The sequence below is a fragment of the Odontesthes bonariensis genome, chromosome 22 (assembly GCF_027942865.1).
Source record: "Odontesthes bonariensis isolate fOdoBon6 chromosome 22, fOdoBon6.hap1, whole genome shotgun sequence".
Classification (NCBI taxonomy): Eukaryota; Metazoa; Chordata; class Actinopteri; order Atheriniformes; family Atherinopsidae; genus Odontesthes; species Odontesthes bonariensis.
Window position 1 is genome coordinate 11591323 of NC_134527.1, and position 286791 is coordinate 11878113.

The 286791-nt window shown below is 39.9% G+C and overlaps 18 protein-coding genes, 1 long non-coding RNA gene and 1 pseudogene across 29 annotated transcripts; 6 read left to right on the forward strand and 14 right to left on the reverse strand.

Moving 5' to 3' along the window:
• Window positions 1-880: 880 nt before the first annotated feature.
• On the reverse strand, window positions 881-24217 carry LOC142372291 (patatin-like phospholipase domain-containing protein 7). Its single transcript, XM_075455125.1, has 36 exons — window positions 24099-24217; window positions 23568-23616; window positions 23334-23408; window positions 22639-22726; window positions 22378-22460; window positions 21881-21978; window positions 21641-21781; window positions 21365-21524; window positions 20893-20973; window positions 20333-20461; window positions 20138-20218; window positions 19219-19348; window positions 19044-19109; window positions 18817-18893; window positions 18506-18661; window positions 18338-18415; window positions 17920-18125; window positions 17621-17752; window positions 17343-17466; window positions 14447-14560; window positions 13926-13992; window positions 13610-13759; window positions 12346-12409; window positions 11913-12081; window positions 9676-9858; window positions 9295-9413; window positions 8972-9128; window positions 8102-8218; window positions 7915-7984; window positions 7618-7734; window positions 7314-7462; window positions 7030-7182; window positions 6735-6854; window positions 5151-5235; window positions 4400-4515; window positions 881-3617 (listed from the first exon to the last, which is right to left on the reverse strand). Exons 2-36 carry the CDS (start codon window positions 23613-23615, stop codon window positions 3486-3488), a joined length of 4035 nt encoding a protein of 1344 aa, XP_075311240.1. The 5' UTR covers window position 23616; window positions 24099-24217; the 3' UTR covers window positions 881-3485.
• A 777-nt stretch (window positions 24218-24994) lies between these two features.
• Window positions 24995-29588, reverse strand: clic3 (chloride intracellular channel 3). Of its 3 annotated transcripts, none has more exons than XM_075455938.1 (7): window positions 29482-29588; window positions 29258-29372; window positions 28614-28723; window positions 26644-26769; window positions 26192-26298; window positions 25899-26074; window positions 24995-25774 (listed from the first exon to the last, which is right to left on the reverse strand). In XM_075455938.1, exons 2-7 carry the CDS (start codon window positions 29291-29293, stop codon window positions 25610-25612), a joined length of 720 nt encoding a protein of 239 aa, XP_075312053.1. In that variant the 5' UTR covers window positions 29294-29372; window positions 29482-29588; the 3' UTR covers window positions 24995-25609. The 3 variants fall into 3 exon arrangements, with proteins under 3 accessions (XP_075312053.1, XP_075312055.1, XP_075312054.1); XM_075455940.1 differs by having other exon boundaries at window positions 29258-29345; window positions 29482-29584; XM_075455939.1 differs by having other exon boundaries at window positions 29258-29348; window positions 29482-29577.
• A 6406-nt stretch (window positions 29589-35994) lies between these two features.
• Window positions 35995-40855, forward strand: LOC142372525 (alpha-(1,3)-fucosyltransferase 7-like). Its single transcript, XM_075455458.1, has 2 exons — window positions 35995-36180; window positions 38339-40855. Exon 2 carries the CDS (start codon window positions 38359-38361, stop codon window positions 39406-39408), a length of 1050 nt encoding a protein of 349 aa, XP_075311573.1. The 5' UTR covers window positions 35995-36180; window positions 38339-38358; the 3' UTR covers window positions 39409-40855.
• A 6323-nt stretch (window positions 40856-47178) lies between these two features.
• Window positions 47179-48910, forward strand: LOC142373329 (alpha-(1,3)-fucosyltransferase 7-like; annotated as a pseudogene).
• A 4336-nt stretch (window positions 48911-53246) lies between these two features.
• pou5f3 (POU domain, class 5, transcription factor 3) lies at window positions 53247-55465 on the reverse strand. Its single transcript, XM_075455656.1, has 5 exons — window positions 54716-55465; window positions 54438-54549; window positions 54013-54143; window positions 53590-53754; window positions 53247-53507 (listed from the first exon to the last, which is right to left on the reverse strand). Exons 1-5 carry the CDS (start codon window positions 55463-55465, stop codon window positions 53247-53249), a joined length of 1419 nt encoding a protein of 472 aa, XP_075311771.1.
• Window positions 55466-60298: 4833 nt separating this feature from the next.
• Window positions 60299-83302, reverse strand: npdc1a (neural proliferation, differentiation and control, 1a). The gene is made up of 9 exons (XM_075455527.1): window positions 82976-83302; window positions 71414-71560; window positions 64032-64136; window positions 63606-63806; window positions 63259-63325; window positions 61973-62063; window positions 61729-61808; window positions 61486-61585; window positions 60299-61395 (listed from the first exon to the last, which is right to left on the reverse strand). The coding sequence occupies exons 1-9, from the start codon at window positions 83082-83084 to the stop codon at window positions 61324-61326; spliced, it is 972 nt and encodes a 323-aa protein (XP_075311642.1). The 5' UTR covers window positions 83085-83302; the 3' UTR covers window positions 60299-61323.
• A 3753-nt stretch (window positions 83303-87055) lies between these two features.
• On the reverse strand, window positions 87056-96829 carry LOC142373099 (ER degradation-enhancing alpha-mannosidase-like protein 3). 2 transcript variants are annotated; one of them, XM_075456171.1, is made up of 20 exons: window positions 95970-96829; window positions 95779-95824; window positions 94721-94821; window positions 94242-94281; window positions 93955-94067; window positions 93656-93809; window positions 93335-93469; window positions 93103-93208; window positions 92882-92979; window positions 92595-92720; window positions 92400-92483; window positions 92051-92134; window positions 91755-91879; window positions 91426-91591; window positions 91078-91235; window positions 90889-90994; window positions 90346-90519; window positions 90091-90256; window positions 89765-89956; window positions 87056-89323 (listed from the first exon to the last, which is right to left on the reverse strand). In XM_075456171.1, the coding sequence occupies exons 1-20, from the start codon at window positions 96131-96133 to the stop codon at window positions 89055-89057; spliced, it is 2607 nt and encodes an 868-aa protein (XP_075312286.1). In that variant the 5' UTR covers window positions 96134-96829; the 3' UTR covers window positions 87056-89054. The 2 variants fall into 2 exon arrangements, with proteins under 2 accessions (XP_075312286.1, XP_075312285.1); XM_075456170.1 differs by having other exon boundaries at window positions 87056-89326; window positions 95970-96828.
• anxa3b (annexin A3b) lies at window positions 96697-102551 on the forward strand. Of its 2 annotated transcripts, none has more exons than XM_075456173.1 (14): window positions 96697-96720; window positions 98405-98439; window positions 98551-98598; window positions 98860-98947; window positions 99139-99233; window positions 99322-99435; window positions 99744-99834; window positions 99954-100033; window positions 100463-100519; window positions 100900-100993; window positions 101408-101503; window positions 101604-101662; window positions 101904-102026; window positions 102214-102551. In XM_075456173.1, the coding sequence occupies exons 2-14, from the start codon at window positions 98428-98430 to the stop codon at window positions 102271-102273; spliced, it is 1017 nt and encodes a 338-aa protein (XP_075312288.1). In that variant the 5' UTR covers window positions 96697-96720; window positions 98405-98427; the 3' UTR covers window positions 102274-102551. The 2 variants fall into 2 exon arrangements, with proteins under 2 accessions (XP_075312288.1, XP_075312287.1); XM_075456172.1 differs by lacking the exon at window positions 96697-96720 and adding an exon at window positions 97949-98064.
• Window positions 102536-111913, reverse strand: rcl1 (RNA terminal phosphate cyclase-like 1). The gene is made up of 9 exons (XM_075456174.1): window positions 111702-111913; window positions 111163-111234; window positions 110108-110283; window positions 109575-109649; window positions 109330-109454; window positions 108843-108968; window positions 108106-108262; window positions 103536-103639; window positions 102536-102706 (listed from the first exon to the last, which is right to left on the reverse strand). Exons 1-9 carry the CDS (start codon window positions 111829-111831, stop codon window positions 102553-102555), a joined length of 1119 nt encoding a protein of 372 aa, XP_075312289.1. The 5' UTR covers window positions 111832-111913; the 3' UTR covers window positions 102536-102552.
• Window positions 111914-114495: 2582 nt separating this feature from the next.
• Window positions 114496-122511, forward strand: ak3 (adenylate kinase 3). Its single transcript, XM_075455099.1, has 5 exons — window positions 114496-114946; window positions 117405-117524; window positions 117795-117967; window positions 120039-120157; window positions 121160-122511. Exons 1-5 carry the CDS (start codon window positions 114799-114801, stop codon window positions 121269-121271), a joined length of 672 nt encoding a protein of 223 aa, XP_075311214.1. The 5' UTR covers window positions 114496-114798; the 3' UTR covers window positions 121272-122511.
• Window positions 122512-123323: 812 nt separating this feature from the next.
• On the reverse strand, window positions 123324-131678 carry cdc37l1 (cell division cycle 37-like 1). Of its 2 annotated transcripts, none has more exons than XM_075455098.1 (7): window positions 131312-131678; window positions 130196-130495; window positions 129900-129993; window positions 129353-129468; window positions 128421-128543; window positions 128026-128196; window positions 123324-126333 (listed from the first exon to the last, which is right to left on the reverse strand). In XM_075455098.1, exons 1-7 carry the CDS (start codon window positions 131414-131416, stop codon window positions 126217-126219), a joined length of 1026 nt encoding a protein of 341 aa, XP_075311213.1. In that variant the 5' UTR covers window positions 131417-131678; the 3' UTR covers window positions 123324-126216. The 2 variants fall into 2 exon arrangements, with proteins under 2 accessions (XP_075311213.1, XP_075311212.1); XM_075455097.1 differs by having other exon boundaries at window positions 123324-126336.
• Window positions 131679-133878: 2200 nt separating this feature from the next.
• On the forward strand, window positions 133879-177422 carry exd3 (exonuclease 3'-5' domain containing 3). Its single transcript, XM_075455512.1, has 21 exons — window positions 133879-133962; window positions 135295-135354; window positions 139183-139247; window positions 140308-140469; window positions 140661-140846; window positions 140965-141018; window positions 141178-141317; window positions 141428-141534; window positions 141637-141710; window positions 142916-142954; window positions 143095-143261; window positions 143601-143754; window positions 143921-144119; window positions 144224-144333; window positions 144832-145015; window positions 145186-145355; window positions 147014-147232; window positions 148298-148351; window positions 148480-148611; window positions 174109-174175; window positions 174334-177422. Exons 2-21 carry the CDS (start codon window positions 135327-135329, stop codon window positions 174714-174716), a joined length of 2694 nt encoding a protein of 897 aa, XP_075311627.1. The 5' UTR covers window positions 133879-133962; window positions 135295-135326; the 3' UTR covers window positions 174717-177422.
• Window positions 177423-181890: 4468 nt separating this feature from the next.
• On the forward strand, window positions 181891-186391 carry nrarpa (NOTCH regulated ankyrin repeat protein a). Its single transcript, XM_075455520.1, has 2 exons — window positions 181891-182066; window positions 182267-186391. Exon 2 carries the CDS (start codon window positions 182781-182783, stop codon window positions 183117-183119), a length of 339 nt encoding a protein of 112 aa, XP_075311635.1. The 5' UTR covers window positions 181891-182066; window positions 182267-182780; the 3' UTR covers window positions 183120-186391.
• Window positions 186392-205630: 19239 nt separating this feature from the next.
• On the reverse strand, window positions 205631-212143 carry ambp (alpha-1-microglobulin/bikunin precursor). 2 transcript variants are annotated; one of them, XM_075456213.1, is made up of 10 exons: window positions 211935-212143; window positions 211372-211514; window positions 209246-209322; window positions 208982-209098; window positions 208519-208620; window positions 208235-208290; window positions 206762-206846; window positions 206432-206599; window positions 206075-206248; window positions 205631-205807 (listed from the first exon to the last, which is right to left on the reverse strand). In XM_075456213.1, the coding sequence occupies exons 1-10, from the start codon at window positions 212052-212054 to the stop codon at window positions 205782-205784; spliced, it is 1068 nt and encodes a 355-aa protein (XP_075312328.1). In that variant the 5' UTR covers window positions 212055-212143; the 3' UTR covers window positions 205631-205781. The 2 variants fall into 2 exon arrangements, with proteins under 2 accessions (XP_075312328.1, XP_075312329.1); XM_075456214.1 differs by having other exon boundaries at window positions 211914-212005.
• A 1361-nt stretch (window positions 212144-213504) lies between these two features.
• Window positions 213505-214287, reverse strand: LOC142372802 (uncharacterized). The gene is made up of 3 exons (XR_012768324.1): window positions 214138-214287; window positions 213955-214036; window positions 213505-213575 (listed from the first exon to the last, which is right to left on the reverse strand). It is a non-coding gene; the product is annotated as an uncharacterized LOC142372802 (long non-coding RNA).
• Window positions 214288-217393: 3106 nt separating this feature from the next.
• Window positions 217394-220342, reverse strand: LOC142373027 (lipocalin-like). The gene is made up of 7 exons (XM_075456078.1): window positions 220149-220342; window positions 219025-219164; window positions 218762-218838; window positions 218120-218230; window positions 217900-218001; window positions 217733-217764; window positions 217394-217597 (listed from the first exon to the last, which is right to left on the reverse strand). The coding sequence occupies exons 1-6, from the start codon at window positions 220233-220235 to the stop codon at window positions 217733-217735; spliced, it is 549 nt and encodes a 182-aa protein (XP_075312193.1). The 5' UTR covers window positions 220236-220342; the 3' UTR covers window positions 217394-217597.
• A 4217-nt stretch (window positions 220343-224559) lies between these two features.
• Window positions 224560-227903, reverse strand: LOC142373025 (lipocalin-like). Its single transcript, XM_075456077.1, has 6 exons — window positions 227734-227903; window positions 226609-226748; window positions 226354-226430; window positions 225824-225934; window positions 225604-225705; window positions 224560-225395 (listed from the first exon to the last, which is right to left on the reverse strand). The coding sequence occupies exons 1-6, from the start codon at window positions 227818-227820 to the stop codon at window positions 225028-225030; spliced, it is 885 nt and encodes a 294-aa protein (XP_075312192.1). The 5' UTR covers window positions 227821-227903; the 3' UTR covers window positions 224560-225027.
• Window positions 227904-232959: 5056 nt separating this feature from the next.
• On the reverse strand, window positions 232960-246178 carry slc27a4 (solute carrier family 27 member 4). Its single transcript, XM_075455276.1, has 14 exons — window positions 245825-246178; window positions 244258-244419; window positions 241643-241853; window positions 241355-241538; window positions 239726-239884; window positions 237154-237223; window positions 236881-236972; window positions 236114-236223; window positions 235733-235942; window positions 235382-235508; window positions 234928-235065; window positions 234673-234837; window positions 233569-233715; window positions 232960-233176 (listed from the first exon to the last, which is right to left on the reverse strand). The coding sequence occupies exons 2-14, from the start codon at window positions 244416-244418 to the stop codon at window positions 233019-233021; spliced, it is 1932 nt and encodes a 643-aa protein (XP_075311391.1). The 5' UTR covers window position 244419; window positions 245825-246178; the 3' UTR covers window positions 232960-233018.
• A 1682-nt stretch (window positions 246179-247860) lies between these two features.
• On the reverse strand, window positions 247861-253443 carry swi5 (SWI5 homologous recombination repair protein). Of its 3 annotated transcripts, none has more exons than XM_075455770.1 (5): window positions 253260-253443; window positions 252524-252593; window positions 252322-252425; window positions 251918-252012; window positions 247861-248482 (listed from the first exon to the last, which is right to left on the reverse strand). In XM_075455770.1, exons 1-5 carry the CDS (start codon window positions 253355-253357, stop codon window positions 248418-248420), a joined length of 432 nt encoding a protein of 143 aa, XP_075311885.1. In that variant the 5' UTR covers window positions 253358-253443; the 3' UTR covers window positions 247861-248417. The 3 variants fall into 3 exon arrangements, with proteins under 3 accessions (XP_075311885.1, XP_075311884.1, XP_075311886.1); XM_075455769.1 differs by having other exon boundaries at window positions 252524-252605; XM_075455771.1 differs by having other exon boundaries at window positions 247863-248482; window positions 252524-252572.
• Window positions 253444-258315: 4872 nt separating this feature from the next.
• On the reverse strand, window positions 258316-284360 carry LOC142373127 (protein FAM163B-like). Of its 3 annotated transcripts, none has more exons than XM_075456210.1 (4): window positions 283563-284360; window positions 283218-283352; window positions 263714-263829; window positions 258316-261145 (listed from the first exon to the last, which is right to left on the reverse strand). In XM_075456210.1, exons 3-4 carry the CDS (start codon window positions 263804-263806, stop codon window positions 260708-260710), a joined length of 531 nt encoding a protein of 176 aa, XP_075312325.1. In that variant the 5' UTR covers window positions 263807-263829; window positions 283218-283352; window positions 283563-284360; the 3' UTR covers window positions 258316-260707. The 3 variants fall into 3 exon arrangements, with proteins under 3 accessions (XP_075312325.1, XP_075312324.1, XP_075312323.1); XM_075456209.1 differs by having other exon boundaries at window positions 283451-284360; XM_075456208.1 differs by having other exon boundaries at window positions 283218-284360.
• Between the last annotated feature and the right edge of the window lie 2431 nt (window positions 284361-286791).

A 286791-nucleotide genomic window follows, 5' to 3' on the forward strand; every position in this document is an offset into this window, starting at 1 on the left:
CTGCCTTCCCAAGGGAGAGTGGGAGAAAGAAAAAGCTCATTATAAGATACATCAATAAGGTGAGATTAATCATACATTGGCATGCAAGATCCATTGCTCTTTGAGTATGTGCAGTAAACAGTCTCACATGTGTGGCAGCTCTTAATATATGATGTTTTCACAAACATGAGTTGCTCAGGGTGTATTTCTGAGACTAAAAGATGTTAGTTTTTCTGGAACAAACTCATCCCGCTGCTCTCGTTGCATCCCTCCATCCTTTCAACATGTACTTATCCTTATTGTATGCAGTAGTAGGAGCTTTTACGCCAATTATTATTTTTATTTTTTTACATCAATCAAGGATAAAGGGTCATTTTGGAAATTATTTTTCCAGGCCTCGTGATTTTTTTTAAAAAGAGATACAGTGAACTGCAAAGCAGAGGCAGAATGACATGAAGCAGATGTCAGAACCTTGGGACTGCCATGGCGAAGGCTTAATCCTCTGTGAGTGGTGAGCGCATTGTGGTGAGCTACAGAAGTTTTTGTCAAGCTTCTGTGGCTGCTGTGCTATATGCATTCAGTCACAAAGCTGAAACATATGCTCTACAAAGCCTGACATTAAATGCATATTCTTATTCAAATAACATATTAAATCTGGCACCCCGGTTGTTATATGCGCCACTAAAAGCGGTTAGATCTGGACCACTGATTAATTAATCACCCTCAGTCTCTGGAGACACAAGGGATGCACTATTTTTCAATAACTTCAAAGAGAAAATGACTAATTAAAACATAATCATCTCTTCAATCATGGCTAATTGATGTTCAGCGGCAGCCCTCAAATTTAAAAAAAAAAAAAAATCTAAATCCTCTTAAAGTACTGTTAAATTAAAGAAACTGCTTACAACAACAAACAGTGGTTTATTAGTAACTTAGTAAAGTGATCAGAGAAAAACAAAAAAACAGACAATATCACATCTTATAGGCTTATTGGTAAACATTCTTGTACAATATAATCATCCAAGTGAGTGTTAACTGAGGGCACGAGTAATTTTTCCAAAAAAGGTAATCTAAGGCTTTGTTACATTTACTTCATGGCACATCCATTAAATCAGCGCTTTATTCATTACGGTGACCCATTTAATAAAGTAGTGAAACATTCATTCTGCCAGGCGACATTGATGCATTGTGCTTGGTTTCTATTTTAAAAAAGAAATAAATAAACGTCATCATCTCAGTGGTAAATAGCTTCTCTTTTTTTTTTTCCTTCTCCGCTGTGCTCACACATTCTCTCCAGACTCAATTTCACCAACACCATATGGGGACCCCCCCCATAGTGTTCATCACAGGTTTTTTTTCTTGCTGTCCACACATTTAAGGCTGCAGGCACTGTAGCACCAGTATTTACTATGACACATACAGTGAGTGGTACAGAGTGCTATATCAAGTGGGAAGAAAATAAATATCACAAAAGTTGCATTGCGAAGGTTTTAATTCGAGCCAATGTGGTTGATTTTCGCTTAATGCGGGAATATCAGGATTGAGATGCATCTGTGGCCTTAAAAAAAAAGATGTTTTAGTTGTATTAAAGACAAGTCCATAGCTAGGGGATCTACTGCTCAAGTGATTCCATTTTTGAATGATTTTTGTTGTTATCTGCCCAACAAATCCAGGATGTGATTTTGTTGCATTTCCTTTGGGTCTTTGAACAAAAACTGTTGTTTCTATGGATTTATCAACTAAAGCAGTACAATGATTCAATTTTGTGCATTGTTGTGCATTAAATTGCATTCTGGACTGATTGTCTAGTTCCGGTGACTTGTGCTTAAAACCATCCAGGGCTACAGGTTATACTGTGTACATAATTTTTATGTTCATTTTTACCTTCTGGCCAGAAAATATATATATATGGAAACAAAATACACAAATATATAGATGTTACATGCCACTGACATGGTCAATTTTCAAAACAAAACCAAATCTTGAGGACAAGTAACCTAGAAAAAAAAAAAAAAAAAAAAAACAATCATTTGCTTCAACACATTCCTGCGATAGCTCCGGTCAATGAACTATCCACAGACAAGATGAGCTCCAGTCACATTCTCTGCTGCTTGGTTTGTCTCTCAGATTCAAGCCAGAAAACAGATTTAAGGGGGGGTGGGAGTGGTTGGCTCCCTCGGCAGCCAAGAGGGAAACTAGTGCTTTGAAGTGGACTGCAATCATTGATTCCCTGCGTGTCCCTGGCACACTGGTAAAACAAAACTGTGCTGGCAGCTCGTTGTTTTTAAATTAGTGCGGTTTGGCAAACAAGTTGAGGAAGAATTGTTACATAGACATGAGTGTAGAAAACATCTTTATTGGGGGGGGTATAAGCTCCCCTTTGAGGATGAAAATATTTTGTTCCCCAATAAATTAATATCAGAATGTTATTTTCCTATAAAAATTTTTTTTAACATATTTAAATCCAGTATGACAGGATGAACGATTATAGAAACTCAGAGACGAGACTATTGAATTAAGAGGAAAAACATGAACCGGTCCTTAAATGCGGCCTTGGTTCAGAGTTTTGAAAATCATTTTCACGTCTCAAACACAAGTTCATCAGTTTAAATGAATCATTTACTTAAATCAGGTCGTATTAATTCATGCAAATATTTCAGTGTGATCTGTCCAATTTTAAAAAAGAAGTCTGAGATTTCTGCCAACCAACAGACGCGTGGGTGAGTATCACTTATTTAGTAATGTTAATACTGATGAAAATCTAGTGACAATCCACACACTTTACTGTCTACAGCGTGCATTGGATACACCCCCTTTTTTTTTTCTATAATTAAGTCCCACTGACGCTTATTGGCTTGTGACACAAAGAATCACTGTGGAAAAGTAAAGGCTGTCCTTTGAAATATTTTCAGTTTTCTAAAGAAATTTCAATCACTGAAATTAAAAAGTGCAAAATGAGTCGTGTCAGAAAATACGCCAGAACTGTCAGTTTAAACAGCAGGAATGAAAAAAATAAAAATAAATAGTAGATGAACTGACACTTTAACCACCTCAAGTCTGATCAGACGTTCTAAAACCAGTCAGAATAATTAACACACAGTCAGTGTTTGATCCAAGTGTTTTTACTTGGATCCTAGTGATGAGTATTTTATGGAAATAGTGTCTTCACCAGCCCCGTCTTTCATCCTAGGTATGATTCATGTTGAGTTTTAAGAAGCAATCGCAACTATCTCAATATGAGAAATGAGTAAACTTGTAACAGCTCGATAAAGTCAGAATACTACATGCTTGTACTTGTACTAGATGCTTGTATTCAGTTTAGAGGATTGTTCATTTATGTCAGCCACACAGCTAACAAGGCCAGGTTACAGAAGTCAAAGTGCTAATTGCACCCGAAAGCAGGTTTACAGGTAGAGTCATCGGGGACAGACTGGAGGGAAAATGTGGCAAATAAAGGTAAGTTTAATGGTGATGACCAGTTAAGGCAGAGTTCATTAGACCAGTCCCTACTTAATAGACTGTTTGGAATGGACTTGCTGGTTTGTCGGCTCCTCCGGTGAACTGTTGTAGACAGTTGGAGGCTGGCTGTGGGTGAATGTCGTAACGTAGCGGGAATGTCTCCCCCCCAGCTCTTCATCCTGGAAAACAGAGGCAACGTTAAAAAAAATAAAAAATAAGTAGTGTTAAAAAAAACAAAAAAAACATTTAAAACGGACTGGATTTTCATATCTTTTATCCAATTTAAAACAGATTATTCAAACAAATCTTATTTTAAGAATAAAATTGGTATGTTGCGGTTTACATCTGTGCCTGGTCACATTCCCATCACATTAGTCACATTAGTAACGACTCAAGGGAGTGTAAAGTCCCCATGAAATGCCTTATTGAGTATCAATTGCCCCAAATATTTTATTCTTTTCTGTGGAACAAAAGCAGAGTCTGTTCTGAAAGATCAGATCCAGTGATAACTTATGATATGCCCCTGAGTGCAGGGTGAGTTGTCAGCATAATAGAAACATTTTCCAATAAATTACATACTTTAAAATACCTGCAGAACTACTTTTTCCAGGATTGATCAGCTACATGCAGATGAGTAGAACAAGCCAGGTCATATAAAATATGTTAAATTCATTCATATTTGACCAATAAAGCTGACCAATCAAGGCTATAGCAGCACATTAGATACTACTTAAAATACGAATGTAGTTCCAATGTAGTTGAGATGTCCAAGAGGACATTTGTGCCACATCTAAAGATAATCCCTCAATGCCTTCCTGAGAGTCTGTATTTATGAGAAAAAGACTTAAGCTGCAACCCAAAAAAAGTAATCCTTCATCCAGAGTACACAGTTTACGTCTAAAGTCTAAAATGTGATAGAAGAGACCACTTAGTGTCCGATGTCGTAACCAAAAGTTCACACCGTGTCAGCAGTTTCCTCCCCTTCAGTGTGCTCTCCGTAGTGACTGTACAACTCCATGTCAGACAGAGCACTCTCCAGTGCCTCCTCTTCGTAGTCAGTGTGGTAGTCTGACTCCTCTGATGAAGGGAAACAGTGGAGGACAGGATGCACAGAAGCAAAGTGTGGGTGAAGAAATGAAATGTGCGGGGTGTGGAAGAGGTGACAAATGCAAGGAGGTGAGCAGGTGAATAAAACAGAACGGCAAACTGTGCAACAGTGAGAGAAATCAAATAGAATTCGACTTGGACTTTGGAAAAGTGATTAAGGCAAATATTGTAACTAAGAGAAAAGGAACAAAGAGAAAGATGGCGTTATTCGATAAAAACAACAGCTCCTGTTTCACTAAAGCCTGAATCTATTTTGAAGTTTGAAAAATTTAAATATATAATTCAAAATATCAAATTTGCACAGATCATATTTTCTACCTGTACGGTTTCATCAGTATTTAGCAAACAGGACGACTCTGGTGTATACTCATAATCCATATGATAAAACTTAATGTACAATAAAGATACAGTCCACTTCTTCTTTTTGGTCAAATATACTGCTTACCGAACAAAATAAAGCACAAACAAAAATGGAGAACCCCAGCCAAAAAACAACAATAAGGGCTAGTGTGGGAAACAGAAGAATGTACATCCATCTCCCTGAAATCGTGTCAACATTTTTAATCTGAGCTTGGCAAAGTTAAAGTGTGTGTCAGAACTTTTACCGTCCACAAGAGGAGGTTTGACAGGCTCAATGCGGGACACAATTTCTGCCAGGTCAGTGAAGGAAGCATTGGGACACGTCACCACCTGAAAGAGAAATATTTTCAGCTTATGGACACCATGTAAAAGATGCACGCCAACTTCAACATTACGCATTGGAAGTTGGATTTCAATTTTTCAAACTCAAAGTGTCATTTAACTGTTGCCATTTTGGGTTTTTGCAACCAGACGGGACATCTATGGATTTCCAGATTCATGTTCATTGGGTTGTGCACAGGGCACTCATCTTTCATTTCCAATTTATAATAATACATAAATGTAAGCTTTTCCCATTTTTCTTTAATATACCACATCTTTTTTTCCCCCCCCTTTTTTTGCAACTGTTGTGTTTTCTTGTGTCAACTACCGAATGTATGATCTGATCTAACTTTCACTGGTTATATATTTTTTTCAAATCTACTTTTTTCTGTGTTTGTTTTTAACAATACTAAGCTTGTAATATCAAGATTTTTAGGGAAAGAAATGGATTATTTTCCTTTAGACATGCATTCCACAGCAGCATCTGAAAATAGAAAGAAATCCCGACTCTTTATGTTGGATGACTTTTGTTTTTAAAGAATGGGAATTTGGAGCTTGTCATCAGACAGCGTTACATTTTGAATCTACAATCCTATCAGTAGCTTTTCTCCCCAGTTATTTTGGTGTAGAGTAAATCAATTTATGTGTTCTTCGAGAGCAATGAATGTATAGTTTTGAATCTATGTTACTAAATTATCATCCAGGTTTACGCAAGGCCAGAATAAGACACTTTTAACAAAGTACAGTACCTTAAAAAATGTTCATCCTTTTGCATATTTCCCATTTTCTTGCCTTATAATCTAAGACTGAAATAGATTCTTTAATAAAAAAAATTTCAATTGGTCAACACATCAAGCCTGCAAATTTAAATGTGCAAAACACTGTAACTTGTAAAACAAACAAAAATTGAGTCTGCATAAATATTCACACCTTCAAAGTCAATAATTTTGCCAACATTTACAGCAGCAAGTGTTACGGGGTGTGACACTGTAGATTTAGCACATATGTACACTGTGACTGCGGCTAATTCCTTCGGGTAAAACTGCTCCAGCTCCTTCAAGCTGGACGGTTTCGGCTGGCTTATTGCAAAGCTCAACTCGTACCACACATTCTAAATTAAACTGAGGCCTGGGCTTTGATTAGGCTATTCCAACACTTTTACAAGTGTACCCTTAAACTACTCGTGTGTTGCTTTCGCAGTATGCTTAGGGTTGTTGCCATGCTGAAGGGCAAACCTCTGTCCCATTTGCAGTTCTCTGGAAAATGGAAACAAGTGTTCCCAGGAATTTGCTTGTGTTTAACACAGCCAGATGCTGTCCTTGTATTAGATGAAGTATTATTACTTTAGTAGAATTAATTCTAGAATTAGAAAGTGCCATTACTCGAACACAATTAAATTTGTTGTTTTAATGTCTAACTTGCTTGTTTTGGCAGAGACAGATAAATGTAATTTATACTACTTTCTTGTCGTATATTCAAAGACATTCTGTATATCCCCCCAAACCTACATTATTCTTGCTTTGGGTGTTGTGGAACTCCTCCTGGTGTCTGTCTTTCAGCATTTTCTCGATCACACCACTGCGACTCCACACGTCAAACACAGTCTTGCCATGCTGGTATCCCACTTCCTAAAATACCCAAACATTAACATGTCATTCACATAACATTCCTTTATATGCCATAGGCTAAAAATTGCACCCGACAATGTGAAGCATTAATGAATGTGTTTGAAATGTGTTAGTAAAATCTACATTTAAAAATAATTATAAATCAAAGAGCTCCGAAATCTTTTCTCAAACTTACAGCAATTTCGTCAAACTTGCCAAACTCCAGAGTTCGGTATCTGTCAATAGGAGGTCTGATGTACTCGCAGTAGTCACTGCTCTTAACAGACTCGAGCTGCCTCACACAGCAAACGTAGGCCAGGCGAGTCTGAATCTCTGCCATGTTCAACACCTGTTGAAATGAACTTCTGGATCACTGAAAAACACCTCCAAAAATATACTCAGGGCTATTCATAGGCCCAATTTATTTTTTAGACATCCTAGAACGGTTTGTTGGGTCTCATTTGCTAATCAATTCATCACCTTCACTTTCTCAGCGAGAGGGTTGAAGCGTTTCCATAGCAGCCACCAGCCTGAGAGCGAATCGCCATAATTAGTGAGATTGGTTTCATCCCGACTGCCCACGTCAATAGCTATCACCACCTTGGCCCCCATGGAGCGCGCCACATCAGCTGGTAGAGTCAAAAGAAAACAAAACCAAAAGGACAGGACAAGAAAAGCACATTCAGGAAAAAGAAAATAACACAACTGAAGATATTAAAGGTACTAGGAGAAAGATTGCCAACTTCATACTATCCCTTCAAATAATAAAACGGTAAAAACAAACCGGGCAGATTGTTGATGTAGCCTCCATCCATCAGTAGGTGACCATCTTTGGGGTCACAGAGAGGAGGCAGATATCCCGAAAGAGACATGCTAGCACGGACATACCGCCAGAGAGAACCTAAAAAAAACAAACAGGGAATTCTTGGAGTACAACTTGTTTAAATGAAAGCAGTGAAACTAAACTGATAAAACTCATATCAAAACTGCTATTGTTTTATGGCTTAATAACTCCAAGTAAGAAAAGTGTCTTTTCTGACATTTGAGGAAACCATTGTTCAACAAAAAACATGATGCTCACCATCAGTATGTACTCTCATCGCTGAAGCAGTGATGTCAGTAGTGATATTGAAGTACGAGATCCAAAGGTCCTGCATACACAAAACATTACACCAAAAAACAACACTTCATGTCAGAACAGCACATGATATGTGAAAAAAATGACTACTTTTCATTCCCAATTTTAGCTCTAATCTCACTCAGCTCACCTCAATCTGTTTGCTTTTGAAGACATTGTTTAGACTAGAGTTGAAGGCAGCACCAGAAAACATGGAAGTCATTGGATACGTCAGATCCAGAATCTTCTTAAAAACAGAAGTCATCTCCTAAAGAGACAGCAAGAAATGAGATTGATTCCTCTATACAACTATAATTGCTGTTTACATACACTTAATGGAAATTCATTCACATCCGTATAAATTCATATTCCAACTTGATTAATTTGAATTCGCCAAAGACCACGTCTTCATATGTCACAGAGGCCCTTTTAATTCAAAATAAGGGAGCAGCAACTGAGCCAGCTGCTTCTGTAGGGAAGGTTCAGAACCAACGACAGACAGCAGAGGAGAAACTTTTTTATACTATAAAAAAAAAAAAAAAAAAAAATCCCACCAACATGCTTAGACTGCAAACCTGTAGGCAGAGCCTGTGTCTTATGGATGGTTCAAGGTCTTAACAACCTGACGATTAATTTTACGTCACACCTACTGGGTTCTGGTGTTAAAACAAGCATTACTTTTTATGTTTAGTGTGCACAAAATGTTTTTTTTTTTTTTTAATCATCCATTAAACCATGTGATAAATATTCTCCCCATGGAAACTGCAAATGGAATTGCTGAATTCAGTTCTTCCAAACAAGTTACTGTTCTCTTCTAAATTATTTCTCCGTCTGTTATTAATACCAATTCTAGGACTTAAAAGTACACAATCTGAACAACATATATAATAAAAATAAGGTCCAAAATCTGTAGTCAGCTGATTATATGCAACCATTTCAAGAGGTTTGATGAAGTTTATTAAACGTGAAATCGATGTAAGATTTGGACATGATACACAAGTAGTGCTGCTCTGATTCTCACCATTGCCCATTCTTTGGCCCTCATCCTCATGCGACTGTGGCTACGATCCTCAGCATATAGAGCCCCCATAAGGGAGCCAATTGAAGTCCCGCCTATCAGGTCCACTGGGATACCAGCCTCACAGAGTGCCCGCATTACACCCACCTGGGAGCAACCCCTGATTAGAAGGGTTGGGAAATAAACATTAGGAAGAGGGAAAACTTTAACTGAATGACCAAAAGAAACAGATATACTGTTTCTATTAAATCTATGTGACCCCAAATACAATCTCTTCTTATTATTTCATTTAAGTTTTTTGCTTGGATTACAATTACAAATTTTACCTGGCCCCTCCCCCTCCAAGGATGAGAGCGATGGCATTGCCCGTGAGAATGCGAGCCAGGCGGGAGAAATCAGAGTGGCGGTCAGCTGGCTTCTCAAACACGCGCTGATACAACTCCAACTGTTTTTTTTTGTTTGTTTTTTTTTAAAAAAGCAAAGTAAATGTAACAGAAGAAGAGTTAAGGAGTCAGATTTTCAGAATCAAAAGAACTGAAAGGATGAGAACGGTTATGCAGTCCTTCAAAGAAAAAAAGATTTTGAGAAAACACTGAATTACAACCTATGAGTGGATGAGCAAATTGGAACAAAGTGAAAGGCTTTGATCTACATCTAAAATATAAGGAAGAAGAAAAAAAAAAAAAGGTTAAATTTGATTTTCTAACCAGCTTGGGTAGGCTCCTTTTAGAGAAGACCCTTCGGGGACAGGAGAGGTGGAGGTGTCTGGAGATCCAGCTTCGCATGTTGAGCCAGTCAACAGTTCCTAGGGGTGGTGGGCCGTCCTCTCTGTGCAACAGCACCAGCTGCTTCTGGGCACGCACTGCAGTTCCCTCCAACATGCGTTCCAGCTGGGGGGGCGGCAACGAGCACACGTTTCAGAATGTCTTACCACAACAGACAACATTATGCTTAGGTGAGCACACTACCTGCAATACTACAGGTCATGTGATTGCAATCATGCACACGATTTGAAACATTTACTGGAGTTTTGAAAGATTAATTCCAATTCCTGGCAGTTATTCTCCAGATGCTGCCGTTTCTTTCCATAGGGTAAAGACATGCATGTTAACTTAAGTGGTGATTCTATATTGACTATAGGTGTGAGTGTGCATTGCTGTCTTTTTCTACGTTAACCCTGAGATGGACTTTGTCCTGTAATCCCTAAACAGGATCTTGTAAGCATAATAAATGAACAAATTCTGCAGGGACTCTTATTAAATGACCATATCAGTGCAACTTCTGTGTATTCGTTGTTACATTTGTTCATTTGGATAGCGCCATGAGCAATTACAGCAGATAGGAATAGTTGTCCTGGAGAGAACAGTTAGAAATCTTTAAGGTGCAATTTCCTACAGAAAGCATTTTCTGTTCAAAAGGTTACTTTTGCATGAACGGTCCAATGAAAGGGGGGGTTCTAAATCATTTGAGAGGCTGGTGAAATCCACATCGTCAGGCCCCATCTGCCTCTGTTGAAGGTTTAGTTTATGAGCAAGGTGAGTGTGTGTGTGTGTGTGTGTGTGTGTGTGTGTGTGTGTGTGTGTATGCTTGCATGTGTGTCCTGAAGGATACAAATCAAGCCTGAGCCATGACTCATTCTGATCTTAAGTAAATATTGATCCATCTTTCCATTTCTCCCACCATTTCCAGTTAAAAGGCACACACACTTTTTTTTTTTCCTATTTTGAAGGCAATAACCTCCTCTATGATTGCTGGACATGCATTTTCTCACCATGCCTCTTCCATTCACTCAGAACTTATTTGTCCAATATGCCCAAGAGTCCAATGCAAACCATTCTGAGCTTGTTTGACCATTACTTTGGCTAATCTGGGAATAGCCAAGATTCGATGGTTTAATGATTAGGAGTGACCTTCACATGAAAGCACTTGGTGTTTGGCCACTCTTTGCTCTCAAAACAGATGCAGTTGTACATTACAAGGACTCCACAAGATGTTTAAATAATTATGACAAATAGCATTCCTTAATCTGGTCCATATTGATATAGTTGCCTATATAATCTCTGCAAGATTGTTTGCATTATTTGTGCTGCAGATTTCCTTTCTTGCACCATCTCAAAGATGTTTCATTGAATTAAGATCTGATAACTTTCACTTTGAGACAATAATTCTTGTGATGCTGAAATGACCTATTAGATGACAGATTAACTGTGTCACTCATGGTCACAAACAACACTCAGTCGCAGTGGCATTAAATCTATAGCTGACTGATATTTCAGGGCCCAAAGTGTGCCAAGAACACATTTATTATAAACCACTAGCCAACCCCAGCTGGCCAGTGGACACCAGATTCTGAGCCTCCAATTCAGCATGCCTCAGAAACCAAGGGTCACCTGATACATCTATGTTTTTATTCAGCTCTAGTTCTGGTCAGTCTGCACTACTGTGGTCTTAGATTTCTGTTCATGTCTGACAGGATTGGAACCTGCCACTGCTTTTCTAGTCCATCCAAATTAAGGCTGGAAATGTGTCTTCTCAGATGCTTGTCTGCTCACCTCCTTGACCCCTTGTCCCACGATACTGATTCTCCATGTTAAGGTGTTCTTAATGATTCGCTTGGTGAGTGTATTTTAATTAATTAATTGAATAAAGTATTTTTCTGTACTATTCTATTATTTTGGAATTAACAAAAAATAAAAAATAAAATTGGAGACAGTCCTAGAGGCAAAAGTTCAGCTAAAAATTAAACAGTTGATTGTCATTGATATCAATTAACTAGATAATTGATAATGGACATATTTGATAAATGCAGCAATAAACTGATGAAAAAATGTTTCGTTACAATGCTGCAGTCCAAGATTCTGTTAACAGGAGCTGCCTTTCCCAAGTTCACCCCTCTTCTTCCGTGTCACCTCTCTCCATCTGTAACCCAACCCTACCACCTCACCTCCCCGACAGCAGGGTCCTGTTCCCCCAGTCCCACGATAATGATGCAATCAGCCTGACGAATGCACCGCTGTGTCCATGGGGTCAGTGTGTAGTCAGTTTGGTAAAGAACTATGCGATGGATGTCTTCTTGTTGGCCCAGCCAGCTGGACAGCCGGTACTCATGGACACTTAAGAGGAAAGGATTCAATTAATGATGCATACTGTAGATCAATTTTTCTACTGTTGCAATAAAATGTATCTAAAATAATCAAATGACAAAGTGAGGAAGATAGAAAGCCACAGGTGAAGAAAATCTCTAATGAGCCCTAGGACAAAGACAAGACTTGACGTTGACTTGTTTTAGCGGAGTTTTTCTGAGGAGAATATGATGCATAAAGAATGACAACCTGAAGAAAACTTAAATCTCTAAAAAAAAAAAAATAAATACATACCTGTCCAGTGCTGCAGCTCCAAGTCTCTGTTTGATAATATCACTGGTCAGAAGAAGTGTTGGTCCTGTATGAAGGCAGATCACTAACTGTTAATACCTTCCCAGAGCACCTGCTACATACATACAACTTAAAAAGGCATTACATCAGACATAATTATGTCTGTGCTGTGAGTTTAGCAAATGTCAGACAAAAAATTGGCAGTAAAGGAGTCACATATTTTTGTGAGTTAGTTCTGATGTTGCAAGAATTGAACACGGCGGCTCACATGAAAACAGCTGTTTCTGCTTGAGGTCAAGACACACGGCCAACAGTTACTAACTTGGAAAAAAGAAATATTGGCGTATCTAACTGAAAAAAAAAAGAACCCTCCATTTTGTCTCTTGAAGGAGTTTTTGTTTGCATCTTCTTATTTGTTTTGTTTCCAGTTAACCACTTATCCACTGTGTCCTGTGCTCTGTTTATTACAGCTGTAAAACTTTCATATTGGGTAAAGCTTATAGTTAGGGATGGCTCATTTGACCCTGAAACATCCCATAGTTATACTGCTACAGGCCTAAACTGCTGGGGGGCCTCCCATGATGCACCCATCTTCACTCTGCTCCCTTTAGTCTCCCTTTACATATGACATTGTTGTTATTAACTTGTATTTCTCTTTCTCAGCAGGTATCCCTGGCTTGGTGTTAAGGTTCCTGTTGTTCCCTTTTTCCTGTCCTGTCAACTGCCAGCCGGTCGAGGCAGATGTCTGCCCTTCCCGAGTCTGGTTCTGTCAGAGGTTTCTTACTGTTAAAAGGAAGTTTTTTTTCTTTCCATTGTCACCTCATGCATGTTCCCAACGGGAGATTGGATCGAAGAGAAGTTTTACTTCAATCTGTTGGTTACCTTAGTTAGGCTCTTTCTTTAATAGGCTTTGTATGTATGAATTACTCTAATTTGGAATTTAATTAATTGGAATTGATTAAATAATGATTATATTACAATGAGTTGGCTTGGCTTGATATGGGCTGTATCTTTGAAGTGCCTCGTGATGACATTTGTTGTGATTTGGCACTATATAAATTAAAATTAATTGAAAATTGAATTGAATTGATGACACTTTGCAGCCTAGTAATTTTTGCATCAAACCAGATAATAGAAATATGTGTAACAGATCATTTTAGTGACTTTTGAAAAGTTTGCTTAAAATTTGTCTGGCAGGTACTTGAAAGCAGACTAACAGCAATGTAAATATCAGGTGAATTGGAGCTCCTCTTTATTTTTTGCTTACCTATAGCAATGAGTGCATGCTGCAACTCCATAGTGAAAGTAGTCAAAGGCACCTCTTCTGATACAGGCAGGACTGCCACAGTGGAGAGATTGGAAGCTTGATTCCCTGCATCCCACTGACTTCCTGGAGTGTGGAGTGCCAAACTGCGAGCTGGACACATTACAGATTTCTAAACATCAAACTCAACAGTACCTTTTTTTGTTTGTTTGTTTTAAAAACAAACATCAAAAACTGTGGGACAAGGCAAAGGCAAACGGTATGCATACAGATGTGCTGCAATAGCTTAAGCCAGAACCAAATATTACAGCACACACACCTGTCAGAGGACCATTGACCTGCTGGAGAATCTTCTGACCAAGTAAGTGGATCAACCGAGTGACAACCTAAGAGGAACAAACATTTCAAAATCAGTTATTTTCATTGGATAGATTACCATCACTTCCTGAATATGTATTTTGAGATGTAAGTTATATGAAGAAAATGTAATCTGTCAAATATGTCTTTGCACACCAATCCTATAAGTAAAAAAACATATACAGTGTATTGAACTGAATTTTGTTTTTGCGTCAAATTAATTTTTTTGGAATCTTGGTTATTAAAAACATTTCTTTTCTCATGTGTCTATGCATGAAATATCTTTTAACTTATCTAGACTGTTGCCTGATTTTAATTCATTTAAATGATTTTATTTGTTTCTCTTTATATTATTTTATGTATTTTTAATGCTTCTTGCACTCCCTGCTGCAATGCTTTTATTTTATGTAAAGCACTTTGAACTGTTTGTACATGAAATGTGCTATACAAATAAATTTGATTTGATTTTGATTTATTAAATACCTGTGGGAATTTCCTCTTGATGGAACTGAGTGCTCCCTCTGGCAACTTGGCCAGCTCAGAATCTCGAACAGCGTGCACAGTGGTGGCTCTGTTCTGATGGGTCAGGGCCTCCACCTGCAGACACAGAAAATGCACAGCACAGCAGTCACTTGGTTAGTAAACAGGAGCTGTTATTTAGTATACTTTTACTAGACAGTAAAAATATGTCAAGTAAAAATGTAGAGTAGTCTAATAATTGCTCAGTAAGTGTTCAAAGCAGGCTGAGCAGATACTATCCAGTGACCTGGAAACGCCACAGCCTGTTGATTGCTCAGAGAATCATCCTCGGTTGGCATGAACAACACTGTCTCTTCAGCAGTAAGCACAGGTACAAACAGACACATTCCCATGTGCTCTGAAGTTGTCAGAAAATCCAACATGCATTTGACAACAAATCCCATATTTCTCATTTTTGTGGATGGATCACACATAATGTGAATGTGTCATGAATCTGTGAGGCTGTTCGGACCTGATGCTAACATGTATCGTGTGTGATCTAGCAACAAGTAAATACTACTAATTTGAAGGGTGAATCCAACCAGGACATGATGAGAACACATTCAGATTCAATCACTTAGGTCTGAGAAGCTCTTAGCGATCATTGAAGGACAACCAAATGACCTAATGCTAATCAATGCGAGCAATGAAGTATCCACTGGAATGTACTCAATCTCTCATTCTGAGTGTCCAGCAGCGTCCAACGACGAATGGAGTTTTCATACACAAAACATAGGCTTGTCTGAAGTTCTCACAAGTATTTACTGTCTTAACTGCAGTAGAATTTTTACTTCACATCACCTCAGCAACAGCCAGTTACAAGAACCAGCCATGTTACCACATGGTGTTGCTACCCAGACCACGTTGGAACCAACAACAAAGAAAATGTTGTGACAAAGTAAACAACAGTCAGTTAAATGTATGACCTGCTAAATGGATTATAAATGTCTGGCTGCAGACTTGTTAAAATTATATGTTGTGCAATTCTGCCATTTCACACACTTAGCTGTGTGCTTATTACAACTAAAATGACTTATCGTTTCAGAAAATAAATCTCTCATAAAATAGCCAGTTTAGGATTGTTCCATCAATTTGGAGTGTGGCAGTCAGAGCTCAGTTTGCTGTGGGTTTGTGTGAGCTCTTGGGTTATATATAACGTACACACTCACACAATAGTGCTTTGAAGTTTGTGTAATTTGTGTCAAAATTTGTTTTTGCATGATATTAGTGCAAAGCTGTGCCATGAAGCTCAAAAAAAAAGGCACTCTCCTAAAATCAGAGGCTCTGAATAGGCCTGTTAAGACATAGTCTGAAAGAGTGTTTTGGCACTTTATCCCTGTAAATGTAGACCAGAGCATGTCTATGACATTCCATTAGAACCTCAAAAAGTTGTCAAGTTATGAAAAACAAAATAAGGTCATTATTCGAGTCCTTTAAGTTTAAATAAGTTAAATCGGTTACGTTTCCATACTCTCACTGTTTTGGAGATTTGAAAGTTACAAGAATACCAGAGTTTATAAAAAAAAAATAAAAAAAATAAAAAAGGGTAACTCGTTAAAAAAAAAAAAATTTTTTTTTAAAAATTAAAAAAGGGGGCAAAACAAAAGCTAGAAATAAAATCTCTCCATTTCATTATCAACAGCTGACGTCAATACAGTGGGGCTACATAAGTGTTAGACACGTCTACAGCATCTTTTTTTTCACTATCATAGAAACTGCTATAACAATTTTCCCTCCTGAAAGTAACAGTAACCATAGCATCCATCAGCCCAGGTATTATTAGAAGCATTATGGCAGGGAGCAGGCAAACCAGCCAATGAGAAAGCAGGTGAATAACACCACCTGACTTAGCTTCACAAAGGTTGCCAATGTGTCAAAAAAAAAAAAAAAAAAAAAAAAAAAAAGAAATCAAACTATACTGCCATTAGAAACCATTTTTGATTTTAACCCATGAAGGTCTGGGGAAATATGCAGTACTTTGCTAAATTTACAGGAACTTCTGCTACACAACAGCATGAGGGACTTTTAAAAACAGCTCTAAATTTGTTGTTCAGAATGTAAATATTGTAGACATAATTGGAATTACATTTGAAATGCATTTTACCAAAGAGGTTCTTCTTGATGTAAACTTATTCAAATAAAGCTCAGGCTTGGGACATTAATGCAGTACCCACTGTTATATTTACAATTGAAACAGCTAAAACACAGAGCCTGTAGAATGAAACATATGAAACTGGCAAAATACTTACAGTCTAGATTCTTTATTACTAGTTTAATAAGTACTAATTGTATCATGACTATAATTAGAATAAATCCACCCAAACTAGATGAGGCATTATGTAAATGTTTTGTTCAAACCAATATTCCTCTAGCAGCTAGGCAAAAGACCTCCGTCTAAATGTACTTAGAGCTTTTCCAATAGGAAACTAGAAGAAAGAGCATGAAAAAAAAAAAATGAAAAGAAAAAAAAAAAAAAAAAAAAAAAAAGAGATAAATTGTTCCCAATTATTTAAATTAAATTTCAGCTTTCCTGCACAAGTCTATTATTACTTTTCTCTGTTCAATATTCATAAGACATACTTGGTTGGGTTTTAATATAAGGAAATGCCTTTGAGGACCAGTCTGTTTAGTCAACCATAGATCCTGACAGGGAATCCGCTATGATTCTGAAGAGCTTTCAAATACTGGAAATGAATCATATTTCTTTATGGATTTACCAGTTTGCAGATTTTTTTTTTTTGGTTTACTCTGAAGAAAAACTCAAGAGTTGATTAACCCCATATAAAGTCATTAGTGCTTGTGGAAGGTTGCCCATCTGCTATTCACCATCCATCTTCCTCCTTCCTGTCAAGGTGCTTACCACGCCAATCAAGTCACCACGTCCATACTCCCCTGTCAGCTCTTTCTTGCCATCCTCCTTCATGATCACAGAACGCAGTCGACCACTCAGCACTATAAAAGTACTGTCCGATTTCTCCCTCTGCCTGAAAAATATACAGATAACTTCAATTTAGTTGGCTTGATTGTTTACTTGATTTAGCATTTGATTTTTTTTTTTTCCTACTCTCAGATGCGTACAGTAATACCTATACAGTTGACACCATCTGTTCATTTGCCAATTGTTTTCTAGTAAAATACCTGTAAACGGCCCTTCCAGCTTCCACAGCCATCCAGTCAAGAGCAAAGTCTATCTGTCTGACAAATGATGACATCCTTCTAGACACACTGTGAGCAACGTTCAGGACAACTTGTGGCTCCACGCGCATTATCCTGGGAAATTAACAGAAATCATTATAAGGAAGGCAGAGAAGAAAAATCAAAGAACATTTTCAGAGTTCAGCTAAAATCCTTTTTTTTTGTTTTGCATGCAAGTGCCTCTTCTCAGTTTACAGTCTATATTTCGATTTTGAATACACATTGCTGACGACGTGACTCACTCATAGAAGTGGGTTTTGGAAATGGAGAGGAAGCTGCAGTCACGCTGAGCGCGAACAGTGAATATGAGCGGCTCTCCAGTCAAGACAGCAAGTTGACCAACCAGCTCACCGGGATGGGTCACAAACAGACGTGTATCTTCTTCACGGTCAATCATTCGCTGGTAAACATGAAGGAGGCCTGAAATCACAAACTGGATGCTCACCTCCTAAAAACACAGAGGGAGGCACAGATGAGGGAGGAGCACAGATTTAATGCCTTGGTATTAATGGAGTTCCACTATAAAAATACATCCTACTATTCTCAAAGTTGTAGTTTTATACTTTGTCCCAAGACATAAATGTATATAACTTGAGTTTGTCTAGTTGAATTTCCTCGTCCAGCTACTCTAAACTATGTTATGAAGGTGGTTACTCTAACCTGGTCACCCTGACGAGCTACAACAGAACCAGCTTTAACATGGTGAAGGGTCACTCTTCCCTCAAGAAGATTGGGGTCCTGCAAAAGAACAATATGTTTAAAAAAAAAAAAAAAAAAGAGAAAACATTTATAACTTTTGTTTTTTAATGAATGATGTAATATCTTTACCTGCAGCTGTATGACTCCCAGTAGATCCCTCTTGGCAGCCAGGAGAATTGCATTGCTCTTACTGAGGTGGACAGAATCAGACTGCCCCCCGCTGTCCGTATAGTGAAACACTTCAGATGGTGTTTGCTGCATCGTGACATTCTTCTTCAGACTGGACTACAGAGTAAGGCACAAAAGTGTGATTTATACTAGAGGACCAGAAAACAGCAAAATTTGCAGCAGATGTTCAAATATTTTGCGTCATTTACACAGCAAACATCTCATGTCACCTCTGTGTGACGGGGGGAAGTGGATCAGCAGGAAAATCTTACTTTGTAAGGGACAGGACTGGATGGAGCCTCCTCTACAGTGACTCGAGCTCGTTCGTAAGCCATGTTCAGGTCATTTCCTGTAACTCAAGTAAAATAGTAAAATAGTGAGCAACAGGAATTTAAATGTGTCTGTTAGTGGCCCCGCTCTCAGTTGGTGACATTAACAAATCTTTGCAGGTCAACTAATAAGCAAAAGTAATTTATCTTTGCACAAAGCAATTATTCACCTGTGCACTCTGTGGGCATCGAGATGGATCGCAGTCTCCTGTTTGTAGGACTGTCCCTTATGCCATCTGTTTAAGGTGAAGCAACATTTCAGTGACGGGTCAGTAAAAGCTTCATTTGAAATGTGCGTACGTCGTATATATAAATTGTTTGTTTTTTTGTGCATGTGTGTTTGACCTGGTTCTGGAGTGCTCTCAGTGGTCCCAGGCGACAACTCATCCTGAAAGTGGAGACGGCGAGTCATCTTTCCAGAATTTCCCTCAGCCATCACATTGTTTATATTGGACAAAGGCACAGCCTGACTCTCCTGTCAACCAGGCAGCAGCAACAACAAGAAATTAGCATTTCAGTCTCAAATGTGGACAAAAAAACAATTTTCTGGAAAAAAATAAATACCGGTAAATAAACTAATAAATTGAAATGTGGCATCATCTGTAAAGCAGGGCAATCGCACTAATATACATCAGTATTCACATACATTTCATTTGGACTGGGGTATTTGTAAACAAATTACAACTGTTCACAACTGTGTAAATGTGATACACAATTATGATAAATAATTAGAATCCTTTAAAGTTCAGAAGCTCATCTTCAGTGAGGATGCAGGTTTTGTACATCCAAGGTTTGCCAGTGAATGGAGGGCAATATCCAGCTGTGACATTAACCGATGGATGGCGCTTTCTTATTGAAATTCAACTGTACTTTATCCATGAAAATACCTTTGCCATTTTGAAAACCTAGAACTGTTATAAAAAAAAAATAACCTTTTAAAGTTATTAGGAAAGTGAAACCCATCCACAAGGAATTGCTAAACACAAAATATTATAGTTATTATCTAAGGTTTCTATCTTGCGATCAGTTCTATTAATTTTCACAGAGTTCTCGAAAAGACAAAGTTATGACGCTGCGCTTAATGTCGTGCGAAATTAGCCTGCATATGTGCGACAAAATGTGCACGTGCATTTCGGTGTTTGTTAACGTGTCATTTTGATCAATAGCCAAGTTTAGGTGTTCAATGTAAGCCCCTCAGGGACTGTTTGTATACACACAAATATGCGTACACAAATATGCGTGCACCAATTAATTCCCCTCCTACCGGATTGAAGAGCTCAGTTGTTAAACCTAGATAGTTGTGCAATGCCAAAAAGGTCACTCTCTGGAGGCGCACCATGATTATCTGCAACACAAACAAAATCCAACAACAGGTAAACAGAGTAGACAAAGTTAAACATTTTGCAGTTACGACTAAATTAGATTGACACTGACTATTTGCTGTCTGGCAATCTGTTACCTGAATGACGCGCACAAGAGTCTCTGGGTATTTCTTAAAGACCGACTGAAAGGCTGAAGCTGGTAAACGCAAAATGGTGGAGCGAGTCGCGGCCCGCGCTAATACAGTCTTATATGGAGCAGGGTAACCCTGGAGAAACAGCAGAAAGAAAAAAAAAAAAAAAAAAAAAAAAAGTGTTAAAAATACAGAGTACTGTCATAGTACTGTAACTCTACAAATAACTCTGCATGGTGTAGTTAACTGGGCTGATACGGTTTCCTCCCAAACTTATTACATGTACCGACACTCAGTGCTTCTAAACACCATTCTGACAGTACAAATAAGTGGGGTATCACTTTAAAACGTTTGTGTATGCTTCAAAAATCCCAACACAACAACAAAATTGTAATTTCCATACTGATTGTATTCTGAAGTTTTTCCAAGCTTGTTTTTACTACTTAGTGTTTGGTTGAATAATAACCTCAGCGTTAGATCCACTTCTCTTTCAGATCAAGATCAAAGTTCAAATGAGGAAGAAACCAGATCTGATGTGCAATGAGAGAAAATAAATAGGAGCTCACAGTGATAATGTCCAGAATACTGAGCAGGCTGTGAACGCTGTCTCCTGGGAGCACATCTTTCACCACTGGTTCTGTACCATCCTGGAAGGAAAATTAATTAAAAAAAAAAAAAAAAAAAAAAAGAAAGCAACAACAAAATAGAATATTAATTTAAAGTTTGTTGTATATATTTACACGAGTATAGTCAGACACATAGGCATTTAAAAAAAAAATATCTCATTAAAAGCTGCGCTGGTGCCCTCTGCTGTTCATATTATCTATACACAAAGCTTTTGGAGGAGAGAGAGGCAAGAAGTCATGAGTACAATGTTCTTTGTACTCTACAATGTACAATGTGGAGTGTAATGTCATAGCACCTACGGTACAACGGTGAAATAGAACCACTATAAAACTCACAGTAGGTTGTCTAATTTTGAAGGCAATTCTGTTTCTGAATGAATCCAAGAATATTCTCAGGAGACCAACCACATACATTCTCTTGGATGCAGAGCTCAAGTCGCCCGTCCTGCACAACGTAGATGCTGTCATCATCATCTCCTGGCCTGAACAGACCTTCGCCCTCCTGCAGCTCAACAAATACCATGTGACGACACAGCTCCAGAAACAGAGGCTTCTCGAAATGACCCAAAACCCTACAAAAGGTTGCAGAATACAAATATATATATATATATATATTTTTTTATATATAAAAATGGGGGAAAAAACTATTTACAAGAGTAAACAAATGGGAAATTTTGTATACGTCTACCTGACATTTTTTAGCATGTAGAGGACTTCTGAGGGCAAGTTTGAACTCTGAACGTCAAACTCTGTGAGGTCAGCCTCCAGTAAAGAGGGAGGGGGTTCCTTAGGCTGTAGGGTGGGAGGGTCTTTACGGATCCTCAGGATCCTGTTGGAACAAAATCATTTTTGTTAAAATTTTAAATGATCAATATATAATTCTTAAAACAAATTTCAAAACAACTGAAACTGTACAAATGGTGCATACTTGCGAGCTATGCTCAAAACTTTGGTTCTTTTGCGTATGCGCTGTGGTTGCCTTGACACTGAGGTAGAGGAGGGAGGAGTTGAAGACAGCGTTTGGACCTTAAAAAAGCAGGAACACAAACACAATCTTGTTTATGACAATAAATGAAAAGAGATGTAAACCAAATAATTGGACTGGTGGAGTCTTTAATAAATAGAGATAAACATTTATTACTCAGCTATAGTGCCCAAGTACTGTTTAGTTTTACTGCATATGTTTACTTAAAAATTACAATAGAATTTACAGAAAAATTTGTGGTTATATTGCCAATGAGTTATTTTGCAAGCAGGAGTACGGCTAGATACAAACACTGATTCTAAGAGGAAATGTATTAAATTGTGTTTACTGCAGAGAAAAAGCAGTCAGAATAAATGTTGACTTAAAAACATAAAATTCATTATACTATTGATAATTCAACACAGTAAATATGTGTGTTCAGACATGGAAATAGAGAAGACCTTTCGCATTATCTTCCTTCCATAGAAGAGCACTTTATCCCGCTTTCTGAAGCGATAATGAGGCACACCAGGCTGTTGTTGACCTTGTTGGAGAATCCAAACATAAAAAAATGTATACGTTAACATCTAAATGATATTCTGAGAAACTTTTCAGAGAAAATATAGTCTTCTTGAGGGCAATATCATTTTACGTTCACAAAAAACAAATCAAATATTCATCATAACATAAACATAAAGCTCAAAATGAGGTGGATGGCTCACGAGCAACTTTGAATCTCCTGTAGAGAAACAGCACCACAATCCCAATCAACGAAACTGCGACTGCCGCTCCAATCAGTACACCTGTAAGCTGAACAACAGACGAGAACAATAGTGTGGTCACATGAGAAGATACTGTTGTGTAGCTCCTCACAAGAAGTATAGGCTGCTACTTCAGAAAAAACATTGTCCTTCAAAGTCCAAAATTGGGTCAGTAAAATGATGCATGCGGATTCTGGAGCGAGCCCCACCCCCTGTCAGTAACAGCACAAGCAGGCCGGAGGACAAGTTCCAGACCAAGCCCCAACCACAGGCAACCTCAAGCTCTGCTCAAGGCGCCCTGGAGGTAGTGATGGTGTATCCGGCTTCCAGCCCCAGGGTAAGCAGGGGCAAGCAACTGTGCAGAACTGGAGCTCTGCCTACCTGAAGAACCCCTCCCACCAAATACCACTGCATGCATCTTGATGCATGCTGTTTCGAAGCAGGTTTTGAGTATGCAGTATGATTAGATTAGACAAAGCTCCACATTATCAGTACAACCTGCACAAACCATACTAAAAAGAAAACTAAAAAAAAACAGCCCAGATCATCGCAACCAACCCATAAAAAAATGCACCCAAGCAAGAACCAATGCATTCAGGGCAGTGTCCTCCTCACTTGTACAACATGTATGCTGCCAGTGATTGAGTATCTCATACCATAGTGGTTTGCATCCTCTCCTCCACGAACTGCTGCACTCGTGCCTTCAGTTCACTCTTGCTGTTCATCAGCATCTAAACATAATCAAGTTAGTACAAATTGGTAAATTCGTTCAATAAAAGCATTATACTGATAGCTTTCATTTGCTTGCGAAATTGTCAGCATTGTGAATTGGTTACCGCTTCCCCTGTCTGTTCTTTCAAGTATGCTTTAAAATAAGTTTTGGTGCTTACTGAGCTGGCCCATTGACACAGGTCTCCGTCGTCTTCGTGGCACTCCATTCTGTAAGACAAGAATCCCTACAACGATAAACCTCTGACCCAAACAACACATGAGCTTTGTTGCCAAAGCACAGTGGCGTTGTACTTTTCAAGGTGTGGTCAAATTCCATGGATGTATTATAAGTTTTCGTGGGACGAAAAAGGCAGTACGAAAAGAGGAACCTAGATTTGTCCATTAGCAGTATTTGGCAGCAGCTCCCCTCGTCATCTTACTTCGACTCAAGTCTTAAATACATCTAAAATATATATGAACATATTAAGCTCGTGTAATTAGTCAACAACAAAGGGACTGAATGAGGATACCGATTTTACGTGGTTAAATAGACTATCAGAGATAGCTAACCATAGAGCATTAGCTTAAATAACATCAGCTAGCAGCTGTCTGACAGAGGTTAACCGTCTTACCAGTAAAATAAACAACCAAAATCAACCTCACACTTAAATTTTAATCATTACCCAGTAGACAAGAACAACAAGGCTTACTTTTATAGTAGTTCCTGTATGCTGCTTCGCGTTAATTACATCGTTGAACAGCTGACGAAGTTAGCAACTAGCTAACAAAGTTTTCTTTATGCTGTCACTTGCTTATTCGCTCCGCCCCTGTCTGCTGTTGCCTTGGTATCGCTTGAAGCACGTATCCAATCAGAAAAGGAGTTTTAGATTTTAGTAATTGTTAAGGAGGTTTAGCATGTTTATCTGTTGACATTATGTTAAATATGTATCAGCTTTAACTAAACACTCTACTTTTTACCCTTTTTTTCATTAACAGTGCCAGTTGTATGCATATAACTTAAGTAACTGTTTGACAGCCAAGCCTGCTCAAATTAGAACCATTTTGATCAGTTACAGAATGACATAAGAAGCAATTTACACATTAATGTATTCTCAAGACTTTAAATTGTCTCTTGGAGTGAATGTGAGTGTGCATGGCTTTGTCTCGTTTGTCTGTGTGGCCCTGTGATGGACTGGCGACCTGTCCAGGGTGTACCCCGCCTCTCACCTATTGGCAGCTGGGATAGGCTCCAGCCCCCACACACCCTAAATTGCATTAAGTGGGTATAGAGAATGGATAGATGGATGTGTGGTGGTTAGCATTCTATCAAAGCAAACAGCACAACTCCATAAGTAATCTGACAAACTGACTTGATGTCATGCTCAGTTTTGTCATGGGGGGGAAAATCTAACATCATTGTTTAAAAAAAAAACAAGTAATCATCACTGTTGACCAATGCTAGTGACAACTTTAAGGCAATGTTTAACAGGTTGGGAATTTAAGACTACTTTAGTGCTGCTCAGTATATCTCAAGACTCTTTTCCTTTTGCAGTTTTCATTACAATCTCACACAACATTCATACAATGACATACATCAACACAATGAAACTTTCAAATCAAGCCTTTAATATTGACCATATATTACAGTTTTTTTTCCTTCACCTGTTTCCTTCAGTTAAATAGAATAGATGCTAAAGTCAAACCGTCGTATCACCACTAAAAGTAGTGACGCATACATAAACTAATTTACAAAAGGATGTAAAGGGTCATTTTCAGTTTAAACCATTTTTCTTTTTATGTTCACACTAGAGTCGATTTGAACTTTTTGAAAAACTGATAAATCCTTAAATTATTTTTTTGTTTAATTGATTGTTGTTACTAATATGCTTGGTTTCAACACATACATGCACAGTGAGACATAACACAAATGTTACAGCACTGTATTTTTTACTTTTTTTTTTTATTCTTAAAGAAGCTGGAAAACAATTCCACATCAGTACTATCAATAATACTGTACCCATAATGTAGACAAGACATTTTGCAATATAAGGAAATTATTAAACATGTAACTGCAAACACTTGCATCATCCAGACTCCAGAATTTTGATCCAAATTTATCACATCATGCACAGTTATAGCACACTTTCTCACCATTTTGTCAACATTATCTCCATTTCTGTTCTTTGATTTCATGCATGCTGCATCATCACTCACTCTTGTTCTATTTGTTCAGGTATTTGGCCACAGAGTGGTAGGCAATGAGAATCTCTGAATCATTTGGACAGGTGTAACGAAACTCATCTTGTTTGTAGGCATTATCCAGATAACGTGTCAGGCCTTTCAGCTCTTTGGGGATGTCAAAGTTTCTGTACTGCTTGCACACAACCTGAGGGAGGAAGGATTTTAAGAATGTCAGAGGAAAAGGGTTCAAAGGGTTCACATTTGTAACCAACAAATATAAAACCAAGAACAAAGGTTTTCTACACAAAGGACTTCTGAACTCCTTTCACCTTTACAATGTTGAGTTTGGGAAGCAAGTTGCAGTCTGCCAAGGTGAAGGAGTCACCATCCAGGTAGAGCCGTGAGGACTCATTGGCATTTGGGTTCTGTTCCAACTCATGAGGGAGAGGCGTCTCAAGGTTCATGTTCAGCTTCACCAGAGTTGATAGAAATTTCTTCTCTAGCACTGAGGGACAGAAAAGATGCAGCAGAATTTTGTTACCCTTATGGTGATGTGTCCCAACATATGGCAATATATATATATGTAGCAGAAGTGACTGCAAATCTCTGAAGTCTGACTCACTATCATTTAACCCAGGATTGGGATTCTTAATGTATGCTGAAAATTTCCGAAAGATGTCTTCTCCGGCTCCATTGGACTCTTTGTATCGACAGCACAGTTTTGGATATCTGCGTTGGTAAAATAAATGTTATTAAAGTTTTATGATGCTCAGGGTGTGGCTTCAGAGATCCCTATACTGTACTATGCAAACCCCTTATTTTTTATCTAACATATATATATATATATATATATACATTTGTTAGAAAAATATGATATGTGTAGACATAACACAACACTGGTTCATCCCTTGAGTTCATAGGTCAGTGAAAAGTAGTTTTTAAAAAAGCACAGTACATCCCTCGTAAGAACTGGCCTGAAAATGAATCAAAAACTTTGAAATAAAGGGTGGCACAAGACTTTTGCACAATACGTTGTTTGTATGTTTGAATGCAAATAGGATCAACTCCACACACGTGGGTGGGGCCAAGTTCTCCTCCAGGAATTCCTCAATCTTGTTCGTGTCCGTTTTCACTTCATCATTGTAGAGGAGGAAAGGTGGCTGAGAGCCTGGAGCCAAAGCCTTCAGCACATCTGGTGCCCTGCAACCAGAAAACAATCAACAAATCAGCAAAAATTTATATTATAACAGAATTGGTCAAATGACCAGCTTCCTACTTTCCAAATTACTAGGTTCACTAAACCTAGTAAACCTACACAATTTTAAAACACAGCACCCCTATTTAGAATCATTATTCTGACAAAATGTTTGGCTTTAATATAACAACATATTTTGAGAGAAATTTTACCGTCTAATCATAAAAGAGAAACCAAAAACTCCGGGAATATTATGACATGGTCTTTGTGGTATGTGGTATGTGGTATGTGGTACAAGCCATCCACTTGTACCACACACATAATATGTCTGAAGTGGTGACATTGTGTGATCTGATTATAAGGAATAGCCTAATACTGAGGAATTCCTCCTTTTAAAATAGTTCTGATCCATCGAGGCATGGAATCCACAAGACATAGGTAAGACTTAGCACCCTGAGCAGTTTGCAGCTGCAGCCCCATATGTAAAAAAAAAACATATGCTATGTGCCAGCATCAGCTTTTGCAATTTGAACTACAGTTGCATGTCTGTGGATTGGACAACACCATGAACGTTTACTCGCTGTGCACATTGATAAGCCTTGGTCGGCCATGATCTGGCTTTCTTTGCTTGGAGCATTTTGATGAGTCTTTACCACTGCACACAAGAGCTGGAGTTGTGGAGATGCAATCACCCAGCAATCTAGCCATCATAATTTGGCCTACAAAAAACATTAAGACAGTATGATGGTATGGTCTTGCAAGACTTCCAATGAAACCGTGTCACTGTGATAGAGGAGAGAAGCAACTGGACAAATTCTAAAGTGTGTGGGAATTTACCATCTGCTCTGATTCAACCAAATACAGCAAAGCTAATATGGGGCAACGCTTCAACTTGCAAGCAGACTATGAACCAAAGGATACTGCAAAAGCAATCCAGGTTTGTTTCAGGGTAAAGAGGTGAAAATTTCTGCAATGGCCGAGTCAGTCACCTGATCTTAACGAGATCAAGCTCTGTCTCACTCATTGGAGACAAAACTGAAAGCAGGAAGATCTGTAAACAAACAACAAGTGAAGACAGCTGCAGTGAAGAAGTGGTATGTAGTCCCAAAGGAAGAGACACATTCTTTCTTCCTGACTCCACGTTTTCCTGCAAATGATTCTTTACAAGTATCAAGAATGAACGTTTTAATCATGATCATTTTGATCATATACACACAAGAATCTGAATTTTTGGTCGGTTATCCTGACATACATGAAAAATCCTGCTTTGAGTGTAATACACACAATTCCAAGAACAATGGTCAGGAAGACAAACATATTGAACAAGCTGGGCAAAAACAAGTAAACACGTTGTTCAAATGAGGAAGAGGTACTGAAGTGAAAAAAAAAAAAAAAGATTACTACAACAATATAATTTCCCTTTGAGATAAAAAAAGTTTTTTTTCCAATTTTATTTTTATTACCACCAACCCAAACATCCCCTTCCTATTTCTATTGTTCTTCTCTTGGCCACTCTTATGTCTGCCTTCAAACAGAATGGAGCATTCACAAAGACAGGGACAAATTATTCTGCGGTAACATACTCCATAAGAAAAAGTCATATGCTGTTTAATTATTTCTAAAATATATATACATTAAAAAAACAAACAATAAATGGGCATGAATAGTCTTTTAAGAACATGCAGTAACATTTATTTGGGCACAAGGGGGCAGTCTAAATGGATTGATTGATGGATTGGTCCTTATAAATGTCATCAGGTTAGATTTATGACTTTTTTTTTTTTTTTTTTACTGTTTTGAGACTGTCTAAAAGGAAATATGTAACTAACTGTTAAAAAACAGTTCTCACCTCTTCATGTCCACAGTGGTGAGAGTAAAGTTGACCCCCTTCAACCAAAGAATCATGAAGAGCCTCTGACAGAAAGGACAGTTCCCCACACTTTCAGCATCAACGCTCGCCTGACAGACAGAGGAAATACTTTGTAGTGCTTGCACGTGGAAAGGATAAACACTAAAACAGTGATTTTCTGAAAATACACACAGTGGTTCTGGAGTAAGCTTAGTAGTTTGTCTGAACTAACTGTGAATACTCACACAGGTATTTTTGTTTGCTCTGCTCTGACAGGTTAAGCCAGTGGTGAATTTCAAATGGAGGATAGGGACTGTTTTACACCCTCTTTAAACAAGACATCATCTCAAATGGCATTTGATATTTCTGCTATATTTCTGCCATTACTGCCTCAATGTATTTCACAACAGCCCAACTCCAGACTATTGAAAATAACCTGTAGGCAACAGGTAGAAACACTAAACAATTTGCAGAACCGAAGAACTATAGATTTACTTTTGTGTGACTTGAATAACTTCAAGCTTTCCAAACAACAGTAAGGTTTGGAGTTACATTTTTAAAAAAAGGATCACATAATGATAACAGCAGTTATACATGATCATTTATAATTTCCCTTTTTAGATAATGATTGTTACAGTTCTTACCTTAACGAAGAGCTCAATCTTTGGGGCCTCAGCCATTTCTCTCTCCCTGTCTCTCTCTCTCTGTCTGTGTCGTAATGGCTAGTTATCTCTGCTGGGATCACACAATAGTTGGTTGCTGTTGATTGCAAAGACAAGGCAAAACTGCAATGTGAAGATGTTTTGATCCTTCTTTCACTCACACATACACATACTTTTATGGTTTTGGTGAAACTGGTAGTACTCACAATGATTATCACAGTCCACACCAAATCATAGAACCCCACCTTAACCTGATTCTATTCCTCTGCTTCTCCTCCTCTTTCTCTGCACCTATCTCTGTTTTGTCCGGCTTACACCACACCTCCAGAGACTGAGGTGGCAGCCTACACCCCCTCTGGCCTTACCAGTCAGACCAGCAAATCTGGATCTCTTTCTCTCTGCCTTCCAGCACATTCTCTGCAAGAAATCTGGGGCTTTCAGTCTGCCAGTTTTGGTTTTTGTCTGCCCTGATTTGCTCGCTGTCTCTCCTTCTCCACCAAAATAATTAAGTTAGTGGAGTGTAAGTAAGAAGAGGCTGGAAAGTATTTTCAGTAATATCAGACAAGATCTATATTACATTAGCTGTTGAGGATGCTTATATTTACAATGTACGACGTAATAACATCATTGCACATTCAAGGTTTGTTGATTAACTTAAAGTTGTAAATTATGTGCAGTATGAATTACACCAATCAGCCACATCATTAAAACCACTGACTGGTCATTTGACATGGCATTCAATTGGATGTCACGCTTTTAAGGGTGCCCACAGTAACAGCCCCCCCTGATGACAGCAGCCTCCCCCAGCAGGGATACCCTGAAACAACAACTTTGGAAAGTGACCTGTACTGTGTTGCAAACACATTTTCAAACTTTTCACTTTCTGATCAATTTTGACATTATTTTGTCAGGAATATCTACTCGGCACGCTCATACTCGTGCTGATCATCTCAATTTCCAAAAAGGTGGAAAACTTTGGGAAGTATGAATTCAGTTTGCTTTTTTATAGTAAAAATATATATAAAAAAATTTAAAAGCCTTCAAAACTGAAATGTGACCAAACATTTTCTCCCAGGATGTTAAATAAAAAAGTTGAAAATCTAATTAATTGGGAGTATTATAACAAGGAAAACACTTGACACTTTTATCTCACCTAAAATGACACACCTCCTTCTGTCACATCTCTTTGACTTGTCAGTTGTGCTTTTGTTTTGGCTCTCTAGCCCATTTCCTGTTTTCTTCTGGGTTTGATGTGTTGATACCGTGTTTGGACTACATGCCTTTTGGCAGTTGCTGATCGGCATTCATGACTGGCACGAAATGTACTTCATGTAGCTGGTGTTTACATGGGATGGTGTTTCGTATGATTAGAGCAAGGAGTAAGAAACAGCTAGATGACATAAATTAATACAAGGCTGCATGGTGAGAGGAGTGACATGAAATCTCAAACCAGGCAGACCACAGGAGATGTGTCAGGATAGTCACACAGGACACGGGACAGTGTCATCAGGCGAGAAAGAAGCATAAATTAAATCAAGAGGGTGTGGTTGTGTTTGTCACTCATCTATGACTTTGTGCTCTGGAATCCAAAAGTTTAAATCAAGCCTGTCTAGAGGAAATGGTGCTGTTGTGTTTTAGATATTACAAAGATGTGTGCTGCCTTTGATTAGCTATAATATCCATGTGTCCTTCAAAGCAAAGTTTACTGTTTTCATTACTAGTTAATGCTGGTTAAAGATAAGTGGAAAAGTCCCCCTTAAAGTCACAGGAAACCCTTAATTTTCTTTGAGCGTGGTGGTCTGAAAGAAATTGTATATTCAGTATCTATAACCTTAGTATGGAAATGTACCTTTATTTGTGCAGTTTTAAATGAGATTGTATTTTTTTTCGAAGAATAACTTTTTTTTCTTTGTGTGTGACACAGATGCCTAACTAACATTCACACTGGAATTATGGGGGTAAGTGTCATGGAAATTCAATTCTTCAGAGGAGATGAAACAATATCAGACAAGAAATCCAGCACTTTTAATTTTGGTCGAACATAAGGGAGAGTTTTCCAACCCCATCAAGGGTCGAAGGAGAAATTATAAGTGCAAAGGGGTCATAATGCCCTGGGATAAAGCCTTGGTTACCAAGGCGAGAACAACATGACCCAGAGCTTCTGATACAGTAACTATCAGAAGGGTTTAGAAGTGAGCAAAGTGTCTTCTTGACCTAAAAGACATAAACTGTCTCTAAATCCCTATTTTCACCCGATTTTCTGGTTCAGCTGGAAGTCTCTTCCTATTGAAAGGGAGTTCACCTCTCCACTGTCACTGCCTCCCCATGTGTGCTCAGAATAAGGGATTCAAGGTAAACACAAGGAACTTGTGCTTAAAAAAAAAAAAACTCAGTGAATAATTCCATAGAATCCCTATATAGACCAGTGAGCAGTGCTGACCAACATGTCATTAGGGTCATCAGGTGGGAATTAAATCGAATATAACAGTTGATATGATCCGTCTTTGCATCCTTAGCTCGACAACCTTTTTTCTGAACTAGCATTATAATGATACAACTAAAAAGTTACATATCAGACACATATGTAGGACTTCTGATACATTACCAGATAAAAATGATGCAATGGAATCCAAACATGCAGTCGCAAGCTGATCCATTCCTGAGTCATTCCTTCTGCAGTTCCTTAGCTAGGAAATTATTTTTGAATTGGCTCTGTGTGTATGAATTGGACTAATTTTGAATTTAATTTATTAGATTTGATTGGATTGGATTCTGATTACAATGAGTTGGAATCTATTTGGCTTGAATTGGACTGTATTATTTAGGTGCCTTGAGATGACAATTGTTGTGATTTGGCGCAATATAAATAAAACTGAATTGAATTGAAGTCACGCGAACAAATACCAAGCATGCCCATAAATGTTGCCATTATCCTAACTTGGTCTGTGAATGAGAGACCCAGGATTTTTTATGGGAACTGACATGTACAGACCACCAGCATTGTGTATCACAGGAAACACAGCAAATGCATAAATAATGTTGGCACTTCTCTTTTTAAGAGATTTTTGTGTTGATACTTCCTGGACAAACTGGTGAAAAAGACTGGTTCTGTTGTAGGGAGAAGGCTGGACCCTCTCAGTGCTGTGGTGGAGCAATGGATGAGGAGGAAATTGTATTCTGTTTTGGAGAACAATAAGCATCCTCTCCACAGCATCCTGGCAGGACAGAGGAGCAGTTGCAGTGAGAGGCTCATCTCTCTGCACTGCAGGACTGAGAGGTTCAGAAGGTCCTTTGTTCCATTTCTATTCTATTCTAAATCCCTAGCGAATGACAAATCCACAAAACAATCTCACTTTTTCAACTTGGCCAGAAATTGTCTGCGCGGGGAACCTATCCCAGCTGCCATTGGCCTAGAGTAAAACTTTCACTCCGATATTTTTCCCATTCATCTTTGTTTTTATTCACGCACATCTTGCAGGTTAATACATGAATGATATGACCCGCTCCTATTGTTTCCATTGATCATCCGCATTTGCCCAACCAGCAGCACAGTTTCCAGTGCTTCCTCCTGGAAACTTTGACCAAAGTTCAACAGGCCTTGGGTTGTTAAGCTGCTGTGGCTGGTGACATCAGGACGTGCAACACCTGTGAATATAAAACTGAAAAAGGAAAGCTCACATGTATTTGTCTGATAATATAACTGGCTTTACTTCCATATGCGAAGATTTACCAAACACAATCTCAAGAGGCCTGCACCTGTTTTTTTATGCTGAAACACAGGCATATGTAAAAAATCACAAGTGACAGAGCTTTCACCAAGAAATGGTTTATGTTTATCATAACATTTTGTCTACTCTATCTATCAGCATTAGAGAGCCCTTGGAAACAGGATAAGATAGATGTGGCAAGTGTCACCAGCTTAACTGTATGTGCAGATTGTTACACAGTACTTCATAAGTGTGAATGGATTGGTAAGTTTTAACAGTGAGACCCAGAGGAAAAGAAAAGGTAGACAAATTTTGTCTGTCATCAGGTTAAAATTAGAAAATCCCTCCATATTACTAATCAATCATCCCTAAATAAACATCCACTGTGTAGCAGCAGAAGATCAACAGATGGGATTTATTGAAATATTGAATGAACTGATCAGAATCTGAGAGAGAAATCCTGCAAGTCAGGTATCCCTGATAATAACTGATCATAGTTAAAGGTAGAGCTCCTTCATCTGGCCATTTTTCTCCTTTAACTCAAAGCAGTTTTGAAGGTTTTAACCAAACTTTCCAAGGACTCAATTGTCTGAGTGTCAACATAAATCAGGTCTACGGATATGCTGTTAAAATAAGTGTGCTTCTGTTTCCCCTGAGAGCAGTACTTCTTGTTTTCCCTGTAACGTTCACCAAAAGATTTTGCAGTCCAACCTGAAAATGTTTACCACAGGATACTAACCTCAGTGTCCAGGATTCAACACCGCGCTCAATGAATCAACAAGCTTCTGATTGAGAACAACAACTTTTTTTCTCTCTTATTTTGATAATAGTAAGTGTAATAACACAATCAAGTCAAGTATTTCAATGGCATTATTCAGCTCATCCCGTTCCACATTTAGCATCTCCAAAATACGACTTGGGATGAGCATATAAACCATTTAAATGATGACAAGGAAGGTACATTACCTTTGCATCTTAGCCTCTTAATCTAACCAATCTTTACTTGGATTTGAATTAGATACACATCACATAGAGACAAACAACCATCCACACTCACTCCTAGGGTCAATACAGAGTAACATGCATGTTTTTGGACAGAAGCTGGGGAGGAAGCAGGAGTACCCAGAGAGAACCCACACATACATGGGGCGAGCATGCAAACTCCATACAGAAAGGCTTGATCCTGGCAGAGGTATATTTACCATTGTTTTACAACACATTTCCTTTTAGGTTAAACTTTCAACTGAAATTAGCTGTGAAAAACAATCCATATTATCAATCAATTCCAGCTGCTCAACAATGTAGATGTCTGTAGATGTCTGTTTTTTCTTTTTATTATGTATTGTACATTTCAGTGGCAGACAGATCTAATCTCTTGCTGTACAAAGCACAAACACTGTGGTAAATCAAGCTGAACATGGTTTGTAATTGTTCTGTTGAAACAACCACAGGCTTCCCATAAAAAAAGATGTTTCCTTGGAAGTAGCTTATGTCTCTCGAGAATTCCAATAAACTACTCTGCATCATCTGAACCCTCATACATATGTAAGTCATTCATACTGTGGACGCACACCATACAAACATTGGCTTTTGCACCTTTCAACTGCCAGGGTGTTTTTTCCTAACCTTTGAAACATCTTTTGTTTTGTTTTTTTTCACAAAAGGAACTGAAACTTGGACTCATGTGACCACAGAACACATGATGAGATGAGCTCTTACCCAGACAACTTGGTGGTGTTTCTTGGTAAGGTTGATGTATAGCTTCCTCCTTGCATACAGTTATACCGTCTTAAGTTCAGATTTCCAGTTGCTGGAATGTTCATGTGACTCATCCTTGCTTGGAAAGAGGGAGCCTTCCATGGATCTTCCTTTTATATCCAATCCTGACACCCTCACCTGTCACCAATTAATCTGCTAATTGCATATTCTTTCAGAACATTTTAACACGGTTTCTTTCTTTCTTTTCTTCACTCTCTTCTTTTTGTGAGCGCTGCTGGCATCAAATTCCAGATTTGTTTAAATTTTATAAATACAACAAAGTTGGTCAGCACAGACACCAAAAATCTTTTTTTTTTTTGTACATATTGTGTGTTAAATAAACAAATTCAAATTAACTCACTCAGATTTGAGTTTTTGTGGCATTCATCCGATAACCTTGTATTTGACTTCTGGGGACTCAATTCCAAATTCTCCTGTTTTGTTCAGTTCAGTTTTAATTATACAGCACCTGGGCAAAACAATAATCTGAACCCAACTGATATTTTGTTGTGGTGCTTCTGTGTGATTCATGGATTGTCCAGAGTGAACACCATGTTCAAGCATAAAGTGGTTAATAATTGTACTTGGTGCCAGGCCAACTCACACTAAAAAGAAGAAGATCAGAGAGAGATCACATCAGAGAGATGTCAACTGATCACCACCTGGTGGTGAGTTTAATCTGGTGACAGGGAAGACCTTGTAAACCCAAATAAGTAGTGAGGATTAACTGGGAACGTCTGATGCAGGCTTTTCTCTGGGAGTACTTCAACAGACGTCTTCAGGTTTTTTTCACACATACTGGGGGAGGTAGGGGATATGGAATTAGAACTTACCAATAGTAATAATAAAGAAACTTCTGAGTCTTACTATTAGTTTCTATCTTCCTCTTTACTTCTTCTCATAGCATTGGGTCTCCTCGTTTCATCTGCCACAAAGGGTTTTTGTTTGTTTGTTTTAGCTCTATTCCTTAATGGCGAAAGTACATTGCTGTCTTGTTGCTGGTGCATTTAGTAGTACCATAAAGCAAATCACTACTTTAGAGATAAAGCTTTAAACTACCAACTGTATGTTGCCGCTTTACTGATCATGACTCGTTCTTGTGTGATGCCCATTGTGAAACTCTCATCTCTTCTTTACAAAATGTTTTAACTTCCTCTTTCCCTATGAGCACACACAGCAACTGTGTATGCTCAGATAATCTTGCATTAAGAGTCACATTTACATAAAGGAAGGCTTCAGAGAGGTTGGGGACTCACAAGGAGGCTGCATGTAATGAGATGACGAGTATATCCATTAATCGGCAAGAGAGCCACACCTTAGTTTCCTTACAAGACTTGGGGTTTTTAAACACATGACGCTTGCCAGCATGTGTCCCTCAGCACAACCAAAAATGGTGATATGCTGACTGAGAACCAAGCAGCCAAGTCATCTAAGAATCAGGTTAGTAAAGGAAGCTTGAGTTTCTGCGTCTTTCTGGTCGATGAGTTTGACTTCTGAGCCCTCTTATCTATTTCTCTGCAAGGTTATGGGCAAAAATATATTTAAAAACTGTTAGTTTGCACATAGCTCCTTTGATAGAATAAAATGGGCAAGATGCAAAGTTAATATGTAGTGAAAGCTGTGCCCATTGCACCTTTCACCATATCCTCTCTTGATTTGATCGATGTTTCAACTGCAGAGGCTAATTTGAGGGAATGTTTGCAAGAATACTTCAATCTCTAATGCCGTGTGCATGTTTTTGTCTTTTGGGTGTTATCAGATATGATTCCTTCTCACTTTCAGTCAACATCAAACTCTTTTTCTTCTCTTTTTTTGCTGTAAGTAATCACCAAAAAGAAGAAAGTTAAACATTTCTTTCTTCTTTTGTAAATGTTCTTTGTTATCAGAAAAGTGCATCTCATATGTTTTTTATGCACGTTTTGGCATTACTCATGGGATTATAATTGTTATGTTTTGCTCTACCAAGTGTTGCTCTATCTTTAGCTGCTTTGTTCTGCTTAGTGTCATTGCCAGGTTGTCCATTAGGTTTAATAGGTAAATTATTTGTGTGGCTTCAGCAAATATTTTGTCATGGCACCTTGTTTTCACCGTCTTTTTTTTTTTTTTTTTTTTCAACTAAAGCAACCAAACATTTGCTTTTCCCCTGACCTCAGTTGCTCTGTTAAAATAGTTTTCTTCATATCCTGTGTTAGAGGCTCCTTATTTGTCCTGCTTAAGTTGCTCGTATTTTTAACTTCTCGAATGCAAAGTGAAATCCTATCGTTTTAAGCCTTGTATGGATTGAAGAATCCTGTTTTTCATCATCTCTGTGATGTCAAATTTCAGAACATCTCTGTGAGTTTTAATTTTATATTTGAACAATAAATGTATTTTTTATTTTGGCTGTAGTTGAACCCCCATCACCTGACACTAAGATTGTGTCAGATACACAACTTGTCTCATCTTATCTTTCTGACCTTAGCCATTTCAGGGACATGGCACGAAATTGTAAATTGTTTAACTGCTCAGTGAGAGGCATAACTCAACTGATTGTGAAGTGAAACGTAATCTTGAATTACTGAGGTTTTCTTTTTCCCAAAAAAAGACAAAACAACTTCTTATTTTCTGTTTTAACAACACACAGGAACACCATGTACCTGTAGGCTGAAACCACCAAACCCAGGCAACCATCATCCTTCTGCAATGTTCAGTGTCAGCACACAACTGCAGATAAAGACGGGGAGACAGATTACAAATACACAGCAGCTGTGCTAATCTCAGACCTGGAGCTGCTTTCTGAGTCACTTCCTCACACCTCCCACCTATAGCTGAGCATACACCACACCTATCTACCATGCTTGGCTGTAGAAAAAGCAGTTCTCCTTTTCTGTTTATGCTCACTTTTTTTGTCCAAATTGATGAAAGTAGGCTTACACATGAGCAAATTAGTCAGTGGTGGTGAGTACCCATCAGAATGGGAATTTATCTTCATGTGTACTCTTTATTGTATCAAATATTTCATTACTCTGAGAATGTTTTGTTGTTGAAAAGAAATCTATATAGTTATCAAATACTTTTGAAATTGTAGCTAAAACTTCATAAGCTTTACTTTCAGCTTCCAATGGAATCGTTTCCATTTTCATTAGTTTCTGCTGCTGTTCAGGTACAGACCGGTGTAATTTCTACACAGAAATGCATTGCCTCCAAAAGTAGTGATTTTTTTTTTTTTTTTTTTTTTTTTTTTTAATCCACGAGGAGTTCTTATGAAATTGAAACTTTTATTTTACTTCTTGTAGCAAGGAAATCACTGAAACTGTCTGCTGAAAGGTCACACATAGTGTTTCGGTCCCCTCTAGTAAACCTTGAGGAGGTTTAAGTCCAACAAAGGTTGCCTTGTGTAAAATGAAATATTTTCCTTGAATGCATACGTCTAAGATCTCTTTTTATTAAGTATCTATATTTTTGTGACTCCAACTCTCATTTTATCACTCCACATGTGACAGAATGTTCAATGTTGAAAAATAAATATTTATATTATATCCTGTTCAAAGTCTATGGACTCTAACTTTAAATTCTACACTTTGACTGACATTTCATCTTTCATTCTTTTTTTTGACAGGGGTTTAAAACACTAACAAGATGGGATTAAGATCCATGAAGAGGTACATCTTCTTCTTCACGCTATGCATTTTATTGCTGTGTTTACTCAATGGATGGCAAAGAGGAATCAAATACTCCACTTACAACCACCAGTACACCGGTAAAAACTTTACCATCCTGCTGTGGCACTGGCCCTTTGGTCGGTCATACAGTCTAAAGGGTGATATATGCTGGGATCTTTATCGAGTCCCACACTGTAAACTGGTGGACCGGCGCTCCTTTTACCCTTCAGCAGATGTAGTGGTGTTCCACAACAGAGAGCTGATACAGGGCAACCAGACATTGTCCGTTGACTTACCACGACCAAGGGGCCAGAGATGGGCTTGGATGTCCCTGGAGTCCCCTGCTCACAATGGAAACCTGAAGCAGTTTGCAAATATTTTCAACATGACCATATCCTACAGAAGGGATGCTGATATCACTATACCATATGGAGAGCTGTTACCTAAGGAAGATAAAGGACCTGCGATGGAAGAAAGCCCTGTGAATAAGAGCTCTCTGGTCTGTTGGGTGGTCAGTAACTACATGAGCCATCACAAAAGAAGCCAAGTGTACAAAGAGCTCAGTGCAATAGTTCCTGTTAAAGTTTATGGTCAGTGGACCAAGACACCTCTCTCCTCTGCAGACCTCTTGTCTACTATTTCTCACTGCTACTTTTATTTGGCTTTTGAGAACTCAGTGGCCAAAGATTATATCACAGAGAAGCTTTGGTACAACGCCTACCAAGGCGGGGCTGTGCCTGTCGTCCTAGGTCCGCCAAGAAGTGATTACGAAGCAGTGGCTCCAAATCATTCTTTCATCCATGTTGATGAGTTTACATCAGTAAAAGAAATGGGAACATACCTGCATCAGCTTGCAGAGGATAAAAAGCGATATACTGAGTATTTCACCTGGAAACAGAAGTGGAGAGTGAAACTTTACAAAGACTGGAGAGAAAGATTGTGTAAAATCTGCTCACAGTACAGCAGCTTACCTCATCATAAAGTTTATTCAAACCTACAGGCTTGGGTCAGTGCTGAGAATGTCTGACCTCAATGTTGATGACTTAATTGTCAAATTGCAAATATTATCACATCTTTGACACATTTGCTGCTATCATGACACTCTGATATGTAAAGCACTGTCCAAGTTAGCATTTTACCAAGTCATACTAATAATCACATCAAAATAAAGATTCTAAAAAATGAAGGACAATACTCATTTCCACCCCTAAATACTTGAAGTAGCATATTCCTCTCCCAATCATATATTTATAAAAAGTAACAAGCCACCAGCTCTGTAGGTTCAGAGCAAATGACCCTGAAGAAGTTAAAAGAAATGGTCAGAACATAAAGTGGTCATTACGTGCATCAGCACACGTCACCTCAGGGCTATGGTGAAGGACCAACAATTCTTGTTTTATCTGCAACGGATGAAAGCACAGCCTGTACAGTACAGAGGAGACACAGATGAACAGATGCATCATGATATCTGTATAGTTTTCTTATAGTCTTAGGGAAGCCTATAAGACAATATGAGCCATATATATATATTTTTTTTCTTTGTAAAAAACCTCTTTGAAGACGTCTTTCATAACCATTACACACAACCCACAGCTGCCATTATTTATAACAGCATAAATGACTGTTAATATAAGTATATTGTGAAAATTGTCAAAGGGAATATAAATCTGAAAAAAAAAATCACTATCATACTGATTCGGATCATATGAAGGAAGCTCAGTTTTGTTTTACAGTAAATTATGTGGCCACATTTTCCGTTCCCACCACATTTCAGGATCGCGTTCTTGAAAAATGTGTTCACACATGGTCTAAGAAATGCACGGGGCGCACACATTTTCACCACACTTTCTTCCTGTATGAATACCAGTTTGTGGGACGGAATAAGCATACACAGGCTTCTTGTATGTACGCATCGCTAATGCATCTGGCTGATCGATCCCTCAAAGTTTAGGATAACCTTGAACTATTTGGGGAAATATTGGTGGAAGTTGAATGCAAAGATCAGTGTCGGTGTGTTTGCATAATAAATCTGCCATCATAAGATAACTTGATTTAGTATATAAATATAAAATGTGGAAGGTCTTTATTCTGTCACAAAAAAAGAAAATCCATCTTCTTAGCTCTAAAACTGAAGGCAACCGCGTTTTGTAACTTATGAACAGAAGCATGTATGTTGATGCTCTCCTCATTTTATTGCAGTACATCCATTACAGCATGCATAGTGATCGTTTAGTATTTATTCAGGTCAAGGCTTTTATAATATTTTTACACTACTTTAAGAACCCAAGATGAGTCTTCAATTATTATTATCTTATGAAATGCTTTCTTTATGCCTGTCATCTTGACCTTAACACAAGTTCTGCAGTTGTTCTGTAAAAGCAAGTTCTGTATTTGATTTCATCTATATGCTGTTATACTGTATAACCTTTGTTCTGTCAATGGTGACTTAAATTAAAAAGAAGGGTTAGACTTGATATATACTGTCTGTCTTGTTATTGTGAATACCATAAGCTGATTGTGATGTAAACTAGGTTCAACAAGAGTTAAATATCTTTAGGTATTCAACAGCAGTGTCGTTTAACTTCCCCTGTCGTGCTCCATTTTTTTCTCTACATGTTGCAAGCTGCGCCGGTCTCACAGCAGCCTCATTATAAAAACTATAAACACACAACAGCGTAATTTACTTGTGGAAAGATGCAGATGATTAAAATGAACATAATTAATTAGATTGCATGTACAAACATGGAATAAAAAAAAAAAGAAAAGAAATGGCAATTTGACTTAATGCAGACAAGTTTTAGTGTTTCCATATATCTCATTGTTGTCAACCCTGCATCAAAGCACATTCTGTTTACAATCTCACTAGTGCCACATTTATAGCCCATAACTGTAGATAAAAATTTTGATTGCACTCTGACAGCATATACTCAAGACAACAACATAAACTTAAAACCTAAGGTTTGGCTTACAATCAACACCCAGATAACTACAACAAGGAAAGGAAACCTGGTTATTGTAGTACAATAATTCACTTACACTAAAGATGCTAGGAACATATCACCACAGTATTTTGAAATGGTAGAGTTTGTCTCCATCGCTGTATAAAAAAGACTCCTGTAAAAATGAATTTAAAAAAACTACTGAAAATGTTAAACTTGTCCTGCGACCCGACTGACAGATTAAGCGGGTATAGAAAATGGATGGATGGATGTTAAACTTGCTAATACATTGAAAGAAAATGCATATAGTATATATTGTAAATTATTTATTATAATTATTTGTAAATATATTGCATATTGTATTGTAAACATAGAACAAACTAAACACATTACGGGTAGATGTATCTAATTTATTCTCATTTATTTCTCATGTGTTTCATTTGTAATGTGGCAATTCTATCAGACTTGTGAAAACCTGATGTGTGAGTGACTTTGACATTGAATGCGGTTGACACTGCACTTCACCTCTGAAACTTATTTCACTTCTGAACTATTGTGAAAGGTCCTTTTTTTTGGAACCACAGTAAAGTAGCTTACATGCTGCATTTGATCAAGTGTAATATTTGCCAGACGTCTCCTTTCTCTCTTTGGTTGCAGAATCAAACAAGTACCACCTGCCAAGAATAAGTTGAGTCAGTGAAGATGGAAACCAATTACACAATTCCTACATGGGAAAATAACTTAATTACTCTCTCCAGGGCCGGAGATGTGTGCGATCTCCTCTGTGATGGGTTTGGGAAATTTGATAAAGTAGTGCTGCAGTAGCAGAGCACACCACTGCCTCCAGACTGTTTCTCTGCTTCTTTTTTCAGGTGTCAACAACTTGCTTAATTGTGTATATCTGAGGCAGTTGAAGCGTTCCATTTTAGGTTCATGTGTGTTGAAAACAGCCTTATCTGTAAGGCTCAGTGTGTCACTATGGACTAACTACACTGTATTTTTTGCTCCATTTGGTGTATATAATGAGTCACGCTTGGAAGCTGTGTTTGAATTGCCAACTCGTTCACTCACACACACACACTCACCTACATTACAAATCATTTCAGCTTGTCAGGCAGAAAAAAGAGGCTACCACTTCATGGCTGAGATGCCTCAGGAATATAATTTGCTAACCAGGCATTTTACACAGTTCACAATAATCACAATAATGGGCTGTGATTGTTAGCGTCAGTAAGAGCTAGCTAGCCTTAGAACACTGTCACTGACCCTAGGGCACAATGCATGATGGTCTATTTCTACCATCCTTGTATACAGCTTTTGTACTCCACTTTTGATGTGAATAGTGTATGATATAGAGAATGAAAAGTTTCAGTTGACATTTTGAACAGCACTACAAAATGGCCAACTCATAACTATAGCTGGGTTTCTGTACAACGTCATGTGCAACTATGGGGCAGAAAGCATTACTCAACACAGTTTTTTGGGCAGAGTTGAGCTCCTTGACCGATAAGAAGCTGGTAGATTTTAGCAATCGCCTCAAAAGATTGTTGGAAATAGTTAAAAAAATTAAGGGGATCACAGCTTGTTTCCAAGAGCAGAAGAAGATTGTGGGTCCAGTCCAGTAAAAGATTGGATTAAGGTCCCTCATGTCCCAAAGTCAGGAAATTCTTTACAGTGTTCAACTTGTCTATAGATGTTAAACTGATCCCATGTCCTAAGACACCTCTTTGCTCCCTCTCATCTCATTTTCAGTTGTTTTTCACCTGTCTTAAATAGCTCCCTGTTTTTGAAAGCAATGAAAAATGAATACATTGCCATTCTAATACTTTAACTTGCATGAGACCTAGTATGATTAAGCATTCCCTTGTTCCTCTTAAGAGTGGATCATCCTTTCAATACGTGCTTCATCTTATCAGGGTCGCGGGGGAGCTGGAGTATATTCCAGCTGCCATCCAGTGAGAAGCAGGGTATATTCCTGACAGGTAACTAGTCTATCACAGGGCCACCACAAATATAAACACCCAAGAAACAACCAAACTCACTTCTAGGATAGATTTAGAACCACCACTTGATGCATGTTTTAACCACGACACCACCATGCAGCCCTAGTTCATGTATAGCTGACTTACTTCAGTAGTAAAACCAGCTATTTGGTAGCACAGCAGAGTCAGTCAGTGGGTCTGCATGATGAGATTAATTTGTTCATAGCTATTGTGGGGTTATGCTCCTTATTTGAGCAAGGGTAATTATCCTTGGATATATGGCGGTGAATTAATCGAATCATTAGCACAAAGTATGTCATACCCCGGTACGATAGGTGGCGCTGTACCCGTTTCAACTATTGCTAATAGAGCCTCTTCCAGTTGACCGCTTCACCACCAACAACAACAACAAACTCAGGCATTTGAGAAAGATGGCGAACGAAGAGCAAGGTGAAGCTATGTCCCTCTACACTTCGTTTGTGATGAGCTGCTTATTGCACAAACACGATGCACAACGGCGCATTCTCCATCGCGTTGTTTGTTTCTTTCCGACGGCGGCGACAACAGTAATATCGTCTCCTTTGACTTCCGGTTCACGATCCCGGGAAAAAATCTCGAGCATGCGCAGAACACAAAGTCTAATTCACCACGTGCTTCACCGTCTACAAGCACGTTTAGTGTGACTTTCAACCGAGTTATCTTGGGGTTTTAATCCGATCGCGAGTAACCCCATCCGATTCAATTTCTTGTCAGATTAAGGTGTCTACATGAACTAAATAACTCAGTCTTATTGTAATTTAGCCCTTAATCCGATTTTTACAGTGCCATGTAACCCCACTGAGTATTGCAGAGTGAAGAAGACAGACTCGGCAGTGTCATCTGCTGGTGGATGTAGATGTGTCAGGGCTTGATTTGCATTTTCCTACATCCTATTCACTGAATGAGGGGGAAAGGGTATTCAGTCATAGCCACGTCTTTTTGAAGCCTTTGTCATGTCAAAAACTTAAAAATGTATAACACAAACTACATTAAAAGTTGGACAAAGATTAACCTTATCGGTGGACAAATACCAAATATTGGATCATGATTGTAATTATTTTTCATGTAACACACACTTTTACAAAGAGTTGGTTGGATTTATGTTTTCATATATGCTCTATTAATATTGAAAAAAGGGGTAAAAAAAAAGACCTCGTGCACCTTGAATGCCTGTAATTTTTTAATATAAGCATCTACAAGATTGTAAAGTGCACTTAAAATCTGGAAGGCAGTAGAAAACACTTAGTCATATTCATAGTAAGGGGTGCTTTTAAACAGAAAATAGGACATATTTGTCTGTTTTTAGGAATCAGCCTTCAAGATTTTCCCTCAAAATTAATAAAGTTAAATTTAATCTTGTTTTGTTTCACTGTTCATAAAAACATATTGTGCTGTGTGACTGTGAGAAACTGAGACAGGAAACTCTTTGAAATATAAACAAACAAACTAGCTGACCACAAAAGCTCGAGCTCCAATGAATGCTCTGCTAAAATGAATTTTCTGTGCATTTAGAGTTGATGGGTTACATCTTTATTGCTTTTCCTTTCTGCACTACCACAACTTGTGTATGGCTTGAATCGCTCATATATCCAGCTGTATTTATTGTGATTACTGATTGCGTAGCTGGTTCCCACAATATTGGACATGGCCTTCCATATCAATAAAGTGACAAAATGTGGCAGTAGCTGAGTGTAAATGAAGACACCTTTAGTTATTTCACCCTAATCTGGCTAAAGATAGAGCCTGCCATACTTTTATGAGAGATAGCATTGTTAGCACAGTAAGGTTTGTCAGTACAGAATGGGTTTTTCTGGGCAGGCGTTTCCAGTGCACCTCATATACGATGCACTCTACTTATTACGTACATAGACTTTCTTATATAAACCACTGTAATTGGATGCTTATTTTCTTTGTCTAACCCAGCACACTAAAGGACTTCTCCACTGCTGTTCTAGTAAGACTATAAACTTTCATTGGTAGAACTTAAAACTGATTTAAACTGAGAAACGGAAGTAAACCGAAATTGTAATGCTGTTGAATTTTTAGATAGTTATTTGTGCCTTTTCTGCTATTTTTGTTGTAAAAATGCCATAACGTAACACTTTACAATACTGCTCACAAAACATGTAAAGAATCAAGAGCAACCTGACAGTTAATACCCCTTCAGGAGTAGCCTACTGTCAAGGTAATTCAAGTTTGAGAACTAAATGGTAGGTCATTTTTATTTAAAGCGGCAAATCAGCTACTTGCTAATCAGTATTATGCATCACTTTGCTCAATGAATGAATAAATGACGGTGAAGTGAAGACAAAGTACTGCCACCACAATATTCAATAGATGATACAGTAATAGCATCTTGTTGTTGCATCTGAATTTTGTTGAATAAAAATAACACAGTTAAATATGTCACTTGTTGTTGGTCAACTGAGAATGTACTGACCTAACTTTTTTGTATGTCCTGATATGTGAAAACTTAGAATTGAAAGAGGGTGTTCTTAGATTAAATGAACACTTAGATGTTAGATGTTAAAGGGGACATATTATGGAAATATTACTACTTTTTTTTTAGCTTGAGGATCTATATTTGCATGTCGGAGTTCACCACCAACTCGAAAACATTTAAAAAAAAAAAACAATCCTGGCATTTTGTTTGGGGCCCCATAGAAATTAAAATATATCATCATTGAGCTATTCAGATTTGCTGAAAGAACTGCAACACTCTACAAGTTTATCCAGCTTTTACACACTTTATTTAAATTGAATCAACATTAAAGCTCATGGGTTTTACAGTTCACTCAACTAAAGAAATAAATGTGCTAATAAAGCCCTACCAGCACTTTGTTTGACCTTTTATATCCCAACAAGGAAATATGACTTCTACTTGGCGTTCTTTAATTTCATACAATTTAGAAATCCCAGTTGACCATTTGCCAATGAATGGACTAAATATTACCCATCCATCCATTTTCTATACCCGCTGAATCCGTCGGTCGGGTCGCAGGGGGGTTGGAGCCTATCCCAGCAGTCATCGGGCGAGAGGCGGGGTACACCCTGGACAGGTCGCCAGTCCATCACAGGGCCACACAGAGACAAACGGGACAAACAACCACACACACGCTCACACTCACTCCAAAGGACAATTTTAGACACCAACTATTACCCATATAAACAGAATTTCTTTATGTTGGTCACTAAAAGCTGAAATAAAACGCAGGTCAGTGGAGCGACAGTGAAGTCTACGTGAAGTTTATGGAGCTGCTATGTGACAGAGGAATTATGATGGGAGTTCTCAGTGGTGTTATATGACCAGCAGCCGTGTTAACAGTTTGTGTTTCAACACGACAAGACTGTATCTAAAAGAGACAACGATAGATATTTTTCAGTTTCATTTGTGGTTTGGGCTTTCACATTGTTTACTTGAAGCTTTCTCATACAAGGTTTATTAAGCACTGCAGATCTCAAAAGAGGCAGACCCTGGGGAAGAGATAGCCAGAGAGGAGTCAAGTGGGTCTCACAGCACCCTAAAATAAGCTGGTGGATATGATATTTAGCTGTACTATCTCTGGGAGTAATTTTGACACTATTTGTTACGCTGTGACTTGGGACCTTGGGAAACTGTGTCTGCTTGTGACAAAAGGCAAACACATATTTTGTCCAACATTTGATCAGCAGTTAGGTTGGAGATTTATTATTTTTTTAAGCCAACACTTTCTTGCTGTCATGTGGTTGATTTTGTCATGAGCTGTGATTACATATTACTGTTCTTTGTTTAAATTATGTAGAAAGGAGGAACCTCAGTCATTTTCATTCTGGGAGCCTCAAGCTTAGTTGGAGCACATGATGGTGAGTCTGAAAACAATGTTTATGAAACTCTGGAGAATTACAGAATGCATGAGACTTTTATTTATTCAAAGTCTATCTTTCTCTTAGTAATAACAATTTAAGATTGTTTGCATAAGATAAAATTATAATATCATCACATTTGTATCTTCATATTTTTCTACTTTGTTGTTTTACATTAATTTCCCATTTCTGTTTAGTCAGCTACAACCATAAAAACTAGCTTACTTATTTATCAGTTCGGCAACTTTAGTATCTGGATAAGTTAAGATCCTTGATTTATTAGTACCAATTCTAGAAATGCTGAGAAGTTTGCTAGAATGTCACATGCATCCAATACTTTTAAAACTTCCTGAATCTTTTCAAAATGTAACATAGATGTTGAAATTTTGTAATTTTGCATTGAGAAATTTATTTATCTCTCAACCTCATTCTGAGCACATTTTTAGCTGCAAAATTAGTAAAAAATATCGCTATGTAACGCCAAGACTCTCAAAAATGGCAATATGTGACACAGCTAGAGTGGAAATTGGTTGTTATCAATTCATGATAACATTAAATCTGACTCTTTGACTGTTGTGTTTTTCTTGATTCTCTTTTTGCGGCAGGAAAGTGACACCAAAAATGCTGCATTCAGTTCCAGGAAGAGGTACCTCTTGATCTGCATTCTCTTTCTTTTGCTGATGTACATTTACCATGGATGGCAAAGAGGAATCCAATATTCAACCTTCAGTGACTTGAGCAGTAGCCACCAGAACACCGTTAAAAACTTTACCATCCTGCTGTGGCACTGGCCCTTCGGTCAGTCATACAGTCTAAAGGGTGATATATGCTGGGATCTTTATCGAGTCCCACACTGTAAACTGGTGGACCAGCGCTCCTTTTACCCTTCAGCTGATGTAGTGGTGTTCCACAACAGAGAGCTGATACAGGGCAGCCAGACATTGCCCGTTGACTTACCACGACCAAGGGGCCAGAGATGGGCTTGGATGTCCCTGGAGTCCCCTGCTCACAATGGAAACCTGAAGCAGTTTGCAAATATTTTCAACATGACCATATCCTACAGAAGGGATGCTGATATCACTATACCATATGGAGAGCTGTTACCTAAGGAAGATAAAGGACCTGCGATGGAAGAAAGCCCTGTGAATAAGAGCTCTCTGGTCTGTTGGGTGGTCAGTAACTACATGAGCCATCACAAAAGAAGCCAAGTGTACAAAGAGCTCAGTGCAATAGTTCCTGTTAAAGTTTATGGTCAGTGGACCAAGACACCTCTCTCCTCTGCAGACCTCTTGTCTACTATTTCTCACTGCTACTTTTATTTGGCTTTTGAGAACTCAATGGCCAAAGATTATATCACAGAGAAGCTTTGGTACAACGCCTACCAAGGCGGGGCTGTGCCTGTCGTCCTAGGTCCGCCAAGAAGTGACTACGAAGCAGTGGCTCCAAATCATTCTTTCATCCATGTTGATGAGTTTACATCAGTAAAAGAAATGGGAACATACCTGCATCAGCTTGCAGAGGATGAAAAGTGATATACTGAGTATTTCACCTGGAAACAGAAGTGGAGAGTGAAACTTCGCAATGACTGGAGAGAAAGATTGTGTAAAATCTGCTCACAGCAGAGCACATTACCTCAGCATAAAGTTTATTCAAACCTACAGGCTTGGGTCAGTGCTGAGAACGTCTGACCTCAAGAAATTGATCTGCTCACAGCAGAGCACATTACCTCAACATAAGATTTATTCAGATTTAGAGGCCTGGGATATGATCAATTACACAAAATCTTAAATTATGTTTGTTGGTGGTTCTGCTCCCATGTTCAAAAAGTTATTTGCCCTTTTTATGACATTTGCTCACAACCTTGCCAAATATTCCACATGTATGTTCCTTCCACATTATTTATTCTTCAAGTATTTTTCACATGGTTGCCATTTCAAAACAATGCATATTTAGTGGTAATTGAAAAACGTCAGGGTACGATTTTTTAGCAGATCATTCTGAAGTACTCATTGCCTAGTTTTTCACTGAGAGTGTCTCCCATTTAATTATTTAGTAAGTAATCATCATCTGCTTTATAAACCTGGATTTAAGAGTTAGAAGGAAAATCCAAATGAATATATAATTAACTGTTATCATTTTGGTTGAATGAACCCACTTGACTCCAAATCAATATTAAATAATCTAAAACTATATTTGTATTGTTGCTGTAAGCTTTGTCAGCGAACCCACCCAACATTAGCTTGCATGTCAATTCAAATTCAAGCCCTGAAGAGGAACTGGTTTATATACCAGTTCTGAGATATATCTAGCTACTAACTCAAGTTTGTCAACTCTAACGTAGAGACCACAAGTTTGACACAAGTGAGCTTAAGAACTTACAATGTAGTGGTGTGAAAAGACGTGGCAAGGCCCAGAGACAGACTGACAGCTCAGCCAGCAGCATCTTTTCCTGTGTGATTACAGGCAAACACGTGTCTGTTGCTCCGAAACTTTACCACTTGAATTGTTTAGGAGACCAATCCTTGGATTTAACACTGTAGGTAAAAAAGGCAGCTATGTAATATGGTTGTATTATAAGCAAATAACTGTTTTGCTGCAAAACCTTCTTGAGGAATATGCCTCAAACTGGTTTAAGACAGTTTGAGCAGTGCCTAATTTTGTCTTTCATGAATGTATAAATTGATACCCAATTATAATTTAACTGATATAAAGTACTTGACTAAAGTACTTGAGTTCTTTTGCTCGATACTGAATGTGCACACACACCAATTGTTAGTGGTTAGACTGTTCTCCTAAGTTCCATTTGTTCTTGGAAACTGTGTGCTTGTGTTTTGTGGGTTTTCTTTTTTTATACTATGGAGTGACTCAAATTAAGTTCCATCTGCCACATGACATCCGCTACCATGTGTGATTGTCAAATGCAAGTCTATGGAACCCGTTGTGTGCTGTGAATCTAATAACTGAACACTAAAGCATCTGAAAAACATTTTGTTTTTAATTCAATAATGCATCATTTCTACATCAAGCAAGAATGGATTTTAACTGCAAGAACTGTTGATTTTTCCCTTGCTAAATAAATCTTAAGTAGGTTAATTTGACCTTCTGAAAAAAAAAAATATTTTTTTTTAAATTCCTGTTTTCATCTTATCAAAGGCTATGTAAAGCACCTTCTTTTCTAACTCTGTCCTCTGAAAATGTTTGAACGACATAAGTGGAATTTCATTAGATCAAAAATAACAGAAATGTTGGTTGAGAGCTAGCATCAGAAGGTGAAGCCTATAATAGAGGGTGCATCCACTTACTGTGTTTGATGACAGCAGTTTTTCTGAATCGATAAGCTGTAACACCAAACTCTGAAGGGATGACACACGTTTTCTCATTCAGAAAAGTAAACGAGAAGGGACCATCTCTGCAATGACAGGTACACAAGTGGCACCAATGAAAATAAAATGGATAAAAACGTGAAGAAATAAAAAAACCTTGCTCCCGTCAGAGCAAGGGTCTGTACATGTCCACTATGTCGCAATCAATGGAAAACCTTACCCAAAAACTGGGACCACCTCCTGACTGAAAGGAATGTGTCAATAACATCCTCCAGTAGGGCACTGTCTGCCAGGAAGGAAAAAAAAAAAAAAAAGTTCTACCTCTTGTGAGATCAGTATCAAGATAAAAGAATTTAAGTTTTGTTTTTTAAATGTGGTTAAACTTTGTGACAGCTGAGCTCTGATAAAACATAACCTTCCTGTCATAGCAACAGTTGTGTCAATTTCCTCTTTACACAGAAACACGCTATGAAACCACTTCTAAAAGAAGTCAGTATAGCTAACCATTTAGAACTCAAGCCAGTCAACCTGCTGAATAACATCCATCTGTGAATTAAACCCCTGCTCTTTCTGAGAAGAGAAATGAGTTGAAATTGTCTGGCAATTTAAACTTTTGCCTGATCTTTACCTGGAACTTACTTAAGCCCACTTGACTCACATTGGACAAATCACTTAATTCAAAGTCATTCAGACTGCTCCTCATCTACTCCCTTGTTTTGTTCTAACAAGTTGATACTGGAGAAGCTGTTTCCCGAGGTCAATAACTGATGACGCTGTTCCTGTCACCTAACTTGGCATAAGTCAGAAATGTGAAAGGATGCAAAACTGCAGCCCAAGTCTGACAAGTTATGAAACCCACTGTATGAATCAACTGTCGCAGCTTTAGAATGGTAGGTGGTTGGATTTGTGTTACTTTGAGACAGAACCAGAAGAGCAGATATTCCTCAGTTTCATCACTGAAGCACATCAGTTACGGACCAAGTGACCATCTACGGATATACTGTAGCCATGCCTTTTGACATAATTCATAAACCAAACAATGCAGCATTTGCCAAGTTTTGTGCCAATCTTTTTCCAAAAAAAAAAAAATTAAAAATAAAACAAAAGGATCACTGAAAGTAAAATCAGTTTAGATGATTATATAATCCAAGATTCAAACCATTTCACTAATCCAGTTATTCTATGAAAAAAAATTAATAAATGTCACCTATTGTAACAAATTTCTGATATTGATTCATCTTTTGCCAACACTGCATTTTGTTTTGATGTTATATCATGAGCTTTAATTAAAGATTACTGGATGGTTTGTGATTACCACAATATTTATTTTTGCTTAGAGAACAGCACAGTTCACCACATATCAGTTCAGTTCTCTAGTCTGCACAACTGGTTGCGAATCATGGATGGTCTCAGTAGTTCTCGTCACAAATAATTGGACGTATGAGGAAGCTTTGATATGATGTGGAAAGATTTACGGAAATAGAGGGCAATAATTCAGAAACCTGCGTGAACAGACTTCAAAAGCAAAAATTGATGCACACAGGTTTCAGGTGCTCAGTGAAAACATTGATGTCACATTAATATATTATCGAATTTACAATCTCACCAATGTCACATTAAAAGTTAATGGCTGGAGCAGCAGTTCTGACCACACTGACAGCAGATATTCAGATCAGCCAACAAATGCAGGAAGCAAAATCAGCTTATAATATTCCCTTAAAATTGGAAACAGACACAGAACAGATTAATTGAAGATTAGCTTAATCTTTAAACAAATTCATATGAGATATTGCATGTGTGGGGTGTGAATATTCAACATTTCAATTAGAAACTGTTAAAGTACAACGGAACTTTAAAATACAACTCCACTGAGCACTCCATTGTCTTTCATCCATAAAGACACTTCCTAAAAAAAAAAAAAATAAAAATAAAAAAAAGTTAATCTACATTTTTGCTTTACATTACCACAAACTGACAGCCTATCAGATTTATCTTTCCATTAGTCTTAAAAAATAAAAATTGAATGAATAAAACCATAAGCTATAAAAAAGTTTCAAGATAAGATTATTCAACACTGCAAAGTAAGTCTGTGCAAAAATAAAATGAGGGGCACACATTGGATTTTTTTTTTTTTTTCCCCCACTTCAGCCGGAAAAGAAAAGGGGGAGGGGGCGCTGCAGATGGTGGACAAGACAAGTATTGCACAAATATTGACCCAACTGACAAAATATATGCATATATAATAATAAAAAAAGGCATCAGTTACATCATTTCCTTTGATAACCCAAATAACCCTTTGCCCTGGTTAGCACCAGAGCAATCTGTTCCCTGAAGTAAGCTAAACTACCCTTGTAACCTCACTATCAATGTACTTCTGGGTCGTATGCTGAAGCACAATCTTTGGTCTAAAGCTGCAATGATTAAAGACAAGGAATAATTTAAACAAATGCAACAACACAAACAGGTACATTCCATTTAAAAATTCTCCTCAGTGTTGGTTTTGAAGTCGAAGCATTTGGTGTGAAGTTGAAGGTCATGGTACTTCATTTTCATCATCACAACAGAAATAAGACACTTCTTTTTTCCACCCCACAATTCATTTGGAATGGTTCTTTCCCATGATCCATGAGGGTTATTGGTTGATCAAGTTACTGGATTTAAATCTCATTTCCAGTTTGACTGGGGTTAGATGGAGGCTTTGGATGGTGATTTGTGGTCTGGGAGGGACTACCCACCGGTTTATCCTGTTAGGTGACTAATCAGTCCGGGGTGCAGGGCTTGTTTCAGGACATCAGGCCTGTGAAGTTGGGGCATGTAGAGTGTTGGTGGTGGTGCTCCAGGGTAGCTGGACGTTGGGTAGCCTTGACTGGGGATGGGGGAAGGGGCCATGTTGAGTGGAGAAGGACTTTGCTCATAGTACTGCCCGTCACTCTCCTCATCCAGCGGCAAGGCCAGACGCTTTCCCTTCTGTCTTCGATTGCAGAACCAAACACGCACCACCTGCCAAGAATAGAATTTGTTACTGAATAATGCAACCAGCATCACAACCCTTAAGGAAAAATACTTAATCTGGGACTCTTACATCTCTTTCCAGGCCCAGGTCATCCGAGATGTGCGTGATCTCTTGTGTATTGGGCTTAGGACACTTGATAAAGTAGGACTCCAGTGCAGAGCGAACTGCTCCTTCTAGACTGGTCCTCCGCTTCCTCTTTCTGGTGTCCACAAAAACTCGCTCAATCTTGTACATCTAAGAAAGCATAAACACATTAGTATGGGTTCACAAATGTTGATTACAATGTTACACCGCTTGTGTTCTGGGTGCATGGCTAATACATGATGGAAAGTCTGGATTCTGAAATTGTGCCACTAGGTGGCGTTTTACAAGAGCAGATGGTTACATTCAGGTTTTCTCAGCAGGAAGTTGAGCTACTGTAGGCCTGAAAAGACCAGCACCATCAAGTTGGAGCTGTTGTGTTGCAAACTAGATGGCAGATGTTGCACTTACATCTTGAGGATTTTCCGAGGTCTCTGCCTCATCCAGCCATCTTTGCAGAAGGGGCTTCAGCTTGCACATGTTCTTAAAGCTAAGCTGCAGAGCCTCAAAGCGGCATATGGTTGTCTGGCTGAACATCTTACCTAGATTTACACAAAAAGAATTCATGAGGAATGCAAGAAAGACAGTTGTCACTTGGGGGGGCAGGGGAAGCACACTACATAGTTGGTGATAAATTATAATTTGAAGAAAGTTCTAATAGTGCCTACATTGTTGCTGCCATGTTTAACAGGAATTGACATTCAAAATTGGCATTATGGCTAAATAGTCCAGATTGCACATAGAGTCAGATTAAACCAAGGATGGAAAACTTCTAAAGGTAAACTTCTTGCATAGGTGCAGTTCAAAACAAGCCCAACATCGATATGGTAACCTACCATATAGGTTACCCAGAGCAAGGCCAACGTCTGCCTGGGTAAAACCCAAAGTAATCCTTTTGTGTTTCAGTTCCTTGGCAAACTGCTCCAGTTCCTCAGTGGAAAGGTTCTCCTATGAAACAGCAAAAAAAAAAAAAATCAAGTAAAACATCTCACTGGGACCTAATCAGGACTCGGTGAATCATTCATAGATTCCCTACTTTGAGTCTAACAGTTTCTAATACGGGCAAAGACTTTTAGTTCAATTTGAAAATATGGAGTAGCCCATTGACTCTTACCTCCTCGGAATCGCTGCAGCCTCCACTCGAGGACCCAGTACTCCGCGTGGAGGAGGTCGGGTTCTGCGTTTGGGGCTCGGTGGTAGACTGGCTTGCGTTCACGCTGAAAAACGCGCTGCCTGGAATCCCGTTGCCCGGGGGTGAAGGAGACATAGACGGGGAAGATGCCAACGATGTAGAGGGAATTTGATTATTACTAGCCGGGGGAGGGATGTGGGTGATCCCGGGCCAAAAGGACGGGTTCCAGGCAGCAGAATAAAAGACGCTGTGGGGCATCGCTGCGGAGGTCGGGTACTGCTGAATCTTAGTCTCCGTTGAGTAGTCATCACCAGTGTCCTTCTCAGTTTTTATTTCGGGCAACTTGATTTGCTCCCGGGTCTCTGCGATTGGGGGACTCAGGTTTGTAGGTTGGGCTGTTGCAGTTACGCCGGGTACCTGGCCGGTGTACTCTGGCGCAGCAAAGGGATACCAATGCTTTGGTTGCCCAAACTCTCCACCCTGCATATCGGATCCCCTGAAATCACTGGCACTGGGTGGAAATGGAAAAAAGCTCTGCGCGGACGCGGTCGGAATTCCACCATAAGCGGTTTTGTTGTAAAGGAGGCTGGGATCCGGAAAGACCCCATGGGAAAGCTGGAAGGACGAAGCATTGCCCAAACTTTCCTGATCCAAAACTTGGCTACAAGGGTTAGCCCGGCTGAAATCATAAGGGCGGCTTTGGCAATCTGGACTCTGGGATCTTTCAGACATCCTTCCAAGGATGTGAAACCCTGTTAACAAGCGCACCTTTAAAGATTTTTCTGTGGTTAAAAGTGATGATGGGTTTTGAACCTACTCATTCGTTTCAAGTTTGGCTCAAATCAAAGAAGAGAAAAGATAAACCAGCAACTGAAAAATAAAAAGTCCTTCAAATAAACTGCAAACAAGAAGGCCTCCACTCCCGTATTGATGCAACCACGACGGCCTACTCCATGAATCCCTCCAGCAACTCTCAACTCACCTTCAAGCTCAAAAGCTCATCCCTTGTGCGGCCTCCGCAGGTTTTCCCAATCACAGCTGTGGTTGGAGGGTTGCCCCATCTCTTCGCTCATTGGCTGACGCAGACAATTGCGCACAGCTGATGGTGAATTTGTGAATGACCTTGATACTTCCCACAGTAATGGGCGTGTTTTCATTTAAACTTTAAGCCATTTTTGCAGCAGACCTGCCATATTTTGTGGATTTTTGACGTAGATTCAGTGGATAACATTGATCATTATTGAGACGGGAAACCATTGTAAAGACATATTTACAATGCAAAATAGGCACGGGCCACCCCTGTAAATCCATATATTAGCACTGTAGCCTAAGTTGCTCACCTCTCTCGTGAATTATAATGCTGCGTTTGTTTAAATTCTTCTTAAGGGGATGTCTTTGATATTAAAATCCCCATTGGCGAGGCTTCTGCTGGTCCGAATCCATCCATTAAAAAAACAGAACATTGTAATTCAGAATAGCGATCGATTTAATTAACTTAATCGGGCAGCGTCTGAATGTGAAGAAACGGGCTCGCCTCGTGGATTTAACAACGTTTTGAGATTAAAAAGATGGCAGACAGAAACAAGCGTTTTTGATTGCTACTTTAGAAGCAACGCAAGAGTGCCATATGGTAAAAGATAGGCCTACACAGACATGTGAGCACGAAAAGTTGCACGTAAAGAATAGCTAGAAATGAGCTTGTTGTGGAGACCTTGTTTTCCGAAATGTGGGAAATGTTCAAAATGGTGACACCTCTTTTTTAAAGTGTTGTAATTTTCTCAGCAACTCAATACCATATATTTCTAAGTCGGGCCTTTTTAATTTTTTGTACTTTTGAGTTATTGTAGGTCATATCAAGGGAAGCATGCTGTCCGTCTTATTGTGGCTCTGTTAAGATGCACATTCGAAGACTGTTGTAAGTTTCCCACTATCGAGATTTGGGCTGCTGTAGTTGGCCATACTGAGATCTTTGATTCATTCAGGTGAACGTCTCCTATAGACCCCTGATCGTCATTCAGAGGCCTTGATGGCCGGAGCACCGGTGCAGATGTGCTCCCCCAGCGCGAATCGTTGGCCGCAGATTGCGGCAGGAAGACGCACTGCGGGAAGGGAGGGGGGGTGCTATTGTACGTTGTGGCCCCGGGGCACCCCGTGGATTTCAGATCCCGAGTTGCGATGGTCGGCCATTAGCTCCTTTTCACATTAGAACAATAAGTCGCAACCCTTTGATTCCGCCCCACACCGACCACCTCCCCCCTCCTTCTGTCATTTGAAACAAACACCAGGCTAGAGTTTCGCTCTGGTCCTACCTTTGCATCCACTCTCATGTGGCCTAAAGCTCCAAAACTGGTCTGAAGACCAAGGTGTCTGCAGGTGCAATAATCAAGCCGTCTGGAATGTCTCCTCAGGTGAATAAACAAGTGAATTATCTTTGCAAGGCCTGTAAAACAAATGTACTATTTTCTTCCACCCTGGCTTCTTATAATTAAGTAATACTGCTAAAGACCTCGATTAAATACGAACAAGAAATTGTAGAATGTTAAAACTTAATAAAAAACAATAATAGGATAAATCCAGTTTTGTTTACACCTCATACTTGTCTGAGGCTCTGTTGCTTTTTAGTGCCATACACCGAACCTTCTGAGATCAGCTCATAGCAGGCTACACTTTAAAAAGGACCTCAGTGATCAGGACCAAAGAACCTGGGGGAGACCACAAGAGCCTGGTCAATGGCTTAAAAGACATCAAACTCCAGCCACACAAGCATTGTCCTGGCCCATGGACTTGGGAGAATAATTGTCATGCAAAAGACAAACAGCAAGAGAGATAGCAGACTTCAGGCCAAGCTTGTGAGAGAAGAGACAACAGAGCACAGAGCTCTCAGGGAGTCCAAAGGAGGGGGGGTCAGTGTTGAATAGCTCAGTACAGTGAGGAGGAGATGTGTTAGGTGAGGATCCACTGGAAAACCCCCACAGATGCCTCAGATCTTGTCTTTGGGCCTTTTTTTTTATGTGACCTCTTCAGAGATCTGGTAGTTGCTTGAAGGACTGGCGCAGGCTCACACAAGGAAGGGGAGAAAGTGAGAGATTAAAAGGAAGCCTGTTGATACAGTCCCAGACTTGATCATTGCACACTTCAAACAAGAAAAATAAAACCCTTTCTTCCTTCCCTTGTTATTTTGGACAGAGTGCACTCGAAGCACTGGAATACTGAGCATTAAGTGTGTGGAATCCATTGGATTAACACCTGGTCACCTGACTGAAAACTGGTTGCTGCAGGATACATGCTGCTGATGAGATCTGCCATCTGAGCACCTAACACATTTGGAGGGTACGAGAATGTAACTGTGTGTAGTGAGATACCGCTGCGGAATCAATGCAGCAGGATTCTGTGGTCGCATATTCCCCATCTCTAATATTATAAAGAAGTTGTTGAATCTGATTAAGCATTTGATTGTTTTTATTCTTTTATGTTTTGTTCTTTTTACACTCAGTGTGTCCTAGTGTACTTGTCATCTCCAGAGGTGCGTCAGTAACACTCTCATGGTTCATGTGGTTACCTCTGTGTGTTTACGGCCATTTTATCACACAGTTCTACACAAAAATAACTCATTCTACCCACAAAACAGATTAAAAGTAATTATATTGTGTGTTTTTCTATATAATACAAATATTGCAAATGCAAAATAGCATAAAGCTCAGTCACTACTTTCAGGTGATCAACAACAGATTCTTAGTTCCGCCTTTCCTGTTGAGCAGCACAGTCGTCTCCCACAAACAAGTCTGATGGCTTTTTGATTTTCCTCCTAACGATCGTGCCTTTGACACCCACCTTCACAGACCATCCACCCACCCGAGTTTTCCTCCCTGGGCCAATGGTTGGCTTCCCTCCACTGTCCAGAAGCACAAAGGCTTTTAATGGCCCTTGGCATATGGCTCAATGGGGACAGGCAAATGACTCATCCCCTCCCCAATACAGGACATACAACCTCACAATAACCACATGGAGGTACATGCAAGGTTTCTCTTTTCCCTTATCCATCTCTCCACACACATACTTATACAAACTCTGGGTGCTGTGATTTGTATCCTGAAACTAAACCAAGGCCAAACAGTGGCGTCAGCTTGAGACAAACTGGAAGCACAAAATGTGACACGAAGCTAGATGAACAGTTTATTTTAGGTTGTGTTGGCAGTTTTTCCTTATTTTCCTTTCTAGTTCAGCCAGACTGAATTAGTTCTGTTATTTTCCAGCTAGAGTTAATAACACCAAAAGATATTTTGACCCAGGTTTGTATCCTTGTTTTAAGACGAGACCCTTTTTATTTCTACTAATTTCCCTCACATTGACAGTGGCTTGATCCAGCTCAACACTGGGTGATATTGTTAGGGTTTGTAGAATTTGTGTTTCTGCTCGATTTTTCGGTGTTTTGTTGTATTCGGTTTTCTCGTTTGTGTTCTTAGTGTTTTGAGTTATTGGTTTGTTTCGGATTTATTCTCCATTTGGGATTCTCCATTTCTGAGTGACCTTTTTGTTCCTCAGATGGCACATCTTTGGTGTAATTCTTGTATTTGTCTGTACCATTAGTTCTGTCTTACCTCAGTTCATTTTAGTTCCACCTTCTCACCCATAGTTGTCCTCAGTTTTCCTGTTTGGTTCTCAATTTTACACTCACCTGTATTCAATCTGTCTCAGCTGCTCACACTCACTCATCAGTTTTAGTATTAATTAATGGTCTTCCATCTCGGCCGTGTGTTTGGTTTCAACACTTAAAGCATCTGCTTGTCCCTTAAGCATCCGCCCGCCTCCTGACCTCTCCACCACTAAACTGTAACAAATATAAATCACTACACTAACTGTAGGACTGTGATCCCACTTACATGGATTATCATTAATGGAAAGAAAACGATCTAGATGTCGTATTCATTGTTTTGGGCACACTTTGAATAAATGTTTAGCATCTGTGGAAATGTCACTTTTGTCTCTCGAGACAGGTTTAGCTTTTGAGTGTTTGTACCGACTCTGACGATGACATCCGTCGGTACACTTCCGACAACGCCTCAAAAATGAGAGAAGACAAAATTTTTCTTCTTACAGGTCCACAACTTTTCTGATTGCACTGAATTCATGACAAATAAAAGTTTCTCCACCTTTCGTGTATTCATTTGAGGTATTAGTTTACCCTGATCATTACTGTTGTTGTTAAGGCAGGAAACTAGTGAGTGGGGTAAAAATGTATAAATATTCTGTTTCAGAGTGAGGCTTCTCCCACCAATGACTTTTTTATAAAAATGCAAAACATGGGCATGTCATGATTTTTAAAAGACAAAGGCAGGTATGTGATGATTTTGGAGGTTTTAAAGTAAGTCAAATAATACCCCTAAATAAATAAACATCTGAACTAAACCTTTACAAAGAGTATCTGGACGTTGGTCAGAAGAACTGTTAAAGACTACTTTCATATGTAGGAATGAACCAAAAAAAAAAGGAAATAAAATAAAACAAAGTCTAATAATTATCTGAAAACTCAGACAAGCATGGAAAAAAAAAAACAGTTGGCAAAGATTCTTTTTCCCCATGTGGTAAAAAGCTTTAATTCCAATCTTTAATCTGCATGTACAAATATCTATAAAAAGTGAAAACTATCACTCTTTGTCTGTACACCTTGCAGCACAAGATTAGCTTGGGACCAATAAGAGGACAGAGAGGGAGGAAGGAGAGTAAGGGATCATGATAGATGCCACCAAAACAACCATCAATATAGCCTGTCCCTAAAATTCCACTCCGGTGCAGAGAAGTCACTTTTACTGTATATTCCTCCAGCAGCAACAGGATGCATACAGACGGGAGGATGAGCGATTCATCAAAGCTTCACCATGATTCACAGTACAGTCAAACCCATGCAACAGACATCATCGAGTACTTCATTTTCATCTATATCAATATACTGTACCTCTACTCTATCATTTTAAAATCTTTATGAGCAGCTTACATGACAGGAAATAAATGAGCAAGACTAGGGGTAACAATTCACTGAACTCTTGTGTTGTGTTTGGTGTTTTTCACAGAGTCGTCAGAAATCTGATATGAGATATTTCCTGGAAATCAGTTATGAGCGGTTGTTCAGCCACATGACAAAACATTTTTGTATATATGGGTGATAAATCATCTGCGATTGTATCATAATCTTTGGAAATAGCTGCAGAAATAGAGGCAGGTAATACGAGTGAAAATGAAAATCCAAAGCCAGAGTTGAACAATTAAACGGGACTAACACCTATGAAGGAGAAATCTAGCACAGCGTATTATTAAAAAAAAAAAAAAAACATTAAAAAGACAAGAGTTGCTCCAAAACTGTGACCAAAATAAATTAACAGTAGACCCATCATATATTTGCAGTATTAAAAAGCCATAGTGGGGCAGATATGTTTAAAGGTGGACAGTAAATCAATCCATCACCTCCTCCCCAATTTCCATGCAAGCAGAGTGAAATCTAAAGAGAGTCTTCCAGAGAAATGCCTTAAATGCCTCTGTATGCTTGTGTGTGTGTGTGTGTGTGTGTGTGTATGCATTTGTGAAGTATTCAGCATTCACTTGTGGTTCCCCTGATAATGTAAAGTAGAGTCATCAAACAGAGGGTTCTTCACCTCCATTTCACCAGTCTGTAAAGGGAAGGCAGAAAATAGATTACCAGTCATAAAACATTCATCGGAAATTAGAAGTCTTGTGTGTGTATTTGTGTGTCTACTTACAGGGGCAAGTCCGGGGCACTCGTATACCGTGAAGCCTCCCCCCACTTCTTCCTCATCTGATGTAACCTCACTGTCAACGGCTTTCTGCTCTGGTTTGTGACTAAAGGGGAAGAAATGAAAAAAAAAATAGAGAAAATAAGTGCAAGAGGATGTGGTTGAAACATTTAGCCTTTTGAAAGTCATATATATGGGAATGTGGAAATAAAAAAAAAAAAAGAAGAACAAACAAACAAACAATCTTACTTTCCCAATGACAGCATCTGTTGCTTTTGATGTTGGTAGTGGTACATTTGAGCACTTTGAGCCAGAGTCTTATCTCCCATCTGTGTATAAAACAGAGACGGAGGTGTGAATGACATTTAAAACAGAAACCTTGGTGCACAGGGGACTGGTGCACATCTTGTGGTTTTTGCAGAATAAGAGTGGAACAGAAACAATGTCGGCTAAAATAATGGCAGTTAGACAACGGAAAGGCAGGTGTGCTTACTGAAGTACCACCGTCTGTGGCAGCATGAACGCCTGTTCCTCTGGAAGCAGGGTAGTCTACCTTCTCAGCAAGACGCGATTCTTTCTGCACCCTGCAGAGGGAATCAGGAACCTTAGTCATCTGCAATATGAAAGCCCGTTTTCTGCTGGTTTTCTGAAAGCCCACAGTTATGATACATGAATAGTAAACTGAAGCAGGCCTTTATTCAAGGTCTATGTGAAAGCTGTTTTAAAAGCTCTTGTGCACCAAATGTCTAAAACTCCAGTGAATTCAACCTCAGGTGCATCATTCTTTATAGTTTTCTTTCCAGTTAAAGACGATCCAAATGAAAATCAAGGTGGACAAAGTCTGAGCTTCAACTAACAAAAAGAAAACAATGAGTAAAACAACATACATCATACATATTTGACTCTTACTATTACTTATAGAATGTGATTCAATTAACTAGCAACGTAAACCCATTTTTAATCACCCTCAAATTTGGATTCCAGGATTTTACAGGACAATCTGATCGATCATTTAAAACTTTGAATACAATTCTGTGTCATATTTTGAAGTTTCAGTGGGTAGAATAGGCAGAAGTTAAATACAAGATTCATAATAGAGCATTTCTATGGTAGCCCAGAACAGACAAACCAGTGGCTCTAGAGAGGCTTTTTCATGTTTTCAGTGGTCACACGAGTTTGTTCTTGTATGCTTGGAAGAGCAGAGTAAGGAAAGGACTATTTAGTTTGGGTACATTTTTTTTCTGCTGGATGTCAGTAAATGATACATACTGCTTATCGAAAAGAAAACAAATATAGGAAGGGACACAACTTTCTAAATCATAATATAGAACATTTTATTTTTTGATCCACTAAACTGATTTTATGAAACACATAAAACAAATGTTGAGTCTTTTATAGAACTATATCAACTAGAGTGGATAACGTGTTTATCATGCAACTACCGCTAACCGCAAATAGACCAGTTACAGAGCGACTTTACGGACAAATCGCTGTTCTGAACAATGACGGTTTAATGTTCACATGGGGGATGTGCTCTAAATACGCACAGTAGACAAGTATCTACAGGAAGATGTATTCTGTGAATACATCAAATCAATTTTATGCCATCACTTTAAACTGACAGCTCTCTCCAAATGCATGTCCGGATGATGACCTTTACATTGCATCGACCTCATTTTCTTTTAAAGATAACTTATGACTGTAGTTCCACCAGAAAAAAAAATAACACGCATGTAGCCTTCGGTTACATCAGCTGTGTTTTTCTGTGTTCATACTTACTTGATGTAACAGACGGTAGCCAGGATCACAGCCACAGAGCCCACCACCACACACAGCGAGATCATAACTGCAGATTGATGAAAGAAAAGAGGAAAACAGAGGGTGACGCAGCTTGTCATCGGCCAAAAAAACCAAAAAAAAAAACGAGTCTGTTCAAACTTGAAGTCTTAGCTCAGTATAAAGTGTTATGGTCATCAAAATGGTGTAATTGATTGTTGTCTTGAGATTGATCGAAAGCAAAGGGGAAGTATCTTTTAAGCAAAGCTTCTGCTACAAGTCATCAAAGTGCCTGATTGGATAAACAAAAAGCCCTTTTTAAGTGCTATTTGAAGTTAAATTCCACTCACTGACAATAATGCTGTCATTCTTGGGTGCAGGGACAGCTATAGGACCAGCTCGGCCATTACCCCCAGTGGCCCTGGACTGGGGGGTTGGTGTGTTAGGAAGGGTAGTGGCTGCAGTGCTGCTACTTGAGAGTCTGTCCTGGTTCTTCTGTTTGGAGGCGTTTGTCTTTCTGTCTTCAGCATCTGTTTGCAAGGAGATGGAAGCTGGAGGGAGAGTGAGGAGGAAGAGACAAACAGCAGTAAAGTGTAAAGAACTGGTAATTAGAAAATTACACCTTCCATCTGAAAGAACTCCAAGTAAAACTATTTCATGTTGTAAAAAAACTGGTGCTTGAACACTACAAGTCAAAAGTCAGGACTTTAGAATTGATTGAATAAGTGTGTACGGACCGTTGTGCAACTGGGTTGATGCTGTTGCATGTTTCTTACCAGGAGATTTTGATTTAATTTTTGACGGTTTAATCTCTTGTTTTTCTATGACAGAGTGAAGGAAATCGATTTCTTCATCCAGGTCAGAGAAGGTCGTCACTTTGCCTAGAGAGCAAACCAAAAAGATTTGAAATTTTAGCATTGGTTTAAAATGACTGAATTCAAATGACTCTAATACCACAGAAATGAATCCAGCACGTTTAAAAATGTGAGAGAGTGAAAGCCATTTAAAGGTTCTTTAATGCATTAAAAATCGGTTAATAACCTCTAAAACTTCAATCAATAAATGAAAAAAAAAAAAAAAGGCTATAACTGAGGGTGACAATTCAACAACTTAACCGACTTCTACGATTAAAAAATAAAAATAAAAAAAACCTTCAAAAAGGAGAGGAGAAAATATACTACTAGTTCCTCTTTTAATACCTTACATTAGTCAATTAGCAGATACTTAATCAATAAGGCATTTTCTCATTAAAGCAAAAGATAAACCTTTTAAAAAGTTCTATATCACATTTAACAAAGAAAAGCAGCTAATTCTCACAAATGCAAGATTGGACAAGGCAAAGTTCAAAGATGATCAAATAACTGAAGAGTCATCTCTTACCGCTCAAACCGTCTAATGAAGTATAACTGACTTTTATATGATTTATACACATGCCCCAAAAGCAAGCAGTCAAGCTTTTCTCCTTGGTTTGGAAAAATGTTGATAAAAATACAGTGGTGTTAACGGAACACATTTTTCAAATGAAAATAATTTTTGGAGCTGCTCAGGATACATATACCAAATAAAATTCACTGCTCAAATATCTGTGTGTGTGTGTGTGTGTGTGTGCGTGTGTGTGTGTGTGTGTGTGTGTGTGGACAGTGCATTGTTTTAGATCCATCATGATACTTTGTACGTATTGAGGTACATCAGAGGATCTACTTTGTAAGGAGATCCAGGTCATTCAAAACGAGTAAAGCAGTACAAGCTCTGTCCTTCCTTCATATTTTTGCATCAGTGGACAGTAATGTGCTGCTTTATCTTCTTGGTCTTGAATAAATCATCAAGCACGTCCCCTTTTGCAGCTCCGTGTAAAACAGAGAATCCAAGAGCACGTGCTTATGGATTCTAGAGATGCATCCATGAATTTACAAGTGTTCTCAGGATCTTTCCTCTGAAGTGACAGACAGAGAGTGTGCCCATGTGTTTTGTTTGTTTGGAGAACTGGTAAAAAGACAGACAATACTAAACTGTTGTTAACAGTCCTTCAGGCCAGACAGCGAGCTACATTCCTGCAGGACGGCCGAAGGCTCCAGGGCGACCAGGGCAGATAGTGTGTGTGTGGCCAGGGGAAGAAGCACCGCAGGGGGCAGGAGCAATCAGCCAAACCTCGGCTTCACTGGGCCTCTCTTGCTACATTCACAATAGATCCCAAAGCCCACCATTAATGGAAGTGATCAAAGAGTTATTTCCCTCTATAAAGTTTCCCTGCAATATATCACATATAAAATCATAGAGCATGTAAGCCTGCCGAGACATTAAGTCATGTGAAGGACTTTCTGTAAACTTTCCTTCACACGATAAGATAAAAGTAACTGCATAGAAAGAGCCCCTTCTTCCCAACTTATATCATTCATGCAACATCCCAGGCATCCATGGACAGTTTCTGTGCATAACATCAACGTTAAAACCACTGAAACAAAAAATGAGCAAAACCAGCAACCAGCTACACCTACATTACACTGAAGATTACAGTGTCACTTTCGGTCCAGAAGGCTGGCCATCTGGCTGAGCTAATGTGTATGATAAGACATGCCAGCACTTTCACTGACTGTTTTGTTATTTTCTTACCCCCCTCCACTAATGACCATTTAGTGCACGCCATAGCAGGTGTCTGTGGAGGCGGGATGCACCATCTGTACTTTGCAGGTGGTTCAGAGCACCAACTGTGCCTGTGTGCTCACCAGGAGAGTGTGGTAGAACAGGTTTGAATATTAAAAGAAGACACACATAAGACGTGATGGATTTGTCGCTGGTGTTTCAAATGGGACTGAAAATCTGCAGGAAAACACGTGAGCGCTCTTTCTTTAAAGACACAACATCTTAAAGCCAAAGTCGGTAATTCCCCTATGAAAGTGGATGACTGTGTGCATATGTGTGGATTGTCACACACTCACTAAGCATGCACACCTCTACTCGTATAAGAGGTTTGTCACTGCCTTGATAATGACCCAGAACCTCTTGAGAGCACCCGGGGGGCAGCTGGGTACAACAAACAAACACTAAACATCCCAACAGGGATTGCGGGTCACACACATATGCGCTGTTGTCTTTTCCCACTTAAAAACCATTCACATTTCTTTCTCCCGCAAACAACACACGTTCACACACTTCCTTCCCACCTCTTCTACTAAAACACAAGAAAATCTAAGAATGATGGATGAGATTCTATTAGAAACTTGCTGGCCTACAGTTGAGCAGAATTGGGCAAATTTACAGAGTCTCTTTTGATATTGTGCACCAAAAATCTCACGTATACCACAACAGGACAGCAACATCTGGTGTGATCATGGTTATGCTCAGCAAAGAGAGCTATAACTGGGTTTTTTGTATTGATGGATCTAGTTTTTTCTGATTAAAAAAAAGTAGCAATATAAAGTGTCAAACATCCAAAAGTAACCATAAGTAATATTTATGAGGAAAGAAAATAAGGCATTGCACCCACAAATAACCACATAAGCGAGAGGGTTCCAGGTTCAACTCCCGGCTGGGGCCTTTCTGTGTGGAGTTTTCAGGTTCTTCCCGTGTATGCGTGGGTTCTCTCCGAGTACTCCGGCTTCCTCCCACTGTCCAAAAACATGCATGTTAATTGTGTCAAATTGTGTTAAAAAGTGTCTCTAAATTGTAAATTGAGTGAGTGTGTGTGTGGTTGTTTGTCTCTGTGTGGCCTTGTGATGGACTGGCGACCTGTCCAGGGTGTAATCCTCCTCTGCTGGGATAGGTTCCAGGCCCCCCGCGACCCGACCGATGGATTAAGCAGGTATAGAAAATGGATGGATGGGTATTATTCCATAATTGGAAGTAAGAGAATAAGTTCTAACTCAACACAATGCATTACTGTTATATAATCAACGTCTTCTGCTGCCATCTAGTGGGTACATCAATTCATGCAGGAACATAGAGACTGATGAGTCTATTGTGATGGTATTATGAAATTCTCTATAAGTGTTGTATGATTTGTGATGTCCCTTTTGAATCTACACGCTCTTTCCAGCGTTTGCCGGACTCACCTATTAAACAGTTAAGACAGAGGACAAGGACCAAAAACGTCATAGTTTCTTTGTATTTAACTTTATAAGGTAGTCTAGTTTCAGTGTGAGGGAGCGGCGCACAGTTAAAATGTTGCTCCATCAACACAATTCTCAAGTTGGATGGACTGTGCGGCTTGTAACTGCGGCACTAACTTGAGTCACTGTCCCACCTGCTCTGTAAAGTTAGTCACAGCTGAGAGAACAGTTTGGACTGGGTACATGAAATCTGACCAGCTCGACTCTTAAGTCAGTAAACAGCCCCACCTGCCTTTCACCCACTGTTTTAGAAAATGGAGTAGGCTACCATTAGAAACAAAAAAAAAGTCAAAAAGCGGTCAGTGAACCACTCAGAATGTTTATATAAGTTGTGCTTGTTGGTTGTTACATTGATGGAATGATATCTAGACAAAGTCAACTAAAGGTTCAAATCTACAGTCTGTTCAAATCATTCTGAAAAGGCAGAAGATTTATGCAAACATTAAAAAGACCTAATCTTAAAAAGCTTTAGTTTTAAAAAAAATATTTTTCACTTGATGAAAAAAGGCAGCTGTTATATTTGTTGTTAGGAGGTGTTGATACAATTAAATTTGCAGAAGGCGTCGCATCTCTATCCACAGTACACTTACTAAACATCATGTCACAGTTACAGTTGTAATGGTCAACTTTATAAATAAAGTGAAAACCTACAAATATTAGACTGAATAATGGTACCCATATCACACAGTGAAACAAAAAGCATCAGTGTAGCTTTCAAACCTAACATTACCGATTTGATTTGCTCATGTTGCGTGTCGCTCCAACAGAATCCCATAAAGCTAAATGTGAGGATGACAGAGATAAAAGGCGTACAGGACATATTAAGAAATCTGCAAAACAACGTAAAACCTGCCTTTAGCACATACATCATTTGACTGCGTCGAAAGAATACAGTGTTTGTGCTACTAATAGAGGGACATGCCTTATAGGCATATGGTGTGTTTACCAATGGCAGTGAACGCCTCCATGTCAAACACAGGCAGGTCCCACTTAGAATGAAAGTGCTGTCTGACTTACATGTTCACTTACTGTGTAAACCCAAATCTGATCACGCCAAATGTCCGATGCGTTTGAAAATTAACATATTTTCCATTGAGTACGAGACTAAAGCTGAACAAACTCGCGTCACACGCAACCGAACTACAAGAACAAATCGACAAGCAAAGCAAATGAAGAATGGAAATTGCATGCGTTAGTCAGAGGATGATGAACAGTAATTTGACTGGACTGGATTTTATTTTCAATTTTATGACCTGCACAAAAAGTGCGCAACCCTGATGGGCTTAAAACAAACAAACAAAAAAAACTTTAAAAGTACAGTTGCAGGTGGTCGGTCATTTCATTCAACCTAAAGTCAGATGTTATGTCACAGCCTGGTCTCGAACAAAATACCTTTCCTTACCCGAAGCTTTGTAGATAAAAACGCTTGTGAAGCACGACAGGAGAGGAGAGTTACACACTGGTCCCGTCATCTATCCTCTTTTCAGTCAATACTATTTTGAATAAGTAAAACCACAACAATACAAAGTTCAAGCCTAAGGGGAATTTGTTGGATTATTCTCTCTGTAAAACTGACCTAAGATGTCTACCGTTTCAAATTGTTTATATATAAATTATACCGAGCTGAAATTAGTCAAACTCAAAGTAAACTTTAGTCATACAGATCATCTAACATCTATGTGGCATTAACATTATTTAAAAAAAAAAAAAAAAAAAAAATCGCAATTTTTGTGGCACCGTTAATAAATTCACTGATGCAGACAGTGCTGTCAAAGTCAAGTGGTTGATGACCAAAACCTCATCATCATCATTATAATCATCAAGAATGAGTCGCTGTGTAATGATGTATGACAAAGGAACAGAATAAAAGGTGAAAAGTGATCGTGATCAACTAAAACCCTACTGAGGTGATTAGGTGACGGCCCCATTAAGCAGCACGCTTCTCCCCGGGATTTTAAATCCAATCCAACTTGCTGAAGGCAGTCACAGAAAGGTAAAGCAGCATAGCGAGCTGGAATGTTTGGTGGTGCAAGAAAGAGGTGATTAACTTCATCTCAGAGATGAACAGAGGTGATACACAAGGAGCAGTGTTTTACCAGAAACCAGATAACCATTTCATCGGTTCACGATCAATGTTTTTTGGATCTTTGTGAGCTCAGTATAAAGGAAAAAGGGGAGAAAAAAAAAAAGTCAGTCTCCCCTTTGGATCACTGTGTTCTGTAGTCTCTGAGAGGTTTATATAACCACTGGAGGGAGCTTAAATGGCGTCATGATGTACTAGATTCATAAACCCCACACACACCATCATCATAATGCTGAAATTCTAATAACTGATCAACATACGAGTGCTCTGCATGATGTAACCTTTCTCTCCATTACAACCTGACAATCCTCTTCTCGTGTTTTGCATTTGCCAATAATTCATTTGAAATGTGTGCTGGATCCTCTCCTGCCGCAAACGCCTAATAAATCGTTGATTCAACAGATATCCAAAATATGCCAACCAACAGAAAATGAAAATGCACAGTTGTAAACATGTACACATTCATACAATGGAGGCTATTTCACTTAAATATACACAATACATTCTCTCTCCCCATTTTCTGCAGTACCTTCTCTAAAGGTGGCGTGCGTGCCAGCAGTGCAGTGCCATGCCACGGAAATCAGAAATATTAGATTTATTCTCGCAGCTCGGCCCTTCTATTGAGCGATATTAGATTCAGTGATGGAGATGAAGGGCATCAGAAAGAGAGAGAAACATGTCATCTCAGTGATTAAGGCTGCCAGTGCGGGGGCGATGCAGGGCGATGAGTGCGCGTGCGTGTGTGCGTGTGTGTGTGTTGCAGACACAGCAGGGGCGGATTAATAATAAAAATAAAAAAAACAGAGGCTCAGACTGAACCATGTTTGTGACAGAAGAGGGCTGGAGGACAGCAAGGAGAGCGTGACCATAAGATGGGGTAAAGAGAACACCAACTGTATGAAAGTGCAGTGATAATATCCGCTCCACACGTGTACTCAGACTTACAGATATGTACAAGATAAAAAATATCATCTAACACTTGAAATAACCAAGCTTAAGCTACATTCAGTAAACTCTTTTCAGTTACTGTTGTTTGAAATCTATGAATAAACCCCAGCGGCAGCTGGCTTTGTGAGGTTCAGCTGCTGAGTGACGCAGACACACCAGCACGCAGGCAGAAACGTACACAACCCTGTCGGTCAGCGATCTAACACAAAATCATGAAACAAACTTTAGAATCAGACTTTGAGTGAGCAAAGATTACCACGTTTGTCTTCTCATTAGTGAGTCTGAAAGTCCTTTCTCAGGCACTCATCACAGTAAAGCTCAAACATTCAGACTTTAAGGTGAGGAACAGAAAGAAGTGAGTCAGTCTGTCCAGCTTTGTGTTTTAACGCTGCAGAGCACACTGTGTGTTAAACGAGTAACGCGGATGACTAACGGTGGTAGAGTTCACCTACTTCTATTCATTAACTTCACCCTAAGTTTATTAATTAAATATTTTGCCTTAGATCATTACAATTTCCTGCATTTTGAAATATTTTGAATAGAGAAGGAATAACTCATTAGTCAACTTATCAATTAAGTTTGTATTCTAAAAGAATTCATGTCTGCTTTGGGTGTGTTGGACAACGAAAACACCAAATAATTATTCAAACGACTAAAAGAACTTACCAATCTCTACAGGGAACCCTCTTTATGTATTTAATAAGTGCATAAGGCAATTGTTAATGACCACAGTCAATCCAAATGTGCCCAACTCTGGTTCTCCTTACATTTCTTTTTAGTGATACAGGCCTGCTGGGAATCAGCCATCACCGTCAACGTTAAATTAATTAAATGACTTATGTCCGAGTTGTCCAGTGAGAGTGAAGGACAGTCTGGTGAAGTGTGTCCTTTCTGACTTTTAGAGTGTTTACAGCATAAAAACAGATAAAGTGCAGTTTCAGCTGCAATGTGCTAAAGAAACGGGATGTTTGAGAGAGCCGTGTGTGCATAGCTGTGGGCCGTGTGACGTTTTTCTGGATACCGTGTTTGTGGCGCTTCTTCAGCACACAGCGTTCGTCCTCATTCTCCTGAAAAGGGGAGAGGCAGGGGCCGCAGGAAGACGAGCCAGGCTTGCAGTGGTGACGCTTCAGCTGGACACAGTCTAAAGGGGGAGGGCAGCTAACACGAGCTGAGGGAGAGAGAGAGAGAGAGAGAGAGAGAGAGAGAGAGAGAGAGTGAGAGAGAGAGAGAGAGAGAGAAAACAGTTTCATCAGTATCCTACACAGACTGAAATGACGAGTGATGCAGAAAAGATGCTTTTAATGAGGCAGTGAAATAAGAATCCTTATGTGGGATGACTAAAAATCCTCAGAATAAGATGCGTCATCTTTCTAATGGTCACTCCTCTAATGAGGAAAACGTGCCACTTTAAACAACATCATTTTTTCAGACTTGCATCACAGCTTTAAAAAAAAAAAAAGAAAAGTGAGCTCATGCACACGGAATACTCGCAGTAAAAAAAAGCACATTTTAAAAAATTCTCTACATGTGCAATAACGATTTTGGTGGTCTAAATCAGGTTAAACCCGAGGAGAAGAAGAAAGAATGACCTACAGCTGTTCTGTCTCAATCAGGTCAGATAATCTTTTGACCTGATTACTGCCTGTATGACAGAGTTGAATTTAGTTAGACAACACAGACGCTCGCAGCTTGCGAGGCGGAAAGGAGGTTGCGGGCCACAGCAGGTGTGTTTGGCCACAGAGGACATGTGGAGCACAGGAAGCCTCTTAGGGCAGATAATGAGCCGAGCGGTGCGCCGCAGCAGGCCAGCTAAAGGTGAGCAGCACAGCAGGTATTGATGCTGGCACAACAGACACGAGGTGATATCAGGCGGGAGGACAAACGATAACGTTTCAGGTCACAGTTGGCCGAGTCTGTAGTGCAAATTATTAAGAGTTTATGTTTAATTTAAAAAGCCAAATGTCACGGCATCACTAATATATATATAAATATATAAAAAAAAAAAGTTAAAATGGTAGTTGAGAGTGCACTTACCATCACTAGTACCATTCCAAATCATATTTTGTCAATTTTTACATAGGAAGATAGAATTAGACGGCAGGACATTAGTGGTTGGAATCTAAATGACTTCTACAGCAACCAGGCCTGTAATATCTGGACTGTAATTCCAGGAAAGATGCGAGTTATTGAAGGAACGTATCTGCAGAGATTTACTTTAGCCCTACACAAGCTCTTTGGTTCGAGTGCTGCTTTGTCCAACTGGATATTTGATTATAGCCACTTCCTCAGCCAGTTTACTTTTGTTACAACCCATTATCTTTGATTTGTTTAACACTGGATGAGTTTTTGATCTAATCCATCAAGTTTCAAGGACATTTCAGATTGGAGTGGATGCAAACACATGTAAGATGGGAGAAACTTGACACCGTCATGCTAATAACCTTAAATAAAATGGAGACTCTATTCACTTGACTCAAGAGAAAGGTATTAAGTAGGAAATTATTAGCTTTTAGTTTGCAGTGCTCTGAAATGACGTATATTCAGTGTTGGGGAGTAGCACAGCCCTTTTACAGACAGCCGTTCCACTTCCTATTCGCCCCATTATAAAAAATTTGGCTGCAGTTCAGTTGATTTTGTCTGGGGGCGCTGGCGAGCGAGTGCAGAATGATCATTGGCCATAGGGCTGGCGCTAATAACTCAAAAAATGTCCCCGCTAGCGGCTGAAACCTGAAAATATTACTCTGATTTCTGACAGAGGGATGTGAATTTATATCGAAAGTACAATAACCTGGGAGTTATAGCTTTCTGTTTTCTTACAGGTCTGGCATTTGCAAGTCAGTCTCCGCTAGCATCTAGCTAACGGAATCTGAAGAACGCACGGCTGATTACGACCGGCTGCTTTACGGCACTCGTCCACTGTGCCAGAGTGCTAACCTGGTGCTGCTAACAACAACCAAAGCTAAACCAGAGGCTAGTCAGAGAGTATGTAAAAGGGCTGTGCTGAAATCTGTAACTATTTGAGCTAACACCTCTCTGCTAGCTCAGCGCTAGGACTGACCATGCCGTAAAGTGATGCCACATAGGTGACGTCACTCGGGATGCAATACTGACAATAAATGTGTATTTTAAACAAATCTAGTGAGTCTAAAAAAAAAATCAAACCAAGTGCCGTTTGAAAGGATAATTTATCCTGCCTTTAGGAAAATTAAAATGAAAAAATATAAAAAATTCTATCCAAAGCAATGGCTGCATCTAAGGTGGATCTCATAGTATCACCAGAGAGTTCTGCCTGCTCTGCACTGCTTCGTTGGCGCCCCTAGAGTGCAGTACCACCCGGAAAAAGCCACCAGCTTTCCCTCTCCTCATAATAGAGACTCTCTGGGAGTAGTTTTAACAACATGACTTAAAGCAATACAATGTAACTTCTCAAAAAGCCCATTATGGAGCTCCCCCTACAGGCTTGGAGGTAATGTACGGTTACGACACTGTCGGCCTCTCTCTTTCTCTTCCTTCCTTCCATCAGTCAACGTCTTCTTCTGTTTCTTCGGTGCCTCTGCCATGATGATCGTACTGACAATGTTGCGTTAGCTTAGCCTTATACTTGGTAGCGTGAGAGGGGTCTATTTGTTTTTGCGGTAGGTGTGCCAGAAAGCAAGTCGAAGTTCTTCCGCTCAGCTCCCGGGCCGGTCCAGCCAAGTTACATAGCGCAGTTATTCCAACTCAGACCCCCGAAGGGCATAGGAGACAGGCCAATCATAATATTAAAACTCATTCTAGCCGCACAATTTTTTTCAAGCTGTTATTTTAAGGTAGAAATGTTACATAGTATTGCTTTAAATAAAATGGAGACTCTATTCACTTGAGTCAAGAGAAAGGTATTAAGTAGGAAATTATTAGCTTTTAGTTTGCAGTGCTCTGAAATGACGTATATTCAGTGTTGGGGAGTAGTTTTAACAAAATGACTTAAACATAAACATCTATAAAAGCAACATAGGATCTTATAAATAATTATTTCTGCCATATTTCTGCTACATCTTTCTATATATTTCTTTCTATAAATACGTTTTTGGTGTGCTGAGAAGAGTGTAAACTCATTTAGAAAATATAATTTACTTTTCTATGACACAATACTTGAAACTTGAAAACGTGATTTTAAAATTAGTCATTAAATTCGGATAACTCATGAAAACTGAGCTGGACAAATGCATAAATTACTGCCTAAAACATCCCCTTCGTGACGAGATGCATTGATCTGCTGCAGAATCGGTGGTCTGAAACAAACACACACGATGAAAACAAAAAGGGCTGCAGAATTCAATTTTGCTGGTAAAAGAACAAAACCAGTGTCCCAAACAAAAGGTTTAAGCTCCGTAATGGTCTCATGTTTGAATCTGCTCGATGCTGAGAAATAAAGATTATTAATTTGCGAGGCAAAGCAGCATCCTCTAAAAAAAAGCTTATGTGTGAATCCTGCCTCAGACCTTGAAGATGCTGAGGATTAAAAGGTGCAAGATGCATCCTTGTCACATTAGAGGAGTGGAAACTAAGTTAAAAACAAAGCCAAAACTGAATGCTAAACCAACACTAAGCCCTTGATGCAACTCATAGGTCTCGATATCTCAAGAAAACAGGCCAAAATTCTCGTCCCTCTTGTGTAAGCTAATTTCTAACCAAAGTTTATTATAAACTGCATGGCAGAGACTCACATATCACGCACAGATGACAGGCTAAGCCACCTCAACACAGAAAAGAGATTCCAACACTCACAAAAGGCAAGTGGCTTCTTTCTCTGGTATGAGCACCATTACACTATATGCTATATAAATAAACTTTGACTTGACTTGACTACACCTCTATACCTTCACAAATCTACAGTTAGCTGGGAGATAACCTGGAGAATGGAGTGAACAGGAAATGCAACCCTAAGGCTGTCAAATGAATGGACAGAACACACTGTACTTCCTGAGGAGGCTTTGGTCCTTCAGTGTCTGTGCCAAGATTTTGCATCTTCTATAAGTCTGCGGCAGAGAGTGTAATCTGCCTTGCAGCCATCTGTTGGATGGCTGCATGGAACTAAACAGACTGGAATAAAAATAAATAAATAAATAAAAAGCCTCTGGAGCCGATTGTGCAAAGACGAAAGTTGCACAAGTTGATGAACATAATGAACAATACTGCCCACCCTCAACACCACACAGCGATGAAACAATAGAGTGTGATCTGTCAGTGTTACAGGAGGTCATTCCTGCCAGCAACAACAACTCCGCACTATGACTTTTTTGTTGAAGATTTTTTAATTTTTTTTTTTATATATCTTTATGCGGCAAAATAGTTTCCCATTTTGTGATTAACAGCATTTCCCAATTCAATCACACAACTGGCAGATAGTGGACAGACGTATACACATCCTTTTATGACAATTAGTGTTCTAACTCAGGGAGAGAGCATGGGTGTCAGCTGAGAAGTTTGCTTTGGATCCTATTCGATGAAAGACACAGTGGTTGGTGACGGCAAATATGAAACTAAATAATCTAACAATTGCTAGGATTGATTGCTTGGATCATATTACTTCAAACCTAACATGCAGGCAGACAACCTGAGCATCCCGGATAGTTTCTTGTTGTGTAAAATCATGCTTTCACTTGTTCTGTTCTCCAAAAAAAACAACCGTTCCAACTTCATCTTCAATTTCTGCCTCACTTTGACCAATACCACATCACTGGTAATAGCTTTCTCTGTTTTAGTGCGGCTAACCTGATACAGATCTGTAGATATGAGCCTGTTTTCTTTTTTGCAAGTAATCTCTTATGAAAGTGAGAATGCGGGGTGCTCCACCTTTTAAAAAATTTTTTTTTTTTAAACGGGCATCTGCACCCTTGATTATAATATTGCAGCTGGTATCTCAACACCGCTGGTCACCACCTCATCTGGTATTCATATGGGAAGCTAATCTGAGGAAACCTGTCGCAACCAACACAAATTCAGATAATTACTCTCCACACAAACAAGGACCAGTTCTTGCACAAATAGAAACTCAAACACATCTGCGTGTGCTTGATTATGAATACATGATGCTAGCAACAGATGAAAAAACAGGCGTGTATGAAGCAATGGAGGAGCAGCAGTGTTCTTCTCCGCATAAACCCTGTCATAAATCGGTCCTAAGAGCTGAGCAGGCAACACTTCAAGAGATATCTGACTTATAGTTGCCAGCAACAATAAGACGCCAGAACTATTTACCTTTGACAAAGCGGCACTAACCTCTTTCTCAGCATGACAAATAAGTCACAGAAGTGCACATCAATTCTCTAAAAAAAGATGCATGCACATGCCTGCAACACTGCACGGTTGGGAGAAACACTTTAATCATGGAGGCAAAGTAACGAAGTACAAAGACAAAGAAATGAAAAAAGGAAAGAAAACAATTCGGCAGCACATCAGGGTGTTTGGTCTCAAATCCGACAGAGGCGGAGTGAGAACGCATTAAGTCAGGGACTCAGAGAGTTATCCTTGGAAAAAGTGAAAAATGACTTTACTAACCATCTGCTGCTGCTGTTGCCAGAACGTGTGCTCAGCAGCAGCAGCTTTGCCAGGAAGAAAACAAGCTTCAAACAGAGGCACACATTCGCACACAGCCTGCTAAAACACCTACACTCTCGGAGCAACACATACATGCAAGAATGTGCAGTTTCGTGCCCCCACTCGTGCTCCTTCAAGCTGTTGTGCAGATACTACGTAACAAATGTCACCCGATAATCACATGCGCATGTATGTGGGAGAGGTAGATTCAGTGGAAGTAGGAAATGGGTAGGGCAGGAGGGTCGGACATTTCCATTGTGTACATTTCCTGACACTCAGATAGTGGACAGGAAGTAAGCCAAACACTCCAAATCAAGTGGAAACATTAAAAAGCTCTGCTCAGTGCCCTTCACTTGATACATAGCCACAGCGAGTAATTCCACATGGATAGAGTGCGTTTGAATTGCATTTGAATTCATGAGTGTACATCCGTGTTTGGCTTTTAGTGTCTCTGTACTCCTGTATAAACACAACAAAGGCTGGTCAGTTTCTTATCATTTGTTTTCACTGGCATCAACTGGCCCGAGCCCCACTACTGCTTGTATTTGAGGCACTGGGTTATATATTAATATTATTTGTATCTTTTTTTTTTTTTAAATGTATTGCTTTTTAAGGTTTTGGAGAAAGTCATGCCAGTGCAGTTGATTTCTTCTATGGATAATTCTAGTGTTTATAACAGTTTCTAGTATAATTTCAAAGCCTTTGACACTACAAAAACATCCCATTCTATGTGACTCATGACCTACTGCTGAATGCAGATGGGAGACTGCTCTGTCAGAGGTTTAGATTTCACACAGGGTAAAATCTAGGGTTACACTCTTAGTTAAATCAGTTATACCTCTCTAATGATCCTTTTTCCCCATCACTCTGAATAACTGCACCTCCTAAATCTCCCAGCCAACTTGCGGCATGCCCCTAAAGGCGTCCTTGGCCCGCCTTGTTTTCTGAGCACATGTTGGCCAGCTTCTTTGGCACGATGACGTACTTTACTATTTTTACTGGAATACCACTACACTGGTCGTGCTGCTGAAATGCACAGATTCAAGCAGCCTGGCAAATCTCGCAGTTTGTCTCTCTGATATTAAATCCTGGATGACGATAAATCTGAGGTCATTCTGTCTGGTCCCTAAATCCGCCAGTTCTGTTGGTGCTAAGCTCTCTTTCTGTCAAATAATATCACTTATACTGCTCGGAAAGAAGAGGAGATATTTGATGCCGACCTCTCTAGTTCAGTGAGATTTTCTTTTCAGCTTAAGGTCATCTCAAAATTTCAGATATTTCTTTCTGCTGACTTTAAAATAGTAATACATGCTTTTATTCTCTCTCACCTTGACTGTTGTAATATACTTACTGTAAGCTGATCCAAAAAGTTAATGCTAGACTCACTACCTAGACAAAGAGGCACCACTAAGTCACCCCTGTGTTTCCCTCCCTGCACTGGCTCCCTATTTGACGGTGGATTTATCTTTAAAATCTCCCTGCTCTCTTTTAAAGTCTTTAATGGCTTCGTCCTTAAAAGCTCCCTACAGACTTACTCGACCTGGTGTGTTCCCTCCTGACCACAGTGATCAACAGAGAGAGCCCTGATGATTAGGTGGAATCGAGCTTTTGATATTAGAGTCTTAACTCGGCAGCAACACAGCTTCTTAATGTATTAAAGGAAAGAAAACAGTCCAAAAGAGCGATAACAGGACTTTAAAGGGGGAAAAAAATCCTGTCATCAGTGAACATGATAAGGTGTAAACTATGTCATCAAAGAGTATACAGCAAAAATGTGTTCTTTAACGTTGTATATATTGCACATTGCGCCCTTATAATTGTTCAGTCAACAAACAGTAAAAGCTGCCACATCTGCTGTGCAAATGCTTGCGTAATTTTTTTTAATTAACACCTCAGACGGACCTGAACCAAATTTAAACAACTATTTGCGGAAATTGACGACCTCTTTGTTTTCAGTGCACCAGTGTCGTGTGGGCGTCTCTTTCTCAACATGATCTGATGTAATGGACTCCGACACGTCCGATTTTTGGTGGAAAGTGGGGCATGACTTTCCACCTGTTCAACACAGATGAGTCAGGAAATACACTGCTGTTTAAGCTGGTAATGAGAAATAAAAGGTTAAGAGGAAGTGAACGACATAAAGGTTGAAGAATTTATTTTCTTCCATAACGAAATGTAAGCACGACAGAAGAATGAGGAGGAACGAGGCTCTGCGTTATCCTCTTGTGACGCAGTCATGCCTCGTCTGCCTTATCTCTCTCCACATCTGTCATTTCTCTTCTCTGTTGTAGTAACTTCTGTCATGTCAGACAATCCGGACTAACCCATTACAGAGGAGACAATTACTGTGTCATTATCAATAGACTGCAGCAGAGCAGCACACCCCACAGCAAAAAGAAATGAAGGCTGAAAGGATTTATAGAATGGCAGTGTGCAGGAAGCAAATGAAAGCATGGGGCTCAAGTCTTTTTTTGTTCTTTTTCATGGTCGTCGTGTTTGTCGGCCTCCAGCCGGAACATTTATTACGATTCTCTGTTATTCAACATTCTTTTATTGCTTTTCTAATTACAGAGTGTTGTAAAATATAACACAGCAGATTAAAAATGATGCCCCAGAGTCATTCAGCAGTCACTCACAATGCCCTCAAAATACTTTCTTTGGTAAAATGCATGCTAGTGAAAGCACCGACCGTGCGATGGAGACAAATGTTTTGGCTGAACAAAAGTATCATCAAGTATCATTATTTCCTTTCTAATTACAATGTCAAAATCATATACTGACATTCTTGGTAAGGATGTGGCTACACACCACTGCCAAAAACTGCTGACACCAAGAAGGGGACACTTTTTCAAGTCGGCAGTTTTTAACCTCAAGATATGTTTGAAATAAGGCACTGCTAATGTAGCTGAACAAATAAGATTAGCCCTCAAACGGAAGGAGCATATTGTGACTCAGTCAGAAACTGTGTCACCTCTGGTTGGATCAAACGTCTGCAAGTTGAATAATTATAGCCCTTTCATTTCCTGGAGGGGTCTGGTAGTCAATAGCATCCTTTCAAATAAAGACAGCAAATGTGGGGTGAAAAATGAGACGCAGCATGAGAAATCAGTGGTTCGAGGAACCGCTGCGGCAAAGCACTATTTTTCAGACCCTCAATTCGACAAAGACCACAGTGAAGCTGATCGATATTACCAAAAAGGGTCCGCTGGTTGTTGTGTGATTCAAGCACCGTGGTGGTACACCATCAAACTAATTTCCCCTGGAGCTCAAAAGCTGGTAATGTCTCATTCAACCACAAAAGCTACATAAGAGATCCACTTGAAAGCAGAAGAAGCACTTATCTTTACTCTGAGTTTTTCTAAATGACTTCCTGGAACCAGACTTCGCAAACAATACATGCATGAGAACAGGGTTTACTTAAAAAAAAAAAAAACACTGAGGGTGTCAGATAATCAGTCTGTCAAGGTTTTTGATAAGAATCCATTTATGCTTAGTTAATCTGCTACTTTGTTCCTCATTCCAGGCAAATCTTTACTGCCATCGTTTCCTGAAATGACGATTGTCCTGTTAAGCCTTTAGAAAATGGCTTTTACTGATAAATGGCTCAAGACAGAACACTGTTCACACCAACTCCAAGCCAACTATCAGGAACTGGAAGACCAGATTTATTCCTGTACTGAAAAGAAAAAACAAACGACACTCAGTACATGCGTTTTAACTGCATAAAAAGGTGTGTGCCTATATAGGCTACATATAATTTCCAGTCCTGTGAGCTTACTCAGTGGTTTTCCATGTGCATGTGTTGTCCCACCTGACCTTTCTCCGTTCTTAATACCCTCTATGACACAGATGGCTACTTTTTGCCGCAGGGTAGAAAAGGTGATCGCAAACCCTCAAGGCCAGTGACCGTGTGTATGTGTGAGAGAAGAGGTGATAGAGAGCGCCATTAAAGCTATTACTCGTTAAAGCTTAACTGGTGGAGGAAAAGGCCACTGGCAGGGGCTTGTGTGAATAATAATCCTGCTGATTCAATGTGGGCTTGGTGAATAAGAAACGTGGCATTCAAACGTGGCAACACGACAACGATCAAGCTCAGCATGAAGAACCGAGGAGTGGAGATGTTTTCTAATATGAGGAGTTAAAATTAGAGCCATGAGAATGAGCAGGTGACACATTTGGAGTAAAAAAAAAATAAAAATGATAGAGCATCATTTCAAGTGATGGTAGGCCACTGAGCTCGCAGTACACTACATACTCTGAATGCTTTAAGTAATCAATCTGAATCTTTTCCAGCATAACAGGCAGCCACGGTTAAATGTAATCAATTGCTTAAATGGAAATTCTGTATAACTTCCATCTTTAAAACTCAATGTTCAGTGAAAGCTTTCGGGCATATTTACACTTGATGATACATTAGTGTTTCCTGAATCAAACACCCGGTGACTCTGTGACAACACATCTAAAATCTTCCCAAACACCGGCTACAGATCTGCGTATACGCCACATGCAGCAGACACCTTACATGAACACAAAAACCTTAAATAAAGTCAAAATTCTACTCGGCATACAAGGCTGCACTTCCTTCCTGTACAGCCTTATGCCGTCCCTTCTTTCACATGGCTGAAAAATCGTTCTCTCAACTCCTCTATTGATTATAAGACAACATACGCCAACAATGGCCCACATACTGCCACATGCTGTTATGAACACGCTGCGTTCGTATGTAACAAGTGTCATTTTGAAAATAAACCAAAGCCTTTGACAGCTAATGAGACCAAGCGTATTTTTATTCTTTAGAACAAGGAAACTTGTGCCGACAACTCTGTCTTTTGCAAAACACATAGTCCCGATGACTCGTGTCTCCAGGCACGTTGGAAGATATATGAAAAGAAAGAAAGATATACTGTGCATTCAATAATGATTTGTTCCTGATGCGGTTTTTCAAATGTAGCTGGGACTTCTTCCACCTTTTACACAAATCTAGAACCTGCGAACGCGCAGATATTTCCGTTCCATGGCAGTCTCCACGTTTCCACATTCCACGGCTGGTTAGACGCACACTGGAGCAGGATCACATGCAAATCACCGTTTTAAACTCTGGTTTTTAAGTGAAAATAGAAATGACTAAATACACTTTCAGGTCTGTGTAAAGTGGGAAAAAAAACAAGGCTGTGTACATTCATACAAATCTTCGTCCACACTAAAGTGCGGAGTTGTGTGTGTGTGTGTGTGTTAAAGACTAAAGATTACATGTGACAGTCCAGCTGTTGGTTCTCCCATGTTCTTTATCTTCTTGGCATATGTTAAAAGCTGAGAGGTAGATCAGCTCCCCTGCATTCATTAATAGTAAACTATCTCTATATCAAGAGTCAATCGACAATCCATACATACATGTGCGCTCAATCTAATTCTCCTCAGTTAAAGTTACATTTCAAATTTGTACAAAAAGAGTGCAACTTGCTTCTCTCATATTTCAAAAACTGACCGTTTAATATATATTTTTCTTTTCAAATATGTAAGCAGCACCGATTTTAAAATCACACCATGCCTTGTAAATCATGATTTCACCAAGTTGATAACGTTCATCTATAAAGTTCCATCCACTCCTTTACAAAGAAGCAACAGTGTGGTATGAACAATAACTTCCAAGGAAAGGGAATTTGTATTTTCCCTATTCTCCTCTCAGTCAAGCAAGGTGAACATGCACTTGCTCAACCTGTCCAAAACGGCGGTCTGAACTTGTTGCCAACAAAACTAACACAATAAACAACCGTGTGAAAGATATTAAAGAATCAGGGGTGTTATATGTTAAGGGCCTGCAGGCTGTTTAAAAATTCATAGCTTGATTAAAAAAAAAGGCTCTAATTGTCGCGAGCTTTTTGGTGACTGGTGACCCAGTAGACACAATTGAGCAGACAGACAGCCCGTGAATTGTACAATATAAGCTCACGAGAGCAGCTGGCTCGGTTGGGGTTCATTTTTTAGTGCGTTGCAGTGAGTTTACCTGGGAGGCTAACGCTGACAGGGAAGAAGATACACAGCAGGGACGCGAAGAGCAGCAGCAGAGAGGCCCGGCGCTGACGTCCGCACCGCGGGCTGGAGAGCAGCAGCATCCTGGGGTGTTCTGGTTGACGGAAAACCGGAGACGAGAACGGGTGTTGTTGTCATTCCCCCATCACTTTGGTGTTTACCTTTTCTGTTTTGATTCGTAGTGCGAGGGGAGAGAGCTTCAGCGCAATGTACCCAGCAATAAACTGAGAAGGTAGAACCGGGATGCCGTCCGTCCACAGACATGCACTGCGCAGTGTAATCCGCGGCAGAGCTAAAGATAGTGGAGCTTCAGGCAGAGGAGGAGGGGGCGGGGATGTGTGTGATATGCAGCCTTCAGGACTTCCTCGTAAATACCTATCAATAAATACAGACTTCTCGTGGAGGACTTATCAATTTTAAACCTTTGGTTGTCACTATTGTGATTGTACAGACGATAGTTGAGTAAAATGAGAACCCGAGTAAAATGAGACCCAATTTAAGAATATAATAACACAGCTGTCTGCATTCACTTTTTGCTCAAACCACTTTTTACCCCCCCCCCCCCCCCGGATCAGGAATCATTCAAAACAAACATAAGAAATGAGGAGAATTTGATGTTTGAATGTCACATTCAACACAGTAGGAGAGGATGCAAAGAAAGTACAGCGTCAATCAGCAGAAATATTACAGTGAATTAAGAGGAGTCATTTTATGAACTGGAATTTTTCTGCGTACGATGTAACATTACGTTTTTACTATAACCTCCCCTATATGCTCCAATCAATTGTTACCATAAACTCTGTGATTGTTACGATCATGATGTCACAGCACCTGAAGGCAGCAGTTTACTGGAGATAAGCAGAGCGCAGGAGGTGCGTAATGACGCCATGACGTGGAAAAACCGGTTTAATAACATGACGTACTATTTCGTTTACAGAGCGGCGTAGGATAAAAACATATACCAGTCATTTGTTTTTTTATTGTTTTAGTTTTTTTTCCCCCTTAGTATGGACTGAGAATGATCTGATACAGATTACGTGTTCTTCCATTTGTCTCTCCCAAAACCATGGAAATAAAACTGAGGACAGATTTGGCCTTGTTGTTTGCTTACAGGACATCCCCAAGTAAAATCCAAAATTCAGAAAAAAAAAAAGAGACAGGGGTGGTGGTGGGGGGCTACCAGTATAGCATGCAATGCATTTAACACGTGATGATGAGGTCTGGACTTTATTGTGATTACTCAGTGAAAACATCTCAACTTGAGACCCACTGGAAAATGTGCTCTTTTATGTGTATATTTTTATTTTGGTGGATTCCACCGAGTGCACTGTACAACTTCATAAATACTCATCTACACATACTGCACTATGATCCAGTGGCACTGGCAGAAGCTCTGTGCTGTAGTCTCCAGTAAGTTGTTGCCCTCTGGTCCTACACAAATTTGATTGTGACAAATGGAAGAGGCACATGGGGAGGGTCGGATCCTATAGGAATATAGATAAATGAATGCATTTGTTATACTAATGCAATCAAATTCCTACAAGAAACTCCCTCTGAAGTAAAAAATATCACCCGTATAACATATCCAAAGTAGCCTGTTATCAGAAACCTAAATAAAACTACTGTTTTTTTTGTATTTTACCATCTGACTGATAAGTCATTATAGCTTCATATATCATAAATTCTGAAGCCTTACAGTTGTGGGTTGCAAGACCACTGTCATAAAAACAAATCATTGAGTGAGCCCTGAATTTGTCATGTAGAAGAAGCCACAGAGACCACATAAATGTTGAGCGTCCATAAAGTAAAGTCTGAACCGCTGCATCTAAGCCCCTGGGCACCACTGAAATGTGCATAAAAAAAAGTACTTCAAGACAAGTCAGAAGCACATATTTTTGTAAGGTTCAGAAACCTAATTAGTGTTGCTTTAAATGTGATTGACAAAAAAATATATCTTTTGTTGAAGATCAGAGGCTAAAATGGTTGGAAAACCACTTATTTCATCACACCAATATAAAACAATGCAAAACATTCATCTTAAAAGTAACAAGATAATGAAGCTTTCAAACACATGAAATGGAAGAGGAAAGCACGATGTGGCCCTCTGAGATGTAGTGTTGTGGATGTAAAAATTACTGAATACCTCAAAACTGTACTTAAAGCGATACTCCGGAGTAGATTCAACCTGGGGTCATTTGAACCGTGATATCCAGCCAAGTAGCCCACCCGAAGTTTTTTCGATATTGGCTGAACATCAGCTGAGTTACTGAGTTATCCCGAATAGCTTGTACGAGGGTTAATGGATCCTGGCAGTATCTCCAAAATTACCACATTAAAATCACATGCCATGACACCAAACTTCTACAGTAGTACAAATATGGTCTGTACTCACAAAACGATGCATTTGGAAGTTTGAAAATAGTCCAGGAGTTTATTATTATCAACACAAGCCTGATAGCTTTTCTGCTGCTAAAGCTGCGTCGACGTCACTTCTGGGAGCTTGGAGCTTCAAAGTAAGATGAGGGTTGATCTACTACTGTAGACAACAAAGCAAGGCTGCTCAATTTCTCCATTGATAAAATAATTTCACAACTCTACAATATAAAAATTCATAAAAAAAAAACATGTAGAATATAGCATATACTTTGTTGTCTACAGTAGTAGATCAACCCTCATCTTACTTTGAAGCTCCCAGCTCCCAGAAGTGACGTCGACGCAGCTTTAGCAGCAGAAAAGCTATCAGGCTTGTGTTGATAATAATAAACTCCTGGACTATTTTCAAACTTCCAAATGCATCGTTTTGTGAGTACAGACCATATTTGTACTACTGTAGAAGTTTGGTGTCATGGCATGTGATTTTAGTGTGGTAATTTTGGAGATACTGCCAGGATCCATTAACCCTTGAAGCTATTCGGGATAACTCAGTAACTCAGCTGATGTTCAGCCAATATCGGAAAAACTTTGGGTGGGCTACTTGGCTCTGGATATCACGGTTCAAATGACCCCAGGTTGAATCTACTCCGGAGTATCACTTTAAGTGAATGTACTTTTCCTTCCAACTTTCCTTAAAGGAAGGAAAAGGCTCTAAATTTGAAGTGAAAACAAATAAACATGTCAAAAGAAATACATAATTACCGTCTTCCTTCTACCTGGGACTGCTGTTAAATGCGATTTCAACTATTTGACAGACATTGTTACCAAATTTGTCAAACTTAATTGTTCTTATCATTTCATAAGAAGAGCTGCAGATAAATCTCACTCTGAAAAGTGGAGCGTATCTACAGCCTCTGATTGTTAATGTGTTTGAGAAAAAAGGCACAGTCTGACTTTTTTTTTTATGAGGAAATGTGAGGAAAAAAACCTCAGAAAACTTTTGAGTCATTTCAAATTTTTGTAGGCGAGCTTTGTCATTTCTCTCATCAGCATTGCCGCAGTCATTGATAATGTCACGAGTCATCACTCTGTCATTGTGCTCGTCTGTGGTGGCTGCTCCAATCTGGCACAAAAAACCTTGCAAGGTCTGTCTCATGCTCTCGTCACAAAGACTGCAAAATTTCCTTTGTACTTCAACACACAACTTCCGGTCGCACTGACATGAGCGTCATGTCATCAGCCCTGAATATCTGACGGAAAAACAACTGCGGTTTTGATCTTTATAAGGAAGATGATATCATCTTGAAGGGGAAACAACTTTTATAAGACAAAAAAAAAAAAAATCTAACAAAGAAGAAGAAAAAAAACAAAAACAAAGTGACATCCAATAAAGTTTTAATAAAATGCTACAAGGCCTTGCTTACTCCTGCATTTTCACGTTCTTTCAAGTTTCATAAATCTATTTTTTTTTTTATTATTTGCTGGCAACGGATTAGTTAACAATGTCAGCATCAGTTTAAAATTATGAGACAAACCAGCTTTGGAATTCTTTTCCAAATGCTACCAAAATACGTCCTTACCGAAAAAATGGAACGGGTATAGGTTTGCCAAACAGCCATGACTGCTACTAGGATAAAAACAAGGCAAAACAAAGTCTCTGATACAGAAATAAAACATGGAATGAGGTGGAAATTGTGAGTTTGAATTTATTAACCGGACCGGCACATACGCATCACTTTTGGCACTTTTTGAGCCAACCAGCAAAGAAGTCAGACAACAGCTGAACAGGTTAATAAATAGAATGCAAAACAATAAAAAGAACTCTCAGTTTCTTCTCCATGGTCCATTTTTCCGCACCGACAGTATCATACACAGTCCTGAGGTATACAGGTTGGCAAAGCCTAAAGCTAAGGCTCAACAACATAATAAACGTCTTGGATTAAGACTTAAGAGTTAGCTCAGCAGCAGCAGGAAATTCACTGTTCAGATATGAAAGAAAACCTGTCCTGGCAAGAGCTTTTCCCACACCAACTCAGGCTCTCATTTCCTCATGCGACAGAAGAAGAAGAAGAAAAAAAAAAAAAGGGCAAAGATTTATTTGGAAGGATAAAGACAGTAAATAGGAACTATATGATAAAAGAGCAATGTCTTTTTTTTTTTTAAACTACTGCATGAAGTAATTACACATTAATGCTAGAGAAATGGTTTTGCCTGTGTGGCCTGTGTGAGAGACAACATTATAACAGTTGTATTTTACTCTTGACCCAAAATGTGAAACCAAGCTGCATCCAAAACCACACCACAGGTTTCCGCTTTTAAGATGATGCAAAACCTTCGCCGCACCACAGAAAACTTCAAACTTATCCACTTTATACTGATCTGAAACTTTGGATAAATTGTGTCTCATTTAAAAGGTGGATAAAAAAATAAAAAATAAAAATGCATCCCAATCCAAGAGTAAAATTAAGAAGTAGATTATTGCTGGCATTCAGCAGCAAAAAACACAAACAAACGTAAGGAAGAGGCTTAACGGTCGTGTCTGTGCCATGAACGCTCATACCGCTATGTCAAAGTGCATAGCAACAGCTGGGACTACAAATAGTGGATGTTGCACACAAAAGAAACCGGACCTCCGTCAGCTGAAGTTGCCCGGTTTAATTTTAAGACAGTGAGATTAATTACAATTAACTACCCTGTTATTCATACGACGAGAAAGCAGCACGTAACCTAAAAATCAATTCAAAATTTCTAAATGTTAATGATGGCCAATCCTCAGCTTTATTTCACTTATTTCTTGTATGGTGGGGTTTTGTCTGATTTATTTATTTATTTCAAAAAGGCTTTTACTGAGGTGCATTTTTGGGTATTGTAGTTATTTAAGTCCTTGCACACACACACACACACACACTCAAATGCTCATATTATAGCAAAAAAAAAAAAAAAAAATGCAGAGCACACACACACAAACATTTGTTCAAACGGGTCAAACTTGCAAACTGCATTCATTCTTGAAATTCCCTGAAGTTTCTTACGAGTACAAAATCAGCTTTTCAAATGATCCCCCAGTTCATCTTCTTCATCCACCAACATTTTGTCACGGAGAAGTTGCCCCCTACTGGCCAAGTAATGCTCCACTCACCTCTGCTGAATATTTAAACAGTACTTGTTTAAGTAAAAAGGTGCAATCCAGATTGAGAACAACCTTGTGTTTCTCAAAAATTAAACCAAGTACATTTCCGCTGCCTTATTTAGGCTTTCCTCTAAAGTGAGATCACTTCTAATTCTGGTCAATTAGCAATATCATCATCATCATAAGCCTGCAACACAGCAAGCCAGGGTTAGGTTAGCTTTGAGTTGAAGTGATGACAAACTATGTTTCCTAATCAACAGCTTTTGGCCTTTGACCTCCTAGTTTGGTCTCAGGAGGTTATAAACAAAGATCAGAATCTCCAATGACTGTTTCATAAATAAGGAGCCATCTTTCGGTTTCACAGTCAAGACAGGATGTGAGAGGGGCTTTGACTATCCTTGACTCTCCTCCATCAGCTGTAAACATGCAGGCTGTCTCAGTTAGGGCTCCATTAACAGTCGGGCAGTGTGGGGGCTCCGAGGCACATGCTACTCAGAAACTGATAAGGAACCAGCGTTGGGACACCTGGCTGCTTTGAGATCCGCAGTGGTCAAGGACTTGCGTCTGGTCCGATGTTAGACTTTGGGGTTTTATAGGAGTCTGCTGAACATGGTTCAGTTCTATCATTCTCTGCTGCTTGTGTGCAGACCTGCTGTTGCTGCGACTCCTGTTTCCCATTGACCTCTCCTTCCCTCTCTTCTTTGAGAAACACCTCTTCATTCTCCAGGACAAACTCCAGGGTGGGCCCTCGAGATGCTTCTGGCTCCAGCTCCCCCTCCTCTGTCAGGCGGAACTTTATGTTCATGCTGACAGGTTTTTCTGCTTTATTTGGACAATGAAAACAGACAGTGAAACATGTAAATGATAGAAGAACCAAGAGGGGACATGCACCTGAGGAAAGTGAAACCCTGGGACACAAAAAGCATTAAGGATTAAAATCAGTGATAGATCACTTCCCAGTTTCAGGGCAGATGTCATGAAGCATCGGGTCAATCCACTGAATGATGATCTCACCTTGTTCAGTGTCCTTTAAGTAACAGTTAACGCATCTACAAGATAATCAGGTGGATATTTCATATTTCTTTCCATGCTATTAACAAAGAATATATAACTGAAATAAACAGACCGTCTGACTCTAAGGCAGACCGTTGAGATCAAAGAGTACTGAAACACAGTACTTTGGGTACTTTTTGTTGACAGCAGCAAAAATATATTATATCACTTGAGTTATTCTTTAAGCTTCCTTCCCCTCGTCCTCACCGTGTCCAAGCTGCCTCTCCTTGGGCAGCAGCAGCACATCCACATTCAGGTGTTCTTCCAGGGCGGCTGTCAGCACAGCGCCCTCACGACTGAACAGGAAGACCAAAGGCAAGGTGATGTCTTCAGTGGAGTCGCCATCTCCGACCATCTGGAAGAGGGGAGTTTCCTCACAATTACTTCCCTCACGGTGGTCTGTGAAACAACAGGATGGTCGGAAACGATTTAGTTTCAGCGAGGTCCAGACTTCAGTGTTTGGTAGCTATTCATAACCAATGAGAAGTAAGGGGAAATAAATACAATTGTGGTTCAGTTCATGTCGTCCTCACCTACGAAGATGACTCCTATTGCTCCTGCTTGTTGCAGCCAGCGAGCTTTTTCAGCAAACATGCAGTCGCCGCGTAGTGCCAGAGCAACGCGGCCTTTCAGCTCCGCAGCATTGTCTACTGGCCCGCATGCTGTGTAAGGGGAAGCTTTCACTATGCTGCCTTTAACCTGTAACACAGGAGTCTATGCTTTATGCTGTGAAACTACAGTAGGTTTACATGGAAAAAAAGAAGACCGTAAACCTCTTTTTATCTCACCCCATGCTCCTGCTTGGTGAGGTCCATTCCAAACTTAGCGGGTCCCGCAGTGAGGACTGTCCTTCCGAGAAATGGGGGTGATATGAGCTGAACAACAAGCGGCACCACCACCTGCTCTTCTGGTGTCTGGCTTACCTCAGCCACAAGCCTTACCCGGTACACTGCTTTGTGCTCCTGCAGTGATCAATATTCAGAAAACGGACTGTAAGCAACCACTGTGAACTCGCTAGGTTCCGATGTTGGCAAGTATCATCTTGGACCTTGAAATTTGGGTTTTTCATTTAAAAGGAGTACATACATTAACGTGCCCTAATTTTTATTTAGATTTACGAACCTAAAGGAGGTTATGCTTTACTTTTTTTTCTTCCCCCATTCACTAAACCCTAACCCAACACGTAAAACTCGTTTGGAGCTACTTTAAAAAAAAAGAAAAAATTTAGAAACTGGAGGAAACAATGTCTCAACATGTATCGAGACAAGAAGCACGGTTCTCATGCAGCTCTCAAGTTAACGTGATCTACGTAGAAATAACCAAAACTGTACCTTCTGATTTCCACTGATCTCAGTCAGAGGAGTGAGGGAGATACCCATGCTTTTCAAGAACTCCACCGGTTCCAAGCCACTATCGTGGAGCGGTAGTTCAATTTCCCTGTAAAGAGGAAACCCCCTAGATTTAAAATCAAAAGCAATTACAGAAGAGAAATCAGACAAGTCACTTGGAAGTGGCCACACCTGACGGGCAGAGGGTGGAAGGCTCGTCCCACCCCAGTGAGGTACTTGTGGCCGTCCCTTATGGTTTTGGCAAATGAGGGGTTGTTGGGGAACAATGTCTCTGCGCTGGGACAGGAGTGTGTGAACAGATCTTCATCTTGAGAAACAGGAGCAGTCCTCTGAAGACACAAAAAAAATGAAATAACACACCGAATGTTTCCATGCTCCTTTTTCTGTAACTGTACTAAACAATAACATGCTGTTTAAGAGTTCACATTGACTGAAATGGGGCACTGCATGCGAAGAACACGTAAGCTTGAATAAATCAGAGAAGATCAGCCAGGTTTGTGATGAAGTGAGAGCTCTTACGGTGGTATTGCCTTGACAAGGTGCCCGAGTGGTGGACAGGGAGACGGGCAGGAGGTGAGCCTCCGTGGTGAAGATGTACTCATCGATATCTATTGGCAGCTGGCTCTTCTCCGAAAACAGCAAGTACAGGTATTTAAACATCTCTGCCAGAAAGAATGAGTCCATCCTGTAAATACACAAAGACGCGTTGAAGGTGATACAGATATGTCACCAAGTCCAACTTAATCAGTATCCTGTCTCAGAATGTTACAGAAAGCACCAGTGTAGTCCATGTGTTACAGGGGCTTCAGTTCAGTAGTGTTTGGAACAATGTTTGTCTCACATAGTACCTGTCCTCATGCATCCCTGTGCGGACGTCCTGCACAGCAGCAAACCCGCAAGGCACCCTGGCGTAGGCATTGAGCTTTTCCACTATGGATTGTCCCACTCTGAGGTAGTATGGGTCACCAGTGGCCTAAACAGAGCAAAGTATAATCTCAACCCAATATCTTAAAAAATACATGTTCAGGATACTTCTTTTCTTTTTTTTTTTTTTTTTTTTTACAAGAGTGGAGCACTTTAGTCTGCTCACTTATGACAGTTTCACTTTCTGAATATACTTGTACAGTAAGATTTCTCTCGTTACCTTGTAGAGGTAGTAGGTGCTTTCTGCAAACTCTGGTCTCAGTAAGTGTTGGCCCCAATGAACTCTGAACTCTGTAGTAAAAGCCTGCGAGGAGATTAATTGAGACCATAAGATGAAAGTTAGTGACACTCGTCGCGACACTGGTGAATGAGGGTGGAATGCGCATGCGTTGTTTCTCGCCTCACTTTCTTTTTACCCCCTGTAATCTGTAAAATTGCCTCGCCCCACACATCTCGAAGACAAACTCTATAACTAACTACAAATATTATCATCCTTGACCGTTAGAAATGTTTGATATGTGTCTGCTATATGGCATTACATACACCAGAGAGGAGCAGGTATAGATTACCTCTGGAAGAAACTTGTGCTGTTTAGTCACTTGGTAAAGCATCTCATGCGTTTCAATGGCTGGTTTCAGATCTCCTCTCAAAACCTACATGGGCAAAAAAAAAACTTCACTTTGGAAAAAGAAGTACAACAGCTTGGACGCCTTCTGCTACTGATTAAGTGCAGTAAATGTAATTAATGGAGAGCCTCTTTAGACCTGTAATCCAGGGAAGAATGCCAGAAGAGAGTCCATCCAGCTCCGCACGCTCACAGTGGGGTTGTGCATGTGCACGTTGAGCAGCAGGGGAGGCTGACTGATGTACTTCATGATGGCACTGTAGTGCTGTTACAGGCAGACCAAAAGAAAACTGCATCAGCAATCAGTGAAAAATGGCATTGACCCTAAGAGCCTGCAGCGTAAACATGATGACACGGTGTGTGCAGCAGGGGGCACAATACAGCCAGGTCAAACGCTGGGATAAAGTTAACCGATGGAAGACATACAATGTTGAAGCGCTCCAGAAAAACGTTGTCTCCCAGAAGAATGTAGGCCTTCATGAGATACTCATAGTATGAGTCGATCCCAGCACCAACTCCACTTTCTGCGAACACACAAGGAAGAATGCGTTAAAACTACAATAATATCATATCACCGTAACCATTCGTGTGACCACAGATGGGGAACCAGTTTTACGAATGCATGTTAAGTGCTGGAATTGTCTCACCTCTCCTGACCCATTCTCCATTGTGGATATTAATGACTGTCCCGACCAAGTCGCTTCCTCTTTGTCTCCTCTCCCAGAGGACGTCCAGAGCCTTTCTTGCATGTTCCTGCAAAAAAAACAAAACAATTACAGTTGCAACCAGCTAATCATATTACTCAGTAATCCCACATATACTGCATTCTAAGAAACAAAGCAAACATTAAAAAGAACTCAAATTAGAGGAAGGTAATACCTCAAACACAGACTTTCCAGAGAATCTGCTGAGGGCAGCAAACTCCAGGATCATTGTCCCTGCACATGCCGTGCAGGTGTCTGATTCAGTGCCTGTGCGTGAAAGTGGGTTCAGGACGCCATACCGCAGATTCACCTGATAAACCAAAAATGAAAAACTGAGTCTTACCATTCAATTCAGCTCAAAATGATCTAAGCTGCTTTGTAAAATTAAGAGGTGAGGGCCATTTGTGATAAGATAAAACAGCAAGCTGATGGCTCCAACTGCCTAAACTACATCTAAAATATGACCTGTGAAATATAACAATACAACAGAGAGTACCTTAGGGTAGGGAAGGCCACTTGTGGTGTTGAAGGCAGGAAGTAATCGATGGCCCAGCTCTATGGCCATTTGTAGGAGTTCATCTCGATACCACTGCATCCTCTCCCCACGATGCCGCAGCAGGTCAGCCATAACGTGCCCCCCCAAAAGCCCACTGCAAAGATATGCATTTTATTTTTATTTTTTTCAAATCCCAAAAGTTGTACCCCTGTAAGACTTTGCTATAATGTGAGATTTAATAACAGCATAAAGATAACTGAATAAAATAAAAGCAAATTCATGTCAAACAAGTTTCATACCCTAAAACTCTGATGTTTGTCTCAAACACCGACACCACCACGTCATTGTCAAAGCGGACGTCCCTCACAGCCTTCCTCACTGCATCCTCAAACTCATCGAGCTTGTTCAGCACCTGTTTGCATCGTCCAAACACACGCACAAACACCAACAAATAAAAAAAATTAAAAAAAATCAATAAACTAGTGCCAAAAGACAAAAAAAAAAAATCAAGTGAGATAAAATGCTCAAAGACAAAGTTAAGAAAACTTCTCTCGCCTGAGTAAACAGAAAAAAAGTCTGTACTCACCACCAGGGTATCGAGGGAGTCGATCAGAGTGAGAGAAAACCTACAGAAAAAGAAATTTAACAAATGGCATGACACGTGAGAGCTGGAATGGCACAGTGGAGCACGTGCCCCACTTTTCCACTGCTCCATTTCTTATCTAAAGTAAACCACGTACTGTCTGATGTCAGATCAGTTGAATTAGCATTAAAATGACATTGTTCCACTTTCTGGTACATAAATGGGGCCACTGTGCTGTGAGTTTGAGAGTTATTGTCTTCCTGTAGATTTTATTGACATGGATCCAATTCAAGTACGTATGAAAAATCAGGGCATCTCCTCCATGGCAGGCCAATCGTCTGGAGCGGCGTCGCAAACAATGATTACTTGACATAAACTGAGTAAAATCAATAGCGTGTCTGCTCCAAGGAACTTCACTGCTGTGACTGTAACACCTCACTGGATGTTCCAAGGCTACAGATGTCAATTTAAGAGGAACTTACTTCCCCAAGGAGTCGTCTATGTCCCCTCTGTTCGGCTCTTGTCCACGCACCCTCCCTCTGCAGCTCAGAGGCATCAGTTCATCTGCTGGATAGGCATTTTTCTGCAAAAGGAACAGCTGAAATTAGGCCTTCCACGTTCATTGTGTAATCATTTGGCTGCCTTTACTTGAATCGACTGCAATAATCATACACTGTTAAAAGTCAGTCATCTGTAAAAAAAGAAAAAGAAAAAAAAAGGGAAAAAAGAGCTCGATGAAGCTAACAAAGATGGAAAACTTTCCATCATCATATCAGGTTTCAAAAGTTAGGCTTTATTCGGCTCTCCCTCAGTCTTTTCATCTCGTCGTGTCCCCCTCCTTATACAATCGTCTAATGGCAACTGAGTGGAATTAGTGATGCCATTGAACGGCATTCGACTTCTTATATTCAAGCTACCCCATTTTGATGAGCAGCTGAGGAGATTAATGTCATGGATTTGGTTGAAAAGCCAAACAGCACAGCAGTGATACATCTTGAAATTATGGAAATTATATTATATTGATGCAGAACCCCCCCATATCAGTCATTATATGCTGTCATTGCGTATTGTTATTGCTGCTGGCTTTCTTTACAAAATTATTCACATCTTGAGACATATTTCCTTTATACCAGATGAAAAATAAGGCCGATAATAACACTAATCAAAGAAACAATCATCAGATCCACCAGACCATCCAGTTTGCCAGGTTTGCACAGACAGCCACAATTAAGGAATCATTTATGTAGTATCTGCCCCCGTTTTGATCTATACAACTTAGAAGGCAGCGAGAAGTCTCATTTTTACTCACGTGTTACTGTGATCAGTGCTAATAAATTGCTCTTCTTTTTACAAAAGTCTTTTTAAGACTAAAATGAAGTTTGTATTGTAATAGAAGTACAAAATGGGGACCGCTGGAGCCAAGTAGCAGACACAACACCTGCTTATCAAACGGAAGAGTTTCCTTTCCAAGTTGAGCGATGCAACTGGTGAACACAAATGCAGTGTTTACAACTATACTGGCAGAATGAAGACCCCTTACCATGTAACTTCCATACGCGTGGTCAAACATTTCAATAATTTGTTCCCTGCAAAATAAATAATGGAAAAATATAAATCAACAAATTGAAAAGTGCTGCGATACTTCAAATAGTTTTGATTATATTGCAGGTGTGATCGTGGTTACGCAGTCAAAAGCCACGAACCAGGCTGGTCTATGTAGACGGTTTTCACCTGATAACAGTCTTCTCCTCTGGTGTCATGCTCTGGCTCTCTTGACATCTTGCCCAGCCAAGGAAACTGGTGATCAGAAGAATCTTTAGCATCATCGTGGTGCCAGAAGAGTGGCCCGGTTTCCAAACAAGTCTATTACCAAGTCTCCTCTTGTAGTCATACATAAGGTTATACTTTAAAAGGGACAAGTAATCTCCTGCTGTTTGTCCAACGCCCACACAAAGTCAAACAGTCCAGCTGGCACAGCTGTCCTCTTCAAGAGCCCAGCTCATCCACATTTTTGGTAGAGAAATTTCACCTTTTTGGCTACCTCCCAATTTCCATGCTTCCTTGTTGTTCCTCCCGTCGTGTAAGGTTAGGACCCCTTCATGACCACAAAGCAAGTCAGCTGAACGCATTCCATGTAAACAATGGAGGAAGCAAGCTACAGCTTAGCGGTTGCCTGTTAACGTTTGCTTCTTTGGAAAGCAAAAGAGGACCGACCCCGAAGCTAGCTGGAGGAAACACACTTGCAAGTAGATGAGGAAGCCATCAATTAGTTACCAAACAGACGGAATAGGAAAACAATGTAGCGACAGCACAGTGCTGGGAGGATCCCTGTTGCTAACCCGCTGCTGCTGCCAGGTCGTCGTCAGCAATGCTAGAGAGTTAGCTAACGAGTTTACTATCAAAGCAAAGAAGATCGGCTGGGACAAAACTTAATTCTGGACTAAATAGCAATACTCCGCTTACACAGGAGACTATCATACAGGTAAATAGACACCCCAAGTAAGCTGTCAAGTGCCGAGCTGTCAAAGAACAGACAAGCTACCCGGCTGCCGTGCCGCGGGGGCTGTCTTTAGCGGGACTATTTCTGCCCTTCATTGGTCTTTCAGGCAAGCTTCATGCCACGTAAGATGGTCCAAAGCTTACCCATTGTCGTTTTAACTACTTTATATTCCTACTATTTTAATTATTGTATCTATGATGCTATAAGTGTTTTGATGAGTGATCCATTGTGGGGTTAGAGGCCGTCAGTTGTACAGTTATTCAAATCCAGACAGGGACAAGCTTCCTTGCAAGCTAGTGTGAGGGTTTTCTTTAACCAACTCCTCACACATGCGTAACGAGCACAGTCAGCGGTCACAGCTGAGGTGGAGTTTATATCTCATACTACTTTTAATATTACTGCAAGTACTTGTACTTTTAAGGTCTGTTTATAATAGTTCATATCTCTCATGGTCGCATCTGACTAACCTGGTGTGATGCAAATATCAGTGAACAGGTAAAAATAAAATAGATAGTGGTCGACGTTGCGTCATTCTCGAAATAAGACTCTCATACTCTAATTAATGATGGGCCAAAGACAATTAAAACCAAAACGAGAGGACCATACCCACTGAAAACAATCTCCTCTCGTCTGCAATGCCAACAGTTTGCCACAAGATGACACTGTTGTTCAATCCCTCCCCTTTTTTTTTTGCGTTTGTTTGTTTACGTCTGGCTATTTGGGCTCCTTTGACAACTATTTGGCACTTATTAATGCACAGGGATGGATCTTGTTGCTTCTCCTGTCGTGCCGTGTAATGACGAGTAGCATTTAGATCCATGTCCGTTTAGGGACTGAGGGAAGAGGCGTTCGGCCATCAAAAATTTGCCATCTCACTTTCAGTGATGAAATGAGGAGATAAGACGTAAATAAGTGTTAGCTGTTTCTCAACATCCTCCCTCCTCCTCTCTGACTCATCCCCTTGTACCTGCCCTGAGAACAAACATGACTTTGGACCAACCTTTCAGTGGGGCTGCATTCAGCAGTAACTCCTTCGGTTTGGGGTTACTGATGAGTGGGCATTAGAAGAAAAAAGCTGAGATATACAGCAGATAATGTCTATAATGAGAAGTTATCGTACAAAGTCAGGGAATAGTTTAAATCCCCCCCCCCTTTTCAGCGTCTTTCGGACGCAGTGCGGTACTGTAAGTGAGGAGGGGTTTGTGATTCAAGCCTCCCACAGCTAATAAAAGGGCGTTGCCCTCCGAACTTTTCTGGTAGGTGTGGCGGCTTGGTCTCGCTTTTGAAATTCTTCCTCCGACATCAATCGTGTCCTTTCACTTGGGGGTAAGAGGAAAAATGAAACATTCTCACTTATATCTTACGTACGCGACTTTATTCTCGGGGCGCGCACCGTGCGTCGTTCCGTTAAGTTTTGCAGGCCCGAAAAAAAATACAAGGAAGAAGAATAATTCCTGCTCGAGCTCACGTGTACTGGACTGGACTGTAAGAGTCTTACCTGGGAAAGATTGTGTGCACCGATATAAAATGTGTTCGTGAAATCGTGTCCGATGGAAGGAGGTTTCGAGGATATGAGTAGATGAAGCAGGGAACCCAAACACGAGCAGGAGGGAATAAATGGTACAGAACGAGTGTACTGACACATTATGCTTTCTCTCCTCTCCAGCTGAAAACTTTACTGCCACAACGATGTCTGTTTGGGTGAGTTGGTCTACACTGTCTCTTAGAAGTTTGGTTTTAAAGATATTAAGTGCTTAAACCGTCAGAAAATACAGTTGAAGCAAATCAAGCATATCTGTTTATGTATTGCAGGATGACCTGGATCTGCTCCTAGACTCCCCCTCCTCACTGACCGTGACAGTAAGTTGGACAACACGTCAGCGGAGATGATGACGGTGATCATGTGATCAGTATCACTCAATGACTGTTAATGGTTTAATAACCATTTGTGTCCAACAAATAAGGAATACTTAGTTTCTGAAATATTGAAAATAATGTGCCGTGCACACGTGGGAGTGAGTTGTGGTTTTACATGTACAATATGATCATCTGTCTTTCTTTTTTTCTTATTTTTATCATAATTATTGCAAAAACAGTGAGCTGATTAATACTCTTTGCTAGTCTAATACCAGAGGAACTGTGAAAGACAAGGCTGATTTCAAAGTGGAAGAAGATGTATCTGCACTAAGGACGGCCATAGAGGGGCTGGGTAAGCCTATGAGTTACTGTGTTATCTGTATAATCTATATCAGTACATCATGTAAAACACTGCTAATATGCAACTGAATATGCTCCAATGTGTGACATAAAGGAAACATTATGCAGAAGAGCACCTCTGTGACTACAGTTTCAGTGTCAGTCTGCATGACGCGCAGTGTTTTGGGGTCATCTTCCTCTCAGGTACGACAGAGAAGACGCTGATCGAGGTGCTGAGCCAAAGGAGCAACGCTCAGCGACAGCTGATTGCCAGAGCTTATGAGAAAGCTACGGGAAGGGTATACGAGTAGACTTGCCAAGCATTATTTTTGCTTTGTCATGGACAGAGACGCAGACCGATGTGAGTGTCTTTTCCTCCTTCATTAGACATTAGTGGCTGACCTTGAGGGCGACACTCACGGGGACTTCGAGGACTTGTTGGTCGCCTTGATAACACCGCCCGCCGTCTACGACTGTCATGAAGTCATCAAAGCCATGAAGGTGAGACTCTGATTAATAATTACCCTACACATGGTATGTGCCAATCGTATGAATATGAGTGTAGTCTAGTAGCCTGAAATTTCGGCCCTTAATTCATTCATTACATTACATTACGGTCATTTTGCAGACACTTTTATCCAAAGCGACTTACAATAAGTGTGTTCCACATAGGTAGGCAAAAGTACTTCAAATCACAAGAAATCATAAGTGCATTTCCTTCCAAAACCAAACGGCTAAGGGCATAACTAGATTCTTGTTTCACTTTATAATATTATGGTTCACTTGTAAATTTAACCTTCCACATGCAGGGCCCCGGGACAACAGAGAGTACACTGACGGAAATCTTTGCTTCGAGATCCAACGGGCAGATAAAGGCCTTGTCGGATGTTTACCTGGAAGGTAACTTCAACACAAAGCCACTGCATGGCTCATCGAGCGACTTGAGGGTGCTGTAAAGATGTTCTCCATGCTGTGTAATGTCAAGCACATTTTGACATTCTGTATCTCCTGCCTTCAAGAAACGGGAAGACTGTTGACTCACGACCTGAAGTCCGAGGTGTCTGGAGATTATGGCGAAGCGCTGCTCATTTTGGCTGAGGTACCGACATTCTAATGAAAAAATGCTGCGATTTTCCCATTCCCGACAAATGAGAACCAGACCTGCAACTGCAAATTCAGGAAGCAGCAAACGCTCCTAAGATATCTGAAAAATGCAGTGTTCACACATCTTTTATTTGAATCCAAATAGTCTACATGCCGAAGATTCCCCGCAAAATGGTTTCATATTTAGAAGTATTATCTAAGCTTTAAAAAGAAATGAGTGAATTAGAGGATAATTAATCTGATAAGAGAGTTGAATGCTGAGGAAAAATGTTTCCTACAAAATCGTTGGAAGACTTGTCCTCTATTATTAAGTTGAGATGTTCATCTTACATTTGGATCTGTGAGGATATTGAATTAATTTCTGGGCAAATGCCAAACATTGCTTCTTTTATTGCATGACAAACTGTTTTCTATCTCGTCACAGGGGAAGAGAGATGACAGCACCAATGTGGATAATGCCAAAGCCAAAGCAGATGCTAAGGTCTGCTCTCAATATTTGGGATTTGAACTATTGTTGCTGCACTTATTTAGAAAAAAACAACAACAACAGAGCAGTAAACGGACATTTCAAACATATTGTAGAGGTTTTACCAGGTCATGGTAATCCTAAGGGCTTGAATAAGGGAAGCTCGACTTCTTTCTTGGATCTTGAAGATGTCATCCGAAAGGCTTCTTCAGTCACAACTGAAGAAGCTTCAAGTTCTTAGGACTTTAGTTATAATTCTTCAAATGTTTTTTTTTTTTAACCAGCTGATACAAGTCTGAACCTGCTCACAGTGCACATTCAACATGACAAATTCTTGGTCTTAACCTACCCGGTCAGCATATAAAGCTGCTACTCTTTCTGTTTATTCCGTACAGGCGTTGTATGAAGCTGGAGAGAAGAAGTGGGGAACCGATGAGATGAAGTTTGTTGACATACTGTGCCACAGGAGTATTCCCCAGCTTCGGCAAAGTGGGTTGACCTCGGATGAGTTAATTATTATTGTTCTGCACGTCACAATGTATAAAGAAATCATTTCAGCGAATCACTAAACACAACCGGGTCTGGATCTTATTTTGCAGGTATGTAGTCATAAGTATTCAATGTATTGGAAAAAAAACTTGACGCGCAGATGGCGCTAGAAGGTCAGTATTTTAGAAGGATTCTTGCTCCTGGCACTACTGATGACTGTAACGCCTTTCATGGGATTCAGTTTGATAGATTTAAAGACACTGAAAACCAAACGGATGAAACCAAAGTCAGGTGATCATCAAAATCAAATGAATCCGCTGGAGACCATAAAGACAAAGGAGCAAAACTTTGCCATGGAAATGGCATGGAATTAAACATAAAAATAAAAAATAAAATCGTTTTTTACATTTACAGCTCTGATAGAGTACAAGAATCTTAGCAAGAAGACTCTGCAGGAGAGCATTGAGAGCGAGATGTCCGGAGACTTGGAGAAACTGCTGGTGGCTGTTGGTATGAAATCTGCATCTAAACCGTTACATCGCAGACTAGTCCATTTCTATTTAGACCAACTTAACAGAACTCTTTTTTTTTTTTTTTTTTTTCTGTTTAGTCAAGTGTGTGAAGAACGTTCCTGCATACCTGGCTGAGAGGCTTTTCAAGAGCATGAAGGTAAGTTGAACACAAAAGGCTACCTTTCCAAATCCACATATTGTTTGCTTGCATTGTGTCCCTTTTTTCACAGCAGACTGTAATGGTCGCCAGTGGTGTGGAAAGGCATGCTAAGCTACGTTTTGTTGCTGCATTTGAGTACCACGTCAGTGACAAAGCTGGACTCTAAAGCGGATTAAAACTGCAGGCCTCTTTTTAGTTTGGTTCGTTGGTTAATTGGTGTATTTGCTTGTTTTCCCAGGGTGCAGGGACCACCGAGTCCATACTGACCAGGATCATTGCAAGCCGTTCAGAGATCGATTTGTCGGACATCAGGACAGAGTACAAGAAGCTTTTTGGCCTTTCCCTCTTTGAGCAGTTAGAGGTCAGTGCACAAGCCAGTGGACTGAATAGGATCCGTTACCCCCCATGAACTGTCAGAAGTTTAAAGTATTGTCTGGTACACTGGGCAGGAATTCTGTTGCATGAACAACATAGATATACATTCGGTTTTGTATGACATGTCAAACTAATCAGATTTCTTGCTTTTTGCTCCTCGTATTTTTACATAGTCTGAAGTGTCGGGCAGTTACGGTGACACCCTGAAGCAGTTGTGTGGCAAAGACAACTAACTCCTCCCAGCAAGTGTGACGTGAAGCGCCGCTTTTCTCCGGAGTAGAACCACGACAAGCCGCTGGCCTTTTCAGAACTGTTGCACCGAATGGGTCCCATTAAAAAAGAAATCTATTATAATGTGGAATTCTAATGTCCTGTAAAGTTCACAATGGCATTTACTTTTTTAACAAGCGTGTTTTTGCCGTTATTGTCCTAACTTTAACTAAAAATGTCTATACTTATTGGTGTGGAAAAAATAAACCAGATGAGAGCGAAGCATTTATACAAAAAAGACTTTATTTCAGAGTTTTGTTTATGTTGCTGAATCCTACTCCAACGCAAGTCATCAATACTTTATCTCCACCTTTCCTCTCGTCTTCTAAAGGCTTCTGGACCTCAATTTTGAACATAATCTGGAAGAAATCTCGGATGTGTCTGAGGAACTCAATCCTGGAGAGACAGTGAGAGAGAGATCAGTTTTTGTTATTTAACTTTACATATAAATATTCCAACTGTCCTCTTAACTCATTTACACATTGCATTCAATTTCTAGAACTAGTATGTAGACAAATAAGCAGAAAGTGCTCCTATTTAAAGTTGTAAGTATTCTAAAACAATACAATCTGAAATCGGAGTATGAGGAAGAGTGCATCGTGATGGCACTGCCAATCTTCAGTTATCATAGTACTGTACTCGAGAGGAACACAGCACCGGTACCATGATAACTGAAAATGGACAGTTCATAGTTCACTCCTCGTTCACCGAGTTTGGAAGAGCTCTGAAATCAAGTTTACTGAACACGTAAATTCAACCGAAATTGAGCTTCTTAGAACTTCACACATTTAGCATTTAAAATAATGTAGATTTCTTTCAACCCAAGTAACTAATGCATCACTGTAAGCTCACTTTAATATTTTTTTTTACTTTCACTTATTTGCATGAGCACCTCATTTACTCTGAAACCACAGACATTCTGCAACTGGTGCACTGGGACATGATCATGTAAAGACGAATTTTGTGGAAGTTTAAAAAAAAAAAAAAAAAAAAAGCTAATGTGAATCCATTTACTATTATTAGTCAGAATTTCCTGCACTACAGTCACATAAGAACTTTGGAATGATGTCGGCTTCCAAAGAAAAAACTAGTAGATAAATAACTAAACGCAGAGTTGAGAGTGTCTTACATTTTTTAATTTATGTGCCAGCTTATGAATGAGAAGTTAGTCAAATTCAGTCGGACGGCCTTTTTTTGAGAGTCGAGTGTTGAATGACTGGCTTACGTGTACGGTGAGAGGGGTCCGAGAAGAACCTTTGATACATCCTGTTGGCCAAGGGTCATCAAGAGTAGTGCCAGGCTCTGATTGGATGAATCCACGCAGCCGCCCTACAGCAGAGAAAGGAGAGGGGCCATGTTTTCCAGCAGCAAAAAAAAAAAAAAAAAAAAAAAAAAAAAATAGCTAAGTGTGTCACAGAGGTGGAGATTTTGAGAATGAAATGAATCCCCCACCCACCCAACTCAGACGGACCATCTCGGGTAGAGTGCTTGATAAGACAAATTAAGGAAAAACACGTGCCCAAAGATTTGCAACTCTTTAACATTCAGAAACAGCTTTTTATAATTTAACAGTGGTCTTTAATGTTAGTATCGCTCACTTTGTACATTTTAAACCTGTTCGCCTCAAATGAGAGTGAAAGCAGAGTGAGCCGCACACATCAGTGGCTTGTTGACATCTGTTTTGCATTCACCCTTTTCTTACAAACCCAGATTGTTCTCTATTTATTTTAGCAGTCGTTTCCTTTCATGTTTCTCTCCCGTCTCCAAAATGCTTTGTGATTTTCTCTGAATCTCCAGCCCTTTGCCTAATGCGTCACAGTTCTTCTACATATGAAACATTTAGAGGACAGATGATCCAGTCTCTATCCAACTGAACACATGCCGCTGTAATTACTCCACAAAAGGCCGTGTGCGATTTCCCAACCCATGTCAAGAACACTATGTGTAACTAGACACACCCGAGAGCATTTTAGAAACTAAGCGAACTACAAATGGCTGAGTTTTAGAAAGACTTCTACAATGACCTTCAGACAGTGCCACAACTAAAGGAGATCCCTTTTTGGCGTTGTGCATTCAATATAACAAAGTACTTGTGTGGCCCGGTCATGCAGTATCATGGCGTCCTGACAGCTTGTCAGCAGAATTATGATTCAATTGCTTAATCATATCAGTGAATCCATGGTGACACTATGTTGACTGTTTATATTGTTGATGAAGCTGTGGTTTTGCTAACTGCATTCCCTCTACAACACTCCAGTCAGCTTTATAACACACACACACACCTCATGGTTAAACTTGCACAACCTTAAGGAAAATGACAATTCCAACACAAATTTTGCTGATAGTATTATCGTGCATTCTGGCAAAACATGTTTTACCATTTATTTTTCCGTTTATTCCCCGTGTTCTCACTGCTGTTGACGGAATTGCAATTTCTAGGAATCTTTTCACCATTTAACCCAGAATATGTTAATAATAATTTGCCTCCAGTAAAAACTGAAGAGTTCACTAAGAGGTAGAAACTGAACACAGCTGTCAGCTTAAAAAAAAATAAAAAATTGTGTTTAACCCTACCTTTTTTGAGCTGGATCCAAGAAGCCAAAACTACTTCAGTTTTCCCTAAACACGCTCTGCTTTTCCACTTTGTTTTGGTACAAACCGTGAGATGTAAAGCAACAAAGTCATTTTTTAACTTCAGGAGACGGTTAAGATGTCCCAAGAGGCCTGCAGCCACCAGCAGACCTCGAAGGCAAATGGAAAAGTCCCTTAAATCCTCTGAGTGAAAGGGAATCCCTTTTCTTAGCAGCCAAAAAAATGTTAAAGAATACAGATAGCGGTTTGCGGTGTTCAAAAGGTTAAAACCTAAAGTCCATTTCCACGGCCCTATTTGACATCATTACTCATTCACAATAACTGGAACTGCTGTACAAACTTTAAAACCAGTCGCCTTGTTATTTTTTAGTTCTAGTTGATTGAAAAGCACTGACATTAAAACATTTTGTACAGACAGTATTTTCCTGTACTGGAAAAACAAACAGCATCTAAAATCATACCTGTCTCACTCTACGAGCTCAGAATATTAAGCGTGCACCACTTACGTCAGCTTCTGCCGTGTGTTGACAACGCTTCCGAAAAACAAGATGTCGATGGTTGGTTTACTACTAGAGAACTGTACTGATTAACCATAAAACAAACAGACACACACAGAGCACCCTTGCTACCCTCAAATGTAATTCAAACAAAGTTCACCTTTTTTCTAAGATTAAGAAAAAAAAAAAAAAAGAACCATCCCAGCACATTTTTCACATCCCTTTCACTGCAGCCCCCCCTCCTCCTCCCTCTTGGTTCTTGCAGTTATTTCTCCCACGGCTGTTGTGAATTAGAATAAGCAAGTTATTCAAATCCCGAGTTTCCCCCGACTTAGCTCGAGGATCTGAACGCAGTTTCGCAGCTTTAGTCTTTTAAAAAAGGCAGATGCACAACAAATTCAACAAAGCATTTCGGAACTCACCACCCTCCAAGCAGAAAGAGAAACATGAGCTCTGCACTCTGTTGCTCGGGAGTTAAGAGGATGCATCAACAATATTCCTCTTTCAGAGATAATCAGCACTACCCTGACCAGCTAACTGGACTCACATGGCTCCGATGAGAGACGACCGAGAGGCAGAGCCATGCGGAGGCACACTGAACCGCATTGTACTTATTCTGTTGAAGTTGCTTATTTTACCTGTGCGACAGTGGCAGGTCATCCGTGTCTCTGTACGGTAACCACCAGGAGAGTCTGTTTACAGTTACTACAGTCACACTGAACGGGTGCAAAGACACAGAGGCAGAAAATGGGGCTTTTGTAAAACTGGAACTCCTTGCAATGTGGATCTTATGTTGAATCATTTTGAGGCTGAAGTGAAGTGAAACAAACAAAGATGAGAGGAGTCGTCGGGATTTACAGTCTGTGCTTTACATTTTGTTCATTTGTTGTGTCTGCAAAATATCTAGTCAAACTCCTTATGACGTTTGGAAAAAAAAAAATCTATTCAGTATTCACTGCTGAAAGAGAAGAAAACTAAATCTCCACGTAAGTTTTGTCAAAAGAGCTACAGAATCCATCTCAACACAGCCCAAAAAAAACAGTCAAAATCAAAATGGAAGTAGCCTGTAGCTGCTCTCCACATTGTGGTTTTGCCAACAAACAGTTTCTCAGTCAATCTGCAGACGAGGGTCATTAGCAGGGAATGCGGGTAAACAAGGGCAGTGAATGTAGTTGCATGAGTGTTGTGTTCGTCTATGTCAGGTATTACCAAAGAATTCAGATTTTTTTTCCCTCCCCGTGAGACGAGCAAGAAACGAGGTCTGAAGCCTTAGCCTTCGACTATACAGAATCGCAGCACTGTAAGTAATGAACAGCGGGTAGAACTGAGGTGCAACTTTAACTTCAGTGTAGTCCATTTAGGTATCACAGCCTTGTGCATCACGGTCAGTGGGGTTACATGGCACTGAAAGAATCGGATTAATGGATAAATTACAACAAGACTGAGTTATTAAGTTCATGTAAACATCTTAGTTTGACTAAAAATTGGACCGGATTACTCACAGTCGGATTAAGACCCCGAGATAACTCGGTTGAAAGTCACACTAAACGTGCTTGTAGACGCTGAAGCACGTGGTGAATTGGACTCTGCGTTCTGCGCATGCTCGAGATTTTTTCCCGGGGTTGTGACCCGGAAGTCAAAGGAGACGATGTTACTGTTGGTGTCGCCGCCGTCAGAAAGAAACAAACAACACGATGGAGAATGCGCCGTTGTGCATCATGTTTGTGCAATAAGTAGCTCATCACAAACGAAGTGTAGAGGGAAGTAGCTTCATCTTGCTCTTCTTTCGCCATCTTTCTGGAATGCCTGAGTTTGTTGTTGTTGTTGTTGTTGTTGTTGTTGGTGGTGGTGAAGCGGTCAACCAGAAGTGGCTCTATTAGCAATAGTTGAAACGGGTACACCGCCACCTATCTTACCGGGGTATGACATGCTTTGTGCCAATGATTCGATTCATTCACTGTCATATATCCAAGGATAATTACCCTTGCTCAAATAAGGAGCATAATCCAACTATAGCTATAATCAAATTAATGTAGACCCACTGACTATCACAGGGCTAGACAAGAAAACATCTTACCTCTAAACATCTGCAGCTGAGTGGCTGTCAGACATATTAATATCTAGCTTTTAAAATGAGTAAATGGGTCCCATGCCTTTCCTGATGTGTAAACAACGCTGCCCTGTCTGGCCGTACTGCGCAGGACTGGTAAATGCAACTGCATGTGTTAGCTGCTTTATAGCCGTGGCTTTCTAATTGGAATACAAGCACGTTTTTCTATTTCTAATTTTTACAGAGTGCTTAATTTGGTGGTTTTTAAAGTTACTCCAAAAAAATAGCTCCCTCCTGGTACTTAAAGAGCAATGCTCAGAAATAAGAAACCTAGTTTGATTTACATCCCAGGCAAATTTCTTTGAAGTGTTGTCTGATTCGTTTAACTCTGTAAAGGTAGATAACAACTTTGCCTTTCTGAATTATGAAAGTATGGTTCCACAGGCCTGTAAATCTGGACGCCATTTACTTTGTAGATCAGCAAAGGCGATGAAGACGCTCCATGGTAGCCAGCAGTATCAGACCAACAAAAGACCAACAAGCATGTCAGAAAATACTGCAGTAAGGATTTCTGAGCCACACAGGTTTGATTTAAAACCAAAGAGTTGAGTGGGCGTGTGTGCAACGCCATACAAGCGAGTAAATTTGGCGCTTACCCGATAAACCTCTTCCAAAAGCTGTTTGGCACAATTTCTACCGAGGTCCTCCGGCAGCACGGGGTCTCCCTGCCCCTGCGGCATTGACGACATCTCTGCGCTAAGGAAGCAGCCGTTCAGTGTCTCCGCCACCAACGTCAGACCAAAACCTGGAGACCTGCAGTGAAACAAATGGAGTCAGCATCTTACGTGACAGCAGGTTTAGGGATCCAAACATCTACAGAACTTCAGCGATGCGCCTATTGTGAAGTTCAAGCTCAATATCAATAGTTTTGATTTTCCCTTTAATGCCAGGAAAACAATGGAATGTGCATAATGAAAGGAAAACTTTAGGCCCTTCATGGCCCCGTCTTTGGATGAGCACAAATTTTTTTAAACAAAACAACAAATAGAAAAAGATAATTTGTGGAACCAAAAAAAAAAAAAAAAAAGCCCATCTTGCTTCAAATGACTTTACAACCTGTTAAATATTTAGTAACTCAATGACTTGTCAGTGCTTACATGTCCCAATCTTTTTTTTTTTTGTGTGTGTCAAACAAACTTAAAAATGTCAGTTCAGGACAAAAATGTGACACAACCAGGACACGCTGGATAAACATTGGCTACAGCCATCAGTTGATGTCACCTTATCTGCTGATAGGCTGCCTGCAGTCAACAAGCTCAATATCAGTCGATGCCGATGTTACGAAATACCTAAACCAAACCATAGCATAACAGATGTATGCAGAGATACCCACTTGCCAGAGTTGACTCCTTTCATGTGGTCTGTATAGATGTAGATGTCTGGGAGGAACTGGTTGAGGACACCTCGAGCCGACTCCACAATCCTGTTGGCCATTTGGGGAGAAACTCGAACGGAGTATCTGAGTTTAGAATGTCAAGGACTTCAAAAGCACCATTTCCCTGTGAGTTTGAGGTTAAATCACCGAGGTCAATGAATGACAGAAACTTTAGATGAAAGGAGAACAACTTTAGGAACAATATTTTTTGTTTTCATTAACAGGAATAATATTAAGAAGGCCTCCAGCAGCTGTGGTGTATCCTGTAATGTAAAACCATCTCACCACTGCGTTCAAAACGCTGAAGCTGAAATTATATGCTGAGTAACAGTCTCAGATTTTCTACTTTGATTTATCATTAGCAAAAATAGAAGGATTTTCAGCACGGATCGACTTTCTGCATTGCGAGGACAACATATATGCACATAAAGCCTGAGAAGGATACGCTACTCCTCTGATCCTTTTGATCTTGCCTGGATCAGTCAGCTGGACTGGCCTGATGGTCCTGCGGACAGGGCATGTGAAGATCACTTCTCCTCCTCCGCCAGGTGCCATCCCTCTCTTCACCACCTGAGGTAGAAGCAGCCAAGAGAGACTAAGATGGTGTGTTCATGTGCCTGCCCTGTCTGTAAATATTTCCCCCTGCAAAACTTCACTTTACACTGTGCTGGTCAACGCTGGCATTCTCACCTTGAGATCGAAACCATCTCCATCAATCCCAAACTTCCTCATCATAGGGAGGGCGGTGGACTTCAGCAGGTCGATCTGGGAGACAGAGGGTGGGTACATCCTTACTCAAGCTTTTGTTTCTGCACAGAGTGGAATAAGTCCACTACTTTGCAAAAGACAGGACAAAAGCCTACACAACTAACGAGCTCTGATCACAGCAACAAACAGAGAGGGTGGTCAGTTTCCATGACAACATTTCTCTCCAATGCATACCTTTCTGGTTTCGACATCATCCACTCTTGCAGCAAGATGCTGCACAGTATGAAGCTAGTATGTTGTAATTATATGTAAAACATTCAAAAGAACTTATCAATGGCCCTAACTTATCCTCGTATTTTCAACCAGCTTGTATACATCAGATGGGTCCACATACATAAACCTGAAGTGAATACGTTTATTCTCAGCAGGCTGGTTCTGCTCCACCCTTTTTGATTAAAGGCCTGAAATAACCAGTAGTTAGGGTAAGACTCATTCATTCGTATTTCCGTGCTTACCGTTGGGTCAATAGGGTCATTAGTAACTCCTCTGAGTGTTGCTTTAAGAGAAGTCTTCATGAAAGGAGCCAGCATGAGCAGAGCCTCTAGGTAGTATCCGATCGATCGCTGTGTGCTGCAGTCATGTTCTACAGAGCCTCCATACAACAAGCCAGGCTGGTAGAATAATACAGTACCTAGTGAACAAAGTCATGTGAAGACGGTGAGTAAGTCTGTAATAAGCAGATGCTACAACTGACAGTATTATCTCCACGGCACTACAAGTCAATGAAATCCACACTAAGCTTATTGTTACAGATGTTACAGTGACAAATCTTAACTTGTGTCTACAATACACAGTTCAAATGCACATCTGAAAAAAGGCTTAAATGACAGATGGATTTTCAGAAGTCCTTGGCTACACGTAGCACGTGTAAACTTCCCATTCAGCCTCCAGAAACTGGGACATCGTTCTGACGAAGCCGGACCCAAAGAGAAACTGGGACAATGTGGAATGCAAACGCCTCATTTGGGTCTCCGAGCATTCTCTTGTGCTAAACATACGAGCTGCGATGGAGATAAATTAGGAACAGCACGCACGTGACCAGATGTATAAATCGCGTACACAAAGAGTTCAGTGACAAGGATTCTCACGCTCCATGTAGACCATAACCCGAATGGGGGGGGGGACAAGAGGTTGAAACCATGACACTAAAGTGCACAGACTCATAACACTTCTACTCATTTATTAATTCTAAATAAGTCAGCATTCACAACGTTTCCCAATACTGGTACTAGATTATTACAACTCTGCATTTATGTCCCTGCTTAAAATGAGGGAATCAGGTCCTCAGCAGGTTTTGGAGAAGCCAGATGATGACCAAATCAGGCGTGCCAGAGCTGAGAACCATCTAAAAAGTGTAAAAGTTCACACAGCCCGTTTTGGAAAACATGCGTATAGAATATGAAATCATCGAACAACTTTAAATCCTATTTTTTTTTTTTAATCCTGATATGAGATATTGCTTGATAAACCACACTGAACAACACTACAGGTTACTAATTTCAACAATTACCTGTTTGGTTAATCTCTATCCTGGAGCCATTGGTCACTTTGTCAAGGAGTCTGATGAAGCTGGCTTCAAAATCTGAAGGAAAGGACCAAAATAAAAAATAATTAGACACATCGGATACAAACCAACCATCATTCCAGCAACTTAGGTTTAAATAGGTTAAAGCTTATCAATAAGCACTTTGGAGCAATCTTTGCATACTTTACGTACAAGACTAGAATATATCAAATCATACGATAAGATTGTGTTCATGTATCTGGTGTAGGCGTGTCAGGACACAAATTCCAAGACAAGTGTGTGTAAACTAATGTAAAACAGACATACCAAACCAAGTGTTACTTTCGAAGCTTCTGAAAAGCCAACAAACGACACAAATCTCTGAGGTACCATGAGGCAATATTTACCTTCCCCTTACGCTCTCACCCCATGCTTTTCCCACCTCTGGCTCCCAGCGATTAAACACACTCCCAACTGCGTAGCAGCTAGCCCGTTAGCCGCTGAGCTAACTGCGACGCCACATGCAAAGTGAAGCTGCAACTCACCGTGGAGCCCTGGGTCGTCGTCCTTAGACCGGATATTCTTTATTTTAACCCGCTTCCCGCTGAGTGTGGACAAAACCAGCCGCTGCCTGAAGAAATTGCAACCGTCGTAGGACAGTCCGTGGCTTGCCATATTATTGTTGTTTGTGCTTGGCGTCAGTAAGATCCACGTGTGTTTGTGTGCAGGAAGACGGGTGGTGGGAGGCGCGAGTACGGCAAAGGAGGAGGGTAAAAAAAAGGCCCTCTTCTTCTTTTCTGAAAGAATTCAAGCCTGGGTTCCAGTTGCCAACTCGTTCACACCCTTTCTCATCCACTATTCACCAGAAAAGATTCACCAGTGGATATGGGGTAGCAGTTCCACTTGAATTAAGCAGCATTTAATAGTTATGCACCGGAGTTAGGCCACAGTTACGTGTTGCATGAGCATTTAAATAAATTTCTGTCGCTACAACATCAAACTTTGTTTTTTATTTTATTTAAGTATGAGTAATTTTGCCCACAAAAGGCAGTTTGATTAGTCAATATAATAACTGATGGTAAACGTCTGTTTGGGCCCAACGGTGGACTCATGGTTGTAGCTACCATTAAAGTATTTCAAAAGCAAGTTTCATTGCAACTTGCCCAAACACCGTTCAGACTGAAAAACAGAGAACGTGAAGCTACGTCACACCTTTTAAATGCTGGGACATTAGCGCCATCTTGTGGGGGATGCTCTCGCATTGCCCTCGCGTTTAGATGTTGGGATTTTTACACTTCCAGCAGACAGATATGATCAATATTTGGTTATGATGATTAGGACTGGACCGAAATATAATTTTAGAGATCGATCCTTGAGTTTGTGAGTAGAAACACTATCCTGAAGTGACAGAGAAAATGCAAGATAAACCTATAATCTTCATAACCAAATGTTAAACTGATATGTTCACTGCATGTAAAAAAGATCAAAAGCAATGAATACGGTTGCTTTTTTCACGTATTAAACCCACATACAAAGTAACAGAGTACAACAAAGTAAGCTCCCTGTATATGACAGACATTTTCTACACACACACACATATAAGATATGTATGTATATATGGGATAGGCTTACAGCTGGGATAGGATCCAGCCTAACAGGCAGCACAACTGAAATAATACATTTAAAGTAAAATATTCAATAGCCTAATTTAGGTTTAAGAAACTATGTAAATGTGATCAAATTTGCATTCTTCCACTATCTTCCAGAGATTACACGAACAGAGATCTGCTGTTTCACGCCCCTCTCCACTAACATTCTCTGATGGCTACCATTGTGTTTCTAATCAAAACAAAACCAATGTTTCACACAGGATAACTTAATCAATACTCTATTCCAATGAATGGCTTGCAAAACACAAACTTCTGTTTAACCCTAAAATCTACTCAAAGAACAACAGGATGCTATTTGTCCTGTGGTACAGCTGTTGGAAAGAGGCATGTGCTTTACTGCAATTGTTGCAGTTGTGATGAATAGAATCAGAGAAACTTTATTCTTTTTTCAGATAATTTATCATAAGCCAAAGAGATATTAGCAATATGACTGGCCCTGCAGTTTATTCTGAACAGTGAAACGACACAGTAAGTGCATCTCAGCTCTGACAAGTATAAGGTCGGTTTAATATTCGAAGAGGATATGGTCAATTAAATCTTTATTTTGGTATATTGAATAAGAAAAAATGAAAGAGAAACTTTATTTCGGCCCCTGCCTGTTGGCACTGGGGGAAATGAGCAAGTTATTAAAATCCTTTAGAATCACAAAAAAAAACCATTATCATATAAAGTCAGGGCCAACACGGAATGTGGTGTAGGGATGTTGCAGCGAGGAGGCAGGAGGAAGATGCGATAAACAGAAAAGAAAATCAATAATATGTCTGAAAGAACATATCTGGCTTTTCTGTTTTGTCTTTCCCCACTCGGTGGCGGTAAGGCAGCTCCAACACATACCACAAACGAATGACAAAGGATGAGTGGAGGGAAATATTTCGAAAGCCTATCATAAGTTTAACGTCTTCGCACGCGACTACTTTTTGAAACGTGAAAAAGTAATGTGTTAACACGTGTTGTTGTTGTTTTTTTTTTTTTTGTGCGCTCTGGACGTCAAACCAAACAGGAAATTAGCCGTGTTATTCAGAGGTGTTATCCATACTTTTACAAACTATTGTTAACTGTTTACATGGCCATGCTTGTTGGCACAACCCACCCACAAGGTGCTATCTACAACCGAGCTCGTGCCTTGTGTGCAAGTGTAACCGTTCATTAAAAGTGATTGGGCGTGGCTATACAGTTCTTAAAGGCACAGTAATGGGAAACGTACACAACCGGGGTCCCTAATAAAAAATAAATAGTCGGTACAAAGAATTTAACTGCAAATTAAAATTGAATTGAAAGCCTCTTGAAAATGTTTTCTCGTAGCACCATGATGATAAACGCATCAGTATTATCTAAAACAATTAAAGTCATAGTCAAATAAGCTATGTCGGCGGTCATAATGTAATTCTTTGCAAATGATTTACACTACTATAAAATAGCCTAAAGACTTAGAATCGGGAAGCAGATTGATTGTTCAGTCCAGGGTTGACCATCAAACTGTTGCAGTCCTGCACGCTTAAAGGATCGGGAAGGGATTAATCACCGCAACCTGGCCAACGAGCTTTTTAAGCCAGCAGCCCGATTGCATAACCGCATTATACCACACATTTATTGCCAGTAACGCATCTACGGAAAGAAAGGCGAACGCGTTTCAGAAAACGCCGGCGAAAGCTCTCTAGTGCGACGCGCCTCGTCGTCCTGTGAGGGCTACATCTCCATCTACCCGCGCTGGCCTTGCAGCCTGCTGAGCTGGTTGGCCCTTGTTCGTCTTATTTCTCCTCCTCCTTCCCCTCCTCTTCCTACTGCGTGTGCCGGGTATGAGGAAAAGAAACGAGACTGCCTGCTTAAGGCTTGCCCACTCTTTGTTGCGTAGTTTTTAAAGAACGCTGTGCTCCGCTCCTGCCTCAGCTGAGCATCCGGAGGGGAGGTTCACTTTGGACTCTCAAAACATTTTGTTCGCTGGAACTGAAATTGAAGCCACGCTCGCTCAGAAATGGTTCTGCAAAGAGTGATCCGCGCTGTCATTATGGGACCCCCGGGGTCGGGGAAAGGGACAGTGTCTGCGCGAATTACCAAAAGTTTTGCGTTGAAACACCTCTCCAGTGGGGACATTTTAAGAGCCAACATCAACGCAAAAACAGGTGAGAAAGTGGTCCGTCCCGAACTGAGATAATGCACCAGACAGGCTGTGTCTCACTTGTAAAACTAAAAGATAGAAACTTTAGACATTTTCCTTGGTCTTTTATGATTCTTATTGTGATCATTTTTAAAAAATATATATTTAAGAGAGACTAGAAAATGGAAAATGCTGCTAAAGATTGTCCTCTGGACTGTTGTGATAAGAGCACCACCCCTATAACAGTGGATTTCTTATCTTGCTGTTCCATACCACAGAGGAATAGCACAAGAATGTTATTTTATTTATTTTTTTGTCTCTCAAGGTTGGGTCAAACAGATTTAAAGGGGTTGAAGGAGTGCTTGTTCCATGTTTAGACTACTAACAATTGCACCAGCATTACCTGAACTTTGGAAGGCGGCCACCTCTCCTCAATATCACCTTGAATGAAGATAAAGGGAGCCGTAAAGATAACTCTAACTGTGAACTTTTGTTCCTTTTAAAGGAAGGGCTACCGATAAAGAAGTGTAGTTTTAGCAGCTATATGACAGAGGAACTGGTATGATTAGAGAATGCTGCAGTTCAGTGAACCTAAAGTAGCTTGGGAGGATTGTGCAAAGAAGTGTTTGGTTCCTCAACTGAACCTTATCCTTGCGGCATTTCACCTGAGCAGCTCAGACACTGACAGTCCAATCAGGAGTGATTAGTTTTGTATTGGACACCCCCCTCCCCCCCCTCTTTGCTTTAACTGTTGGGCCTTGTGTCTCTTAAGACCTCCTCACTTTCAAATGAATGATTCTGAGACTTTTGCACGTTTCCCAACTCCCTTTTTGTCGTGCTAAAGTAGAGGCCATGCAACAATATCTTTGCTTTAAAGACAGCATTCTTTGTGCAGGCCCAACACCTTCCAGACTTTCTCCCAACTTGCAGAAAACCACAGCGCGTTCAGGAGTTTCTGTGTGTCACAGGAAGTTTTTACATTTGCTTGGTGTCCCGTTGATTTGAGCAGTATATTCGCAGAGTCGGGGAAGTTTCTTGGAGGCTTGTCAGGACGTTTCTTTTTTTTTCTTGAGCTGACCAGTTAAAGCTGAATTTATGGAGCAAAATGACTCTTATGTTCCAGCTTTCTGAACATATTTAGTCTCTTTGAAATATCCATTGGGTAACTTTTTGGACTGACAAAAAAGTTATAATTTCAGATGAAGTGCCAAATTTCAAAAAGCCCCACAAGTTCTGATACTGTGTGTGCTAAATTAATCAAATATGACTCGATTTAAAGAAAACACAATTAAACTGAAAGAGATATATTTGATTGATATTTTAAGCACTTCATAAATACATGTCTAAGTCATGTCTTTTGCTGTTTCAATGATCCCAATAAGGTCACTTATTCGGGGGACTTTTGCCATTTCTCCTGCATTAATTTTTAGTTCTGCAAGATTATTTGCTCCTTTATTTATTCACAGATTTAGAGTTGTGTTTAAATCTCAGTGTTCATCCTCCTTTCATCGCCTGCTTTTTCAGCTTTGCCTGGTTCGCCTCAAGAATTTATTGGTGTTTAAATGAATCCATTCTTCCCATTACTAGTGAAATGTTCTCCATCCTGCTGGTTGACACACAAGCCCAAAGTATGATTCTTCCACCTCCGTGCTTAAAAGTTGCAGAGGTTGTGTTTGTCTGATGCATCTTCCTGAATGCTTTTTGCAGTCAGACAGTTTTTTTTCTTCCTCTTAGCAAACCTACAAGCAGCTCTCTAATTAGATCTTCTTCTTTCGGACCTTAATGCGACCTCCGCCATTCTTGTTAATAGCCTTTTCTTTTTCCTAGAACAAACTGAAAAAAACATCTACCTATCTTCTCATGGCCTTCTCCTGCTTTGTGGAGAACTGTTATTAAACTCAAATCCTGCTGAGAGGAGCACATTGCCACTGATTGTTGAGACCAGGTTTGAGAGGTCACAGTATTCATGCTGCAGCTCAGTGCTTATTTTCAGTCATAGCCCTGACAAGTTATTTAAAGTGTCAGACTTCTATAAATGTTTGCTGAGAAAGCTAAAATCTTCTGAGTTATCCGAACTAAACCATGGAGTTCCTGTGCCTTTAAGATAATAATAATACTAACTAGTACACTTATCTTGCATAAAATGTTGAAAAGAATCTCCCATCTCTGACTTTATGTCCTTTGAAGACCAGCTCATTTTGTAACTTTGCATGCTACTACATATCTTTGCATATTTAAATTTAAGTTCTGTGGCTTTGAATAGCGTAAGGCAACACAGACTCTGTTCATAAGACTTGTTGGAATGGGGCAACGCTGAAGCAGCTGAAACATGAAAAGTTGATAGTTTTTTCTTTTGAGAGAAAGTGAACACCACATCCTCCGACAAACAGGTTGAGTTTTAAAAAGGGAGAGGAAAGCGAGCCAGTTTGGTAATAGACACGAGCATTATCTTTTCTCTCTGCCTCTGCTTTTGCATGTGTCAGAGCTGGGCCTGTTGATGAAGTCCTGTCTTGACCAGGGTCAGCTGGTACCTGATGCCGTCATGTCTCGTCTTATCCTGAATGACCTGAGAAAAATCGACCAGAGCGGCTGGCTGCTCGACGGTAAGAGTTCTCACAAGTTTGTATCAACAGTCGTTTCTTCTGGGAAATGTTTGCTAATGGAACATGTTATCAGGGTCACCTGTTCCCACATGTGTGACACCAGTCCTTTCTAGTTGGCTCTCTAATAATGGAAAAATTAGTCAAGGGGCGATATGTTTCCACCTCATTTGTTTTTTGGTGGTTTAATTCAAATCCAGGCATTCATTCCATCCACTTTTGTTCATTGTTCCTTTTGTCTTTCCTCCCTCTGTTTATCATTGTTTTCCCCAGGATTCCCGCGCACAGTACCCCAGGCAGAAGCACTCGATCAAGCGTTCACTGTGGATACAGTCGTTAACCTCAATGTACCTTTCCAGACCATCAAAGAGAGGCTGACCTCTCGTTGGACGCACATTCCAAGCGGCAGAGTCTACAATACAGATTTCAACCCGCCAAAAGTTCCTGTAAATATAGCTTCTGTTACCTGTTTGTGTCAGTTCCCTTGGGCTGTCACAGTTGTGAAAAAAGTCAGTGAAAACAAAGAGGATAATCTTGCTTTTTAAAAATCCGTTTTCTGAAATTGAGAATGATTTAATCTCTGTCGTTTTAAAGCACTGAATTATTGCAGAATTTGTGCCGAACTATATCCGAAAAGCTCAGTTTGGGTCTTAAAAAAAGGATCCCCCCTTTCTGACCAGGAACTGTTGACCTCAAACAAAATGAAGGTGAAATATAGCTGCAAGCAGTGATGGGGGGGGGGGCTAGCAGCTCAGCAGGGCACGGTTACCATGGCAACTTAATCTGATCCCGTTGAAAGCTCGTCTGTTTGGGCACATGGGGAAAAAACACAAAGAAACATTATTGCAACACTTTCCACCAGTAAAATTAATAAAACTTTCTCCTTTTTTTTTTTTTAAAGGTTAGTGCTAATTCACCGTTCCTGTGGCTTGTACGCGTACAGGAAGTGTAACAAAGTATAAAACCCAAACTTACTTTTGGGAGGCTTGCTTTGAAGATTATCTTTGGTTTAACTCATCATAAAAGCCAGTTTGGGAGAGTTCAGTGCTCTGAGTGAATTGCACCTTAAACACAGCATGATCCAAAGACTTTTAGAAAATCAAAAAGGTTCAAAAGTAACGTGCATAAACGCACCTCTAACTTTGACGGACCCCAGCTGCATGAGAGGAATGAAAAGATGATTTCAAAAGGTACACAGTGGACGCCAGTGCTGCTCTGCTGTTTGGCTTCCAATTACTGAAGGACAAATTTTTCCTCTGAAATATGGAGAGGAGTGTCAGAGACTCTGTAGAAGTGAGAAAAATATCAGCTTACAGTGTAAACGGAGAAAAGTTGACCACAGAGTGAACGACGTGTGGAAATAGTGACAGCCAGTGCAAAGACTACTAATCTGAGTGTTAGAGTTTGTGTTTTAAAACAGACGAGTAAAGACAGGAAGGTAACATCATCTTCTATCTCATAGTATACAGTTACGGCTCCTCACTGCTTTAATAAATGTGTATTTAGTAAGAATGTGGAACCATTGATTAACATTAACAATTATTTGAAATTGTCTTTTTTTGGTGTTGTTTTTAATCCTGTCCAGATTGAGATCAACTCTTGGTGAAGACAAACTTGCCAAAGAAATATCCAGCACTCTTCCTGGCCAAAGAACAGTCCTCCAAATGAGTTTTTGAGGGTCTGACAGAGGACGAATAGCTTTGTTTCTTTGGTCACGTGCCGTTTGTTGCTCAGTAACTTGTTGCAAGATTTCCTGTTCAGTCTGGTGGAGCAGAACATTTATGGCCGCTCGTTTACTCATTCCTCCTAGTCAAAAGAGGATCATTTCACAGAAACACTAATTCTGGCATAAACTCGGTCAGGTCGAAGGGATTAAAAATGCCAGGGTTTTTTTTTTCTCCCCTTAGTTCATTAAGCAGCAGTCATCTGCCATCAAAAAGGGTCAAATAACTAAAAGGTTCAGTCATTTTCATGCGAGTATTTTGCTCTTTTTTTTTTTTTTTAAATCTACGTTGGACAGTTTGAACTCAAATAGCTTTTTTTCTTGCTCCGTGTGAATCATTCATTGCATGCAGATTTATGAACTGCACGTTCCTTCTCAGCGGCAGAAGTGCACTTTAGAGACAGGTGCTCTGTCTTTGCATTCATGTAAAACGGTTTCATTACAACCTTCCCCCGCTTTCAAAGTTTTGAATTTGCTTAAGGTGAATTCATTTCCAAGTTTCTCTGGCTGTTTTGCTGGTCAATGTCTTTACTTTGGTTCCGTCTTAAAAATCTCAGTGCCGACTGCAAGGATTGCAATCAATCTCTGCACAGACATTTATGATTTTAACTGTTGACTGAGCCATTTTTACAAGCCTGACAGACTATAGTAACATCTGTGTTTATCTGCTTACTAAAGGTCAGAATAAAACCACAAGACAACGTTAGCCTACGTAGCTCTTCAATCCTTGATATACAATGTCGTATTTAGAAATGTCCTGTTAGAAATGACACGTGTTCATGTTCTCTTTCCAGGGTTTCGATGATGTGACAGGGGAGCCTCTAGTCCAGAGGGACGACGACAGACCAGAGACGGTCACACGGAGACTGAAGTCCTATGAAAACCAAACGGAGCCCGTCTTAGAGTACTACAGGTAGAGCATTTACTTTACAGAAAGAAAACCAAATGAAACATACAAACACTCTCTTCTACTGCCGTGTACACATCTGGCTGGGTGTTTGTTTTTTCTCACAATCTGCATCTGCCTAATCTTCTGAGAGTCTCAATAGCACAACAAACTGTCTGGATTTTTAAATTCTTAATAATTACATTGTCGCCGTGGAAACGGCTTTTGATTATAGCTTTTTTTTGATGGCCTCAGACTGTTCTCTTGTCTTCACCCTGTGAGATGGAAACTGGAGACAATCAGCCCCCCAAAAAACAATCTTTCGGTTAGTTGAGGTTATGTGAGCACTATATAATATATATATATATATGTATCACGAAGGCTGAATTCTTAACAATGATTTATTTTGCATGATTGCACTGACATATTTAACTCACGATGGGCCATATTCGACTGCATCACAGCATTAAGTGACACTGAAGTGTGCGCCAAAGACATGCTTTAAATATAGGTAAAAGGTCACAGCTATTGAACTCTTGTCTTCGAAAACTGCTTAAGAGCCACATTCCAAGAGGACAAAATGTGAGCCGACGGTTCAGATAGCATTTTATCTCATTTGAGACGTAAATGTTTTAATATTTATCTTAAATGTTTACCAAAACTTCACAAACCTACAAAAAGAAAAGAAAATTACAAGTGGAACGAATCCCCTTTTCTGTTTCAGTCCTAATGACTACAAAACATGTCGCACTCTGTTCCTTTAGTTTATATATTTGTAGGTGTAAAGTCTTACTATTGTTAGCAACCAGCACAGATTCAGTCAGCAATGTAAATGCTGAGGAGTTATTTAACCTCGATTGCTTTGATTATTGTGCAGCATATTCCAAAAGGTGGTATTCGTAGTTCTATGTGCATTAACAACTGGCTGATTGGAGATTCACCTACTTCTCTAACTGCTGTTGTAAAAATATACCGGGAGATAGAAGACTGTGACTTCACTTTGTTTTTCCATTTCCTTTGCCCCTGCAGGAGTAAAGGTGTGCTGGAGACCTTCACAGGGACAGAAACCAACAAGATATGGCCCCACGTTGAAGCATTCCTCCACAGAAAATTCTCCTCACTCAGTCAAAGAGTTGCTTAGAAAGCCTGAAAGGCTCAAGAAGGCCTGAAGTTTGCCGACTGAAACCACTCCGTGTGCATCATCCAATCAAAATGCCTCTTATGAGATCGATTTTGTCATGTAAGATGGGACAGACTACAGATATTATGTAAAGTCTGATTTTTTTTCTTTTTTTTAAATGCTTTTTATAGACAATGTTGAAGTTAATTTGGCGACCTCTGAGGTGGGTGTGCAAAACCTTTCTAACATTTCTTACGAGTGTGCATGTAGATTGTCTCTTCATTCCACGTTGTGCCTTTACAAAGCCAGGAGACAATCTGTGCGTCACATATAAGGACTTGTAACCGTAGGAAGATGCCGCAGGAACGGGGGCAGCTGGTTTGGCTTGTCCAAATCGTCCTGGTGAATGCAGCCAATTTGGTTCTTATAGTTGCAATCACGAGTTGGTCTTACCCGATCCCAGCAACTCTGAAAAGAGCAGGCGCACACGTCCACATACCCCCAGTTGAATGAAGAGATTTGATAGTTGTTGAATGTAATGAAGAATCCTTCGAAAACAAAAGGACACGCTTTTCATTTTAATGTAATAGAGGTGTGACTAACGTCTGTCTTAGGGAGACTCTTTGTTATGCAGTGGGTAGCTGTCCCAAAGGGAATGTGCTCTGCAGTCATGGACTCACTTCTGCACACAAGAGCCTTTTGCTGCTTTTGGACAATTTGAAAGAACGCTCAGCAAATGTGGTTTGTAAATACTCGTTTAGGATCATGGACCATAGTTTTAATAATGTGTAAACTGACCACGTTCATTAAGTTGAATATTTCTTAATTATCTCATGAAATTGCATTTTTCGAACCATCTCAAGTCTTACCAGTGATGCCTCTGCAATACTCCGCAATGTTTTCAGCACGACTAGACATTCCTCTTTGTGGCCAAGTCAACTGGTAACTCATTTATCATTTAATGTGTCTTACTTAACAACTAAATAATATATATAGGTTCCAACAGTCTATGCAGGGTTGATATTGTTGGGCGGTATCACTGCAGTTTTGCACTTTCCTCTACATGTTTCATCCCATTATAAACCTTTGACACACTCAGCTGCAGTGCACCATATGTACTGACACATTGAATGATTCTATGTATTAAACACTTGAAAGCAATGTTAATAAAAATATAACAGTTTATCCTTTTCGTAGACCATTCAAAACGGTGTCATAAATATTTATGATGACAATAAATGCGTTGTGCTGAATGACAATATTCATGGTTATTGTTTTAACTGAATTAGGTCAGATACAACACCTGCTTAACATGCTTTAGTCTACAACAACCGATTTTCATTTGAACTTGTGGACTCTTGCTCAGCTTGCTCGTTGCAAAGCTCCCCGTGGGTCCACAAAGAGCTTCACATAACTTTATTTTACTTTTACATAGGCAGTAAGCATGTCTGAGGCCCTTAAATATGTCAAATCGGTGCAGTTGATAAAGCCATTTATATGCCATCACAGAGTCTTACTGGATTGTAACGGCAGGTCTTAAAAAGATCTGTCAGCAGTCAACAAGACACTTTTTCACTACAGTCTGTGTTTAAAAAGGGCAACTCCAATTTTTCCTATAGCTCATTGCTCTGTCACTGAAACTTACAAACATCTCAACACGGAAGTTCTGATCGACTTTGGAATCGCAGGACTTGGACTGTCGGGCATTTTCAGCCCGAGCATTGTTTTGTGTAGTTGAGCAGTCATTGAGGGACACAACAAAACTTCAGAAGAAATACACAGCTAACGGGGCTAAATGTGACGTGAATACTATTGGTTACCATTAAATAATGAAATTACAGCGATTGGTTCATTGTAAACGACCACCAGATGAGACTTAATTCGGTGATCGAATTAAAGCTGATATGCAAACGAGTTGCCTGGAACTGAAGACTAGTTTGTTATAGATCAAAAGTAACAAAAAATAACCTCTCAGAGGCCAACAAGAATTCATGCATCATCGGGACTCACGCACTTACACAAATGATTTATATTCATATTATTATAAAGAGCAGAATTACCAATGCACCACAGTTAAGTCATGAATTGGATTTAATGTTTCACACCATATTTCTAATTTCCACAGACTGTGGTACAAATCTTACTGACAGTTTTGCTAAGGTTTTTTTTTGTTTTGTTTTGTTTTACACTTTTTAGTTGGCTTGTTAAATAAAAGAACAATGTCACAAAGGGGACAATTAACCCAAAAGGTTTTGGTAAAAGCTCCGACATAACAAAAAGAAAATTCAAACAAACAAAACACAAAAGGTTCAACGCAACAACATGTCCCCATCCACAAGCTCTAAACTCTGGATTTATTTCACTTTGCATGGGGGGGTGTGACAGAAAAATAAACAAAAAGAGAACAATGATAAAAACAATAGCAACACAACAAGAAAAGGAGAAATACTCCTAAAGTCAAGTGCTTCAAACACTCCGCCTCGACGTCTTTTCTGAAACGGTTTCTGCTTCGAAAGCGAAACATAAAGTGCAGCACATATTCAGATACAGAGAGCTCGCCTCTGTACACGCACACAGTAAAATCTCTTTATCAAGAGTTCAGCCCTTTTTAACCCTCACTCCTCCGTACCGGTGCTTTTTCTCTTTTCAACTCCAACTCAGGGTTGGGGTTCCAGATGAAGCATCCAAACCACAAAGCACTTGTGTAAGGAAACTAGTGACTGTGACTCGATTACATGTCAAACTACTGGGAAACTAGTAAAAAAAAAAAAAAAAAAAAAAAAAAAAGACTGCCGTTGGTTGTTTTCTTGAACGTCCCAAAGCAATGGAGGGAGACAACAGATTTGGCATGATCGGAGCTGGAATACGTGCAGTGGTTATAACTGGAGACTTTGATGATGTCAACACATAAGATAGACTCCAAAGGAGCAGAAGTGAGCAAATATCATGCCTCCTATTGTTTACCTTAAATAAAACCTTCCGTAATCAACAACCACCGTAGCTGGATAGTTTAATTATTCACAGAATAGAAAATTAAGAGACAATGCTGTCAAGCACACAACTACTTTTGTGAATGCATGGTGTATTGTCATACTTGAGCATTTGTGCATTAGGCTAACTGGTTATTTAAGTGAATATGTCACAACTTGCTGCATACCAGTTCAATTCAATACCAATTTGAACAGTTAAACTCCCTAAACTTCTTGATAAAAACCTTGACGCTGATGACGCCTTTAAGTAATGGAAAAAGTTTTCAGTTTGCTTACTAAAATATTTTCCAGTTGCAAAAAGGAATACATTTTCCACACACAGACACACGATTGCAGGGGGGGCTGTAGCCTGTCCCAGATGTTTTCTGCCAAGAGTCAGGGCACAACTCCGGACAGGTCGCCAGTCCATCGCAGGGCTAAGATGGACGCTAAATGAGACCAACCATAAACGCTCACACACACACGCCTGCGATCAGTTTAGAATCACCAATTAAGCTTTGATGCACGTCGAGAACATTGAAACTCCACACCAGAAAGATCCCAGCTGCAGCCTTTTTGCTGGGAGGCATCAGCACTAACCAGCGCACCACCGTACGACCCGGCACACTTTCTGTAAAAAGGGAATAAAAGCCCCAGTTTAAATTACACCAACTCCTCACTTTCTGAAGCTAAAGCATGTTCTCACTCTAACACACTTGTCCCACAACAAAAGTGTCTAAAGCAAAAGGTTTAAGGCCATGGATTTGTCAAATAAACCATCCATCTTGTATGACCTTTGAACTTTTTGCACCCTAAAACAACAAGACAGGCTATTCCTGATGGGTGTTCTGGCGCGACGAAACGTGGCAAAAGCCAAGGAAAGTAAAATGTTTGCACAAAGGCTCCCAACCGTGAAACATTTCTTTATTTAAACTCCTTCAGTCAAGTATCAGAATCGGCAAATCGTATTGCATTATTTATCCTTGTTCGTCAGCCTCGGGGGGTCTCGTGTGCAACTCTTTTGCATGCAGATCAGCTGGGTCACTCAAAGCTCCGTACAGCTACAGAGAAAACCCGACCAAAGCAGACTGTTACAGGCATACGCTTCCAGTTTAGCTGGTTGATATGATGGCTGGAGAAAAACAAATGCAGGAAGCCCCAATTGGAAAATTCTTCCTTTTCCGTTTATACCAGAGTCAAACATTACTCCATTTAACAGGTTCACTCCAACTGCTCTTTTTCTAATAAGCTTAAAGCCAAGATGTTTGATTGTGGTTAACGAAACAGGAAATAAATAAATCACATGATGTTCAGTATTTACCAATGATAAGATGCGACTGACCAGAAACCAAATGTGCTCAGAAGTCCCCGAGCCCGTTTTTTTAATAAAATGTTTTACTTTTTTTACTTGATTTAAATCTAATCATTTAAGAGGTCACATCTCTCACAACAATTCAGTGGAAACTTACTGTTATGACACAGGACAGAAAGCATAATGAGATCTGCTTCCCTCAGACTTCACATGATTCCTCATGAGCTGTTCTCTGACCAGAGTCCTGCCTCAGGCACTGTATTTGGTACCGAACCGACTTCTTAGCCCGTTTTGTATCATTTGTGTTTGGATTGAATGTGCCGTTTTTAAATCAGTTCTCTCTCTCCGAGCTCACCTGCAAGAACTCCACCTGTGAAACAAAGGTTATGGCACAGCACGAGCATTCGGCTGGCAGAAACACCGCAGCAGCCATCTTGATGGAGAACAGCCACGGCCGCATGATAAAAGGCAACGCTGAGAAATGTTTGCAACTTGCAAAAAAAAAAAAAAAAAAAAAAAAAAAACAACACCATTTTTGGCTGGCGAATATTGCAGCATAGACACTGATGATGTTTTCACGTACTCCTGCTTTGCAATAGCTGTTTGTTCTTTTTCTTTATCTGGGTCCTCCTCCGATAGTTTTTGTTCCTACATGGAAAGAAAGCAGGAGCCAATCCTGCATCACTTATGAGGTCTCCATCATCAGTATGTCGTCTGTCTCTGTAGCATCGTCCTTTGTCCACCTCCCTGCACTCGTCCAAAGTCCAGCCTCTAAGCGATGCTTCATGTTGTGCTCGGACGCCTGCTGGAGAACAATAAAGACCGATGGGAGTCAATAACAGTTCAAAACAACCACAAATTGATACTTTAAAGTAAAAATGCAACAATTTTTCTCCAAAGTTTAAAGAAAAGGGGAAATTTGAATTGAAACCGACATTGCACAGTTTTTTTTTTTTTTCCCCTGCACCTGTAATACCTTAAGAAAACATAGGAAAACCTGCGCACATTTGAAAGTGGGACCGGGACAATTTTCAGTTTCAGCAGGCTTAACCTCCCCCTGAGAAGGAGACTTTTTTTTTCCTTTTTCTGCAAGTAGATGTTTGGCAGCTAGTCAAGCTGTGGGGCCAGCAGCGGGGAGGTGGCCCCATTCTTTTCTAGCTTACAACAGGCTTTCAAAAATACACTGAATAAGGATGTTGAACAGTCTGGGGTAAATACTATTTACACAGGACATCATCTGAACACTGAGCCGTTATGGGATTTAAATAAAATATCTGGAATCACCATGTCATGAACATAGAGGCTTCTCATTTGGTTACAACAGGCGGCTTGAGGCTCCGTGACCTTCTGCTCACATTGCGACATAGCCTATCTGTCACATGACTTCTCCTTTTCTTCATATGGACAGAGCTGAAAAAGCTCCGCCAACAAAGAATGATTTGTTTCTCCTTTAAATAATTAGTGTACAGAGAAAAAGTTAGATGAGTCCGGGCTTCAACTTTGGCAAACTGACTCAACTTGATAAAGTTCAGAAGGCTTTTGTATTCTGGGTCCCTGATCGCTTAAAAGTAGCATTTTACAGATGCTTCAAATCCAGTCTTGTGCAGCTTGACAGGATCTGCTGGAAAGAATGGGATGGCTGATTGTGATCCACAAGTACTTAAATTGCAAAAGACTAGCTCAAGAAGACCCAAACTGACAACAATGCAGTGGCAAAGCCTCGAATTAATTATGTGTCTTATCATTCGTAAACAAGTGTTTCTTCCCTTAATTGCTTTTATATGGGTTTTGAATGCAGAAAAAAAAAAATCAAAGATTTCTGTCTACTCAAGAGGATCTAGGGAACAAATGCAAAAACAGCACTCTCTCATTTTTCTTTGACACAAGAAAATGAGTCCGGGCTTCAACTTTGGCAAACTCACATAGTGAGATTAGTGGCTTAGCAGTCTATGCTGAGCTGAAAGTCAGAGTTTTCATCGTCTGGCTAGATCACCACGGTAACTTAGGCTGAACTTTCAACATGCTCCAGAGGAGTTTATGTAAAGATCTTTAGATTCAACCATCTGGGATAAAAAAAAAAAAAAAGGACCTTCATTTTACCAATTATTGTCCTAATGATACATCACTGACAATTATCAGACAATTCAGACCCCCACCAGCCTCATTTCCTGTCAAGCACCTTTCCAATAAAGGTATAACTAAAACAATGACTTAGAAACCATTGTGTTTCCTTTTCATTAACATTCTAACTGACTTGTAAAAATCAACAACGAGGATGTTCACTAAAAATGGATCGGTATCACTTATGACAAAACACAAGTGTTGAAAGTGACGACGACCAGAAAGGCAGTGAGAAAAGGTAGGTTTGGGATTTTTGTGCAAGTGTGACTGAGAACAAATACAGATGTGGTCACCAGTGCCATCTTGCAGTTAAGCAGGGTAACTGCAACAGGCCAGGAGTCTCCAACACTCCGTAACTGATGGCAGCACTTACTTGCTGTAGTGAATCCGTTGCTTCTTTGGAGCTGGGCCTGTTGTTTGTGTCGACACTCTGCTGTTCAACGTTGGACACGTTGCTTCTACATTTGATCGTGTATTCTTTAACTCTCTGTTTGAAGGCCTCGACTTCTGTGTGGAAGACTTCTAAATAGACATCTTGTCCTTCCTACAAAGCAGCAACAACAGGAAAATGAGCTGCAATATACTTAGAGGAATTACGTTCGTTTAAAGGGTAACAAGGGACTTTTCAGTCAGACCATCTTCCATTCTTAGGAATTATATTACGACACAGTAAGAGCTGAGTTCTCAACTGTGGAAAGCCGGTTTAAATATGTAGGTAGCATTGGCATAAAGGACATTCACGCTGTTAATCAGAAGTGTGCGTCTTACTTTGGCTTTGTGGAAGAACTGTCTGAAGCAGCCTCGAGGATCCTGCTGGGAGTTCAAAGCCATCTCCAAAATAAACTGCATAACCACAGCTTGGTGCGCCACCTGCTCCATCAACGCCTCTTTCTGCGAGACAAAACAAAGCCACTCAACTTCTATCAACAGGCTGCTCGTCTGACGTCTGGAGCTGTGCGCAAAAGTTGAAATTGCTTCTTTTTTTCTCCCCCCCAGCAAAACCCATTTCTACGTCCCATGTCCAAATCAACCGCGCGATATCATTACTGAATTCTACAAGTCAAGACTTATAAAACATCTCTGTTAAGGTGCAGTTTGTACAGAACAGGAATCAGTCACTGAAACTGTAAATGTTGGGCTTCTGATGCCGACATATCATGAGGTAATGCCATTATTTCAAAAATGAATATCAAAAGGGAAATTAAGATCTGTATAGGATGAAAAGGTCATTAAGTATTTCTTTATTATGAAGTTTGCTCAGCAGGCCCATGGGGTAAGACAAAGTGCTAAACATATTAAACACATGAACATATAACAAAAATTTTGATTTTAAAAAAAGTCATTACAAACTGATCATTCAAGCCTGTTGACACTGAGGTTGAGAGTGAGTGGCGTCATTCACTTCTGAGATTCTAACCAGTAGTTGCCGTCTGTGCGACACCAGGAGGATTTAACCTCTGCAAAAACTAACAACCAGGACAGCCTTGTTCGATGTTCTGGTTCATGGTTCTCGTGCATTTTTGGGAAAAGAGACTGAGTTCAGGCATGCACTGCATCAGCCTGCGCCCACACAGGCAAAGCTCCTTACAAGGATAAAAAAATAAATGTTGCATTTGGTTTCTCTTTGGTGTGCCGTTGATGAACAGCTGATGACAATGCCAAATTAAATAAAAAACGGTTCAATCCTATCATCACGTTACCCCTTCTCGCTGTAGTCTAATGCACCAGAGAATTAAGAAGTTGGCTGTTCCCTCACAGATGAGTTGAGGCATGTCGGACAGGAATCGTTGACTGTCGTCCCATCTCCGCAACATACCTGAAAGAAAGAATGCACGTCTGTTTCACAACGACCGTGTGAAATGAAAATCACACCGAAAATTGGCTTTGCAACGGTGGGAATTTAAGAAAGCAAGAGCAAATGGGAAAGAGATTAAAAGCTACTGTACAAGCTTATAGAAAGTTAGCGGTTCCCTCAACTGGCTACTGAAAGAACTACAAGATCCATTTCTTCATGTGGTTCTCCAACCACGTGAACACGTGGAGATATCCAGTGTTGAATCATCATGTTGATCGTTTTCAAAGCAGACAGCGTGGTCTAATTCCAACTTCTTGCCCTCCAGTGTAATAATCTACATGCCAGTTAACCCAAAAATAATCTGTGGTTCTGTCCATAGGAAATTGACAGCATTATTTGTAAGAAAATTAAAAAACAAATGTTAATCTACTGCTTTCAATGGTCTCACTTACCAAAATGCCTGAGCTCTTGTTCATACTTCTGGAGAAATGTTTTGCATTTGTCCTGCTCCATCTCTGCAGGTTGATTTTGGGCATTGATGATACTCTGACAAAGAAATATAACACAAAGAGAGCTTTAAAGGAACATACAACTACGCCATCAGCAGTGACTGAGTGAGTATAGACTATAAACAGTCATAAAATGCCAAAATGTTAGAAAACTACATGATGCACCTCGATATTTTCCAATCTTCTCATCCCATTTTCAATTATTTTGTTTGATTTTTAATTATCCACTTCAGACTCACTCTATCAAAAACGTCCCAGCTGCCAGTAGCACCGAGCACCGGACTGCGGCTGGGCTCCGGACCTCCCAGTATACTCTCCTTGCGGCGCCACTCCTCCTCGGTATTCGTGAGCTCTGTGGGGCAGGCCAGAGTCCGAGCGCGTTCCTGCTCCATAGACTCGGAGCTGTGGACCCCTAAAGAACATAGCTGGTCCTGCGCCTCAGCCAGCCTCCAACTGGAGACGATTGAGGCCTTCAGACAGCGCTGCTGGCTCTGACATAGTGATGCCATTGCACAGTCACAAAGGTGTGATGATGGTGGCTAAAGTGAGGTGGATGGAAAGAGAGTGATCCGGGAAGAAATACTGTCAGTGTCTGCAGTCATATTATGAAGCTACGCTGTGTATAAGCAGAACAAAGAAAAGAATGCGGTGTCCAAATGTTCAAGTTTGAACAAATGCAGCACAGAGCTGCTAGCACCACCAAACTGCTGTATCACTCAAGTTGCAAACCAAAGTGGGCCGTTTGCTTTTTGGGTTTCAAGACTACAAACATGCTATATTTGGCACAGGGTGACGGAGAAGGACTAATAATAGAGGCTTATTTCAGTTAATGCTGTCATGTCTCTCAAAACAGATAAATGCTGTGCAGCTGTTTGGAGATATGGAGGACGTGAAAGGGTTTAGGAATCTGGGTTTGTCTGCTGTGGCCTCTGACATGGCCAGTCTCCCGACTTAAGAACAGTCTCTTTCTGACCCGATTTTAACAATTTTCATAATAAGAGGAGTTTGCTTCGGAGAGCACCTTGTAGCCAAATACCACAGTGGACTAATAGCTCTCCTAAATGCACCATGTCAGCATTAACTCTGGCATGTAGCCTGCAATCTGACTAGATAATTCCTCTGTTGAGAGAACTGCAAACTTGGCAACGGAATAAATAACAAATAGAAATATAAAGAAAAATAATAACCAATTTCCTTTTTCAGCTGTGCAACTTGACATGAGCTCATTTAAAAGACCCCCAACAGCCTTTACACGATAACATGCATCTTATACTGTGAAGTTAACTCTGTGATGCCAAGTAAGGTAGAAGTCTTCCGCTAACAACTCGAACTCAGGAGGAGGATGAGTTAATTACCTGTTTGTGAGGATAGACACCAATAATACCCCTGGCAGTCGAAGTCGGATCACTGCTAGATTCTTCCTTTGAGTGAAGCGAGGCTCCGTTGCCCAGCCACTCCATAACTGCTAAGCAACTATCTGCTAGCTTGCCGATGGGTCTATGGCGCCAGTAGCTAGCTAATGCTAGCAATGTTTCAGCGACCAGAGACAGTTTTTCTCGTTATATTGAGCTGTCAGCCACAGTGATGGGAGAAATAAATGCCCGTCGGGAAAATCCAACAGAGCGAAATGGGGAGTATGACGTTGAGAAAGCACTATGCAACTATGACAACATTACCAACAATAACATCCAAAGCTCTAACTGTCCCGGTTGCGTCTGTTTTAAGAGATGACGTAATGGACACGTGGTACACTGCTTTTGCCACATGACGACGTCTGAAACTGCTGCTAAGTTCTGACTGGTTCTAGTAGATTCCTCTGTAAAGAAGGGACACAGCGGGATGGGACATCGGCTGAGAGAGAGAGAGAGATGAACTAAAATAAGTTATAAAAGAATACAATCTGATCAAGTAAGAACTAAAATATTAGAACAAAAAAAAAAAAAAATGAAAAGAAATGCAAAAGAACCAGAATGAGACTTCAAAGAGCTAGTCAAAAATAACAAATACCAAACTAAGATACAAAATGGCATAAATCATAATGTATTGATGTAGCCTAATCATGAACAGGACTGGTAACAGATTAGATGTAGGTCTAGTTTACATAAGTAGATACGTAATATGTAAATATCATCAGCCCATATTGGACTGAAAATGCTATCACATATAGTTAAAAAGTCAACTATTATTGATGACATTTTACATTACATAACAATTTATGTGTAAAAGTTTAACTCAACTCATTGAAAATGTGTGACCTAATTGAAGCAAGCTACCATATCTAACCAAAATCACAGAGAAAGTTCCTTATTCACAGCTTTTATTAATATTTGACAATGACAACGTAAAGGAGAAATTTAGCGTGTCATTCAGTCTCCATAGAAGGTGATTGGCTGCAATCTTCCATCTCTCCAGGACCTGTTCGACTCTGTGGCGTGCAGGGAAGATTGTGGCTGATCCCTCCCACCCTCACGCTACAAGAACAGTTTCTTCCCATCCGTATACTAGCCTTATCAACAAGGCCCTGAGCTCCCCTTGACACTGACTCTCTCCCTCTCCCCTTCCAGACATACAAGCTACATTAATGTAGCATCTTCAGACCTTCTCCGTTACAGTAACGCACAGTCTCTATTTATTTGGGACTACTTTGTCCTGTTGTATATCTGTACATTTATAGTATTTATAGCATTCAGCTTGCACTACAGCTCCTTATTTTTGAGATTCTATATAGATTCTGTATATATATATATATATATATATATATATATATATATATATATATATATATAGATTCTGTATATATATATATATATATAGATTTGGTATATATATATATATAGATTTGGTATATATATCTATATTGTCTGCACCAATTACACCAAGTCAAATTCCTTGTAAGTGCAAACCTACTTGGCAATAAACTTGATTCTGATTCTGAAATGAACATATGTCCTTTGCAAATACATTGCAAATGTCAAACAAATTAAAGTTATAGTCAGACAGAAATGCTTATTATTGTCTGTAAAGGCCTAGATGGGAAGATATGTGTTTACATTTCAGAACTTCTTTGCCCCAACTAAATCCAGACCTCTCATATTGTCAGAACCATTGTTTTTAGTTTTTATTCAGCCAAGGTTATTCAATAAGAGTGATCTTGCCTTCATGGCAGTGGCTGCAACGCTTTGGAACAGCCCTCTTTCATCAAATCTTACCCTCATATTGACACTTTTAAGACGGTCATCAGATGAATGATGAGCATACCTTCGATGGCTTTTAGTAGCACGAAGCAATTTTACTATATATTTATTTATTTATTTATATTTTCTTATTTTTTATTTATTACCCTTTTTTTATTATTCCTCCTATCATGTAGTCCTATCTAACTCTGACCCACTCTACTCGTTTTATATGTCATTTATAGATAAACTTGAATCAATTGATTAGTTATTTCGCAATGAAAATAGAAGGTGGACCTATTGACAAAATATTCCATCAACATTATGGGAGCAAAATCTTCCATGTAGTCTTTAATTAAAATAGTAGCCAAAAAAATCTGCACGCAGAAAAATGGCATCAGATACTGAATTTGTTCATCTGTACTACAACTCTTGTCCAGAAGGTGGCAGTAATGCACTATGAGCTTACAGGAGAGTTCCTAAAAAACGTAGCCAATAGAGCAAGTAAGGTTTACAGTGTAAATATTTGCCCTAATCTCAGTCTTACAGGTTGTACAATCTTTAAGAAACTCGCTGTTACAGAATTATTTTGTTTACATGCTTAAAAATGTACATATGATATGCATTCATTTCTGTAATACAGTTATTATCTGTAAATTCTGGCTGGATTCTGTAATTTGCGGATAAAGTGAAAGCAATAGGTGCCTAAGACAACAATTTGGGTCAAAATTGCTCCCAAAAATACAGTGGGCTAAATTAGTCGACGTGAACTTAAAAGCATAGAAAAGAGTCTACCCGACGATAACTACCGTATCGATAGAAAGTAGTCTATGGTGAGTCCATTTGCATGTATTCGGTATTATTTTGCATTATATTTAGATATTTTTGACGAGTTGACACTCTGAAAACACAGAAGGGACTGTGTGGTGGAGAGCGACATGTCAACGTAGCCCTGGTGTTTGTGAGCTAGCTTAAACCGAGCTAACTTTGTTGAAGCATTGGCAACATGTTATACATCTTCTCACGAGTTTGTGTGTCGTTTTTCCTACATCAGAAAGAATAAGTGAAATACGACAGCAACACTTGAGCAGGTGTCGACAGAGGGTGCTCTTGATTTAAGGGAGTCACACAAGCTGATAACCTGATTATAGAAGGTGAAGTCAAGTGTCGAGGAAGTAGGCTTTTCATTGTCTCACCACAAGGTGGAGATAAAATATAATAAGAAACTCGATGTTAGGGATCGCATCTCACTGCCATCATTTATCCATATTGTGAAATAGCGCTGCTGCTTGTACAGTATTGACTGCCAAAGGCCGCCTCTTGAGCCCTCAGACATTCAGACAGGCAGGAACAACCAGACTTTAGGCCTTAAAAACATCCTCAGCATGAAATGTATCACTGCCAGCTGGCATCCTGCCCTTTCTCAGGCTTCTGTTCCCACAGGTTTTCCTTGTAGCTGCTAAAACTGCTGTATGTATTCTGGCCTCTTTGTTTGCCTTGATTAAAAAAAAAAAAAAAAAAAAGATTTTCTTTTGTGTTTTTACTTTATTTCCTCTTTTTTTTCTTCAAAATCTACACAGTGACATAATTGAAGATAGGTCTACTTGCATATTTTTGCACAAAAACAGAAACATTACATGTTCAATTTAATCATCACAACTGAAGACTGAAGTTATAGATTGTCAACTCTTTGTGCTGCTCAATAAAACAAACAAACCAACTCAGCGAAATCTGAAAAGGCACCAAAGTTGGCTGGTACAACAGCTGACAGGTCTGTCACCTGCCAGAGAGCAGCAAGAGGAACAGACTGAATTAGATCTTATCTTTTAGTTTACTTTCAGCTCGGCACATAAACCTCACCTCATAAGTGCTGCTGATGTGTGACAGATGTTCTACGTTGCTCTTTCGTACAGGTTCACATGAGCTTGACATGACAGTTTAGCCTCCTGTTATTTGAAGAAGAAGTGTCTCTCTCAACCAGTGTTTAGATGTGCAATGATGGCTGTGACCAGCTACCCAAAGCACGCTCCTGTATAAGCTGATTATAGAATGTCATTGCATTGAAATAATTAGTTTTATGCCTAAAATGTATAGATTAGTTTGTGACAGTTTAACAGGTGTTGTCAAGACTTCCCATTCAGACCTCTCTGTCTCTGCATTCACAGAGTGAAATCAGCATATCACTCAGAGGACAGAAATGAACCATACTGCTTCAGAGGAAATGGGTGGGTACCACAGTTTCATTGCACACAGTTATCTTGCAGGATCTTGTATGGAAAATTATACATGTTTGGGTTAACACTTGGCTTTACACAGGATGGCTGAGTTATATATGCAGTGCAATATACTGCAATATTTCCTGTCATGTTATAAACCTCATTTAACACAACTTTTAAGCTTGGATGAGCTTGATGTTGTTATATAAATTTCAACCAAACAATATTACATCCAGAGAAGACAATTTAGGTGAAATGTTTCCGATTTTATCAACAGTTACGCAATGCTATGAATGTATCAGGCACAGTTTTGGAAAACAGATTGGGATGCTAAACCACTACCTGACTTTATTAGATAACTTCATCATGTCCTCATTAAACTAGCCACAATGTGCTTTCTTAGGAAAACAATATGAAGGTCCTCCAATAGGCAGTGTTTGATATTCCAACCACAATGTTGGAAGGCTATTTAAGATTACTTACTTAGTATCTAATATGTTCTGTCTGTATAGCTTTCAGTAACATTTTTTTGGAAATGGGTGCATAAGGAGTCCTTTGGGTGTATTATCACATCAGCTTTGTTGTCTTTCTTTTTTTTCATCTTATTGTTGAACCGGTAGGTACATGTCCCAGCTTGTAGTGGGTCACTATAGAGAAACAGTTGACACAAGAACGCCTCTTTGATAAGCATAAGTGGTGGTACTCTACTCATTTTCAAGATTCTGTAATGGCACCTGTTGATGGCCTGTTCTCGGACCTACAACAAAACACAAAAGGAGAGAAGTACTTATAGAGGAATGTTGTGGCATCCTTCCAGTGGATTTGAGCCACTTGCACCACGACTGCCAAGTCACACTGAAGCTGTTCTGGTGGCTGTAGTAACACCAAATGCCCCCATTTAGACACTTGATCTTTGTGTTTCCTTTGTTTTGGCAGCTGCTTGGCAACATGCAGTCGGACCTGCCTGTGGATTTAATCTCTGACTAATTGTTGCTGAAAATGTTTGGCAAGCTCTGAAATTCAAGATAGTGTCTGATTACATTAGAATCTTCTTGGTGAAAGCGTAGATTTTTATTATTTTTTTTCTCCCCAAATTTATAATAAGAGAGGGAAAGAAAGAGAGCGTAACCATCCCGGAGGTGAGGGAGTTCACATATTCTCTGCATTGTCGTTTGAATGTAGTGATAGAGTTATTATGTTGTAATGAATGGGGGAGCCTCTAGCTCTGTAATTCACGCACCAGCCAAGACTGCAAAGAAGCTACATGCTCAACATTCCTCTCCTAATACAAGCAGTGAGACTGAAGTGGGTTGTGTTGTTTGTGTTTGTGTGAGTCCCTGTGCACGTTGCCTTTGCATGTGCAACAGCAGGGAACCGCAGCAAGGAGCAAAGGGAACCCTGCAGCCATTCAAATGTTTTAAATTAAGGACACTTGATTGGTCCCTAACAGTACTGTCTTATTATGCATGTCCTAGTCTATTTAATGCATAGCCAGCATCCTTTGTCTGCTTACTATAGTGTGTAGTGATGTGCTGTGACAAAGCATGCCACCTTAAAAAAAAAAAAAGAGCAGTTTTCTCAACCGAATTCAGAGTAAGTGGGACTCCACTTTTATATCAGTTGGAAATGTCTGGAAAGTAGGAAATACTGATGTGGAGGATGCATAGTCAGTATTTACTGGGTCCGTACTTGCAAATAGAACCAGGTTACATGAAATTATTCTGTATTTTCTGTTTAATAAACTTTTGAAATAAGGAATTGACACCAGATTAGATAAAATCTTAAGAGAGTGAAAGTGTTATTGTAAAAATGAGTTCCTGAGTTTGTTGAGTTATTAAGCAATTAGAGAGGAATATAGTAAGCGAAACAAGCTCAATCCAAGGTAATGTAAGAGAAACGTTACATGAAAGACACACAAAGTGTTAGGCTAGGAGAGATTAGAGGCCAACATAGAGAGGCCTGTCAGTCTGCTTTCCCAGGCTAAGCATCAGGAAGGCTGTATTTTTTACAGCATGACCAGCGCATAGCCTTTTCCTGGGGAAATCCGAGACAAAATCAAGAGAGGCTGGTGCGGGGAGGGAGAGGAGAACAGGAAAACTAGCCCTGGGAAGGAAGGGGGGAGGGAGGGGGAGGGAGAGGTGGAGAGGGGCAGGTATTCTGGAGGCCACACAGCATGAGCAATCGAGAAAGAAGCGGCGCTTTCGGGAAGGTTCAATGAAACGATTGCATAAGCTGGCAAATTAGAAAGAAAAAAGGCGAAGCACACATGCATGCTTCTCATTTTGTCCCCAAACTTGACTTATAATGCATCCTAATTGTCTTTTGAGTATTTTTGGCTGCAAATTCAACTGGAATGCAGAGCTAATGCTGGGTTCCTCTATTGTCCAACCAGCCTCAGCTGTTAATCCGCTGTTATGGCTCTTCTGCTATGCCTGTTTTAGAAAACAATATTTCCAGTATATCACGTTACAGATAAACTCACATTTAGGTGGGACACAAAAAAAAGGGATTTCGAGACTTTTGACAGCAAATGTGATCTTAACCAATGGTCAAGTGGTATGGCAAGTCAGAAATGTATTGAGATGTACACAGCCGGGTTTCCCATTAGAGTTTAGCAACGTTGTTTGTCTTAGCAGGCAAGTCTGTAGATGTGATAAGAATTCCATTGGTTACAACTGCAGGCTTTAGCTGAAGTACAATGCATGTTTCCTTAAAGTTCATAATGACAGTATTTGTATCTTTTACCAGTTCCTTCTTCACAATTTAGGACTCTTTAACACCTAAATGAGACTTTTAGAAAGCCATTAAAGCTGCAGTCTGCAACTCTTTTTCAAGCATAATGCCTGGAACTGTCCGGGGATTCTGAAAGTAGTACATTAAATACCCCAATACAAAAAAAAAAGAGTTCTCTAGGTCCCCTATATGTCCCGCTAGGTCCCTCCAAAGCCAGCAGGTTTGTTTACAAAATTGCAGACCGGACCGGTAAAAGGTAACCAATCAGGTTACGAGCTGGGCTCTGTTGCCTGTCAATCACCGATTGTGCACGCGCGATACAAGGTAGGCTCGTCCCCACGCTTATTTATCTGGACTATTGAACTTCATTACGGCTTGTCTACTTACTGTGTCTTCCATGATCGCAAATGACAGGTGAGTTGATGAATGAGGAGTCGTGTAGGCGCATCTGGCGTGCACGTAGACGTGCACGAGTTCTCATGTGTTTTGAAGGGGTGGGACAGGAAGTTGAATAACTTTTTATTTTTCGGTTAAAAAATAAGCATTTCTTGCATTTTGCGACTACGGAGGTCACTGTTTTCAACTTCAAGCGTTCTGATAGATCATGTAAACTCTTAAAATGCCAAAAAGTAGGACTTTACGTATGACAACAACAAATCTTGCAGACTGCAGCTTTAAGTGCCACAAACGGCCTTGAACAACCACGAGTGGATGAATTTACTGCATATGTGATATGCTTGCACCTCACTTGAATCTTTTACGTTTTCTGCTTCTGCTTCAGTGGAATATTTAGCCTTGTTCTGCGTTGCATTTATCTGACGACCTGAAAAAAACAACAACAAATCGACTAAATGGTGTGCGCAAGCACGAATGAAACGCAAAGCTCATTCACAAAGTCTGTTGACAGAAACTTCAACCAACCACAATCTGCCATATACATTTGATCTTTTACCTACCTCAGGCTGTAAATACTTCTTCCACATCTGAAAATAACTTCAATAGCTTTGATTTCCTAGCATGTCAAAGGTCAAAGTGAAATCCCACGTGTGTGTGTGTGTGTGTGTGTGTGTGTGTGTGTGTGTGTGTGTGTGTGTGATCACTCAGGTCTTGACCCTGCCTTGCTGAGAGACGAATTCTTTGAGCTATGGAACAAGAAAGATCTGCAGACGGTAAGAGTCACTTTCCCAGTGTGTGTCACATCCAGACATGCAACAATCACTGTGCGTATTGTCAAAGGAAGTGCGATAGAGTTTGTGTGCGTGTGTGTGTCTTCTTGCAGCACTTGCACAGGAAGGAGGAAAACGGTGAGAGATGCCAGCATATTTAAATGAAGCTGCGTGTGTGTGTGTTAATGAGGATAGCAGACTGTCTGTCAGAAGGAAGGAATTTGCATTGCTCTGAATGAACTTGAGAAGAGGATATTGAGTGGATGACATCTGTTTTGCAAATTAAGACACCGTGCAAGGCATTCTCACACAGATATTATTTTCTCATGTAGGAAGTTTCTGACACCGGAGTTTGCATTTTGTTTTGTTTTGCGAGGACCCAAAATGTGTCCCAAACGAATGTGTCCCAAACGGATGTGTCCGGTGGTCTGCAGACGTTCTTACTCCAGCATGACTATTGTTGTATAAAGCAGCGTTTTTAAATGTTGAACCTCGATTCTATAGTCGCTAAAACCTTTTGAGATGTACCGTTTACACACATATAGACGGTAGAGTAAAAAATAGCGGCTTGAGTTGTTCTGTTCCACAGAATTATGCATGTTATCGGGTTGCGAAATATTTGGACTGTGGTGCAGTTTGTCATTATAATTAATTTTTTATTAATTTAACTTTTTACTGAGACATAATAAGGTTATTTAAAAAGGTTCTAAAGTGGAGATTCTCAGATGTGCTGCAGGTGTTTGATTGTACCTTCATTATTGCATTCAACAGTTGAAAGCACTTTAATCAGGTTGAGTATATTCCACTTCTTTCCCTCGAAAAACTCAGCAGCATTTGGCTGGATTTGAGATGACGGTATATTTCTGTTCACTTGACAATTCACAAGACTGCTTCTGTCTCTTGTGACACTGTCTCCACACGTTGTGCAGGTGATGTTGTAGCTTCAGATCCCGAGCCGCTCATTGCCTTTGGGTTTGAATTAGAGTGGATCCACCAAAAAGCTGTTGTTTCTGCTCTTTAACATTAAAGTTGTACAACTCTCTCTTCCCCTCTCTACCCATAGCTACATTGGGCAGCCCTCCAGGGATTTTCAAAGCTGTCTGAGCCTCTTGAGGCTCTACTAACAATCCTGGAGAGCTGTCCAGGCAAACAGAAGGGTCGGAGCCACACCCTGGGGCATCAAATCGTCATGGAATTCCAGACATGGCTAAGGGAACATCCTCAGGTACATCCTCAGAGCTTGCTGTTAAAGCCCCGTGCTTCTTGATACAAAATGTGACCACTGTGTTAATTTTGAAATATTTTCTTTCTTTGCTCTTGTGCCATCCTTTAGATGGATTGTGGAACATGGATCCAGTCAAAATAACCCTAACCCTAAAAAAAATGTTTTTCTTGCGATTTGTGTTTCTCGATCAGGTGAACCTGAGCTCACTCTCTGAAATGAAAGCAGTTGCGCTCCAGCGACAAGCACTTGGCTTTCTAACAGATACCCATCCCAACTTTGCAGACAGTCTCATTAATATCTACCAACTGAAGTCTTTGGACCCATCTGATCTACGATGGCACATCGTGAGGTTGCAGGCTCTACACTGTCACAAAGAGGTGAGTGCTGGATTTGATGTTAACATGGTTTGTACCAAAAAAAAAAAAAAAAATCTCATTCAAAGCATTGTTGTTAATGTTGGAACAAAAGACTGATTTCTTTTATTTTTGTTGTCAGGCCGCAGTGCTCAGCATAAAGCTGGAATTACAGAAAGAAATCTGTATGGAGGAGGTGAGACCAAAGACATTTCTTTGTTGCCGCCTTCTATGTTTATTGTTTATTAAACAATGGACTAAAAAGATGTGCTTCAGAAGAGTTGGGTCTTAAATTCTCTTGTTGTCTTTTAACTTCCTAACTTTCTAAATTTCACTCACCAACATTCGTCTGCAGATGTGTGTACCGCTAATCTTGCAAGATAAGTTGCCTTTAGCAGAGTCCTTTGTCACGGGCAACCATCATCTGGAAAAACGGCTCGTCACACTTCTCGACTCTTGGTGCCACCCCAGCTTCAACGTTGAAGATATACGCAAGTATGCTACCTGACGGAATGTGTGGAAACCGGCTGTATACTTCAAGGCGTCGTCATCCGTGCGTCGCCTTCTAAACTCGTATAACTGTGTGCGCACGTTTGCTTCCGCAGGCATTTCCCTCGTCTTTCTCTGTCTAGACATCACACAGCCCAAATCCAGCCCAGAATGCTCACCAAACACGTTTTACGACTCATGGAGAAATTCAAGATTGACCACAGTGGGTGACCTGCACATGTCTGGTTGTTCTTGTATATTATGGGTTTATTTCTTTGGCAGAATTTACTCTCTTTTATTTACTTATTTGCCCCCCCCACCACAGGTCTGTGTCCCAATGCTTTGCACAAGAGGAGACTAGACTCTCTTCGTTTCCTCATGTATAAGACATTTGTGAATGTAAGTGATGCAGCATGGCCTTCTATTTTTCTTTAACCTTGAAAGCTGTATGCTTCTGTAGATTGTTCATCGTGGTGATGCCTAAAGAGACTGAAGCAGGACCTTTTGGTTGCAGAATCAAAGAGCAGTCAGAGCGCCTTCTCTTTAGACATGTAGCACAGTGGGGAATTGTGTAAAGTTTCCATTACAGGATATGGTGCATTATGGTTTCCTGAATAGTACAGTTTACATGGAGTGGGGACTTGGCCTTTTGCAAATGTGTGTTTCCAACATTGTAAAAAGAAATGTAAGACATTGTTTCAGAGATGTTCAACTCTCCTCTGGGCTAGGAGAAGCCTTCCTGGCTTTTATGAAAACATCATGGTGCTGACAATAAGTGTCTGACCCATATAGTTTTAACCAGTCTACACATGATCCACCACAACAAAGCAAAAGCAGGAGTTTAGAATGTACAATTTAAACTTAAAAGCCTGAAAATTTTCCAACAGCACTGTATTTGTAGCTAAATAGACTGCATCTCTATGGTACTTTTCTGTCCTGTTGACCATTCCAAAAGTTTTTACATACAAGCCATATTCACACACACACATCCATACAGCACTTGTTGGTCTATAGAGGATTGAACCACTGATCTTCCGATTGGTAGAAGACTGCTCTTCTTCCATGAGCTACGTCTGCTTAAGAGGTCCTCTGCTGCAAAATTTCTCTTACATTGAAATTGGCTACTCTTGAATTCTCCACGTTGTTTTATGTGTGCAGCGTCTTTAACAAGTCAAACCAAAATGAGACCATTTTTTACAGTAATGCAGTTTAAACTAAAGAGCAGAGTAAGCACCATTATGTTAATTCCCTGGGCCTGCAGGCTTTAGTTTTGTCTGGGAAATATTCTAACAGTTGCATAGCACATGTCCCATTTAATTACAGATTAAAATGGTCTAGTTGTCTCTCGCGTGAGAAAAGAAACAAGGGATCCCAGTGGAATCTCCAGATTTTATTTAAGTTTTTTTGTGGGTAAGATGGATTTAGTTCCTAAAAATGTGACTTGTTGTGACTTTAGAAAAGTAGTTGGGTCACAGAGGAAAAGGATGTGGAGTCAGTTAATCACAACAAAATTGCAAAACTGTCTAGTTGTCATGAGAATAAAAATGACAACTTTTGAATAGGAATGTTTTAAGGATCTGCTTTGTATCTTTATTTTCTTGCAGAAAGGCATGACGGAAGAGAACTGGATCGACCACGTACAGGTAGGTTTTGCTTTAAGATACGTCTTCATGTAATTATGTGAGTATATACTGAACTGTAAATTCTGTATTGTAGTATCAGTAAGTTGTTCAATAAGTTTAGTTTTTCACATGTGTGTGTTTGTTTTGCTATGGATGCACAGTATGTAGTGGCAGATGACCCTGAGCTGCAGGTCCATTTGGTCGAGATGTTGGTGAAATACTGCAGTTTAGAAAAAGCCTCTCAGTGGTCACTGAGATACAACATCCCCAGGAATCGACTTCCCTACGGGGTATGGGAAAAGCAGCAGAGTCTACCACCTGATTTACAGTGAGTTGACTGAAAACATGTATAAAAATATCCTATAACAGGATTACATTAGAGGATTTTTTTTTTTTTAATGTTTCATGAACTAAACAGCTTATACAACAACAGTTCATACTCATACTTTACATAAACAGTGTGGGCTTGTTGGATTGCCAACTTTGTGACCCTAATCCCTGATAACTTTCCAGACTTTTCCCAATGTTCCTTTTCATCTGATGTCGTACCACAGTTCACTCTAATATTGTACCTGTTCATGTTATTCTGTTTAATGTCTCTTTTCACTCTGCCTTTGATAAGCAAACTGAAAAAAAACAACAACACACACTTGTCCGCTCTGCTCAGACAGATATGTCGGAGTGATTTGGCACAAGTCGAGGAGTGGGAGCCGGCTGAGTCTCACCGTAAGAAATTCTACCAAGTGCCTCTCACCAAAGACAAGGTTCACTTTGTGGACACACCAGAAGCTCTCCAGAGATGTCAAAGCATTGTTTTAAAGGTACTAAGAAACGCACACCCCTAAGTAAAGGAATAAGTCTTTTGGATCGGGAGAGTCTTGTGGTAACTTTTAAAAGTAGATATTAATAATTATAATTAATTTTCCTGTCTAAAACATTTATCTGTGTGCTTCTGACATAACATCGCCTGTTTGTCTCCACTCCCAGGAAGGGGGCGTAGTGGGAGTCGACATGGAGTGGCAGCCTACGTTTGGCTGCGTCTCAACTCAGCGTGTAGCTCTGATACAGCTTGCAGTTTTTGATCAAGTTTTCTTGTTAGACCTTTGCGCAAGAGGATTCTGTCAACACCCTGAGACAATTGGTTTCATTAGGGCCTTTTTCTCCGAACGAAATGTCCAAAAACTGGGTTAGCAAGTCAAGACAAATAATCAACAGATTTGATCAAAATATTTACTTTAAATACTTTGGTTCTTCATGCTTCTCTCTTTTTTTTTTAAAATTCCTATTCAGGTTATGGTATGTCTGGGGATCTCAAGAGTCTCCTGGCCACCTGGGATCAGTTATCAGAGGAGCCATTAAAGATGGGTGGGGTGCTTGATCTTCTAGGTGTACACCAAAAGGTAATATTATCCCATCATACACTTTTTCTTTTTTTTAAATAGGCTCATTGTGCTTTATTTTATTAGTCAGGATGTAATATTTCACAAAATATATGTGACTTAGAGTTACATCTTACTTTAATACATTTTTCAAATACATTTTACAAAACCCTACCTCATAATTTACCTTTATATTTCTAGTCCCACACAAGGTAGATTGCCAGATATAGATTTAATTGAGCTCCAATCTCTGTGAGTTATTTCTGTGTTTAGATGGCAATATGGGTCTGCAACTAATGATCTGCTTTAGTTGGCTGCTTGTTGAAGGATGTGAGAAAATCTACATCTAATGAACCGATTAAAGTCTCAAAACTGAGTTGATTGGAGCCTTAACTTATTTACAAACTCTGCATTTGATATGAGTAAAGCTTCTGAATTTGTATTGATTCAAACCATTTTTTAGCACAACAAGCATTCACCACTTAGACTTTATTGATATATTTGTTACATTTTCAACAGATTCAGCGTGGTAAGGCCAATCGATCTCAAAATGGCCCTAAAGAGGTGATGGTAGGAGAGGACTGTTCGGAAAAAGGCCTCAGTCTGCTGGTACAACAAATCCTGGGAAGACCCCTGGACAAGACGGAGCAGATGTCCAACTGGGAGAAGCGGCCACTACGCATCAGCCAAATTAGATATGCAGGTAAGGCATTATGCATGCACAGACAGACAATGACAGAGAGCCAGATGGTCACTGTTCTCCTCTCAATAGAATATCAGAGATTATTTTGTTATCCCCTGACAAAATGGGAACCAATAAGTGAACCCCCCCCTCTTCCTCACTCTTTCTCTCAATTCTCAACCTTCTTCCAGTGGCAGATGCCTACTGTTTGTTGGATGTGTACATGGTTCTTTCCGGCAATCCAGCATACTTTGGACTGCCACCTGATCTGCGCAGTATCCCAAGCCAATCAGAGACGAGGAGAGACAAGAAGCTGAAGGATAAACAGGAAAAGAAGACTAAACAGGCTCTTGGCAAAGAGGTTAGTGGTCAACTGCCATTTCTCCACAACTAAGATGATTATTGACGGTGTTGACTTGTTTTTCTTTGGCTTCTGTGGACATCAGTTGCTTTGAAGTCCATCATGCAGCATTGAATAAATAAGGCTCACACATTTAATAGAAGATCAACATTTAAAAGAAAGCTATTTTATCGCAAAAGAATTTTCAGGTTTGCATTTGTCATTTCATTATATCCCATTCTATAAGGCCACTTTGATTTCAGAATGTCTCTCTTAATTGCTGTGGTGTTTTTACCACCCTCTTATTTTCATTGATTGTCTCCTCGTCTTCTTAATTTTATGCTTGGAGGTTCAACCTCTGTAAGCACAACTGATGAGTTACAGAGTTAGCAGCATTTTGATTATGAAAATTCTACACGTGTATGTAAAGAAGTCACAATCCACACCAGATTTTAAGACGGATGCCAAACTATGAAGTCCAAGGAACTCTCCATGGAGGCCTGTGTGGTTCGTTAGATTAGGGTGAGGGAGCACAGTGATATCAACAACTTTTGAAATAGAACTAGTTTAAATCCATCATATCCTTGCATAGAATCATCTGCACAGCCAAACGGAAGCCAAGCGGTAAGGCTTTAGTCATTGAGGTGACACAGTTCACACAGTTTCAGAAGTCCTTTGGTGAGATTAAGTAGGAGAACCTGAGAGAAAAACGACCTTTTCAGCTGAACTTCATCAGTCAGGCTTTTTGCCTAGATGTAAGCCAGACTTAATCAAGGCATTACAGACCCAATGTCTAACCCCAGGCCCTGCAGGCTACACCATCCCTACTCTGAAGTATGTTGGTGGCAAAGTAGACTTGCACTTAGATTTAAACTCCAGAGAACATCTGTGGGAGAGACCTGAAGGTGTCAGCTCAGTGATACTTCCTGTGTTAGACTGACTGAGTTTCAAAGTATTTCCTCTTCCCAACTCTAGGCATACAAAGCCTGTAGAGACTTCTTCATGAAGAGTTAAACCTGTAACTAAAGCTTAAAGGCCCTCCACAAAGTACTAAATTAAGGGTCTGATTGTTTTCGTAATAGAGACATTTTACTTTTTAGGTTTTTAATACATTTCCCTTGTCATGACGTAGGTAACTGAAAATCTAAACAGAGTAATTTAATATTATAGATTATTGCAAGCAGTCTTGCTGATCTACCTTTCAGGAGCTGACTAACTAAATGTATGATAGCAGTTGTGAAGGTACCTTTTTGAATTTTGCGATTTCAATTTGTGCATGAGTGTAGAGCATCCATCCACCAGAAAGTTGAGTTAGTTCTGATGTTTTCAGCTTCACAGACTGCAATCGTGAACCAGGCTCACAGTTGCTCCTTTTGCACGAAGAGCCACAGTGCTAATTTGACAACTCTTATTCCAGTGATAACCTGTAACCTTTCATGTGACGAGTAAATGAATAAAGAGAATCCAGCTCTAGCTGACGGCCCAGGGTTTGAGCATCCAGCCAGCAGAGAGGGACAATATGTGTTTGACAAAGACACTTCAGCAGTTCCTATCAGCTCCAGGGGTGCAGTTGTATAACTCACCCTGTGCTTTGACCTCCCTGAACTGCGGTGCAAGTGAAAAGAAAATCCCCCTATGGGGATCAGTTAAGTATCACATTATTCTCTCTGTCCATTTAGGAATGTCAGGGGGCTCAAAGGGTCAGTCCCCCTCACTCTGACACAGAGAAAGGCCTCCTGTGTGGCGAGAAGCCTTCAGAAGATCCCCCCCCTCTACCTCCTCAGCAGTTGCGGGTGGTGTGTGACAATATGCTGCAAGGACTCGGCAGGTACCTGCGCTGTTTAGGAGTCGATGTGGTCATGTTGGAGAACACTGATGATCACAGAAAAGCAGCAAAGGTTAGTTGTTAATTATCAAGAAGGAATGCATACGTTTTGTTTTTACACAGAAAAAAAATGCACAAGAGCCAATAAAATTAACCAAAAAAAGGAGACGACCGCATGTCAGTGTAGACATTTTTGTCCAAAAAATGCTGTATAAATCCTTCACAAGGCTGTATGTGGAAAGACTAAATGGTAATAATATTGACCTACTAGAGTTATTACAACAACCAGCATAGATTAGATGTAGCGGCTCTACAGGTCAAAACAAGATAGCATCAGCCTTTTTGAACATTATGGAGTACAAGTATCCCCTTACACACAGCAGTCAGGCTGTATCTGTGCAAAACGGACAACCCTTTTAAGCTGCTGCTGTTGCCTTTTGGCCTTTTGCCTTTTTGATTCACCACCAATATGCTTCTGAGCCTGAGGGAGTAACGGAGGCGAATCGATCCCGTCTCATGTGTGCCTGCGCACATCAAGCAGACAATGTGGAAGTCACCATTCTGACTCAACGGTGCCTCTCAGCTGATTCCAGAGAGCCAGCTTGATGTGCGTAAAGACACAGCGATGCGGGGCTGATCTCCCTCTGTTTGGCATGGTGTAAGTTCCACTGTGCCAACTCTCCCCTACATACATATCCATTCAGCTCTGTGACAATCCCCTCCGCTCAAAGGTTCGTTAGCCTTGACACATTGTACTTACTGCATACGCCACCTCTCACAATTCTGATATTTTGTCAATGTTAAGCACATCACCGAAAGTTAAGATGCTCTCTTTAGGTCGTGTACTTTGAATTACTACCCTGCCTTATTTTGTCTATAATTTATCCCTGATCATGTAACTAAAATTCAAAATATCTCGGGACACAATGTTTGTGCGGTTGTTGTAGAGCACCAGGACTTGTCACTTTGATTTAACATGTTTTTGTCCTGTGTGCAGTATTTGATTACTTGCGTACCACAGAAAATCAAGTACCATCATGTTTTCCAAATCTTGGTATTAACATCATACCAAAATTTGGATAAACACTAGTGCTGCAGTAAGTAATGTTTTACTTTGCTCTATATTGTGTTGTGTCAGTTAGCACAAGCTGAAGGCCGTGTCATCCTCACATGCGGACAGCCATTCCAAAGTGTACGTACAACTCAAGCACAAGCTAAAATCTTTGAACTCATTATTATTATCATACATTTTATGTATTTTTTATGCATACTGTATTTGTTTGGTAATATACATTAGTTGTCTCTCTTCTCCTGGCGTAGTTGCGTTCCCAGGTGGGAGAGGGTCGCTGTCTGTCCCTAGACTGTTCAGAGAAGGCCAGAGACCAGGCTGTTCGAGTGCTGAAACACTTCAACGTCCAGCCTACTCCCAGTGACATATTCAGCCGCTGTCAGGTACTTCTGCATGTGAGAGTGTTTGTGTTCAGAAGACAAGGTAAAGTTCAGACAGAGTATAAACTTTTGTTGCTGAACTGTGTGTTGCACAACAAAGCAGGTTAAGAAGAGGATACACAACTGTTCAGTGTCAGACGAATAGCATACATATAGTATGTACAGTCAGTTCAAAATGTATTGCAAAAGGAATTGCTTAGGTTGTACATTTTGCTTCTCTATTGTGGTTTATACAGAACTTTCTGTGAGAAAAGGGAAGAAGAGTTCTTATTTCAGAGAGAATTTTTAAATTGATCCCAAGGAAATATTTCTGTGGTTTAAAAACATGCTGAGCTATTTAAGTTCCTGAATTATGAGAAGAAAGTGGTTGCGGTATATTGTCTAATGCAGAGTGAAAGCAGAAGAGCTGAATAAATAGTGGTGGGAAAGCTACATGGTTTGAAAGTGTCATGTTTGCAGAGTTGTCAGTGAGGCAGATGGGGACCTTAACTTGTACTGTGCTGGGGATACAAACAGAGGGAAGCTATGCACAAACTGGGCTCACCTCCACTCTGTGTGCAGCACTGACCCTGAGACCCAACTCTTGCCTTAAAGCAGGACTTTTTATTTTTCAGTCATTACCTTAGAGGAGAGCAGTTCTGTGTGAAATAGGAAAGATGGGGAAAGATGAGAAACTGGCAGTTAGATTGGCATGGCACTGGCACTAAGGTGTCAGAGTGAAAAAATATACTGTTGAATAAATATGAATAAGCATAGATCCCATTTCCACACAATTTTCTTTCTTTTAAAATTAAGCAATTCTGTTATGTCCACCTAATATACATATATATATTTATATGGGTTGTAAAATGGAATCTTGATGTATTAAGAAATACTGTATTTTGTCTATGTTACTTATGTCAGTCCTATTGATTAGATTAACATGTCTAATTGAAACAATAACACTGATATGACTAAACCCCCCTAAAACATGGTTATTTAATAAACTGAGGTAAGATTGGTTTTACTTTAAGACGCAGCCATATGAAAAATGTCTAATTAACCCTAATAGAAGTTTATCAAACCAAACATTTGCTTAAGCGGAATTACTTAATGCTTTTTTTTTTCCTTTCATGTCTTGTAATAGCAACTAGGAACATGAGATACAGGTGGTCATAAAGAGCTCATTTGATTTGATACATAGGCTTTAGTGAAATGTTCAGGAGCTTGAAGTTGAGCTATATTCATGTTGAAAGTAGCTTGGCTTTCTAATTGGTATTTGTCCTGGTTGCCTCCCTGTGGAGATATTCTGGGCATATCCAGATGGAGGCAGATCAGAAAGGGATTGCATTTCCCAGCTTTGGAATGCCTTGGATCTCCCAGTAGTGGCTGGAGGATGTTGTGGGAAGGAAGGAGTTGCAACATATCTGTTGTTGCTACCACAGTCTCAAACCTGTTCAGGTAGTGGAAATTTCAGGGATTAATGAGAAAGAAAAAAGAAGGGAATGTGAACGATACTAAACCTAGAGAAGAGATGATACTGCATCAATTGTAAGCATGAATTAAATGTAATGTACTTCTCTTCGTTGACAGAAACTTTGGTTTTGCTTGTTGGAAAACAATCAATAGTGAAAGCAGAGACATATCCACTTAGCATGAATATGTAAAAAAAAATAAAAATCTCTTTTCATTGGCTAATTATAACCTAGCTACAGTTTTATATTACGATCCTACAACTTTGTTCTGAGCAAAATCTGAAGTTTTTCCATGGAAGGAGTCGTTCCCTCTCTAGCTAGATGAAGTTGTAAGCTCTCTGCCATCGTTACCACATGGTTATTGTTACATTATTTGCTCATTTCAACTTCACGTACATTTAATTTTAATTGAAGTAAGCGGGATTAACCATACAGTATATTTGAAACAGCAGCCCTGGTGCGTGCTGAAAAAAGTGAGGCAGTGAGCTGTAATTATAGTCTTTTTTTTCTTTTTTTCCCCCCAAAGTTGAATATTAATTTTAATTGTTTTTTTAACATTATATAACAGAATTAATTTCAGAATATCAGGACTAGTATTCATATACCTAAATGGATGCAAACCCTCGTTTATCAAATCAATTTTTTGTCATCTTTGTTAAGTTTAAAGATATGATTGTTGAGGAGTTGCTATCAGTAACTGTCTGATTTACGGTACCTGACCTGTAGATGTCTCTGTGGGTGGTTGTTTAGAAAGACTGCGTGTGTGACAAGGACTGTGTTTGTGTTTGTGTGATGGCGACTGGGAGGTGAATCTTTACAGGATAGTTGCCTAACTTGGGTGTTCTGGCCTGCTAGTAGGGTGGCCCAAATTTCTCAGACTACTCCACCAGCTGTATTTCTGTCGGTAACAAAATGTTACAAACTGGGATAACCTTAAAAACTTTGTCTTGTCTTGATGACTAGATGAAGACTCAAGCACTCCCCCCAATCCAACTTAACAACCATTTACCAAATGGTCAGCCCACCAGTCTTAAATATGGCCACCCCAGGCGCCACTACGAGGAGATATTACTCTGACATATTGAGGCCAAAAGAAGGCCAAATGGGACCTCTGAAGTAACAGTTTAACTTAAAGAGGACAGTAACGGTAATTAGATTCACAGAAAACTTGAGTAAAATGTATCTTAGTATGTGGGAAATCTCTCAAAAGTAAACCAGGACATGAATATGTCTCCTCAACCACATTTATTTAGAATCTGTTTCTAGAGTTGGAATAACTTAAATTCAGTATTTCTGCCAATTCTCTCCAATGAAATATTTTCATTGTTATTTGTTCAAAAAATACTCTTTCAAATAATGGCAAATGTAACCATTTTACAATAAAATGTCGTTTACAGTATTTCTGAAATTTAGTTAAATACTGCTTACAGAGTTAAATATTCTACTAACATAGAACACTGCTGCCGTGTACACGTGTGTTTGTTACAGAGAGCAAGAGATTTTCACCCTGGGGGCTGCTCCATGGCCCACCCAGGCAAAGTTAACCCCTTTGTTATCTGATTGTAAAGCTCTCTTATTAGCAATGGACGGGTCAGTTTCCCTCCTTTTGTCTGTCTTTGTCTCCCTCTTTCACCTACACATGAATGTCACAAGTTAAAGAGAAGGGAGAGGAGATTATGGCAGAATTCACATGGATGCGATGTGTTAACGCTCAACCGTGGGCAGGCCTTACATTTGAGCTTGCCATGATGATCAGTCACAAGATCAGACATGCAATCAATCAAGCAGTTGATTGGTTGCCGCTTAAAACGTTGAGCTATTCTCAACTTTCCACCCTCTGACTGGTGAGAAATGAAACACCGATTAGGAGTCAGATTTCCTTTGTCAGTTAAGTGTACTATAAAACTAACGATGAGATTTGATAATAGCAAAGCGAAAAGTGAGAGCAAAGACTTTCAACTTCCCACTTCTGAGGCACAGCAAATGCAACATGTTCTGCAATTGAAGTTAGGCGGAGATAATGAGAAAAATGTGCTGGATATCCCGGTAGAGTGATGTAAACTTCCCCTACGAATATGAACAACGCACCGAATGTCACTTTTCCAGATATCTGGTGTGAGCAATGTTTTTATGAATTTTTGAGTTGCCTTCAGTATAAATCTATTCTGTCAAGCAAAGAAAATCTTTTTTTTTTCTGTATTATGTCCCCTTTTTTATATCTGTATTTTTATTAGTACGGCTATATGATGAAAAAGTGTTTTATCACTCTTTTTAACTTTTTAAAAATATCTTGTCAAGGCACTTTCCAGAAAACCTGACAAATAGTCTTAAATAAGCTTAAATGAATATGTTGTTTTGTATCAGCTTGAACAGACAAGGACATGTCAAATTAAACTGGGAAACACCCCATTACAGGTTTCACTCTAGCATCTAGTCCTTAAAAAGTACAACACATTAACCCCCCAGGTTAGGCTTAATGGGACAGCGAAGACCTATTATCGTTTAAAAAGCACTATAGATTTGTTCTAAATGTAAATTAGATCTTCAAATCCAGCTAATTATAGTTTTGAACTTTTATTAATTTACGACTCATTTGAAATTTTCAACTGTGCTCTAAATACAGTCTTAATGTGGTTAAGTTCTTGCAAAAGTCAGTTGCATATTGACTTGGCTTCTGTTCAAATCATTTTTGGTGAATTATTTTTATATATTTCTGCTCCTCTGACACATTCAAACTGCAGGATGGGAATATCAAATGCATGATTTTAAATATTGATTCTTATTTCATAAGCAAACTGTTTTTCAGCCAAAGTAATATTTATTTTTACATGTAAACATTCATGGATAGTTCATTAACATTTTTTTTTTTTTTAATCTTTGTTAAATTAATGTTATCTTTTTAACCTTATAATATTCCCTCTGTAAAATGTCAACATATCTCAGCTTTAGTAGTTGTCTTCTTTTAGGGGTAAGTTAGTAATTGGTCCATTACAGTTTCCTTTTTCATTTGTGTCCTATCTCCACCACAAATGCCAGCTGCACCTAATATTTCCATGCATGTAAACACTCGCACACACTTCCGCTGGGTTACGCATTTCCATCAAATGCGCCATACGAGCCTTTTATAGACATGAGATTGCCTGAGAGATAGATGTGAAGCTAACCAACCAAAGTAAGTAAAGTTTATTTATATAGCACCTTTTTAGATCTCACATCATAGAGTGCTTTACAATAGCAGATACAAAGTTGAAACGGAACACAACCTTAGAAAACACACACACATATACTGTATGTATACAGCGCTGACACACTTCAAAATTCAAAACCATCATACTGTATACACAGGCATCGCAGCACCTTCAAACGCACGTATACTTGGCCACAATTGCACTCAGACTCAGTTGAAGACACTGTTGCAGCCGAAGCACTGGTTCCCACGCACCAGACTGCTGGGGAAGTGAAAACAAGAGCAACAGGAACCGCCGCACTGTGAGAGGGAGGGGTGGGAGCACTGAGAGAGAGAGGGGGGGGGTTAGAGGAAAAGGAGACAGAGGGAAGGAGAGATGTGAGAACTGAGGTGATGGCAGGGAGGTAAAAAGATGAGAAAGAATTTAATCGATTGAGAAAGTGCCGGTGGGTCAGATGCTGAAAGAAAGAACAAAAATGACACGGAGCAGTTGAAATGTATTCGAGTAATTGTGTAACGGGGGGAAAATTAGTTTATGCGAAAGTGAGATGAGCTTTTGTTGAGTGAGGAATAGCGAGAGGAAGAGAGAGTGAAGGAAGAGGAGGGGTGGAGGAGAGCAGAGTGATAGAAAGACTTGTTGTCTGTCCTTTGATCTACTAACAGAGCCGCGGGCTGAGAAACAGAAGGAATGTGAGAGGCTGAGACACGTTTAATGTTAACCTTCACTGCCCGTGTTTTGTGTGCATTCGTGCACATGTGAGTGCATGAGTGAAAAGGGGTAAATGAGTGTTGGGATATATGCATGTGTCAAAGTCCAGTGTAGAAAACTGAGGATGTTTTTTTTATATATGCTTTTGTATTTTCACACCTCAATTCATTTTTGCACGTGTACCACAGGATTATTTCGTAGATGGTCACCAATATGAGCCGTGTTTTACTTTTTTCACACGCAACTCTTAAAACCCAAACAAGTGTTCTCACTCTGTGTGTGTGTGTGTCTCCGTATGTGTGCTGTTCTCTGCGGTGACCAAACAGGGGTCGTATTTGTGTGTCCTGCCATTTCTCACCCCCTCCGGAGACACGGTGAGAAGGGGGGGGGGGGCATTCCATAGGCACGCCAAGACATTCCGAGGGAAACCATCCCAAATATTTCCCACTGTGTGTGGCGAAGACTTCACATCTCCTGTTACACACATATACACTCACACACATACAGCTTCTGAAAGTGTTGGAGGTGTATGCCAAGAGAGAGTGTTCACAAATGACCAGATCAGTCTCACAGTCACTCTTGTTTATTATACACACAGATAGATACCAAGTGGACATCTTCATGGTAAGATTTTTGTCTGAAGGGTGACACTGCACGTGTTCTAGTTTTGCTGTGCAGGTAGCAATTTAGCTAAACTTGCTGCGATTGTTGTTCAAGTCAAATACAAGTTTAGGAATGAGTGAGTAATCAAGACATGGCCACGGATGCTGTGTAGCTTTGTAATTGTTACTCTTGAGCTAATATTTACTGTGGAAATGACCTCTTAACTGAGAAATTGACTCATTGAAGCATTATTCATCGAGTGGGGGGGGCAGGTTTGTTTTGAAAACACTGGCCGTTATGAAGAGGTGATGGCTGTGTTATATCAAAAAAGTCAAGACAGTTTGAAGCAAACTTTTAAGATCTTGAAGGAATAAAAACAAAAGAAATATGCACCCTGTTGTAGTTATAAATAATGATTGGAAAATGTGAAACTAGAAATTAAGTTTACCACATTGCTGTGTTCCAGTGTGCTTTTCTTAAGACCAAACGGCCTCATAATTTTGAATTTAGACCACAGAAGTTTGTGAAATTATGTTGTAATATAATACTGTTTTTTTTCATGGTTGGAAGTCAGTGAACTGATTGTAAAGAGACTCACTTAACACTCAAAAGCTCTGCACTTGGATAGATAGATAGATAGATTTTTATTTTCGAACATGTATAAAAAAGAAAATGTATGTAACTATTTGTACATACAAAAGAAAGATAAAGAGATTCACTTATTCACAATAGAATTTCCTTAATGCCTCTTCCTGGATGATGGGTAGGATGGGCTCAAGCTGCGCGTGACCTGGATAAGATAAAGTGGTTGCAGAAAATGAATGCATTGATATTGTCATGAAGTTGTTTACTGCTTACCTGAAGATGTGAAAAAAAGCATTGTATCAATCTATTTTCTAATACTCTAAAGGTACATTTTTGTCAGGCAGCAGTTTAGATAAGATAAACCTTTATTAGTCCCACAGTGAGGAAATTCACGTCACTGCAGTATTAGATACAGTATAGATTTAGTTAAGTTTAGATGTAGTGTAAAAATCTGACGAAAGCTTCTGCAGCTGTTTGAGCAGACACAATAGCAGACACACAAACGCACAAAGAGATAAGAAAGAAGATGAGCCATCACTCACCAAGCGTTTAACAAATCTGGCCTGCTCTCTTTTCCCACAGTCAAGTTGGCCCCAAGATAGCATTGCAATGCAATGACACCTGTGTGCGCGGGTGCTCGCATGATATACATCTGTGTGTGTGTGTGTGTGTGTTTGTGTGTCGCTCTCTGCATGCTTATTAGAGAGCATGTAGTTGCTCTGACACCACTTAACTTCATCCCTGAATCGGAGAGCTGGATGAATATGTGTTTTATGTGTTTTACATAGAAATTATTTCTGACATGATAAGCTGCAAAGTAACCAGTTTACCAACTTTTCCCGTGATTGCTTATTTTGTATGACATATAATCTGTAAACAGACTGCACTTATTAAGGCACATTTTGTTGTTATTAGACAAAGCTGTAGACAGTTATGCCCGTCAGACGTCTTTACGCAGACCTGCCCACACCTGTTGTGTGAATGGGTTCAGCAACTTCATGCTTTGACGCAGCGGATCAAACTGCCAGCACAGATGTGCTTTCACTGGCCTTGCTTTCTATTTGGATCGTAAGATGGCGGTGAAAAATTGTAATTCAGTTGATGAGCGTAGAGAAATTTGCCATTGAGGAGTTGCTATTGTACAGTTATGAAGTTGTCCGAAACCAGACGCAGAAACACCTGCATTACGCAGTCTGTTTATTTCAACACATATAAAGTGCAAAATGAGAGAAAATATTCACTGCTCCAAGGACAGTGTGTGTCATCTGATAAGGTTATAGAAAAATAAATGTCCGCTGAGAAATATTGAGCAGGTAGTACTTCGAAATAAGTTTTGATTTCTTTTTAAAAAAAAATGTTTTTTAACTGTGAACTTGGTAGCTTTTTTCTGCTCATCTGCTTTATATTTTCTCAGTAACTGTTGTCCATTGGCAAGCATCACTGTAGCATTCATTTTGCATATTAGAATCAGAGTGAAAGTGACAGTGAAAATTTGCCATTATAGACCGTATTCAATCTTTGCTCTTACTCTTAAAATATATACTCTTGTGCTACCCAGAATTTGTTTCTCCCTCTCTGTGTCAGTTTCTCCTCCTCACTCTGTCTGGCCCTCTCACTTTCCATCTCCCCCGCTCTTCCTCACCCACAGTTCTCACCCGGCCTCCCTGCTCAGCTCCACTCCCAGTCTCACTCTCCGTTTCAGATTAGCCAAGGCGAGGAATCCGGTGCAGCCGGCAGCTGGAATGTCCTGTTTGTCTTACTGTGTGTGTGCGCGTGTCTGTGTCTGTGTGTGTGTGTGTGTGTGAAGTTGGTGAGGCTGGTGCTTTTTGATTTTGATGTGGTCCATTGTCTGAGGGCCAAGCTGCTTCCTGTCCCTGCTCTCCCCAAACGCCAGAGAGAAACGGGAGAGGGTAGAAGAGAACAGTGGAGAGAAATAGCTGGAGAAATGGCTGTGATGGAGAGAGGGAAGGAAGAACGTGGGATACGAGGGAGAAAATAGCAAGGGGAGATGGCTAGGAAGAGAAAGATGAAGGAGGAAGTGATGGAGGGTTGGAGAAGGGAGGAGAGAGTTGGAGAGAGGAAGAGAGGTGAAAAGGAAGGAGAGAGAGCTTCAATAGGGCTTTTCCTCCAAACACTAATACAATGAAGTAGTGCGTAATTTCCCATACATACCCCAACACCCATCCCCTACTCCATCACCCATGCACACACAAATACACAACATGTTTCTAACAGTAGATGCAGCTTTATTCTCTGTATTTGAGTGGTTATAACCGCAGCAGAATGGAGTCTTTCTTCAGTCTTTCTTTCTCATGCATCATCTGTGTGTTGGTGGTTTGTGTGTGGTCTGACACTGTGGACTGCACAGGCAGCATGGATATGAAAGGAGGAGGGAATAATGAGCAGAAAACCTGCGTATTAAAGATTGTGGCGGAGATGTGGTGATAGAGGATACCTGAGCAGTGAGAAAATAAAAACATTTGCAAAGTCAGGAAATACTAGAAGGTGGCAAAAGAATGGCGAGAGGCCACTTGAGTGCATGTCCTATATCTGGTAAATTTTGCTGTGAAAACGGGGACGTGCAAAAATAAGTTAACATATGTTTTTGTGTGTGTGTGTGTGTGTGTGTGTGCGAGCTGCTGGCCGGTGAAGGGGCTTTGACGTGGCAGAGCGCAGCATTCCTGCTGGGTGGTGATGTCATGAGAACTAGCTCTCCACTTGCAGACAGAGAGCCCTGTTTATGTTCCCCTCCAGAGGAGAAACCACACTATGCGAGTGTGTGTGTGTGTGTGTGTGTGTGTGTGTGTGTGTGTGTGTGTGTGTGTGTGTGTGTCTGTCTGACTGCGATATTGGCTCATGGGGGAGGTGGGGAAGCCAAGAGGCACTCGAGAGGGTCTACTTTCCCCTGCTGCTCAGGGAGAGGGAACCACTTACTGATGCCTTCCTCTGAAACATACCAGAGAAAGAGGAAGTTTCTCATGTTTTGCAGAGCACGGTAGCTGCACAGCCAGACTGTGCTGCTGTGAGTGATTGCCTTATGCTTCCAAATAGTCCCTTAAGGGAGGCAAAATTCTTTGCAGTATAATAACAAACCTCGGGTCAGCTAATGACCACAATACCACACAGAGAAGAGATCTTACGCCATTAACTCTGTATTATTTTACTTCATGTTTTATCACTTTAAATGTGTGCACTTGGATAAGTTTGTACATACTTGGGGCCTGCTGAAGTCTTCAGTATATCAAACTAGGTGCAAAAGTAGGTCAACGATTTCTTCATCTGATTTTTTTTTTTTTTTTCATATTTATGAACAGCTGGAAGGAATTTGTTTTGGTTACAAATGAAGCGCATGGGCTCGTGATTATTTTGTCTGAATTTGTGTAAAGATGACAAACTGTTGCTTCTGCCAATGAAACTGAAATCGAAAAGGTAGCACTAAAGAAATGTTGTGAGAACTAGCCCTCACTATCATGTTTTCCTCTCCCCAGAAACTGCTGGTATGATTCTCTTTGTGTCCGTGGTCATGGTTTAATGGTTTCCCTTGCGATAGTGAAATGTGATATTTGGTCTTTGCAGCTTAGTGAATCGTAGATCATTCTCCCACACTCTGCATTCACCACAATATAGCGAACCATCCAAGCTCATTCTGCCTGAGCTGCACTCACCCAGGATGATGAAGAACTCTTGTCAGTCGTGCTATTACCTGCCAGTGGGAAATAGCTCAGAGGTTTAGGGTTGTTATTATCACAACTCTGTGGCATACCGACTCACTTTATGAGCTCGGGTAACTCCTCATCACGCAGTAAGCCTGGCTTGCTCGCATGTGTTCAAGCTCTTTTGGCTCATTTTGAAGCTACAGTCTCGAGTGTTTTTTCTTTTGTTTGTTTTTTTTTACATTTTGACCTGATTGCTGTGGCGTCCAGGAGAAAGGTTTACATTTACATCAGTTTGTGAAAAACCACAAAAATGAATAGGCTTGCATGGAATCTGTTCTGTTTGTTGAATGATTTAGGACACCTTGTTGCACTGTAGTTGTCATCCTGCCAAAATTAAGTATTCGAAACATTCCCCTTTATTTACAGCACCCATCTCTAGACTGCAGAAGATTACACATATACTTTCTTCATTGTAGAATTACATGCTCATGTTATATATGATTGCATATTTGTGACACAAGTTGTAGTTTATATTTGTACCAATATTTGAGAGGAAGACGCACTTTTTTCTCAACAGGTATGCATTTACAGTAACAATATCTCCCATGGTGTGAAAAAACTGTTGAGGCAAATGATCTTATCCTTCCCTGCAATGTTTTCCTAATGTTAGGTTACTGACTGCATAATTTTAGTTACCATTCAGCTCATGATTGCTGTCTCTGCATGATGAATGTGTGTGGTCTGTTGTCTCGTCTTATAGTCACACGAGAGTCGGGGTATTGAAATTCTGTGGTTGTATGTATCTTCCTGTCTCCTGTTTACATTTTTTGGAGTGTTAAAACAAAAAGGTCTCTGTGTATATCTTGCTGTATATATCTCAAAGTCATCTATGTGCCAATATTAATACAAATTGTGGTCTATTGGCTAGTTTTAATCCAAGCCATTTGTCCAATTTGGCTTTAAATCTTTACTGGCATAGAAAGCCAACATGACTGTGAATTACTGACCTATCAATCAGCCTAACGGACCCTTATGTAAGTGCAGGCTGTGTGTAAAATTCTAGCTTTTGTGTGCAGTTTGCATGCAGTTTCTCAGAATGAGTTTTGTCAACAGTTGAGGATAAACCTCATGGAGTCAGATATAATAGATGATAACCCCCCAGTGTGTGGTTTGTGATCTAAACCATGTTGTTTGCGTTTGTGTGTGTCTGTTGGATTTCAAACTTGTCGCTTCTGTGTTGTATTGCTGTTTTGCTTCTCACTTGTCTCTCATGACTGAAACTGTAAGTGTCAGCATAGTGTAGGTCTGTAAACTCCGTAGTCATTGTTTAAATGTTCAGTCAGTGTTTGTGTTCCCTGCTTGTATCTGCATGTGCAGGTCTTTGGAATGTGAGCCCGGTTCAGTTTTAAAACCCTAAACTATGTCATGCAGTGGTTCTTCCCAGAGCTTGTAGTTTGCGTGATGTGATGCTATCAGGAGGCTAGAAGTCTGTTTGCTTTGGGAGCACCAGCCTTGGCGGGTGCTCGCGCACGCATTTTGCCTGTTTTGTCCTCCGTTTCTCCTCTGTTACTCACAGAGTCAGTTTAAAGTGAAAGTCCTAGTGGGATGGGAATGGTCAGAGGCACACACCCCCTCAGCCCTGGGAGCAAAGAGGTAGAAGGCTGGAGGTCAGGCTGCTTGGCCTGGGAAAGGCCTGAAAAAGGATGAGGAGGAGGGGGGGCACTGTGGATAGTTAAGAGTAGATGGGTTGATAGAAATCAGGGGAAAAAATGTCAAATACAGAAAACAGAAAAAAGATATGTGACCAACACTGAGCTGCAGAGAGACAAAATGAGAAGAAATGAGTCGTGGTGAGTGCTGAAAGTAAAAGATGATAACAAGAGAAGTATTGCAGAGAAAAGATTAAGTGAATGATACCCAAATGACATCCAAAAATAAAGCTTGAGATGGATAGGAAGAGAGCTAAAATAAGAGTGGAAGCTAAGTCTTGGGTGTGTTGGACTTCAGGGTTACTAAAATATATGTGGAATATAAATGGAATGGAAAATTTGACCGGCAGTAGATTTAAAAAAATAAATAAATAAAAAAGGCTTAAGATGCACCACTTTCTCCCATTTCCTTTTCCACCTCTTGAAGGCCAGTATCTAATGTTTCTCATCAGAACTGCCTTATAACCGAAGCCATACAGTCTTATGGGTTTGAATGCATGCCCTTGTTTTTGTATTCTCTAGAGTCTGTGAGGATTATCTATGGACCAAATACAACGTAAATGCCAAACGCTGTATGAGCTGCTTTAATACCTGTGGCGGTTGGGGTTCAGGCAGTAAAACAGCTAATTGGAAGGTCAGTGGTTTGATCCCCAGACCCTCCACCTGTCGGTGTCAATGAGCAAGACGCTGAACCCAGAGTTGGCCCACACGTGTTCAGTGGTGTTTGAGTTTGTTTGGTAAAGAAAAACTTATTATGAATACGTATGTGAATGGGTGACAGATCAACCAAGAACAACAAAAAGGGATACCGTGGTTGTTCTGTAGTTCTGAAATTGTCAGGACAGTGATATCCAAGATTGTCTTGTTTCGTTGTGTGTGTTTATTGGAAGGAATAATACCTTTGTAAAATTGCCTCTCTTTTTTTTCTGTTGGCAAGTCCCAGTTGAATTTGCTATCAAACTCAAGGGTGGGGGCGAGCAAAAGGAGAAAAGTACGTATACCAACAAGCGATATGTCATGATATTAAAAGTTTTGATTAAAGATCATTTTTGTACTTAAATTTTCTTTTTTTTAATTTTACCAATAGTTTTACTAACCAATACACGAGCTGTTCATTGGACGGGGAAGTTTTCAAATACTAGCCACTCCAGTTATCTCTGGAGGCAATGTCGGTGTGTGCAAGTGGGCTTTTAGAGGTGTATAGTCATGGGTGTGTGATGATTTAACATCACTGTGCTGTTTGGGTGTGGGTGTTTGTGGTTAGGGTGTAGCCTTTTTGTGTGGGACACTGCTATCTAGTAACTGTAGGACCGTTTGAAGTGTGTGTTTGTGTGAGAAGATGAACTGTTAGCATGTCCCACCGACCAGAATCAAAGCCGCATATCTATTAATTAATTAATGTCACAGTTCAAGCCACCCAGCATCCCCTTTGTTGGTGGTGGAAATCAGAGGTGAGCAGAGTGCCTGAGTACCTGTCTCTCTGAGTGATCCCATGGACCTCCTACGCACACACACACACACACACACACACACACACAGAAATACACTCTCACAGGCCTCCTTGGACGCGGGGAGCCCTTTCTTTCTTTCTTTCTTTCTTTCCCTCCATTTTCCTGCTGTCTATTTTGGTCAACTGGTGGCCCGTTCCCACAGTGCTGCTGTTCCCATGGTTATCGCCGCGGAGATAGCGAATGGGGGTTGGGGTGGCGGTGGTGGGCTTGACGGAGAGCGGGAGAGACAGCGTTGCTCTGTTCGAAGAGATAGGGGGCTATGTGGCTACAGAGGAGGCGGGAGTGACGCTGGGTGGGGGTGGATGAAGGGTGTGGGGCTGTGTGTTTCTGTGTGTGAGTCTGTGTGATGCGCAGCTCCCATCAACATCACAGGTGGCTTGTGAGGATTTAGCCTCTGGGTTTTTGTATGTTTTAATTGAATTTGGCTGTATGGGATTATCATATTTTCAGTGTTCTTATTGTTGTCACTGAAAACGATCCATTGAATACGCAAGTAAAGATCAGTCTTGTTAGATATGTAAGATCAAACTGTGATACTGGTGACATTTGTTGATATTAACCCCATTTAAGACTTATCTCTTGACGGTCAATGCTACTTCCTGAGATTGAAAACTGAGGTGTGGTGCAAAAATTGAGGTGGCAAAGGAAGTGGAGGAGTAAGAACCGCAAGCTGGTGAGGGGGGCAAGGGCCAGTGAGCGGAGAGAGCAAGTGAGCATGGGAGGGAGGGAGTCCAGTGCTCAGAAAGAGCGACGGATTCAGTTCCCACACTTCTAATTACTGTGTCACTGGAGACTGAAAGGGGACTGCCCCTGGCCCTAGGGAATTTGCTGGGGCCGGTCGCAGAGAGGGTGCACTGATGAAGGGAGGGCAGGGGACAGAGGAGAGGAAGGGAGCAAGCGAAGGAAGGGTGGAATTAAAGAGGCTGTATGACACAGGAACTCTCTTCATCGTCCTTTCTTTTGGTTGTACCTCACTGCACTCACACTAGAGGTGAACCCCTTTACCGTGAGTCCCCTCCCCCCTCCCGCTACCCAAACGCCCCAACCTCTCACCTCCGACCCATTCCTCCTTAACCCCTCCTTACCCTCCTCCAACCTCAGTCCTGTCTCTCCCTCCAGCCTTTGTTCACCATCGTGTACTGCTTCCCTTTTAACCCCACACCCTCTTATTTTTCTAAGCTCCCCCTCTACCTCTCTGCTTTCCTAATGCTGCATCTCCTGTTGACATGAAATAGGCTCCCAGAGACACTTTGAAGTTATTTTGAATTCACACAAGAACACACACATAGTGGTGCCTTATCCTGTATCATTATTGCCACTTAACCCTGAGCCCTTTCCTCTTTTATATGCCTTTATCTCCCCTTGTGTGCATCCTGATGATCTATATGACCAGTTCTTTGAGTGTCAGTCTGTCCAAGTCTACAACCCCAGCAGTGGTTTGAAAAGGGTTTGAAACAGTTTTGATGTTGCCGTCTTGTTTGCCATTTTACTCCTTAGTCACTTGAATTAGTTAGTCATGGATGTCCCAAATATAATCACACCCGAAGACCTGTGTCAGTCCTTTGTATGACAAAGGTGGTGTATCACAAAGCAGTCATTATTTATTTTGGACTTGTTTACTCATCAGTACAGGTTTAATTGTTTTGATTGTTCAAGTGGTGTAAGATGACTTATTTAAGATATATTTGAGATATTTAACACATTACAGATGAAAAGAAAGATAAACTAAACAAATTGGGAAATTTCTAGCTTTCTGCCGACTCAGTTCTCTATTGCATAGTCTGTACAATCACTGGCTAAACCCTTCAGCAAAGTTATAAAGTGTTTGCTGATGATATTTGCTGTTTTCTTCTTGTTTTGTACAGTTACATGTATTTAATAAAGTGCAGGTAAGTGTCCACCATCTTCAGAAATAATTGTAATAATAAATGCAATTTCTGTAGGTTGATTTTTTTTTTTTAATTTATTTATTTTTTTAAATGTCCTGTCTTCTGTGCACTCCATTCAGGTGCCACAGCAGACTGCTTTGCAGCAGTGAGAACACGGACAGTCTCCTTTTGCGTAACACGTGGGGACTTTGTCCAGAGTTTGTGTGAAAATAGTGGAAGACAAATATCTGCTATTGTAAGACATGGTGTGCATGTCTGATCTGGCTCTGTAATTTCTTCAGTATAAAGGTGTTATAGCTGGCTTTCAGCTTTGTTGTACAGCATTTGTTTTGTGAACTGATCGGTCTCTGTAGTAATTGCACGAGCCAGTGAAAATGGGCAGCTTCAAAGTTTCTCTTCAGTACTTGGTAGTTGACATGTGAATAAGGCCTTAAAGATAAATTTTTCTAAACTAACTACGGGTTTAGTCTCAAGAAAGGCATACTGTATGTAATGCCTGGTGAATAAAGTCAAAGACTGTCTGTGGACAGTGGACACGCACACAGTTTTGTGTTCTCTACATGGGCTTTCTGCATACACAGACTTGTGGGAATATGATGAAAGTTACTTCCCAAACAGGCTCTTTTTGTTTTTTTCTTTTTTTTTCACCTTTATGGAGATTCTGCTAGTGCTGCAGTGTATCTGAAAATGTTTTATATCAGAGTATCCAGTAAAAATGCATCTTGTCAGGAAAAAGTAATCCGACTCTCCAAAATCGGTGTTGAGAGAAACGGCAGTGAGAAACTGAGAATGAAGTTCCCTAAGTTTTATCGTATTACTTTCAGTGCTGTCAGTCACCTAATTAGAGAATGAAACTTACTGACCCGCCACTGTTTTAGGAGGTGTACAAGTCTCTTTGTCGCACATGATCTCTGAAATATTTTTGAAAAGTGTCTAACTTTGTGGGCTTTTATTTAATACTGTTGTGAGAGAACCTCATCTACCACAATGCGTTTTGCAGGCACTCGTTTTCAAACCAGCAGATCCGTTTGCCAACACTGGAAAACTATTTAGTGGTTCCTCACTCTAACTCTGACACATTTTCTGTCAAAAAGCCAGGAAGGGAGAGTCATTTCGTCTCCATGCCCTCGCAGCTCTTCAGAAGAGAACAGACCAGACCAGCAGCAGCCACCACCGTCAATATTTACAGTCTTGGATGAATCACTCTGCATTACAATAACATTCCCTGCATGCCTCCACATCAGGAAGGGTATATAAAAAAAAAAAAGGGAAGAAGAGGGGGTCTGGAAGAGTGAGCAAAGAATCTGCCGGTGGCTCTCCCATGACAAGGCTGCGAATGGGCGTGCGCACTCTGATCTAGCTCAGGTTGATAGTTTCAGTGGGTGGAATTTCAGTTTAAGTGTGTGGGTGTAGTGACAGTTTGAGAAGTGTTGGTGCTTGTCGAGGAAATCTGTGGCTGTTGTAACACTGGCTTGAATGCCTTTAGTGAAGGCATGGGAAAAATTTGTGTTTTTGTATGGAAGCACGTGGATGCTTGACGAGCAGGGGAAAAAGACATTTGGAGCCCCGGGACTGTCTCAAAAAGACAGATGTCAGCTGACAATTGTATTGATGATCTGTTTGAGAGAGACGTTGTTTTTATTGCTCATATGACAGTACCACAAATCCTGCCATTTGTCTCAACATTTGTACAACGGTCGAAAGAACAGCAGGCAAAAAAAAAAATGTAAAACACGGCGCTTGATTTACTTTAAATATGTGGAAATGTGTCACATCACAAGCACAAGAATTGAAAGATGGTCTAATTTCAGCTACAAGATATGAACACCATAGGATGTCTGGAGAACATGCTGGGAGTTTGGTACAGGACTTTTCTGCAGTTGCCTGTTCACAGCAGGAGATTATCTGGGTATGTGTGAACACAACAGGAAATACTCCTGAGAGCTGCCTGGATGGAGAGTACAGGAGGCAGGACATGATGCAAAAACTTTAGTTCTGAAATTCGCTTTTGTTTACAGGATATGGAGAATGGCGGATGAGGCTCCCCACCGTAGGAGGAGAGCCTTTCTTTGTCAGCTTACTTTTAAACAGAGTTTTGACCTCTGCATTTAACCTATCTGAGGTTGTGACTACGCAAAGACCATCGAGCAAACAAGAAAAAGTGAACACGCACCCAGAGCAGTGGGCAGGGTAGTGTTGGAGGGGGGTTATGTCTGTTCCGTGCTCAGGTAGACCTCAGCTGCGACTGAGATGGAGCTGGATAGCGCTGATCATTTAATGCCCCAACCTTTCCCCCCCAAGCTGCCTCTCCAGCCTTAGCCATGGCTGCCTACCTATCCAGATTACATTATTTGACTCTGTCAGGTTCACCATTTCAAAGATGATCACACTTCAGCTACCCATTTTATCCATTATTGATTAAAATGGTCAATTATGCCACACATCTGTTGATTGTTTGGGCCACATATTGTCAGCAAATAATGAAAATGGCACCATATTTTTGCAGAAAGAATAAGAAAAGTCTCTTTCCTGTTTCAGCTGCCTTAAAATGCCTAAAAATGTTTCCATTTAGGGGAGCTACAGCCAGTGATTTGGGTCATCTCAGCTTTGACAATAATGTTGCTCAAAGCAAGTTTTAGCTGTGTTGGACCAAGTTGAAATAATCAAGCTATGTCAGGTGTTTTGTCTTCACCCGACTGATGTCAGGACAGCTGAGTCGCTGCCCATCTTTCGCCGCAGGCTGAAAACCCACCTCTTCAGGAAACACTACCCTGATCCGCCCTCTTAGGTCATCACCAGCTTCGTCCTAGTTCCTTACGCACTTATTTGTTTCCTAAATTGTCTTTGTTTTCTAAATTGTCTTCCCATGTGTCTAGGTACCTGACTTATCGCACTTACTCTAGCACTAGTTATGCTCTTAGCTGTTTGATTTTGGAAGGAAATGCACTTGTGATTTCTTGTGACCTGAAGTTCTTTTGCCTACCGATGTAGAACGCACTTATTGTAAGTCGCTTTGGATAAAAGCGTCTGCAAAATAACCATAATGTAATGTAATGTAATGTAATGTAATCTTAGGATTCATCCATCCATCCATTTTCTTTACTCGTTTAATCGAACAGGTCGCCAGTCCATCACAGGGCTATCCACTGGTGGATGGTTGTTGGTGGATACAACATCCATCCACTGTTTTTTACCCCATTCTGACCTCTTTGCCCAGTGAACAGCAGTGTCAGCAGACCCTCTCAGCTCAGGTTTCCTGAGATGTTAGGCTTGAGACCAGTCTCAGCTATCAGAGGTCTCATAAAGAGAAAAAAAGAGTTGTCCAAGGAAGGAAAGAAAGTGGTTAGAGGTGAGAGACAACCAGAGAGAAGAAACTTTGTAAAACCGCTTGGATTGCGTAGATGGAGCTTCAAGAAAGTCATAGGAGAGAGAATAAATTGCAGAGGCTCAGCTGGACAGTGAGGGAGCATTTAAGATTGAGGTTGATACATGTGTGTGTGCGTGGAAAGGGGAATGAACGGACTGTGCCCTGCCTAGGGAAGGCATTGGCGCTATTTCTGTCATGGCTAGACTGTTATCTACTAGGCTGTAGACTATTATCATCTTCATTAGCCCTTTCAGTGAGCACCAGTAAAGACGGACTAAGGGGGCACAGGAGGGGGGAGGAAGAGGTAGAAATGCAGGGGCCAAGTGAGGGGTGAGAAAATGTGTGAGTGGTAAAACAAAGTTGACATGAGAAAGATGAACAGATTGTGCAAGATTTAATACAGAATGAGGCAGGGTGACCGAACAAGCGATCCAAAAAATGCTAAATCTCTCCTCACATATTGTTACTTATGTAGAGAGAGTCCCTTTTTTATTAGATCCAAAATAGATGTCCTCGTTAACCCACACTTGCCAATGAGAAGTGGGTCAGCCCTGCATCTATGTGCGCTTACACACATCAAGTCAGCGCTACCAAATTAGCTAAGTGATGAAAAGCATCGTTAGTTAGAGCGGGGTGTTTTGCGACTTGTTTGCTCTCAAACACATTTTGCCCTTTTGCCTCTTTGACTACCTCCCTTGCTGGTTTTTAGGTGCATCAGTGTCGGATCAACTTTGTTCCCCTTGCTCCTCTGTGCTTTCACACATGACATCGATGCTGAACAAAGGTGCATCAGTCCCAGCTTGAAAGTCAAATGTCAAAAGGCCTTATGTGTGAAGATGATGTCTCATGCACCCTGGACCTCTCTTTCACAGTTTGAGCCCCATCAGCTGTGGCATTGTCATGTTGGAATATGCCTGAGCCATCAAGAAAGAAAGAAAAACCAAATCTGTTGATGGAAAAACCAGTTAGCTGAGGACATTTTCTTGGGCACATAACGTTGCTGAACCTATACCCTGACCAACTGAAGCCATCCCAAATCACTTGGGTAAATTTAGGTGGTGACCTTTTTGACCAGGCAGCTTAAATTCTGCATATTGAAACAGAAAAATGAACAAAACTAAGTATGTCAAAATCATATGCAACAGTAAGGTATTTTCAGTCACATGCTGTGGATACTTAATCTACAAGTAAAGCGTCAGGACGTTTGTTCTGGTTGAGCAGTAGTTTAAAAAAATGTATGTGAAATTAACAATGCACTCCAGGAAACCGCTGCTAAACAAAAACAAAAAAAAACCCGCCGAGGAATAACTTAACTCATCAAAATATTGGTTCTACAACCAAATAGAACGTGACATGACATGACTCCTATAAATGGTGCGTTATGCAGCTGAAATGAGTGGGTGCAACATGAGTCAGGGAAGCATTTGCTTTTGAGTGTTCTGGATGTGAGTGGTTACATCTTTCAAATGCCTGCGCAGTGTCTATGAGTGTGTGCGAGGTGTGTCAGAGGAAGGTGTGTGATGTCAAGCCCAGACAGGCTTTGCTGTGGTCCAAGTTCAGGTTGTAATTACCTCAGACTGCCGGGCTGAGATACTGGCCAGATACCCTCAGGAAACTGTGGGAAAGTACATTTAGTAGGTCACAGCCGTATCTCCCTTATATTCCAGCACCAGCTGAAAAGTGACTCTTGTGTAAAGAGATACTGCACATACGGAAAAACATTATTTTGAGTTGTATTTTTAATATGCCATCTCACTGTAAGTCTTTAAAATCGGAGAGGTTTTACTTGACCTAATGGAGTCATCTGCTGACTGGATGCATGTTTTCAGCTGTAAAAGATCATCTTAAATTTGTGCTTATAATCTATTTTTGTAATTGTACAGTCCGAAATTTTATGGAATCCCTTCTCTTTTCATTGCTTTACACACATTGTTTAGTTGATTATTTTAACCCTCTTTAGACGGTGTGTCTCTTAAATTGAATCAAAATTTTTTAATATGGTCTAAGTCGGCTTGTCATCTAGTTTTCAGCATGAGCGAATTGATTGAATAGGCATTTCACGGTCTTGTGCCTGATAAGAAATGTTAAGTAAAGACATGTTTTCTCCACTATGTGCATCCATGTATGTGTTTATATCCTCCGGTAACCGTTGTGTGATTCGGGAGAAATTGTCAAATATTCAACCACTACATGGAAACAACTGGATGCTGTATCTGTTTGCCCGGTATACACAAGCAACAGCGGCATAACTCATAACCGGCATAATCTCTGTGAAAAGAGAAAAGAGTATTTTTCAAATACTCTTTCAGGAGAGGGCATTTTCAAAGGAAGTCGAGGAGCAGTTCATGTTCCCCCCTCACTCTTCTTCCCTCTGGTTCCCACGCTGCCCCTTACCTGACTTACCACAATCTAAATGATTCTACAGTCACAGCTGAATTTTCCATCAGCCCAACAGACTAGTAAAGATGACAGAGCGTCCCAAACAAGCAATGATGGGGGCAAACAATGAATCTGCTTTTTCATGTTTTCTTTTGCTTTCCTTGAAGAGCAGTTGTAGTTTCTTCTTTTAAGCTTCAGACCACAGCAACCTTTGGTAGTGAAAGTATTTTTAACCTTTACTTGAACTTCACGTAGAGACAGAGGAGAGGGCATTTTCAAAGGAAGTCGAGGAGCAGTTCATGTTCCCCTCTCACTCTTCTTCCCTCTGGTTCCCACGCTGCCCCTTACCTGACTTACCACAATTTGAATCAAATCACTGGTGCCCAATTGGCTGCTCTAACCATGTGACCTACATTGGCCTGAGAAGCGCCGCCTTTTGAGATTGGTTGAGGATTTTCCCATGGGAGCTGCCTACAGAGTGCAGTGAATTGCGCGCGTGTGTGTGTTTGAGCACGTTCGGGGGGGGGAAAAAAAAATAAAAAATCTTCCACCCCCTCCCTCTCCTGCCTCTTCTCCACTATCCCTCTTTCTCTCCTTTTTTTTGTCCTGCCACCTCCCATCCTTTGAAAATCAGTATCACACTTTAGATACCCTGTGTTGTCACAGCAAGGAGCCTCCAGAGTGTCACAATAAAGTCCCCCTGAAAACCACTGAGATACAACAAATGACAGAGAGAAGAGAGTAAGACAACTGAGCAACTGCCTCAAACATTTATGAGGTAGAAGTAGTAAAATATTTCATTATGCTTTATGATTTAAGGTCCTCTTTTGACTTTATATTCCCAGAGGGCCTGTTGAGAATCTTGACTCAAAGCCCTCATTGAAATGTATTTGGCATGTTTGCAAGGGTTGTTTTACCGTGAGGAAAATCCAGTAACCTCAGTGTGATTAAGACAGAAGGGTGTGTGCATTATAAAAAAGAGAAAAAAAAAAAAGCTCATTAGTTGAAGACAGAAGAGAAAAGCACCCGGAAGACAAATGTTTAAAAGCATTGTTGAGTGGTTGCAGGCATCATTTTTGTTTGAAGGTGTCACTTCCACTGACCGATCTGAGGTAGGTGCAGACATGCAAAGGTTTGACTCTCGGTTGTAGAAATGGTTAGACAGTTCTGTCAGTTTGGTTTCCCAAAGCTTCAGAGCCGGCAGCTGCATAGGTTTGTGCTTCTAGTGCTCTCTGTGACGTCCACACGCCTGGAAACTGCTGTGCCAAGGTAGTGCTGTTGAATAAACAAAAAGCTGCTGTTCACAAACCTTTAGTTTTAATCTTCAGATCTGTTAATCACCGTGAGGTGTGTTCGACAGCAGTGCAAATTTGAATTATTTGACTTTTTGCATCACGTATTTGTCTTAATAGATCTCCACAGGATCTTTGCGATTGTGCCTCTATTCTGTTTTGAATAATTTCCGAATTATTTTCATCGAGGTTGCATGTGTGCGAGATGATGTGCGTGTGTCTCTGCCTGTCCGTGGCTTAGCCTTGAGAGTTCAGAGCAGGTTCTGGCACGCTCAACTCTGGGAAACTTTGGGCTGAGTAAATAGCTCGCTCTGTTTTCCTGGCCACCGCCACACTCGTATGCATGAGCCATGTCTATTCATGCAGTTTTTGCACAACGCCGTGTAGCCTGCACAAATTGTAAAAATTTTATTTTACTTGTGTTTGAGTTTTTGTTTGTGCGGGTGTTTGCGTGAGACAGAATACTGAAAGAAGAATACAGTATGTGTTGAGGAAGGGATGAGCTTCACTCTCACAGACGGGACACCTCTGCTATTCCCACACCTCCACTGTCTCTCATTGCGTTCTCTTGTCCTGACCTCCGTTACCACAGAGGCAAACACTTCTCTGAATGTGCACATAGAGGAAAGGATCTGCTTTTGTGTTGAGTGGGTGTAGGCTCTTGGTTTGCTCCAGAGTTTTTCCCAGGTAACGAGTGACAAAGCTTAAGTGAGCTAGTCAAGGATCTTTCTTGTGAGTGCGGTAGATTTACAGCCCACTTCTAAGTGGAATGCTGTTTGCTGGGTGGAGCTCAGGTGTGTTGACAAGGCTTTTAGCACTGACATGCTGTCGGGATGGCTTACAGACAAGTGTGTGTTCATGTCAGGGGCCGGCAAGCGAGAGGTCACTAATGTCCCACCACGGAGACCTTTACCATGGAGGAGGGCAGGACAGCATGGACGTGTGAACATTACTGAAGCGTAAACGCCATCTTTACACACGCACTCACACCCCTGATCCATTTTTGCGCAACACTTAAGGCCTTTCACACCAAAGCAGCAACCTGGGAAAGAAAAACCTCTGATTGCTATCGCTGTGAATGGGTCAACACAAGTGAACAGGCTCAGCAACCCTGCTTTAAATTGACTTAACACAGCTAAGACACTTTTGATTTTGGAACAGGGGATCTTTTTATAAGATTGCTTATTGCCATATAACTAAAAGAAATTAAGAATTATTTCAATGTCCATCTATCCATCCAGGTAATTTGCTTTGGATCATGGGGAGACTCAACAAAACCTGGGCTGTGGGTCACCCTGTGCTTGCTCGCATAAAGTTTGTCCCACAGAGCTAAATAATATTGTTTTTACACAAGTTTATATGTTTTTTTTAACTCAAGTATACTCATAACATACAAGAGAATTAAAGTCGTTCCCATTACGTGCTGTAGCGTTTTAACATCAGTACCCTGAAGGCTTTAACTTACTACTTCAGTATACCTCTACCTCCCAGAGGACAGCTGTGTCACCACGACAACATGAGGGCACGCCAGTTTATTCTCCAGGCTGTGTTTCTGATGAGCATGACTATGAAATAATTTGGCTAGTTTACTGCGTTTGATGAGACGCACTCTCAGCTGGACAGAGATCAAGCTTCTAGCTATCCTGACAACAGTTTAAGAAATAAGATTATAAGATTATTCTCTTCTCATTTTGACCACGAAATCTTGATGTCAATTTCAGAGCCCTCACACGAGGGATTGCAATTGGTTAACGGTAGTTTCCCTAAAGGAAGAGTGAGTGGTGCCTAATTTTGTTCCCTTGACCACCGCATCCTTAGTGAACATTTGCACTTAGACCCAAGTGTTGTGTTCCCGCTGATGCTGAGCTGAGCTGAGCTGAGCTGAGCTGAGCTGAGCTGTAGCTGGTTAAAAGACGCGCCTACCGTGGAGTCATTTGACACGGGACGGGATGTCGATTAAACACCATTGCACAGCTTTCAAAAGCCAGATCTTAGCAGGTGTTTACAGGTGTTTTGACCAGTGCAAAACAGAATTTAAGAAAAGTTTTTTCAATTTTGGGTATTTGTTCTGAACATTCATGAAACTAAAGAAAATTTGACAGTAAACATTTACTGCTGCACCGTCATCTGCCTAAAAGAGAAATTGTTAATTGTCAAAGAAATAAATTGATAAAATAAACTTGAATCTCCAATGGTTTTTCTCTTTTTCCAACTAGATTTGAATTCTTTTTTTTTTTTGCTTTTTAGGACTTTTTGCTTTATTAATTTTCTAATCTTTTTTTTTTTTACATGAAAGTCGTACTATTTATTTTGTTATATTATATTATATTCTTTCTTTTTTTTGTTATAATTGGCTTTGTTCATCATGAATTGGCAACACTTTCTTTCTGTCTGTCTGTCTGTCTTTCTTTTGTTCTCTTTTTCTTTCCTTCATTCTGTCTGTCTGTCCATCTTTCTTTCTCTTTTTCTGTCTGTCTTTGGAAACTGGTTAAACTGTCGTACTTCTCACGGCTGCAGCATTACATTTGGTGGTTTATTTCATAAGTACATGTTGGCACAGCGTTGACATCAGTGTTTTCTGCCTCTGTGTGATACCTACTTTCATTTTAGTAGCCACATCTGAAAAATCAAATGTAACCAAATTTACCACAGCTTTGGCTGGAAGTGTACTTTTCTAAAGCTTCAGCATTTTCTATTTGCAATAGAAAAAAAAAGATTCTTCTCTGTATTTAACGCTTGCTTCTCTTCTGTGCTGCTGTACTTGACTTTATTACATTAAAATGTTGTGCGTGCGTGTACCACATTAATCTAAATAAGGGAGGGAAAATATAAGATTGCTCACTTGTTGGCATCGTATACATTTTTGCTTTTGTCTTGAAAATGAAAGTTGCTCTCAGGCAAGATAGAAGTACAAATGTGGCACAGATTTGAAATGAGACTACTTATTTTTCTTTACTATTTTGTTCTACTTTTAAATAAGCAAATGTATCATCAAAAATGCTCTAATTCAAAAAAACATTCAGTAGACTGAAATCACTCATATAAACATAAATTTGTGTTTTTCCTCTTTTTCAATTTTGTTATTTAAAGAGTTAAAGCTCTTGTAAACTGCTCTTTTTTTTCAACCTCCTTCTAAAGAGTGTTCTTCTCTTTTATCAGGCGTGTAACAGCGATCAGTATGTGGCTGTTCCCCGAGCAGACATGATCACGATGCTTAAAGAAAAAGGTGTGTCAGCTCATATTGTCCTAGCACAATCTCTCACAGTTACATGAGAAATACTGGTGAAGTTTTTCTAAGGAAGCCACAGTCGTGTTACTCTTTTGGAAATTTTAATGTAGCTTTTTAAGAATAAAGTTCTTAAACTGTTGTGTTTTCATCTGCAGGATATTTGCAGGACCACAACATCTCTGACCACATGTTAGAAAAGTCCTGTCAACAGGAAGACCAGAAGCTTGATGACATTCTGACCCCTGGTGTGACCCCTGAACCACCCAGGTATGCCACTCAATGTCGCTGGGCCTCCCTTTCAGGACTGGACCGCGACACCCTGACCTTTCCCGGGGGGTCGCCCATCCAGCTCCACACCGTGCCCCCCGCCCTGCTGCAGAGGATAGCGCTGTTCTATGTCTGCACCAGATGTGGAAAGGTGTTCTGGGAAGGCTCTCACTTTGGCCGCGTCCTGTCCTTGTTTCAGGAGGTCTTCCGCATAACAGATGAGGACAGTGACTCAGCTGCAGAGCCCTTTACAGTGACACAGCACAACTGACTGATGAAGAGGTGCTAATGTTTACCTGAAAAACATCCAACAAAAATCCATCAAATTGCTGCACACATAATTGACTGACTTCAAGAGGACAAGTATAAGGTGTACAAGTGTGATACAAGTGATACAACTGTTTCAGTTGGATCATTCACTGTGTACCATGTGAAATAAGGAATTATTTGGGTAAACGTAGAGAGATTAGTGGAAAATTTCAAGCTTTCCTGCCTCTGATGTCAATCTTACTGTTGGGTTTAGTTATTGAGGAGAGACCCTACATTATAGAGATCCACATTATACAACAAGGACACCCCCCCTCAAGTAATTTTTGTCACCCCCTACAAATTCCATATGAGTCTTCAAAAAAATGATCCACAGATCAACAAGTGTTGGAATTGTTTGGTTGGAAGTTTAGCTGCATTAATGCACTGATAACAGGTGACGACTCCAGTTTCATACGTTTTGCCGTCAGCTGTATTTATTTTTTATCATTTTACATTTTTAGAATTTATTAAAGTTTAAGACTCTGTTAGCCTTCAAATGCATTTTAATTTTAGCATCCCTAAGACGTGCTGCACTGTTCCCACGTTTTGCCCTGTTCTTTTCACTCAAAAGGGCTTTATTTCATCAAACTATAAAGTGCTTGCAGTAAGCAAATGCTTTGGTATGGCACAACTCTGTTAGGCACCTTTTCATTTCTCTTTTTCCGTTGTCAGTAACATCAAGTGTACGGGACCTCAGATGAGGTTCCAGGTGAGCTGAGCCGATGCTAGATGGTGACATGAATGAAAATACTGCCCCCCACACACCACCAAACCTCCCTCTTCTCCAAGCCGAGAAGTTGTTTGATAATCCATATGTTCATGTGCCGTGTGAATTCTAAATCCATGAGCACGTTTAAAGAAAAAAAAAAAAAAAAACACATCAGAAAATATTCATACATCAGAAGCAAGCTTTAAGTTGTGTAGGTGTTATGACTCCTCTGAGCTTCTATTAACTCTTGCATATAGAGCCGGTGATAAAGTCACATACAGGGAAGTTGTGTTTTTTATGTTTGCGTCGCTATTGCTTCACGTAGCATCACGGACAAACGGCTGAGCCCATCCATTTCAAGGGGATACAAACTGCCTTGGAAATCAAAGAAGAGTCGAGTCAAGCCGTGGTGTGCAATGTGAAAAATGGTAAACGTTAAGTTTGTTCAATGCAGCAGTGTGTGGCCATGTTATGTTTTACTTAAGCTGTGATTAGCTGTGATGACAGGATCAGCGGTACTCTATATTTTCCCTTTTTTGAGTACATTTGTATTATTTTATTGTTAAACCATGAGAGTAGTATTCACTGAGTCTGTCAGCAGATGTTTTTGTGTTTCTTTTTTTTTAAATTCTCTGCATTCACAAAGCAGATGGTGAAGGATTGAGGGTGAACAGATTGATGAGGTCATCTAAGCTTCCCTGATATCTGTCAGGTGTAACACTAGCACGGGGGTTTCCTACCCCCGGGCTGAAGAGTGGTCAGGTCTCACAGAACAAACCGGCACATACCAACAGAATCCCCTCATATTTTCTCATACCGCTTTGCCTCTGTTCCCTAATCCCACGCTGAATTCGTATGATTGCAGAAAATGAGGTCACCAACCGGGGCTCAGAGATAACCAACACAGCAAATTCTGCAATTAAAAATTTTCTGGTGTTTCTTGGAACAGTACATGGTAGGCATTTTTGTTGAAGCTACAAGCAGACGGCTACACCCATAAAAATGTAAGAATCCTTAACTGTAGCCAGATGTGCACTCTCCTTTTATTGATCACATGCACCAAAAAAAAAAGCCACACAGCGTTTCAAAGACGGGTCATGCAGTGAATCACTGAGGTAAATTAGCTTGAATCCCAGCAGCTGCGGGAGGAGGTCAGAGATTTGGATTTTCTAACTTTATACCATGAATAAACCAAAACCACATTGAGACAACAGATGTCATTAAGTTGTTTATGCGTCAGTGGATGGCTTTTCACATGTCTGGACCAGTTTGGGTTCGGTCCTCTTGAATTTCTCAGGAGCGCAACAAAGATCGAAAGAAGCTTGGTTGTTTGTTAAAATGGCTGAAATCTTGCCGATGGCAAGAAATGTAAAATATATTCCTTCTTCCATCCCTGAAACTTACTTAAACCATTTAAGTTGCTCATTAACCACGGGAACAGAGACGTCCATAATCTGCCTCAGGTCTTAATGGGTTCAAACAATAACCGGCTTGTAAACTACATAAATTCAAAAACTAGATGTGTGTCATTACTTTTTAAATTTTTTTTTATTATTTCTGTTTGTTTATTCATGATTTTTTGTTTTCATTGAAGCTGCTTTTAAAGAATAGATTTTTCTTAGTACATAAGAGGGGAATGGTGAGACTGAGGGAGGAAAACACATTTAATTAACAATCATTTTTTTCACAACATCGGTAACAACATGATTAAATGATATTCCAACAATACATTTTCGATACTATAATTACTAAACAATGCATCGCTAAAAACAAGTCACGTTTTTATTTGTTTTGCAGGTGTTCATGGTGTTACAAGAGGTTTTTTTTTTTTTTTTTTTTTTAAACTAAATGGAACAAAAAAAAAAATCCATTTACTGTTAATTGTAATTGATTCAGCAAATACTGTTGTATGAGTTGGTGCATTATGTAAATAATAAAACGGTTTTTTTTGTATATTTGGGACCGGTTTATTTTCTGATATTGTTTTTTTTCTTTCCCTTTCCTGTTATTTGTACAATGTCTTTGATTTTATTGTAAATATGAATAAGATTGAATCTGTGAAAATATGAGGGGGAAAAATCGATGAGATGACATTTTAGATTAACTGATCGATTTAAATAATAGATTTTTAAACATTGTTTTTTTTTCAACACATTATCATTTGTGCTCATCAAACAAAAAAGACTGTTACCATTACACACTAATGGTAACAGTTTTTTTTTCGTAAATAATAAATCATAGCCCACAGTTTCTGTAGAACAATCCAAGGGTCAGAGGACAAAAATGATTCAATCAGTTGATTAATTATTGCATTTTGAAGATGAGGTTAACTGTTTCCAACAGTGTTGAATCGCCATAAATTAGACTTGAATGTGTGGGGAAAAGCTGATGATAAACTGACTGTATGACCGGTCTTGGCAGCAGAAAATGAACACTGAGCTCAATCTGGTTGGGAGGCTGGACTGAAGCTTGTCTGTGGCGTGTGTCATTGCAGAAAAAGATCCCCAAATATCCGCCAACGAGAGCTGTCTAAGACGTTGCTCCTTTATGATATAATACGGGCTCTCTCCTTTCAAACACACGCACAACTCTTGGCTTGTCGCCATTCGCTTTTAGAAAGCAGACTGTGTTATAGCTACAGTTACACTAGGTTTCCCTAAAGTATTTTTATTGGTATGAATGAAGCAGACACCCTATAGCTCCCGAACAGCCCTTGTCCCGTCCTTGTCCGGGTGGTCGCAGCCCTTGCAGAGCCTCTGCAGAGCCTCTGCAGAGCACGAGCTCTGCGCTGCAGCACCGTGTTATTTGATCCCTGCTCTTTCTTTGCTGGGAAGAAAAGCTCGCCTCTTTCCCACGCTCTGAGGACACGTGGTGCCCGGAATGAATTGGATTCAGAGGAACCTCCCTCCTGGTTAAACGTCACCTCCCTCTCTCTCTCTCTCTCTCTCTCTCTCTCTCTCTCTCTCTCTCTCTCTCTCTCTCTCTCTCTCTCTCTCTCTCTCTCTCTCTCTCTCTCACACACATTCACACACACAAACACTTGTGCTTTCTTGTATGAATGTAACACTGTCAGGGCGTCATGATACAGAAAAATCGAAATGTTCATTAATTTGGTTTCCCTCCTTGTATCGCTCCGGCTGTGCGTTTTCATATTTGGACTCTGCAGCAAATACACATTCCGGGAAGGCACGGAACAGGACGGGAGGCTCCTCCCGTCTTGTCTGGCCCCGGCTGAGCCGGCCTCGGCGCCAAATCTCAGTCCAGCGCACGGAGCTGCCCACCGCTCCAGTCGCATGGCTGTACTCGGTGCACTTGGTTCTTTCTCAGTATGGGAAAAAAAACAACAACACATATTTCTTTAATGAACACACAGAGACAGAACAGAGATATGGCTGCATTAACAGAACCAAAATAGTAGTTATGATCTATGAGACGAAACGACGTTGACATTGTGCCCGCCATTGGCGGACGCTTTTACGCACGCATGGAATGCGCAAATTGTACCGCAAAGCCTGACGGAATGTGAGAATAATTGAACATGAGAAATTGGAAAAAACTGAGAAGTATTTTATCTCTAGTTAATCGAGTGTACCTTGGCTGCTTCCCAGGACTCTAGAGTTAAATGTATGTGTTGGGGAGGGTATCTGGAGAGAAACTCGTCCAGTGGAGAAACTGTTGGCTCCTACAGTCTGTACAAATGTTTTCCAAGTGTCCAGACGCGCTGCAGCTAAAGCTGTGATAGCGGACAGATGTTCCTGATTTCCCAGAAAAATGTTCCGCGCCATCCAGTAACCTAAGACAAAACAAAAGAGGATACAGGGTACTCTGTAAAGGTTCTAGGCAATTGAAATAAAAATGAGTCATCATTTTTAATGTAAACACAAACGCACTTGCCTTTAAGACAGCACTAACTCTCCAAGATGCACTTCAAGCATCTTTGAAAGCTCGCCACGGTTCTGTCTCAGTTGTTTCTGTCCATTCATGTAATCCAGAGAGGAGGAGGGGGTAACCATCTGTTGTATGTTTGGGATTGTCATGCTGCCGAGTGAATTTGGGGACCAATCAGACGCATACCTGATGGAGCCATGATGGAAAGCAGCCTAAATGTTTAAATTAGGAAAAGGTTTTTCACAACACAATGAAAAAATAATGTGAGTATATGAACTTATTGTTGTAGCTGTAACCCATCACCTTCATCCCGTGCCAATGAGATGTACGATTTTTTTTGGAATCCAAACTCCCCATATGCCATGCATGTCTATGCCATGTCACAGAACTTCCACAGAGCGGAACACATGTCTGTTTCTGCAGCTTAAGTAGAAGGTATGGGTTTGGAGTTCACCGCATTTCTGTGAGTGAGTCAGAGCTGCTGTCTTTGTTTTGGAGCATTTGCAGCTGTGGGGGCCACTTGTTGGAAAGGAACAAACAAAACGCAGCACGTAAACAGCCAGCACAGGCTACACCTACAATTATCCAGAGCAGATCAATCAATCATACTCTCCCACATCTACTGGTCCTTTCACCCATGCATTGCCGTCGGAGATCTAAATTTCTACACGATTGACGAGCAATAAACCTAATTATAACATAGCGCTTCATTTAAAGCTGGTTTGATTGAATTTAAGATTTTGGGTTCGCTTCTGTGGAGGCACACATTGCCTACTTTGGCCATGATTATGTGGCATAAGCTAAATGTTTACTTTACTGGGTAGCTCATTTAAAAGTACGGTGTCATCCCTGCAGTCTTAATGCTTTCTCTCAATGGTCTTCTGTTGCTGTTAATGAGGCTACTCTGGCAGCTGAGGTCGTGTTTTCAGGGATTTTTAGCAGTTTTGTCTCGGTTTCGACTTGAGCAGGTTTTTGGCCTTCATACGTGCGATCTGTGCTGTTGTCTCCCCTCCGCCCTCCCTCCAGATCGCACACTCATACAAGCAGTTGCAGCCACAGACGTGCGACAAACGTGTAGTTCAGACTGTGGGAAAAAGAGGACAGTGTGAAACCCGCCAACCATTACAGCTGAGAGCGGTTCAGAGAGTGTGACACAGATGAGATAAACTTCGGGCCGCCAAAAGGAGCAAACGGTCCGATGGACGCTCAGATGCGCCTGGTGTGGTTTCCATGTATTTCTCCGTGTTTCCCCTTGTATATTTTTGTCACTTTTAATGCTCATTCGCTCCGTTTAACTGTGCTTCTGTCTATCACCACCTTTTCCCCTGTGCCTCCCTCTCTGTGTCTCACGCAAACACACACTCGCAGAAACACACACACACACAGGCGCCCAGTTCCCACGGTGGCGGGGGCAGCTGAGCGGCGTGTCAATCTGCGCAGAGCGTCACCTCTTTTCACTTGCAAAAAGGAAGTAACGCGGGGCTTTTGTTATTTGAAGTCCCACAGTCTAGTCGTTTTAAAAACAACTGGACTATATCCGCCGTTTATGATTTAAACAGCCACCTATAATCTCCTCCTCAGAGATGTTTTTACACGGAGAAGTATGACCAGGAAACTCGGCCCGTTTGGGTTTCATTTAACTGCCATAACCATTTGGTTCAGAGGTAATTTCTGTCCTGAGAAAACGCAGACTCTTTAACGTTTGTAGACCTTAAAGTAATGGAATGATTTATTCACATCCGAGTCTGTAACTTTTTTATTTAGGAATACTCCAATTTGGACGCCAGTACTTTTTGTACATTATGTGTTTAAATGTAGTTTGCGACAATGAGCTGGAAAAATCCCACCATCTCTTTCCTTTTTATTTCATATTTGTGCACACATGCAGCCAGCGGCTCTTGTTCATTCTGGGGACTCATGACAGAGAAAGTTGGGCCGCTTACAGCCTGGCCAGCGGTGCATTGCTGTGAACCGCACCCTCTCTTGGACACCATCCGCACCCTCTCAGCCACCCAAACATAATTGGGTGTCACAGATTCCAGACATAAAAACTATTTTAGAAATCCTGCGACTTTTTCTCTCCTTTTGAAAGAGTTTCCTGTTAAAACTCACACCCAGTGGCACACCATTAAAAGCGCACAACGTAATCAAGTTTTAGGTGTGCCAAATATGTAGTTTTGAAAAATACGATTGTTCAAATCAAACTTCCATTTGATGATCAAAATGTCGCTCAAGCTGTGGGAGCTGATATACTTTATTTTGAGTTCACGTTGCTGATAATCCTGTGGACGATCATCTCCAGGCTCTAGCAGCATCGTCCCTCTGCTCTCCAACCCGCCTGGCCGCGCAGGAGATCGGATATATAGGAGACCACCATAACATTGCTGCGGGCGGCTTGTTTAATATTTCTGCTGCAACATTTTTGCCTCCTTCCTCGGCAGACCACGCCCCCTCCCCATAGATTCACAGGGCTCTGATCCCTCCCTCTAACCGAGTCGACAGCCTATAACCTCCCCGGTTCTCCGCCCATTCCACCACAGTTGATTCTTTGGGAAGGCATTGTCATGCAAATGAAGGACGCGTAAAATATTCCCCCGGAGCGAAGCGAAGGGCAGAGACTCAAACGGACCGCGAAGAGGACACAGCCCAGGCCTCAGTGCCACACGGTGGATTTCTATCGATTGCTTCGCCACGGGACCCGTCCATCTGTCACAGGTAGGCTAAGTTCGAAATCTGCGGCGGATTACTGTTCCACTCACACTTTGCTGCAAAATTCAAGCGGGGTATTTGTGCGTAAACGTGTGCATACGGAGAATCCCCTTCTGTCATTCTTGGATGTGGCGGAATGTGGGGCAGTCTGTTAGTGAGGAATCGGGATTCATGCGGACTTCTCTTGTCATTTTTGTCTTTCCCAGACACCCTGGCCGACATTACAGCCAGGAAGCAAGTTGGACCGCTGAAGGAAAACCGACGGGGATCCAACAACTAGGAGGCTGCCCTGTGGAGATAGTGGTCATTCTTCCAGTCTCCCCGAGTGAGGTCTGAGGTGTCTCCTCTCCATCCCCCTGTGCAGGCTACCTGCTGCTGCTACCGAAGGAGAGCTATATCTAGAGACCCCTGGATCTCTTGAGAGAACCCTTTTATGTTTTAGGGGATTTAGGATCTCTCAAATATTAACATTTTTGCACACCAAGTGTGTCATTTCCTCTCTTGTCCTTTTTGGGATATATATATATATATATATATATATACACAGTGATTTTTTTTTTTTCCGTTTTAGTACTATAAAGTGCCTTAACAACTGGTTATAATCCAGTGTAACTGTGGCATTGTTACCTGACCAGAGACGCAACAGGGAGAGGACAGTTATTAACAGCTTTAGAGCCCAGGCAGGATTACTTGTTCCTTACCCTTCAGCGAGCTGCAACTATGAGCCAGGCGGACGTGTCGACTTGCTCCGCGCCGCAGAGGGTTTTCCAGGAGGCGGTGAAGAAGGGTAACACCAAGGAGCTGCACTCGTTGCTGCAGAACATGACAAACTGCGAGTTCAACGTCAACTCCTTCGGGCCAGAAGGACAGACGGCTCTCCATCAGTCCGTCATTGACGGGAACCTAGAGCTGGTAAAACTGTTGGTGAAGTTTGGTGCAGATATCCGGCTGGCCAACAGAGAAGGGTGGAGCGCTTTACACATCGCCGCCTTCGGGGGCCACCAAGACATTGTGCTATACCTCATCACCAAGGCCAAGTATTCATCTGGCGCCCGGTGATCTGTTTCTGCTGTCAGGTAAAAAAAAAAAAAAAAAAAAAAAAAAAAAAAAGAAAGAAAGAAAAAAAGTTGAAAGAAAATAGAAAATTTTAAAAATTCAAAATACATCAACAAACGAAACAATATAAAACTGCAACACAACACACGGAAAGCCAGGCTCTTGTAAAAGCAAATAGACTGCCATTATTTACAAAGTTGTGCCAAATTACATATATATAAAAAGGAAATAAAACAGGCCTGCACAATAATCTTCTCTCACTGTAAACCAAACGGGACCCTCTCTGCACTCCTGGGCGAAGCACCGCATGGTCCACGCACAGCGTTCCAGCACGAATCTTTATCTCACACACACACACACACACACACACACACACACACACACACACACACACACACAAAAGCAACCCATCTCGGTGAGTTTGTTGGTACTAAAGCTTTCTTCTTGAATGTTAAACGAGATCGTGTCATCCCACTCTAAAAGAAACCGAACTGTGTATATTTCAAATCATGTGTGTGTTAGGACTTCAGAGTGCAGATGGCCCAGTTTTTTCCCTCTCCCTGACCTCCCATTCTCAGTACAGTTGAATAGCTTCTTTGTGAGAGCGCAGATTTGACCTGTTGCTCCTCATTGTTCTGTAAAACCCTCTTCTTTTTTTAAGTTATTTTATGTGAAACACGGCACTTGATGCTATATGGCTGCATGCTGGAATATCTGAAAGGGAAGACACATGAACAAGAGAAGGGTTGCCCTCTGTTGGTTATCAGAGGTCTGTTTCTGAAATACATTTATTTTTTTAATTATTATTCAAGGAGCTGCATTATGGCTATCCAACACGTTTTATTTTTGTTTCCAGATGTGTGATCATTATGTAACAACAACTGACTCCATCGTTGTTGTGAAGTACTGTACACAAATAGCTTTACTTTGTTTTTAAAAGGAAAAAAAAAGAGAGAGAGAGAGAGAGAGAGAGAGAGAGAGAGAGACAGTAGCTGAATGCGCTCTGCAAGCAGATTTTTGCCATGCTGGCATCCAACTTTTCAGGCCAGTTCGACCACCTTGCCAGTGGTCATTGTGTTACTAAAAACCGCTGCTTTCGCTTTGTATCAAAAAAAAAAAAAAAAAAAAAAAATTGGAATTCACTTTATAATCTCCTTTCAGTATTCTATTAACATCCTAGTCATCACTGTGAAAACAGGCTGGGTTTTTTTTGTTATTTTTTTGAAAATTTCTTTTATTTATGAAGGTACATTTAGAAGATGCATTTTTGTGAATATTTTGTGGTTCTTCTTTAAAAACAAAAGTTTTAAAAAAAAATCTGTAGTGTAAGAATATCATGGGTGACTCAAGCTGCTTCAGACTCTTAAGTATAAACTGCCCCATGTGGAGGTAGACCTGCCACCCCCTCAACACCCACCACAACCCTAGATATCCCCACCGCTGTAGCCTGTTGACCCTCTAGAGGACTTTTTCCTCCTCCTCCTCCTCCTCCTGTTAAAATGACTTTGTTTGGATGCCTTTTTCCCAGCTACCTCGACTATAAAGTATTTTCAAGTTGTTCCGCTTTCTCGCCACTCTGCCACGTTTGTTTGGAGTCTGAAGAGATTCCTACAGTTTGTCTGCGAATCATCCGCATGACAGTATGTTTCTGCTATTGTAGCCTATCAGACAGACGGACTTCAGTGCAGAAGATGCAATGAACCCATTCCTGCATCCTTTGTCGGGACAGTTTATTTTACACTACAACCAAACCAGTGCTGTCAAGCAAAGCATCATCTTACCTGCAAGGGAGTCTTGTCTTTCTCTCTCGTGCATGCCCCCCTCCTCTCATCAGCCTGTCTTTTTTTTTTTTTTTTTTGGTTCTCTATTTGCTCTCTCGTTCATTAATGGAATTGTCTCGCATGACTTATAATAAATGCAGGGAGTTTTATTGCACAAAAATACGGAGCCTTGTGCGCCCCCAGTGTTCGTACGGGGTTACTTCAGGAGCTGAGGCTTTGAAATAGTTGCTACTACTGAGCAGGACCCATATACTGTTGGACGATGAAGACAACAACACATGACTGTTGCAGGATGTCACACAAAAAGGAAAATTAGGTTTCATAAACTTGCCTGCTGCATTTTGAAAGTCATGGCACCCTAACATTTGTAACAATGCTGCTTGTGTGTTTCTTTTCTTGTTAATGTTTATTTTTTTAAAGCCTACTGCTAAAATTGCCAACAGTTATGTAGAAGCTTCACAGTAACACTGGTTCAACTCATGAGAAGCTGTTGAGAAAGTTCTTTTTTTTTTGTCTTTCTAAGTACTGATGTGTGTTTGCGTGTCTGTGTGCTTCTCATGAGGCCTGTGTCACTGTCAGATAGGGTAAGATCTGCCCAACCTGGAACAACCACAATGACCCATAACCATGGTTCCACCACATCTGGTAAAGCTTGGTATCAGGCAGCAAATGAAATATGCATCGCTTGTCTTAAACTTGATTTTTTTTTTTTTTTTTTTTGGAATATTGCACTGACTTGTTGAAAAGTTGGCTTTTACATGTCAACATTTAATTTTTTTTTCTGAATAGAAAAAAAAAGAACAAACACAACAAAATACTATTGTATAAATATATGCTCCAGGTGATAATGTCCTAATGTGTGTATTACTTTGTGGGGAAAAAAAACTATTTTTCAACAAAGATGTGTGTATCTCTGTGATTGGGTGTATGTATATATATACATATGGATATATATATATCAATGCTGATCATGATGATATCTTGGGGCACTTTCTTTTCTGAAGTGCTGTCTTCCTGTTTTGTTTTTTAAAGGGGAATAATACATTTGATGGTAAGATCATTGTAACATGATAAAAAAAAATTGCACGGTTGTGCAGTTATTTGGCTTTCCTGGTCATAACATTTATGACGTAAGGAGCCTGCTGCCGGATTGGTGTACATGAGTGAGGCGGGGTTTTTTTTCTATAAAATTGTGGAAAATAAAGAGGAAAAAAAAAAGAAAAAGAAAAGAAAAAAGAAAAAAGAAAAAGTGCCACTTCTTTGGGCCAACTTGTGCTTCTGGTCTTGCTTCATTTCAAGCAGGAGGAAATGGATGGATTTTTCATGAGTGATGCAGATGTTCCATCTTGTCTGATATTTGATCTGTTTGTTTGTATTCTTTTATTTTTGAACATTTGTAACACTGTGATGATGACGTCATGTCACGTGGAGATGAGTGCTGTATTATTTTTGTACGTTTGTGTACAAGCCAGTAAAGAAATCATTAAACTCGAATTCTTTGTGTATGCATTTCCTCCTCCACTCCTGTTCCCTCGGGCTCCACACACTGTCCTCCCTCCTGTTGCATTTTGGTTGGTTTGGGAAATACCCCCTCCCCCTCCTGCCACCCTGTCTTCCAAGCCGGGCCCAGCCCAGATCCCCATTCTCTCCTTTTGTCATTCATCTGGCCTCATCCTTTCACTGCCGGGATAAAGGAGCCCAGTGCATTGTGGGTAGGCTCAGTTTAAAGTAGGGTCCCCTCCCCTGTGTGTGTTGTGAGAGAGCTGGTTTTATGTTACCCCTCCACACACTCAGAAACTTTCCAAAACACTCTCCTCTTGTGCTGTCCTTCAAATGATGAAGGCCCAAGCCTTGCACGACATTCAGCCTTCAGCTAGCAGCCTGTTTTTACCTTGGTGTTTCTTTTTTTTTTTTTTGATTGTTTGTGTCTAAACTTTCCCTAAAGTTTAATTACTCCTCCTCAATGATAGATCACTTGTCTGGAAGGGGGAGAAAAAAAGGATCAGATTTTTTTCCTTATGTCTGGTGGTATGATTTTACTTGCATTTTATGTCCTCACAGCCCACTACTGTGATGCATAAAATGGCCTTGAAAATGGCTGATTAAACTATTAGCCACTGTCACTTATTTCAAAATTGATAAGTGGAGATAATACAGCAGCCACCTTGTTCAGAGCAGCAAAGGTCAATGTGATTTTAGAGTTCAGTTAGGATAGTTAAACAAATACATGCAGGTTTTTTTTGTCCATGGATATGAGCACTAGAACGTTCACTCAGTTTCATAGACGTGCTGAGCGGCACGTTATTTCGCATGGCTGCAGAAACTGTTCATTTCCCTATGTGTCTGACATTTTCGCGTTGCAACATTTTCTGGGTGTCGACCAATTTCAACTGTGACCGTTTGAAGATTGCAAATGTGATGGAAACAACAGTTGTGGTGTGGGAGTTTTTCATTTCGATGTGAAGTCAAGTGAAAAAAGGAGTAGTGGCTTACTTCTGGTTCTCACTGACATGTAAAAGTGTTGGGTATTGGTTAAAGCAGCTGTTGAGCTCGCTTTCCGAGTGACAGCTGAACCGCACATGACCTCAGCTCAAAACTTCAGCACATGAACTGCACTGATCTGATGCATTTCTTTGTCAGATACTAACAGCAGGAAAGTTAGCTCCTTTAAACTCCAGCCCCTCTGTGTTTTGATACCGTGGCAGGCAGAACGGGTTATCTGGCCTGCCTCTACCTCCCTCCCATCCAGTCTCTCACTTCTGCAGGATGTTTTTGTTGAGCTGGGTTCCCATTGTTCACACACTGAGTTGGCTGGCCTCCCAGGGTTGCTGCTGGCTGCTAGGCCCCCTAATAGGTTCTTCATGTGCCTTGGCTTTCCTTGCGCATCTTGGTCTGGCCTTTGAATGGAGCGGTCTGTGCTAGTGAGCCAGACAACACAAGGCATTTTTTTGGGGGAAGAATTTTGGAAAGAAGACTGTGAAAGAATATAAGATCATTATTCAATTAGGGGAACAGCACAAAGTCCAAAAAAAGTTAGAGAACAGGAACAAATTCCCTCACAAGAGTGAACAAGCCACCTTGGCATATACGTCTCGTTGCAGCCGTGTAAGCAATTTAAGTGTCCTCAGTTGTATTTCACAAGTAGCAGAGACAGTGAAATAGTTTTGGTGGGTTGGTGTTACAGCAGCTGCAATCAAGTGCATCTGTGTGATTATCTTCCACCTCTATTCAAAAGGCCATTGTTCACAGGCTCATAAAATATTCATATCCATGCTCCCCCCCCCCCCTAATTTGAAGGCTTACACTTGATCAGAAACATGCAAGATTAACCGAAAAATAATGTAAAATGCAATTGAACTGGTCTTGCAACAATCAATTCCTCATTTTATAACGGCTCCTACTCAACATGTGTCCGGAGAAATGAGCAGTGATTGTGAGAACTTGTTTATGACTTCCTCCGGAATGCATTGACTTGACTTGACTTGACTGGTGTCTGATTGAGTAAAAATGTGCAACAAACGGCTCGCTCGAACGACATGTAGGATGGGAACACATAAGAGGAACTTGTTGCCGGAGAATGAGGAGCGATGACAACCCAACAAAGAGGAACGTTCCAGTATGTTGAATTAGACTATTTTATTTCCCTTTGCCCTCTATATGACATTTTTGCTGCTGTTTACACTATATGACCTCAGAAAAGGACAGTACTTCCTTTTCACATGAGACCATTCAAAGTAAGTGGGGAAAGGTAAAACAGGTCATTTATTCTTGTGGTAGACATGTCTACTTGCATATAAGGGTACTAGACCACATGGTTACCTTCTGCCAGTTGGCATTCTATATTCTCCTCAAGAACTATTAAAATATATTTGAGATGGGAAAAATTCTGCAGCTTCAGATCCAACTCTCCTACAAAGGGGACATCATTTGTGCTGCTTGATTGCTTTTATCTCTTTCCGTCACCTACTAAATAGTGTTCTTGCTCATCTTAGGACATGACAACTAACAACGCTGACATTATCATAAGTGCGGTTTGGTTCATGTAGATTCCGTTACACAAACACCTTCTTTTCAAATAGATGTTTATCCGGGCAGAGCAACTGCCAGTGTGTGGGCGTGCAGAGCCATAGATATGTGTTCAACAATTAATCAACTGTGACACAGCAGAATAGTCATCCAAGCATGTACTTTGTTCTCATAGTTGTTCAGCCAAATGTGCACAGTTGTACACCTGAGGGCACATTTTTAGGAAAGTTATCAGACCCAAAAGGAAGACTTTACTAGAAGTTGACATCATATGATTACTTGCTGATAATACAAGGATGATGTGTTATTAAGAAACTATTATTCACACACAGCACCTTGAATATTAGCAATAGAAATTTTAGAAAACATACGTATTCCTAATTCAAACGTTAACTAGTTGATCTTTAGGCCATCTGGTAGAAGTGGAGTAAAATGGAGAGTCAACACGGACATATTTCACTTTTCTAAAGTGGGCTCTAGATCGGATTAGCTGGAGGGTTGACTAACACACATTGAGCAATTTAATCCATGTCTATTATACTGTCCATCTATTTGTTTTTATGTGTTATGCTTTATATAATTCTACATAATGTTGAAAAGTGAAAGTTTAGTAGGCTGATTAGAAGTCTTTCCAACATGCTTTGTTTCTGTTTGGAGCAACATGATGAGCATTGATCTGAGTGTGATCATACCCACTCTTCACACTCGTGGCACTTTAGTTGCTGAGCTAACTGGACATTTGGAAAGAGACAGGCCGGGTACAGATGTATAATTTAACCTGAGGGAACCTGCCATGTAAATCATACGGTAATTTTCAAAATGCCTTTTCAGACAGTCTTTCACTATGTTACTTTTTTTTCTCCATTTCACAAGATCATTTTAGCTAACTGGACATTTGGATGCATAATTTAACCTAAGGGAACCTGCCATGTAACCCAATACGGTAATGGCATAACATCTTTTGCCAGCCTCATAAGATACATTTTTCTTGTAAACTTTCCAACCTGAAGGTTGCATGTTTTGAGACATATTTGCATTCTTTATGGGATGCAAATCTGTCCTCTTTGTAATGTTTGCCTATGCGCAGCAGCTAAATGGACTTGACAAAATTTCTTAACTTACGGTTATTAAAACTGCTTTGCTGCTAAATGTTATTCTCTGTAATTTTACACAGATTACTGAATGCACAAATAGTCTAAATAGGTATCTAACTACACATCTAAACAGTCAAAGCTGTTGAAAGTAAAAGCAGTAAATGTGCACATTTGAAAAGCTGGCATTGTGAGGTGTGGTAGTTTTAAGGGTATTTCAGCTCTGCTTCTGTATACACACATAATTATGACAACACATTAAGCAATATCTAATGTTCTTTGTTCTCTAGATACAGTGAATAAAGAACACAACATTTTCTTTAAAAATGGATTGGAATCAAAGTATCAAGCATAAATGAGTACAAGTACCCCACTTTTTGAGTAGTGACAGTGTTTTTCAAACTCTTTGCTTCAACTGTCTTTGCTTGGTCAGAACATAAATGCTCTAAAGTCGGGTTTCTGCTCATGAGCAAAGAAAATCTGAAGTGATCTTTTGAAAAGGCACAAAAGACAAAAAAAAAGAATCGGACATGGCTGCATAGTACCAGAGGTTAGCAGTACAGGCTATGTTGCTAGTAGCTGCAGTTCAGTAGAAGACGTAGTTGTCCCAACTCAAAATAAAACTATGGTAGACATCCGCAATACGAAAATGGAGAGAAGTCTTATTCAAGAATTGCATTCACATCTGAAAATATGTGGGATATTATATCACATCTCAGTACTCTGAGTTTATTGTTTTCCGGCTCAGATCAGAAGCAGTTGGTGAGTTATGCCTTTTTAATCTTTGCCAGATCAGATGGAACTTGCAAACTTGTTTCCATTTCCCCTAATGCACATCACTTCTTATACACAACAGACAAAAACCACATCAAGTGAATGAATAAAGTTTTTTTTCCCAATGGTGATTTTCTTTTTGTTCCTTTCAGCTGTTCTTTTTCACATCTAAGGCGAATAAAAAACCACAATGAAAACCAGGCTACAGAAGCCCAATCTTCTGGCTGAGCCAGTTGTGCACCTTCATCGCACTGATATGGTGAACTTGCGAGAGGACATTGTTACTGGAGTGTCCACCAGTCAATTTACACCCCTGTAGAACTGTGTTTATGTCCACTTGAGGAATGTACTCTATATGTCAGACGCATCTATGTTTTACTGTTGTAGTTGCTTTATCATGTTAACTTTGCTGTTCATTGCTGGGCAAAATTTTTATAGTTTTCCTGTTTTCCTTTGTCGTCTACAGTCAGTTGGGACAGGGAAGTATTGTTGGTGGTGCCAAAAATTATTTACTGATGAGGTGTTAGTGGTGACAACCCCTCCTTGTGACTATTGTTGCCCTCTAACGTATCAGCACATTTTCGGTTTATTCATCCTTTTTAAAATGCCTTTTCAGACAGCCTGTCTCTATGTTGGTTACTTTTTTTCTCCATTTCACAGATTGTCACTCAAGATCATTTTAGCAATAGTCCACATGCAGAAAAATCTGCAGTCTGTGATGCTCGTGGATGACAGTGAGCTTTAAATCCTGCTGATAGTGCACTTTCTCTCTGAAAACAAAAACATGTCTGTCGCTAAACAAGACCAGCTAGCATCCCCCTCCCAAAAGTCTGCCTGTGAGTAAGAAGGGGAGTAAAAGAAATAGTGAGAGGCAGAGAGACAGGTGGTCGGGCTGGTCTTTTCCTTGCCCTCCGCTCCCTTTTGAACTCTTCTTTCATTCTTCCTGTTCATTCTGTGCTTCTTTCCATAGCTCCAGTGACAAGGCGCTCCATTCACTGCCTTATTCTTCCACCCCTCCCTCCTTCCTCCATCTCCCTCACACACCCCGACCCCATCCCCTCCCCTCCTGGCTCCTTTGTCTAGCTTGTGGGGGCCTGCTTTAGCTGCTATTCACCAGCCAGACGGACCGCCATTGACTGGACCCCCACCACACCCCTCTTATTCACCCCCCTAACATCCCTCCCTCTGCAAAACACCCTCACACACATATGCACACAGCAACCTGGCCATTCTCCACCCTACGCCCTGTATCAGGCAGCTGCTATGCTAATAGGGAGGAAGGGATGAGGAGGAGAGACAGAGCAGCCAGCCTATAGTCAAAGGACAGAGGGAGGGAGAGCAGGGAGAGTGACCCCGCTCCTCCATCTCCATAGTCATGCCAGAGCAGCAGCAGACCTCCTGTTACACAAAGGGACTCCCCTCCTTCCTCCCCCTCTCCTTTCTCACCCCCCTCCCTCCTCCCTCCACCCCCTCTGTTCTCCTCTTTCTAATTCAAATCCATTTTATACCCCAGTGGTAAAGGGAGCTGTAAGTGCAGTATGTAAACTAACCTTACTCCTGCCCTGCGGGCGTAACCATTCAGGGCCCAACACACAGAAAACCACCTCTGTGTGTGCACGTATTTGTGTGTGTGTCTATTCCCCTGCTTTGTTTAGGGCTGCAGGCCATACCTTCACACACACATGCACACAACTGACACCTGTCCTCCAGTCTAGTTGCATCTCCCCTCAGTTCTAGACGTGTTAGAAACCTGTATGCAGATTTGAACACACAACCGCACACACACCAATCTCTTTGTAATTCATAAACAAGAACAATCAGTTTCCAACTCATTATGTGTAATTAACTGAAACAAGTGCAGTTTAAAACAACAGCCTTGCAATAACCTTCAACTTAGTAAAACAGTTGTTGGGAGGTGTTGATTTAACTTAATGGTCATTTTGGAGGCTGCAGTTCATCCATCTGAGGCCGCAAAAGTTTACTTTGCCTGTTTTGTCTGACTGGCAAAAAAACTCAAGCACGCCATTCCAATGTTGATTATACAGAAGAAAAAAAAAGTTAAATGAGAAATAAATCTATAATGAAAATTTGATTAAAGGTGTAAAATTAGATACAGATCAATATTCTGATTATGATACAACACAGCTTGATTCCCGCAATAGTTAATGCTTCATACTTAGAGGGTGTCTCTGGTATTTTGTCCACTTTGTTTATATGTATGTATTGGAATATATTAGAACTGGGTGGACAAATGCCACACCTTTCATTATCTATGGCCTAAAATAACTCATAATACTTGTTTCTGGGAAGATACACAGCATATAAAACACTTGCTGTAAATACAGCACTGTTGTTATTCGGCTTTTTGTAAAATTACCATCGATCATTTGAGAAGTTATCAGAGATGGAAGTTGCATGAGAAAGTGTTTTTATTTCACCATTTCAATTAAAAGTTAGACTTTGATTCATTTACTGTTCTGTACTGAAATTCATCATCATAGTTTTTCAGTGATTGATTTTAAAACTTTGTCCTGTTTGAAACCAAAATTGGACATCAATCCATGAGTTTGTTTATGACAGTGACTGTAGTGCTATGCAGTGTGTCTGTGGCTGTGTGTTGGCATGTTTGTGTCAGCAGCTTTTTTTTTTTTCTGGGAGCATGTGTGTACGTCTCTTTCAGTGCGTTTTGAGGGGAAAGTGTGTGCGTGTGTGTGTGCATGGGGGGGGTTGGCAGGAAGGCATTTCTCCTCTTTCTGCCTGTCCCCCCTGTTCTGTTATTTGCCCCTGTGCAGCGTGACCCTCTGCCCCATCAGGGAGGCACGTCCCATTTGACATCTGCCTGTTTGCAGGAGGAGGGATATGGGAGGAGGGGATACAAAGGATGGTTGCCCATATGGAGCTTTAACCCACCACCCCCATCCTTTCCCTTGTCCATCACACACACACACACGCACACACACATGTGGCTTGAGCATCTTCTGATTCCTACACTCTTTGTTTCAATATGTATGTACAGTGATAAGTGAAAGTTTAGGCACCTCTGGGCACAAGAACGATGATGTGACAAAAGAAAAACAAGAACAGCCAATTGACAATAATGCAATCTTAACACTTTTTGTGATGATAATAAGATCAAGAATACTTTATTAATCTTAAAAAGGATCTATTTCACAGGCTTAAAACTAAGAAAGTAGGCAATTATGAATTGTTTTTAAATACTAAATTCTACAGATACTAAAATCTATGAATACAACATCAGTGACTGAAGTTTATCTGTACTCAATCTTTTTTCGAAAATGTTTCTGGCTTTCCGTGTTTTTTCGCTTTTGCACACTATAAGCTGACATCTTTGGTGAAATAGCAAGAAATTTTTCTTCTGATGACTCTGCCATGAATTATTGCTGCACCACCACTCCACTGTATCAGCCTGTCTTTAGCCTGCAGCAGAGGTCTTATGAGGGATTTGCTTCTTAGCCAGAAGACATGTTCTTTTTAACCCAGGTTTTCTCTTCACCAACATGGTTTCATCATGTTTCAGTAAGCATAATCCCCTATCATCAGATATTTGCAAGTAAACATACATAATCAATGTGTTTATCATTGAAAATGAAAGCCACAGACCCTCAGGTTTCAATGGGACCAATGGTTCCCATCTCTTATGTTTTTGAAGCGTGAGTAGTATACACTAATCATGTTGAGTCGGTTTTGCAAAGATGAATTTTGGTTTGCAAGTGTTTGGTGAAGAAGAGGAGTTGTGAAACAAGTTGGTCTTGGACTAGATATCTATTACTTAGATGTCTTATGCCTAACCTGGATGTTCAAAGCCCCTGCTGTATTTTGTCATGAATTAGCTTTAGTGAGGTGCTGAGAAAAGCTGATAGTAGGCGACAATGACCATAAGTTTAAGAAGTCAGAGGCTACATCAGCTCTGAGATGGTGATTTTAGGGGGAGTTTTCATAACCACGACAACATAAAAATTGTTTGCACGTCATAGCAACTGATTGAGCTTTCCAAAACCCAAGTAATGCCTGGAATAAGACTCCAAATTCACATGAGTTGAGGAGGAGAGGTCTAGGAACCAGGGCAGGAACAAAATGGAGAGAAAGAAGAAGGAAGTTTACACTATCTTTTGGTTAAGATCATCATGGAAAGTAGGAGATCACTGGCAGAAAAAATGGACAAGCTTGGAGCACTGACAAGGATACAGTGGGAATCTGAGGATGGCAGTATGATTTGTTTTGCCGAGACCTGGCTGCAGGAACAAATCTACCTCCTCTCTACTCAGCTCATTTGGTCATACAGAGACTGCAGGCAGAGGGGTAACAGTGAATAATTTATACTAGTGCTTGTGAACAGCAGATGGTGTAATACTGGACATACACTGCGATGAAGCATCTCTTCTCCCCAGATGCTAAGCTGCTGGCTGTGAGGTGAGTTCCTGTTCATACAGTCTACTGAGAGTGTTCACCTGTGTTGCCTGCTGAAGCCATGTGTGACACCCATATCAATTTATGGTGATCTATAAAGATTTCCACCACATCTTCCTCTCTCCTACACTTGTTTGTCAGCTGATTTTTTACTTTTTTTTTTTTATCCATCTGTAACAATAGCACATCTTTAATAATTATCTATACCGCAGCAATATAATTTCCCTTTGTGGATTGATATAGTATTATTGAGCTGACTTGAATTGAAATTAATTGAATTTAATTGAATTGAACTGAACTACTGTACTGTTATCCTTAACAGCTGCCGCCGACTCAGTTATAGATAGATAGATAGATAGATAGATAGATAGATAGATAGATAGATAGATAGATAGATACATAGATAGATACATACATACATAGATAGATACATAGATGTATAGATCCTGCTGTTATTAATTTGTGTTGCATGATACAGTATAGGGTATACCAACTAGCCCTGTATGGATTATCCTTCTCCACAATGATTCAGTGTGCATCATGCATAATGAGCAGGCTGACCATATGGCTGGATCTGGGCTAACGAGCCAGGTGGAGTTTAAATGGCCCAGTATAACAGCGTTGGTGCTACTGCACTCTGCGACAGCACTTTCTCCATCAAGGCCTGCTTGCTTTGTTTGACAGGCTGTTTCTGATAATACCTCTACTTAAGGGGCTTACAGCGAATTTGGCTGTAAACACATATGACACAGATGTTGCAGTAATTTTTTTTCTATTACAGCAGGGAAAACTAGGCTTATCTGGATCTGGAGATTAATATCTGTATCTGCTGGCTGAATCGTTTCCCATCCTACATTTAAGCCACATACAACTGTGGAGGGGGCTAGGTTTTTAACATGCAAATAATCAAGGGCAGGATGCTTTCTCCATAGAATATTATCAAAATGTAAATGTATGAAAGGTAAAGAAAACTCTTAAGGGAGAATATTCTTGTATATTTACAATAATTCTAAAATATTTGTTAAAAGTTGATTATATCATAGTAAGTAAACACTGCAGATGACTATATAGACACAACTTAGCAGAAAGCATTGACAGGGCTCTGTGGTTAGGAATCCACCTGAATTATATTGGAGATGTAAGCAATATTATTGCAATAGTAACTCCAAACAGTTCAAATATGTCACAGCCTGTTGGAGCACGCATGACTTTGTAGCTTTAGAAATACTGCTTTGGTGCAACACTTGTACTGACATCCAACAGAGAGTGCAAGAGCAGGTATTACATTACATTGCAGCTACTTATGCTCACGAGTGAGAAGTTTCTCAGAGCTGTACATTCTGTACTCTGGCTGGAGTCCAGCCACAGAGTGCAGACAGACAATATAGTTTCACAAAGAGAACAGACAACAACAAGCCAGGTATATTCAGGTATGAAGAGTTTGCTTTTCCTCAGTGTATCATTTACTTTGATAAGGTTCCCAGTAGTGGAAGACAAAAACCAAACCAACAAACAAACCGAAAGCATTACATTCCCATCACCTTCCTTGGAAAATCTTTACTTTTATTTAACCAAGCAACTCAAGATGACTGAAAAACTCCAAGATCAAAAGCTTTCTTCCTTGTCCAGATGAGCTTTTGAAAAGGCTTGTTGACTTTTCTTGTGCATGTTTTAGAGAAATTGTCAATCTTGGTTGGTAACTATGAAGACCACACTTTTGCAGGCATTTGTTAGCCTCCAAATTTGCTCCAGATGAGCATGGATTGATACCAGACTTGTTCAAATTCACCAAGATGGCCTCGTTGATGATCTTGTAGCCTACATGATTCTCAAAAAAGAGGACTTCATTGTGATTCTGGAGGAAAACACCAGGCAGTTGTGGGAAAAAAACTTTGCAAAGGGCATTGTTTGACCTACCAACAAGGCGTTGATCCGAAACAGCCAAGATGGCCATAAGATACTTAACCCAGATCAAGATCAACAGTGGACCAGTCAGAGGCCAGACCTGAATAATATCCAGAAGCTAATTACTAGAGTGTTGTTGATGGGGAATGGTTTAAAATTCTGATGGAGACACAAAGCTTTTCGTTAATGATATTGATTATACATAAAAACTTTGCTGGTAATTACTGAGGAAGAGAAAGGGAAAGTATGTAACGTATAGGAATTATTAAAACTTATCATTACCATATTTAACACCATCTCTTGAATTATTTTACCATTTCTACCCAGAACACCTAGTTGATATTAAATCTAAATTATGCCTGAATATGAATGATTTAGGATCTTCCTGTACATTCTTAAATATGCGCAAATGGCATGTTTGCAAAAAGGTGCATGAGCCTACATGCAATAAACATTTTTATGTATGTACCGTATGTGTGTGTGTGTGTACATGTGTATCAGGGAGTAATTATGGAGAATAAAGGCCTGCTTGTACAGAGTGAAACTGTGGGTTTTGAAGTGAGATGGGAGATGATTTTCTGTTTGGCTGAGCAGGCTCAATGGTCCTATTCAAGTAGCCCCCTTACTGCCCATTGTCCTCCCACAACCAACTCTCCACACCACACACACATACACACACACAGACACATACATACATTCATGGGTGTAGTGGAATTGGAGTGGAGGCCTGGAGGAGAAAGAGCGATGACGAGTTGGGGGATGAGGGAGTTGAACCTGAGAGCCGTCGGGGGTGGGGGGTAAAGTGAGGAAGAGGGGGGGGTGTGTGGTGGAACAAACGTTGTTGAAGATGGAAAGAACACTGATATAATTTAAAGGTAATTCTATATCCGATATAAAATACTTTGAGCATGATAATTGGCTTTCCTGTAGCTGTTGATGAGTTAATCACTTGTTTTTGCTTTTTAAAAACTAAATTAGAATACAATTATTTTTTTCTCATTTTCATGCTTTTTGAAAATAATCCTTTGCTGACATAGTGAAACACAGTGTAACATTTGGCACATTTTTGTGTGAGGTTTTCTCAGCATAAAATAACACATGTAATCATAATGTCACCCTCTTAAGTTAGAGCTCTTGTCCAGGAGTTAACCAGATCCACATGAAAAACACCCCAAAAACCTCAAACAATAGTAAGTTTACAAACACACAGCGGTCACACAATAGTCTGGGCTGGCGGATAAGGAACTCACACCCGTCAGGGGTTAATAATCTTCTGCCACTGCTTTGAACCCCATTAGGACATTGATCTGGCTGCGTCTTTTATGCCACCTGGGAAAAGGAATGTGCTCGGTCTTCTATTGTGTCTGCTGGTCTGCGAGTGCGCTGAGTGGTCATCTACACTCTGCATGTGAGTGTGTGTGTGTCAAAGAAAGGTCAATCAAAGCAGAGTGGGCGTCAGTGTCTCACTGTCCGTAGAGACAGACAGTGGAGGGCGGAATATTCTTGAGGTCAGCCGGTCAAGGGTCATTTCATGCATTTTTACTGGAACACAGAGATGAATGATGCACACTTACGAACACTCAGCGAATGCATATGAGCGAATATATCAACTAATGAGAGGTACCATGTAAAAGCTCAGCACACAAAAGGAAGAAAATAGTTCATTCACAGCTGCTTCTCTTTGTCAGACGAAGCATTCTACGAAAATTGTCCAGTGCTTCCTGTTCTTGAATCATTAACTCATCAGTAATTGATTATGAAAGACTGTTGTTCCATTGACCTATAAATCTATGGGTTAACTGAGCAATTAGTAGCAGCTCCTGTTCTTTATTATGGTGTTTGGGACACTGGGGTGCAGGAGTTCCAGTGGATTAGTGGTGGAAACTGGCTGAGGAAATGCAAACAGGTGGGATAGCTGGAGGCATTGCTGCCAGATGTTATAAACGAATTCTGTGCAAAAAGACTCCAGAATTACCACAAATTACCACACATCAAATTAATGTAGTTTTAATGTAAATGAACTACCACAAGGTCTTTAAATTTGATTTAATTTTATTATTGCTCTTTAGTCAGTGTTTTGATGTTATCATTAACCTCAGCCCACTGATAGAGTCACCCCTATCTTCTTATGTATGTATATTTCTGGGGAAACAGGAAATGAGTACTGCTATTTATTTAAACATGTGCAAATATCAATAGACATACAGTATAAAAGGTGGAAAAAAAGTCTGTACAATTATCACAAATATGAAAGTTGATTTTTGGTATGAGCACCTTTATTCCCCAACTCAGCCGGAATCTTCTAAGACAAGCTTTCTTGTCATTTCTTTAAGTAGTCCTCAGTAATAGCTGATTCATCCCTCTATAAGACCGGTTGCCACTGATTTTCAGTCCACTTCTTGTGTCATTTGGCATACCTCAGTCTTTTCTCCCTGTTTCCCTTCCTTGATAATGGCTTCTTGACAGCCATCCTTCCAAGGAGACAACAGTAGATGTCAAACTGAAGGACCAGATACATCTTTCAGGTCCTATGTCAGGTCTTTGCTGGATTTTTTAACAATTCTTAATCACATTACTTTCAGACACTCTGAACTTATCTGCTGTGGATAGTATTTTAGGCCTGACACTACCACTTCGTCCAGGTTCCACATTCTTTTCAGAGCATACTGCACATTATGCTGTAGATATGCCATATTTTCGGCTGTTGGCGTTTCAGAGGTCACCTTGTTGGTGCAAACAAATTATTCTATATCTGTCAAATGGTGTTATATATAACACATTTTGTGTTTTTGCGATAAGCTGCTAGTAACAAAGCGCCTATGGTACAATTTAAAATTGGTTCTTTACGAAGTTGTCTGTTATGCATAGACACAGTTCTGGTTCATCTCTTGAGTTAGGTGCCTTTTTTAAACTTGAATTTATTTATAGGTCAGGGCTTAGTGGCTTTACAAAATAAACAGATAAATACATAAAATAAAGTTTTCTCAGAAAATGGTCAAATAAATGGACTGGACTGAGAATGAGTGGCAAATACACCAATTTTCAAAGATTAAATTTGAAAGACGCACAGAAAGTTTGGACAGTTTTGCTCAAGTCTGGCACTTTGGAAGCAAAATATAAAGAAATGAGAGGTGGTACAAGACTTACCCACTACTGTACAGAAGTAGAACTATAAAGTCCTATTATCAAATCACAGTTTGCTGAGGTCTGACGTTAAAACCTATTATTTTCAAACTCAAACTTTTCCACTCTGTCTTTCTGGATAACTTAGTGACTTGGTGAAAACACTCAGAAGACACCGCTGCGTTTTAGAGGAGGGAGATAAGAGTCTTTAAATGTTAATGCCTGCCAGTTGTTCTGACACATAGAGTTTGATTTGAAGAAGGAAAGAAAGTGATGTGGTTTGGGGTGAGGATGAGGGATGCACAAGAATTGTCTCTTGTAAAGACTGGGAATGAATGTGTTGTAAGTCCTGTGAAGTGAGGGAAATACCACTATGTGTGTGCTTAAGTGGAGGGGGGGGGGGGTCCTGACGGAGGGGGGTCCTCCGTCAGGAGGATAATAGATGATGGCAGCAGCAGGTTGCTGATGAAATAAAAAGACATCTCCACCACACACACATTGCCTGATTTGGGTCGAAGGGACATCTGCATCTGCTTTTTCTCTCTCTCTGTCCCTCTTTTCTGAAATTAATTTATTGTTCTCTTTCCTTTAATTTATATTTCTGTCCATCCCAAGTGTCACAACTTAAACTTATCTTATACCTTTGTACATGTATGAAGATTTGTATATATCTGTTGACCAGTCTGTACTTGTGAACAATGTAACCTTTAAGGAACTCCTTAAACTCAGATATCTCCATTACAGACCATATGTTCACAGCTTGTATGTGCAGTTCCCATCTGTCTCCAACCTTCATCGACTGACGTCTGTGTGGAGTGAAAAGGCCTCCCTGATATTTGGAATTTAAGAAATTTGCAATCGTCTTAGCTTGCGTTGTTTTTACAGTTAAGCCTTAATAAGAAAAGTGACAGCTGTGTAGCAGTGACAAATGAATATAATTTTACTCAGAAATCTCGCAGACCATAGGTAGAAAATAACATGAAATGGTAAAAAAATTCAACCAAATAAATGCAATATCTACTTTAGGGAAATATTTGTATTTCATGCTTTTAACCAAAAATAGTTCCCCCAAAAATAATCAAACCTCCACACAGTGATCAATTACACATCAGAAAAGGTAAGTGAGGCTGTCCTGGGATGTTAGCATCCTGAACAGGTGTTTAAAAGACTCATGAAAGCCCTGGTCAAGATGGAGCATGCTTACGAAGTGCTTGGTGGACAATCTGGAGCCTCTTTTCTGGGCAGCTGGAGAAGGGGGAGGTTGGGTGGGGTCTGGATTTCTCATTGTAATTGTCCAGAATGTTGGTAACAAGAAAATAAAAACATACCATTTCGTCATCTACTTTCTCAAAGCTTTGAATTTGTCAACTTAAGCTGTCTTGTACTCTTCCAAAATGTTATTTGAGTTCATATGGGTTTGGACTGCTTCACACATGGAGGGACTAAATGAACTAAAACCTCATAGTAACACTGACATACATAGTGGTAAACGACCAGGGAGACATAAAGAGTGTCAGCTGTTGTGAGGAACCGCCTGAACTGTAGTGGGAATTTTTCCTGTCAAATTTGTGGTCAGTTCAGACTGTCTGTTGGAAAGTTTTCTGCTGAACTAATTGAGGTTATCGCTTCCTCCCTCTTCATGGGAACCTCCGTATCTCTGTCTGACTACTCTGTTGGAAAACAACCTGAGGTGTCAAGATGTGTCATGAGCACTCTTAATGAATAAGTAGACATGTATGTGTACCCAATACAAAGTACACACCTCCGGTTATCCATGCATGTGTGAGTTTGTGCTTGTTTGGTTGATCTAACGCAGGCTGCACCAGGTGATCTGGCCTGGTACGGAAGGTCACTGCTGTGATGTCACTTCCTCTTCCTCTCCGGATATTCCCAGCATTCTACTGCCAGCAGCCGGGAACTCTGGGAACTGAGAGCAGGAAGCCTGGCTCCTCCACAGGAGAGAGGGCATGTAGTGGTGAGGTTGTGTGGCGCTTTTGCAGCACTGGATGACTCATCATTTGCTGCCCAAATTCAGTTTATGAGAATGTGTATCTGACTGAGATAGTGTGAAATACATGTGGATCATCTTTTAAAACAGCAACATCGCCCCCTTGTGGTTTTGTATGTAGAAAGCTGGAGGCAGAACCCAATGCCTTTTGTTGAGATTAGTTCTATTTCTTCTATATTTGACCATAGTAAGTTGTGACATAATACAAAAAATATAACAGAATACAAATATGGAGACATCTACTCCAGGGAAAACCCATTCACTAAATTTCCCTCTGAAGAAAAATAAAATTGCCCTCAGGCTTTACTGCAGATGCTTAAAGGGGAACTCCGGGGCATTTGAAGCGTGTTTCCATTGCTAGAGGTTGTCAAATAATGATAGTATGACACAGAGAGGTGCGTATCTGCGCTCCCTGTGTGAAGATCGCTCTGTCCGCACAGCATGTCATGCGAGGCTAATACGTGGTGGCTAAGGGGCAAGCGCTAACCCTTCCACGTAAAACAACAACTTGCACACTGCAGAAACGTCACACCACTTTATAACCCATCCGACAATAAAGTCACAAGCCTTACCATCAAAACCATATGCATGGTTCTCACATTACTGGCATGGGGACGTTACAAAACAACTTTATAAACAGCATGTAACTCACCGGCTGGTTGTAGGCTCGCGCATGTGAAAGCCCAGAAGAGTCGATGGAGAATAATCCCATATACAAAACAATTATCTTCTCTAGAAAAACTGCGTTCAAGTATTTAAAACATTACAACAATACTTGCCCAGTAATATTCTTGTAATGTTTTAAATACTTGAACGCAGTTTTTCTAGAGAATATAATTGTTTTGTATATGGGATTATTCTCCATCGACTCTTCTGGGCTTTCACATGCGCGAGCCTACAACCAGCCGGTGAGTGACATGCTGTTTATAAAGTTGTTTTGTAACGTCCCCATGCCAGTAATGTGAGAACCATGCATATGGTTTTGATGGTAAGGCTTGTGACTTTATTGTCGGATGGGTTATAAAGTGGTGTGACGTTTCTGCAGTGTGCAAGTTGTTGTTTTACGTGGAAGGGTTAGCGCTTGCCCCTTAGCCACCACGTATTAGCCTCGCATGACATGCTGTGCGGACAGAGCGATCTTCACACAGGGAGCGCAGATACGCACCTCTCTGTGTCATACTATCATTATTTGACAACCTCTAGCAATGGAAACACGCTTCAAATGCCCCGGAGTTCCCCTTTAATAAAGGGCACAAGCAAGAGTTGGTCATACTGTCCAGCCTGTCTGTGTTCATGCAAATGCAAAAACAAAAAGCAAACAACAAAAGCATTTCACGTAAATTGCTCTTACATGAGAAGAAGGTGCTGCTCAATGCTGCTCAATGTCAAATATCATTTGGAACTAAAACTTTTAGGAAATAAGAGTGATATCACAACAACACAACTAAGAAAATAACTCATTGATCTGTTTGATGTAAACATTGTAATAACCCATGGAAGATATCTTTTGCAAGTCAAAAGTAATTAATTTCAAATAATGTTATAATAAATGGGCATTCTCTGTTGTAATTATCAAAAAAATACTTTTTAATTTTAACAGATTTTTAAATCTATTTTAGGCACCACAGGACAGGTCCATTTAGAGCCGAAGAGAACCTGCCAACATCTTGAGGCAAAACATTTTTTGGGTTTGCAAACGAGTACACCTTCCATGTTAGATGAAGAGGTCTAACTTTAAATCAATGATCAAAAAAGGTGACTGAAAACAAGTTGTCATCACTTTCAGTTTGAAATGTAGGCTTCAGACTGATGGAATTAATCAGCGGACACAAAGTGTCTATCATAAAAGTTCCAGTAATCCTCTGATTTCAGTCTGTGCCCTTTATGTTTTTCGATGAAGCCATCAATGTTTAGGTTACTGCAGCTATAAAATGTTGATTAAATGTGAGCACCAAATTAGGATAACATTTTCCACCACAGTATTTGGAATTTTTTAGAGTAAGGACGAGTGGATGTAACTGCAGTCACAGGTATGTTATCTGAATCTGTGACATAGTCTGTGAAATCATCACAGAGCTCTGAACAAGAAAAGACCCCTGAAAAGAGGCGATTACTCACTGTACAAATGAGTGAATCTGAGCTTGATTCGTATTTATTATCCAGATTGCATTTCAACTGTTAGACTGCATTAATCTGAGTTCAAGTAACCTTAAAAAACCAACAATTAAACATATTCTTCTCGGCGTAACAGCAACATATACACGGCTCCCTTCCAAAATTTAAAATGTACATGGGGCACAATTAATATGAGTTACTTTGCCTTAAAGGATAAGACCGTTTTTTTGACATTGGGCCCTTGATTTCACATTATAACATGATGTTCTACTCACCCCTGCTTGTTGTTGGTCATTTGGAGCTGTTCCGAAGATATTCGAGAGGCGTCTGGCTGCTCTCTTGAGATATCGGCCATGAAACGGTTTCCTATGGGCAAGTTTATACAGGCACAAACTATGCTGTTTATAATTTATTAATTACTGTACACTAGCACTGATAACGTGGAGGTGCGTCGCTTACTTAAAAAAATCCGGGTTACTGTAATTTTGAATTTTTGTCGTAAAGTGGGTGTTACTGACGTCCTCGTCGTGCTACTACCACAGACAGCCCACAGACCTGCTGCCTATTTATTCATTCGGCTAAAATTCAAAATTAGTAACCCGGATTTTTTTAAGTAAGCGACGCACCTCCACGTTATCAGTGCTAGTGTACAGTAATTAATAAATTATAAACAGCATAGTTTGTGCCTGTATAAACTTGCCCATAGGAAACCGTTTCATGGCCGAATATCTCAAGAGAGCAGCCAGACGCCTCTCGAATATCTTCGGAACAGCTCCAAATTACCAACAACAAGCAGGGGTGAGTAGAACATCATGTTATAATGTGAAATCAAGGGCCCAATGTCAAAAAACCGGTCTTATCCTTTAAGCTACTGATCTTCACATTGTTTGTGACCAATAACTGTGAAAAATGTCCTTAATTTAACAGACATAGCTTGTAGAATTGTAATGTCAAAGAAATGAGAAAAATATCTTTCGTTTACAGCATCTATCAATAATATTTTGTGCAATCGTCAGTAGTTTGAACAGCCTTGAAAAATGGGCAAATTGTCCGGTTTTATTCATACAAACAACACATCAATGCACTGTGACAGTATCAAAACTCTGTTATGTCTGAACAATATATAGTACGACTCGATTTCTATCTCTGACGATATACGGAAATATTATAAAGTTGAACAGGGGATTGTCCACATCTGTGTCTTTAGAATCCAATATCAACAAACATGAGTGTCAGTGATGAACAAGAAATGCCTGACAAACAGAAAGTCAGTGGTTTTTATTGATTATCTGGTGTGATATGACATCATCGATGATAAAACATCATTTCTTTGTTGTGCATCTTGTACAATGCTGGTTCATGCCTCAGCTCTGTAAAATGAGTTCCGATGAGTGGTCGCGTTTCTTCACCTCACTCAGTTTGACAACAGCAGCTGTTCCTCTGTAAAAGAGCAAAATAAAGGCAATGCTTGTGTTGCATGTGGCAAAGCATATATACTTGGCAAGGCAGGGCTTTTTCTTTTCTTTTTTCTTTGCAAGAGGACAAAAAGTTGTGCAGTTCAGCCAAGTTGCAGTTGTTGTTTTTATCATGCAACGAGTCAGAGTGCAAAATTCTTCTCTGCACTCACGAGTTAGCTTGGTCTGTGGCTTTTCCATGCAGTACCTTTGTTTATGTTTCTATTTTGTCATATTTCCTCTGTTGTCTCACCATCTTTCACTATCCCGCAGTACTCCTCACACTCTGCCTTGGAGTAGAACTTGTTTGCGTTGCCCTGGCAGAAGCCCTTTTTGTAGGGCACACAAAGACCCGCGGAGGAGTCAAAGGCCCAGACGGGTGGCTGCCCTGTGCAGGGCTGGGCTTTCATGGGCAGACGGCACACAGCTGGAGAGGCAAATGACATACACCAAACCATAACAACAGGAAATACTCCTTTGTGTAATATTGTGTGTCCTGCAGGAGTATTTTTGGTTGTCTATTGTACACCACAGCCCCAACAGCAGTCACTAAGTGAGGAAAACACCTTTTCCAAAATATTGATCTTGTTTATATTTGTTATTTCCTCACCCTCTGTGCGACATCTCTGCAGACACTCTCTCTCACTTTCAAAGTTGTTCTGATTGCCCAAACACCCTCCATAATGAAAGAGCTCACAGCTCATTGAGGAAGAGTTGTAGAAGTAGCGCTGGTGTATCCCAAAACATGGCCCTGTATCTGGTGCCTCTTTACAGGCCACTGTTGAGACAGGTGGAGTGAGAAGGAACATAGGACACAACACCAATTAGTTACATCAGAACTGGATTTCTGATTAGCATACATTAATTTGAATGACTGACTTGAGGTGCACAATGGTATTTAAGTGCACTGTATTTAGCTTTGAGGGAGCTGATCTCTTACCGGTTCCATTGAAAAGAGGGGTTTGATCACCAGAGCCCTCTTCATCTGCAAGAGCCAAAGAGGGCACCACATTTCTCCTCACCCGCTGCATCACATGGACACATAGCATTTGATACTGATATATTTAAAATAATTATTTAAAATGTACCCTTATTGAAAACCTTTTAAGAGACTACATGTGGCTTTTTTTTTTAGAGCTGCATGTAAGGTTGTTACTTCTCTCAAGAACATTGCAGTTTGCGTCAACAGAATGGAAATAACCTGTTAATCTTACTTTTCTCCACTGGAGACCTTGTAGTTTGCTTATACTCAGTCATACAATAAAACCTAAAAGCCTATAAGAGTGTATAAATCACATGTTTGTAAAGGCACAGAGATACAAATGCCATTTTCAAAAAAGGTTTCTAAAATGTAATAAAGATAAATCAGTAATTTGTTGAGTCTTTATTTAATAAACACTGATCAGTTTGTTCACTGACCAGCTGCACTGGAAAATCTAAAGAAATGTAGAATTGGATGCCAGACACAAACTTAAAAGAAAAGTTGGAATCGAGCCACTCTTAGCATGGTTACCACCCTTCCTTTTTAGATAATTTGATAACTGAAAATAATAACTGTTTCAGTTTTTTAAGAATAATCTGTGCAGGCTATCGCAACACTGTCTTGCTGATATATACAAAGCCCTCCCTGAAAAAGACATCTGGATGGGAGCACATGTTGCTCTAAAAACCACAACGACCTTCCAGCATTGATGGTGCCTTTCCAGATGTTTGAGATACCGGTTCCGTAGACACTAATGCCCCTCCATACCATCAGAGATGCAGGCCCCTGAGCTTTGATAACAACTGGATGGTCTCTCTCCTGTTCCATGATTTCCAAAACGAATTTGAAATCTCAATTAGACTGAATACAGAGCAGTTTTCCATCATCAGTCCATTTTACATGGGCTTTGACCCAGAGAAGACACCAGCCTTTTTGAATGACAAGGCAAAATGAGCCCATGCACTGATTTTCATGACAGAATTATGCCTGTTTTCAATGCAGTGCCGCTTAAAAGCCTGAAGTCATTCAAGATTGATTTTCAGAATCTCCAGATTCTCCGAATGTTTTGATGTCATGATGTGCTCTGGATGAATGGAATATTCAAAGTTGTTCACGTTGAGGAACACTATTCTGAATTTGCTTCACAATTTGTGGATGCAGTTTTTTGCAGATTGCTGAAACTCTTTTTGCACCCCATCATGTTACTGACCTCATGCCAGTTAACCTAATTAGCTGCAACAGGTTCCTCCAGCTGTTTTCCTTTTAGCACCACTTACGTTTCCAGCCTTTTGTTGCCACTGTCATGACTTTTTTTTAATGAAAAAATAAATAAATAAAGAGTATAGAATGTGTTTAAATGTACATTTCATTCACACTTAAACATTTTGTCGGGACAAGATATTTCTGGTTGTATATAACATTAGTTGCTACCTGAGGCTCAGGTTTAGTTGTCGGTTCTGCCACTTGCTCTCCAGGTACACAGTCGCCTACACAGAGATCAAATGGAAACCTTTACATTTTCTTCAATTTGTTAATCTTTTTGTTGTTGTGTTAATGTGTTGTGATCTTTCTTGTTTTATGCAGCATACAGAAAAAAAACAATTTCCTCTTTTGGAATGCTAAAAATATGAGACAAATGTCTCAGATATAAATATCTGTGTCTGTGTGCGGTTATGTGGGTGTGTTTGTGTTATAGTCTATACAGTGGGCTGTACCTTTGTCTTTTTTAATGAAGATGGTATCGTCGCTCATCCCTTGTTGTTTGACCAGTGTTTTAAAGTCTTCTAGCACAGTTGGTCTTACAGTCCTAGTTCGACCTGAGGAAGTCAGAGTTGTGCAGCTAAAGCAGATGTGAAAGAAAGCTTTGAGGTATTCATGGCAGAAATATGCTCTTTAGTTCTCCTGATAGTCACTCTAACAATGACTCAATTACAATTAAAGGCATCTAATATGGTCTACTTAAAACATCTACTTAAACTTATACTAAATACAGTGTTTAAAAAAATGGTACTAACTGAGAACATACAAATATGCTGGCTTACCTTTTGTTTTGTGGTTTATCCAACATAAATTAGGTTGAAATTGTGTTAAAAAAAAACTCCCCAAAGACTAAGATTACTGTTTTTTTCAAGGACTAATAGAAAAGAGGAGAAAAAAAGACAGGAATCTGAAACTCACTGTAAAGCTTAACTGAGATGCTCTTATCACCCGATGACCTCTTTTTGCTCATAATCACTATGGCATACTCGTTGTAGTTTGTGTGAACCACATATGCATCCACGTCTGAATTCCACTCTGCAGGAAGGAGAGCAAACACAGGCAGGGTCGGAATATCCGTTTATATATAACATACCATGTAATATATGATGTTTATTTTATTCTGAACAGAGAGCTGTGACACTGAAAGAAAAACAAAATAGAGACAGGGGAAAAAAAACATACTTTCGATATGGTAGAAGAATCGTCCTGGTGTGGTGGTCAGCTCATAATCCCCAGTTATCTCCTTACATGTTCCACGTCTGCACACACATACAAACAGCACAGCTTAGTGGTGGAACAAAGCAATTCAAATATGTGTAATCCTCCTTTTAATCACATTTGATGCGGCACCCATCTAAATCTTTCCAGCATTATATGATCAAATCAAAATGTACTGAAAGTGCTCACAGTCTATAACCTATAAAAAAGACTGAATATTTGAAAAATCAGGAGTGTTCCAGGAGTATTCAAGGTAAACACAAGAAACTTGTGCTAAAGAAAAAAATGAATAAATGGACCAGACTCAGTGAATAATTCCCATACTCCCTATACAGATCAGTGAGCAGTGCTGACCAACATGTCATTGGGGTCATCAGGTGGGAACCTGATATGTTTGAAAAATCAGGAGTGTTTCAGGAGTATTAATGATAATTGTGAATTTAAATCAATCAGGCATTAGTATTGTGTTAATAGTTCAAATATAGGATACTATCAAATTTGATATCAGCTGATTGAAACATCATTGAATAGAGATTGAGGTTTTTGTAAAAAGTGTTATTTTATTACAAAAAAGAGAGAGAATAGAGAAATGAAAAAACAAAGAAGAGTTAGTCTGATATCAATATAACTATTTCACGTTTTATTGATATCGTTGTGTTTTTGACCACCGTGATCGTGTAGTGATAAAATGGTATCGTGACAGCCCTCCTTCAGATTATCATACTTGACCACTGCGTTGCATCTCCTCATAACAGCAAACTGTGAGTTTTGAGAAATGAAGAGACCGGTTTTTATTTTATTTACATAGGTTTTTTTTCTTATTATAACTGGCTAAGAAATTTCATCTGCTCAATAGTTTGAGGTCTTTTTCAAAAATTGTATTTAAACAAAATTTCCAGTGGATAACAGGTTTGGGCTCCAGGCAGGCCGATGTAGCACCTGGGTTAGTTTACAACAGAGCCATGCTGTTTTAACATGTGTGAGATTTGGCATGGTGTTATGGAAATAAGCAGGGCCCTCCTGAAAAAGATGATTTCTGGATGTCAGCATATGTTGCTCCAAAACTCGTATGTAGAGCTTAGTATTAATGGCATCTTCAAAGATGTGCGAGTTACCCATGTCATGAGCAACAACGCATACCATTACAATTTTTTTTAACTATGCGCTGATATCACTCTTGTTTTGAATTCGATCTTTGACCACTTGATCATTTTTCCTTTTTGCCTCAGTCCAACTCAAATAAGCTCAGGCCCAGTGAAGACAGCAGTCTTATGATATCTTGTGGATGTGTATTGTTTCCTTTGCATTTCAGAGTTTTCACCTGCTTTTGTAGACGAAAACTGTGTTAATTGGCAATAGATTTCAGAAGTGTTTCTGAGCCCATCCCTTATTCTAGTGCAGTGCTATCTGGGAGCTTGAAACAGCCTTACAACCACTCTTAACACTCTTTTGTTGTATATTACACAACTTTTTTGTGCCTCTGGGGCTTTTTTGTGGAAAGATGGATCACGGCCTAGAAGTCATTGGCTCCTGATTTTTGATCTGGATCCAGAATTTTTTGCTCAACCTAGGTCGAGGTTCAGCAGTCTCGGTCAGCTCATTTGAAACTCGTTGCTGACCGTAAATTCAATTGATCGTAACTTTTTCAAAAATCGGTAAAATTTCTGCTAATCAGAGCAGAAATGAACTATTTTCAACTAAATTTCAGGTTTAAATGAGATGCTAATCGCAGTATTCTTTTGTAATGCACATTTGATAGAGTGCCCTGACTTTTCTGGAAAAAGTTGCATACACAAATTCTGCTTTCTTCTAGTTTCTCATAACCTTTCTTAAAATAATGTTCCTAAATTGAGGATAAAAATGTTTAATATGAGTGAAGTAGAAGTAGAGTTGTTCACTGAGGGGAAAAATACATCATGTTATCTTCATATGTGAGGTTTTTGTCCTTTTTTTAAATCAAATTTTATTTTTCAAGTATTTGCCTTGGTTAGACTGCTCAACAAGAGACCCTAAACAAAGACAACATAAAAGTGGTGTGGCATGCAACAAAGGTCCCTCAGCTGGGAATTCAACAGCATTTTATTACAAACCTGAGTAGGGTCCGAGTCATCCCGAGCTTTCCTTCAGTGGCAGCTCTCTGCAGCACCAGTTTGCCTATGGCTAAATCTCCCCTGTAATGCTGCAAATGGGAACATGTACTCGCGAAGGCAACATCATGCCACGTTCCCAAAAACTGTCGAGAAGATGTGTCAATAGCATTAGAAGATAGCATAAAAAAACATTGACCTAGAAGGGCTGAAATAGACTCAGTTGCTTCAAAAGTTACAAAACAAAATAATTGAAAACATTTTTTTGTTTTTCATCGGTCGAGTTCATTTTAAAGATGCCTCTTATAAACACAAGCTTGAAAAAGTCTTAGTTCTTGAATTAGACTTAATTTAAGACTGCAAATCTGCCCGTTTAAAGTGGTCTTTAGAACAGAAAAACACTTAGGCTCACCAGATCTCTTTATAAGCTGACAATGCAGTGTTTACCTTCTTTGAAACTGAGGTATTCTCAGCTGTTCTGCTAAAGGAACATATTAGCTGTTTATCTTTCAACATAAATGTCTGAAATTACATGTAAGACTCACCCTCCAAGCTCACCCTCTCACCTTGTCCAAATCGAAGTTCTCCTGTGTGGGATAAAGAGGATCTGGGAGTGTCGGTAGCCCCTGGAGGGTCCGTGTCCATCCCAGGACCAACAAAGAAACCAGAACCACTGTTATCTGCATCCTGCCAGAACTGTCTGTCTGCTCGTCTCTGACAGCGTCCCTGAGGTTTGAGACACTGAATCAACCCGTTTTGATAACTGAGACGGAAACAGGGCATTGAACTGTTATGGGCTTTGTGTGCTGTGACCCTTGTATGTCCTCACTCCGACATCCAAGTAAAAAACAAACAAGCAAAAGAGCAAAGTTCTGCCTCTCTGTGTCTCTCCCTGCAGTTTGACTTGCCAGCATGGGCAGCTGACCACTTAAACGTTGGACTTCAGAATTGCAGCAACATCAACAAATCAATACATAGATTGATTTAAGCAAGTAATCAGTAACAAGTATGTGCTACTTTACCCTGAATTGTGTGTGTATGTCCATACTTCCATGTCATTTTTGTTATTTCTACATTTTTGAAATCTTATTTTTCTATGTTTGGCTGTTAGTTTGACTTTCCAGCCGGTAATGTAGCCACTGAGCACCAACGTAGATTATGCTGGTGCTGAATAAAACCAAAACACAGCTTTTCAGATGAGTCATAAGGAGTGTCTTCTTTTCTACGACTGGATCTGATATACTTGGAGAGTAAGGCATACTCAGTTTACTCATGATGGGCTGGTTAAGTCAGCTCAGGTCAAATCCAAAACACCAGCAGGCCCCCGTCCGTTGGACGTTTGCCCCTCAACTTCACCCGAGGAGTGGCAGGCTTGCCTTTGAAAACATCAGCTTTTCATCCAAAGAAAATGGCAGATGGAATTAGAACGTTAACGGGTGGACTTAATCAGTATTGGCCACTACTCTTTGTCCTATTATAGCAGGCTTATTTATTTTATATATGGTTAGTGATAAATGACATTGGTAACATAACAAGTTAGTGAAAACATTTTGGTACATGAAAAAGTAGTCTGTTTGTATGCAGGCACTGAGACTTTAATGAAAAGCTATGTAATATTAGATATATATAAAGTCCTTAGAACTTTCTATGTATCATCGGCCAGTATCACATGTTTGAAATGGTCTAAGGTACCGACAAACACGTGCAAGATGTACTTTAAGCAGTACAAGATACAGAGCTGTGCAAAAGTCTTAAAGTCATCTCTCATTTCTTTCAATTTTGCCTCAAAGTAAGAAGCAAGACTCATTTTAACATCCTTTCACAAGAAAGGGTTTACATATTTTTTATCAACCCACTTAACACTAACCCACGAATCATCAAACCATTAAAAAAGACACCCAGGTGAAGGCATAAACGACCATTAAGAGACAACTTAAAAAAGAAACGTGTTTTTCCTGACAATATATGAAATAATTAGGTGCGGCTCGAGACTTTTGCATGGTACTATGCAGCGGTGGGTTTCATGATGTCACCTGGAAGTATAGATGAAAAAACATAAACACTATACTAATACATATTGTTTTATTTGTTTAAGAAAACACTTGATACTCTCAGTTGATTTCAAGTAAACAGGGTGAAAATATCATTGTCTGGTAAGTGTCTGTATCATGATCCTCCTCTTCAGTTTCTCCACATCATCTCTCACCCTGTAACAGAAAACATACAGTATGTGTCATGATTTTGACATCTAGATTTTAAATTGCATATTAACACATTTTGCTGCTGTTTGATGTTTTATACTTCAGAGGTTTGAGTGCCCAACCACAGAATGAGTTCATTAAGTGTCATTTCAGTATTTCTTTGAAACTGAAAAAAATGGTTAGATTATTCTTAGACTTACAAGTTTTCAGACCAATAAATAAACCTTCCTGATCCAGTGGAGCTGAACTCAGTTCCAGCTGGTTGAGTCAGAATATGAACAGTTGGGAATGCTTTCGAACCAGCGAAAAAACTCTAAATGCAAACAAGAGAAATATCTCTGTTGATGCATTGTAAAGACAAACACTGAGCCAGCTGTCGTCTCACCTGATCAGATATCAACATACACTTCTTCTGCAGTTGTCACAGGTGGCCCCGTGTTTCTTTTTGACCTCTTCGAAACAAAAGTCTGAAAGACAGACAAAAAAGGCACCTGCCATTGGTGACTGATGACGCTTGAAATATACACATAGGTGTGGCTTTGAGCTCATCATGGTGGGAAAGAGGTACCTGAGACTGAGTAGCGGGCTCCTTCACCTTTCCACTTGGGACACACTCACCTGAATACAGAAAGATGCAGAGAAAGGGGAGTTTCTGTTTTTTATTTTTTATTGCTCACGTGTCATCTCGTGTCAAAAAATTGCAACTGAAAATGGGATTCATGTGCAAAACTCCAGATTTCATACTAAAGGAACATTGTTCAAAAGGAAAAAGCTCAATAAGATTAAAGAAAATTATTTAAATGACAAATACTGAATACATAAGCTATGTAAAAAACAAAATATAAAGATATACATCCCCATAAACGTAAAAATCATCAATCATGACAACATGATATAGCCTAAAACATATCGATCAAAACAATTTAGTTTCATAAGATGAACTACAGCTGATACTAACAGTTTAAGAGAATACAAAGTATCATTTTATGTCCTCACCATTGTGCTGGTTGATGATGACAGTATCAGTGTTCATTCCATGTTTTCTGACCAATGTTTTAAACCGGTTCAGCACAGGAGGATCCACATCCTTAGTTCGACCTGAGAAGAAGTTGGTAATATCTCTTCTTAGATATGAACAGTAGTTTTTTCCATCAATTCTGGAGTGACCCAGAAAGGATTAGACATAAACAGAAAATATTGAAATTTGTCTCATGTCCAATCAGTGTGGTTTGTCGATAAAGTTGCATTATCCAGGTGACTTTCTTGTTCTACTTTCTATTTAAATGGTTTTGATTCTTAAGGTTTTTTTGGTTTTCCATTCCTTTGTTTTAATTCTTAATGTTTTTCTGTCATTGCTGCATAAAAAGAGATTATTTCATCATAGAGCTGAAATAATTAAAATAGTATACCTCACCTCAAGTTCATTTGAGGCTCCTGAGCATTAATGATAATAATTTACTAGCTTAATACGGACCACTAAAACCTGTTTCAGATACCTTTAAAAGTATTTTCACACAGAAAGAAGAACCACAGATTTAGTCTAATATAATTTACATTACAGTCAACAAAGGACCAAAACTCTAGTTTGAACATGACTGAAGGCCTGGTCTCTTATGTTGATACAGTCGTTTGACTTTTGTTTTAAGACAATTATCTGATCCTTTCATTTTATCTCCTGATTTCTTTGCTATTTTTCTTTCTACTGGTCAGTTACAGCACCTCAAACTCAAACGTAAGGCCAAAATGGTCATAGCGTCAGAGGTGTCAAAATTATTCACATTCATTACCCAAGTAGAAGTATAGATACCAGAGTTTAAAAATACTTCTGTAGAAGTTGAAGTATCAACAGTATGCCACAATTTTAACGTCATCAGCACTAGACTGCGAGATAAGACAATATATTATGTTGGCCATTGTCGTATATTTATTACAAACACAGTCAGGCCCAAGAAAAAGGAGCTTAAACTAACTCTCATAGTTGATGAATTAAAAATGCAATGGATTTATTTAGGAGCTCACTCACTATAAAGCTTGACTGTGGTTGTTTTATTTCCGGAAGGTTTCTCTGTGCTCAACTGCAATATCATAGCATAGTCATCATGGTTGGTATGAACCACGAAGGAATCAACATCGGCTCCAAACCCTGCAGAGAGGAATTCTATCTTAAGGTAAGAGAAACATTTTTGTAAATGACATGATGTAAGACATGGAAAGGACGTGAAAACAACATACTCGCAACGTGGTGGAAAAATCGTCCTGGAAAGTTTGTCAAACTATAATCTGTGGAGGTCGCCCTACAGGAGCCATTCCTGCAAGCAAACCCACCAAAACACACAAACACATCAGTGCTTTTATTTGGTTTAACAGAATTTGAAATGTGTGTCCAGCAACAAACATGCAAGTCTGACCCAAAGGTGAAAGCTGTCATTGTGAAGTTTTGCTCAGAGGGGACATTCTTCAGCTCCAGTGCGACAAGGATGGGGTTTCCACTCTTGCGCTGCATGTAGTGGGGGCAGGTAGAGACCACCGCCACCTCATACCACCTCCCCATAAACTGCAGGGAACACACACATATTTAGTGCACACCAGAACATCTGCATGTGGGCTGATGTAAAACCAAGACAGCAACAATCTACGGAGATTTGGGAGAAACCCCTACTATACATTTCTTACAACAACAAAAAACATAGTGTTTGCACAGAGGAGTTGCAAAAATGAGATTATAGGTACAGAAATACTTTATTTTATTATTTTAAAGAAGGAAAAAAATTACAGTTATTAGGTTATTTTACATTTCCAACAACAGAAAATTTTAAACCAGGAACACTTGTAATACCTGTATCTCAGCAACTCACCTGCTCCAAGTCAAAGTTCTCCTGTATGAGTTTAAGACTTGTTTCCATCACAGGGGCTGCCTTGGTGGTCCAGGCCAACACCAGGACCAGCAGAGGCACCAGACAGACCGCTCTGGGCATCCTTAGGGATCCTCTGTCTCTGAGAGGTTGGGGCTTCTGCCTACTACCACCAGTCCCAAATTTCTGGGTTAAAGTGACACCCTTTGTCTGTGTTGGTTTTGTGAATTCCCACCCACAACATACTCAACCGAGAGAGCAAAGTTCTGAGGATCTCTATCTTTTCCTTTGTGTCTGTCCAGAGGAGCGTGTTTGTTGTTTTAAGTAATCAGACATAAATCGGTGGACTTCAGAATTTGAAGCTAAAACATGCAACTGATCAATACACGTTTTTACAGCTGTTTCGTGAGGGAAAAGCAGGATTGCTCTCTCCCATAGAGTCTTCCAGTACACCCAAACATGATCACATTACGTTTGTATTAGGCTTCATATTAGGTTGCATAACTTTGAAATCAGCAATCACTGATTCCCACTTGTGCTCATGCTGGAATCTGGGTCGGATAAGCACAAAAAACTTTTATACCACTTCAAGTATGCAAAACAAACACATATGTTACAGCTATAGACTGTAAACATAAATACATTTCCAGTCTGGAGGTTTATTGAACTGTCAACACAGCACAACAAATTATTTTTGGATTTTAGATATTTAGATTGAATACAGTAGTATGGGAACTGGAGGTAACACAATTTTCTTTACTTCAGTAAACAGTACCTCAGTGTAGAAAAATTAAGCACTGAAGTACCTTCATAAAATTTTAGTTTCAAGAGAACAAACGTGATCCCACAATTTTCAGAAAATGTCTCTTCCCTTTTATTGTGTAGAAACCGGGGAATTTTCATCCCATTTACATCTCAAAGAAGTGTTGAATCCCATCCTTAAAATGTACATAAACATGTGGACAAAAAGCCTGAAGGTCAAATTAGTTTATTAACCATATCAACAAAGAGGAAAGATGGAAAAAAAAAAATGAACTTCATGTAAAAATTCCATCAGCAATATTTGCTACTTATGATCTTTGTAGTTTTTTTGGGTAACTTCAGAATAAATGCTGAGAGCCGAAGCAGCACATCAGCATTTACGAGGGCTCCTTCTTCACAACCAAAGCAGGAAACCTACAAGGAGAAAAAGAGATCCATTTACACTGGAGATTATTTGGGAAGAGGTCATTCACACTTGTTCACACATATTTACAATGAACTCCTCAAATTTTCATGTTTTAAAAAAAAAAAAAAGGAAAATCGGTTCACCTAAGGTCCAGATCCTGAGGGTGGGCAATTACCTGTTGACAAGAAAACGTACAAATAAGAACTGGCAAGCTTCAGTATGATTCAGTTCTCCACATTATCTGTGTGAGCAAACTGTATGCATACTATACGCTCCGTATTTTCAAATGTGTTTTCTCTCCCTTTTTCACCTGCTGGAGGTGGAGTCACAATGGACTCGCTGGGGAAACCACGGGACAGAGCAAAGGTTTTAAACTTCTGCAGGATGTCATTCCGGACTCTCTGAGAGCGACCTGCAGACAGAACACTGATGAACTACACTGTCTCTGCAGCGGACCCAAAAACGAGGAGCTTGTGGGTTTAGATGCAGATTTAAACACTTCATGCAGCTTGTCCGTTTGCGTGTCTCACCATAAAGTGCCACCTGGGTGTACTCTCTGTTAAAAACCTTGTGCTTGAGAACCAGAGCATAGTCAGTGTAGTTTGTGTCCACCACTGATATGTCCTTCACCATGTTGTCGCCTGAAGAAAATAAGACAATAGAGACGTGAATCACAATCACCTCTTGGATTTGATTCAAATTATTACTACAAATACTACAATTATTACAAACGATTAGGCATAATTATCAAAAAACTAAATATCAATTAAACTGAGTCTATATTTGATAGAATTAATTGAGCTTAACCATACTAAACTGGATAAACCCTATTATACATATACACACACACATACATATATATATATATCTATATATATATAGATATATATATATATCTATATATATATATATATATATATATCTATATATATATAGATATATATATATGTATATATATATACATATATATATGCGTAAAAAAAAGACCTTGTGTTATATATGTTTCTTTATGTGCTCACTGTGGTTTTTTGCTCATAAACCCGTCAAACCTGAATTCAAAACTAAACCGTTGCCACCAGCAGCAGTCAAATGTTTGTATTGGGTTGGAAGAAGTCTCAAAATCGATCAATCACCATTCTGCTTTTGTCCCGATCAAGCCATCAAAGACTTACGTGTGCTAAAGTAGGTGAACTGTCCAGGTACGTTGGTCTTGTCATACTGGTACATTTTAATCAGACAGCCTGCAGGTCTGAAGCACACAGAGAAAACGATGCAATCAGTGTGTACTCTCTCCAAAACCTGTCCGTTCATCTTTCTCCTCATCTCTTGCTAGGACAGTTAGCTCTGCGGTTATTCATTTACTCAAACATGCACTTCACTGTATGTGCCTGTTTGTTTCACAGTGTGAGTGCCACCCTATCACACGCAGACTTACGAGGCTTCCCACATGGTGAGGTTGACGTTGCCGTTGGGCAGGGGTGTAATGATGCCCACTGAGGCCCTCAGTTTGTCTCTGTAGCGTGCGAAAGCTGGATGGTCATAGGCCAGGCCCACACGGTACCATTTTCCCGCAAACTAAACACACACACGCACACAAAACACACATATTGTTAATATATTTTTCATTGCCTGATTTATAGAACATTTAATTTCAAATATATGTAGCAAACACTTTTTGGTGGTGTTTGAGTTGAATATGTCAACAAACCTTGACCAATATTTCACCCGGCTTTATCCACCGTTCAGATTTCTGATCCACAACATAAGTAATCAAGTGTGTATTGGGTTAAAATATGTCTACATTCAACTGTAGTGTCTCAACTCGCACTCTGTCGGGCACAGGCCACCTGATTTCTCAGAACCCAAGGCCCTGGACAATATAAACATTGAAAAAAACAAGGGGGTCTGTATTGGACAGAGTAAACAGGTTTTATGGGATAGTTTTAGTTTATTTCAGGAAGCAAGGTGGTGTCTGTGGCACTGACTCAAAATAAACTACGGGACCAAAGACATTTATCATCTTGATATGACACAACCCCCAGTGTACCAAGCAGTAAATACTGTTGCTAACCACAAAATTCACTTTTAAATGGCATCCATACATAGTTGATTTAAATATGCTTGAACATATTCCTAAAATAAACCAATAGCTCCACCCATGCTTCTTAGGAACTCCTTTTAGCATAATTCTGTTTGTAGACTTTGTAGACAATAACAATCATTGAAAAATCTCTGAAAATTGGCTGTTAAGTGACCTTCTGACAGATGCGAGACAATCTCATCATGGTGGCCTGTCAATCAGCCACAGTAAACAAAGGGTCTTTCTTTTAAAGAGGTTTCTTATGTCATATCTGCCACAGGAAATGCCACTCCAACCACCCTCAAACTCATATGTGTGATGGAACCAGGAAAATAGTGATTTATCTAATAGTCTGATTAATTGATCGGTTTGCTTTGGCTCACTAATGGAGAAGCTGTTCCAAAACTTTGCAAAGCACAGTTTGTCCCCCACTGATGATAAACAATAAGTAAAGAAAACATTCATACGATCCCTTTTACCTTCTGCAGGCTGAAATCTCTCTGTGGCTTCACATCAGCATGTATCATCATCACGCACATCATCACCATGGCAACAGAGGTCCTCATAGCTGCGGAGAAACAAAGCGGCGAAGTTAACGTGCTGAAAGGTTGAGACAGGACTTCTGACCTGTGCCTAAAGTGAACTGTATGAATTCAGGAGACAGAGTGGCAAAACCTGTGGTAATATTTGCTTTTACTGCTGATCCACCCACTTGGTTGTCAGCCAATCATGGTGAAGGATTTGCAAACAGAGATCAAGTGTTGGAGATGTGTGGTTTCTAAAATGCTTGGACTTCTTAGAAATACCGTAAATCATGCTTGTGGTTTACTCGGATCAGTTGACATTCAAGAGCTGTCATCACAAGTCAAGACTCTCATGATTTCACATCAGGAGGCATAAACCGCAGGGGATCAGTAACTTCTGCAACTAGGCTCTGATCTCTAAGTTTTATCTTTGAACAGACTAACAAAGACCTCTAACTAAACAGTGACAAACAGGATCTTCTTAAAAAAAGAAAAATTGTGATCACTCCTGCCTTAAACCAAAGTTTGTACATAAAAGGACAAGTTTGCCCAACTACAGTGCTATTCAGAATTATCACTTGGCTGTCACATGTTTTTTTTAAAAAAAAAGCTGAGTCTCATAGATTCATTATGACACCCCTTTAAAAAAAAAAATCCCACTTCATTTTTCAGTGAAGTTAGTGTGTTTCTTGTAAATTATGAGTCATTTTCCCAAACTGAAAGTGGGCCCGATCAATTAAAGCCAAACTATGTACATATAAATAAAATAGAGCTGAGACTTGATTGGATGCTGAACTGTGTAAATGTTAAATGTAGGGTAAGGGTATGGGTGGTTAATATACAGGGAGAACACACAATTCATATTTGGTGATTAAAAACACACAAACTCAGATTCCTGTACAATTTTGAATAGGTTTTTGGATACACTTAAACCTTTTGGTCAACAAATATCATGGATCCAGCAGCCATTTTCTTGGACTCTTAATAGTAAATAAATACAAGATGCTACTCTTTGAAGAGCCTACATGAAATACACTGGATGCAGTAGAAAGAAGACTTTAGAGAAGGTGATTTAATTGAGATGATTTTGTTACAGAAAGGAAGGAGGGCCAGTGCGATCCAAAGAAAACAGGCCAAATCCAATGCATGCTTCAACAATAAAATGCAGGCTGTAAGGGTCCATCGTCTCAATGATAGTGTGGAAACTATTCAAACTATTTAATCTGCATGATCAGAAAAAGTTTTGACACAACAACAGTCGAAGTGAACAATTTAAATAGATTTATTATCAATGATTTTCCATCTGAAGCACAGCTTTTATTTCATTTTCTTCGAACAAACTGCACAGACAACAAGCCTTTAGTGGGCAAGAGGACATCAGTGTATGTGTCTCACACACAGAGCACACCTCACAGACCTCGTCTACACACTTTACACAGGCCGAGAGCTGCGGTAAGACAAAAAAATAAAAAATTAAATTCTATGACAACATGCAAAAAGCAAGGTGAGACGTGTTAAAGAAAATCAGGGATGAAGAACACAGATGTGCTATGAATCGCCATTTTTCCATCAGGTTTAAATGTAACTTTGAAACATTGTGCCATCAGAAGTTACTCACAATTTTGTCTGGACTCAGAAACTGCGGTTAACGTGACTGATTTCATTAGAAATCTTTGAAAAATTGGAAACTTGGAAACTGATAAATCAGATTTTAAACAAACCCAAAACTGTAACTTATATCTTGTAAGATCACATTTGTCTTATTCAAATTTATATTAGTTGTAGTTCCTGATAAAATGATGGCATGGAGACTTGTAGATCTCTTTTTTACTGTCAATGTTTATTAACTCGGAAATGGCAAACAGGCAGACATCTACAGTATATCACCATCAACAACCTTGTTTTTTTCTTTTCCCTGCCTAAGAAGGCAGAACCCTGGCTGGTTTCTAGTGCATTTCAACATAAGAGGGGGGAAGAAACAGCCAGTCGATTGTCATCCATTCGCACATGAATCCCCTTTTATACCAAAACCGCAAAGCTATGATTTTACACAAAATAAACAAAAAGCAAACATATAGCAGTGACACAATCATAATTAACAGTTCTTCAAAAGTAATAATTTAAACTCATTTTAAAAAATAAAAATGGAAACATCTTCTTCAGAGTGCTCCGCTATGGGGCTGTTTAGTCACCCGCCCCCTGGTGGTAAGAGTTGACAAATGCAACTCTTAGTCAGAAGCATCATAACAGCCGAACTGTTTACTGTAGCTGACACAGAAATTACACTTTACAACACAACACCATCATCAGTCATTTGTTCCTTTGTCACACATTCATGAGAACATTTCACACTCATCATTAAAGAATAAATACAAGTTAGGGGGCAGAAGAAGCAGGAACAAATTCTGTCCTGCCGAACGGCTTTGTTGGTCTTTTTTCCCTAAAATGGGGAAATGATGGGTGAGAACGTCAGAATAAATGCTGAGAGCCGAAGCAGCACATCAGAATTTACGAGGGCTCCTTCTTCACAACCAAAGCAGTAAACTTACAAGGAAAAAAAGAGATCCATTTACACTGGAGTGTTCTGATGTTGATGATCTGTTGAACTCTTACACATCAAGTCTCTTAAATGTCGACGAGATCATCTGCAGTCTGAGTTCATCAACATGCTGCCTTGATGAGTTGCCCACTAGATTCCTAAAGTCTGTGCTGAGCAGTTTGTTACCACAACTCGCTCATCTAGTCAACATCTCACTCCAGACTGGAACATTTCCAAAGGCCTTAAAAACCGGTGTCATTAAGCCCCTTCTAAAGAAGAGCAATCGTGATGCCACAGTCCTGAACAACTACCGGCCCATATCAAACCTGCCATTCTTAGGCAAAGTCCCAGAAAAAGTTGTATACCAACAGCTTAGTGACTTTCTCCTGTCTAACAATGCTTTTGATACTTTCCAATCAGGCTTTAGACCCCACCACAGCACTGAGACAGCTCTGATCAAGGTGACAAATGACATCCGCCTGAACACAGATGCAAGTAGAGTCACAGTCTTAGTTCTGGTGGACCTGAGTGCTGCCTTTGACACAGTTGACCATACGATCTTATTACAGAGGTTAGAAGACTGGGTGGGAATCTCTGGTCGTGCTTTAAACTGATTCAAGTCCTATCTGGAGGACAGGAAATATTTTGTTGAAATTGGTAACTGTGTCTCAGACCAAATGGCTATGACCTGTGGGGTTCCCCAGGGGTCAATCCTGGGACCCGTGCTGTTCAATCTGTACATGCTTCCATTAGGCCAGCTAATACGCAGCTATAATGTGTCCTACCACAACTATGCAGATGACACTCAGATCTACGTGTCACTGACGGCAGGAGAACACGGGCCTGTAGATACATTGTGTCGCTGCATCGAACAGATCAGTGTGTGGATGCAAAACAATTTCCTCCAGCTAAACTCAGACAAAACTGAAATCATTGTCTGTGGCCCACAGAAACAAAGAGAAAGTGTTATCAGTCACCTTGAAACTCTCTCTCTTAAACCTAATAATCAGGTTAGAAATCTCGGGGTAATATTGGACTCAGACCTGAACTGTAACAGCCACATTAAATCAGTAACATCAGCAGCTTTTTACCATCTAAAAAACATTGCCAGAATCAAAGGAATAGTGTCTAAACCAGACTTAGAGAGACTGATCCATGCGTTTGTCTCCAGCAGGTTAGACTGCTGTAACGGCCTGCTCACTGGGCTCTAAACGGGCTGTAAGACAGCTGCAGTACATCCAGAACGCTGCTGCTCGAGTCCTGACCAGAACCAGGAAATACGATCATATTAGTCCAGTGCTCAGGTCTCTGCACTGGCTTCCTGTCGCTCAGAGAATAGACTTTTTTTTTTTTTTGGAAAGAAACTTTTGTTTTTATTCTAAATCTGATGGACACCAGAAGGAGCTTGAATACAATCATTTACTGTATATAGATAAGTGTACAGATAAAATGACAAATGAAATCAAATAGAATTAATAAAAGGCTTCAATCTTATGACAGTTAACTCCACAGATGCCTTCGTGTTGCATGGATATGATGTCTGATATTTCTCTTTGCAAAAAAACATTAAACGACAAAAATAATGGTGTTTTGTGACTCAGAGCATGAAACAGTCATTAAATCTCCTGTCAGCTGCAACTTTCTTTTAAAAACCATCTACAGTTTCCAACAGAAAACTGAATAAAAACACTGAATTAAACTCACTGTTTCATTTAAATGCAAGGCTTATTTATGATTGTACATATGAAAAGTTTAGATCCTTTCCAATGTCTTAATTAATCAAAGACTCACCTTTGATAGAAAAAAATGAGGCAGAAGATGTGCACGTTATTTAAAAAAAAGATTTAATAAAAGTGAGCCCATCTGTCTTTCATCTGTAATCCATCCAGCCGTTTATCTCCTCATTTACATGCTGATTTGTGGCGTTCGCTCTTCACATAGTTGCCAAGCTTACAGACAAATGTTGGAAAAATAGAACTTTACAGTTTCACTGTACAATATGTACACATTAAGGCTTAAATTAAATACATAATTTCTGTATATTTCAGCTGTTGGATGTGGGAGGTCTGGACTTGTTGGCGAGGTTAACCTGAGCACACAGCGTCTCTGGTTGGGGTGAGTCGTTGGTCTCAACAGAGTTCACAGGTCCGCTGTGGACCTGAACCAAGGAGTAAATGGATGTTGGGGAAAGACCTGAAGCATATTCTTCATATGCATTTTTGTCTAGATCAATGTCCTCAGAACGTTTGCTCCTTCTATTTTTGCAGTTTATTCCGATACAGGCTATGCAAAAGATCACAGCAGCAGGAGACATGCTGCTCCAGCCCCAATCCCAATACTGGTTGCTGTGGTTGCTGCACTGGAACTTGGAATGATTTCTGATTTTGTCTCACAATAGTGTTCAATCTTAGTTTTTTGAAGCTCCCAGCTCACTTGGTTGCTATGGTTACATATGATGTGGTGTTCCTGCAGGTAGACGTCGAGAGAGGCAGAATTTGACGTGATCTCCAAGCTTGGGTCTTTCACCAGAAAGCAGTTTTGTTCGTTACATTCAATAGTTGCAGTGATATTTGAGTCCTGTGCTGTGCAGGTCGCAGTGAGGTTACAGGAGGTGGAGAGGTTGGTGATGGGGGTCACTGTCAGCTGAGCTCCAAAGACTGGATCTGAGAAATAATATCAGGTAGGAATGTTTTTTTATTACTTTTATATAAATAAAGATGCCTTGCCTTGCCTTACCTGTTGACAAGAAAACGTACAAATAAGAACTGGCAAACTTCAGGATGATTCAGTTCTCCACATTATCTGTGTGAGCAAACTGTATGCATACTATGCGCTCCGTATTTTCAAATGTGTTTTCTCTCCCTTTTTCACCTGCTGGAGGTGGAGTCACAATGGACTCGCTGGGGAAACCACGGGACAGAGCAAAGGTTTTAAACTTCTGCAGGATGTCATTCCGGACTCTCTGAGAGCGACCTGCAGACAGAACACTGATGAACTACACTGTCTCTGCAGCGGACCCAAAAACGAGGAGCTTGTGGGTTTAGATGCAGATTTAAACACTTCATGCAGCTTGTCCGTTTGCGTGTCTCACCATAAAGTGCCACCTGGGTGTACTCTCTGTTAAAAACCTTGTGCTTGAGAACCAGAGCATAGTCAGTGTAGTTTGTGTCCACCACTGTGATGTCCTTCACCATGTTGTCGCCTGAAGAAAATAAGACAACAGAGACGTGAATCACAATCACAATCACCTCTTGGATTTGATTCAAATTATTACTACAAATACTACAATTATTACAAACGATTAGGCATAATTATCAAAAAACTAAATATCAATTAAACTGAGTCTATATTTGATAGAATTAATTGAGCTTAACCATACTAAACTGGATAAACCCTATTATACACATACACATATATATATGCGTAAAAAAAAGACCTTGTGTTAAATATGTTTCTTTATGTGATCACTGTGGTTATTTGCTCATAAACCCGTCAAACCTGAATTCAAAACTAAACCGTTGGCACCAGCAGCAGTCATATGTTTGTATTGGGTTGGAAGAAGTCTCAAAATCGATAAATCACCATTCTGCTTTTGTCCCGATCAAGCCATCAAAGACTTACGTGTGCTAAAGTAGGTGAACTGTCCAGGTACGTTGGTCTTGTCATACTGGTACATTTCAATCAGACGGCCTGCACGTCTGAAGCACACAGAGAAAACATGCAATCAGAGTGTACTCTCTCCAAAACCTGTCCGTTCATTTTTCAGTTAGTTTTTACAGTTAGCTCTGCGGTTATTCATTTACTCAAACATGCACTTCACTGTATGTGCCTGTTTGTTTCACAGTGTGAGTGCCACCCTATCACACGCAGACTTACGAGGCTTCCCACATAGTGAGGTTGACGTTGCCGTTGGGCAGGGGTGTAATGATGCCCATTGAGGCCCTCAGTTGGTCTCTGTCGCGTGCGAAAGCTGGATGGTCATAGGCCAGGCCCACACGGTACCATTTTCCCGCAAACTAAACACACACACGCACACAAAACACACATATTGTTCATATATATTTTTCATTGCCTGATTAATAGAACATTTAATTTCAAATATATAAAGCAAACACTTTTTGGTGGTGTTTGAGTTGAATATGTCAACAAACCTTGACCAATATTTCACCCGGCTTTATCCACCGTTCAGATTTCTGATCCACAACATAAGTAATCAAGTGTGTATTGGGTTAAAATATGTCTACATTCAACTGTAGTGTCTCAACTCGCACTCTGTCGGGCACAGGCCACCTGATTTCTCAGAACCCAAGGCCCTGGACAATATAAAAATTTACAAAAAACAACGGGGGACTGTATTGGACAGAGTAAACAGGTTTTATGGGATAGTTTTAGTTTATTTCAGGAAGCAAGGTGGTGTCTGTGGCACTGACTCAAAATAAACTACGGGACCAAAGACATTTATCATCTTGATATGACACAACCCCCAGTGTACCAAGCTGTATTGTTGCTAACCACAGTATTCACTTTTAAATGGCATCCATACATAGTTGATTTAAATATGCCTGACAGATTCCTAAAATAAACCAATAGCTCCACCCATGCTTCTTAGGAACTCCTTTTAGCATAATTCTAAGTTTGTAGACTTTGTAGACAATAACAATCATTGAAAAGTCTCTGAAAATTGGCTGTTAAGTGACCTTCTGACAGATGCGAGACAATCTCATCATGGTGGCCTGTCAATCAGCCACAGTAAACAAAGGGTCTTTCTTTTAAAGAGGTTTCTTATGTCATATCTGCCACAGGAAATGCCACTCCAACCACCCTCAAACTCATATGTGTGATGGAACCAGGAAAATAGTGATTTATCTAATAGTCTGATTAATTGATCGGTTTGCTTTGGCTCACTAATGGAGAAGCTGTTCCAAAACTTTGCAAAGCACAGTTTGTCCCCCACTGATGATAAACAATAAGTAAAGAAAACATTCATACGATCCCTTTTACCTTCTGCAGGCTGAAATCTCTCTGTGGCTTCACATCAGCATGTATCATCATCACGCACATCATCACCATGGCAAAAGAGGTCCTCATAGCTGCGGAGAAACAAAGCGGCGAAGTTAACGTGCTGAAAGGTTGAGACAGGACTTCTGACCTGTGCCTAAAGTGAACTGTATGAATTCAGGAGACAGAGTGGCAAAACCTGTGGTAATACGTATTTGCTTTTACTGCTGATCCACCCACTTGGTTGTCAGCCAATCATGGTGAAGGATTTGCAAACAGAGATCAAGTGTTGGAGATGTGTGGTTTCTAAAATGCTTGGACTTCTTAAACATACCGTAAATCATGCTTGTGGTTTACTCGGATCAGTTGACATTCAAGAGCTGTCATCACAAGTCAAGACTCTCATGATTTCACATCAGGAGGCATAAACCGCAGGGGATCAGCAACTTCTGCAACTAGGCTCTGATCTCTAAGTTTTATCTTTGAACAGACTAACAAAGACCTCTAACTAAACAGTGACAAACAGGATCTTCTTAAAAAAGAAAAATTGTGATCACTCCTGCCTTAAACCAAAGTTTGTACGTAAAAGGACAAGTTTGCCCAACTACAGTGCTATTCAGAATTATCACTTGGCTGTCACATGTTTAAAAAAAAAAAGCTGAGTCACAGATTCATTATGACACCCCTTCACTCCACTTCACTTTTTAGTGAAGTTAGTGTGTTTCTTGTAAATTATGAGTCATTTTCTCAAACTGAAAGTGGGCCCGATCAATTAAAGCCAAACTATGTACATATAAATAAAATAGAGCTGAGACTTGATTGGATGCTGAACTGTGTAAATGTTAAATGTAGGGTAAGGGTATGGGTGGTTAATATACAGGGAGAACACACAATTCATATTTGGTGATTAAAAACACACAAACTCAGATTCCTGTACAATTTTGAATAGGTTTTTGGATACACTTAAACAAATATCATCAAATCAACAAATATCATGGATCCAGCAGCCATTTTCTTGGACTCTTAATAGTAAATAAATACAAGATGCTACTCTTTGAAGAGCCTACATGAAATACACTGGATGCAGTAGAAAGAAGACTTTAGAGAAGGTGATTTAATTGAGATGATTTTGTTACAGAAAGGAAGGAGGGCCAGTGCGATCCAAAGAAAACAGGCCAAATCCAATGCATGCTTCAACAATAAAATGCAGGCTGTAAGGGTCCATCGTCTCAATGATAGTGTGGAAACTATTCAAACTATTTAATCTGCATGATCAGAAAAAGTTTTGACACAACAACAGTCGAAGTGAACAATTTAAATAGATTTATTATCAATGATTTTCCATCTGAAGCACAGCTTTTATTTCATTTTCTTCAAAAAAAACTGCACAGACAACAAGCCTTTAGTGGGCAAGAGGACATCAGTGTATGTGTCTCACACACAGAGCACACCTCACAGACCTCGTCTACACACTTTACACAGGCCGAGAGCTGCGGTAAGACAAAAAAAAAATCAAATTCTATGACAACATGCAAAAAGCAAGGTGAGACGTGTTAAAGAAAATCAGGGATGAAGAACACAGATGTGCTATGAATTGCCATTTTTCCATCAGGTTTAAATGAAACTTTAAAACATTGTGCAATCAGAAGTTACTCACAATTTTGTCTGGACTCAGAAACTGCGGTTTACGTGACTGATTTCATTATGTGCGGGAAAAGACTGGTGACAGTTTGTTGCCTCTGAGGCATTCTCACACTATTTGTCCACTTTGCAATTAATGTCTTAAATGAGGGATGTAGAAAAGTCACGGCAATCTGCACAAACTGACCAAAGTCTGGATTTTAGGAAGCTGAGACCTGGGGAAGTAGAAATGATAACAACCACAGGCTAAAAAAAAAAAAAAAAACTTTGGAACTGATAAACCAGATTTAAAAAAACAAAAACAAAACTGTGACTTATATCTTGTAAGATCACATTTGCATTATTCAAATTTACATTAGCAGTAGTTCCGGATAAAATGATGGCATGGAGACTTGTAGATCTCTTTTTTACTGTCAATGTTTATTAACTCGGAAATGGCAAACAGGCAGACATCTACAGTATATCACCATCAACAACCTTGTTTTTTTTTTTTTCCCTGCCTAAGAAGGCAGAACCCTGGCTGGTTTCTAGTGCATTTCAACATAAGAGGGGGGAAGAAACAGCCAGTCGATTGTCATCCATTCGCACATGAATCCCCTTTTATACCAAAACCGCAAAGCTATGATTTTACACAAAAAAAAAAAAAAGCAAACATATATAGCAGTGACACAATCATAATTAACAGTTCTTCAAAAGTAATAATTTAAACTCATTTTAAAAAATAAAAATGGAAACATCTTCTTCAGAGTGCTCCGCTATGGGGCTGTTTAGTCACCCGCCCCCTGGTGGTAAGAGTTGACAAATGCAACTCTTAGTCAGAAGCGTCATAACAGCCGAACTGTGTTCCCTTAGACACAGAAATCACACTTTACAACACAACACCATCATCAATCATTTGTTCCTTTGTCACACATTCATGAGAACATTTCACACTCATCATTAAAGAATAAATACAAGTTAGGGGGGCAGAAGAAGCAGGAACAAATTCTGTCCTGCCGAACGGCTTTGTTGGTCTTTTTTCCCTAAAATGGGGAAATGATGGGTGAGAAAAACTCTGACAGTTGCTGTCAGCAGACTGCAGCCATCAAGATTAACTGTGTCGGTCAGTGCAACATATTAACTAAGGAAATATGTCTCAAAATCTTATCAAATCAGTCTGCAGAGTACAAAGTAGACACAAAGAACCCCCGAAAACTCATAAATGATAATGTCCTTTAAACTAAAGCCAGTCTTAAAACGACTTGTGACACAGCAACAGCCTGTTTTTCTGTACTGTAGGTGACTTAAGATAGGATCCGCTGAATTGTAAAGAAAAAAGTCACAAGTGTTGTGGCAGACTTCACACAATACACATAGACAAAAGATACTAAAAATAACTTTGAATATGTAAGCTTTAGGTCACCAAAACCCCTGGAATATCTCAAAAGTTGACAGTAAAGTCAACAATGTTTAACCGTCAAACTCTAATTATACCCGGGAAGTGTTCAACGTGTTTCAATCCAACATCTGAATCAATGGGAGCACAACAAGAAGAAGCGGACATGGCAGAGAGACAGAAAAACAGAGGATAAAACAGAGGTGCCATCTAGAGGGGATGGAAAGCTACAATCGGATAGATGAGACAAGGGGGAGAGAGGGGTGAACAGAAAGGATTTAGATGGTTGGCAGAACTAAACAAAGGCTTAAAGTAAAAGTGCTGAACAAATGGACTATAATAAACACAAAGCAAATATGACATCTACAGAGCAAAGTAAGGTCATAGTTAAGATTAAAGACCAACTAAGTGTACAAAATGCTGAGCAGCAGCCTTGCAAAATTTGAACTTTTGCTTCTTGAGACATAAAATTTTCCTGCACCTGGCAGGACAGACCGCGAATTTGGACAAATCAGATCATTGGAAAAACAGAAGCTGAATGAGAGCAGTCAAACACGCGAAAAAAATCTCTGAGATAAAATGTGAGGGCCAGGGCCTGTGAATCTGGGAGGTGAACTCACAGTAAGGCACAGTGCTCTGCTTGTGGTTAATGATGCTCATTCATGCTGCTACAACCTCTGAAGACAGCTACTGCGAACAATGGACAATAACAATAATCACAAAGCATATTCTCTTCTCTTCTTCTACCGCTCTATTGTGATGCATACCCTCCAGTTCAAATGTTCCTACTCGTGCCTTAGAATCTTTGGATGGCTCAGCTCGCCGAATGTGGCAAAACGTCCCCCTTAAGGACCCGATCAAGTGAGTGCTGATCAGGAGGTTTTTCCAATTTTCAGTCAAGCCTTCGTCATATGTCTCAGAAGAATATACACATATCCTAAGACAGGCAAAGTCTGCTTTTTTTTTTTTTTTTTTTCGACAAAACCTGCACAATACGGCAGCAAAACAGTGCACACCAGCTCAGCATGTGAACAAGTCCTGCTTGTGAAAATGACCCCATCTATTTAGCCCAGGGTTGAATCATTCAGGTCGCATTACTTTGTGTTCCAGCGGCTGATAGAAAATGCATTCTGCAGCTTTGTTTTTGAAAGACTTCAAAAGCTGATGAAGTATGAATTTGGTTGCAAATAAAGCAGAAAAAAAACGATATCTTAAATACAAAAATCCTTGTGCAACAACAACAACAACAACAAAAAATTAAATGTCCATATTGTCTAAAATATGTAAACACTAGAACTTAAAAATATTTGGTATGTTGCAGACATTTAAGTAAAAACATCAGCCCTTCTGTTTGGTAGCTGATTATTGCACTGCATACGCTGGAGCTCTATTGCACATTAAAGCTTCAACCACTGGTCTAAATCAACATACAGCTTTCCTCACATCCTTCTGTTGTTCCCTTTGAACAAAAACAGCCGGACGCTTCGGAGAGCCAGCGGGTTGGTAATGGAAAAAAGATGCCCAGATTGTTCAATGGCACTCTTGGATAAACTGAACCTCATAGAGAGGGAGGTCTCACTGGTTTGTCACTCCTGGCTGGTTGTGCAGGTTAAGTCAAAAGTAGAGGCGCCCTCATTCACAAAATTATTCCACTAACATAACAATGAACAGAGACCGCTCAGGTCCACATAGGTCCCTCCGTTGTCCCACACACTTCATGTGCAGTACTGTTTCCATTTTCTTCTTCAGAAACCTTTAAGTTTGTGTTTATCTGGAGTTTCAAGTTTTTGCATTCTGGATGCCAGGCAGCCTGTATTCGTCATCGCCAGCAAAACATCTGGTGTGATGGACCAGCGTTGGTGGGTGAGGGGTGTTAGGGAGCTGTGTGGCAATGAAGGGATGTTTCAAGTTATCAAATAATCCTGGTTACTGTGTTTGTGCCTCTCTCTGTGTTTGCTGAGGTAGCGAGAGGAGTTGCCGGGGAGATTTAAGGAGGAATGGATAGAGTGGAGCGTTTGCCGTTCATAAGTCTGTTTTCTTTAGGATTTAAAAGAAAAAAGTGGCCAAGGGAGTAAACTATGAACATGTGTGCATTGGCCTTTGAAAGTGTATGGCTATTATTTTAGGATTTTGAGTTTATGGGAGAAAAAAAAAAAAACCTTTCTGCTAACCTGGGTACGCAATATTGTCCTTTTTCTTTTTTTTTTTTTTGCATCTGTACATGAGTGTATGTCAATATGTATATGTATAGATGTAGTGGTCAGCCTGGTCATCACAATTTGTGTTTCCCTGACAGTATGGAGCGGTAAAGCTCTTCCTCCAGCTGTACATAACGCCCTCTGCTGGAATCCAGGAAGTACAGTCTGTCTGACACTGCAGTGGGATCAAAGCCATCCCGACGCAAGTCTGTCTTCTGAAACTTGAATGTTCCTGAAAGAGAGACACAAAGAAAGTGTGTAGATACCCCCAGTTTGACAAATGTCTTAAGCTTTTTGTTCAGACTGAAGACCTTAAACCTTTAGGTTTGGAGACACTACTGTACCTACCTAATGATTCAAAGTGTTTTTCTTTTTTTTTTTTTAAATTGTATTTTAAATACTTTGGAAATGAAAAAAAAAAAAAAGTAATAAATCACACAAACTAAACTCTGTATTAAAAAAGTATAAACAAACCAAATATTCATATTCCTCTAAGTAGCTTTAAGAATATCATTTAAAGAAATTTCCACCATTTTGAAAGCTCTCTTTGGTAACGTGTAGTGATATTCTCAAAGATTGGATAGCATCATTTTCTCCTATCTATTCATCAAAAAGACATTTTACCTGTCTTGTTGACCTCTGGAAGGAAGCGGAGGAAGACGGGTCGGGCGTATGGAGGGAGAACCTTCTCCATATCTTTCACAAACTTCTCGAGGTCAGTGGAGTGAGACGCATCAGCGACAGCTGCCATTCCGGCCTTTCCCTCTGCTCCTGTGCACACAGAAACAAACAGGTCCGCAGATTAATGCCGTCCGAAGGTTTGTTTTTTTCGTCATTGCACCACAGTGCCGAAAATATATCTCAAATAAACTGCAGAAGCATGCGAAAACACTTCAACTTTACAGAGACCATATGGCGATGTCACTTCAACTCGACTTCAATTCAGTGTGTAGGCAACACAAACATCCTCTGCGACCATTGATACGAGTGCACCTTCTACTCACTGCTGGTGTGTCTGATGAGTACAACCTGTGCAGCTTCAACTCATCGTCACTGTGCTCGATTGGCCAAACTAGTTCCCCCCTTTGGGGAGTAACAAAGTAATCTGATGGCAGCAAGTGGAAAACAGCATCTGTGGTTTGTCTTTGGTGCCACTGGGGCCTCAAATAGAGTTTAGCTTTATAGGCGATGACATTACAAATTGCTAGAATTGATTTAGCGTCACAATAGATGAAGAGCAAGCCAAGGAACTGCCGCTGTAATAACCACCGTATTCAACATCGGTTTGTTCTTGTCATATATAGAGTCTACAGTCTATTAGTTTTCCCCTCCCACACACACTCCCTTACAGTAGCATGTTTTAAAAACATACGATCCGTACATTCATGTGTGTTGACCTTTTGTACAAAGTTCAGATGAAATAATGACTTAAGTTTTCAAGGGTGACTTAATGAGAATAGGGAGATTTATGTAATATAAACATAGATTTGGAAACCGTGGACAGTTTCAGTAGTCAGCGCCTCGTAACGTAGGAGTGAAGGTACAGAAGACACAACTGAAATACTACTGTACACAGAACAGTGAATCAGAATAAAGAGGTCGACTTGCACAACTCCAAATCCAAGTTTAGGAAAGAAAACATCTGCAATACTCATTTTACTTACTCAATAATACTCAATATTTATATCAAATAAGAATCATTCAAATATGGGAATTAAAAGATGTTACCTGGCACTTCTACTCCATAAACAACTACATCTTTCATGTCTAGCAGCCTGCTTAGAGTTCCTTCCACCTCGGTCGTGGAGACATTCTCTCCTTTCCAGCGAAAAGTGTCTCCTGTTCGGTCCTTGAAGTACATGTGGCCGTACTTGTCCATGATCAACACGTCACCTGGTGACAAGGGGTCAATTCAAGAGATCAATAGAGCTCATTTAGAGTGAAACATAGTAATTAAGTCAACCGTCTTTGAAAAATTCCAACCTGAAAGATAGGCACTGTCTCCCTTCTTGAAAACACTGTGAGAAATCTTCTTGCAAGTTGCTGTCTGGTTGACGTAGCCATCAAACCTGCGAAGAGGGTCATTCTGAATGATCCTGCCAACAAGCTGGCCAGGCTCACCTGGAACAAAAGAATGGATTGTTTTAGCTTCAATGAGGTTCAACAAAGAGTGCCTGTGCATATTTGCCATGTATGCATGTATTAAAAAGGCCTCACAATGATTCAAAGTGGGCTTTCTGTAAAGTTAGACGAGAGAAGCCTTGCAATATGTCTATTAAGCAATAAGTTGAGAGTTCAATGAACCTTTTATTTTTAACAACGTAGTTCTGCTAAGCCCGATTTGGCTCTGATTTCTGCTTATCATCACCACTCTGAGCAGATTTACGCTTATCAAATGTGAAACGGATGTTTGAAACATTTACACAACGAAACCCACCAGGTTTACAAGGAATACAGACGCCATCTGGTCCCCTAATGAGCTCCATGGTCTCCTCATCAACCCTCACCAGTCTGATGGGGTAGATGAAGGGTAGAATCTGACTGTTAAAGCCACACGCTCCAACCTACCACACAGAGACAAAGTGAGAAAGTGTGAGTGTGGTGTGGAGAATCAAAGGCAGACTTTTTCCTGGCACACAGAATTGCAGCTGTAAGTCATGTTGCGTAGTAGCCTTGAAATGAGGGCATTTCACTATGATATTGTCAGTTTCAAAATCATCTAAGCCAAAATAAACTGTGACTTTTGGTTAGAGTATTGTCAGTGCTTCTGTACAGGATGTGTTCCCACCTTGTTGCCAAAGTTTCCCAAGCTGCAGTTACACTCTGTAGCTCCATAGAACTCTGCAATCTGTGGGATGTTGAAGCGCGTCATGAACTCCTCCCATATGGACTGGCGAAGGCCGTTGCCCAGTGCCATGCGCACCCGATGCTGTTGCTCAGTATCTCGAACTGGCTGGTTCAGCAGATACCTGCAGATCTCACCAATGTACTGCACAATCTAGAAGAGGACGGTGAAAGAAAGAATAGTTAAACAAAATAAGCTGAGATGAAAATTATGAAATTAAATTGTTAAATCGCCTCTACAGCAATTGTCTGTAAGTAGCTTAAGCAACGCTGAGATTGTGGTGTGCTACTTAACATACAAATTGGGTTAGGATTTGATGCTTACAGTGCAGTTGTATTTGACACAGTCATCCCAGAAACGTGATGCAGAGAACTTCTTTCTGATGACTACAGTCATGCCATGTATTATACACTGGCCCACTCCCACAATGTTTCCTGAAGACAAAGAATATAAGGTGTCAGGCTGCCAGCCTTGGCATGGAAATGATGAAGCGCGATCAAACTAAAGTTCTAAGTGAACGCTGGAAGGACGCCATTTTCATTCCTACAGATTTGAAAAACCAAGCCAACATATAAAAACAGTTAGGAGCATCAGTGAAAGCTTGCATATTATAGCTTTAAGAGCATTTTCAAATCCAGCTTGTTCATTTCAGTTTAAACCTTGTACTATAAAACACAGAAATCCTGCTCAGTGAGAGCCAAAGTGACACCAAGGTCCTTTAGAGGAAATGGTCTTGGTGTGGTCACAAACTAATTCTGGTGCTTTGTTTGCAGCTGGAATGTGAGCCTACCTTGATCTGGATGAACTACAACTGTAACCCAATCCAACTCAACAACTATAATCTAAACAACTCTCACTCGCCAGGTATGTTTTGCATACAAGCTTGAATGAAATCTAGAATTACTTGCATTCAGCAGGAGAAGCAGCAGATGTCTGACCTTGAAAATCTATAAAATGTGCTCGATACTGAAGTGACACATATTGGTAAACTCCAACTGCTTTTCACTGATTCTGATAGTTTGAACCTTTTTCTGTGTCGCAATAACGTTTTGATAACCCTTATATATACTATGATGTTTAAGCACACATACCTGCAGAGTGGTAGAGTGGGAGGCAATCATACAGCACGTCATCTGATGTCATCCTAAAGCCATAATATACCAAAGCTGCCATGCGATAGTACCTGAAAACCAGGGTGGGGGGAGGCAGGGCAAGAGAAAGAGTAAAATAAGTACCAGTAAGCGGCACGTTTTGCAGTATCCTCATTCTTTTCTAACAGGTATTGAGCTGAGAGCAACATGGATCAAAAGAGAACAGCTGCAGTTCCTGTGTGTCCGTTAGTGCGCTGCATGCCTTCTTCCTACCTGCTGTGCACAACAATAGCAGCTTTAGGCATGCCAGTGGTTCCTGATGTGTAGATGTAGAACAGGCGATCTGAAACAGACAGCACAGTGGGAGTGAGATAACATACACACATCTGCATTATCTGCATAATTTGTTATGGGTTTTAAAAGGCCAGTCTCAATTCACTCTTTTTCAAACGGAACTTGTGCAGGATAGCTTTGCGGACTGTTAAATTCTTGGTTGTTCTATTTACACTTTTAATAGCAAGATGACCTTGTAATAGCATTGAAGGAATGAGGAAGAGTAAAGTGCAGCATGAAGAAAAGAAAGAAAAGGCGTGAGCGAGTAGCCACCGAGGTCCTGCTCTCAGCAAAAATAATGCAGCCAGATGTTTTCCAACGGAGACTAACTAGAGTGGTCCGTATCTCATGTTGACGGGCCACCCGTGTGTGGATTTGGCTTTCCTGCTTTGAGTGTTTTTTGCTTGTAATAAACCCCAGCCATTACTGAAGAAATTTACTTTTTATATTCTGTATACAGCTACGGAGCAGGATTACGGTGGCCTATTGTGCATAGCTCATAAACAAACTTCAAATCCTTTGCAACACATAAATCTGCAATTTGGGTCAGGTACACTTTGTACAAAGCTGACTAAGCAGCCACTCAGTACAGCGCCTCTTATTTCCATGCACTAGGGTAAATGTACACTCAGGCATTTCAAATCACCTCTTAATGCATACCCAGTCTATCAGATCTTGATAAATTGTAGATGAAATTCTTCCTCGTGTAACCAAAGGTTGAAGGCTTTATTGCTGTGCAATGACTTGATGTGCAAGCGGTAAATATATTGTTACATAACTATAATGACGAAAAAGACTCTCTGTAACAAATTATATTTTGTTCACTGGCAATTTCACCAAAGGTTTTCTATCTGATGAAGAAGCAAGTATATCAAATGACAATAAAGGCTTCTGTTAGCCCGATTCTTTCATTGGAAGAACAAGCCCAAGAACAAGCTGGAGAAATCTTAAGTTAAACAAAGTATTTATTAGTGGTCACATGTGAAGTATAGCAGCGCTGGACTCGGAGTGACAGAACCCTCGCAGCGCCTCCGTCAGACCGAGCTCCGATATCCGGAAACATTTCATATCCACTAGTGATGTGCGATTCGTGAGTCAATCGTTCAAAACTCGAGATTCTTTTTACCGACTTGGGAGTTACGAGTCATTAACTCATTCACTGACTCACCGCTGCTACTGCCAGCTAACTGCAAAGAGGAGACATGCCACACAACTGTTATTCTAACTGTAATTGCGTAAATGTATAAAGCCAATTGCTGTTTTAGCTCCGTGGCTGCAGCAACGGCTCTGCTCCAGCTCACAGCTCGCTCGCTCTCCCTCCCAGCTCGTAGAAACTCGCTGCTCCGCACGATTCAGGACTCATGATTTACAGTATACCCGAGTCACAGTTCACAGGCAGCTCACTCGGTCCCTCTCCCTCCCGGCTTTATTTTAAAGGAAGCGGGAGATCATTCATTCTGTACATAATTATTTTATTCTAATAGTGCAGTGTTTGAATGTTAGAATATTGTTATTTTTGCACTATTGTTTAGGTTATTTAAATGTTCTATTTGTGCACAGTTTCATACATTTTATTATAATTTTGCAATGTTTCACACTGAATGTTAATTTATTGGCTGTTTGGGTTATTTGAATTTATTTAGAGAGAAAGAAAGAATGTTTCGCCTTGGAGACATCTTGATTTTTAGCCTTTTTTCACAATGATTTGGGACGTGGTTTAGAACTTGTTTGTACATTCTGTGGCGCACACTCTGGGTGATTGATTCAAGTGACTCAAGTGACTCGAAAACCCGATTCACTTTAGTGAGTGACTCATACAAACTCGAGTCAGTAAAAGGAATTGAGTTTCCCATCACTAATGTTCACCTTTATCTTAAAGAGGTTGTACTTACACTTGACAAAATATAATCGGACAGTTGCTAGTGACATGAGCAGGCCATCCACCGTCTTCGTCATGTTCTTTGGATGTGATAAACAATGTGTGTGTGTGAGTGTTGTTTTAGGCGTGCATCTTCTGTACCAGACCTATCTGACCTAAGAGACGCTTTATCTGACCCAGTTATTTTATCCCGCTATGTCACCTTGAAGTCTTGGACATACACTGCGTTTATATGAGCAGATTGGAAAAGTACAAACTAGGAACATGGCTTATCTAGTAAAATACAGAAAATGAATACATAAAGTCTAAGAAAAAAGCCAATTATAACACTTCCCAAAATCTAAGCATTGCTTAAAGACAGCCCCCGAGAACTTAAAGGCGTTCGGAGAAACTTGACAGAATTGTCAAAGTTCACTAAAGTCTTTATTTTTCAGCCCTTGAAGCAGATACAGTAAAAATATTAAAAGCAGTAAGAGTTTAAACCTTTAGCTTTTATTGTGAATTATAGCCTTTGCCCAAATTCTCAACAACATTCTGTTTTTTTTCTTTTAAACATTGAGAATTGTTTTTTAGTGCTTGATTATTCTCACAATAAAACGATTATGAAAGATGTAATGAGTATCGCGTTTTCACCTGTGAAGCAGCGCTGCGGCCGTGGCGGCAGGTAAGAAGGAGCGGCATCCAGCAGGGGTTCCAGGCACTCGGTTCCCTGTGGGACTCGTTTGGGGTCCCAGTCTCCGGAGCAAAACATCTGCACTGCTTTCCCCATTGAACTGTGGACCTCAGACACCGCTGTGAGAGTGGGACAAATGAGTTGAAGAACACTGGATTAACATCACTTTCCTATAATGCAAGAGGACTGTAGGAAGTTTGAAAATATGAATGATGTCCATAATTTAAATGATAACAAAGAGAGAACAGACAGTGTAACAGCATGAGGGAAAATGGGGGAAAAACAAGGTGAGAGGCACACTGAAACAGGGGAGATTGAAATAAATGGGGAGTGAGTAGTAGGAGTGAGGAGTGGAAGTGTGGTAAGATTACAAAGAGAAAAATAACTAATGTGTAACAATGAGTGACACAGATAGATAAAAGAAAACAGTTCAAATGAAACAGCTCCAATACAGCATTTTCCTCTAAAAAAGTGACAGAGTATCATAACGTTAAAGGCTTATGTCATGCTGGCTGAGTTCTAATGCCTCTGGTTTGATTTTGCACTGTAAAGAGGCCTTGTTTCCAATGACTTAAAGACATTAAGAACCATGCAGGTCCAGGATCCTGTCCAGAGACTGCTCCATAAATCTCAGACTGAACAGCTCGAAACTCATTCACTCTTTACAGCTGTGGAGATCAAGGCTTTTCAGATCGGGCTGGGATCCAAGAGAGCCATAAGATGAGTGAAACACTTCCCCAGTTTGTGTGGCTGCTGATCTGAGCGGTTGCTCCTCGAGATTACTTGGTGCTCAAGTTCATGCAATACACAAGTGACGGTATATATCTAGCAATACACTGCAGGCTAGTAGACTACATGATCAGCAACTTTAACTCCACCAACAAACACACAATTAAGATCAGGAAACGACTGGTTTCACTCCTGGAGCAGTTCAATTAATCCTAATGCCAAGTTAAAATGACCTTTGCATATCCAATTTAATTTTTATTTTTTAAATGACATCAATGTTCGTGTAAAGGAATTTTAACGATTCGTTACCATTTTAAGTGCTTTAATTATTTTTCATTGAAACATTAAATTGAACTAATATTACACTGAATCACCTCTAAAAACAATATATGACTCAAACAGCTTTTAAAATAGTCATAGATTAATGTGGTTGTCGTCATTTGGATTCACAATTTATTTCCCAAAAGATTTTCTGCAAAACTTGTTCATGAAAAGCAGTTTCATGTGTAATCGGTTTGATTTGCATACGGTAGTATCAATCTGTCGACGCATCAGTGTTACAGCCTCTTATCGACTTCAGTTTATCACTTATCAGGTAATGCTTTTATCTAAAGAACACAGACTTTGAACACTGTGCATTCACGATAAAGACATTTTCCATCTTCTCTCCTCACTCCTCTCACTGATATTGAAGAGCCACCTCTTCAAATATCTATTTTTCCTACTCTGCCTCTGCTGCTTTCTCCACACAGTCACCTCTCTCATTACAGAGGAAGCAGAACAGCATCCATCAGCATAAGTAAATGCCGTACATATAGAACATCCTTGTCTAACTTTAACTCTTTCTTTCATCCACTTACCATCAGTAAGCTCCGAACCAAACACCACAGCTTTGGCATTTGAGATGGTGACACAGTGGACCAAAGCCTCTAGTCTCAAGTTGAAGTTGATTAGAGCGGCTTCTACTCCGATCTTAGCCATGCCCAACCAGAGGCCCACGTACTGAGATCTGTTCTCCATGAAAAGGGCCACCACATCACCATCCTGAGAAAACAACAACAAAAAAAAAATGACTGCCAATGACTGACAGAAATAAGTCCCTCATTTTGCTGGAACTAAAAACTAAAATGTTTTTTATTTTGGCATACCTTGAAACCACGTCCCAGCAGCAGATTAGCAACTCTGTTTGAGTACTCATCCAACTGATGGTAAGTCCACCTCTCTCCGGTCCCCTCAAAGATGAGAGCCGTTTTGTCCCCATGACGCTGCACGGTTTCAGCAAAGATCTTAGGAATAGTGTTCTTCTCTCTGAGGTGGCGTCGGACATTCATCTTCACTTGTAATAACACGTACGCTGCACTAAAGGAGGGACAGAAAATGTAACTGTTTGAATACAGGAAATTAAAAGCACTCTTCCTACACCTACTTTACATGGCTTAGTATGTCTGCAGTCATATGCAGAATGCATAATTTGTAGAAAGGGGATTGAAATATGAAAATCCACATGCATGTTCATTTAAACAAATATTTAGAGACTAATCTTCGGTGATATTTCACCAGCTAAGGGTGATATTTCACCAGCTAAGGGTGTCTATTACTTTCAAGTAAACAAATCATAAAAAGTGAGACATAAAACATTGAGCAGGCCCAAGGGAGCAAAGTCTGCATAAATAGCAATTCTCAGTACTTTACACAGTACAGGTACCGTGGTAGTGAATAATTACAGAAACCTCATAAAAACCAATGAGCAAATAACTTCTTGACTTAGCTGTAGTCTTGAAGAAATGTTTATCATTATACCTGGGATTAGTTTTATGTTGGTCCAGATAAGAATGTCATCTATTGTGGCTCAGCTGGTTCGCTCATTTCATTTTTCTACAATTGAACTTTCTGGGTTCTTTCTCTTGCGATAAAGGAAATACATGAACTCTGGACGATAAAAGCACTTTATCTTTTCTATGCTAGTGCTAGTTTCTATGCTCTTTTCAGTCATGTTAGTGTTAGCAATAGGACTCTTGGAAAGACCTGTAACAAAACACTTCATTTTGAACTCTATTATTTGAGGTACTTTACACCTTCTAACCCGCCCCGCTGGGGAAGACAGTTTGTACAATAGATTGGTTAAGTGTACAAAGCATAGAGGTGGGATTCTTGCAGTGTAAATACCATAGCCCTGTCAAACCACTTTACACATTAACAACCTATGAGTAACTTTGGAACATGCATGCTTTGTCTGGGCTGAATATAGTAAACTGCTAACTTTGATGGTTAAGCTAATATCTTTACATATAACCAATCTGAACCGTACTGTCATTATACTTTAAGTTATGTGCATCTGAACCAGAAGTAGCAGTATGCTTAAAGAGGAGGAAATGTTAGTTACGGATCATTTCCTTATTAAATCAGAGGAATGCCTTCAGAATGGAGACCTGAAACTCTACCTTTTATTTTTCTGACCGATAAGAGAGTTGGGCCATTTTTTTTGTATGTGATGGATCACAGAGAGGCACCACAACTTCTATTACTTGGACCACTTAGGCTTTTTTTTTTCCCCCCTGGGTGGGTCATCAAAAGGCCCATGTTTAACAATTTCTCATTTTACATTGCCAGTACTATTGAAGGATAAACAGGAAGATAGCCACAAAGCAATTACCATGGCAACCCTCAACTGTAAACACCGATTTTAGGTTAGGACATTAAAACATTTGCTCATAACCCAATTCTCTCCATTATCCTCTTTTCAAATTATTTCCGCCAAACTATTATGAAACATTTTGCTCCTCAAAGCTGCTTTCAAAGATGATTGTCTACAATTTCTTAAGGGTTGTGTAATCATTTTTCCTGTATATCTTCCTCTACTGAACATAATTACATACATAAAAGAAGCATTAATCACACTGACATTCACTTGAAATGACATCATGATAGAGTGTAATGATTCGATATCTAAGTTATTATCTAGATTGTTGTTAATATGAATGTTGAGCTCGTGGATGCATCTAAGACAAAGACGTCACTACTGAGTATCACCATGAGTCAAATTATTGTTGCTGAGTTTGTGTATTCTCTGAGCGGTGATAAATGATAACACAAAGACATATCCCTGGATTGTTTGCACAAATGTCATTGCCAGAAGATTGAGTAAAGATTGGAAAAATTAGGGTAATTTTTTTTTTTTTTTTTGGCAAACGAATATGAAAGCTTTTAAAAATTACAAACTGATGTCAATCTGTGTCCAAACATCGTCTTCGTGCTGAATAAAACGACCCGTGACAAGTTTGACTTTTCAATGCAATTAAGAGTTTGAGCAATAACAATTTTGTATTTTGGGACAGATCTTTTTAAGATGTACGGATCCAGTGGGCTGGATCTGAAATGAAATAATGGTGAGTGAAACACTTTTAGCAGGTCAGCAAATAATAATTAGTCCATTAATACAAAAAGTGCTAAGATTTCCCCAGTTTCCCCAGTGCAAGTACTCTGCACATATTATGGATGTTCACTTTCAAGTTAGAGCTCGCTGTCAGTGCTTTACCCTGACAGTGATTATTTCACATGAAACATTATGAAGTGGAGAGCCAAAACAACTGAAAATCTGTCATGACCCCAAACCCTCACATACTGCTTTACATTTCATCTGACAGGGAAAGCGGGACATAGAGGAGGAGAAAAAACTGAATTTTTCTTGCTTGGAAAATAATGAAAAGCGGTCCTATTCCATTGATTTTCTGCATTTTATAAACACACATGGCCCCATGCTTACTGTAAGTCTCTGCCAACTGTTTTGGCAAAAATATGCAGAAAGCTCCATCCTCCGCTTCCAAGGTAGAAGATCAGGATGGCTGGAAGAACTTGGTACCAAGGCAGACCCACCAGCAGCCTCAACACAAACAGCAGGGCTGTGCAACATGCTAGACGCATCATCCTGAAAGAATGCACACATATATAAATAGACAGATATTGGCATATGGGTTACAGACTATGAGTCCTAATCAAAAAACATTCCAGGCTAGGTATCAGTTAAGGTGGACCAAGATTATTTGAGGCTTGAGTGGTGCAGAATCTCAGAGTATTATCACAGTGACATATGAGCCAACGACTTCAAAACGTTATCTACTGTACTTTTATCTACACATCCCGTGCCCATTTTCATCACTGACTCGAACCTGCTGTGAAAGCTTACATATATAATGGGATATAATTACTCAAATACTGTTGGTTCTCATGGTAACGCTCAGGAAATAAACAACTAGAAATGCTGTGTTGAAAATAAAAAGGCCCAAGACCACAGAGACCTTGAGGAAATTCCATTCAAAGGAAAAAGTTTAGGGTAACAACAGAGTGCATTAAAGAACAGCGTGAGTTGACTCTGGTTCCAAGTGGTACCTGATAGTTAGAAAGCTGATCCAAAACAGTAAATGATAGGTTCACACATCTGCTCATTATCTATTCATCAGCCTTTGTCTGATTACTGTTTATCATCATGAAACAACGGGTCGTTTCTATGGCAGCCCATTTTCTTAAGCCAATATGCTGAGTGTTGTTTTGTTTTTTATTATCACTCTGCCTCTGTGCATGTGGCTGTAATGGTGATGATGGCTTCATTTTCACTCTGTTAGTCGACTCCTAAGCCAAAACACAAGGCACAAACATTCTGAATATTGGATAGGACGTGGTGATTACAAGACGCCACATATCAAAGCAAAGCGACGCACTCAGAGGACAGCAGCCACTTCACAGTTGGAGACAAAAGCTTCATCATCTGCTTCTGCTGCTTAACCCGGAAACTTAAAAAGCGCGTAGCATCATATTGCGGTAGGGGCCCAAGACCATGAATAAGGAAGTCTCAGCCCACTGTAGGTTACCACACTAACCATGCCATGTGCACTCGACACACGGCCTTCGGTTGTGAACCGGTTGAACGGTTTCTACTGTGCTAACCCGATGGAGGTTATCATGGTAACACGAGGCAGGATGCGCGGCGCAGTGAGCGCATCGGTTTGGGGAAGCGGATGGACAGTATGACACGAAGCAGCCTCTTTTTTTGGATGAACAGGCATGCGGTCTACGTATGAATAATTTACCTTTCAAGGACCGAGGATGCCTGAAATGATAGCGTAGAACGAACCCCCCTCCACCGCCACCACCACAAACACACACTCTTGATTAATCGCCAACAAGATAGCGAGAGGACAGAAAGCCACCGAGCTCTCTTCCTTTCTCCGGGTTAATAATAACCTAACCTAACCACCGATCCGCTAAGTTGAACATCGCGGGGGTGCTCGGCCAGCTTGGATTGTTACGGGGATGAGCAGTTTTTGCCTACATACCTTGCTCCTCCTTCACACCGTTACAGCATGTAGGTGTGCAGAAATCCCAAACGTGAAACTCGATGTGTGCAGTTCCACCTTGATCGGCTTATAGGCTAGCCTGGACAACACCTCCGCTCTCTACCACCGCTAGCTTGGCTGGATAGAGCCTCACACAAACGCACACAGACAAGACACACGCACTGGGGTCTCCTCCTGTTGTCAATCGCGCAGCGACCTGCTCCTCCAAAATGGCCTGGCAATGCCCGTCGACTTTGACCCCACGATCGTCACCTGTTCATTGTCACAACCATCTATACCATCCTTAGATACATTGTAGCCGGTAAGCGCGCAGGCAGGCGTAATTCAAATGACCTTATAATTTTCTAAGCTGAGCCCGCCCCCTGCTGTCAGCGTCAAATCAGTGAATCAGGAATAAGTGCTGACTGATGAATGCAAGGGCCAATCAAAGGAGGGAATCTTTCATACATCCCATCCGACAAAGGGCGGAGTCTGCAACATGAGCTGAGAGAAATGCGGCTCAGCGAGATAGCGTAGCAGCCTCCACCCGTTAGCAACAGGACCGTCATGCGGAAGCTTTTGGCACGAAATGAACTTTCGAGTCCGCCTCACCCCGTCCATTCATCAGCATTCCTTCTTCGCACAGACGTAAATACGTTGTGTGTGTCACCAGAGGGGAACCTGAGTAAGAGCGAGGAATGAGAGCAGACAGGATGCCGAACAATACCCGCGACTAACCCATCATTTAGGTGACAAAAGGTGCGCCTTACAACAGGCACCGATTAGCCTTTAACATGCGTGTGTTCCACTAAATGCAAAGCCTGCCGAAGCTACCTGTATGGTAGCTGTGGTTGCAGGCCGAGTTTCAGTTGAAACTCTGCAGGTCATGATGTTTACATGCAGTTAAAGGCCTAACTGTCGTAGCAGAGCTGTAAACACTGGAGTGAACCAATAAATAACAGCGTGGAACACGTGACCCAACTTAATGCCACACACTGAATCGCGTTTGCCATCAAGCGACTGCTGCAACACAAATGTGTCCCAAAGCCTACAACGGTTGCAGAAAACCAGAGGGTGACATTTAACACAGTTTTTGTCATAACAATGTGACATGTCATGAAACACATTCCACAACAACGGAAGATTACACAGGGCTTACTATAACAAAACGGAATCACAGGCGCAGGTCAACAAAGGTTACTTCCCCACTGCCTTGAAATAATGGGAACACTTATTTAGAAATTGTTGCCAAATATTTCACGTGTAACCCAATCATGTGAGTTACATAAAATAAGCACTGTATATTGAACCCCGTCTCATTTAGTGCAAACAGTGTATGACTCATGGATGTGAGATTGTGAATGGGCGAAAGGCAATGGTGCAATCATCAGGATGAAATGATACGAACTTTGGCCTACAAATCTGAGATTAAAGTGCAAAGACACACTTTCATAAAACACTTTTGAGGCCAGATGCCAAATGACACCCACACACACATTAACAGAGCACCGTGGTGGTTGTGTCAGTAAGAGAAGTCCCATTATCAGCGGGCCGATAAGGGCCCACCCATAACAGAATGCCACTGGTCTGAATTTCCATTCAGTACGTTCAGACCCTTTCTTTTTCTTTCTCAGACAAAGGAACCAGAGTATATAGGAACCCAAGACTTTTCTTCTTCAGTTAAACTCTAGCTAGCTCTGTAGAGATACAGGAAACAGTAAATGAATGCTATACTTGCCTCTTTTCCTCCCGACCACTAGGTCTTCTCTTTCTTCTTTTTTTATAGAAGTGGGTGGGATTAATATGGGGGATGCACCAACTACACCAAGTCAAAATTCTTGTAAGTGCAAACTTACTTGGCAATAAACTTGATTCTGATGAAACCACTAAGAAGCTTTGATAGGACATGTTTTTTTAGGTTGAGAAGCCAAAACAAAGAAATCGGTGGTAGTATTTTTTTTTATCAATTACCTTCATTGTTCTAAGGATTTGGAGTGAATATCAAAAATTTTAATTGTTTCTTGAATACTGTCAACATAGTTCAGTCACAAATACTATGTTTCTAATTTATTACTCTTTACAGTTACGGTCCAACTACATTTAGAGTACATTTAATTTTACATTTTGACACTGAAACGCATAATTTTCTGTAAGAGAACAAAGTTTAGAGAAATAACTGACGTCATTACAGCCACACGTTTCTCGGAACTATTTATGTAATTCCAAAATGATAAAAGTCTTTTCATAGTTATGTCACCCAAGAATTTACATTCAACCACAATTTAAAAGGCAGTAGATTAAAGTCACGAACATTTATATACCTTCAGTTAACGGCCTGAATAGCAGGCATGTTTTCAATACCACTCATGCATGCTGGACAAATCAGATTCTCCTCTCTTTACGACTCCCTTTAACCAAATATCTCTTTGTAAAAGCTGAAAAAAAAATGGAATTAATTCAAATGAAAAGAAAGTGGTTTAATCAGTCCCAAAAGGAGACACATCTTTGGACCAAGTCAACACTAACTTCTCTAACTTAAGATGTCTTCTTCACTGGTTTGAGGGAGCACTCCTGCGTTTCCTTGTTTTTATCTTCAGTCATCCAGTTCAAGACCAAAGTGTGAGTAGAGATCTCGTGTGGTGGTCCCCCTCAGAGCAGCTGCAAGACATAGACAGATTACAGGGTCAACTCCCTCTGGTTTACATTTCAAACAATCCTCAAAACACTAAACAGACCAAGATCAGAGTATGGAGAAACACAGCGCTTAAAACACAGAGCGTGTACTTTTAGGTAAAAGGTTTAATACTGTAGCCTAAAATGCAGTTAAAGGTACAATCAAACCTTTTCATTTACATCTTTAAATAATCTTCTGGTTGAATTTACTTAAGTAATAAAAATCAGCTTTTTTTAAAATGACTCCCATGTATTTATCCTGTTAAAGCGCAATAATACAGAGCACAGCATGTAGATCTTCTCCTTTTTATTTTGAACCAAACAACACCAAGACGTGCTGGAATTCAACCTGATAATCACCTGCTTCTCCGATATGTACGTGGGTGACACAGCTGCATCATTTGTTATGCATAGTTGTAATGTAATGACAGGATTACATAAATAGGATTTCATTTTACTGCCTGTTTATGAACTGCACACCATGTAGCAAATCAGACTTGGCAAACGACATCACATTTTGTCTGTTTTACCATATTCAACATTCATTTGACAGATAAGGGACATGTCTTTGCTTATTAAAAGTTAGCAAAGAGGTGTTAACATGTGTCACGTTCAGCTGACAGTTAAACAAAGAGGGCCCCTCCAAAACTTTCCAGCGTCATGGCTTTCCATGCCATTTACTGAGGTATCTAAATATTGTTTTCAAAGCATGTGAGCCAAATTAAAAGGGAAAAAAAAAACACTGCTACATGTTCCCGTTTTACATTTTGAGTGGTGCTGCAAGAGTTCTTTATAAAACAGACTATTCAGTAAAGCATTGTTATCACACTGGCATGCATGACTCTGTGAACACTTTGGTGTTATAACTCACGATGTATTGACCAGTCTCTCGTGTGCACGATGGCGTTCTCTTACACCGTTGACGGTTATATATTAATTAGGTTCCAATAAACATTAAGGCAAACATAACCTATATCTGAATGCAGTTGCTCTAACAGACTGATGGAGCCATTAATGCAACATGTATAAATTATGAAAAGGCCTTCATCTGCATCTATCCTTACTGTTTGGTTTCCATAGCATTAATTGAGCTTTTTTTGCCATTGTTTCTTGAAAATATTATGCTTTCCAAAAAGAGATGAATCTTTAAAATGAACATAGAGCTGTTTCATACTGTATAAAAAACAAAGGCAGGTTTTTCAGTCGTGCGAGAGAAACGAGGCTTAAGACTTTTTAAAAAAGATATATGCTAAAAAAGAAACTTTGAAATGACAATGGAAATGATCCTGACAGACAGACACGGTCAGACACAACGGAACTTTGTCTCTGGAGGGTACTATAGGACATCTCTCACTGCTCACTCTCCCCACTCGTCTCCTCCCTGTCAGAATAACAGCATACAGTACAACAGCAACTCAGTGTCTAAGTGTGGACTCTTTGTGAAAGTGCATTTGTTTGAGACCAAGTAAGAGACAGAGAGAGAGAAAAGAGCACAAAGGGGGAAGAGAAGATGATAGCCTAGGCTTGTGCTTGACTGCATGTGCACGTGTGAGTGTATGCATGTATCTATGGGCACACACAGAGATTGTAATTGTGTGTCAGCGTATGAGTGATGTGAAAGACAGTCATTGTGTCAGAGGGGAAATGCCACCTCTGTTCACTAAGATGTCATTATCATCTTGACTGTCCACTATACTGAGATGGAATTTAACGAGATCGCAAGCTTTTAACTCACGATAAATATTTAATGTGAGAGTTTTTTTCTATGCAGTCTACTGAAAATAATCAGAGCAATCAATGAAAGGCAAACTATCTGTGTATATACTCTACACAGTCCATCAATTAAACTGAAAGAGAATGCCCAGATCTTATTTAATACTGGACACACACACACACACACATATATGCATATAAAAGTAGGTACAAAGTCATAAGTCACACATACCATGTTGTCATTTGGACATGATTCATCAAAACATTCCTCAGTGTGAAAAGCATGAACTTCTCCCTACTTCCTCACACAGAAATCATGATAACCCTGAGAGATAATTAATGTCAAATTGTCATTCTAAAGTTTATAGGAAAAGTGTGTTATACAATAGTTACAGTTATATATAATATATATATATATATAAAAATATATCAATGATTTGAGTAAGCTGATCAAATGTAGCACCAAATGTATCTGCTGTTGATGAATAGTAGAAACTCTATGAGTGGACACAGAAAATAAAACAATTTTCTGTGGCAGGTTTATTCAAGTAGGGAAAGGTGGGAACATAAGTAGCAAGCTCCCCTACAGAGATGCTTGAAGCCCTTATATTGCATTGTTAAGCTAATGGGTGGGTTTGTATGTTTCATGGGGACACTATAGTAATCAAACTACAAAATGTATGTGTTGTGGGATTAAATACTGCTAAATAAAAGACTTGCCATGGCTTTGCCTCATTGGTCAGAAGAAAGTATTCTCTGCTGCCCTCTAGTGGTTGGTGGCAGAACAACTTGAAACTCCACCAACCTGCAGCCATATTCATCTAATAACACAAAGCCCCTAGTTTTTAGTTTGCATGCTATCCTATGACCTACAGTTGCAAATCAAGTTTAATCACTATGCTCCCAATCTTTTTTTCCACAGTCATTATTCGCAATATAATGTTTTAACATTAACACCACAGGCAATTATAATTACAAGGGTCAAGTTACAATTTGACTGCAGTCTGTTTATGATTTTGGAGCAAATCTCACGTCTTGTTTTTAGCATTGTTTGTTATTCAAATCCGATCCGAGTCATTTAGATGGGGTTTAGAGATATGATTACAGGTTGTCCAGTTTGTTTTCTTTGATCTTAAGCACACCAGAAAAAGACATATTGTTTTGTGTCTCATAACATCAGATTATTGATAACACTGGTCTATTATAAATGAGCAAAGAAGTGTTAACAGGCATCACATTCAGCTGACAGATTACCAAAGAGTTGTTAACATGAGTCACTGATAGTCCTGATCAGCGGTTGTCTCGCCACCCTTATTTCTTGAAGCTGAGAGTTTGCCGATAAGGAATTCAAATTGACTACAAACAGACTTAATTTGTAATTCAATGTGATTACGCAACAAAGGGAAAGTTATAAAACTTTGTTTTTAACAGAAACAAAGGAGGCTAAAAAGAAGACATACTTACCATAAGGTTGGACGAATCAAAACAAGAAGGTTTACGGTAAATGATTTTTACAAACCGCGAACCCAACCGAAGACTTTAGGAAAATCAACTCAACCTGATGTGCTGTGTATGCCAGATTAAGCTCTGATTTCAGTCGAATCCAAACGCAATGCTAGTTGGCAAACAGCTTTTCCAACTTTTTCCCCAAGGCATGCAAAAACTGTGATTGCAAGATAAAACTAGGGTACTTAAATGCTCTCTTACCAATACGCCCCAGGAGTGACTGTCCAATGTCTTTGATATCATTGTATTCATGCATTTTATCGATATGGTGCTCCAGCTCCTCTACTCTATATCCCCTGGAAAACAGAGATGCAATAGTTTCATTCAAAGGCACTTTTTGTGCAAAAGTTCATACACAAGCTTAGAAAAAAGTAAACATCTGAAAAAATGATCATTAACAAAACTACCATTTGCGTAAAATATGTTGATATTTAGGGGAACTAATTATATGGATCATACCTATTGATTCCTTAATATTCCTTAATATTTCCTTAATATTACCCAGAACCATCACTACATGCTAAGCCTCTATACCATTAAAGTTGGTCCTCAAAAAAGAAAACAAAAAAAAATAAATACAGAGAGATTAACACAGCTGTACTCACTCTGCCTCCAGTTGTGCAATCTCTGAATCCAGCTGCTCTCTTCTCCTCACTAGCTCTGCTGCCTCTTCTGCAGGGCTTACTTTAGCACTCTCAGCTACTTGAAGCTGTGACATGCAAGACCAGAACTCATGAACACAGAACACATGTATGACACAACAAACAGTAACATGCGAAGGTTTGTGTGATGAGAGGAGTTACTCACAGGCGACTTGAAGTTGGAGTGTACCTTCTTAAACTTTGAGAATGGAGTTCTAAATGAAAACGGGAGGAAACTATCGGTGGATCTACAAACATGTTTCATGACAGAATAAAATGTATTGAAGATGACTGGCTATGCGTTTCGTTTGTTTTTTAACTCAGTAAATTACTCTTTATGATTACCAATAGTAACATTAACTTATCACCAACAGCTTTAAATCAAAATACAAAACACTTCACAACTGTTCATCCAGTGACACACAAATACATTCGTGTTATTTTTAAGTTTAGTGAAGTCGGTGGGGTGATTTAATAGCAACAACTATTTAACTCAGGAAAGTTAATTTGTTATATTTTATCGACTATATTCTGATCAAATCAGACACCATTCATACCCTTAATCTGAAACTATTAACACCAGGCATTAAAATACTTTCAATCAGTATTCACAGTTATTTTTAGCATCTCTCAATGGTTAGAGAGAGGGAGAGATTTTATTGTATTGGTTTGCTACAACGTCATCCATCGAGCGTCCCTCGTGCAACACACCATAACATCAACTCGAAGCTAAACCTTCAGAGTTAGGTAACTGAGCTGTGGTAGCCCTACTTTTGCTTTGTGGTTAACAAAAATGACAAATGACATCCCACGTTAGCTTGACGTGTAACGTTAGCTGGACCTTTGGCTAGCGTTGACTTAGCTGATGACTACCTTTAGAGCTAAGCTAACTCTGACGATACCTTTTTAGTGTTCCTCTCTTTGAGTCGTTTCCTTCCGGCGTAGAAACTTGACAATTGTTTGCACTGCAATGTGTTTCGATGGACTGCTCAGTGTTCATGTTGCCTTCAGCGTTAAAGAAATATCTGATTTACCGCACACCAATACAGTACTGAGAAAAAGAAGTTTGCAGTTCGCGGCTGATAGTAAACAGACTCATAGCGAAATGTGATTGGATACTGAAGCCAGGAGGCGGGACATAGGTAACCACGGCAACAGATTGTCACATGAAACTCCTCCTAGTTTGATCCAGAGGTTTGAGAGGAGTTGGACTATTTGATATTTGAGAATATTGGTGTAAATGATTTCAAGTTAGAGTCTAACTGTACACATGAAACTGGAGTGGTGGTAAGGTTCTAAACACATCAACACTTACAATACGAAAAGGGCTGACAAAAAGATACCAAAAATATTTCTATTATTAACTTTATATTTTAGAATATGAATAATTAACTCTTTTGTGAGATGTTGTATATAATGAAATGATAACTTTTCTGTTTCCCTGTCCTATACCAAGCACACAACCATAAAGGGAGAAAGACTGGGGGAATTTTTGCATATTTGATGACAAATTGAGAGGTCAGTCCCTTTCATATTACTTTATAAAGCACATTGCTTACACAATATCATTGTGAGCTGGACTTGGAATTTATAACGCCAATACATATATTTTCCACAGACATAGAATAGATGCATTCATCAGATTAAATCATTTCATATAAACATAATGTTTGGTGCTTTAATCAAATCCATTAAATTAAATTGCATCAGCAAAAATCATTATTGTCCACTCGATGGCGACAAAGAGCTGGTTAACGACTCTTACCTAACAAAACACCTAAAGGCTCTCTCTCACCGTCTCCCTCTCTGTCTGAAACAACCAACACGCCACTTGACTGAGAAGAATACTGCTCAGTCAGAGCTAAGTGGCAAATATTCATTAGCTGATCCAGAATTAGTCCATTCTGGCCTGGTTACCATCCTTGCTCTTGGACATCTGTGATGCATTGACAAAGCACAAGGTCAGCTTCAGTTCACAAAAAGAGACACACACTTTTCTCCACGTATTGAGGCCAAAAGGCTTTGGAGCCTTGTTAACTGGCCAAGTACAAAAGGACCATTGTGAAACATTTAGCCCTTAAAATACATAGAGTGAGCCAGATTTCACAGAGGGTAAAAAAGAGGATGAAGCGGTGAAAAAAGAGAGCAAACAATATGTGCGTCAATGGGAGCTGATGTTGTGGTGTGGAGGACAAAACAATCTAGTCCATTCTATGTTATGTCCCCTGGATTCATTGGTTATTTATTCGTTTATACAGAAACAGAGAGGGCGGGGAATAAAAAATTCAGACAAGAGGCATGGCCTTTCCTCCTTTCAGAAACTGCAGTATTACAACTCACTGGGCGGTGATAGCTTCTGCACACAGTCATGTGTGTGTGGGAGAGAGGGAAATTTATGGAGGTGGGTTACTTCTCCCCATCTCTGACAAAGCAGTAAGAGGCATGTGTGCTTGCAGTAATTAAATCATATATTCTGAATCGCTGCCATATTAAACTTAAATTAATAAAGAACACTGGGTCATACATACAAACGTGCACAAATTCTTGCAGTGATTATGGGTAAGTTTTTAAATGTCATCGCAAACATCAGTTATCACTGTTAGCATGAGCGAGAGTCAGTGTGTTGTTGTACATTTAAAAGTGAGCCATCAAAGGTTGGAAATAAATGTAGACTTTACAGTGTTTGGGAGCATCAGCAATGCTTTAAGACAGTCATTTAAGAAAAAGAAAAAAAAAATACAATGGACTCATCAAAAATTTAATTCCTTTTTCAACATTCAAAAAAACTGTTAAGATGCTTTTAAGATCCTAAGAAAAAAGCTCATGAGACTGTAAAGTTTGGTGAAAAAAACAAAGAAACACAAAAGACATCTACACGGAAGAGCTACAGGATGGCAGTCTGTATCATACACTGCCCATTGAACCGAGAAGGGCTCCATGGGCAAGCAAATTGGATATCAATACTAAAAGAAAGGTGTGAAAAGGCAGGACTAATGTTTGTAAAACGTTTTATAGATAAGCTATCGTCTTTTTGGGATAACTCCCCATCAACAGAATAAACCGTAGCAAAGCTCTTTGGAAATTGCAGTGCATCTGTTAGTCTATTAGTGATTAACTTAAGCCATTAAGAAAAAGAACACCCTACCCATAATAAACATGGTGAAGATCATGCTGTCGGGCTGCATGACTTATATCAGATGTGATGAAATTTCAAGAATAGCAAGTCAGCAAACTGCTATTAAAATAAACCAACAAAAAACAGCAAAACTTTGACAGCAGCTTCTCTGTATTGGACAGCAGAGAAAAGTCTCAACGTCAGATGTGTTGACATCCTGTATTTTCTTTTATTGCATTCTTTTCATATGTGAAAAATCGAATTTTGAAAGAGAAGACTTGAGCAAACAAGATGTAGTAAGAAATATGGGCACAATGAAAGCCTATTCAGGAGAAACAGGGAAATGGGGATGAGTGGATAATGGGACAGAAGGTCGAAGCAGCAGGAAAATAAGAGGAAAGAGGGAGAAGTGGGAAGATTGGATTTGTTTTGCTAGTTGGAAAGCCTCCTACTGTATCTATCATGTTCATAATTCATGGAATCCCAGCTGCTCCTTTGTACTGAATCTGAATTCCACTGCTGGGGAGTTATGACCAGGGACCATAAGATACCCAGACACAAAGCAAAAGCACTTGAAAAAGAGAGACTAAGGGAATGCACAAAACATACAGTGAGCAGACTGAGTGGAGGAGGGCGAACACGCTGCTGGGTGAGGCGGAGGTGAGGAGGATGGTGACCAGCATGTCATAACACATCGATACACATCTGAGGGCCGTGCTACAAGCGCAGCTTATACTGGAGGGCGATCGTGCCTCTAAATTATTCACTTGACTTGCACAAGCCCTTATTCTAAAGAATGCAGTCCAACTATGTATGCAAACAAACAAAGGAAAACAAGCAAAAACGAATGTATTTTACCAGATACCTACACACAAAAATGTTGTGTGCAAGATGCAATTATAAATCTGTGCTTTTGTGAACAAACATATTTTTGGCTTAAGTAAATCTTATCATCTGCAGTCAGGATCCAGTGTCTGGGTGGCCACATTCTAAGAAAAAATAACGTAAAGAAGAAAATAGAGCAATTGATGGATGATTTGGCTGTTATAGTTATAGAAGCCAATTATCATCCATCTTCTCTGTAACTTATTCCCCATTTTTGCCTCAAGTAGTGCACAGCTTGTAAATTCTGGTGACTGTAATGATAATAAATAGATATATTCTCAAGCCAGTTATTTTGTGGGCGGAATGTTAGTGACACTAAATTTCTTCTTACAGCTCTTGCAATACATTTAGAGATAAGTAGGAGTTTGAATATGCTTTCATCAAAGGGAATTTATCATAATCTGAAAGGTTTTTCATGTCTGAAGCAGTGCTGTTGTATTAATGCCATCACATACTGGTTATTCATGTCTCAGCCAGGCAGGCCTTGGTGGGATATATGCTGCTCTACGCCTCCATCTGTCTGTGTGTTCTGTGCTGTGTTCTATTTCCCATTCATTAGCTCTGACTCATCTTCTAATAACTACCTCTATTTCCTCTCAGAAATAGATTTCAGTTGTTTCTCTATTGCATGATTACTCTACATTCTTCTCTGAGTCATTCAATTTATTGCCTGAGTAAGACTTCCTGTTTTAATCTTTTCGCCTTCCTGCTTTTCATTGCGACTGTCATCTCCTCACCTCTGTCAGTTTTGTTTATAATCACACCTAAGCAGCCCATTGTAGCTTCTTATTTTCCAATTCAAACATGTTTACTGTTGTGACTCACCGTGCCGCCTCAGGGCTGACTGGATCTGTGTGCAGACTTTACTGTTGTTGCTGCTGTCAGAGGCTGAGCCCCGTTGTCTCGTGATAATGTTTTCTCTGTTACAGAATGTCTATTATCATAAATAAATGTGATATGTTCATTGGTTTCCATCTCAGATACTCACCTGAAAACCTTTGATTGGTATAGAGAGGATGGTGGTTTAATAACTTCATCAGCAGTGAGTTAGGGGGTTGCTTTGACTCTAAGATGAGACTAATTCACCTTCCTTCAGAGAGATATCACAGCAAAGCTGCTAATCACTCTCGGTAGAGGATTTTCCAGAATGCAAAGCTCTGCTGTTTGCTGCTGGTGCCCCATGCAAAACATTTCAGCTTGTTGATATTTACCTTATATTTAGCAGTTCATCAAATAATATAATCCAGGAGGATTTCTGGTTGAATCCATTATGTCCACATTTGGCATCGAGCAGAAATAACACAAATTCTAATTGATGCATGTCCGTTGATAAACATTTATAGGATATCTGAATCCCTAAAATAAGTACACAATGCAAGTATGTCTTTTAAATATGTAACATGCGAAGAACAAGAGTTTCCCAGGCTTGTCAGTAGATTTTGAATTATAATTTGAGCTGCAAGAATGTGGTGTCACCTGCGTGTCTTTTGAATGCAATCAGACAGAATAAGTCTTTGATTTAAAGAAAGTATTTGTTTTCATACATTGTATTCCAAATTTTTTTTAGGTAAAACAAAATTCGCAGTCAAAAAACGTGAATACAAAGGTTTTTGTTGTTTGAGGGACATGTTGCATGTTTCCACTGGCCAGGCTTGATCAAAAGCAAATATAATCTTCTTACACCAATTCAAACGTAACATCCTTGCTGTTACTAAGATATAAGTTATGAGTAAACATGCTTTCAAATAGATTTTCTGTACTCTCCTCCTGGTTTGACTTTTCCATGAACTCTCTTTTCTTTTAATAACTGCGGATCCCGTCGAGCTGTCACTCGAATCGGGACTGACAAATAGAGAAATGCAAACAAAACCTTTGGTATCACATTGTAAACGCACATTTTTTCTATGTGCAACAACAGTAAATTCATAAAAGAAATGTTGACTCCACAACAACAGAAATCCGAGGGCTTTTCACACCATTTTATTAGCAACAATGTGTCTGTTAGTTATATATTAGAAACAAAGACAGAAACATGTCTGCTGTACTGTACTGAGTCTGAAAAAACAGCTGGATCATAAAATAAAGCAAGTAATTCAAATACTTAAACGTAAAAGCAACACTGCATTTGAATATACATCTGTAATTATAACAGTAATAATAATACTAATACATTTCTCTTATAATTCTTTATGGCACAACATTTCCTGTATAACTGTCAGATAGAGACAGTTTTAAACAATATGTACCTTGAGAACTATTGTGTGTGAGTCTGTGTGGTTGTCTGTCTGTGCATGTGTGTGGACTTGTGACTTATGACTGTCCTTGTAGGACCAGTTTGAGTTTTAAACCTTGGGGAATTCTTGTTGGTCATCACTTTCTAACTGTAAGAGGGCTGTTTGATGCATGAGATTTTGTTTCAGAGTTAAGATTAAAATTTAGTTTACGGTTGGGGTTAGGGCTTAGCTTTTAGTTGGTATGATTGACATTAGAATAATGAGCTGTGGAGTGCAATATGACTGTGATTATGTCTTCGCAATGTCAGATTTATAAAATTGTGTGTGTGCTGTAGCTTTCTGTGTATGCACACGACATAAGAGGAAAAACTTAAGACAAAATTATGCACTGTTTCACCCTTCAGGAAAACAAATGCGCATGACTGTTAATAAAACCAACAGAGAGACCCAAATGTAAAGACGAGGGTACAATAGCATCTACCACATATCTGAGAGAGAAGATGGGGTGGGGGTCCAAGATGGACAATCCAATCAGCTTCAATCCCCTCACACAACCACTGGTGTCCTCTCTTTTGAAATCAAGCAGTAAATAATTTCAGTCATTAACTGTGTGTCCTGGGCCCATAAAATCCAGCCGCTGCTCCTTCAGTCAGAATATCTGCCCTCCAGCCAGGCCAGTCAGCCAAGCGCAGAAAATAAAAACAGTTCCAAGCAGGAACTCTCTGTGTACCTCTGAGCAAGAGCACATTTTCCTCAGTCCAACGAGTCAAGAGAGAAGAGAGAGACTGAAGTGTATGTTATGGCCTGTTAAATATTTATACATGTGCCTTTAAAGGTGAATCTTTAGCCCAAGAATCCACAAATCAGGTACAATACAGGGAATGAAGTGAAAAGTCCACAAACTGAAACTTCAGTGAAAAACAGATTCCACAGAAATGTTCTCTCAGAAACTTTTCGCTTCTCTTCCTGCACCCACAACTGTATTATAGCTTTTATCGGTAAATTAAACATTTACAAAATAGCGTTTGTCGTATAATCTGCTTGGGTCCGTCTTTGCATTTACTAGAGGGCAAACTTGCTCATTGCAAAAAAAACCAAAACAGTCCCTTTAACTTTAACATGAAATCTTTTAAATGTTATTGCAACCCACCTCAGCTCTGAGTTCTTTCGACGTTGCGATGACAGGATGTGTTTAATTTTATGGAATAGAAATTCAGTTATAACAATTGACCACAACACACACTCATACACACATGCATGCCAGTACACTCACATACATTTTATACCCACAAATGCAATAATGCAGCCTCCTTTGGCACCTAGTCCACTCTGCCTGCAAGAACACACTCTTTAGGAGTGTAGAAGACAGTATATACAGAGTGTGTTGTCTGCAGACACCCAAAGTGACTAGCCTCCTGATAAATTTGCGATCTCTATGAAGGGATGTGGAAAATAATTGGGAATTTACATCTTGTGTGAGCCCTTTACATCCTAAAATATTCTGACCTAAGTTAAAACTATCAAGAATATCAGAATGTGGTTGACAGCTAAACCTTGACACCCCCCTTCTTCTCCACTTGCCGTGAGTGATATTTGATCATCTTTATTATCTGTTGATGGAGGAACAAACTGATCATCTTTAATGGTGACAAACACTTGAATTCTTCCAAACATTTTTGTTTGTAGCAGCTGCGCAAAAGAGAAAATCCCTCCTGATTATGTCATTTTGACATGGCAGTAATCTGCCAGTTTTTCAGTTCAGGGGAAGAAGGGTCCAGGGAGCAGGACTTCACAGACTTTAAACTGTAGAAACAAACGTAATTCTCTTTGTTAAAAGTAACACGTCAAAATAAAATGATGTTTATGTTTTTGGTGATTTGATATTTTTAAATATTCTATTTTGGCCCAATGAAGTCATGGACCTGAGCATAGTGCCTTTAAAAAAGCTGTCCTGAGAGTCCTCCATTCTGCAAGCAGCGACTGGTAGAATGAAACTAGACAAGATCAGACTAAACTGGTCAACAGACAGAAGCACAGTCTGGCTAAAACCCAGTCTATGCCAGGCCATCCCAAGTCACTGAAGCATGATGTTACATTGAGCCTAACCTTTACCCAGCTAGACATCAGTGCTGATGCTACAGCTGCGTGTGAACATGTCCCTCATGGTAACTGACCGGGCGAGGTTTGGTTTACGGTAGTTTGAAATGTTCACAGGCACTGGCAGGTCCAGATCCTGCTGCTGGACACTGCGATAGCTGATCCGGTCACCTCCGTTCCTCAACCCATCTGGTTGGTGATGGAGCTGCGGCTGAGGAGGCTGGAGGTAGAAAGGCAGCTCATAGTGTGTACAAGATGGACAGAAGGTCTGTGAGCGTGTCAGTTTTCTAGCCAGCGGAGGGGTGGAGAAAAGGGCAGGGCCATTTGGGATGGAGGAGGCGGCGGCTGTTGCCGCCACAATGTTGTGGTTGGAGTGAACTGGCGGGAGACGGGATGTTACCGCGAAGTCTGGCTCCTCCTCCTCCGACTCAGACTCTTCCTTCTTACAGCAGTAATACTGGGGGTGGGACGAGGAGAGGAGAAGGAGGAGAGAGAGACAGGGAGAAAAAGTAGCAAATGATGATGTACAATGTAACACTTTACTTATTTTTTTTATGAAGCTGTTGCCTCATACTTTCACATATCATCTGATACTGCAATTTATTTGAAGTAATGGCTTTATTCTCAAGTGATTCTTTTTCTACTGAACTAAATCATAGGCTTGAGTACAAACTACATCTTCCAGCAGAATATTATTAGTTGCTAAATCTCTCATATTCAATCCTGGCATTTTGCCAACTAGTATTAAGCAATTATCAGCATATTATAAGATCTGTTATTGGCTCAAAGCAGATAGGATCTTCTAAATTCTACTCATAGAATAGTCATAGAATTTGAACTTATCTCCTGCTGGCCTTGGTAAATTACTGCATTTATGTTGCACTTTTAGCCCGTGAGCTTTGCATATAGTCTCATTCACCTATTTACTCACACAATGTGCATTCCACAGTACCATGCACATGCCTGGGTTAACCATCAGCAGAAAAGACAAGATTAGTGTGATTAGACATAGGGCATCAGTCCAGCTACTTTTGTCTATCAAGACTAAACTGAATTTATTGATCTTTGGTCTTTTAAGACCTAATTATTGTGCATATAGATGCGAAAGAAATGATGGAACTTTATGAATCCCGAATATCTTCTTGACAATTTAAAAACAACACAACAAAAAAACATTACGCAGATATCAGAGGAGTCTGAGATTGTATCCTGAAGAAAACATCTTGGATCCTGACATCAAAATGACTTGCCATTAATTTAAGGAGGAGGAGGACTTGCCATTAATTTAAATGTTGTAAAGAGATTGCTTGTGTGTGTGTGTGTGTGTGTGTTCATAAACGTGTTTAAGCTACTCTGTATTTGTTGGGCCATGCCTCACCTCTGGCAAAACTTGTATACGAATGCATCCATTCCACTACTTTGTCAGTATTCATGCCAACAAAAAGACAGCCAAATTGAACCAACTGCAACCTTCATATCAGAGGAAATAAACATATTCATCATCTGGTACAAGAAAAAAACACATTTTACCTCTGCAGCATATTCGTCCCTTTATGACAACTGTAGGGAGAACATTTTTGACTGACAGGTGACAGGTTTGTCACCTATTGGATGTGGAAAGTACTCTCTTTCCAGGATGGCTTTCTTGAATGTAGCTTTTCAGCTCCAAAAGGTCCAAGAGAGCAGTCAAACTACAGGTTTCAAATAGAAATTTATACATCTGTGGGTGGTGTCAAAGGCCACACAGAGGCTTTATGTACATAAGAAAATAAAGTTTTATAAATGTGTATATATATATATCTATATATATATAGATATATATATATCTATATATATATATATGTATATACATACATACATTTATATAACTTTATCTATACATATGTATATATATATATATATATATATATATATATATATATGTTTATAGTGTATATATAAGTATTTTTGCCCAAGGACAGTGACATGTAGTCAAAGATCAAACCAACGATCATTCCTCGACCCCTGAGTCGCAGCTACTACATCCGCCCAAACTGGGTAAAAAGACATCAAGGGTTTTTAATTGTCAGTGAATTCACCCAGAACTCAGCGTTTTTTCGAACAGAGCCACAGATGTCCTTTGCAGAAATCAAGAGACATGCTGGATGGACAACTATCTCAACTGCGTGCCATCAATCAGGCCTTCGTGGTTGAGTGGCTAAGATTAAACCTCTCCTGGATAAAACACACCCAACACCTGGTTTGCAGTTTGCCAACTGAACACTGAGAATGTGAGCAGAAAGACGATGGTCAAATTACATTAAAAAAGGTACTTTTTGGGCAGACTCTACTGTCCATATGGTGAATCATAGTGGTTGGGCTATGAGAGTCCCTCTGATAACAGAGAAAATGAGAACAGCCAAACAGCAAAGAGAATATTTAAATACATATATGTATGTATGTATGTATGAATGTATTTATGTATGTATGTATAGATAGATAGATAGATAGATAGATAGATAGATAGATAGATAGATAGATAGATAGATAGATAGATAGATAGATAGATAGATAGATAGATAGATAGATAGATAGATAGATAGATAGAAGAAGCAAGAAGCTGACTAAGTCAAATATTATGCCCGCATAAGATTAGTATGCTAAGAGATTCTGTTTCTTTTACTTCCACCTCACTTGCCTTCATTTCAGGAGAAATTAGTTTAGGGAGCTGAAGGAATCACACTGTGGTTGTTAATGTCAATCCAATTACACAAAACTCTAATGCTGTCTGACACGTCTTAAAAAATCCACAAATATTACACTTGCATTTTCCAGCTTTTTTTTCATGCACCTCTGATTATAACAGTATATTGTCTTGGAACACATTTAGAGGACTGAGCAGCTGGACAGATATATACAAATATATATACTCAGATTGCAGCCTCACACTTTGAAAGAAAGACCACATTTTTCATGGCCGAGAGTCATAAGCACAGTTTCACAGATTAAAACATGTCTTTCAACAAAACGCTGAGCGCAGCCTCACCTGCAGCCTACAGTAACACAGTACTGCGATGATAAGGAGTAATATAACAGTTGCAAGAATTCCACCAGTGATGACCACTGTCCCGGCTGTCATTCGAATGGCTCTCCATCAACACCCTGCAGGGAACAAGAGGAGGAGAGGAAAAGAGAAAAAAAAACAGTGATTTAGAGAAGGACAGGGAAAGAGTGAAAGGAGAATTGGAGGAAAAGATGAACACTTCATCAGTACAGTAGCTTCATTAAGTAGATTATAACTGTGTGTCATCTCAGCCGCGCTTATTGAGTTATCCAACAGCTAGGAGGCATGTAATAGAATCATCCTAAAAGTGCTGTTCATAATATAGACGGGATCTCAGAGTGGAACACAGTCTGTGACGGAGGGGGTGGAGGGGGATCAGTGATCAGCAGCAGAACAGCAGTAAAGATGAGGCGCAGGCACGACAGGAAAGAAAAGAGGTAAATGGTGTAAGAGATGGATGGAAATAGACAGGGACAGTTGAAAAAGAAACAGAGGTGGGTGGGAGAGAGTGGGAATAAAGACACGATGATGACAAAAAGGAAGAGGGATTGGTTGACAAACAGAGAAAAAGCAAGAAGGAGGGAAGTTTTGTCTCTTGAAAACTTCCATGCCAATGATTTAATCACAGCAAAAAGAGATTTTTTTTTAACACATATACCTGACTGAATGTCACTGCGAAGATATTACTTGTCAGCGATCTACATAATGGATGATGTTGAAATACTGCTGCATACTCAATGAGGTATCTGTATAATATCAATAGAGTGGAAAAAACTACTACAGAAAATATTAATATATATGTCATGCTCAGAATGCTGCGAGTATGATTACAGCACTGACATATCAAGTCACTGCATATCGCTCCTGGGAGAGTTCTCAAAACCACAATGAAACAGCATTAGTGCCTGGCTTAGATGCATGCCCTGATGAAATGGGAACCAAGTAAAAGCAATAATAACTGGAATATCAGATAAGAGTGAGAACAAATAGTCAAAATAAATGAATGTTTAGGTAAATACAATTTACTAGAAAGGTGACTAAGGTATATTTAATCTATCTCTGCTTTACGGTGAGCTAACAGATTGAAAAACAGACAAAAGAAAGAAAAGAAGAAAAGTTAAGGTGGAGTAAAGGTGGATGGGGGCCAAACCAGACAGAGGGAATAATCAAGATCTTTATTGCATCAGTTAGCAGGAACCATCCACGTGGCCGCTGGACAGTAATGTGTGAATTCTGATCACACATTAAGGCTCAGAAAGAAACATTAAGTAAGGCTCAGAAAGAATTGCAAACTCATACGTCGTAGCTCTGAAACCCAAATTTCAAAAAGTCTTTGCAGATTAAATGAAAATCCATAACATGAGCTATAGGGTTTGATGACTTTGAGTGGAATGATCCTGTTATCTGAGTGTTGTGTAATGTGAGCTGATCACCAAGTTATTAGATCAATAATTCCCTTTAAAGACCACTTTTAGTTTCTATAGGAGATAACAGATATTTTTTGCACATATTAGCAAACTAATATTTCCACTTCACTCTTGAAAATAATGTACATAAATTGCCAGCACTGCTGTGTCATTTTATTAATCAAAAGTACACCCCATTCTGTGCTCTGCTTTTCTTTTTTCTATAAAAACACTTAAAGTTGTTACATAACTAAATGGATCAAATATGAAATGCTGACTTGTGTCCTCGTTTCAGTTGAAGCAGAACTTCACACTAAATTCTGTGCATATGGCAGGTATCCCTCTGCTGAGTTTAATGTCATTACACAGTTGTGTACTGATCAGGTGTGTGTTCAAATGACAACTGGGAATGTAACTTGACTGTAAAGTCACACTTTTAAAATTATTGTATAAAATGCTATCAAAAGATGGTGCAAGCAAGATTTAATGATGTTAAACATATAGCAAAAAACATGTAACAAGGGGACATTTCATATGACATAAAACTTACAAACTGCTCAGCTGGATCTGAAAAACATGCTTATTTAACAGCTCCCTCAACCCAAACCCACTTTTGCTGAAGCACAAATATCAAAGCACTTGTCTGCATGTCTGCAGCCTCCAAATCAGTCTGACTATGTACATGAATGAGGTCTTGTGAGAAAGACAGCCCTCTAAAGTTTCTTGTTAAAATGTCAGAACATCTGGAGGTGACAAAAACAGTTTGCCTGCAGTAAGGAATGAGTAAACTTAAAAAAGAGGAAAGAACACTATGGGGACATGAATTAAATGTACGTCAATATTTCAGTGCAAAAATGTGAGCCAAAAGCTTGAGTATGCCACAAAATAATGCAGTTTTAGAATAATAAAAAAATAAATAAGAAAATGTATTTAACTATATTTTGAAGGCAAATTGTATTATTCCTCATGGGATCACCAAGCATTGCTTGTCTGGGTGCCTCTCTCTTCAGAAATGCTCATTATTGTAGAAATAGGGATTGCATCTTTGCACTGTTTTCCCCACACGTTTGTGTGGAAAAAGAAATTAAGACGTGCCATTCAGTTCACGTTAATTAACATACAGTAACATCTGGAACTCGACAGAGGTGGGCTGAGACCTTTTCCTTTCATTTCATCCACAAACTAAAAGTGTCGTAGAATCACACCAACATATTGACTTGTGGATAATTGCCTGAAACCAAAAATAGGCCAGTAGGCTTGTTGCTAAGCTATGACTCAATGGTGAAAGTCCTTATCAGCAACAAGAACACTGCAGCATAGGCATAAGTTTTCCAGATCAAACTCAACGGCTACATGGACCCACCCGAAAAAAAGAGATTCTAAAAAAGAAACAGGACTATTAAACATGTCACACTAACGATGGATGACTGTGAGCTAAACCTATAGAAACTGTCAGCATTGAACCAGTATTCAGCTTATGTTATCTTTGCTCCAGCTGCTACTTTCACAATCTAGTGTAAACAATGCTCCACATTCATCATCCAAGTAACACTGACTTTACTGTAAAGTGTGACTGAGTGAGTATTTGCTTTTCAGTAAACTGTCAGGAGACAGTTGTGATCTTCTCAAACTTGCTTTTTCTCTTTTAAAAAAATGTTTTATCTTTTTTAATTTCTTGTTTCATGTGTGTTGTTGCTGCTGTGACAAGTGAATTTCCCCGTTGTGGGATACATAAAGTACAATCTAATCTAATCTAATCTAATCTAATCTAATCTAATCTAATCTAATCTAATCTAATCTAAACTGAAGCAACCTTAAACCCTTCTGAATTCTTTTCTTGTTTACTTGCCTGAACCATAATACACTACCTGGTCAAAAATGTCATACTTTCTAATAATATGTTGGACTACCTTTGGCTTTGTTTACAGCATGCATTTGCAATGGCTTCATAACTTCTGCTATGTTATAACATGTATTTCGGTGTGTAATGTCTTCTCCAGCACATCACAAATATTCTCATTTTAAAATATGTTTGTGCCGCTGATGAAAAAAAATCTGTTGATAAAAAAATCTGGTCCTTCAATACATCCAGACAGTCAGCTGATCTAATTTTCTGGGCACATAATGTTCCTGAACCTGGACCTGACCAACTGAAGCAACCCCAACTCATAACCTTGCCCCCAAAGGCCCGTACAGTAGGCACCAGGCACGATGGGTGCAGTACTTCATCCACCACTCTTCTTACGCTGGTGCTCCCATCACTCTGAAACAGGTTTAATCTAGAGTTATGACACCACATTCTTCCAGAGTCCTTATGCTCCCAAGTAAATTAAAGTCTCTTTTTGTTTTGGATTAGCCTCACTGATACGTGGTTTTCTTCAGGCTGCGCAGCTGTTCAGTCCAAATAGCTTGAGTTCACTTTGCATTGTGTGTTTAGAAGTGCTCCTACTCTCACTTTCAAACAATGCAGTCAGTTCTACTGTTGATCTTCTGTTTAATTTCACCAAATATTTATAATATAGATCTCCAATAAGAAACTTTCAAGATTTTCCTCCCGACCACGTTTCTTTTACAGAGAAAACGATTCACTAGGTTTCAATAATGCTTTGGGCAGTTCATTTGTGATTTTGTTAGTTTGATGCAGACCAAAAATGTGACCCCTCTGAAACCTTTCTGATGTCTCTTTTCAGACACGTTTGTGTAAGGTACGAAACTACAGTATAAGTTAAGTAACTTGTTAACTTTTGGCCAGCTGAAGCTGGTTAATCACGTCCTTATTTTTCTCACTGGATATACCTATTTGCTTAGTTAAATACAGTTGGTACCATTGGTTTTTGGTTGGTTTTTGGCCAGGCAGTGTACTTTTCTGTATGATTTAGTTTGTTGCCTCAGAGACAAACTATATCACTGTAAAGGTAGAATAAATCAGAGTGCATTTACAGTTGTTATTTGCTTTGTATACACACAACAACCCTGCCCTTCTCTCAAGCTGCAATACAGCTGGACTCTAATCCATTCTGTGGGCATTGCAGTCCCACAACCGAATCAATATGAAGGAACAAATCGAACAGAGTGTTTCAGTCTTAGAGCACTCTAGTTCAATTGAGAAGGAAATGTAGTGACTTGTGAAAATTGTTTGCGTCAGGAAGAAGAAAATTGAGTTTAACCTCATGTTTAGATGAAATAAAGCTTCATCAGTGTAATGCACTGTGAGCCTCTGCATCTAATATTCAATTATTGCATAAATTATAGGTCTGCTTGAACTAATGAGCCGAAACTGCACTAATCATGACTTTCAGCATCTTTTAGTGTGAGAGTTTTACAACCTGCAGCTTTACCGTTTAGGTTTACTCTTTCTGCTGTGATCAGGATGTTTATAACCACCACAGGCAGTTGTTTGCAATACTAACTGGCTGCCTACTCGTTTCCCAGAAACAACCAGCACACAAACTGAGAGATTAAAACAGCTGAGGAGCCATATGTTTCCTTCCAAAGTTAGAAGAAAACATAGAGCTACTGTGAAGGGAAAATTAATATTATTAGTCATGAACTTAGCAGACATACAGCTTAAGATGGATGCTTATAATGCTCTGTTCCTGCTTTAATCTAAGAAGAGCACAGCGGAATCATTTCTGAGCATGAGCCTGGACAGAATAGTAAGCATAATAGATGATCCGAGTATGCAAAAGGAATTGTGAAGCCATATTTGATCAAACAAAACAGATTCTCAAGCTTGCTGTGATCAATTATGCTTACACTTCCTTTTGGCAGTCTAAATTCCTTGGGCGCAAAGGCCGACCGAGAGCATAGTCTCAACTGTTCAATTTGATCTAGACCCATATTTTTACTTTAAAAAAAAAAAGTTCTCCAAATGGGGTAGAAGACTTTTATAGAAGAAGGTAGAAGGTTTTTAATTACATCAACAACTAATGCCAATGGGTAATTTTGATAGGCTGAATTAACTGTCACTGGCAGAGTGGATTTGTGAATATCTACTATTTTGAGAGTTTTTTCGACAAATCATAATAAAAAAAATAAAAAAAAATATGTATATATTTGGTCTGAGTGAGGCTTGCTGTAACCTCTGCACAGAATATAGCCATTCAGAAATAATTAACCTTATATGAAGTGGATTTTTTTCAATCTGATCCAACTTCATATGAGATGACACATCTTCATAGTGAAACAAATGCAAGAATAACTAGAAAATCTTCATGCACATGGCTGCATTTAGAACAACAACAATTAGTAAAGGTGCGGTATAAATCTAACATAAAGCACGAACAAACTATTGTCCGTAAGGCTGGCATATGGCCGTACCTGCAACTATAGTATTACTATTAAAATGTTTGGACCATAACCTTGTAGATTCTAATAATTGTCTAAACACAAATTTTGTGACATGACAAACCCAACTGACCATTGACTTTTATCACCAAAACCTCACTATTTGCAGATGAGAATCTAGTAGAAAAGTAAGGCAAGGAGGAGGTAAGTGAACAAGCAGGATGACTTTTTTAGGATATTCAGGATGAGTCTTAAAGAGATGCTCTCCTGCATGGAGGCTCATTGATTATGACCTTCATCCCTCTATTAGCGTTTGTGCCCCAGTCAACAGGCAACATATGGAAAGTAAACTTCATCACGCGGGGAACACGTATGGAGGTGTAGGCTGATGAAAATGTCCATGTGCTGACAAATCTAAACTTAAGCTGCATCTGTGTAGGAAGTAAAGTATGGAGGTTTTACAAGTTTTTTTAAATTTTATTGTGGAAATGTAAAATTTCGTTCTGTGGACCAACACAGCTATTTTATATTCTATCATTCTGAAAAGCTTTTCTGTTTTTAAAAAAAAAAATTTTTTGTTTCCAATCAATTCTTTTTTCATGGAGCTGCTCTTTGCTGTGTTCATCATTCTGACTAAGTCATGCCAATGATGCTGGACAAAGAAAGTGCTCCCAGTATAAATAATTTTTTTTCTGTTCTTTACAAAACTTAAATCCTGCAGTTTTTTTTCCCAAAACACAACAAGTAAATTTTGTTTTCTTTTTAAAGTCATCTAGACATTGATGTTATGCTCTGTCCACCAAGTTTCTGAGCTGTCACAGAAACTCAGATTTTCATTGACAATCTCTGTGTCAAGACACAAACAGCTGCCTGTCTGTTTTTATGAGTGAGACTGCAGGCAGTTCACTGTGGAGTCATTTCAGGATGACCACTGAGACTCTGAGTAGTTGTACTCATTCCACACCTCCCTAATACTGCTGCAACTGTCTGAAAATATTTCTGTATCTTTCCAACTATTCAAAGAAAAAAACCTGGTGTTCGCAGCTCATTCCCATAACCATGTTTCTGCAGGTTAGACTAATTGGAAACCACAGGCGTAATGCATTTTGTATTGGTGATAACAGGGCTCCTAATTTGTGAGTTAGCTGTCATTAATGTATTCACTGATTTAGTTGTACTGAATTATTTACTTATACACTGCATTAAAAAGCTGTTTAACAAAAGGCATAACACTGTTATCCGTGCATAGTTTCCTGTTGCAGTTTGTTATACTACGGAGGTGGGAAAGTGACCCTCCCAGGCTCTCAGAAGCTGTCCAAACAGTGCATGAGCATACTGTATGCACGATCCAGCTTGCGCACACAAATATGATTGTGGGTGAACAAACCATGCTGATCTGCCCTCAAAAGTTCACACTTTTCAATAATTTACTTGATATATTTAGTGAATATAGGTCGCTAGAAAAGTCTTACTGCTGTTTTGAGTCTGCTGATGTAGAAAAACACTCTCTCTCTCTCTCTCTCTCTCTCTCTCTCTCTCTCTCTCACACACACACATGAGGCCTTAGTCACTGTGCAGGCTGGGGAGGCAACGTGCATCTCCTGGGGCTCCATTAATCAGATCAGTGCGTGAGGGATATACTGCAGCAAGGTGAGGAACAGTGTTAATTATTCAACCACACGTACATATACACAAACACACATACAGACAAATGCACAGGTCAGTCTCCATTGTGAAATAGCACCAGAGAACGACAAACCTGTCTACTCAGCTGCTTTTTCCTGGGATTCGTCAACAGGAATGACGAGAGTTGGGAGCAAAAGAAGAACAGCAGCAAATACATGTGCACACAGACACACAAAAACACTCGCATGCAGTAATTTTAGTGGTAGCTATCATGCTCAGACAGTGAGCTTTGGAATAAATTGCCATGCTTCGATGAAACATGGCAGGGATCACAGGCGAGGTCTTGCTCGGTATAATGACTGTTGACAGGGTTTCAGTTCAGTGGGAGAGAAGTACACAGTAGGTGGAGGATCCAAGTCGTGCACAAGAGACAATAACATGCCTGGCGAGCAATGGGGAGAGCTTTGTTACAATGGTGGCTGTCAAAGGATGAATTCATACAGGACACACACATTACAGTGCACAAAGGCACAGTACATCTCTGCAGAGAGCTTTTTAAGGAAATCAAAAGAGTCTAACAGTCCTGAGAGTCAGGAGTTTTCAAAAGAGAACTTTCTTTGTCAAGAATGTTTTCTCAACTTCTATAACAGATTATGAAAATAAACACAATAACAAAACTGATCATTAGGTGTTTATCAGTTAGTATAATTTCACAAAAGCTGTCTGCAATGATCATCAGCCTCTCACAAAGTGTCCAATTATTAACTGTTCAACCAGAAATCACCATAACAATCCCAATTTTTTTATTTTTTTATTCACAACTTGCTCCTTATAGTTTAACAAGTAAATTTCAAAAGTAATTCTGATTTCTACTAAGTAAGTATCACTACTACCATCACTTTCAACACTGATGGAAATGACAAAGCAGCTCTCACATCCACTAAAAAGCCTTTACTATTGTGTCTGTTTGTCACAACTTGTTCTCCTGTGACACACTTGCTGCGATCAGAGACTGTTCAACAATGAGACACCCTACTGAAGAATTGTCTCCTGAATTTTGTCACATGGTTTTCCCCGGCTAACAGGCCCCTTTAGGAGACCAGCAGCAGGGTCTGTTAATTCTAACAACAGACATGGATACGAAAACATATTATGAATGATTCTTTCGACCCACAGGCTCTGAAAGAAATTTTCAACTCGTGTTTCACCAGCTAAATATCTTCTAAACCTATTGACATATAAACATATATAGTGGTCATTTTTAGAACAGCAAATCAGGAGAACTAAATAAATAGGTTGTTAGATTCATTTGGATTTCAACATCTATCCAGAAGAATACTTAGTTCCATTGATAGGGTAGACATCCAGCTTCACTTATAGCCATCAACACAATTTTCACAACAATTTAACGGGTCCACTTAAAAGACTACTAAAAGATTTTGAACTACTTTGTACCATTAGCTCTGCTTGAAATGGGCCATCTTGCTGATGTATAGAGGATCTTTGATAACTGTTTGACTGTTCAACATTTTGAGACACGATCAAGATAAGATGAGAACATGAAAGGGCCTTTTAGTCAACTGCCTTAAATGGTGGAACAAGAACCGGGAGGCAGTTAGTTTAGCTTGCCAAAATGAGCACTCAGATGGTAATTTTTTTTTCTTTAAGTGATAAATAATTATAGTGACTATACCTTTAATTTTCTTATTTATCTTTTTGTTTTGAATCAGTGCAATCAAATGAGAAAGCTATTTTTAATGTGCGAGTTTTAGCAGCACTGGTAGGCACATGGTTAAACTTTGGATCGATCCACACTGAGTGTTTCCTGCTTCCGCTAACCTCATGGTAAGCGGAGAAAATTACTTTTTGACTTCAGTTTCACCACTGCAAATTTACACATAGAACTCTGCTTCCTCTGCTGTTAAAAAAGGTGCATAATTCTTCTTGTGGTTGCACAAAGTCTAATAAACTCTCACAGGTAATGTGACTGGAGTTGGTATCAGTTTAGGCTGACTGGACCTTGAAATTGAAAACAATAAAAATCTCTGCTGCAAAATAAATTCAGACTCAGGACTATTGTCAAGTTGAATTGTGAGTAATATGATGACCAGTATTTCTCAAATAAGGACAATTCTTGGACTAAATCTGGAAATATTTCTTGGTCTGCTATGTTAATTAACAGAAAAACCTGCATTATGGGTAATTTATACCTAACTGAGATGCTTTGCTATTTAGAACAACACCTGCTCAACATTCCTGGTTACTTAGAGACAGGCAGAGAGTGTTCATTTCTGCTCTCCAAAAAGTATGGGTGTATAAATCCCACACGAAGAAAAAGAGTCTACAGTTGGTGGTTAAAGTTTTAATAAAACCTATTTGCTCAAAACCAAATTTAAGGCAAGGACTTTGAAACATCAACATGATTCAATCAGAATACGAATGACATAGAAGTGTGCGCATCTGTGTGATTGCCTAAGAGAGATAAGAAATGCTCATTTAACATTAAATGGTGATTTATTTAAATGATCAAAGATCAAATTAATCAATTAACCAACCTACTTTAAGCATTCATTAAACCCCAATAGAAGCTGTAATATAGATAAAGAAAATCTCCACAAATCCACCCCTAGTTCTAAAAAAGCAAAGAAAACATTTGTTTAATAAGCATACAAATTCCTCTTTAAGCCATTTCATATCGGCCTTATCGACATTACGCTGTCTGGTTGCACTGCCTCTCTGTATAAGTTGACTCACCCTGTTCCAGCATATCATTTCACCATTTCTCCATGTCCCTGCGCCATCTCCAAGAATAATGACAACACAAAAATAGCTGCCCTCAGGTAAAACTGTTCCACCTCATCCCTCTACTGAAAGCCACTGACCAGTTTAGCCCACTCCTAACTCGGATCCTAAATCAGGTACCAGTGGAATCTCAAAGGCTGTTAATAAGAGCAGAAAGGGGAAACAGGGTTGTGGCCAAAGAAAGAATAGGAGCAACCTTTCACTGGCAGCCATAAATGCATGCTTTTTATCTGTCCCATGTGTCCCTGCATTACCTAGGAAACATTTCTGTAATTAATCCCCCCCTCCCTTGAATGATATATCACAAAAATGGCTCTTGGCATGTATTAATATAGCACTAAACTGTGACCTGGGGGTCTCTTCGTTTAATTATACAGCTTAATAAATGTCTCTCATCTGTCTGAATGACCTTGCTTAGCTGCTTTTTCAGCTCAAATTTGCAGGCTGATTTAGGAAGCACTGCTTTCATTTTGAATGTGTTGCACATGCACCAAAGCAACGAAGCATGACTACCTTTGATTATCCACAACATACTGTTTTCAACCCATTCTGTTTTCATGCATACGCTTAACAGAAATGTCCCGGCATGTTTTTAAGGTAATGTGAAAATATGTTTATATTTTGTATATATATGTGTAGGCTATATATATGTACAGTATATACAGTATATAATTGTAATTATATATGGATTATATATCATATATAATCCTACATTGGATCTTAGTTTTTTGATGAAGAATAGTTGTGCAGGGAAAATATTCATTATTGCTTTGCTGAAACTACAAATTTCTATTTTCAGGACACTCCTTCACAAATTTTTAGAACACAATACATTTAATGTATGAAATATGTTTATGTTTAATGATTTTTTTCTTTGTAAATCTCAAGTCAGTTTAATCAAATCCATAAACTGCCTTCTTTAATTTCCCCATTCAGTCATCAATCTTATTTATGATTGATGCACTTTAGCATCCACAATCAATATCTAGTATAACTGCCATCTGTACTCCCCAAAATCTACAGAGGACGCTGAAACACAACACTTAAAAAAAAGAAAAAGTAACACAACATAGATACAAGAGGCTCATACTGAAGGTAATTTATGAGGCACACTATTAAAAGCTCAAATCATGTCCACTTAAAGGACCTAAATGAGAACATGTTTAATTATATTCAAATATAAATGTAGGCATATTTTTCTGTAAACAGTATGTGGTGAAGCACTTCTCTTGCTTGCAATTTTGTGAAGGGTGTCCTTGTGGTTCTAAAACCAACCAAAAAAAGTTTTTTGTTTTTCTCTTTGTCGATGTCTAATACAGTGATACTGACAAAGCAGTCTGTTAAGTATTTCATGAAATCTATCTTTCTGTCAGTCATACATTTATTGTTCGGTTCCCTTAAGAACTAAATTTAAAAAAGCTTTCACTTTCAAATAATCTCAGAATAATTGCATGTAATCACATTTTGTCAGACTGCCATTTCACTTCCTGCTCCTCCCCTCTTCCATACAGTCCCATGCTTTACCCTCTGCTGTGCAAGTAATACCACTGGTCTGTGCACGACAGGCTATAATCTTGGCACCAGCAGGAGTTGAAGTGGGTTTTGAGATATTTTTGTTCTTTGAACTTCACAGTTTATGAATAGAATATTCATAAACTGTGAAGTTTATGTGAAGTAGAATATGAATAAGATTGCTCAGAGAGCAATCTTAATCTCGAAAATGGCAAGTGCAGAGATTAGTTTTTAGTTTATTTTTTTTTTCACAAGCTATAGTGGTTTCTTCTGGAATTCATATTCAAACCATCTATAGAGAGACTAGTGAAAGTTTAAGCACTAAGCGAAGGCCCTCAGAAAGAATAGCATCAGTCAAGGGTATTATCTATATATATATATATATATATATATATATATATATGTTCTGATTCAATGACAATCACAAGATATATCGTAGGTGTACATGTTAATTTGTCTGTCATGATCACAAATTTTTCTCTATTTTAGGTCAAAGGAGAAAACTGTAATTGATGATGAAGGACAAACATGATTTATTCTGGCAAGCCTGTCTCCTTCAGATGCCTTCACTGTTTCTCTCTGTCCCTCACACACATATGTGCGGTGCAGCCATGCATGCACGCAAAGAATTTCAAGCAGTTTGTAATATTCTACAATCACAAGTTGTTACTGTTTGTGCTTAGCACTGCATAAATACAAAAAGATGATGAATACATCCAATAAACCCAGCTCTCTGTGTATCTTCTGCTTACTCTTGGTTTGTTAGTCAAATCTATGCTTGAGAAACTGCAGCGAAAGAGGAAACAGTTTGCTGTTCGAACATCCAAGCAGAAAAAATGTTAGCCATACAAACACAACAGACAGGTTATATTATGTCCAGCCTATTGCTGTGTTAGATTAATACATTACTTCAAAAACACTCAGAAGTGTAATCAGAGGTAACATACATACATTGCATCTACACATGGACACATGTGTCTTTCCCTCTGGCTACAAGGTCTATTCAGGGTAAAACAGGGTAAAAATCCTTGGAATAAATGTAATTTTTTTCCCCTTTCCTTAATTAGATAAGACACCATTAAAATTACATTTGCTCTTTTGACTTGACAATGAGAATTCCAATTTTAGACTTTTCCCCTGCTTTGCTCTTTCTTCTGTCAACTTGACGCATTGATTTTTTTTTAGCTTTTGATCTCGAACTGGTTAACATGTGTTTATTGGGGGGGGCACCAAAATGCTGTAATTGGTATAACACAGTGTAATGTTGAGGTTATGATATAAACCAACCACTGGCAGTCAGAAAAGCATCTTTCTGCAGGGAGTTACGCCACAGCCCACAAGTCATGTCAGCTTTCATCTTTTATCTTGTTTGCTACGGTCTGTGCAAACAAGCAAGGTCACCCACTATGTGACATGTTGTCAACTTTTCAAACAAAAGTTTGTGGTGAAACAGAAATAATACACCCACATCTACTGGTGTGGAATCTGTGTTTTGAGAGCGTGGGTGAAACAAGTATTATTATTATGTGCATATAGAATATTTCTTTTTATTTTCTTAGTTTTTGGCTGCACTAAACTGAAGTTTAAAGGGGAACTCCGGGGCATTTGAAGCGCAATCCCATTGCTAGAGGTTGTCAAATACTGACAGTAGGACACAGACTGGTGCAAATCGGCGCTCCCTGTGCTGCGATTGCGCTGTTTGCGCAGCCTGTCATGCTAGCCAAATACGTGGTGGCTAAGGGGCAAGTGCTAAACCTTCCACGTAAAACAACAACTTGCACACTGCAGAAACGTCACACCACTTTATAAACCACCCGACAATAAAGTGACAAGCCTTACCATCAAAACCATATGCATGGTTCTCACATTACTGGCATGGGGACGTTACAAAACAACTTTATAAACAGCATGTCACTTACCGGTTGTCGGTATGCTCGCGCATGTGAAAGCCCAAAAGAGTCGATGGACGATAATCCCATATACAAAACAATTATCTTCTCTAGAAAAATTGCGTTCAAATATTTAAAACATTACAACAATACATGCCAAGTAATATTGTTGTAATGTTTTAAATACTTGAACGCAGTTTTTCTAGAGAAGATAATTGCTTTGTATATGGGATTATCGTCCATTGACTCTTTTGGGCTTTCACATGCGCGAGCATACCGACAAGAGGTAAGTGACATGCTGTTTATAAAGTTGTTTTGTAACGTCCCCATGCCAGTAATGTGAGAACCATGCATATGGTTTTGATGGTAAGGCTTGTGACTTTATTGTCGGGTGGTTTATAAAGTGGTGTGACGTTTCTGCAGTGTGCAAGTTGTTGTTTTACGTGGAAGGTTTAGCACTTGCCCCTTGGCCACCACGTATTTGGCTAGCATGACAGGCTGCGCAAACAGTGCAATCGCAGCACAGGGAGCGCCGATTTGCACCAGTCTGTGTCCTACTGTCAGTATTTGACAACCTCTAGCAATGGGATTGCGCTTCAAATGCCCTGGAGTTCCCCTTTAAGTAAGCTGTATCAACTACATTTTACCAAACTTTTCCTTTCAGTAATCTAAAACATTTCCCTTTCAACAACCCACAGAAAATTAACATGGAGAGTAGAAATGAAAAAAAAAAATCCACTTTTGTTTTACTCACTTTTCTTACCTCTTATCATTCTTTTAAATCATTTTTAAAAAATTGCGAAAAGAAAGAGGAATGGGAGAAAGGTGGGCTGTATTTTTGCAGGTGCAGTGTCTGGAACTCAAGGACATCATGATCATCATGTCCTCATTATGGATAATGAATGTTTCAACTGATATTTCATAAAAAATGTTTACATTAAAATGCACCATACAGTATCGAAGGGACCCATACACATACACCTGGCCAGATGCCAGAGTACATGAAGTAAAACAAGAGGTGGAGCAGAGTTAAGGTGTCAAGGTCAAGTCATATTACAGCATCTAAACAGGGCTATCACAGCACTCACCACTACATAACTCTAGCTGAAGAAGAGAAGAGAAGACCTCTAACTAGTCCTATAATAACTCAAAAATTTGAATACAATTAAACACACATAACTGCAGACATAAAGGTCCTGCACATTTTATATACAGGTATTTGCAACCCTCATTTCATCGGCTCTTGCCCCTGTTTGCAACTAAAAGCAGTGAGTCACGCATGACTGTAAACAATTCATTGTCTTTCCCAAAAAAAAAAAAAACAGTGAAGGAGATATAGACAAGAACGATAGAAATTGTAATATTAGAGCACTGACAGTGACATGTCAATGACACATCTGCCCTCCAACTGTCACTCACTGGGGGTCACAAAAGTACCAAACTGCCTCAGGTGAGGGGAAAAAAAGCCCTTCACTTGCACTTGTATAGGTTCAAACAATACACCACAACCAAAAAAAAACACCAACTTGTATTGATGTGAATCAGTGTATATTCTCCAATTTCTAAGCATAAATAAGTTTGCGACAATCAAATTGCCATAGTCAGTCGTGACAGAGACTGATCTTAAACGACATCTCTGATGATTTGTTTCTGCTTAAAAATCAAAGAAAACTGTTTAGTTATTCTTCCATTTTCTTTACCTGCTTCAACCTTTTTAGGTTGTGGAGAGGCCTAAACCTATCCTACCTGTCACTAGGTGAAAGGCAGGGTACACACTGAAAAGGCTGCCAGTCCATCACAGGGCAAACTAAGAGACAAATAACCAGGCAGGCTCACACATGCTGTCAATTTAAAATCACCAATTATCCTTACATGCAGTAATTCGGGCTGTGAGAGGACACCAGAGAAAACTCAAACTCTACACAGAAACACATCACCCAACAACAAACTGGAAACCTTTTTGAGAGGCAATAATGCTAATCAGCTCACAGCCATGCAGCCCTAAAAGTTAAGTCATATTCAGCCTCAATATGACATTTTGCTCCGGTCTCATTTAGTGTGGCATACAGCTGCAAATTGTAGAAACAAAATCCCGTTCACCTTCATGTTTTTTGCAAATTTGAGCTACTTTCAGTACAGAAAACCGGCTGGACACTGAATGTGCTTGAGAGTAGCTGAGATAAAGTTAGGAAGAAAGCATCAAATTAAGAATATTTACAGTGTTACTATGCTTGATAGATATGTTGTCACCTTTCTACTGCATTGCGGTTTATATGTGGGTTTTAACATCTAAATGTTAATTGTTAACACAGCTTGTTGAATAAATGATTAGATCGTGGAGGGCAAGATACAAGGCGACCACTCGGACACGTGTAAAACTGAAAGAAGGAGAAAGGAGGGAAATTGCCAGGAGTAACAGAGTAGTTTGAAAAAACGTGGGACAGTATAGATGCAAAAATAAAGGAGAGGAAAATGTGGAAAAAAGTTAGCATAGAATAAAAGAAAAGACAGCATGTCGTTGGCACCTTTGTAAAAAGTGATGCACAAGATGAAAAGTAAAGATGGCCAAGGATATGTTCAAAGCTCAAAGCTGGTGATTATTCGATTGTTATTGCTAATGGTCAACGCTCAAGAAACAGTGTTTGCAGCAATGCGTATTGGTTTTTTTGTTACTATGGTGACTGAAATATTAGAAACTGACATTTTACCATTCCAATTTCTGTTTGTGAGGGGGTGGTAACCTGTTTTGAACCAACTTTCCAAAAACTCATTCACTGTATGCTAATCTCCAAGCTGATAAAAAGAGACCCACAGTGCAGCCAGGCAGAATGGCAGACATGAGCAATAATGAAAAGAGGGAAGTTTATGAATTAGAGACTTTTTTTTCTGACGAGCGCTTTTGTGGTGATCGGCTTCTGTGCTGATATCCTTTGTTCTCTATTTTCTTTTCATTACATCACTTTCTAAAAGGAGCCTGCTGACATTTGCAACGTTTTTAGTCTCAGACTGAAAATTACACAGCTAAGCCATGTGCTCGAATGATAAGCATACAGGCTTTAAAGTAGAGCTTTGAGCCATGAAGTAAGTCACAATAATACTCCTCGGCTTCCTTGAAATGTATGCTGTATATTATAATCGTAATGATAAACTTATTCTGAGGAATATGCTGTGTTCTTTTATGCTTAATGTGTAATATATTCACAGTGCTGCAAGCCATCTGTGTACACAGACAGGTCAACTGTACAGGGCGGAAAGAAAAATGTTGTGCTTATATAGCACAGATTTGATTATTTTGATAGTTTCTGCTTTCATTCTTACTGTGACATGAGGGTTAGATTGGGAACAGTTATATTGGGTTTCAGCTGTGGTCAGTCTCACATCAAAATCCGTAACAGCTTGCTAAAAAGGTAAAAAGAGCAATCCATTATATTTTCACAATGAAGGCTGTGAAATTATGACATATGTATGTTTTTTGTTTGTTGTTTTGGCAGCTCACTTTGTAAGGTGTATTTGTGAAGTGAATCTAGACATGTCACCATCTCCCCAGAGCTCCAGTGGGAGGATTTTACTATATCAATTTCATAATTTCATAATTCTATAATAGAAAATAGAATAAAAATCCACAATTTAACTAGAACAAGTGAGGGCTTCAGATTATGACATTAACTAAAAGAAATTTGGTTGATATATTTTGTGTGTGACAATTCAAAAACACTTGGTGATAAAGTTGCTTTGGATGAGACTCTAGAAGGTTGGGATACATGATAACAGCAGGTTTTATTCTGCCACTCTTTCTCCACACCCTCTTTCTGTTCTCTGTCTCCAACCCCCCTCACCCCTCTTCCACTCTTTAGAATGAGCTTCAGTTTTTTTTTTTACAATCACTCGGTGGGATGAGGCCAGCTGACCAATGGCTTCCCTGCACACATGTGCTCGTGCTTGGACGCATGTGCTGGTCACACTGGGGTCTGAGCGCAGCCGTCCGCGAGTCATGTGTGAGCATGTCAGGGTGTAGCTGTGGTGCCGAGGGGGAGGGGACGAAAGATGGGTGGAGGAAGGGAGGAGCCGGCGGTGACTGTTTAACATGATCACTGAGCAGCCATGTTCCCTTCCCCCAGCTTCAGTCCATCCACTCTTCCCTCGATATCACAGCCAAAGCTGATCCACAGTGATTCATCCTTTCAGTGGTGCATTCTAAAGGTAATTAAGCTGATATGTGAGAACACCACGGAAACAGTGGATATGTTACCTCTGTAATTGCATTCACCCTTGATTACTCTAGCACTCTTGAAACCTTTCCTCCTGCTCTTATCCATCCCTCTCTCCCTGTTTTATATGCATTCTTCTCTACTCCTTTCCTGGTCTTTTTCCATCACCTATCTGTCTTTGAAATTTGCTTTTCCACCCCACGCAGCAGCTTGTCCTTCAGCTCCCACTGTCCTCTTGTAAAGACTGAGAGGTAAAGCAGCCGGCAGACAAGAAACACACAGTCTCTCATATTCTTGCTTGAAAGAGAACTTGTGTATGTGTGCAGGAATATGACTGATCTCCCACGGGTGCCAAGTTTGGTCTGAGGGTCATTGAGGAAGTTGCCTTGGGAACACAAGCACTGCCGTGTCTTTCATTGTTTTAGGCCAATTAAAACTACATTAAGAGTGTTTTTCTCTAAATAGACCCTGCTGGCTATATCTAATATTTTCTTAAAATACAAAAATAATTTTTTTTTTAATTAAATGTGATGAGCAGCCGCACCGCTGTGAACTGAGAGGTGTCAATCTAAGCAAGTTGGCAAACCTCAGTCTTTTCTTTTTAGGCCTCTCTGTTTAGATTTGATAGAAAACTTGAGTTGAATGATTATAATTTGAAACATTTGGGAGGATTACTTTAAGTAAACATAGAAGAGATGATGTAATAATTACTTCAGATCACCTCTCATGATGCTCTTACACAGCAGAGAACAAAGCATTTGATTAATCTGCCCTGGGTAGTTTGAGCATGTAGCAGGGCCTGAGCTTGTTCAAACAACAAGCAGGGATGATATAACACTAACTTCTTATATGGGACTGATGAAAACTTTTCCCGCATTACACATAACACATGAACTACAGGGAAAAAGACATTACCTTCCCGCATATCAAAAATCCTCTTTTACAGTAAGTCTTAATACTGTGCAAGCTGCAGTTTAACTTTCCCCAAATTCACTTGTGAGCTGAGATTGCAGCTGCTTAATAATCACTTCACCACAGTTTTTCCAAAAATACCAGTGGGTGGTAGATTTCAACTTGTGCTCCACCTCATAAAAGATGCTGTAACTTTCACTAGATTTAGTAGAATATTTTAGCTTTGTATGTCTTAGCACTGCTTAGCACTGCTTAAGATGCATTTCCACCCTGCCTAAAAATATCTGCAGCAAACACTCTGAATGTGACCATAGCTAACAGTTGGTGACAGAAGCTGTGGCTCACAAACCATGCTGTTTTGTCAGCATGTGGAAAGCCGGCCAGCCAACGAGTGTTTCATACAAAGCACTGAACCTGTCCATCGCCTTTACCCTTGCTTTCCCATCTGTCTATATCTATCTGCAGTTTCTGATTCAACGTAAATATACATTCCTTTTGGTCGTGCTTTAATCAAAGCCCAATGAAACACAGATCTATCTAATGTTGTGTATAAGGCATAGATTTCATTCTTGGTGTGAAATAGAGACATAAAAAATCAAGGTCTTCCCACCCTGACACATGACAAGTGTGTGTGTCTGTCCATGGTGCTGAAATCACAAATGACATAATCTATCTATCTATCTATCTATCTATCTATCTATCTATCTATCTATCTATCTATCTATCTATCTATCTATCTATCTATCTATCAGTTCTAAGGCTGACAGCCAACATGTATGACTCCATGAACAGATCTGAAATACACGAAAAACAAAGTGCTCTGCCTGAAAGGATCAAACATTACCTTCACAGATAAGAGGATTCTCTGGGTCACATCTAGGGCAGTGGTGGCTCCTCGGAGCTAAGGTCCCGACCCAGGCTGGTGACAGTTTATATCGACCTCAGTCACAGAATGATGAGACCAGTGATGGAAAAACAACTTTTAAAAAAGGAAGAAAAACAAAACAAAACAAAAAATAATTATTTTTAGAGGAAAATAAGATACCTCCAATGTCAGTAAAGCAATTAATTAAATACCATAGAGTCTATAGTAAAGAGGGATTTAAGTCTCGATTGGGGTAAAAATAAAAGCCATTAGGCCTGATCCTCTTCAGCTGTCAATTAAAGTAATACCAGATAAAAGAAGTACCCTTTGAAAAAATGTCCACGTTGATATTCTTATTCTTTGTCTGAAAACCACTTTTCCTCATACGTTCTTAGCAACCGCATGGAAAGCATTTTGTGCCCAAATCCAGACTCGAAGAAAAACAGGCAACAACAACTGAAAAACACTCCAATGTGGAGAAGGATCCGGGCTCCACTGACAGTGCTGATATCTCAGACAGATGTGCTTGGGGAAGGCGGTCGGCAACGCACAGTTCCCATCCACCGCTTGGCTGGAGTTGTTTGAACAGCACAGACTGATGAACCGACGCTGTCCGCAAAATAAAACACTCCTACGCAAACATCATCATGATCAGCAGCCTCGGTAGCATGTGAGTTGGAGGAGGAGACGGGATAATAGAAAAAAATCTCGTCATCTCAATTTGAACAAGCACTCCTTCACCGTACGAGAAGATCGAGGTCAGATATTTGTTGTAGTCCTGCTCCAGGTTCCGATCCTGATGCTTTATTTGCCGATTCCTTTCTGTCCTCTCTCTGAAGCTATTTAACCATCTCCTCCCGCTTCAGTATGCTCCTCTTACTGCATGTGAGCAGGCTTGTCGAAAAGCAAGCTGACCAGTCGTGGAGGGCAACAAGGTGCCCGCAGCTGGTCAGTTCCAGAGAATACAGATGTCTGTGTAGGTAATGCACGGATGCTGGATTTCCGTAAAGGCCTGTTAATTGCTTGGTTCTTGCAGAGAGACGTCCGGGTGGCGATGCGCGGAGACGAAAAATGCGCTTTGAATCCAGAGGTGGCTCGGTGTGTGCACAGCCAGCGAGTAAATGCAGCCTGGAGCGTACAGTATGGGAGATGGCGCTTTAGTCACAGGCTCAGATCAGGCTACGCAGTGCTACATAGAAGGGGAATGAGAAAAGAGAAAACCTTAAGCTCTAATGACTTTCAAGTTGAAGTCTGTGAGGTGTTTTTGTTCGGGCTTCAATGCATGCAAAATGTGTTAATGTGGCCAGAAATCTTTATTTCTAGGGAAGCGAGTTGTGTCAAATAAAGATCTAAAGTATGGCAAAATAACAGAAAAAGTTTAGCAGCAGGGAAGCGAGGAGAGTCTATCACAGCTGTGTAACTGCTTTGTCTTCCTATTACACTGGACAACAAGCTGCTGCAACATTTATAGGAGACTCATTAATCTTCCCTTGTACCGACCAGAGTTAATCATCCAGGCTATATACCTATGCAACTGCCAAATCTATAAAAATCATTAAAAAAAATTACACCTGTCATTTTCAAAAAGTTCAGCCAAGCTGAAAAAACAAACTGACCCACCATTTGGAACAAAACCCTAATGAAACTCCATCACGATGATAGACACAAGTGTTCCTGGACGGACCATTTTTCTCTCTGTATACCTCCCCTTGTCACATGTCCTTTCATTAAGTCTTCTACCACTCAGCCTCCAGAGTAGAGGATGCAAAAGCACCCTAACCCTGCATGTGAAAGGCTGTTTCCTACCCCCTGTGATGTCACCTAAGTGCTATTTCACAATTTCTTTCTCCCTCCCTTTCTCTCTCCAACTCTAATATCCAATCTAGCCTACAACTGCCCCCTTCTCTTATTCAGATCAGTTAAGGGGTAATGTTAAGGGTAGCAGCGTGAGTTTTTATTGTATTCATTATTCAAACTCACAGAAGTGGAGATTAAAGCACTTTACAAATCTCAAGTGATTAAATATTGAAATTTATAGAGAAAAAGATGGTTGAATTGGTTATGTGGAGGTAATTTTTGCCTATACGCCTTAAAGCCATTTCTCTTTCTGTGTGTGTACTTCAACAAACAGACAAAAAGAAAATCATATATTGATTCAACAGACTAGAGAAAAGCATTCCACCTCAATCCATTTTAAATCAGCTTTGGCCCACAGAGGACAGCAGTATTTCTGGATCATGGTCACATGATGTCTTCTTTGCATGGCAGAAGTTTTACCTGCATTAGTGGATGGTACAGTGTGTTCTCAGACAATAATTTCTGGAAGTGTTCATGAGCCCATTCAGTGATTTTCATGACAGAATCATATCCATTTTAATGCAGGACTACCTAATAGCCCAAAGATCATGTGCATTTAATAGAGATTTTTCCCTTTGTACACAGATATGTTTACAGACTAATCGTTTTATTATACTATGTACAGTAGATGATTGAATATTCAAGGTCTTTGCAATTTTACATTTAAGAACATTATTCCGATATTATTCAACATTTTTTAGATGCAGTTTTTTGCATATTAGTGAACCTCTGCCAATCTTTACTTCAAAGAGACTGACTTATTGCCAATTATCTGATGAGTTACATGTTCTTCCAACTGTTAAATTATCCATGCCACTTACTTTTTCAGCCTTGTATTGCCCTGTAACACCCTTTTAAAGATGTGTTACTGCCATCAAATTTAGAATAAGAAAATATTTTTCATGAAGAATCACTTCCAGTATTTAATGTTTTCTAAGTTCCATCGTGAATGAAGGTTTGGTTTATGAGATTTACAAATCATTGCATTCTGTTTTTATGTAGATTTTACAGTGCCTTCCTCTATTGTTGATGAATGCCATCAGTTTATATGTCTGGTTGTGGAAGTCCAACAGGATCAATACCACCACTTTTGGAAGAATCATGCATTATGACTTTTGGACTTCGAGCAATACTTGGTATTGTGCACTATTCTAGTCACTTGGTGATGGCGTTCCATGCATGCTGTACATATCTGCACCGTGTCACTTTGCTTACACCCTGATACTATGAGCTATCCTGTCTCTTAGGTCTCCTTGCAACGCCTGCACCTAGTTGATGTAGTGGTACTGTACCTGACTGAACAACAGAGTACGAGGGGTTCAAATACTGATTAGGACAAGCTTTCAGTTATCTTGCCATCTATTTGAAGCCATGCTCCCATTGACATTGCCCCGAATAACAAGATCAGAGTTTGCTCAAGGTTTGCTTGTCCCAAACCAAAATAAATGTATCTTGACTTATGTTTCAGACGTGATTAAGTCACATCAAAATCCAAGGCTTTTTACATAAAGGAGCATAATTTCCTTGAAATCTGTCGTCTCTACCCGTCCCCCAGTGTTCCCCTGTCTCTCCTCTCTCCATTTTCCATCCAAATCACAGCTGACTTTACAGCACCTCATCTAATTTGTGTTTGCTGACACTACAGTAGTGACGACAGAAAGACAACTGAGCATTTAGGGGATGATTAGAAGGCAGG

Coding starts and splice junctions, on each gene's coding strand:
- LOC142372291 (XM_075455125.1), bottom strand. CDS start 23,615: ATGGAGTGCCACGAAGACGACGGAGACCTGTGTCAATGGGCCAGCTCA. Junction 19,349..20,137: donor CAACTGAGCTCTTCAATCCG/GTAGGAGGGGAA, acceptor CCTGGTTGACAG/GAGAGTCAGGCTGTGCCTTT. Junction 13,993..14,446: donor TCAAGAGGAAATTCCCACAG/GTATTTAATAAA, acceptor TGTTCCTCTTAG/GTTGTCACTCGGTTGATCCA.
- clic3 (XM_075455938.1), bottom strand. CDS start 29,293: ATGGCTGAGGCCCCAAAGATTGAGCTCTTCGTTAAG. Junction 26,770..28,613: donor ACCACTGTGGACATGAAGAG/GTGAGAACTGTT, acceptor TTCTGGTTGCAG/GGCACCAGATGTGCTGAAGG. Junction 26,075..26,191: donor CAATCCTGGGTTAAATGATA/GTGAGTCAGACT, acceptor TCTGTCCCTCAG/TGCTAGAGAAGAAATTTCTA.
- LOC142372525 (XM_075455458.1), top strand. CDS start 38,359: ATGGGATTAAGATCCATGAAGAGGTACATCTTCTTCTTCACGCTATGC.
- pou5f3 (XM_075455656.1), bottom strand. CDS start 55,465: ATGTCTGAAAGATCCCAGAGTCCAGATTGCCAAAGCCGCCCTTATGAT. Junction 54,144..54,437: donor TGCTCTGGGTAACCTATATG/GTAGGTTACCAT, acceptor GTGTAAATCTAG/GTAAGATGTTCAGCCAGACA. Junction 53,755..54,012: donor CCTCGGAAAATCCTCAAGAT/GTAAGTGCAACA, acceptor ATGCTTTCTTAG/ATGTACAAGATTGAGCGAGT.
- npdc1a (XM_075455527.1), bottom strand. CDS start 83,084: ATGCTGCTGCTCTCCAGCCCGCGGTGCGGACGTCAGCGCCGGGCCTCT. Junction 71,561..82,975: donor TGTCAGCGTTAGCCTCCCAG/GTAAACTCACTG, acceptor TCTCTCCCTCAG/CTCGTGTTAGCTGCCCTCCC. Junction 63,326..63,605: donor GAATGACAGCATTATTGTCA/GTGAGTGGAATT, acceptor ATCAATCTGCAG/TTATGATCTCGCTGTGTGTG.
- LOC142373099 (XM_075456170.1), bottom strand. CDS start 96,133: ATGTATGACTACAAGAGGAGACTTGGTAATAGACTTGTTTGGAAACCG. Junction 92,484..92,594: donor CATTCTTCCCTGGATTACAG/GTCTAAAGAGGC, acceptor TTGCCCATGTAG/GTTTTGAGAGGAGATCTGAA. Junction 90,520..90,888: donor AGATCAGTGGAAATCAGAAG/GTACAGTTTTGG, acceptor TGATCACTGCAG/GAGCACAAAGCAGTGTACCG.
- anxa3b (XM_075456173.1), top strand. Junction 98,599..98,859: donor CCTCCTCACTGACCGTGACA/GTAAGTTGGACA, acceptor ACTCTTTGCTAG/TCTAATACCAGAGGAACTGT. Junction 102,027..102,213: donor CCCTCTTTGAGCAGTTAGAG/GTCAGTGCACAA, acceptor ATTTTTACATAG/TCTGAAGTGTCGGGCAGTTA.
- rcl1 (XM_075456174.1), bottom strand. CDS start 111,831: ATGGCAAGCCACGGACTGTCCTACGACGGTTGCAATTTCTTCAGGCAG. Junction 108,263..108,842: donor AAAGGAGTCAACTCTGGCAA/GTGGGTATCTCT, acceptor GTTTCACTGCAG/GTCTCCAGGTTTTGGTCTGA. Junction 103,640..108,105: donor TTTTGGAAGAGGTTTATCGG/GTAAGCGCCAAA, acceptor TCTCTGCTGTAG/GGCGGCTGCGTGGATTCATC.
- ak3 (XM_075455099.1), top strand. CDS start 114,799: ATGGTTCTGCAAAGAGTGATCCGCGCTGTCATTATGGGACCCCCGGGG. Junction 117,525..117,794: donor GAGCGGCTGGCTGCTCGACG/GTAAGAGTTCTC, acceptor TGTTTTCCCCAG/GATTCCCGCGCACAGTACCC. Junction 117,968..120,038: donor TCAACCCGCCAAAAGTTCCT/GTAAATATAGCT, acceptor TTCTCTTTCCAG/GGTTTCGATGATGTGACAGG.
- cdc37l1 (XM_075455097.1), bottom strand. CDS start 131,416: ATGGAGTGGCTGGGCAACGGAGCCTCGCTTCACTCAAAGGAAGAATCT. Junction 128,544..129,352: donor TTAGACTACAGCGAGAAGGG/GTAACGTGATGA, acceptor TTTGTCTCGCAG/AAAGAGGCGTTGATGGAGCA. Junction 126,337..128,025: donor CAACGGATTCACTACAGCAA/GTAAGTGCTGCC, acceptor ATTGTTCTCCAG/CAGGCGTCCGAGCACAACAT.
- exd3 (XM_075455512.1), top strand. CDS start 135,327: ATGAACCATACTGCTTCAGAGGAAATGG. Junction 140,847..140,964: donor CTCTACACTGTCACAAAGAG/GTGAGTGCTGGA, acceptor TTTTGTTGTCAG/GCCGCAGTGCTCAGCATAAA. Junction 145,016..145,185: donor CAGCCAAATTAGATATGCAG/GTAAGGCATTAT, acceptor ACCTTCTTCCAG/TGGCAGATGCCTACTGTTTG.
- nrarpa (XM_075455520.1), top strand. CDS start 182,781: ATGAGCCAGGCGGACGTGTCGACTTGCTCCGCGCCGCAGAGGGTTTTC.
- ambp (XM_075456213.1), bottom strand. CDS start 212,054: ATGCAGATAACAGTGGTTCTGGTTTCTTTGTTGGTCCTGGGATGGACA. Junction 209,323..211,371: donor ATGACTCGGACCCTACTCAG/GTTTGTAATAAA, acceptor ATGTGTGTGCAG/ACGTGGAACATGTAAGGAGA. Junction 205,808..206,074: donor CTGCGGGATAGTGAAAGATG/GTGAGACAACAG, acceptor GCTCTTTTACAG/AGGAACAGCTGCTGTTGTCA.
- LOC142373027 (XM_075456078.1), bottom strand. CDS start 220,235: ATGAGGACCTCTGTTGCCATGGTGATGATGTGCGTGATGATGATACAT. Junction 219,165..220,148: donor GAGATTTCAGCCTGCAGAAG/GTAAAAGGGATC, acceptor GTGTGTGTTTAG/TTTGCGGGAAAATGGTACCG. Junction 218,231..218,761: donor GTTCACCTACTTTAGCACAC/GTAAGTCTTTGA, acceptor TATTTTCTTCAG/GCGACAACATGGTGAAGGAC.
- LOC142373025 (XM_075456077.1), bottom strand. CDS start 227,820: ATGAGGACCTCTTTTGCCATGGTGATGATGTGCGTGATGATGATACAT. Junction 226,749..227,733: donor GAGATTTCAGCCTGCAGAAG/GTAAAAGGGATC, acceptor GTGTGTGTTTAG/TTTGCGGGAAAATGGTACCG. Junction 226,431..226,608: donor CTCACTATGTGGGAAGCCTC/GTAAGTCTGCGT, acceptor TGTGTGCTTCAG/ACGTGCAGGCCGTCTGATTG.
- slc27a4 (XM_075455276.1), bottom strand. CDS start 244,418: ATGATGCGTCTAGCATGTTGCACAGCCCTGCTGTTTGTGTTGAGGCTG. Junction 235,943..236,113: donor GTGTCAAATACAACTGCACT/GTAAGCATCAAA, acceptor GTCCTCTTCTAG/ATTGTGCAGTACATTGGTGA. Junction 235,509..235,732: donor TGGGAAACTTTGGCAACAAG/GTGGGAACACAT, acceptor TCTGTGTGGTAG/GTTGGAGCGTGTGGCTTTAA.
- swi5 (XM_075455769.1), bottom strand. CDS start 253,357: ATGAACACTGAGCAGTCCATCGAAACACATTGCAGTGCAAACAATTGT. Junction 252,606..253,259: donor AAGAGAGGAACACTAAAAAG/GTATCGTCAGAG, acceptor ACATGTTTGTAG/ATCCACCGATAGTTTCCTCC. Junction 252,013..252,321: donor ATTGCACAACTGGAGGCAGA/GTGAGTACAGCT, acceptor TCTGTTTTCCAG/GGGATATAGAGTAGAGGAGC.
- LOC142373127 (XM_075456210.1), bottom strand. CDS start 263,806: ATGACAGCCGGGACAGTGGTCATCACTGGTGGAATTCTTGCAACTGTT. Junction 261,146..263,713: donor TGTGTTACTGTAGGCTGCAG/GTGAGGCTGCGC, acceptor TCCCACCCCCAG/TATTACTGCTGTAAGAAGGA.